Below are 288,358 nucleotides of genomic sequence, written 5' to 3' on the forward strand. Positions count from 1 at the left end.
AAAGAATAATGTATCATGAGCAAGTGGGGTTAATACCAGGAAGGCAAGGTTAATTTAACATTACAAAATCAATCAATGTAATTTATCATATGTATAAATCCGTGACCAACCCAGAGAAAAACCACATAGTAATTTGAATAGAGTTGTATAAAGAATGACAAACTACAATAGGAGTTGGCGTAATGATAAATTGGCTGGTAAGAAGTAAACATAACACTAAAGAATTTTCTAACAGACATGTATGGAAGTAGTCACTTCCCATAGGAAGAGCCCTTACCTACAGTTCAAAGACCCAGAATGTGATGGAGATGGCAAAACCGTGGTTAACTGAATGGCAGAGCAGTCACTGTTAGATGGTACTGCTGGAATTCCCTGGAAATCCACCCTCTGGAACTTGCCAGAAACCAGTCCAATAGAGTAGTGAGGAAAGCTCTTCATGGGGAATTTTCTACTGGAGACACTCGGCTGCTATATATAAAATAAAAATGGGAAGAAGAGAGAACACAAAGGCTAATACATACAAATACAATAAAATAGAAAATATACAAAGCTACTCTAGTCCTCATTTCTATAACTGTTCATGAGGTCCTAATTGACATCTATGTCTTTCTTCTTCAACTACTTTTTCAGTATTTCCTTTGTCCTCAGAACACCTGCTAGTCAGGGTTCTTTATCCAGTGTAGAGACCTGAACTCTCATTCTACAAAGGTCTGAGCCCTCATTGCTCATTTTTTGTTTGCTGTAGTTTTCCATTAACATTTACTATTGGGCATGGATGTCCTAGGAAGTACCCCAGAGAGTCTCCTGAGATTCAGATATAGTCTGTCTTGACTTAATTGCATAGAAGCAGCACATTTTCACTTAGCAGTCAGGGTTGATCACGCCAGCAAGCAGTTTAATCCCTTTTTTTTCCTGTTAGTTTGGTTGCATAAGGAGCTCCAAACATCCAAGAGGGATTCTCATCTTTCAATTTAGCAGAACCATTGTTGTGTGCCCTGGCTGGAATCATTCCACCTTGAGTATTAATATCTCCAAAGAAACAGAGCTCAAAGTTTCCAGATAGGAAACAAATATGCCCTAAGTTAGTTGGTTTTTAGGTGTAATAAGACAGGAGCCACTCTCACTTCAACATCTTTCTTCCCAGACCTAGGCACTCTGGCTACAGGGGAGACAAAATTATATAAGGAAATCTAATTAAAAGCATATACTGTATCCTGTAAACAGAATCTCATACTTTTAGGTGGTTCTCTCCCAACCCTTGCCAAAATGAGCCTTCAATATGCCATTGTACCTTTCAATTAGGCCAGCTTCTTCGGTTGATGGAGTATATGGTAAAAATCAATTAATAACTAGAATATGAGCCCATTGCATTTCTTCTGCTCTGAAATGAGTTCCTTGATCATACCCAGTGCTGTATGAAATGATATGAAGCACAAGTGTCTTGGGAGAACACCTGGAGTTCAATGATTAGGCTGTTAGTCTCTACCAACATCTAGTAGCAAGTCTGACTTGCAAAAGAAGACTAGTTATCTACTGAAGGTGGCACAGATTTTGCTCAACATCCCAGAGGCCTTCCCTGGAATTCTATTTTTGCCTATATGCATGTATATTGCAAACATTATTAGATCTGCTAAATAATAACGCCCAAGTATAGAATGGTTTACTTATACTGAAGCCTGAATATGCTATGGTGTCTTCTCTTTTTTTAGTACCCATTCATAAATGGAAACCCTATGGGTAACTCTAAAGAGAAGTCAGTGTAACACTGAAATATAGTATATATTACCTCAAAAATCGAAAATGGCCTATCAAGTACTGTGCCTCTTTTCTCAAAGTAGATGGTGAGAGGTGCAGCAACTTGTTGTTCTCTTTAAAGGGGGAATCTTCATATGTTTCAGACCATGGAAGTACCAGAAACTACACTGAGGAGGCAAGCTCATGAAATTTTGGAGTATACCTTCTATCCTCTCCTATGCAAACTGTACTTGCTACTCCTGCTCATCAGATCCAATCAGCATAATGTCATTAGGGTAGTGAACCACTTAGATGTTTTGTGAAGATGATCCAGGTCTATTATAGACTATATTATGAAGGAGAAGAAAAATTAGCATAGCTCTGAAACAACAACAATATTGCCGGCCCTTTTAGGTAAAAGCAAACTGCTTCTGGTAACCCTTGCAAATTGGTACAGAGTAAAAAGGATTAGTCAGGTCAATATCTGCATGCCAAGTGTCAGATGTTGTGGTAAGCTGAATACTGGTCCCTCAGAGATGCCCAAGTCTCAACCCTGGGACCTATGAATAGCTTACTTTACATGGCAAAAGGAACACTGTAAGTGTGTTTAAGTTAAGGATCTTGAGATAGGAAAATTATCCTGGATTATTCATGTGGGCCCAATGTAATCACAAGCATCCTTATAAGAGGTTGAAAGAAGGCTCAGAAACAGAGAGAAAAGATGTGATGACAGAAGCAGCAGTTTAACTGGGGAAAAAAGATGCAATACAGTGGCTTTAAAGATGGAGAAAGGGGCCACAAACCAAGGAGTATAGGTGATCTCCAGAAGATGGAAAAGAAAAGAAACAGATTCTCCCTTAGGGCTTCCAGAAAGAATATAGCCTGCAGACACCTTGATTTTAGCCTTCACACTGATTTTAGCCTTTAGACTGATTTTGACTTTCTGATCCCAAGAATTATGAGATGACACATTTACATTGTTTTTAGTTGCTAAGTTTTTGGTAATTTGTTAAAGCAGAACAAGGAAACCAAAACAATGGTTGTGTTGATTTGTTCCAGTGAAGATGTCACATCCACATTTGAATATTATGTGATGAATCCTGTCCAACTATCCTACCCCCCCAAACCTCTGCATTTCCTTCTCCAAATTATGCCAAGCTGCTCTGGCAATTCAATCTCATCAGCTGTAATCTACTTCTGAGTCCAAGTTTCAGTTCACCAATCAAGTTAACTGATAGAGTCACATCTAGCTGCACAAGCTAACATTTACCGCAGAATCTTTAGTAAGTACACTGACTATAGGCATAACAGATGAAAGAACAGGTATTACCTCTAGGACTGAGACAGAGCACCCAAGAAATAGCACCCTCTCATGAAACACACATATAGGCCTTGGATCAAGATCTTTTGGAGAAGGCAGACATGTGGCTCCCTGAAGGGCAGAGAAATTACTATGGTGGTCTTGACAGAAATCTGCTCTTCAGGGTGCTGGTGAAAGCTATTCATGGGGAGGTGTCTCACCAGGGTGTCACGGGAAAGCTGTTGGTTGCTAGATGCTGCTGGCTTCCATGCAAAGCAGGAGCCAGGCTGTGGAGAAGCTGAAAGCACAATAGGAGACTGATGCTAGAGAAAGCCCAGCACACTTGCAGGAGCGTGGCAAATGAACACAGCAATAACAGGAAATGAAATCTTTATTCTGCAGTGTCTCTCCTACTTCCCTCTACTGACGGATCTTCAGTGTCATGTGTTAACAGAGAAATATTTAGAGGTGTCAGATTCATTTTCACAGAGCAGGCAAAAAGGGTGAATTTATAGCTGAGAGAAAATAAATCAATAACTGGCATACCATATTGAAAAATAAAAATGAAAATGATAGGATCATGTTAATATATGCAGTTTACCCAACTTCAGTTTCCAATGTTTTATAATATAAACTCTTGTGTGCCCAAGGAAAAACCTTTAGAATGATATATTCCATATATATATATATTTTATTTAATAAACACATCTTCTCCATTCAGTATGATATTAAATTAAAATATTGTCTAAGTATTGTCATCCATTTTCTTAGCCACGTTATTGAATTCGCAGTATTTACAAATTCATAATGATATTTCTTCCATTTGTTCTGCTATTTCTAGCTGTAAGCTCAATTTTAAATTAGAAAAAATTTATGCTTATATAAGTGTTACAAAATTGCACTTGCAGATCTTCTGGCACATTTTTCATAAATAAAAATAAGCATATTTCAGGCAGAATTCTGAAACAGAAAAATGATTGAATTTGATCATGGGGGAAATCTCCTTTGGCTAGAAAGAAACTAATCATACATTCAGAGAAGAAATACCCATATTTTAGTTGCTTATTTATAAAAAAAGCATGGTACATCCTAAAATAATGCAGAAGACAAAAGCTATAGGAGATATGATTTATAAAGCATATACACTGGCCCACAAGATATACATAATTTCTGGCAATAATTTTTTATTTGGGAAACCACTAAAGGTTGAGAAACACTGAAATGAATCTTTCCTAGTGACAGAAGGTATTTTTTTTTACAATTATTAATATAATCAATGTGGTTTGATTACTTTTAATTCAAAGCAAAAATCTTGCTGATATATGTTTATGCCTCAGAATATCATTTAAATATTATTCTATTATTTCATACACAATTGTTAGATATGAACATAGCTAATGAACTGGCTAAAATAAAGGAGTTTAAGAAGACTAGAGGGGAGGATGGCTTGCTGTTTAAACAGACACTATTTTATTTTATTTATTTTTTTGAAGATTAGAGATTTCTGACTTTTTTTAATTAATTAATTAGTTAATTTATTCTATTGGCTGTGTTGGGTCTTTGTTGCTGTGAGCGGGCTTTCTTTTTAGTTGCGGTGAGTGGAGGCTACTCTTCGTTGTGGTGCGCAGGCTCCTAACTGCCGTGGCTTCTCTTGTTGCGGAGCACGGGCTCTAGGCACGTGGGCTTCAGTAGTTGCAGCACATGGGCTCAATAGTTGTGGCTCATGGGCTTAGTTGCTCCGCGGCATGTGGGATCTTCCTGAAGCAGGGATTGAAACCGTGTCCCCTGCATTGGCAGGTGGATTCTCAACCACTGCACCACCTAGGAAGCCCCAGACACTATTTTATTATATATTGTAACATAAAAACACTGGATTAATAAATTAGAAAAGTTTGTTTTCTTTAAAACCAGTAAACAAAATGTGTGACTCAGATTATCAACATTATTGACTCAAAATTGTAATCTGTTAATAATTTGGGAAAACTTTTCTTTGGCAAATGCAATGAGTTTAAATAAATTAAAAGTCTAAAACCTGGAGAATATTATGTCATAGACTAGATTTGTCATATATTGTTATACATGCTCTAATCATCAGAAATTATAGCTTTCAAGTTTTCTCTTAAATGTCTTTCAGATATAAAAGAAAAAAATACTATATATACTATATATTATATACAAATGCTATATTTTTTCTGAGAAAGATATTATCTGTGTCATCTGTATAATAAAATAATAGGAAGTGAAGTAATACATTGTAATAACAGGTTTATGTAAAAAGTTGTTTACATAGTTAACAGATCTTTTGACTACAGTCTTGTTTTCAACTTACTAAAAGAATATGGATAAAAATGTTCTTTTCTATTTTAATTAGCTGTCATTACATATTTTCCATATATCAGCCTCTTTATGAATATATCTGTGTACATTTAATTTTCTTTGTAGATAGTATAGAGGTCACAGATTTCATATTAATAAGAAATGAAGCAAATACTATGAATGCTGATGGAATTAGAGATGATGAGATCTGTGTGTACAACCCCCTTTATTCCATCCTTACAAAAAGAAATTGTGAATCAGAGCACTAGCTAGCTCACAATGTAATGAAAAAAAGCATCTGAGCTGAATGCCTACTTCACATTAACTAGTCAAGGCTGAGTCACCACCACCACCCAGGCAAAAACTGTTTTACTTGATACTTGCTGTTCTAAAATTAGAACAATAGAAAGAAGACATAGGCATCTATGAAACCACAGAGCTTCCAGTTAACTTTTTATTTTAATCTGTTAGTTTCCAATTGCTGCCTCAAAGGAAACTTTAATTCAACATCTACATCACCTTCATTTAAATGGCAGGGATATTATTATAATTCTACCTATTTTCTAAATTTGGAAATAAATGTAACCCTATGAGAAAAAAATGCCATTATCTTCCCCAATAGTCACTACGTAAGAGAGATATTTGCAGCTATGATGAAACCAATTTAAGTTTTTGCCAAAAAAATCTTGATTAAATATGAGTTTATATCTTTCTTCCCCCTTTTTTAAGGGACTACAAGCCCTTTATAGAAGAGTTTCTAAGAGTTTTCATTTCTGAAGCAGTTTTGAAATGATATATTCCCAAATCTTAGACAAATTTTGTCTGAGTTATGGAATTTTGTGATAGAATTTGTGAAAGAATTTGTGATAGAATTTATAGGCAGAATTAAAGTTCACAGTAGGTGGGAGTATAAATATTTAAGAAAAGTCTATAAAGTTAAGTCAAAATCTGTACTTCTTTAAATAAAGTTATGCATAATTATTGCTATATTTTGCCCTGTATATCTTCTCTTGTTTATTTTCTTCTACATAAAGTCAAAACAAATAAATTATAAACTCTAGCACAGAAAAGTTGAGTGAATAAAGCAAACGTGTCCCTGTAATAGTCTCACACCACTTTAAAAAGTTATATGAAACATTTGGCTAAAGAAAAAGAATAGACGTAATTTAATGCCAAGAGGAGTTCTACCCCCACCTCAGTTTCAATGTAAACTTTAGCTAATGAAAAAAGCCTAGTGCTTTGAAAAACCAAAAATGTCTTTCAACTCAAAAATGGGAATGAATTATTAGAAGAAAAGTAATTTGAATATAATTAAGATATATCTATCAAATTCTTGTAAAGGTATCAATATTACAGTGTATAGCTTCCTTCACTTACATTATTTTTAAAATTTGCTGAGCTTTGTATTTATACGTTTAATGAAGATATTTTTATAAAACTATCTTTTATAACTTAAATCTTAATAAAAGTTTGAAAGTTACTATTCAGATCACTTGGTCACATCATACTATCTTAATAACTATTATTATTTAGTAATCCAAATGTATTTTGGATTATTCTTGTGTGATTCACCAATTTCAGAGGAGTGTAAGAGTGCAGATTCAAGCAGTAGTTAGATTACCAAAGACATCACATACCATTTTAAAGAGTTTGGACCCATTAGATTTGGGGATGAGAACACAATGTTTTAGGTTATATGAGTGTCAGGAGGAGATTCAAGGGTTTTAGCACAAGTATACAATGAAATATTACTCAGTCATAAAAAATGAAATAATGCCATTTGCAGCAACATGGATCATTCTAGAGATTGTCATACTGAGTGGAGTCAGACAAAGAAAGACAAATATCATATGATATGGCTTATATGTGGAATCTAAACAAAGGGTACAAATGAATTTATCTACAAAACAGAAACAGAATTACAGATGTAGAAAACAATCTTACAGTTACCAGGGTGTAAGTGGGGGGAGGGATAAATTAGAAGATTGGGAGTGACATATACACACTGCTATATATAAAATAGATACCTAATGAGGATCTACTGTATGGTACAGGGAACTCTACTCGATACCCTGTAATGGCCTATATGGGAAAAGAATCTAAAAAAGAGTGGATACATGTGTATGTATAACTAAATTACTTTGCTGTATACCTGAAACTAACACAACATTGTAAATCAACTATACTCCAATAAAAATTTTTTAAAAATAACTTTTTTATAAAAAAAGAAAAAAAAAAGAATATATGTATAGCACTGAGAACTATAAGCAGTATCCTATGATAAACCATAATGGAAAAGAATATAAAAAAAGAATGAGTATATATATATATATATATATATATATATATATATATGTGTATATATATATATATAAAAAACTGAATCACTTTGCTGTATAGCATAAATTAACACAACATTGCAAATCAACAACACATACGTCAATCAAAAAAGAATATATATACCTATATTCTCCTATATTCCTTACATATATAAAATTACATATGTATAAAATTATACATGCTATTAGATGTATAAACTATACATATTAATATATGGTATTAAATAAAATATAAGTTCTTTAACATTATATATTATAATCATATAAATATATTAAATACATTAGATTAAAATATACATATATTATATGCATAATGTATACATTATAATTGTAATGTTTGAAATTATATATATTATATTATACATAACTATTGATTATATATTCTCCTATATTACCCACATATATGAAATCATATAAAATTGTAATGTATACAATTATATATATGTATATGTTGATTAAGAATGGGATATCTGAAAAGGTAATATTTCAGCAGAGACTTGAATGAATTTAGTGAGCCTCTGAAAAACTGGGGAAAGAGAATTCCAGGTAGAGCAAGTGGCAGGGGTCCAGAAGCAGGAATTAGCTTAGCAGTGGTCAATGGAAAAGAAGGAAGCCAGTGTGACTAAGCAGAATTTGTGAAATGAAAGAAATAGAAATGAGGATAGGTTTTAGATTTTTAAGACCTTATATGCCATAGTAAGGACTTTGGATTTTATTTCACATGTGATGTAAATCTTTAGAGGATTTTAAGAATGGAGATCATGGAATCACGTTTGACATATTTTTACAGGATCACAGTGATTATAAAATATTCTATAAGTATTTAAGATTGAGATCAGGGAGAACAGTGAAAACGTTATTTCAGTGGTGATTTTGACTACAGTGAAGTAGTGCAGAAATCAGTAAGTGGTTAGAGTCAGCCTGTTTCCATTCAAATATTTCATTCAGATGATATAATCAATATATGTTGCTGATATGATATGTGATAGAGGTTTAAGAGTTAAAGGTAACACCAATTTCATTTGAGCAAATGATTCAATGATTTTTTTGTTCTGTTTTGTTTTTACTGATTTAGAGAGAATTCAAGGAAAAACAGATTTTGGTTTTGGATCTACTAAAGCTTGAAAAACCAGTTAGACTTCTATCAGAGATAGTATATTAAAGAAAGAGACACCAGGAAAAGACGGGCCTTGACCAAACTTCAGTCAGCCTCCTCTAAATCCTCTTTTTGACTAGCCCTGTCCTTGCTAGACCTGCATAGCCCAAGTTTCAGCCAGGATCCTGTTAAGCTAGTTTAAGTCACTTGATATCAGATCACCCTTGATATCTAATTCCTCATCCCTCAGGTGATATCACATCATCCTTGCCTGCCTTCAGCAAGAACCTTGTCAAGTCAGTGTAGCCAGAATTCCCCGATGCCCTTGAGGCTTCCCCTTAGTAATCCACCAACCCCCACCTACTCCTTGGCTATACATCCTCACTTGTCCAAGTTATATTTGGAATTGAGCCCCATTCTACACTAAGGTCTCTTTTTCTCTACTATATATATATATATATATATATATATATAATAGTTTCTGACCTGTTTTTACTGCAACTACTGTCTGACTGGATTTTCTTTAACTATCATCCTATATATCATTTGTTAGATGTCACACATTTGCCCTCATGATTGACTTCTACCCTCTTCACTTAGATCTATGCTCTGAGCTGCCTTTCCTTCTCTTTCTTTGGGTTTAGCCAATGGGGAGACCCACCTGAAGAAAAGAGGGAGGAAGTAGACTGATCATGGGTATTTATTATTTCCATTGCTACCCACTCAGGCCATATCAGGCTTTCAGTGCCCCTTGTATGAAGTTCACTGCTTTTACCAGGGCAACCCTCTATAGTTCTCTCTTCTTCCAGGGCTTGGATAATGCTCGGTGTCCCAAATCCTTTGGGTGTAGGGATATTTGTAGCTCTGTGTAACCTTGATATGCTACACCATCCTCTGTGATGTCCCTATTCTCTGTTCATATTTTATCCAAACTTCAAATCATCCTAATTTTAGGGAGCACCATCTGGATTATGATTGGACTCATTTGATAGAGTGATTGATAGTGAAAGTGGCCCCAGAAAACTCTCCAAGTAGAATTCTTGGATTAGGATGTTAATATTTTAAATTTGCTCAGGGATTTCTGCCTAGCTGGGGGAATGCAACACAGGATATCTGTGGTATGCAATATAATGAGAAATCAAATGATCAACACTGCTAACATGATATATATACAAATTGAGGTTAGTGTATTGTGAGAGCATGTGACTACGGTAATTAGTTGTTACGTTAAAAACATTGCTAATAAAGTTTATAAGAGTCACCTGTCTTCTTAGGAAGGTGATAAAGTGTGTAACTAAGGAAAAGGGAAATTAAAAGTCATGGATATAAAATTAGCAACCTCCATGGAAATTTAAAAGGAGTTCTTCATCTCCTATAATAGCCAGGAATGTCAGACTGAATCTGAGGGTAAGAGAGAGAGTTAGATTACCAGTTAAATGCCCCTCACTCCACACTGCAAATCTCCTGTGCTAAAATAAGAACACTGGTAGGGAAGAAATAGGACCCTAAAACATGGGGTGAGGAAATTTAGGCAGACGTAGATAAGGCCAAGATTATCAAACTTACAAATTCCCCCAAGCCTCCCTTGCCACTGGAGGTGGACAACCCTCCTCTTTTTGAAGGAGCCAGTTTCATTTCTACACAGAAGCATTTCTGTAACTTCTTCTGGAGAAGTTGCTCCAAAAGTTGAAGCTTGTTTTCCTCAGAATCTGATACCATCACCAATCTTATTGCTCCAAGCCTTTAATGATATTCTTCCCAGCATAGCCTAGCATGAGAGAGAAAGGTCTATAGGTGGAGACAGCCTATATGGGAAAGATAGAATTTCACAAATCTATTTTGTCAGGAGTCTGAGGTGCATAAGTGAGGATATTATAAGGGTGATAGAGCAAGTAGAACGAAATATAAGGCTCAATTGGTTGCATTCCCTTCTATGAGTGTACCTTATCCAGGATTTTGGATTTAATGGATTGGCTTGAACAACTGGGAGAGATGTAGTTTACTCTGCTGGTTAATTAAGGCCTGGACTCAATATGACCTACAGTTAATGAGGTAAAAATTTGGAACTTTTCCGGCACGCTGTAGAAGAGAGTTCTAAGGCTCAAGAAATGGCCTCTACCAGCCCCTAATCATTATCCTGACCCCCTTCCAGGTTGTGGAGGGACTATTTACAAAATTATTTTTAGGATGGATAAAAACTATAGGGAATATTGCAATATCCTGCTGGTGGTAACAGGGGAGCTGTTACCACCTCCAGGGTCACAGGGAAATGTGTTTATATGAAGCAAGAATTAACGAGATGAAAAACACCAAATGGAGACCTTTTTTTAAAAGTGAGCTGGCTTACAGCAAGCTAGGTAAGCTAATAATGAGATATTGTGAAATGAATTATTTGATTGTGGAAATTATAACTGCATTAGAATACATCACTTCTGCATTTAGGACACACCTTCTAAAACCATGGTTTCTCTCTCATTCCAGACCTCTCTCCAATCCTGACTTATACAAGATACTTGGCTTATGAATTTTAATGTTTTATTTTCCATTTTGATTTGAGTTTTATTTTTAAATCTATATCAAGAATCATATCTAAAACAGGGATAATAATAGTCCCTACTGTATAAGGTGCTTGTAAGGATTAAAAGACATAATACCTGCAAAGCACTTAGAACAGTTCACTCAATAAATCTTAACTCTTATTAGCACTAATAGGATTATATCCCTTACAAAAGCTGCAATATCAGCTAGATCAGTCTTTTAAGTTTCAGTTGAGTGTATCATTTCACTTTTACCTCTACATTTATATTTATGTCGCAATCTGTATTGAATAAAATCATGTTTAGCTTTCGAGACCTAAATAAATTAGCTCAAATTCAACTAATTAGTACTACTTTTATATTATTAATTTGGCATTTTAATTATCTTTTTTTATTGCTAAAGTGATTTACGTGTATATGGCTGATAACTGTTAAAGAAAATGAGAACTCAACAGTAGTTAAAGTGGTAAAAAGAGAAAAGAAAAAAAAAAACAGATTTTACTCAGGAACTACCACAATAAGAGAAAGGGACCTCAGTATAGAACTCAATTCCACACATGGCATGGACAAATGGAGATATAGCCAAGCAGGGTGGGGATCAGTGAATGAAAAAATTAAGAGAGAAAATATCAAGACTAGGGGAGATTTTGGTTAGACAGGCCTAACAGGATTCTTGTTAAAGGGGATCCTGGCTAACCTGAAATCTGCTAAATTTGCACCACACAGGCCCAGCAGGAAGGATATCAGAGTCCAGGCTTAGAGGATTTAGAGGAGACTGCCTAAAGTTAGGTCAGGGAGGGCATCTTATCACTTTCTCTTCTTGTTCTAGGAGAAGAGGCAGTCTTCTTTCCCTGAGTGATATGTCTGTTTCTTATTCGGTTGTCTTTCATTCATTAAGGATCAGCTTAACTATCTACCGGAACTTGGTAGTAGAGATTTTTGCTAAAAGGTGCAAAAAGTCAGGCATTTAGTGAGGGGAGTTTCCATGAAAATTTAAAAAACACAAAGATTAATAGTTGGACACCCAGTTTCTGAGCCTAGAGGGCAGTCAGTTGGGAAGATTTCTAGACCCTGGGCTGGAAGCATCTTTAGATGGTGGAGTTAGTGAGGATGGCAGTGGCAATTCAGTGGATATCCTGGTGTGCAGCTGAATGTATCTGATGATGGCACTGGGTGTTCCAGTGAGCGTTCAGATTGTCCCACAGCAGGAGGCATGAAGGTTGCCCATATGTGGTCCATGTGAGGGGGCTGAGAGAAAAACTGGAAATGCTAATTACTAGCAGAATGCATAAGACAGGAGCCAGATCAGTTCACAGGTAGATAAAAAGCACAAAGTAAAATTTACCTAGTGGAGGAAAGTACCCTAGAGAAAATGAACAAGATTATAATCTAATAATGTACACAGGTGTCCTATAGTTTCCCATTGAATCATAAAAAATATGTCTTCATAGTCACCCCTCTTTTGATTCTTGTTTATAAAATAAGTGTGGCCTCATTAGGTTTGACCCAATTTTTTACATAAGTGAAACAACAAGAATGGTAATTGACCAAATAGGCCTTTTTAAGTTTGCTTTGCTGGAACTTTTCATAAAGAATCTCAGATTAGATTTTTAAAAGCCTCTTGAGCCTAGGGCACCACACCAAGAACTTGCCATCAGACTTCTGCATTACCTACAGATTTGGGTGAATTCCTCTCTTCTTGAGGTCCCCAAATAGCTTAACATTTCTAGGCCTGCCAGGAATTGACCTTTCTTATTCACCTCTAAGGCTAGGAATCCTAATAAGCTGGGTACCAGGCTAGTTTTTCCAAAAGGGATTTGTAAGCATTGGTTCCTTAAAGTCAACCTTTGATCTTTAAAACTATCTTGTCATATCAGATTCTTTGCATTACTCTCAAATACGAATAATTTCAGGAAAACCTTGGTAATATAACTGATATTTCCAATTATGTCCTATTACAAGGAGGACAGATCCTTATTGAACTTCCGCAAATAATTATATTTTAATGAAAATAAATATACTTCATTACAGTTTTCAAATTCTGGAGGGAGCAGAAAGGTGAAAGGTAAATGTTTCATTTTTGTTTACAAAAGTATAATCTACTAATTTGTTATAAATTACAGACAGCTTAAGAGAAAAGGGAAAAGACTGCCTTATATATAGAAGATAGAACATTAAAAACTAGCAACATTTCAAAGGAAAACTGTAATCATCCTTTACCAGTCCATTCAGTATCATGTAATTTATTCTTGTTCTGCCTGATCTTGGGTTAGCAGTTTTATGAATCCATCAGCTTACTCACTAGAGTTCTGGAAATCCATACTCAGTCCAACAGTATGCTTTTAAGATTATTTAAACAATTCTCTCAGAAGCCTGTACATCAGACAGCTGTTATAGTCCTTTTGATGGTTTCTGAGACACTCACTTATCGTTGAAGATAAAGCATTCTGGCCTTAGCTGATTGCAAATTCATTCACAGGAGAATCAGAGTAAGACCGAAGCTATCTGTGGGTGATGAATAAAAATGGCCATGGCCATATTAAAAGATAGGAGAGTTCATTTGACAAGGAAATCTGGTTATTTCTATGGCACAAAACATTTAAAAACAATACTTGCAATTATGACTGATAACATCCTACCCAGTCTATCATGGACTGTGAGGGTAGTGACAAATTTCTATGAAACTTATACAACTTATGAAATACTTATGTTAATAATATTTATCCATGCCAGTATAACCTGGGGGAGGTTAAGGCATTTCTTTCTATGCGATAATGCCTTTTTATGGAAGTCAGTGTATCAAATAAACTGAATTAGCTTAACATTTCTTTTTTAAAATGTGAGAGAATAAATCCTCTGAAATTTTTCAGGAGCCCTTTGGGAGATCTCAAAGTCAGCTTGAGAACAAAAAGGGTTAATTTAGAATTTGACTTTGGAAAGTTGTCAAAAATGTCAAAATTAAATAGGATCACAGATCACTATGAAAAAATATTTAGTTTCTCTTAAACAATGGAGAACATAATAAAGTTTAACATCAATCACAGGAAATTTTTCTAAGATATAAAATCTTGGATTCCTTGGCAGTTTACTTAAAAGGTAGAGAAAATCCTTTTATCATCTTTTATTAATAGCAGGCAAATAATCCAAGAAAACTTTGCTGTTTTAACATTGAGAAAACCAAGCTGTAGTTTTGCATCAGTACACTACTGAGCTCATTAAGAAACAAACAACCTTATACATAAGCCCATCCAATTAGCCAGCTTTGATAATGTAAGATGATTCCTTTTCTAAGATTCCTTTTCCATAACACTTCTACAACCTTTTTTTACATTCATTTAGGTTTTGTTTTTTTTATTTCCCCTACATTTTCCTCTTTCTCATTCTGGAAGAAACCATGAGTACCCTTTTTTTTTCTTTACAGAAAACTATAGGAACTAGACAATTGTGAAATGTCTGTCACATACTAGGATTTTCCAGCAGAATAGCAAATTTTACAAACATAGTATTTCACAATTTTTATAGGTTTATGCTTCCTCATGGTACATCTTTTCAAAGTGGCAAAAGGAATATATTTATGAACTGAACCAAGTATATTTAGCTTCTCTATATCATATAAAAATAAAAACCCCAAAGTATGTAAAGCTTAACAGGTGCTGATGAGTGTTTCAGTAGTTTTCTTACTTAGAAATTATCCAAATTTTTAGGGCATATTTCAGCTTAGTTTAATTTAGCATAGGTCTAATGTTTCAAGTTACTGAAAAAGATTTGGAAACTGTTTTAACACACATACTTGATAACATTAAACAAAGCTAGTCATGATCTCAAGTTATTTCCTTGTTAATTATTTCTATAGAACATGCATGTTAGACAAGTATGAAAAAGACAAAAAACCTAAAAATTTAATTATAAAACTCCTGTTTATATTGTATTTAAGTGCTGATAGCTTAGAAGACATAGTTGTTTTTATTAGACTAACAATATCAAACTAATCTTATTTGTCAAAGATTTACCCAAGTCATGTGAACTTGAAAAGTATTTGGGTTAGTTTCCATATTTTGGGGAGTTGTGCAATATTTAATTAATATTAGTGCTTATTTATCTCTAAGTCAATTTAGATAGAACTCCTTTAAAGGATTTTATAAATTAATTTGGTAATGCCATCCAGAGCTAGAATATCAGATATAGTATAACATACATATACATGCATGAACATACATAGAGATGGTACATAGATCCTACTGCTTTTATAAAATTTTCACAATGTGTCAGACAAACAGAGTAATAAACTCTCATCTTTGCTCTACTTTATGTTTGTTTCTGAACTGTGTTTATAGCAGATGGAACAAGTTAAGATTACATGTTCAATGTGAATGCTACAGCTCTTTACCAATATTTATGAAGGTGACTTTTAAGATTTTCTTTTGCCCTAATATACAATTTTTGGAGGCTGTGGACTATGTTTTATGTAAGAGACTAAGGGAATGTCAAGCAGCCATCTGGATGTTTCCAAAGCTCATATAAATGGATAAAATATCTGTGTGTTTCTAAGTAGTCTTTTTCCTTTTGTTTCATTCAGTCTCAAACAGTTGCTTTTGGGGGTTCCTGAGTTTCTTGAGAGATATGATGGGGGCAGGTAACTGAGGGGCTGGAATGGAAAGGGAGAAGTCTGATAAAGGGATGGAGGAACTGAGGGTTTGAAGGGGGATATAACAGAGAACTCAGGGAGCTGAAGGGAAGACTGACTGTGATAAAAGGAAAGAGGAATAGAAGATGGGAAGGGAAAGTTCTTAGGGGAGCCAGTTTGGGGAGATCTTAAGTACCAAAGAGACTGAAACCATGCACTTCAGATTGGGACTTGAACCCATGTACTCGGACTTAAACCTGGCCAAAACCCTGATTGGGACTTGAACTTATGGTCTTTTAATTTAGAATCATGCACCTGATGTCTGGACTTACTGAGGCTCTGGTTCTTGATATCTCATCTCAGAAAGAATTCAGTGAGAGACAAAATGATAGGTTAAGAAGTTGATTTATCTAGAGAGAAACACACTCCACAGACAGAATGTGGACCATCTCAGAAGGTGAGAAAGGCACCAGGGTATGGGGTTGTCACTTTTTATAGGGGTGGGTAATTTCATAGGCTAATGAGTAGGAGGAGTATTCCAGCTATTTTGGGGAAGGGGCAGAGACTTCTAAGAATCAGGCCACTGCCCACTTTTTGATCCTTATGGTCTTAGAACTGTCATGGCACCTGTGGGTGTGTCATTTAGCTTGCTGATGTGTTACAATGAGTGTATACTGAAGCTCAAGGTCTAGTGGAAGTTGACTTGTCCGCCATCTTGAACTCACTTGGTTCTAATCAGTTTATGTCACCTCCTCAGGCTATATCATTCTTTCAACGGTTGTGCCCTGCCCCCTTCCCTCCTGTTTCAAGACCATTCAATGTCCATATTATTATTCACAAAGTTATGCTAACAAGAAAGGAAAAAGACTGAGTTCACGGAGCATAAAGTCCACATGGTTTCAAGAATGGAGTTTTTAGTTACTTGACAAGTTTCCTCGGGAAAAGAAGGATCAAATATAGAGAACAGAGAGGCCTCACAAAGAGCTGAGAAAAATTTTCTAGAACAGGAGCTGACAAGTGAATTCCCACATGAGACAAATACATTAAAAGAATTTTTCAGCCGAGGGAGTCACAAAGTGAATTCCAACCTGAAACAATGAACCACGAAAAAAATTCCAGCCCGGAAAACAGGGAATGAATCCCTGCACCAAACAAAGAACTAGGAAGCAAGACTTCTCTCTAGCCCAGTAAGTATCTTTCAAACTAGGAAGCCTGGGCTTCTAATCCATCTTCAGAGAATACTCAGAATCTTAAGAATCAAAATCTGTCTTTACTGTGCTTCAGTGGACTGTCATTCAGAGCACTGGTTTAGGAGACTGACTCACCAATGAATCCCTGATCAATCAGCCAGTAGTGAAGACAAAGGCTTCAAAGGTATGCATCTGCGGTCCTCGGTGAGAGGTCCTGGGGTCCAGTGGTGAATCTGACTCTATCCAAGTCATGACACCACAACTGTTCAAAAAAACCATAGCTGGACTGGGGTAAAAACTGGTTATTATTCAGGAATTGTTGTAATAGGGCAAAAGAAACCTCAGAACTTAGCTCAATTCCAAATACATGGACAAGAAAGGATTTATAGACAAGGAGCAGGGTGGGAGTCAGTGGGTGGAAAATTACCAAGAGGAATCATCAGGGTAGGGGTGAGGATTCTGTTTAAACAGGATTCTAGGCCATGGTTATCAGATATCACCTGAGGGATGGGATGCCTGAAAAATTTGATCAGATAAGATATGGGGGGGGGTGATGCATGTGTGGATTGTGTCTAGCTAAACTGTCTTAGCAGGACTCTTGCTAAAACTGCAATGCTGGTCAAACAAGGATGAATGGCCAAGGTCCAGGCTAGAGGGCTTAGAGGAGCCTGAATGAAATTACATTATGAAGGGATCTTGTTATACTTCTAACATCATTTTGAAAAATGTCTTATTCTCAATAAATACTTTTATCATATAATAGTATACACATGCATAGGAGGGATTAGCAAAGACCAATTAACAACGCTCAATATTCTCCATGTTCTTATTCCTACTGCCATCAAAACAACTTTTTATAACAGACTCAGTGAAGAAAAACATACAGAGAAGAGAAAAATATGGTGACTGTTATAACACAGAATCTTTATGAGGCAGAATCATTACAACCTAGAACCATCAAGTTTGAAAAAAAACTAACTTGGAGGACTTACAGTGCCAGATATGAAGACTCATTATGAAACTGTAGTATTTTAGATCTTGTTCTATTATTACACGTTCTAATTACATGTATTAGTACATGTTTTAAATAAATAGAAAAAAGAAACAGGAAAACAAAAACCAAAATGCACACACAGCCCAGAAACAGAACCACTTATATATGGTAAGCTGATTAATGACAAAACTATCACTGCAACATAGTGAATGAAAAAAAAGGATGGTGTTTTCAATATGTGCTGATGGGATCATTCAAATACTCACATGGGAAAAAATAATCTTGTTCAATTCCCAATGGATCGTGGATCAATGCAAAATGTAAAAAAATAAAGTTTCTAGGAGTATATAATGAATTTAGAATCAGTAAAAATTTTTGAGATAGGGTGCTGATAGTCTTTTATATTTTAATCTCATTATATAATGTACTAACATTAAAATAATGTGCAAGCTGTACAGTGTCCAGTAGATATTTTGTACATTGCAATAAGTTTACAAGAAAATTTTAACAGGAGTGAAATTTTTCAGTAAAGGACATCTGGTATTGAAATCTCTGAGGCTAATTTTCTTATAATTAGAACCCTAGGGCAATTATTATTGCTATAATAATTACATATTTTCAAGAACCTCATACTTGAGAGTTTGGTTCTCAATGTATTGTTACAGTAGCCATATCACTGTAACTTACACATCTAAATAACTTGGTTCTAACTCTGCTATTTCTCCTCCAAAGCCAATTGAGTTACACTCATCTCCTGTGTCTACTTCTGAGTTCCCACTGATAGTCCAAATGGGTCAAGTGCATGTGGACACTGTAAGGGCAAATATAAATTAAAAATAAGAGGCTTATTTCTCCCTGTTGAAAATAAGGATAGATACTTCCCCTTCTCCTTTTTCTTAGAGGACTTTAGAAAACTTACAATTTAGGATTTTTAAAATCTCTTTTAAATGTATGTAAATCCCTGTAAAAGTTGGACAAGCCTTTGCCAGCATTATAACCCAGGAATGTCTTTGTCAAGAATCTGAGAAATATGTCTTTGAAAGTTAATCAGGGAAGATACTGCCCCAGTCTATTTCTGTTGGAGGGTTGGAAACTAAACTTGTGGGTACCTTACTTCACAACTATCGCCTGTCATAGGGATATGAGTTTATTTTTCCTTGGATAAAGCCAATTAGCTAACATGGATTCTCACCCACTTACTAGGTGAATTTAGGATGAACTATGTGTGATGGGTGATGCTGGCGAGGTGATGCTGGCAGATCCTCTCGAGGGCTAGTTATTGTTTATCTTTTTTTTCCTTATAAATTTATTTTATTTATTTATTGGCTGCGTTGGGTCTTCGTTGCTGCACATGGGCTTTCTCTAGTTGCTACGAGGCGGGGCTACTCTTCATTGCAGTGCGCGGGCTCCTCATTGCCGTGGCTTCTCTTGTTGCAGAGGACAGGCTCTAGGTGCATGGGCTTCAATAGTTGCGGCACATGGGCTCAACAGTTGTGGCTCATGGGCTCTAGAGCGCAGGCTCAGTAGTTGTGGCCCACGGGCTTAGTTGCTCTGCAGCATGTGGGATCTGCCCAGAGCAAGGCTGGAACCCGTGTCCCCTGCATTGACAGGCGGATTCTTAACCAGTGCGCCACCTAGGAAGTCCCAACTAGTTATTGCTTATCTTGAAAACATGTAGGTGATGGGTATATACTTGACTATTTAAAGGATGAGATGTCTTTATGTCTTTGCAATCTCCTTACAGGTTGCCTGTGATGGGAGTCATCTTCTGGTTTAATGCTTAATAATAAAACTGTTTCTATCTCTTCTACTTTTGTGGAAGTTATCAAGGATGGGAGGACATTTAGTTTTTAACTATATTTTCCCAACAACACATTTCAATCAAATCATTCCTTTGATAACTATTTGGCCTTTATTTTATATCATCAATCAATGTGAAAACATTTTCAGTTTGTTTTCTTCTTTTGGGGGGGTGCAAATATCAGTCTAATATCTCTGGTCAAATAGTGTATATATGTTGAAAGTTATACCATATTACTTTTTCAAGTACATCACTTTGAAGGATACAGGGAATGTTATATTCATAAATGTTGTTTTCATTATATTCTATGAGATTTCTAATTTTCTTTTATCTTATGGGCTTCTGAATTACAAAACATAAAACATTACTATCAAAAACATCATAACATGATACTCAGGTAGAAAAAGACAGATTTTACCTTCAGATAGAAATGATTATGTTATTTTGAAAAAAAATACTGTTTTCAGGATTATGTTATGAATTGCTTTTTCAAGTAAACTTTTATTTTAAAATATTTTGCCTTACAGAAAAAAATTTATATTTCAGAGAGTGTCCATATACTACACACCCAGTTTCCTCTATTATTGTATTACTCTATGATGCATTTGCCACAATTAATGTACAAACACTGATATATTATTTTTAAATAAAGTCTATACTTTATTCAGAAATTCTTAGGTTTTACCTAACGTACTTTTTCTGATCTAGGATACCATATAAACTTTAATTACCATGTTGCCTTTGGCAACCCTTGGCTATGACAATGAATTATTTTTTGTTGCTTTCTGAGTGTTTTTAAAAGGACTAAAATTATAGAATCACTGTAATCATCTTCTTATAAAGAGAAAGCAAAGTAAAATCCCATACCAATGCATCATTGCTGTGGACTGCATGCTTCTGTCCCCTGTAAAATGCATCTGTTGGAGTCCAATCCCTAATGTGATGTGGAGCCTATCTGGAAGTGGGTGAGGCCTTTATGAGCTAATTAAGTTTGGATGAGATCATGGGAGTAGAGCCCCCATGATGGGATTGGTACCCTCTTATAAGGGGATTAAGAGCCCAGAGCTCACTCCTTCCATGTGAGGACACAGTGAGAAGACAACCATCTGTGAACCAGGAAGAGAGCTCTCACTGGATCCTAAACCTGCCGGCACCTTGACCTTGGACATCTCAGCCTTCAGAACTGTGAGAAATAAATGTTGTTTAAGCCACCTAGCCTATGGGATTTTTGTTACGGCAGCCCTAACTGATAAAGATTATCACCCACTCTCATTTTACGTGACATCCTAAATGGTCTTTATTTTAGTGAACAAACTAATTTTTAAAAATGGCATCTGCTGATACTATGAAAGGAATTTACAATATTGGATTTTTAAAACCTGTTCATTGTAGCTACTCAATATGTATGAAATAACCACAAAACTACCAAAATTGAGATAAACTGTTTTATACTGGTATAAATATTGTTTTAGTAAAGTATGATAATTTTGTACTCTTTCATGTGGTAATAATTAAATTCATAGAATTATTATTTTAGATGTGCAAATTCCAAGCCAAGTTGACTTGCATAATTACGAGCACTGTTTCACTGTAACCTTACAATTACTTCTAACTAGAAGTGTAGTTACTGAAGTGTATTTTTTTTCATTCACTATCCAATTCTTTACATTATTATCCCCGATGGATAAAATGCTTGTTGAGCAAAGGGTAATCTTTAGCTAGAAAAGCACTGAGGTGGATTTTTACCTGAAATACTCTTCTAGTAAATTATTTTAAAATATTTTAGAATTTCACGTGAAGGCTTTATGCCTAGTGAAATACAATTAGAGTCAATGTTTGTTTCCTCTGAGAATAAAACACTCTGGCTGTTAGCACTGTTAGAGGCAGTTAGAGCTCACCATCACATACTTGATGTGTTTGCACTTGCAGGTAGTTTGGAGCCATGTCACTAATTTTGGCAAAGAGGATGTGAGTGAGAGTGATGGATATATATAGTACTATTCACTAATTTGTCTGCTAGTGTGTGGCTCTACTGGATAGGCATTTCATAGATTTCAGAAAATAATTACATATTTTCAAAAAGTACAATTTGTGCTATTATGTGTCTCTATTAGTTAGACATAACAGATTTTAGAAAATAATTGCATATTTTCCAAACTATAATTTACTAGTGTGATTAGAATAAAACAGACTATGCTGTGGTTTTGTGGTAACAAATTAATCATGAGATCATAGTCACATAACAAAATGTGGGTTTATTTCTTGCTAGGGTAAAGTCAGATGTGGGTTTGCATTTTCTTCCTTCTTGAAGCTACTCCTAGAACGCATGGCCTTGAAGGCCCCCTCTAGGAAATAAGGGCGTTACACAAGAGCTATCCCAGCTGGCAACTGCTGCAGCATGTACAAGTGATATGCATCATGTCCATTCACAGACATGTCTGATATTTGAGGGCCTTTTCTTAGGACATCAATGCCAATCATAAAGGCAAGTTATTGTTACCAAGTCCAAGTGCATACTGCTTGCCACACAACAGGCCAATTAATTGGAAGATGAGTTCCTGGGGCAAGGAACAGTGACTTTATTCTGAAAATCAGCAGACTGAAGATATGGTGAACAATTGTCCCAAAGAACCATCTTTCCTGAGTTAGAATTTTGGCTTCTTTCACACTAAAAGGGGAGGGAGTAAAGTCCTGGTTCAGGCCAGACTCCAGTGGGAATGTGCTATTTTCTTCCTTCTTGCAGCCATTCACAGTGAGCCTCATTACCTGGGAGGCAGAGTTCCAAGAGATGGGCCATTATGTATAATTTAAGCTTAGAGGCAACATCCCTTTAGTGAGCAACTTGTAATAGAATACAAGATTTTTCCCTATTACATTATTATGGGAAATCTTAATAGTGAATATTTACACTGAAGAGAAAATCTAGTGGGGTCATTTAGACCATTAGCTCAACAGACTGAGTGTGTTAAAAATAGTATCAACTCTGCTTATTCACTTGTGGTCTCTTGAACAATAGTTTACCTCTCTTAGACAGAGTTTCTTCATCTTTGTTCAATTAATATTATTGTTCTAGTAAATAAATGATTGAGATTGACAGCAGTATGCACGGAAGCAACAACCATTCAATAACTATTAGATACACACTTATCATCTCTATACTATTAAACAGTGAACATGTTAACTCATAACAATGGCTCGAAATCAAGTAAACGCTTAAAAATTCTGTTTCTGGACTGCGAAAAGTTGTTGAGAAACCTGAAGTTTTAAAAATATATTTGAAGTTACTTTATATAGTCACTCAGTTATTCAGTCATTACTTACCAAGAGCCTACTCTGCCAGGTGATCTCAAAGCCACAAGGGACCTTCTGGAATAAAAGTCTCTGCCCTCAATAAGCTTACAACAATATAGTGGGGGAGACAGATTATACAGCCCAAACCAGTGGCCTCAGTGCCGGTCCAAGGGGACTTGATCTGACGCACATTCCACCACAAGCAGCCTTGAGCAAGGCTTACGCGTCCCAGCCTAAGGACACTGAGCGGTCTCTGAAAATCTATGGAATTGGGAAAAAGAGACCCTTAGGCTGGACTTACCCCCCTTTAGTCCTGGCTAGTGGTCAACTCTGCCAGGCCCTGCGCCAGCTCCTGTCCCCAGAGAGGCAGCTCACCTGGGCTTGCTTTGAAGGAAGGAGAGGGATTTGCGGGTGTTCCTGGTTCCCGCCCCGGTCCTTGTGGCCTCGCGGCAGGACAGACTCGCCCACGGCTCCCTGAAGATGCCGCATGCGCGGCGGCCCCATGTGACCACGGGGGAAGGCGTGCTGCCCGGGTCTGTGCGGCGCCGCAGAGCCCAGCAGAGAGCGCCGGGTTGAGGGGAAGGGCACTTCTATCTCTTGGCCCAGGACAGACCTGCTGGGGCCGGCACGCCTTCCTCCAAGGCCTCCGGGAAGCCAAACGGGATTTAGGTGGAGCAGCCGGCTGCCTATGCCAATGTGACGTGGACTGTACGAGGGGGATGGTGGCTTGAGGCTCACCTGCTGCTTCCCCAGAGCCAGGCATCATCCAGGCAGGGTTGGTGGAGGAGCCCCGCACGCGGCAGTGGTCCAGGGTCCACTGCTCCACGCGCCGGAAGTCCTCCGCGACCGGTAGAGGCCGGTTCTCAATACCACCTGCCGGCTAAAGCTGAGGAGGCCTGTGAAGCCAGCGGTCTTTAGCGTCTGTTACCGAAAGCTGACTTTGGGTCCGTAGTCCTGCTTCCTCCGTCCAGACTGTGAGAGCTTCCAGGGCTCGTGGTCTGTCAGCTGTGCCATCTTGGTCCTTTTATCCCAGGTCATGAAGTTCTCCCTCATTGTTGCACCGCGAAGGGGAAGGCCCGACCTTAAAAGTCAGACTTCTGGGTCCCCAGGGCCCAGCCAGTGTCTGAGCAGTAGGTGAAACGTTGTGTTTTCTGCTGGCTGTAGTTCCGGGGAAGGGTCACCTTCGTGCTGTCACTGGGCCAGATAGGTCCGGATGCCCTTGGACTGCATTCCCGAAGGACCTCCAGTTCAAAGCCGTCAGTGCAGCAGCCAGGACGACACTGTGAGGATAACCTTGCAGGCAGAGGAAAGAGTAAGTACGAAAACCCTAAGGGGAGAATGGGATTGGTGTGTGCAGGTATGGAAAAGTAGCCAGCCAATGAGGCCAGACCACAGGGATTAAAGAGAATAGTAGAAGAACGGAGAACTGGGCAGGGACCAGAGTATATAATATTTTATAGACCACAGTGAGGAATTTGGATTTTCTTTTAGTTGGTTTGGGAGGCAGTTGAAGAGTTTAAAGCAGGGGAGGCATATGCTCCCAGTGGCTCACTGCTGTGTAGAGAATGTGCTCTGTGTGTGTGTGTTGGGGGGGGGGGGGGTTCTAGAATAAACTCATCTGTAAAATGGGGTCAACATAGTACCTGCCTACCTCAGAAAATTGTTACAAGTATTTAATGAGTGGATATATGTAAAACTCATAGACTAGTCCCTAGTGTATAATAAACACTACAAAGGTGTGTGTTAAATAAAAATAATGCTTTATCTAAAGTTGTTTTCAGAATTACAAATACAAGATACTAGTAACTTTCAAAAAAGAAAAACAAAGGTTTGAAACAGCATCAAAAGGATAGGTTATCCTTAAGGTGAGGAATGATGGGCACATCCTATCTGTGATTATTGAACTCATTCTTTCTTCAGGTCCAGTTCAGTTATCATCTGTTCTAGAAAAATTTCTAAACCCATACCTTGAATACAACAGTTACTGCACCCAGATTTGCATTAAAATAACATTACAAATGCCATCAATGGCAGGCATTCTTGGTCATTTTTTTAAGTCTCCCATAGTATCTAGTAAGATGATGTATATAGATGGCCATCCAAAATGGGCAGGCACTAGAAGAGAGGCACTAAAATTGAACAGCATCAAAGAGAATAAATATTTGAGGATGGTGAGTGCTAAGTGGTTGATTAGAAAAAAAAATCACAAAAACAGAAGTAAGTCATACATGTAAAAGCCAGACAGCAATTAGTCTTACAGATGTTATATTAGAAGATCCACTGTTTTACCTTGAAATATTAAGAATTTTGTGTTCAGGTCAATTTTCAGCACTCTTATAAACCGATAAAGCAATAAAGTCAATAGATATATAGAAAAATTGAGTTATACACATATTCTGATAAATCTAGCTCTTGAAAATTATCTCTTCACAGAGCCTATGTATGAATTCCGTTAATTCAAATAGAAGTTTTGCATATATTGTACATCAAGTGGAGATGAAGTTCTTTTTATGAACAGCTCTGTAATTGAGTACTGTACATTAATTGTTTTGATATAAGATGCAAAGTATGGATTATGCTTAATGTACAAAGCTTTAAAAGATGAAAAGCATAACAGAAGCTTAACAGTTATGCTCCCTTTAACAAAAAGGTGAACACAATGAAGAGAAAGAAATGCGTGTATTTTACACATAGTTAAGGAGGATGTGTGTGAAGTTTTATATAGTGAAAGAGTTAGGGCAGTGATGAAAGGGAGAGCCTGGAGCATTCTTCTAGGGAAATTTTTTTAAGCTACTTAATACTCACTGAAAGCTTTCTGAGATGTTCATTGTTCTCCATATATATAGTAATGAGAAGGTTTTGTTTTTCATTTCTTAACTAATATAATGGTTTGAGTGTGGTTTGCAACTTAAATTCTAACTGGTCTTGCTTTTGCTCGGCAGCTAGAGTGATCCAGAGAAGCAAAGGTAAGGGTATGATACTCCTCTGTTCAAAATACTAAGATCCCTTCTGTAAGATTCAGTGTAAAGGCCAAAGGCCTCACATTGGCCCCAAAGCCCTAAATTATTCAGCTCCTATTTCCTGTTTGACCAAAGTACCTGCTTCTCTACCCCTATCTCACTCTGGTCTTTCAAACATAGTGGGCAGGTAACTGGTTCAGGGTCACTACTGACTGGTCTGCTCTTCCCACAGACTGAGTGTGATTCATTGATTACTTCCTTCAGCTCTTTAAATGAATATCACCTCAAAGAAGACTTTCTCTAACCATACTCTTTAACTATTTATTATTACAGACTTATCACTAGATTATATATTTTATAGATTTGTCTGTGAATGTATATGCTCACATGTATATGCTGTGTGTGTGTCTATACTCTGCAAGTATAATTTAGGATTCATGAAAGCAAGATCTTTCTTTTCTTCTCTGAGTCATACAACCCCTAAATAGTTCCTAGCATATTTTAAGTACACAGTATATATGTGTTGAATGAATACTTGATGAATAAATAAAGGCATCATCCTAGAAAGAAATCAGTTTGAATCATTAGGTAGTAAAGTTTTACTTTTAACAAATCTCATTCTTATAATTCATATTTTTAGAGTTTTTTTCTATTTTTATAATTTCTATTTCCTTTTCTGTTTTTTTGAGTTATAATAAAACATCTATAATAGTCTTATAGTGCAAAAGAAATCTGAAAATGGCATGAGTTGTTTTGGCAAAGGATAGCGACTTTATTCAGAAAGCCAGCAGCTCGAGATGGTGGATGAGTATCCCAAAGAACCATCTTCCCGGAATTAAGAATTCAAGCTGCTTTTACACTGAAAGAGGAGGAGGTGTGGTTGGTTGCTGCAAACTTCATGCTGTGGGAATTCTTTATTGTGGCAACTGTCCACTTAGGTCTGGTCACAAGGTTCCTATAAACCTCCAAGGAGACAAATGGTATTCTCTTCTGCAACATTTTATTTCTGTATGAATGGAAAAGTGTTATACCTTTAGGGGTCAGCATCTTGAGAATGGGCTACCTATATATTTCAGGCAACATTCTTAACTTTTAGCAAAAGCAATGGAACACAAAGTTAAAGAAGCACATCTGGGCTTCCCTGGTAGTGCAGTGGTTAAGAATCCACCAGTGTAGGAGTCATGGGTTCCATCCCTGGTCTGGGAAGATCCCACATGCCACGGAGCAGCTAAGCCTGTGTGCCACAACTACTTAGCCTGTGCTCTAAAGCCTGTGAGCTACAACCGTTGAGCCCGTATGCCACAACTACTGAAGCCTGCACGTCTAGAGCCCGAGCTTGGAAACACGAGAAGCCACCAGAATGAGAAGCCCACACACCGCAATGAAGAAGAGCCTCTGCTCACCGCAGCTACAGAAAGCCCGTGTGCAGCAAGGAAGACCTAACACAGCCAATAAATAAATTAATTAATTTTTAAAATCCTAAAAAAGAGCCAGATCCATTATGGAATCAGATTTATTCTTTCCTATTATACCATGACATCCTCCAATATTACCATCCTTGTCCAGAGTCTTTTCAGGTCTGGATGGTGTGATTAGGGTCAGTTGTCTCTGTCTGAACTGTGGTCTCTGTTGTGAAAGGGTCAGATGGGTCAGCTTTCAGTCACATACCCACTATGGGGCAAATACTCCACCCTCTCACCAAGTAAACACATAGATTGAGGGTTGGGGAGAGAGAGATTTTAAGTAAAACGTATACTGTTTCCAGAAGTAGGGTCAGACTACAGTGAGTGAACAAAGAGTACATGTGCCTGTTAGAGGTAAATAATGGTTCATTCAAGTCATGTAGATAATTAAATGTCAAAAGTAGGAACTGAAATTATATGTTCTAGATAATAGAAAACCATTAATCATGGATATAAAGATCTGTCCTCAAAGAATTCTGTAGGCTCTTAGAGGAAAGGCAGTGAGTCTTTATTTTTTACCATTGTATCCTCAAAACTTAGAATGGTACCTGGCACAGAATGACTGCATTACTATATATTTGCTGATTGGAATTAATATAATTGGCTTGAACAATAGGCAGGATATTGAAGGAAAAGATTAAGAATTAGTCCCTGTGAGATATCACACAAAACTTTTCAATCTAATCTTACATCTTATCCTTCTTTATCCACTCAGAATTTTATACTAATTTCTGTATCATAACTCTATATATGGTGATAATTATATACCTAAATCTCCAGCCTTAACTGCTTCTCTTATCTTCATAACCATAAATGAAACTTTCCATTTAGACTGGTTTTCCCACTAGTTCAGAATGCTTAAAACCAAACACATTGTCAGTTCCTGGACATTTGTTCTTTTTTAAAATATCAGTTTAATAAATTGCACCACCTTGTGTGTCTGGACTTAGTTACAAAAGCTTGAAATCTAAAATCACTTCAGATCTCCCTTTTCCGTCTCTCTATGCTTCAACAAGTGTGACCTTGTGAAAAAGTTCTCCCAATTCTACTGCCTTACTATTTTTCATGTGTCTTCCAGCCTTATCAATTGCAGGAACTTAGTAGTTGCCTTGCTTAGTGTCTGGATTATCAAAATAATTATCCTTATTTTTCAGCTTTATTAAGGTTTAACTTATAAAATTATAAGATAGTAAAGTGAATAATGTGACGATTTGATGTATTTCTACATTGTGAAAGGATTACCCACATTGAGTTAACACATCCATCACTTTTTTCTCTGTGTATAAGAATATTTAATTTCTACTCTTGGTGACTTCCAATTATACAATACAGTGTTATCGATTACAGTCACCATGCTATACATTAGATTCTCAGAACTTATTAATCTTATAACTGAAAATTTGTACCTTTTTACCAATCTCTTCCTTTTTCCCCCACCCCCAAGCCTCTAGCAACCTTTTTTCTGCTGTTTCTTTGAGTTCAAGGGTTTTGTTTTGTTTTCTTTTTCTTTTTCAGATTTTCACCTATAAGTGATATCATGCAGTATTTGTTTTTGTCCGTCTGGCTTATTTAATTTAGCATAATGCCTGCGAGGTGGTTCATCCATGCTGTTGCAAAGAACAAACTTTCCTTCTTTTTTAAGGCTAAATACAATTCCATTATGTATATTTGTATATATGATAGATACATAGATAGGTAGATAAATAGGTAGATGGATAGATGCCACATCTTCTTGCTCTTCATCTGTTGACAAATACTTAGGTTGTTTCTATACCTTGGCTATTGTGAATAATGATGCTGTGAACATGGGAATACAGATATCTCTTTGAAGTGATGGTATCATTTCCTTTGGATATATATTCAGCAGTGGGATTGCTGGATAATATGGTAGTTATATTTTAAATTTCTTGGACAACCTCTGTACTGTTGCTATAGAGGCCACACCAGTGGACTACCAGCAGTATACAAGGGTTCCCTTTGGTCACATTCACATCAGCATTTGTTACCTCTTTCCTTTTTCATAAGGCCAACCTAACAGGTGTGAGATAATATCTCATTGTGGTTTTGATTTGCAGTTCCCTGATAATCAGTGATGTTGAGCACCTTTTTATGTACCTGTTGGCCACTTGTATGTCATCTTTGGAAAATTATCCATTCAGATAATTTGCCTATTTTTAATTGGGTTATTTCTGTGTGTGTGTGTGTTTGTTTTGTTTTGTTTTGTTTTGTTTTGTTTCTGTTGAATTGTATGAGTTCCCTACATATTTTGGATGTTAACCCTTTCTCAGATATATCATTTGCAATATTTTCTCTCATTTCATAGGTTGCCTTTTCATTTTGTTGGTGGTTCCCTTTGCTGTGCAGAGAATTTTTAGTTTTGTGCAGTGCCACTTGTTTATTTTTGCTTTTGTTGCCTTTATTTTTGGTATCAAATCCAAACAATCCTTGCCAGAAACAATGTTGAGGAGCTTATCTCCTAAGTTTTCTTCTGTAAGTTTTATGGTTTCAAGCCTTTAATCCATTTTGAGTTGAATTTTGTATATATCAGATTAAGCATCCAGTTTCATTTTTTTGGATATGGCAATCTAATTTTCTCAACACCATTTATTGAAGAGATTATCTTTTCCTCATTGTGTGCTTAAATCTTTTGTCAAAAATTAATAGACCATATATATGTGGGTTTATTTCTGGGCTCTATTCTGTTCCATTAATCTGTGTATCTATTTTTATGCTAATACTATACTGTTTGTTGTATACAGACTTTATTATGTTGAGGTAGTTTTTTCATAGCCAGATTGTGGAGTTTTATGATGAAAGGATGCTGACTTTTGTGAAATGCTTTTTCTTCATCTATTGGACGATCATGTGATTTTTATCCTTCACTTTGTTAATGTAGCATATCACACTGATTGATTTCTGGCCATTGAACCATCCTTGCATCCCTGGAATAAATCCCACTTTACTGTGTTGTATGATTCCTTTCATATCCTGTTGAATTTGTTTTGTTAATAATTTGTTGAAGATGTTTACATCTATGTTCATCAGGGATGTTGTCCTGTGATTTTCTTTCTTTTCTTTTTCTTTTCTTTGTAGTGCCTTTGTCTGGTTTTGGTATCAGGGTAAGGATGGTCTATAAAATGAGCATGAATGTGTTCCTTACTCTCCTATTTGTTGGAGGACTTTAAGAAAGTTAACATTAGTTCGTCTTTAAACATTTGGTGTAATTCACCAGTGAAGCCATCTAATCCTGTATTTTTTATTGTTTGGAGGTTGTTTTGTTTTGTTTTTTTTTTCTTTATTTCTGATTTAATTTCCTTACTAGGAATTGGTCTGTTCAGATTTTCTATTTCTTCCTGATTCAGTTATTGTAGGTTTTGTTTCCAAGAATTTATCCATTTCTTTTAGGCTGTCCAATATGTTGCTTTATAATTTTTCATAGCAGTTGCCTATTATCCTTTCTTTGTATTTGTATTTGTGTGGTATCAGTTGTAATGTCTCCTCTTTCATGTATAATATATTTACTTGAGTCCTCTATCTTTTTGCTTGGTAAGTCTAGCTAAAGTTTTGTCTATTTTATTTATCTGGTAGACAGCTCTTAGTTCCACTGGTCCAGTTTATTAATATTCTAAGCATTTTAAATTCTAGTTTATTAGCACTTCTTTTGTGTCCTAACTTATAATCCATCCTGGAGAACGTCCCATGTGCTGTTGAGAAGAATGTGTATTCTGCTGCTGTTGAATACAGTGTTCTATAAATGTCTGTTAGGGCTATCTTGTATAATGTGTAGTTTAAGTCCAATGTTTCTTTCTTTCTTTTTTTTGGCTGGATGATGTGTCCATTGTTGAAACAGAGGTATTGAGTTTCTTTACTATTATTGGATTACTGTCCATTTTCCCCTTAAGATATGTTAACATTTGTTTTATATATTTAGAGGCTTCTATATTAGGGGAATAAATAGTTATTAATGTTGTATCCTCTTGATGAATTGATCCTTTTATCATTATATAATGACCTTCTTTGTCTCTTGCTATAATCTTTGGCTTAAAATCTGTTTTGTCTGATACAAGTATTGCTACCTTGCTTTCTTTTGGTTTCCATTTACAAGGGATATATTTTCCATCCGTTCACTTTTAGTCTATATGTGTCCCTAATTTTGAAGTGTGTCTCTTGTAAGCAGCATATAGCTGGGTATTGTTGTTTTTGTTTTGTTTTGTTTTGTTTTTTGTCCACTCAGCTACTCTATGTTTTTTGATTAGGGGATTTACATTTAAAGTAATTATTGATGAGTATGGATTTATTTTTGCCTTTTTTCTGATTTATCTAGTCTGCTGTTGAGCCCTTTATTGAATTTTTCAGTTCAATTATTGTTTTCTTCAGCTCCTATTTCTATTTGGCATTTTTAAAATATTCTCTACTTTTTTGTTGAAATTCTTACTTTATTCATATATTGCTCTCCTTAATTCAGTGAGCATATTTATGATTGATATTTTGAACTCTCTATCGGATAAATGACTTATCTTTGTTTCATTAAGATCTGTTTCTGGAGAAGTATCTTGTTCTTTTTTTGGAACACATTCCTCTGCGACTTCATTTTCCTTGACTTTCTGTTGGTTTCTGGGCATTAGATAAACAATGTTAGTCTTGATGGTGGTGGGGTATGGGGATGGTTGTTCTCATGTAGGGGACGGACCTTATTAGTCAGCTCAGCCCAAGTACCTGATTGATGCTCAGTCCTTTGTAATTGTCTCAGATACATTCTTTGTTCTTAGTAGCCCCCAGCAGTTGAGGATGTGCCAGGCTCTGTCAGTGTCCCAAAGAGGAGAATCACATTCAGTGCCTAGATGCAGACTGATAGGAAGCCAGACCCCTAGGCAGCAGCTGGGAAAGTGTGTCTGAATGCCTTCCAGAGGAACTAGGAGATGGGCCTTTTTGCCTGCTCTTTCTGTTCTGAGCCTGAGTGTATAGCCGTGGGGGTGATAGGGTGCTCTCACACCCATTAAGTACTACTTCTTCATTTGCTACAGTCCTGTGAGTTTCATGAATGGAAGCCCCATTAGCTATAAGAGCCAACTGATCTGGATACTCATCTGCAAAAGCTGCAGCACAGATGTGTTACAAACTCCTTCTAGGGAGTTACAGGTTAACAGCCTGCACTACAGGGAGATGGCTGGGAAGGTGTCCTTTGGCTTCCCCAGTCCCTTTGAGGATCAAAGCCAGCTTCTAGATGCATGCTAAATTAGAAGCCTGACCCTCAGTCAGCAACTTTTAAAGTATGCATATGGACCCCTTTCAGGGAAAGACTAGGAAACAGTTGTTTTTATCTAATCCCTCTGTGCTGAGCCCTGGGGAGAGAACTGGTTAAGAAATCTTTCTTAGTTTGCTATAGTCCTTGAGACTCATGAATGAAAGCTCTGTTAGATATCAGAGGCCAGCAGTCCAGGTATCTGTTCCCTGAGTGGCTATAAACCTGAGACCAGGGTTGGGGTTTATAGGAACAGTGTGTTTCAGTTTTTCCTATCCATTTTGATGTGGGTATTTTCTTATTCACCCAATGTGTAGGAGTTTTTCAATGAGTTTCTGGATTTCTCTCAGAGGTAATTGTTCTGTATGTAAGCTGCACGTTTGATGTGTGCATGGAAGGAAAGCTCAGGAGCCTTCTATGTCACCGTCATGGTTGACCTTCCTCCAAGAAATTCTCAAAATAATTTTCTTAATGTTCCTTCTTTAACTGGCATTTCATACTCTCGAATCTTCCTGTTTTGTTCTATTTTATTTTGCATCCAATTTTCCTTGTTAATCATTATAGATTCGGCAGTCATTTACTTCAATGATGCTTTAACTTATATCCTGAGTCTGCCTCCCTTTGTCTATTACCCAAATCTTTGTCTAGAGTAGTTTTCTCCCACTTGTTTTCTCTTCCCTGGACTTCTTGCTAGATATGGTAGAAAATTTGGTTTTGCTCTTGTTCTTTTCTAATATTTTATATTTAGCCATGAAGAGCGCAAGAAGTGGAGGTCTTAAGGAGAAATCATCTGGCAATATTGAGCAATGGGTGAAATGGTTACACTCAGAATGACTGATTCCTTGTTTTGTGGCTCTTTGTGTTGTGACAGTAATATCCAAGCCTCATGGAGAAAGAAGAGGTGGAGGAAAGTACATTTTAGAGAAAAAAGTGAGATAGAATTTTGTTAGTATGTAGAAATTATAGTTGAGAAAATAATGAGTCAAAGGTGGACCTAAATCTTTTAGATTAAAGTCAGAGTGTCTAGTGTCCAATAAGCAAATCCAAACTTTGCAAGGAGAGATGTTTGAAATAATTGTTGCAATGAGGAGGATGGGACTATTGAAATAGAGGGAGGAGGACTATTGCATTAGGGAAGCACTGGACATAAGCTCTGCAAAGATCTGAAGAGTTAAGTAAAAAGAGGCTTTATTGTATAGAGGGGAGTGAACAAGGCTAGAAGGAACTGAGGGTGGGATGAAAGGGTGGCATGATTGGATAATAGATCAGGGAATGAAGTGAGTCTGCTCTTGCAAGAGGCTGTTATGAAGGGTTTGTATGCTGGCTCAGACTGAGGGTGGGCCAAAATTCAGGAACCTAGGGGAGGAGAGAATCTTAACCAAAGTTTGGTTAACAAGCACTTTATTCTGATGGATCAGTGGGAACCAAGCAGTTCAGCTAATTATTTGTGTGGCAATAAATGGAGATTTGGAGGGTCTGTGTCATAGATAAACAAGGGAAGACATCTATGAGTCTCATCTAAGTCATATGGGGAAGGGTGGTTCTGTGCAGAAAGCCATTTCCTGGAACACAAGATCATGGGAAAATGTCTTAGCGTATGCTGTTTTCTAGCATCACAGGGCTTGGATAACGTTCAATCTGGCCACTGGAGAAACAGGAGGGAGGATCTAAATTAGGACAGAGAGGTCTCGATTGGTACATTATTGGTATATTATCTTAATGAATATGTACTCTAGGTGGTTGATGAAATGAAGCTTTGTTGAGAGGAGAGGCGTAAAAATATCTGAAGCCATTACCCAGGACCTAAAATAATTTGTACATTTTTTCTTGAATGAGTGAATAAATAAAAATGGATAATATTATCTATAGTGAGAAATCAGGTCTAGTAATCATCTTAATGACTCTAGAAAGAAAATGTTTTGTTTTTCTGTCTATTTGACATTTTTGCTTAGATAATAAATATTTCAAAAGGAATTCTCAGTTGTGGTCATTCTATGCACTACCTCTTACTACTTAAAGAAAAAAAAGTAAGACTGATTCTCCTCAGTAGAATCAGTAGAAGGGACTGCTATTCACCAGTTTTTTGTTTTGTTTTGTTTTTTTCCGAAAGCTAACAATTATCCTTGCTTCATTTCCTTTCTACCCCATGTTCAATCTATCAACAAGTACTTGTGAGGTTATCTGCAAATATATGCTTAATTTGATTACGTCCCCTCATTTTTTCTGTTACCGCCTGAGTTTACACCATCATCTTTAGCCAGCACTACCATAATAACTAACTAGTTTTTCACTTCAGTTTGGTTCCCTCAGACCCTGTTTTCCACCCAGCAGCCAGGATGATCTTTTAAAAAGTTTAATCACATCATCCCCTGTTTTAAACCAATTTATGATTTCTCAGTGCTCTCAGAATAAAATTAAACCTTTTCTTATGGCCTAAGAAGCTTTACATAATCTCTCACTACATAACTGTGGGACCTGTTCTCTTACATTCTCATTCTTGCTCACTGGACTTTATCTAGTTTGACCTCCTAACTAATCTTCACAATGCCATAGTTATTGCAGGTGTATAGCCTTTAGTCCTGCTCTTCCCTCTTGTCAAATAAATCTTTCTCCATGTTATCTCTTATCCTTTTGTGCATTTTTTTCTCTTATATACAAGTATACACTGTTGGTTATTTCACCATTTACTGAAATTTCCCTTAACCTGTTTTAGTTTTTCAGATTTCATCTGTGCCTTATTTTCTCATCTGTAAAATGGAACACAGTGTGCCTACATTAAAATGGTAATTAAATGCAATAATAAAAATTGCTTAGGATCTTTCTCAGAATATGATAACATTTATCATTATTGTTATCTTCAACATCACACCTACAAAAAAGTATTTTTCTAATTTATATGTATTCTTGAAGTTGTCTCTCCTAGAATAGAATGAAGTCCTATGAGGGCAAAGACTTTGTCTTGTTTACCCTTTATCAAAAAGAGCCAAATACGTTATCAGGCACACAGTGAGGAGTCAGAAAATATTCACTGAATGAATGATTTTTATAAGAATTTTAGTCTAAGTCATCCCCTCTATATGAGTGCTTTTAACTTTCATGAGACAGGTATTTTCATGTCACTCAGGTGGTGGTATTTATTTTAAGAGCATACAGGTGAAGTCAGGTAGAGAGAAAACCAACACTGTATCTAAAGGGCAAGATATTAGAGAGCACTGGAAAATCATTTATCACCATTCAGAACATAAAAGTAGCTCCAGTGACCCGTAAGCAACTCTAATGACCCAGACAGTAGATATAGTAAGCCAGTAATTTTGTTGATGCCTTTGAATCAGACATCTATTGCTTTTTGGTCTGGTAACTTGCCACACTCATGACTGTTTCTTCCTTTGTCTGCTATAATTTCTACTTCGAGGACTTCTTAACTGCTTTTCTCCTTCTACTGTATTATCTATTGAGCTTTGCATTTAAACTCTCCAATATAGATTTGATTGTACAATGATCATCTGTGGGAGATGCTGATATCTTTGATGGTCTACTTGATAGCCATCACCCACATTTCTTGCTGACAGTAGCTTTATTTTGTTTAGGCAACAGTAATCAGCTCTGGTTATTACTCATGATTGCTTTAGTTCATTTCTGCATGTTTCATTCCCAATGAACTCAATTGTGAGTGAGAAATTAGGGATTGCATGTTAGGGAGCTTCTGAGAAAGGTTTTGGTTCCTGATAAAAAATGAGACTGTCATGAGGCAAAAACGCTTTTGCCCCTGTTCCCTTCTGTTTTGCCCTGCATATTGTCTTGGAACCACATAATGACTGAAACTCTGACAGCCATATTAAACTATGAGGTTTCAAGCCTGAAATTTAAAGACAATATGCTGAGGAAGGTGTGGGAGTAATGCTAGATATAGTTGTGTGCTCAATGCTATTCTTGAGTGGAATACTTGACTCAATGCTAATCTTGACTAGTCCTGGAATCACCCATATCCAGACATCTGATTAAGTGAACAATCCATTTCCTTGGGGTTCAAGCCTCTTTAAGCATTTTCTTTTTTTTTTTTTTACTTTCATTGGAACAAATCCTGATATACCACCTGATATGTAGTAACCCTAAGGGACTGATTTCTTTAGACAGGACACCAAAGCTTAATGGAGTGCCTTTAATTTTCTATGAGAATTCTTGGTCTAGTGTTTTGTGACCATGACAGCAGAGTCACAAGATTCAAAACATGGCCAATAATGTGTAAAGGACTGTCTATAACCTCTACTCTCACATCATTTAGAAAAGTTGAAGAACCAACCTTTTACGTAACACCCATAATGGATCACAAAACAGCACAAATATCTAACGTACCCCTGAATGAATGTTTGTCCTGTGCTTCCTTACATCATACTCCATTACTCAACTTTATATAGACTTCTAGTATGGGAAGATGACTCAACTTTTGTGTTATAGAAGAAAGGCAGAATGTTTAATACTTAGGAATTAAGGGAATACAGATTATTGGGTGCGAAATAAATCTGTGCTGTCATGCCAAATACTAGAAAGCAAATATTAGAACCTAATGTAGAGTGATTAATGGACAGTGTGTGAATACATTTATAAATGTATGTTTTTCAAACACAAATCACCAATAGATGGCCAGTCACGTATTCTATGTCTAAATATACAAATAGTTCATGAAAGGACTTCAGAATTAGTGGAATGTAGAAAGACCAATCACTAGTCTATTCTACTTGTGAATATTTTAAATTGACTTATTGTTCATATTCTCTGATACACTCAGAGTTAATTAAATGTTTTACCTCTGTTCTTCATAAGTAATAACAAAGAAGCCACTTAAAGCAAATTGGATTATTCTACTAGAGAAGTCTTCATACTGTAGTTTTTGTGTATGTCTGAATTAGGTGTAGTATTTCTTTAAAAAGAAGAAAATACTCTCAATGGAATTGAATTATTAGCATTCCCAACAATTGTATTTTTAAAGTATGTCAGAAAGTGACATAAAAGTACTAGTCACAGTCAGTCATGAAGCCACATTATAAAGTGGCCTATGACATTTCAAACCCTTCGTTTTGTCATTCTTACAAGTAGTCTTCCCCCAAAAGAGGAGGTGGGGGATCTATCACTAAAATGACATGAGTATCAGATAGTGTTGACAAACAAAACTGTCACCACATTCCCTGTAGTGCTGCAGGCTGCAGAGGGTTTGTTGAAAGTGGAAGATTTTATATACTCAGATTTTCTGTATGTTTTAAAGAAATACCTCAAAGTGTCGTGTTATAAACAGCAATTATCAATCTATGTTAAAGACAGAAGAAAGTATCATATAAATATGTTCTACGTATGATAACTTACTAACACATGTCCATAAAGTTTTGGGAAGTGGCTAACTCTGGGTTATTTCTAATCAAGAATAATTTTCAAAACTAAAAACTGAAAACATGCAGGTAAAGAAAACATCTTCCTCTGATCAATAATTTTCTTTATGCCATTACATCCTTGCACCAATAATAGTCTAACAAATTATTATATCATTGTATTTGATTCTATCACACATCTTTCCCCCATTGGATTTTCAGCCTATTAATGATTTGACCCAAGCACAACAACAAGAGGCACTTAAGAAATCTGCTGATTGAGTCAATCCTGTTTACCATAGCCGTATTAGAAATAAATTTTCCTTAAAATATGTTTTAGCATTTTATGGAATTGTAATATACATATAGACAAGTGAACAAGTTTTCAACTTGGTGAATTGCCACAAACTAAAACGTACCCATAACATACATAAAATGCATAAATCTTAAATGTATAACTCAATTTTTATATATGGTTATGTATTTGCAATTACTGACAAAATGTAGATACAGAACTGTTACCACACCACATGAGATTCTTCCTGTTGTTTCCCAGTCAGTACATCTTCAGAGCTAACCAATTCCTCTTCTATAGTCATAGATTAGGGTTTGTTTTTTTTTCTCCATTATTCTTTTATTCCATTATTTTTCCTTTTAGTGCTTCTGTTTATATTTTTTCGCATTGAGTTACATTATGTTTACTAATTCTGTATTTTGCTGTTAAACTCAAGTACTTAATTGTATTTTATAGTTCCAAAAATCCATTTGTTTTTTTTTTTTTAAGCTCTTTATTGGAGTATAATTGCTTTACACTGTTGTGCTAGGTTTTGCTGTACAACAAAGTGAATCAGCTGTATTTATACTTATATCCCCATATCCCCTCCGTTCCCACCCTCCTTATCCCACCCTTCTAAGTCATCACCAATCATTGAGTTGATCTCCCTGTATTATGCGACAGCTTCCCACTAGCTATCTATTTTACATTTGGTAGTATATATAGGTCAATGCTAATCTCACTTCATCTCAGCTTCCCCTTCCCCCCCACCCCCCGTGTCCTCAAGTCTGTTCTCTACATCTGCATCTTTATTCTTGCCCTGTCACTGGGTTCATCAGTACCATTTTTTTTAGATTCCATGTATATGAGTTAGCATACAATATTTGTTTTTCTCTTTCTGGCTTACTTCACTTGGTATGTCAGACTCTAGGTCCATCCACCTCACTACAAATAACTCAATTTCATTCCTTTGCATGGCTGAGTAATATTCCATTGTATATATGTGCCACATCTTCTTTATGCATTCATCAGTTGATGGGCATTTAGGTTGCTTCCATGTCCCGGATATTGTAAATAGTGCCGCAGTGAACGTTGCGGTACATGTTTCTTTTTGGATTATGGTTTATTCAGAGTATATGCCCAGTAGTGGGATTGCTGGGTCATATGGTAGTTCTATTTTTAGTTTTTCAAGGAACCTCCATACTGTTTTCCATAGTGGCGGTATGAATTTACATTCCCACCAACAGTGCAGGAGGGTACCATTTTCTCCACAGCCTCTCCAGCATTTAATGTTCCTAGATTTTTTGATGATGGCCAATCTGACTGGTGTGAGGTGATACCTCACTGTAGTTTTGATTTGCATTTCTCTACTGATTAGTGACATTGAGCATCTTTTCATGTGTTTGTTGGCCATCAGTATGTCTTCTTTGAAGAAATGTCTGCTTAGGCCTTCTGCTCATTTTTGAATTCAGTTGTTTGTTTTTTTGATATTGAGCTGCATGAGCTCTTTATATATTTGGGGGATTAATCTTTTGTCAGTTGCTTCATTGGCAAATATTTTCTCCCACTCCAGGGGTTGTCTTTTCATCATATTTATGGTTTCCTTTGCTATGCAAAAGCTTTTGTTTCATTAGGTCCCATTTGTTTATTTTTTATTTTATTTCCATTATTCTAGGAGGTGGGTCAAAAACGATCTTGCTTTGATGTATGTCATAGAGTGTTCTGCCTATGTTTCCCTCTAAGAGTTTTATAGTGTCTGGCCTTACATTTAGGTCTTTGATCCATTTTGAGTTTATTTTTGTGTATGGTGTTAGAGAGTATTCTAATTTCGTTCTTTTTCAAGTAGCTGTCCAGTTGTCCCAGCACCACTTATTGAAGAGGCTGTCTTTTTTCCATTGTATATTCATACCTCCTTTGTTGAAGATAAGGTGACCATATGCAAGTGGGATTATCTCTGGGCTTTCTATCCTGTTCCATTGATCTATATTTCTGTTTTTGTGCCAGTACCATACTGTCTTGATCACTGTAGCCTTGTAGTATAGCCTGAAGTCAGGAAGCCTGATTCCTCCAGCTCCATCTTTCCTTCTCAAGATTGCCTTGGCTATTTGGGGTCTTTTGCATTTCCATACAAATCGTAAGATTTCTTGCTCTAGTTCTGTGAAAAATACCTTTCATAATTTGATCAGGATTGCATTCAATCTGTACATTGCTTTGGGTAGGGCAGTCATTTTCACAATGTTGATTCTTCCAATTCAAGAACATGGTATGTCCCTCCATCTGTTTGTATCATTTTTGATTTCTTTCATCAGTGTCTTATAGTTTTCTGCATACAGGTCTTTTGCCTCCTTAGGCAGGATTACTCCTAGGTATTTTATTCTTTTTGTTGCAATGGTGAATGGGAGAGTTTCCTTAATTTCTCTTTCTGATCTTTCATTGTTAGTGTATAGGGATGCAAGAGATTTCTGTGCATTAATTTTGTATCCTGCTACTTTACTGAATTCATCAATTAGTGCTAGCAGTTTTCTGGTAGCCTCTTTAGGGTTTTCTATGCATAATATCATGTCATCTGCAAAGAGTGACAATTTGACTTCTTCTTTTCCAATTTGGATTCCTTTTATTTCTTTTTCTTCTCTGATTTCTGTGACAAACACTTCCAAAGGTATGTTGAATAATGGTGAGAGTGAGCACCCTTATCTTGTTCCTGTTCTTGGAGGGAATGCTTTTAGTTTTTCACCATTTGGCCTGTGAAGCCATCGGGCCCTGGGCTTTTGTTTGTTGGGAGATTTTTAATCACAGCCTCAATTTCAGTACTTGTGATTAGTCTGTTCATATTTTCTATTTCCTCCTGGTTCAGACTTGGAAGATTGTACTTTTCTAAGAATTTATCCATTTCTTCCAGGTTATCCAATTTATTGGCATATAGTTGCTTGTAGTAATCTCTCATGATCTTTTGTATTTCTGTGGTGTCGGTTGTTACCTCTCCTTTTTCATTTCTAATTCTGTTGATTTGCAGCTTTTCTCTTTTTTACCTATTGAATCTGGCTAATGGTTTATCAAGTTTGTTTATCTTCTCAAAGAACCAGCTTTTAGTTTTATTGATCTTTGTTATTGTTTCCTTCATTTATTTTTCATTAATTTCTGATCTGATCTTTATCATTTCTTTCCTTCTGCTCACTTTGGGGTTTTTTTTGTTCTTCTTTCTCTAATTGTTTTAGGTGTAAGGTTAGGCTGTTTATTTGAGATTTTTCTTGTTTCTTGAGGTAGAAATGTATTGCTATAAACTTCCCTCTTAGAACTGCTTTTGCTGTGTCCCATAGGTTTTGCGTTGTTGTGTTTGCATTGTCATTTGTTTCAAGGTATTTTTTGATTTCCTCTTTGATTTCTTGGTTGCTTAATAGCATATTGTTTAGCCTCCATGTGTTTGTGTTTTTTTAGTTTTTTTTCTTGTAATTGATATCTAGTCTCATGGCTTTGTGGTCAGAGAAGGTGCTTGATATGATTTCAATTTTCTTGAATTTACTGAGGCTTGATTTGTGACCCAAGATGTGATTTATCCTGTAGAATGTTCTGTGTGCACTTGAGAAGAAAGTGTATTTTATAGTTTTTGGATGGAATGTCCCGTAAATATCTATTAAGTTGAGATGGTCTAATGTGGCATTTAAAGCTTGTGTGTCCTTATTTATTTTCTGTTTGGATGATCTGTCCATTGATATAAGTGGGGTGTTAAAGTCTCCTACTCTTATTGTGTTACTGTCGATTTCCCCTTTTATGGCTGTTAGCATTTGCCTTATGTATTGAGGTGTTCCTATGTTGAGTGCATAGATATTTACAATTGTTATATGTTCTTCTTGGGTTGATCCCTTGATCATTATGTAGTGTCATACCTTCTCTCTTGTAATAGTCTTTAAGGTCTAATTTTTCTGATATGAGTATTGCTACTTCAGCTTTCTTTGGACTTCTGTTTACATGGAGTATCTTTTCCCATCTCCTTACCTTCAGTCTGTATGTGTCTCTAGGTCTGAAGTGGGTTTCTCGTAGACAGCATATATAAGGGTCTTGTTTTTATATCCATTCAGCCAGTCTGCATCTTTTGGTTGGAGAATTTAATCTATTTATATTTAAGGCAATTACTGACATGTATGTTCCTATTACCATTTTCTTAATTGTTTTGGGTTTGTTTTTGTAGGTCTTTTCCTTCTCTTGTGTTTTCTGCCTAGAGAAGTTCCTTTAGCAACTGTTGTAAGGCTGGTTTGGTGGTGCTGAATTCTCTTAAATTTTGCTTGTCTGTGAAGCTTTTGATTTCTCCATTGAATCTGAATGAGATTCTTGCTGGGTAGAGTATTCTTTGCTGTAGGTATTTCTCTTTCAAAATTTTAAGTATATCCTGCCACTTCCTTCTGGCCTGAAGAGTTTCTGCAGAGAGATTAGCTGTTATCCTTATGGGTTTTCCCTTATATGATATTTGTTGCTTTTCTCTTGCCACTTTTAATATTTTTTGTGTGTGTTTAATTTTCATTAGTTTGATTAACATGTACCTCAGTGGGGTTCTCCTTGGGTTTATTCTGTATGGGACTCTCTGTGCTTCTTGGACTTGATTATTTCCTTTGCCATGTTTGTGAAGTTTTTGACTATAATCTCTTCAAATATTTTCTCAGGCCCTTTCTTTTTTTCTTCTTCTGGGATGCCTATGATTCAAATGTTGGTACACTTAATGTTGTCCCCAAGGTCTCTGAGTCTGTCTTCCATTCTTTTTGTTATTTTTTCTTTTTCCTGTTCTGTGGCAGTTATTTCCACCATTCTATCTTCTAGCTCACTTTCTCATTCTTCTGACTTAGATATTCTGCTGTTGATTCCATCTGGAGTATTTTTTTCTTATTTTTTTTATTTTTTGGGGGGTACACCAAGTTCAATCATCTGTTGTTATATGCATATCCCCATATTCCCTGCCTCCCTCAACTCCCCACCACCCTCCCTCGAGTACCCCCCACCCTCCCCATCCCAGTCCTCTAAGGCATCTCCCATCCTCGAGTTGGACTCCCTTTGTTATACAACTTCCCACTGGCTATCTATTTAACAGTTGGTACTATATATGTGTCTGTGCTACTCTCTCACTTTGTCTCAGCTTCCCCTTAAACCCCCGCCGACCCCCAAACCTCGAGTTCTCCAGTCCATTCTCTGCATCTGCATCCTTGTTCTTGTCACTGAGTTCATCAGGACCATTTTCAGATTCCGTATATGTGAGTTAGCATACAATATTTATCTTTCTCTTTCTGACTTACTTCACTTTGTATGACAGACTGTAGGTCTATCCACCTCATTACATATAGCTCCATCTCATCTCTTTTTATAGCTGAGTAATATTCCATTGTATATATATGCCACATCTTCTTTATCCATTCATTTGTTGATGGGCATTTAGGTTGCTTCCATGTCCTGGCTATTGTAAATAGTGCTGCAATAAACATGATGGTACAAGTTTCTTTTGGGATTATGGTTTTCTTTGGGTATATGCCCAGAAGTGGGATTACTGGATCATATGGTAGTTCTATTTGTAGTTTTTTAAGGAACCCCCAAATTGTTTTCCATAGTGGCTGTACCAACTTACATTCCCACCAACAGTGCAGGAGAGTTCCCTTTTCTCCACACCCTCTTCAACATTTGCTGTTTCCAGATTTTGTGATGATGGCCATTCTGATCGGTGTGAGGTGATACCTCATTATGGCTTTTACTTGCATTTCTCTGATGATGAGTGATGTTGAGCATCTTTTCATGTGTTTGTTGGCCATCTGTATGTCTTCTTTGGAGAAATGTCTATGTAGGTCTTCTGCCCATTTGTGGATTGGGTTATTTGCTTTTTTGGTATGAAGCTTCATGAGTTGCCTGTATATTTTGGAGGTTAATCCTTTGTCCGTTGTTTCATAGGCAACTATTTTTTCCCATTCTGAGGGTTGCCTTTTAGTCTTGTTTATGGTTTCTTTTGCTGTGCAAAAGCTTTTAAGTTTCATGAGGTCCCATTTGTTTATTGTTGATTTTATTTCCATGATTCTAGGAGGTGGGTCAAAGAGGATCTTGCTTTGATGGATGTCATAGAGTGTTCTGCCTATGTTTTCCTCTAGGAGTTTTATAGTGTCTGGCCTTACATGTAGGTCTTTAATCCATTTGGAGTTTCTTTTTGTGTATGGTGTTAGGAAGTGTTCTAAGTTCATTATTTACATGTAGCTGTCCAAATTTCCCAGCACCACTTATTGAAGAGGCTGTCTTTTATCCATTGTATATTCGCGCCTCTTTTGTCAAAGATAAGGTACCCATATGTGTTTGGGCTTACTTCTGAGTTCTCTATTCTATTCCATTGATCTTCCTTCCTATTTTTGTGCCAGTACCATACTGTCTTGATCACTATGGCCTTGTAGTATAGTTTGAAGTCAGGAAGGCTGATTCCACCAACTCCATTTTTCCTTCTCAAGATTGCTTTGGCTATTCAGGGTCTTTTGTGTTTCCATACAAATCGTAAGATTTCTTGCTCTAGTTCTGTGAAAAATGCCATTGGTAATTTGAACAGGATTGCATTGCATCTGTAAATTGCTTTGGGTAGTACAGTCATTTTCACGATGTTGATTCTTCCAATCCAGGAACATGGTATGTCCCTCCATCTGTTTGTGTCGTCTTTGATTTGTTTCCTCAATGTCTTAAAGTTTTCTGCATACAGATCTTTTGCCTCCTTAGGCAGGTTTATTCCTAGGTATTTGATTCTTTTGGTTGCAATGGTGAATGGGAGAGTTTCCTTAATTTCTCTTTCTGCTCTTCCGTTGTTAGTGTCTAGGAATGCAAGAGATTTCTGTGCATTGCTTTTGTATCCTGCTACTTTACTAAACTCATCAATGAGTGCTAGCAGTTTTCTGGTAGAGTCTTTAGGGATTTCTATATATAATATCATGTTATCTGCAAAGAGTGACACTTTTACTTCTTCTTTTCCAATTTGTATTCCTTTTATTTCTTTTTCTTCTCTGATTGCTGTGGCTAAAACTTCCAAGACTATGTTGAATAATAATGGTGAGAGTGGACACCCTTGTCTTGTTTCTGTTCTTAGAGGGAATTCTTTCAGTTTGTCCCCATTTAGAATGATGTTGGCTTTTGGTTTCTCATATATGGCTTTTATTATGTTGAGGTAAATTCCTTCTATGCCCATTTTCTGGAGAGCTTTTATCATAAATGGATGTTGAATTTTGTCAAAAGCTTTTTCTGCATCAATTGAGGTGATCATATGGTTTTTATCCTTCAATTTGTTGATATGATATATCACATTGATTGATTTGCGTATATTGAAGAATCCTTGCATCCCAGGGATAAACCCCACTTGATCATGGTGTATGATTTTTTTAATGTGCTGTTGGAGTCTGTTAGCTAGTATTTTGTTGAGGATTTTTGCATCTATATTCATCAGTGATATTGATCTGTAATTTTCTTTTTTTTTGTGACATCTTTTCCTGGTTTTGGTATCAGGGTAATGGTGGCCTCGTAGAATGAGTTTGGGAGTGTTCCGCCCTCTGCAATATTTTGGAAGCGTTTGAGAGTGGTTGGTGTTAGCTCTTCTCTAAATGTTTGATAGAATTCGCCCGTGAATCCATCAGGTCCTGGGCTTTTGTGTGTTGGGAGATTTTTAATCACTGCCTCAATTTCCGTACTTGTGATTGGTCTGTTCATGGTTTCTATTTCTTCCTGGTTCAGTCTTAGAAGATTGTATTTTTCTAAGAATGTATCCATTTCTTCCAGGTTATCCAATTGATTGGCATATAGTTGCTTCTAATAGTCTCTCATGATGTTTTATATTTCTGAGGTGTCCGTTGTTACTTCTCCTTTTTCATTTCTAATTCTGTTGATTTGCATCTTCTCCCTTTTTTTCTTGATGAGTCTGGCTAATGGTTTATCAATTTTGTTAATCTTCTCAAAGAACCAGCTTTTAGTTTTATTAATTGTTGCTATTGCTTCCTTCCTTTCTTTTTCATTTATTTCTGCTCTGATCTTTATGATTTCTTTCCTTCTGCTCACTTTGGGGTTTCTTTGTTCTTCTTTTTCTAATTGTTTTAGGTGTAAGGTAAGGTTGTTTATTCGATAATTTTCTTGTTTCTTAAGGTAGGACTATATTGCTATAAACTTCCCTCTTTGAACTGCTTTTGCTGCATCCCATAGGTTTTGGGTTGTTGTGTTTTCATTGTCATATGTTTCTAGATATTTTTTGACTTCCTCTTTGATTTCTTTAGTGATGTCTTGTTTGTTTAATAGTGAATTGTTTAGCCTCCATGTGTTTGTATTTTTTGCAGTTTTTTTCCTGTAATTGATGTCTAGTCTCATGGCGTTGTGGTCTGAGAAGATGCTTGATTTGATTTCAGTTTTCTTGAATGTGCCGAGGTTTGATTTGTGACCCAAGATGTGATCTATCCTGGAAAATGTTCCGTGTGCACTTGAGAAGAAGGTGTATTCTGTAGTTTTTGGATGGAATATCCTATAAATATCAGTTAGGTCGAGATGGTGTAATGTATCATTTAAAGCTTGTGTGTCTTTATTTATTTTCTGTTTGGATGATCTGTCCATTGATGTAAGTGGGGTGTTCAAGTCTCCCACTATTATTGTGTTGCTGTCGATGTCCCCTTTTATAGCTGTTAGCATTTGCCTTATGTATTGAGGTGCTCCTATGTTGGGGACATAGATATTTACCATTGTGATATGTTCTTCTTGGATGGATGCCTTGATCATTAGGTAGTGTCCTTCCTTGTCTCTTTTAATAGTCTTTACTTTAAAGTCTAATTTGTCTGATGTGAGTATTGCTACTCTAACTTTCTTTTGGCTTCCAGTTGCATGTAATATCTTTTTCCATCCCTTTACTTTCAGTCTATATGTGTCCCTTGGTCTGAAGTGGGTTTCTTGTAGGCAGCATATAGAATGGTCTTGTTTTTGTATCCATTCAGCCAGTCTGTGCCTTTTGGTTGGAGCATTTAATCCATTTCATTTATGGTGATTATTGACATGTGTGTTCCAATTACCATTTTCTTAATTGTTTTGAGTTTGTATTTGTAGGTGTTTTCCTTTTCTTGTGTTTCCTACTTAAAGAAGTTCCTTTAGCACTTGTTGTAAGGCTGGTTTGGTGGTGCTGAATTCTATTAACTTTTGCTTGTGTGGAAAACTTTTGATTTCTCCCTCAAATCTGAATGAGATTCTTGCTGGGTAGAGTATTCTTGGCTGTAGGTTTCTCTCTTTCAGGACTTTCAGGATATCCTGCCATTCCCTTCTGGCCTGCAGAGTTTCTGTAGAAAGGTCAGCTGTTATCCTTATGGGTTTTCCCTTATATGTTATTTGTTGCTTTTCTCTTGCTGCTTTTAATATTTTTTCTTTGTGTTGAATTGTCATTAGTTTGATTAATATGTGCCTTGGTGTATTTCTCCTTGGGTTTATTCTGTATGGGACTCTTTGTGCTCCTTGGACTTGGTTAATTATTTCCTTTCCCATGTTGGGGAAGTTTTCCACTAGAACCTCTTCAAATATTTTCTCAGACCCTTTCTTTTTTTCTTCTTCTTCTGGGATACTTGTAATTGGAATGTTGGTACACTTAATGTTGTCACTGAGATCTCTGAGACTGTCTTCAATTCTTTTTATTCTTTTTCCTTTTTCCTGCTCTGTGGCATTTATTTCCCCCATTCTATCTTCCAACTCACTTATTTGTTCTTCTGCCTCAGTCATTCTGCTGGTTATAGCATCTAGAGTATTTTTAATTTCAGTTATTTTGTTATCCATTGCTGTTTGTTTTTCTGAGTTCTTATGAACTGTTTCTTGTACTTTCTCTATTTTGTTATCGAGATTTTGTATCATTTTCACTATCATTACTCCGAATTCTTTTTCAGGCATTTTTCCTATTTCCTCCTCATTTATTTGGTCTTGTGGGTTTTTTTCTTGCTCCTTTGCCTCCATGGTGTTTCTTTGTTTCCTCATGGTTGTTCAGACTTTTGGGGTTGCTTGTCCTGGCGATAGAGGTGTTTATAGAAGACTGTCCAAGCCTCAGACTAATGTCCAAGTATTGGATTAAACAAATCCTAAGTCTAGGAAACACATACATGTATAAGACACACAATTACTGAATCCATTAGGACATAAGGCTCTGGAAAGACCTGACAGAACCCCAGTGTGCTATCAGATATTCAAAGAGAAACCCAACAGAAATTAACACCTGAAACAGAACAAATCAGAAACAAAAGCAAAAGCAAACAAACAAACAAATAACACCTTACACATACAAACATTAATCCATGGAGATTTTGTAAGCTAGGATCAAATATAGAAAAGAGCTAGAGTACCACCAGACAGAATGGAGATTCTCAGAATGAAATTAGACAATTGTACTAAGAACTAAGATAACGACAAAAACCTAATATTAAATACCAAGGTGGCGCGTCATCTGGAGAATAGAGTGAAGAGTCTGAGCAGACCAATAGTGTTGCTTATAAGTATGTTAAGATAAAATAAACTTAAAATGGCTGGAAGAAAGGGGAACAGAAGAGCGTAGTGTGATTGGAAATATGCAAATAAAAAGAAAGGAATAGAAATGTATAAAAGATAGTGATGAAAGGAAAGTATGAGAGATATATTGTCCATACTACCAAAAACTTAGCTAGATATAGAAGTATATAAAAAGGCAAAAGAATAAAAATAGCATAAAAAATATCATTAAAAATTATGTTATAAAACTTGTAGATCCATTAAGACTAAGATCGTAATTAATAAAGGAAAAAAAAAAGAGAGAGAAAAAAAAATCCAGAACTGATCCCGGAATGGACCGGTAAAATAGGATTGATACTAATATTTCTGTTTCCTTAGAGTCTCAGCTGGAAGTGTCCTTCTACTCATCTTGGGTTTTTTTGCATTATTCTGTGACCAGACGAGGTTCCTTTATTGTTCTTCTGTAAGTGTTGGTGTGTGGGGAGGGAGAGGGTACAATAGTGGCTCCTTCCCCTGGGAGTGAGTGAGCAGTGGCGCACTGTTGTTTCAGTCGGGCTTGGAGGTGCCTGTTGCAGAGGGACGCCGCTGGCTCAGGCTTAAACAGAAAGTCTTAGAGTTGGGCCTCTCTAGGGTTTTATTTTTTATTTTTTTTTCTTGGCAGCCTCCCTGCTGCCGGCATTCCAAGGGGTTTTAATCTAGCCCCGCCTGAGTGCCTGAGGGTACTTGTTATCCCTGAGCACCTTAGGTGGCCCACAGGGCGTCTCTTCACTGCCTGTTGCAGGAGCCAAAAGAGAGAGAGAGGCTATGCGCGCGACTCCTCCCCACCGCCTGTGAGCCTGCAGCCTCCAGCCACCATCATGGCCGGGCAGCTCTCAGGGATGGGCACTCCTCACCGGGGACCTCTTCCCTCCTGTCCTCTCAGTCCATCACCTTACTGGCAACAATGTTTCTCACCCTGAACCAGCTCTCCGGTTCCCACGCTCCCACTCCGGGACCCTCTGTTGAGCTGTGAATCGACGTCTCAGTCTGGGAACGCTGAGCTGCGCTGCGGACCCTCCGTGTGTTTCTCACTCCCTCCCGTCTGCCACAGCTCTGCCGCTTCACCCTCTTTGAGCCCTCGTAGATGCCTCTCTACCGGTTATGTCGGGCTCCTTGTGGTCCTTTCTGGTGTCTGAGGTCGTCTGCTGGTGTTCAGCTGGTTCTCTTTGGGAATTATTGTGTCCTTCGGTGCATTCCCAATGCATCTGTGGAGATGGATGCATTCCACGTCCCTCTACTTCGCCGCCATCTTTTTCTCTCCCATCTGGAGTGTTTTTGATTTTAGTTATTGTGTTTTTCATTACTCTTTGTTTGCTCTTTAGTTCCTCTAGGTCCTTATTAAATGTTTCTTGTATTTTCTCTCTTTTGTTTTTGAGATTTTGGGTCATCTCTACTATCATTACTTAATTCTTTTTCAGATAATTTGCCCATTTCCTCTTCATTTATTTTGTTCTTGGGGGATTTTATCTTGCTCCTTTGCCTGCAAGGTGTTTCTTTTCTTTTCTTTTTTTTTCTCATTTTGTCTAATTTATAGTATTTGCTGTCTCCTTACCCTATATGTCTGGTAGTGATTCCTCTTGCTTCTGCTCTCTGTCCCTTGTGGTGGGGTTGGTCCAGTGTCTTAAGTAGGCTTCCTGGTGGGAGGGTCTGGTGCCTGCTTTCTGGTGTATAGGTCTGAGTCTTTTCCCTCTGATTAGCATACCCATGTCAGGTGGTGTGTTTAGGGTATCTGTGAGCTTAATATGGCTTTCAGTTGTCTGTGTGCTGATTGGTGGGTTTGTGTTCCTTTCTTGTTTGTAGTTTGGTGTGAGGTATCCAGCACTGGCAGTTGCAGACAGTTGGGTGAAGCCAGATTTTAGACTAGAAGAGAGGCCTCTTTGGGAGTACTCCATGGTTAATCTTCCCTGTGGCTGAGGACTCTCTAATGGTGTAGTGTCCTGGCCTCGGAGCTCCCTCCCCAGAGCATCAGACTTGACTTCTGGTCGAGGAATCCAGACTCCAGAGGTTGGTTCAAGAGTATCAGTGCAGGCAAGTTTCAGTCACTTGAAACTGGTCAGACCACAGTTGCCAAAATGATTTTGTGTGAGAGTCTTCCCAAACAAGGAGTAATTGATGAAGAAGTGGAGAAGCCGGTACCTCATGAGTTGCAGGCAGGTATTCTTTGCATCCAGGAGCATAAAAATGCCTGGGGTAAGACAGGAGTTTGATTCAGTCTCAGATGAATGAAGAGAATTTAGGAGTCTGTAGTTCTGATCGCAAAGAGAGTTTATGGGGTTCTTCTTCCTCAACGTTAATTCACACTTTGGGGGCAATGTACCACCCAGTGCTTGGCAGGAACATGAGAGGATGTGACTGAGACTAGAAAAGTGAGGTGGCACTTTTCATCAGATGAAACGTCCAGAGGACGTTTTCACTGTGGGCTTAAAAGAACCGACGAGTCTGTGCTGCCCTCCAGGGTGGCCCCCAGCACTCTCCAGGTTTACAGAGAGGCTTCTTGGCCCCATTCGGTTTTTTAAATCTGTTTTAATTCTCTATTGAAATTCTCAATGTTCAGCAGGGTTTTTTTTCCCCCCTAAATTTTTTTTCTATATATTTTTTAAAGTATTAATCACAAGTTAAAAAAAAAAAAAATTCTTGTCCAGGTTATCCCTACATTTGCTTTTCTTTTTACCTCTCTTTTGATTTTTGGTTAGATTCTTTAACTCTTCACATATATTCTGATTTTTTTTTAAATTTTTTATATGACTAGAATAAGAACCGTAGAAGCTACAAACAATATCCTCTACTAGAGAGAATTTTCCTTTGAGGCTGAGGGTCTACTCACTTTGGTTCAGTCAAAGCTGGGTTGCTATTTTAGTAAGACCCAGCTCACTTTGTTCTTCAGAGTGTCTCTCTTGGTATTTTTAAGATCCCTAGTGGGTCTCTGTTACCTTAGACCTGAGAGATTACAGGAGTTTCAGTTTTCCCCTTGAAGATTCTGTGCTTAGCTTTTTATCCTTCAGGCACATGTGGCTTCAAGAGTCATAAAAGGACATTTTATTTTATTCTATTTTTCTTGGTAGGTTCCTTCCTTCTACTGGAACTTTGTCTCCTAAGTGCTGTTAGACTGTGGGAGATTTCACTCCACTTTGCCAGCTCAGCACACTAGTCTCCCTGGTTGCCCCCAGAAGTCATGGTTAGAACCAGCTCTGAATCTGGGGCTCTGCTTGCTTGCGATCCATCATACCAGCTCTATCCAACTGCCAAAAACTCATCTTTTTTCCAACAGTAAAGTCTCTCTGCCTGGCCCAAGCTAGATCCTCAGCCTATGCTCAGAAGAGGCAAATGACTCCCTATTTTAAGTTCATCTAGTCCTCATCGATTCCACAGTTCTTCAGTTTTTTAAAATAGAGTTTTAAAGCTTATTTGTCTTTTCAGGCAGTTGCATTAAGAGTATTGTTCAGCATGAACTTTGACATCTTTCACAATTATTGTGATAAGTTTCCATGTAAAGTTTTGTACTATAATAGATATTTTTCCTTCTGACTCCTCATACTTAAGCCTTACCTTCTCAAAGTACTGTTCAAGAAATATAACCTTTAGGGACTTCCCTCGTGGTGCAGTGGTTAAGAGTCAGCCTGCCAATACAGGGAACACAGGTTGGAGCACTGCTCCGGGAAGATCCCATTTGCCACGGAGCACCTAAGCCCATGCACCACAACTACTGAGCCTGTGCTCTAGAGCCCACGAGCCGCAACTATAGAGCCCATGTGCCGCAACTGCTGAAGCCCACGTGCCTAAAGCCTGTGCTCCACAACAAGAGAGGCAACTGCAGTGAGGAGCCCATACACTGCAGTGAAGAGTATCCCCTGCTTACCACAACTAAGCCTGTGTGCAGCAACAAAGACCCAACACAGCCTATAAATAAATAAATAAATACTTAAATTAAAAAAAAAAGAAATAAAACCTTTAGAAAGTTTACAAAAGTAGTGAGCTGTTAATGCACATGTGTGTATGTGCACATGTATGTGTATGAAAATGACTGGAAAACAAAGATCCAACAATTTACTAGATATCACCATTTGAAGATATTCTAAAAGCATGCCAAATTCAATGCACCCAAACTAAAGTCTTCTGCATCCTCAGCATCCACTGCCCCTATAACTTTTGCTTCTCTTCCATCTGTATTGAACAGTGACCATTGTGGCTTTGTAAAGCTAGAAACTTGGGAGATTATCCCTTTTACCTCTCACATGAAATTTCTAAATCAGTCCTGAGATTCTCTTTGCTAAAATTGTCTCCGTGTTCCTCCATTAGGGCTTAATCCAAGCTCATTTTCCTTCTTGCCTTCATTACAACAACTGCCCAATGAGTACCCTATTCTCCTTTGGTCCCCTTCTGGTCATTCTTTCCCATTATATTTCTGTGATTAAAAAATTGTCACTTTTTGATTTAAACTTTTCTTTATAAATTTATGTTTGTAGGTGCAAAAAAATTTAGTTATTACATGAGGCATTTCATAGTCTGATTCCTGCCTACTCTCCAGTGTCTCCCTCTCGCCTTGTATACCTTATATACCCCTCACTCCGGGATATAATGACCCCTGCAGCCTCCCTAATGCATAATGATACTACCCCCTCTACATTTTTTGTGATACTCTTCCCTCTACCTGGAATGTGTTTTAAATTTTCTTATTTGAATAATACCTACTATTCCTTCAGAAGCACCCCACATGCTTATTGATCCCTCCTGAGTGACAATAGATTCTCCTTTGCTGAACTTCCAAAGTACCCTCATGCATACCTCTGTTAACGTTCTTATTTTAAATCTTTGCATTAAGTGTTTCTCCTACTACCTTGTAAATACTTTGAGAGCATGAACATTATTTATTTCTTGAACCCTATCACAGTAACTATTACAGCGTATTTAAGTTTGTTAAGAGGAATAAGATTGCATTGATGCATAATCTCAAAATTGGTGTATTTCTTTATCTTTCCTTCATATTACTGTTCAAAATCAGTAATTTAGGCATATTACTGTCAAGAGGACAACTTATTATCTGAACAATCTATTCTTTTTGTTTACCTTTGAGTTATTCATTTTGCTTTTAACTATTTTCCTTTCCTCAAGACAGTTTCAGGATGTTTTGGTATATTGTATTTGTTTTTTTCAAAAACTATTAAAGATAAATATTCCTTAAGAAACACAATTGTTAAATAAACTCTTTGCTCAATAACCACATGGTTTTGTTATTTCATTTTATATCAGTGTCATTTATTGATAAATACCGGTCAGTTTTACGAGGACATTTAGCAAGAACATCTTATTTCTGCAACATTTTATAACAGATTGGCACATGCTTTCCAAGTGACAATCTGTAATTGGAATTAAGAAACAGGTTTGATTTTAACCGTAAAATTTTACAACATCGTCAATGCGCAATCTTCATAATTAAAAAAATTGTTAGCTTTTCTCATGACCACGATTTTAGTCCTTTATAAAAGTTAAAGTGATTTATGCTTAGCTTTTTTTTAGCAATAGATAAATTCATCTTATTGCATCCTTACTCCTTGACTTTTCACTGAATTAAATATTAGAAGCTGGTGACACACTAAACTGAATGCCATCTGCTGTGATGCCAGAATTTCAACATTGTGACAACAATGTCATATCACATGTAAAGAATGATAGATTTGGGGGAAATTAGATAGTGAAAAAAAGAAATGTTGAAACAGTTAGTAAATGTGTTAGCGAACAGTTTTAAAATGTGAAAGGTAAATGGATCTTGGCTTTAAGTATGATAGCTTTAATTTCTTGATTTTCTCTTCATTGAAAACACAGATGTGTTCACCATGTTTTATTGCAGTAGGATTTTAATCAAAATAAAATGTTTCTCTATGGCAGTAGATTTGTTCTCCTATATAGTCTTCTATGTGATATGATTTCAGGTCCTACATTTCAACAATAATTGGTCCACGCAAGGGAACAGTCCTGGACGTAAGCTTGGTGGCCATACAGGAAACAAAGAAACAAAAAACCTGTACTAGTAAAAATTATTACTTTACTTTGATAAATATTATAATGTTGCATAAATAAAAGACTGTAGCATGTGCTAAGAGATACTAGGCACGTATGGTTACTCATAGTTCATTGGGTCTCAAATTCAGAGGCACTCTCATACTCAACACTTAATATGAATAGGACACTGAGAGTGTTTAATACCAAAACACATATAAAATCACAGAGTGAAAGAAATGAACTTTGAAATAGACATTGATTAGTATATCAAAAAATGAAATATAGGAAGTAGATTCTTCAGGTCTATAGCTGTCTATGATATTTGTATAGGATTTGATGAATCTGCAAAGTCAGTGTTCATTTTAAAATGCATGTGCATCAATGTAGATCACTTTTTATGAAATCATATTACTCAATGTTGATATTTTAGTAAACTTTATTTTAAACTGAAATTACAGTAATCTGTATGTAGCATTTAATATTTTACTATAAAACTATATATTATTATATTTCCAGTAGGGTTATAATGATAACATAATACTACATTGTATATTAGCTAACCCAGAAAAAAGAACCGACACCTGATCAACAAATTTGTGAAAGAAATAAATGGTGCTTGTTTTAAGTCACTAAGTTTTGAGGGGATTTTATATGTAATAAAAGTTAACTGATATAATTCATATTAGAAACAGATAAATCACAATAATTACAGTAAAATGTAATCAAATTATGAAATCATTTCCATAAACAATATGTACCAATAAATTTGAAGATATAGATACAATGGAAAGTTTCCCAGAAAATATAAAGTGTCAAAATCTCATAAAGGAAATAGAAATACTAAAAGACCTATAATGAGTAAATAAATACAAATCAACCCAGGCCAAGATGATTGTAAGTATGAGTGCTATGAAATTGTCAAGTAAGTTTGTTCCATTAAGTATAAAAATCACGAAACTCAACTATTTATTTTATACGGTAAGTATAACCTTGACACTATAACCAGACAAATATAGTACCAGAGGGAAAAAACTGATTTCATTTATTAATATAAATGAAAAAAATCCAAATACATATTTTAAAATTTTACATCATGATAAAGCAGGATTTATCCCAGTAACTGAAAAATATGGTTGTATAACATTTATATAAATATGGTAATATATAATTATGTACATATAGTCTCACTATTGTAAGCATATCAGTGCACTAAAGGAAGAAAAAAGCACATCATAATTGCAATATTTGTAGAAACATCTGAAAATTTTCAAAATGTAATTAAGGTTAAAAATTCTAAAATCATAAGGTAGAGAACAGATTCTCCTACTCTACAACAAAACTCAGTTATTGGAGGTAACATAGATACATTCTAGTTAAGACCAGGAATAAAACATGGATTCCCAATACCTGTTTGGTGTTCTTTACAATATTGGATGTTCTGTTTAACACTTTACTTAAAGAGAAATATAAATTATTACATTAGTTTCCTAGGCTGCCATATCAAAGTGACCCCACAAACTAGGTGGCTTAAAAAATGCAAATTTATTGCTTCACCATTCTGGAGGCTAGAAGTCTTAGATCAAGGTGTTGTCAAGGTTAGTTCCTCCTGAGGTCAGGAATCTATTCCATTTCTCTGCCCAAGGTTTTGAGGGAAATCTTTGGCATTTCTTAGCTTGTAGAAGTATCACCCTTCTGCCTTTACCTGCACATAGTATTCAACCGTGTATCTGTCTCCAAATTTCCTCTTTTTACAAGGACACCAGCCATTTTGGATTAGGGCCCAATGACCTCATCTAAACTAATTACATCTGCAAAGACCCTGTTTCCAAGTAAGTCTACATTCTGAGGTAGTGGGGTTTAACATTTTAAATTGGGCAGGGGGTGGGGACACAGTTCAAACCATAGCAATGCTATAAATTTGGAAAGTACATCAAAGACATACAAGAAATAACAGATCTATGTATAAAATAAGAGATTTCTCTAAATTTGCCAGATTTCAGGTGTTATCATCTAGGTACCAAAGTTTAACACAAGGATATAAGTTGATACTTGATCTAGGAGGTACGGCCCAGGGAAGGAAAGATGAAGAGAAATGGAAGTGAGGCAAGAAAAGTTGTGACTCATTACTTTTTGGGTTACTCTTTTACAAGAAGTGACAAAAAGATAGGGCAGCTTGCACATTGGGTGTCTGTTCAGCGTGGTGGGATTTTGTAGAAACTTTGCAACTGGAAGTTTATCTTGGTACATTCCACACAAGTAATAAAGGAAGTGGGATTTTCTTACTAATTACCTCTCATCTGAGGTATCCCACTGATCAATGTTCAGCCTTTGGAAGCAAAGTTTCTCACAGTTCTGATTTGCGTATCTGGCAAAACAGCTGTTTTATATAATAATCTGATATGATAGTCCTTTAGGCAACAAGATTATAATTAGATTAATTTATTAAAATAGGTAAATACTCCAGTCGTAAAGTTTAAATTACCATATTCACTGTATAAATGTTAAATTTGTAATTATTTTCCATGCATCTTATGCTAGTTCATATAGTAATATTCTAATATTGCTAGAACATTACAAAATCATAATAAATATTTATTTTAAACTTTGTGAAAACCATGTTGAGTAGTTATTATACCTGAAAAAAGTAACCTCCTCTTATAATCTCCCTTTGTGGTATAAATTAGCTTTTTAACCATTGTTGAAAAACTTCCTGGGATGCTATATTTTTAATTCTTAGAAAATCTTCTCTGAGTGGGATGGCAATGAGAGACGTTCTTTGGACTGCAGTGGTAATAGGCAAAGAAATGATATCTTGGGATTTCAGGCCAAGGTTGCTTTACCATTGTATTTTAAGTTACTTTTTTAGTTATTGTTAGATACTCCCTTTACCTCTTAACATTAAAATAATTCTAGAAATACTAAATTGTACAACCACCAATCCATTTTGTAAACAATATTACCAGTATGAATAGAGAAAAATAGTGAGCATCTAGTTCAAAGAGGGATTTCTAAGTACACTACTGTATTCCTCAAACTACATCCTATTGTTTTAAGTTTATTATACATAATCCTCATGCTTCTTTAAATATTCATATCTAGGGGTAGAGAGATTTTAAAAGGAAGAGTTGATATATCCTGCATCATTCATCAGATATTTTTTAGTAGGGGTATTATTTTGAAAATGTTTAACCATTCCTTTAACCTTTAATCTGCAGTAGTCTTTACATGACACCTGTTGTCATCTTGCAATTATTACCTAAAATAAAACAAACACTAAAATGAAATAGTGTGCATACTTTGAGTCTAATCTGTCTATTGCAAAAGCAGTGGTCCAAAGGGATCAGTTTCTTTAGTTCTTTGTTTGCCAGAAAACATAAAGATACAAGATAAAGCTGTGTTTCAATTAAATATCAAAGAAAATCAAAGTCATTAGATTAGTGTAGGCCACACAGGGTTCTTATGAAGAAACTTTTGAAAAGAGTGTCATGATAAATCCCCTAAAATATATTGACTTTGCCAGCCTTAGTCCACATGGTAGATCTTCCATTCTGCAACCAGACTGTTTCATGTAGAGATTAACCCAGAGATCCTACACTTGAAAGAGAATGCTCTAGGACTTAATTTATATTTAAGCCTCACTGTTCTTTGGGGAAACGCTGGGTAATCCATACAAATTGCCAAGTGATAAAACCAAGAGCAGAAATGGAAATGACAAAACTGTCACTGATTTAACTACTTTTGGAAATAAAACTAAAGAGATACTGGTTAAAATAAATATGCTACTGTGAACTCTTTAAAAAAGTTATGACTGAAAAGAAGACAACATTCTCATGAAAACATGGAAATCTTTGGCTGTTAATTAATATTTCCTGGTCATGGCCACTGACTAGAAGGCTGCCCAATATTTAACGTTTGTAATTAGGGTTAAATGTTTATATATTTACTAAAAAACTGCGAAGTCTATTGTTTTTAAAACATTGTATGGGAAAAAAAAAAGTTTCCTTAATAAAACAATGAGAAAACAATAGCATATTGTATCAATGCAATATGAAATGTATAACTTCATTAAATGAAACTCCTCTTGTACAGTTCTATAATATAATTATATTGTATCTAATATACAAAATACATAGATACAGGGAAATAATTATCCAATTTTATAAAATACCTTGAAGCATATATAGTTGAAATTATATGAATTATATAAAATGAGAAAATTAGTTAATGTTGACAATCTTAGTATGTGACTAGATTGCCATATCTCCAAATACATATGTAAACAAAACACTTCTCTTTTTTCTGAATATCACATTTATGTGACATATATTTCGATGCTAAAATTTCTCGCTTAAAAACTTAAGAACACATCTTGTCATTCATAAACTTTGGGAAAACATGTGCCAGGTATATCTGAATGTTTCAAAATTATAGAAAAGGAATGGGATACTTCATTAATGAGACTAAAATGTAGTGGGACAGAAAGATTTTCACATGATGATCCACAATCAAAGGAATGATCAGATAATTGGTATCAAAAGGATATAAACAATGTGGTAACAGTAATGGTGGAATTGCAGGCTGGAGAATGATGCACAGAGAAAGGAAAGCCATTCTTATGTGCTAGATTCAAGGGTGGCTGGAGACTAGGGTGAGTTTGTGTTTGTATTTATGTATACATAAATGTGTCACATGTCTATGGAAGTGGAATTGTAATGGCCTATGGAATTAAAACATTTAGTTGAAGTTATAGTTACTTTCTGTAAACCACTTCCTACAAAAAGCATGCCAAGTCGCCATCCTCATCACATTACAGCTGTACTACATTGAACAATAGATTCTCACATCTGCTGAACATCATGGATCCTGCTATGCTCTTGGCCATACCTCCATTTTCTCAGAAGCTATATCTGAGCAGTTCATCCAAAAGTGCCCTGACTAATTTGTGTACGAATAGGAGATAAACACAGTATAATAGTAGGCCACTGTTTCTTGTTCTGTGAATCTGTAAGTCATCTGTTTGTACATAACAGGCCAAGGCCAGAGCTTCTTATGTTCACCAACTGGTAGACATCCAGACAGCTGTTAAAATAAATTAGATGGAAATAAGGCAGTAGTATTTGAAATGGAAAACTAGATTATTTTCTTGATATCTCTATTATTATATAAAATCCTAAAAAAAAAATTCTTAAACATCAACTATTTACCTGGTTACTAATAGAATGAATTTAGAGTATTACAAGATTCATGGGATCTAAGTATGTTTGTTTTATTGTGGAAATGTAGATGAAGAATGTTCAAGTTCAGTGGAAATTAGTAAATTAGAGTTCTCTAAGGCATAACTTCATTCCCTACCATTGAAGAAGCTGTGATAAAACTATGAAGCTTGATCCTTTTGCTGTCATTACCCTCTTTTCCAATCCTGCCTTAATAAATTTTTACATAGGCTTTTCTTCTGTCAAACATTTACTGATTATATTTTGTAATCTCCTAATTATATGATTTTGCTTGAAAAAATATTTTAAAATTTGAATTTAAGCAATTTTAAATTAACAGCTTTGATATGATTTCAAACTTTGTATACATTTTTTCTATATGTTACATTTTACAATATCCTATATAGGGTGTATGTGAAAGAAATCCTTGCTGCTACTGGAGTTGCCCATGTGATAAGCAATTTAGTCACAAATCAATGTTTCTATGTTTCTAACTCTGAGCATCTGTGCTCCAGCCTTACAGTCAAAGTTACAAATGCTTGTTAGGTTCTCCAGTCTTTTGAAGCAAGAGTGGTTTGATCATCCATTAGGAAATAATTTAGTAGCTTCTTGTGAGACAGGCACTGTTCAGGCTGATGGGGAGCTAGAAATAAATGGGGTATGCAATAGCTCTGCCCTTACCAAACTTACATTCCATTAAGGAGAAAAAATTGATTTCCCTTATGTTCTTCCTACACTATTGTGGTGTCTATGGGGGTATACCTCTGTGTAGGCATAGAGAGATGAATGGATGGATAGATGGATGGACAGAGAGATAGATAGACTGCATTAATGTCCAGTTTCTGTAGGCTATTTCATCCAGTAATATTTCAATAGGACATTTTGGATTATGTAACATAAATTGTGGAGCCCATTTTCAACTACTGTTTGCTTGCTTTATTTGCAGCATGTACCTGTCTCAGTCTGTGCTTCATGGTTGTTTTGTCATATCTCAGCTGCTCTGCTGTGCTGCTGTCTGTATCCTTGGGTTTAAGTGTCCCCCACATTGACATCAACTCAGTTGTCCTTGAAAGGCCACAGCTTTCCTATCGCCTCTCAACATTATTCACATTCACTTGCCATCAAAAAAATACTTTTCATGTGGTCTATAGATTGTCATTCCTCTCAGACTGATGCTTAGGCTCTATCAAAATGCTGTCTTTTTTAGTTCTCAGTAGTGTGCAGCTAAGAATTATTGATCTTCAGATTGGGATCTTGTCCAGTATAATTTGTGTTTATTCACTAAAGAAGTGAAATTAAGATCAATTACTTTGGAAAATTAATATAAGCTCTCAAATATATAATTATAGAAACATTTGAAGCGTAAATTTCTGAAATCATCTACTGAAAACATGAAAATAATTTACAACCCTACTATGCTTTCAAGAAAAAGACATAAACTCTTTAAATCCCTCAAAATGAAAAGCAGAACCATCAAAATTATATCAGTGAAATTTGTAACTTCTCATAATGAATTTAAAAACAGATAGAAATTCAGTTTTGTTAGTTTTTGTAGTATTGTATATGTATTGAATTAATTAAAACAGAATTATGATTAATATGTACAAAATATAATACAGTAGTAAATATTTATTCATAAGGAACCTAATGTTAATGCTAAAATCCATTGTTTATAAATAATTCAAACAACCAATGTTCCTATCACTCTCTGATGTTGTCTCTAAATGTAATTGAAGTTCAGGTGATAGTATAGATTAATTGAGTTACTTGTTATCTTATATATTTCTGTCTTTTCCATCACATTTAAGATTTTACCACATAGAAGATGCTGATGTCACAAAAATAGAAACCATGACAGATTCAGTCACAGTTCTATACACTGTACTTAGCATGGTGTCTGAGTCTATGAAAGGAGCTCAATAAATATTCAGTGAATGAATGATAAAATAAATAAATTTGGTTATAAAATATAATCAATATAAATTCTAAGCATTTATATAAAATATGAAAAGAAAAAATATAGGTAGTGGTGTTGTCAGTAGTTTTATTGAGAATTTGCCATGCAATTGCTTTCTATAGAAACTCCAGATACACAATGTTTAAGTACATAATTTGGTTAGAAGCAGACACTCATTCCAGAGTCTCACAGACTGTTTTCTGCAGTCATAACATATAAACAAATGGGAAATAACCCTCTGGTGCTATTTGTGTATAAAGTGAAATAACTCACCTGACACTGAAACAGATACAGGGCATGAGCAGAAGAAAGGGTAGTTTATGTGCCTGTGTGTCTGTCAGTATGTGGTAGGCACTAGGAAGGTAAACAAAAGATAATCAGTTGTCTGCTTACTCACATCCTTGATGTCACTTGTAGTTAAACAAGTTTAATTTTTATTACTTTACCAAAGGAATTCATGTTTGGTCAAAGAGAAAAACAGGTAAATTACTAATAAAACTCTACATTCTAGAATTTTTTGTACATATTCATAATCACCGAGCAAAAGTATTTCTAAGGACAAGGATTTCACTAATTGTGTACCTGAAAAACAAAGTCATTAGTAAACAAACGATGATTGAAAAAAGGCATTTTTCCTTTTTTATTAGCTGTGGATTAAACTATGGATTGAAATGGAGGCAGAGATTATCATCAACTAAATACTGAACAATGACTGAAGAAGACTTTTATGTTTTCCACTTGATGATCCTTACCTCACAATTTAAAAAAATACATAGGTATTCCTTATTTAACATCAATTCATTAAATATCAATGAGTTATTCATGTTGTGCATGAAGATGCTGATGTCACAAAGGGACCTAGAAAAGGCAAATAGTAAGAGTTTAATCTAAATTTGAAATTTCTGAATAGAGCAGTAAGAATAAGCACGCATTCAGGAACTTTAATGCACAATAATGTCATTTGACATTCAAGAATCCGTTGAATCCATGAATCAAGAAGTCATTTTCATGACCAGCTTGATAATTTCCTTTGAAATGCATGACTGTTTTTAAGCAATTTTTATACAAAATCCAAGGAGCAGAATAGCAGAAAATTATCAAAAAATTAGAAAAGACTTTAAGGTAGGTTATAATCTAAATAATATCATTTTTAAAAAAAACTTTGGTTTTCCAAAATAAGTCTTCTACAACTTGTGGCAAATGTCTAAAAGTCTGTTAAGCTGGAGTGATAGTTTTCTTCTCAATTAAGGTATTCACTGTACATCAGGAGATAAATCATTGATATATGATATATACACTTGAAGAATCTAAAGGAAAACTTGATTGAAAATAAAGAATTAGTGTCCTGACAGGTGAATGGGAGTGATTTTCCAGGTAGAATGTGAAGAGCTGGAAGAGAGGAAGCAGAGAGCTGAGAAACCTTAATACAGAATGATCAGAATAAACTGATTTGGCCATACTGACAAAATTCATATATACATTTGTTCAAATCACAATTCTGCCCCCCAAAATGATAATTCTTATTTTATATTAAGATGAATGCTGATATTACATGCAGATCTAAGATGTGTAAATGTAAGAGTGTTAATATGCATTTACAGAAACAACAAACACTTCAAAGTGTTCTTGTTACAAAAGTTGATAAGACAATATGATTTATGCATTGCATGAGTACTAATACAATCTTTGATATATTTAATAGTTTACCTTTTTCTTAACATCTATTCAACTAATCACCAAATTTGAATTTTATTTAAAGTAATTTTTATTAAAAAATAATAAAGTAATTTAAAATATAACAGAAGCATTTAATAATCTCTATTATATGTTTAAAAACTGCATATTAAGAGTTATGAATAAAATAGCATGTGTGATACATTTTCAGTGCATACTTACTTTTTCTAAATATGGAAACTGACTTACTCTATAATCATTGCTTTCTGGAAGAAGGGTTTTTACAATTGAATAAAACTCCATTAAATGGAGGAAATATGTAATTTGTCATCATTCAATTGAGAAATTCCATTAAAGCCTAAAGTTGGTATTTAAAAATCTATTTTAGTTTCAATAAGAGTTGGTAGCCTAATGTTGCCGATTCATTATGTGCTTGGTTTTAACTTAAAATTTATGCTCTTAAAGTATATATTTTGCACTTACACTTTATAGTTTTTCACCAGATCCACTTTACATCATTTTGAGGAGTATGTGCTACCAGTGATTGTGATCATTGGCCAAATATTTCCAGTTCTTCTCCCTTCTAGTCACGTTAGATGTGCATTTTTTTTAATTTCTTGTAGAGTGTAGTTACTATGTTATTGATTGAGAATGTTACTTCCAGATTGAGCATTTAATTATTATTTTTTGATTCTTTCCAAAACATCCTCTTTTCCTTTGCCATGGCAACTAGCATTGTTTAAGATTGTGCCTACTCCATCATCCTAAGAGAATTCTCTATCCGTCTTTGATGAGTATAGTGTGACCAAGAAATAAGTTTTTGTTATGTAAGTGATTAAGATTTTGAATTTTTTTGTTACTATTGCATGATTCAGCTGATCCTTATGATATAGATTTTGGTACCCAGATAGGGGAATGCTATTGTAATAAAATCAATTATAGGCCATGTGAAAAGCAGGGCAAAAGCTATAATTAGAGAACTGGAGGATGGAATTTTTAATGTAGTGGCAAAACATTTGGTAAACTTGTTGCCTGCAATGGTGTTAGAAAGAAATAATGTGCTTAAGGAGTTATAGTCCAGAATAAGAGGTTAGAAAATAGAATGCTAGCAGCCTTTGCTCGTTACTCTCGGCCACATTTACAAAGTACTACAAGGAAGAGACAAACATGAAATAATTGGCTGTTGTAACAAAGAAAAATGAAAAGAAATAGAGGGTTCAGAGATTTGGTGACTGAGTTAGAAGAGACAACTGCTCTCATCTCCAGTGCATAAAATATAAAACTGAGAAGGTTTTGAGCAATAAGGTCTGGTTAGAACCTATCCTTTTGCATGATTGAAATCGCTAGTCATATTCACACTCATATACCCATTACTAAAATCTCTTAATTGTTTGAGGTGATGCCCAGGAAATTCTTCCAGAGGAAGGAATTATGGCTTTCCTTCTAAAACCTGATAGGCCTAACGTGCCATAATTTTTTTTCAAGTTATAGAGAGGTATGTCTCCAAACAAATAAACAAAAATACTCTGTGAAATTGTCACCACATGAAACTGACTAGAAGCTAATCGAGTAGGAAATTGCCTAAGCTTGTGGAAAGCACCAGAAGTAGTAATAAATGGGGATTAGGACAGTTTGTGGCTGAAAATCTAAACAGTCCTTGGCTCAACCTTCTGGATATGATACCCAGAATTCATGTAGAGGCTAGCATCTCTCTCCCCAACTTCCTTGATTCTGGCTTGATGTAGGAACTGGGTGGTACTTTTGTTTTCCTTGAAAGGTGAGGGAAGGGTGACATATTTTGAGTGTGGGAAGGAGGGTGAGTGGATTTTTTGATAGCCAGAAAGGAGAACTATAATAGTTACTAATACTTTTTACCAAATATTTCTTTTCGCTTTCCCTTTTGGGGAAAATAGTGGGATTTCATTTTGGGGTCTGCTTGTGGTTGAATGGGAACATTCGAGTAGTTCTATGATGTATAACATTTGAGTAGGTGTATGGTTTATATATACACGTAAGTGATGCATGGCGTTCTCATGCCAGGAATTTAGTTAAACGAAAGACTTCTGGAATAACATTTCCACTGGAATGGCATCCAACAACATTTGATGAAGGCTTCTCTATCAGTTGTGTTTTTGGATGGATGATTAGGAGACTGCCTGTCTTCCACCCATTACTGATGTTCAGTGGACACAAAGCATAAAGAAGAAATACACTTTTGTTGTTTTATACTATTGAGATTGGGGAGTATTTATGATTGAACAGGATCAAGCCTTTGGTGAGTGACACAGGGAAGTATGTTAGTTTAGTGAATTCTCCATTCCCAATGGAATCAACCTTTCAAAGGCCCAAGTAGAGCATGAAAATTAAGGCCTTAAGAAATGATTGCAGTACTTCTCATATTGTTGAAGAGAAAGTGGATTAGGGTAATAGGTTTCCTTATGTTGTGTTCTCAGATGTGGTCTAGTGGCTTATTATGGGTGAGAGGTCAAATATTTCTTGTCGTATTACTACGAAGGAAAGCTTTAGTAAACTCCAGAACTTGTAGACCGGCAGAACCAGGATCCCACCTTGTACAGTAACTGTGCCTTCGCATCTGTACTCTGAGGCTTCCCATATCATGATTGGAGAGGCCAAGGGTTTGTTGTTTTTTTTTTTTAATTCTAAGTATTTAGTAAATTACAGAGTATAAACTTAGAATTGTCATAGACCTAGGATAAGGTTAACTACAGATCTAAAAGCACACTGACCAGATAAATAGTCTAATCTTTAATAAAAGTTTTTAAGTCAGAAAATAAATTTAAATGCCAAGAGAAATGTTCTAAAGTCACAGGCATGTTATTATGACAGTTTCCTTCTTCTCGGGCATAACTTTGAGGTTCTGGTAGGTAAAAAAATCCTCTTAAAGACTAATAGGAAATTACACGAGTTTGACCAAATTTAAATAGAATTCTTACTCATGGTGGTATGGCCTTTGTTGCAACCCATTTAAAAATAAAGTAAAATAAAAAAGGAAAAGAAGCCTGAGTCTACTTAGAAATGTAGCCTATTTCAATTTCACCCTTTACTCTGCTTGAGGAATAAAATAGCAAGGAAGTTGAAATTGCAAAGTGAGAGGAAGGATAGGATGGATGCTGGATCATTTTAGAACATTTAGAAAAAGCAGAAAGTCAGATTGCCTTTTCTACCATTTTTGCTTGAGGAAACATCATTTCTTGTTAGGCCACTGTCCATAGTACTGGACCAGTTTAGGCTAATGATGTTCATTCCCATCTGGGCCATCATTACTGCAGCAATGCTGATAGAGGAAATGGACAACAAGTTCTCTTAAGCTGAAGATATTTTAACCTCCTTTCAAAAATAGTTTGTATAAACTCCTACATGTGTTTAAATAGCAACAGTATGAATCATGAATTTATTTGATATGAATTCAAGGAATTACAAAAACACTATTTTAAATAAAATTTTAGGGCCCTAGAGTAAAACTCTTAGCTAGTCTGATGGTGTTCCACCTTTACATGAACAGATCACAGTTTGCCAAATAAAGGAAATAATGTGAAAGGGTCAAGAGATTTTTTCTGTGTAGAGTGTTTGGTGAAGGGCTCTAATGATGGCAGTTACTGAAGAGAAATTTCCTGCAAGGAAGGAGATTACTTGTGTTCAGTACCAAGATTTCTGTTAGGTTTTATAAGTAAGTAAATAAGTAAGTAAATAAACACAAAATCATCCTTTCAGGCTGTAAAAGGATAAAATTCAAAGCAGAAGTGCTAAAGGCACACTACCTGTGGATGTTTAGAACTGGTAATCATCCAGGTAGGGGGAAAAAAGAGTTTTGGTACCTGAAGAAAATTTAAAACTCTAAAGACCAAACACTGTACATGTGAAACTTAATTAAATTTTAACAACAACAAAACCACAGTGAAAACACTGGCCTGAGAAACAGTCAGCAGGACTGTCTCAGGAGTCAAGGTGCCTCTTTAGAGAAATAGAAGTGGTTGGATTAGCCTTGAAATGATTTGGCTTTTAACACAAAGATGAAATATAACCTTTGATTTCTAAATCTCCTAGCTGCTTGGAAAGAAAATTAATATATTGTGCTATTTGAGCAATTTTTTTTTTCTGAAATGTATTCCGCTGAATATAATGACATTGTTAGGATGTATTTTGATTCTTTAATTAAAAATAGGCATGAATAATCCTTATGGAATATTGTTATGCAGCAGAACCCATCAGTGACACATATAAAATACCAATTGATAGTTAATTGGGATACATTATTTTTTATACTTAATTTCTTCAGGAAATAATTCTTTACAAATATGTGAAAAACTTAATATTCAAAATAAAATATGCCTTGGTTTTGTGGGCAAAGACTATTTTTATCTCAGTTTTTATTGGCCTGACCTAGGTCGTATATGTTGGGGACAATGGCCTGTCAAATATAGATGTTAGGCTCTCTCTGATTGAAGCTAGACTTGCTAGAATGTTCATCCAATAATTTAATAATACTTTTAGCTTCGTAAAATCATTCTTTTAAATTTTGTTTGGAGGCAATCTCCTAATTTTCAATTTAAAATATACTGTTATATTTTGGCTAGTTCAGAAACAGAATTAAAATGTGTCAATTAATTCACCCATTCAGAAATTGCTTATTGAGAATTAGGCATTATGCTCGATTCTAGGAAAATCATTCTCAATACAAAAGACATGAACCTGGATCTTAGGAGCATCATTCACAAATAAAAAGATGCAGAACTTATAGTCTACTTGTGGAAACAGGCAAATAATAATAATAATAATAATAATAATAATAATCACACACTATATATTTACTTGTGACAAGGTGCTAAGAGAGACATTACAGAAAACTTGCATGTTAGAGATTTATTCAGGGAAATGCAATCCTTTGCATTTCCCCAATAACAATTATATTGAGCATATTTTTGTGTTCATATTTGACATGCATATATCTTGTTTAGTGGAGTATCTGTTCAAATCTTTTGTCCATTTTTTCATTAAGTTGTATAATTTCTTATTGTTAAAGAAATAAAAATAAAAAAATAAAGATTTATTCAGGGAAATTTAATTTATGCTGGAAGTCTGAGTATAGACTTTTTTGACAAAATTCAGAGTATACTGGAAAAAGAGAGCAGCATATATCAAGTACTCATGGAAGAAAGAACATTGAAGGATATAATTGAAGCATAGTTACTGAAGGAAGAATGGTATAAACTGAATTTGGAATTAGGCAGATGATTGGTTATACAGAGCCTTGACCAAAAAACAAAATGAGAATATATACATACAAACACACACGAATGTCAGGATAATATGAAGCTTAGGATGTGTGTGTGTGTATGTATTTGTTTAAGTTATAGATAAAGCCTAGACTTCTACTAATGTTGACATTAGTCAAAAAAAGTCTGTGTTTTTCGAAATGAAGTAAATCACAACAGTGTTATTACAGAAAAGTCTGTTTGCCTTGTTAGTAAAATGGAGAGAGAAAGATGTGGAATTTGTATGCAGCTACTTCAGAGAAGTTCAGAATGTTTTCTGTTTTCTTCATGCTGGGAGTGAGAGAACAGGTGCATGAGAAAATATTTTCTTACAAAGTGTTAGGTTCCCCTCTACCCCAACTCAACTCATGAAATAGGGAGAGCTTAAGGACTCAGTTTTTTTTCAGAACAGGCTATTACCACGTAAAAATCTTCAACTGGTAGAGCAAACAACAAAAATTTAATTCTAGGTTTCTACTTAAATGTATATATACCTCTAGATTAAGTAGACCTCTGTGTGTGTGTGCGTGTGCGTGTGTGTGTGTGTGTGTGTGTGTGTGTGTGTATTTGGGGAAAGAGAGGCCTCATGCTTTGCAGATATTACATTTTTAAATTGAAATTTTGTCGCAACCTTACATGGAGCAAGTCTATATGTATCATTTTTCCAACATCATTCACCTCATCTCTCTGTGTCACATTTTGGTAACTCTTGCACTGTTTCAAACTTTATTATATGTGTTATGGTGACCTGTGGTCAATGATCTTTGATGTTACTATTATAATTGGATAGCTCTCATAAAAGACTGCAAACTTAATACATGTTTTGTGTGTTTTGACTGCTCCACTGACTGTCTGTTCCCCCATTTCTCTCCCTCTCTTTGGGCTTTCATATTCCCTGACACACAACAGGATTGAAATTAATAAGCCTGCAAGGGCCTCTGAAGGTTCAATTGGAAGGAAGAGTAGCGTATGTCTCACTTTAAATCAAAAGCTAGAAATGATTAAGCTTAGTGAGGAAGGCATGTTGAAACCTGAGACAGACTGAAAGCTATCTCTTTTCCCAAAGAGTTAGCCAAGTTGTGAGTGCGGAGGAAAAGTTCTTGAAGTTAAAAGTGCTACTCCAGTGAACGTGAATGATCAGAAAGTAAAACAGCCTTCCTGCTGATGTGGAGGAAGTTTTAGTTCCCTGGATAGAAGATCAGACCAGCTACAACATTCCTGTAAGCTATAGCCTAATCCACAGCAAGGCTCTCTTTTCAATTTGATGAAGGTTGAGAGAAGTGAGGAAGCTGCAGGAGAAAAGTTTGAAGCTAACAGATGTTGGTTCATGAGGTTTAAGGAAAGACACCATCTCCAAAACACAAAAGATGTTGGTTCATGAGGTTTAAGGAAAGACACCATCTCCAAAACACATCTTCACGCAAAGTGAAGCAGAAAGTGCTGATGTAGAAGCTGCAGCAAATTATCCAGAAGACCTAGCTGAGATAATTAAGATGGCTACACTAAACAACAGATTTTCTATGCAGATGAAACAGCCTTCTATTAGAAGAAGATGCCATCTAGGACTTTCATAGGTAGAGAGGAGAAGTCAATGCCTGCCTTCAGAGCTTCAAAGGACAGGTTGACTTTCTTGTTAGGGGCTAATGCAGCTGGTGACTTTAAGTTGAAGCCAGTGCTCATTCACCATTTTGAAAATCTGAAGAATTACACCAAATTGACTCCTCACATGCTCTATAAATAGGACAACAAAGTCTGGATAATAGCATGTCTGTGTACAGCATGGTTTACTGAATATTTTAAGCCCATTGTTGAGACCTACTGCTCAGAAATAGAGATTCTTTTCAAAATATTACTGCTTATTTACAATGCACTTAGTCACTCAAGAGCTCTGATGGAGATGTATAATGAGATTAATCTTTTTATGCCTGCTAACACAACATCCGTTCTGCAGTCCAAGGATCAAAGAGTAATTTCAACTTTCAAGTCTTATAATTAAAGAAGTACATTTCGTAAGGTTGTAGCTGCCACAGATAGTGATTTCTCTGATGGATCTCGGCAAATTAGATTGAAAACCTTCTGGAAAGGATTCCCCATTCAAGATGACATTAAGGACATTTATGACTCATGAAAAAGAGGTCAGAATATGAACATAAACAGGAGTTTTGAAGAAGTTGATTGCACCCCTCCTGGATGACTTTGAGGGGTTCAAGACTTCAGCGGGGGAAGTAACTGCAGATGTGGTGGAAATAGCAAGAGAACTAGAGTTAGAAGTGGCTTATAGAATTATTTACCATATACAACCATTCATATTCCTGGTTAGGTTTTGTTCATGGGATATTCTTTATGTGTATTTAAGGGAATGTGGTGTGCTACATAGACTCTCAGCATTGTATATTAGATCTACGTAAAAGAACTTGTCAATGTAAATAATGCCCTGGGGTTTACCCAGTGTCCCTTCTGCCCTGAATTAAACAAACAAACAAACAAATAAGTAAATAAATAAATAAATAAGAATTTTAAAAAAACTTGGAAAAAGTGGAGAAGGAGTGAGGTTAAGTGTAACAATGAGGGGGTTCCATGCATAGTTGACAAAGTTTTAAAGACTGAATTTTAGGTATACCAAAAGGCAGAATTCTATGGTGCATGAGTTCATCAGATTCTTTACATGATATAATAAATGTTACATTTCTGTGACCAAAACATTGCTGAGACTACATCTTATACTGAAGAAAAGGTCGGTTGACATTTCATTAGGTCAACTGACCAATCCAGTTGCTTCTATAAGTGAATTATGATTATAAGAGTTATAAAGTTGGACAAAAAAGATTGTGTTTCTAGTGAATTCTTTTTTCATTTGTTTGTTTTTAAAGTGAAAGCAGGTTTATTTAGAGAGATGCACATTAAATTTGCAGAAGGCAGACTGTCTCAGAAAATGAGAGCAGCCCTGGGATATAGGGTTGTTAATTTTTATGTGCTGGGTGATTTCATATGCTAATGAGTGGGAGCATTATTTCAACTATTTTGGCGAAGGGGCGGGGATTTCCAGGAACTGGGCCACCACTCACTTTTTGGCCTTTTATGGTCAGCCTCAGAACTGTTGTGGCACCTGTGGGTGTGTCATTTAGCATTCTGATATATTACACTGAGCATATAGTGAGGCTCAAGGTCTCCTGGGAAGTCAGATCTGCCATCTTGGGCCTAGTTGGTTCTGAACAGTTTTTGTCATATCCTCAATGGCTGTGTCATCCTTTTAATGGTTATGCCCTGCCCTCTTCCTTCCTGTCTCACTTGGACATATGATAACTTTTTATGTCTTTGTTGGTAATTCTATAAGTTCATTTTGGAGTGTGTTTTATTGACTGATTTTGGTCTTGGTTATGATCTCACATTTTCTTGCTTCTTAGATTGTCTGATAATTATTGATTGCATACGAACATTGTGAATATTATATTGTTTAGTATCTGAAATTATTTTTGTCTCCCTTTCGTGAGTATTGGGTTTCATTCTGGTAAGCAGTTAAGTAATTTATGATTAGTTTGATCATTTGAAGCTAGCTTTTTGGTTTGTTAGGACAGGTTTAGGATACTTTAAGAATGGTTTATTCTACTACTAAGACATAGACCTTCTGGGGTTTCTACTGAATGCCTTTAGTGATCAATAAGGACTCTCCACGCTAGCTGTTGAAAAATTAGAAGATTTGCAGCCCTATATGAATTCTAACTATTCAGCTCACAGCTCTCTCATCATTCCTTGCCTGACTTTGTTACTGAACTCAGGTTTGGCTGCTTGCTGCTTGAAAGCCAGTACTTGAGAAACAAGTGCTGGTAAGAATGGAAAGATACTCTATTCAGGAGGCCAGCAACCTGAGGAGATGGCAGAAAACCCATCTGATGTCCAAAAACCCAACTCCAAAGATTCTGCTTGATCATGAAGGTTTTTAAAAGGAGAATCATTTGGGGACGGGATCAGTCTTTGTTATCTTCCACTCTGTGCAGACTTTCTTCTGATTGGTTGGTAGTTCCAGGAATCTTGTGCTCAACCTGAAGTTATAATCCTCTACCTGGGTGGGGGCCTTAGTTCCTTTAGAAGCACTCAAAGGTATTGTTATGTATATTACTTGAGAAGGAACCAGGACCCTGCCCTGAGGCTGCACTATTGTTTCTTGATTGCTCCACTTTTGTTTCTTTTTTCTTTTTTAATTAATTAATTTATTTATTGGTTGCCTTGGGTCTTTGTTGCTTGTGAGGGCTCTCTAGTTGTGGAGAGTGTGGGCTACTCTCTAGTGGTGCGCCATTGTGGTGCAGGGGCTTCTCAGAGTGGTGGCTTTTCTATTGTTGCAGAGCACAGGCTGTAGGCATGCGGGCTTCAGTAGTTGTGGCTTGTGGGCTCTAGAGCTCAGGCTCAGTAGTTGTGGCACATGGGCTTAGTTGCTCCACAGCATGTGGGATCTTCCTGGACCAGGGCTCAAATATGTGTACCCTGCATTGGCAGGCAGATTCTTAACCACTGCACCATCTAGTGAATTCTTAAAGAGCTTTACAAACTGTTATTTGAGCTGGGTATTGAAAAAGAAAGAAGTATCTATTAAGACACCAGCAAAGGAATTGGCATGTCTAGAGTAATAGCTAGTCTTTACTGAGCATTTGCTATGTGCCACACACTGTCCTAAGAGCTTCATTTACACGAAGTCATTTATTTCTCAAAACCCTATGAGGTAGGTATTTTATTACCTGCCTTCTTTCTGAAGAGCAGAAAGTTGAAGTAACTTGTCACAACTAGTAAGTGGTCAAGTACAGAATTCGAAAATGCATTCTGTCATTGGGTTATGGTAAGCAACTCAGCATAGCTAAGCCACAGAGAAATACAGATTGTAATATTTAAAAAATGTGTAAACTGCATATTTATATCCTACATATTTATACACACACACACACAACCCCCCACCCAGTGGTCCACTTGGATGTCATAATGTATATAAGTCCAGCTCCATGACTTATTACATGTGTGGCTTTGGAGAAGTTCTTTTATTCTCATTCTGTTTAAGCTATCTCATCTCTAAAATGGGTATAATGATTATACTTACCCTACATTAATTTGGTAAGGATTAATGAATTAATATGTGAAAAGTTCTTGGAGCAGTGCCTGGAATATTCCAAGTGCTCATCAAATGTTAGTTATGAAGACAATGATTGTTGTGATGATGATGAAGATATATGGACACATTAAAACATGGGGTAAACATTCTTTGATTCCTTTAAACTCTATGGCCAAATAACTTTCTGTAATACATTTTACTCTACAGTGAGAACTAGTCTCAGTTGCATTGTCCTAATATTCGCCAGTCCTAATCTCATTCCATTTCAAAGATCTCTCTGGATCTACCACTGCTTTTGTAGCAAATGCTATGTCTTATCTCCACTTAAAATTCAAGCTCATAGAAATTGCAGTCTATATTCTGCTTATAAATGTGAATTACATTACACATCTAATAGGTACTTAATAATGAGCAATCAAGAAATGGGGAATAACCCCAGTATTTGTCTGTGACTACTTAGTCACTCTAAGTCATCTAAGGTGATGAAATAAGATGCAAACAAATGAGTTTTATATAGTTTAAATACCATGACTTTACAAAAGCACGCATAGCATAACCTGCCAGAATTTCATATATCTTGAAAAATCAGGTCAACTGATACTTATTTTAAAATACCACAAAATATAAGCCCTCAGTGAACAGAATTTCAGAAATGTTCATTTTGATTGGGCACAGGGAAGAAAGGGCATAACTCAGAAACAAAATCTGCAGTTGAGGTTAATCGTGACTTGTGAGGAGCTGTTCCATAAGTAAATGCCTATTTTGTACTATTTTATCTATCCTGGATGTGGAAGCTGTGAGTTTTAAGTCAGGTTAAAAAAAAAAAAAACAAAGAAAAGAGAAAGAAAGCTATTTCTTAAAAAGAAAAAATCTAGGCCACATTTGGCTTCAAAAGCTTCTTTGCTCATTTATTTGACTGATGGCCTAAATTTAAAAAGTCAAATTTCAAATAAAATAGTTTTTCTTTGTATCAGTTTTTGGGCTACAAATGAGGACACAAATTAATACATGTTTTGGCATTTATGTCTTCAAGTCTCTATTATCTCTCTATTGTTTATTGCTCACATTCAAACCTTAAAACCGTGTGTCTAACAATAGTTCAACATTTTTGGTCTAGAAATGTTGAATTTGTAATCAATTCATTTATTTAATAACCATTTACTGATTCTGCATTAAAGCCTTACTGTACCTGAGACTTGAGAGTGGGGCTAAAATATGTTTCATCTTAGTTAAATCTTCAGTACCTTAGCTTAGTAGAAAGGGACCCTCAACATATATATGCTGAATGAATCAATTAATAAAAGATGCTGTGTAATATCTTCATTTTCAGTAGGAAAGGACTGAAGACCTTACACATTAAGCACTTTGCCAAAGGTAACTTAAATGAAATTAACTGATTAATATTATTAAAAAGCGAAGAGTTTATCAGGATTTAGGCATAGATGAACCTAAAGGCTCAAATTTGGTCGTCAGTCTCTGTCTCTGGATTGATTAGACAGCATCTTGCTACAAGGTAGGAAGATGGCTGTCATACACACAAACACACACATGCGCACATACACAGACACACACCTTTTTTTCCAAGCCTACATAATCAAGAGCATTCACGCCTAGTTTATATATGATACAATATCTAAGAATTCAGGTGCTTGGCTTCATATTCCAAGCACCTCATTTTTCTAGCTCTAAGACTCTGAGCTAATTTTTAAAATTGATCTGAGGCTTTGTTTAAGCATCTGCAAGAATGGGAATAAAAATGATATCTACATCATAGAATTGTCTGAAGGACAAAATGAAATGATCTAACATGAAAGGCTGGTATCATGCCTGGCAAATAGTAGTTATTCAGTAAATGATAGATGTTATTAATATCATTGTTGTTATGATTATGCCACACATAGTAAAAAATGCCCTTACTAATGCCCAAAGGTAGACAACCCTACATCTCATCATCTGCTAAATCCGAAATTGATGTCGTGGGGCAAGTGTTCCCATATGAATCGAGGATGCTCAATCAATATGCTTTCCTCAAATGAGGTATGGATGTTGTTTATCATGGTCCAGAAACCTTTAGCTAAATAATAAACTTAACTACTCATAATACCTCCAATATACGATCATGGTGAAACAGCAACAAAGACAGGCAGGATAATTAGAGGATCAAATACCATTTGAAAATGAATAGAAGACATACAGCATGCAAAATCCAGTGTTCAGCAGCATATATCATGTTTATCTGGAGTGGGATATCTGCTACTCCCTGTCTTGGCCACAGCACGAATTTTAGGTTCTATATATTTTTATCTCTATTTCTGTTCTCCGAAAGGATTTATTTTGCTCAGTTTATCTATGACCATATCTAAGAGAAGGGAAGTGGAGTCTGTAACCCTTTAGCAGAACTCTTCTTATTCTCGTCCGTTTCAGAACTGGGGATTTTGTTAGGGGTAAGCTATATAGGCCCATGTTTCCAGATTAAAGTATCTCTGGAACTATAACTCCCTTAAAACTCTGTAAAGCGTAACTCATTTTAATTACTGGAAACGCCATGAACTACAAATCTCCAGTCTTGGCAATAGTCCTTGTTCTAAAATCTGCTTTGCCCAATAATGATATAGCTACTTTATCCTTTTTTTTTTTAATAAATGTTTTCATGTTATATCTTTTTTCATCTTCTAATTTTTAGCCTAACTGCAAGCTTATATTTAACATGGATTTATTATAGACAGCATATAGTTGGATCTTCATTTTTTTTAAATTAATTTACTTATTTTTGGCTGCATTGGGTCTTCATTGCTGCACGTGGGCATTCTCTAGTTGCAGCGAGCAAGGGCTTGTTGCCGAGCATGGTCTGTAGGTGCAGGGGCTTCAGTAGTTGTGGTGCGTGGGCTCAGTAGTTGTGGTGCATATGCTTAGTTGCTCTGCAGCATGTGGGATCTACCCAGAGCGGGGACTGAAAGCCTGTCCCCTGCATTGGCAGGTGGATTCTTCACCACCACCAGGGAAGTCCCTGGATCTTCATTTTTAAAAAACGTTTTTCAATCTCTGCTTTTGAATTGAAGTGTTTATACAATTTAATCCGATAGATTTGGTTAGGTTTAATTCTATATCTCACTGAATATTATTTTCCTATCCACTTTTTAGTGCTTTTCTGCTTCTTTCTTAACTTCATTTGGACTAATTATTTTTATGATTCTATTAATCTCAGCTATTGCTTATTAGCTACAACTTCTTATGTACTTTGTTTTTAGTGGTTGCTTCAGGGTCTATGATGTACATCATGAACTTATCACAATCCACTTTCAATTAATACTATACCATTTCAATTATAGTGTAAGGACTTTACAACACTATAATTCCATTTTCCCCTTCTATCCTTTGTGCTATTTTTATTATGTATTTTATTTATACATATATCATATACCTCCAAAAGATGTGAAGGTAACCTCCACATGAACGAACCTGAATATGAGTGGCACGGCGGAATTAAGAAAATTCACATAAGAGTACAGGAAAGCATGGGGTCAGGGGACTCAAGACCAAGTCAGTCAAGAGCGCCGAGCTCTGATTCCCATGGCATATTTATTGAGAAAGATCAAAAGCATTCTAGCAGAGACCAAATTATAAAACAAAATAATGAAAAACACAAGGCATGAGACTTTAGAAGAACCAAAACAGAGCGCCTTGTGTATATTATCACTACTAGGGAATATAGCTAAGCTTCAACCCGGAGCTGGCACCATCGGGCTACATGACTGCCTTATCTCAGTCGGTTTTCCTTTGAGATTGGTTGTTTTCAGAACATGTTTACAGTCACTCAGCCGTCATGTGCCCTCCACAGGTTTTTCCAAGTTACTGTCCTCTGCATCCTCTCTGGTTTCCCACAAAAAGACAGTCTACTTTATCCAGTCAATTACATTTTGAAAGAGATTTTAAAATGACAAAAATATACTTATCACATATTTATTATTTCCAGTATTATTCACTGCATTTAAATCCAAATTTCTGTTATTATTTTTCTCTTGCAAAAATCCTTTCTTTAAAATTTGTTTTGTAGTGCATATTTGCTGGTAAGTTCCATTAGTGCTTTGATTATCTGAAAAAAGTCTGTATTTCTTATTTATTAAAAATATAGATTTATAAATGCATGAAATAAATGCACATGTTTAAGTATATAGTCTGATAGGTATTGACATATATATACAATCTAGATAACAGACTCTTCTGTCAATCCCAGATTTTCTCAAATTCCTCCCTACTGCCTTTTACCACACACTCTGATCACCAGCAACCATTAATCTACTTTCAGTTGCTGTGGATTAGTTTGCATTTTCTACAGTTTTATGTAAATGGGTTCTTACAGTATGTACTCTGTTTATCTGGCATCTTCAACTTAGCATTATTACTTTGAAATTCATCCAGTTTATTGCATACAGCAAATTGCTGAGTATTTCATTCTATCAAGGAGTGGAAGGACTGAATGGTAGAGCAGGTGTGTATTTAACTGTTAAGAAACTGTCAAATTATTTACCACTCCAACAGAAGGGTGTGAGACTTCCAGTTGCTCCACATTCTTGGTAACACTTGGTGTGGTCAGTCTTTTTAGTCTTAGAACTGATAAGTTTGTAGGGATATCTCATTGCAGTTTTAGAGCTAATAATGTGGAACATCTTTTAGTGTTATTTGCCATTCATATGTTGATTCGATTAAATGTTTGTTTAAGTTTTTTTGCCCACTTGTAATTGGCGTGTATACCTTCTTTTTATTGAATTTTGAGCTCTGTATGTATTTTGAATATATGAGCTTTAAAAGTTGTGTGATTAGAATATATTTTTTTTCCAGTCTGAGCCTTGTTTTTCATTTTCTTAACAGTATCATTCAGATAAACTTCAGTGTATTGATTTTGTCTCTTATAAATGCTTTTGGTGTTGTATCTAAGAAATCTTTGCATAACCAAAGTTCACAAACTCTTTCTTCTATGTTTTCTTCTAGAAGTTTTATAGTTTTGGGTTTTACATTTAAGTATATGAGCCATTTGATGTAATTTTTATAAGTATGAAGTGTAGATACAAGTTCATTTATATTTTTTATATAAATTTTCAAAAGTTCAGACACTATGTATTGAAAAGACAATTATGTTTTTACTGATCTTCCTTTGCACCTTTGTTGAAGATTAAATAAGTATATATATGTAGATCTATTTCTATACTTCCTATTACTCTATTTATCTATCTATTTGATACCTATACCACATTTTAATAATTTCTATAGCTTGAATGCAGGTAGTGTAAGTTCTCCAAATTTATTCTCCTTTTTAAAAAAAATTGCTATTCTAGGTCCTTTCAATTTCTATATAAATTTTTGAAGTAACTTGTTAATCTCTTCAAAGAAGTCTGCTGAGAACTTTATCTGAATTGCATTGGCTTTGGGGATAACTTGACACTTTAACAATATTGACTTTTCTTACCTATAAACATGATGTATTTCTCTATTTATGTAGATCTGTAAAAAATATTTTCCGTATATTTTGTGGTGTTCAGTATTTAGAACTGCACATTTTTGTTAGATTTTCCCCTAAAAATCCCATATATTTGATGCTAATGTTGAGTATTCCTTTTAAATTTTCAATTTCTTATTGATTATTGATAGGATATAGATAGGTTATTACAGTATCATATAATTTATATGTTATCTTATATTCTACTGCTGTGGTAGTCTGACATTAATTCTAATAGCTTTTTGTAAGTACCAAAAGATTTTTGACAGATAATATTGTCATGATCTTGTCATCTCTGAGTAAATGCAGATTACTTCTTTTTTTGGATTTGTGTCCTTTTGTCTTTTCTAATATGTGTATTTGATGCTATGTATTTTGCTTTAAACACTGCTTTAGCTGCACCCTTCAAATCTGATAAATTGTTTTTTATTTTCAATTAAAATTGCTTTGTATTTTTTTAAGTTTTTCTTTGATCCATGGTTATTTATAAGTATACTATTTTATTTGCAAGTATGTGGGAGATATTTCAGAAATCTTAGAATTATTTGTTTCAAACTTAATTACAGTTTGGTTGGAGAATGTACCTTTTATGATTTTTCATTTTTTAAAGATTTTTCTACTTTTATTTTATATGTTGGTATCTATTAATTTTTACATATATTTTTCACATAACATAAAATTTACCATCTTATCCCTTTTTAATTTTACTGTTCAGTAGTATTAAGTATATTCACGCTGTTGTGCAATCAATCTTCAGAACTTTTTCATCTTGCAGAACTGAAACTGTATATTCATTCATATTCATTCCCTATCAGAACTTGGTAACCAACATTCTACTTTTGTCTCTATGAATGTGATTACTTTATGTACCTCATATAAGTGGAACCACACAGTATTTGTCCTTTTGTGACTGATTATTTTCCTTAGTATAATGTCCACAATTTGCTACCTTTTTGAAACTGAATAACATTCCATTGTATGTATATACCACAATTTGTTTATCCATTTATTCACAGATGGACATTTGGATCTCTTCTACCTTTTGGCTATTATGAATAATGCTGCTTTGAAGGTGAGTGTTCAGATATCCCTCAAAGACCCTGATTTGAGGTTTGTATTTTGTTTGTTTTTATTTTTGTTTTTGTTTCATATTGTTATATGCACCCAAAAGTAGAATTGCTGAATCATATGGAAATTCTGTATTTAATTATTTGAGGAACTGCCATACTCTTTTCCATAGTGACTGTAGCAGTTTACATTCACACCAATAGTATGTGAGGGTTCTACTTTCTCCACATTTTCACCAATATTTGTTATTTTCTGTTTTTTTTTTTTTGTTTTTGTTTTTTCTTTTGATAGCAGGTTTTCATTTTGGTTTGTATTTCTTATGATTAGGAATTCTTTACATATTCTGGATGTTAATCCTTTATCAGATGTAAAAGTTAAAAAGTTAAAAATCTTTTCTTTCCCCATTTGTTTATGGCCTTTTCACTTTATTGATTGTGTCATTTGATACACAAAAGTTTTTAATTTTGGTGTGGTCAAATTTAACTATTTTCACTTTCATTGCCTATAGTTTGGTTTCATATCCGTATAATCACTACCACATTCAATGTCATGAAACTTTTTCCTTATGTTTTCTTCTAAGTTTTATAAGTTTAGCTCTTACATTTGGGTCTGATCCATTTTGGATTAGTTTTTGTAAGGTGTAAGAGAAGAGTCTGACTTCATTCTTTTGCATGTAGATATCCAGTTTTTCCAGCACCATTTGTTGAAAAGCCTGTCCTTTTCCCATTGTATGTTCTTGGCACCTTTGTCAAAAACATGTGACCATATATTTGAAAATTTATTTCTATTCTGTTGGTCTATATGTCTGCCTTTATTGACAGTACCACATGATTTTAATTATTGTAGCTTTATAATTTTGAAATCAGGAAGTATGAGTCCTCCAACTATGTTTTTCATTTTCAAGATTGTTTTGGCACTTCAGGATCCCTTGAGACTTCATATGAATTTTAGGTTGCATTTTTTTTCTGTTCCTCCAAAAAACACTGTTGGGATTTTGATAAGGATTGCATTAAATCTGTAGATCACTTTGTGTAGTATTGACATCTTAACAATATTAAGTCTTCCAATCCTTGAACACGAAATGTCTTTCCATTTATTTGTGTCTTCTTCAATACTTTCATTATTTTTTTAATAGTTTTTATTTGTACAAGTGTTTTGAATCTGTGCAGAAGTCTAATCTTTAGTATATAATTCTTTGTGATGCTATTGTAAATGGAACTGTTTTTTAATATCTGTTTTGGATTGTTCATTGGAATTCTTTTTTTCTTTTTTTGTATACTTGATTTACAATATTATATTAGTTTCAGATGTTTCTGTTATTCTGTAAATGTTATTCAGGTCACATTGGCTAACAGTTTTTTGTCTTTTCCTCTTTTTGTCTCCTATACCTATTGATTTTCTGCCTAGGATACTATCAATTATTGAGAGAAATATTGAAATCTCTAACTCTGTTTGATGAGTCACAGTGCCATTAGGTTTTGTTTTATGTACTTTGAAGTTCTTTAGTAGGCATACAATTGTTTAGCATTATAATGTCCTCTGAATTAAATGACCCTCTTTTATCATTATGAAATGACTCCCTAAAAAGAGTGATCTAAATTAAAATGACAGTTGACTTAAAGGAGTTGGTAACATTTCTGAGTGTGGAAATAGGAAAAAAAAAAAAGAGGGTAAAACAAAGATAGATTCAACCCTAAATACAATGCCAAGCCCAGAGAATGGAATAACTATTACACCATGACTATTTTAGTCAAGTAAGAACTTTTATGGCCCCCAATAAATATCCTCTTTTTTTTTCCACTCTGAATCATGGAGTACAAGCCAGTTAGCAATATGAGTGAGAGAATATAGAAGAGCAAGTTTGGGAAAGAAAGAAGCCTATCATAACTCCTTTTTCTTCTAAAGGAGTATACCCTGCCAAAGACCAAGTTGAGCTTTATCATTAAATAAAGTTTATAAAATTTAGTTATTCATTTGTACTGGCATTATTAACTGCTGACCTGACACTACTTTTACGACTGCAAATTATTGCAGGAATTCATGTTATCTAAACGTGTACATAGAAACCATAGAATTTTTTCTGGTTTGCCTAAAAAATCAGAAGTGGATTAGGTTGCACTGTGAGAGGCAAAAATCAAGTCATTCCTGGCTTTCTTTCATAATCTTGCTTTTAATCTAAAATTTACATTTATTATGATGTCTTTCCAATTTTGTCTTTGGCTTTTTCCTGGACTACCTTGCCTGACCTACCTCTTATTAGATGCCAGTTTGTATAAATTCTACAAAACTACTTTCCTCTCATCTTTGAAGCATCTTCAATTGTCAATGAGATGACAGAGTTTAAGTCAAGACAGGAAATGAAACTGAGAGTCCAGTTTTTACTGGCTTTTCTTGTAAGGCAATTAGTAAGGATTTTGATTGAGAAGCTTTACTTTGCAAAGAAGGATATTACCAGGTTAGTTATGAAAGAGTTTTGAAGAGGCCTCAAATAACATCCTTCTTTCCACATTTTCTGCCTCCCTATTCTTCAGTTTGCAATAAAAAAATTGGGTTTATCTTTATAAATACCATACTAATCACATTCATTTATGCAAGCTGCTTAACATTGTGCCTAATTACCATGAAGCACAATAAGGATTAGTCGCATTATTAAATATGCTAGATAATTTTGCTGTAAATTGTATTTGATTAAAACCCTAAATCCTCCTCATATGTGTTCAGACATCATATTATGTTGCTCAGGAAACACAGGTACTCACAGCTTGGAAAAGAAAGCCCATACTCTTCTTCTTTTTGTTATTTTCTATTATCCTACCACTAGAAAGTTCTTTAATGGCAGGCAGATGGCCCTAGTATGCTGAAGACATTTGTAGGCAGTAGCTTCTTTTTCTTCATCTTCTTCTTTTTTTTTTTTGTTGAAGTATAGTTGATTTACAGTGTTGTGTTAGTTTCAGGTATCCTTTGGACTTTTCTTATCTACTCTCTTTCTAAGCCATGGGATTTCTCAGGCCCTGTCATAAGCCCTCTTTTTTTCATTCGAGGAAAGTGTAGAGCCTTCTCATCTTTACTCATGTCTTTATGTTTCATCTGTATACAAAAGGTTATAAATCTTTATCCTCTATCTGGATTGTTTCATTCACCTTCTATTTCTCAACTCTGATGAATCCACATCTCCGTTTTGAAGATTCAGAAGCATTTCCAAATTAATGTGTCCAAATAGTCCACATGAAACCCTCAACCTGTAGTTATTATTATCTCATTAAACAGTACCACTTATTTCACTCATTGAATAGATATTAATTTAGTGCCTGCTGCATAAAAGGAACTGATTTAGGCGCTAGGTAATAGCTTTAAACAAAAGAATGACCTTGCCTTTGTGGTGCTCATGTCCCAATATGTCCAATTTCTCAAGTCAAACAATTAGGAGTCTCTTAAGAATTCACTTTCACTTTATCCTTATAGATTTAACCTCCAACGTAAATATCAAATGAGTCTACTTCTCTTATTTTCCACTGCTACCACAGTTGTTCAAGACTCTACTTCAAATTTTTCAGTGGTTTTCTGTTTCACTTACACCAAATTTCTGCCAAGACCTTATGGTCCTGTAAAATTTAGCCTCTACTCAAAGGAAAGAGACAAGAAGGGACCAAGGAAGAAAGGTATGGGAGGTCTTTCCATTATTTTTCTTTTCTCTTCTATGGAAACCTAGATAATTTTCTAACTGTGTATTTTTCTGATTCTTTCTTGCTATCATGATATATTTTTTTGTGAATTTTCCTTACTTGTTAATGAATAAATGTTAATACATATTGTGTTCTGGTAGACTAGACTTCTGTGACAAGAACACTCCTGTGCTTAATAAAATCACTCTTTAACAGAAATACTTTGTATTTAAGAAGACAGAAGCTTCTTTTACATGGAAGAGTCCAGAGGTGAACTTTCCAGGGCTGTTGAGGCAGCTTTATCATCCTCGGTATGGTGCTTTCATGTCCAGGTTCATGGTAGTGCTTTTCTTGCTGCCTTTCCAGTGAGAAGGGAGAAACAGTGGGAAGAAAGAAACTTTCATTTTTAAATAGTACCATCTGGAAGTTGCACAGGTATCCCATTGGCCTAAACTTAGTCACATAGCTACATCTAGCTATAATAAGATGCTGGAAAATATGGCTTTAGTTGGGTAACCATCTCACAGCTAAAACATGTTGGAGAAATGGATTATGTTCCATCACTGAAAGAACAGACAGACAATGACTCCTGGGAATGAATCAGTAGTCTCTATCCCAATTAGATCTTTTACAAATTCTGCTTTGTAGAAATTGTGCATTATTTCTGTCTCTTCTTCCTGCTTTTCCTTTTCTGTTTTAAGCGTGAAGCATAGTGTATTAATAAGTCAATGTGCATGACCAAATGAATATTTCAAGAAGGACCTCTCTGAGCTGAATTTTTAATTTAGTGAATCATAATTTTTAAACTATAGCACATCTTAAATTCTAAGAATAGTAGTTTATTTATAGAGCACAAGAACTGTAGAAAATATTGCTATGAAATTGGCACAAATTTTGTCTTTCAATAAGAAAATGATGACCAAGCTTCATGCAAATTTAATCTCATTTCTCATCTTTCTTCATGTTCATTAAAAATTAGCCACATGGATTTCTAAGTAAAGATGATAGTGGGAAGTCAGTTGTAGATTCTCAGTACACCACATATACTTAAATAATTCAGATACCAAAAGTAAATAAAGTCTCTAGTGATTATTAAACAAGAAAAATACCTCAACCTTATGCCATAAACTTTAAGACGCAAAAGTCCAAGGAAAAGAGAAGAAAGATTCTAACACAGGGTAATGACACTTTTTATAAAGTTCCCATTTACCAAAAATGGAATTAACATATCAAGAGGATCATGAAAATTGTTACTACATTTCCCCACATTCTAATAGAAATTGTTAGATTGGTTGAATAAGTATGATGGCAGAGCAAAAACTGCTTCTGTAACCTTACAAGTAAAATGATGAAAGTGAATGAATAGAAATGGTTTCATCCTGAATTTGAAAAGAAATCCTCATCTTGAGAGTATTTCTCTATAGGAATAAAACAAGTCTTCTTCTTGGTAGAATAAATAAGGATAATTTGTTAATAAAGATATTAACAAGTTCCCAGAAGAGATGACATAGTTTAGGTTGTCCATAACTAGCTCTAGCTGACTTCTTTCCCTCTCATAGGTAGGTTTAGGGGACAGAGTAGATTTTCAACTTGTGAAGTGAAGATAAACACATTTCAAATGATGTGGAAAGTGCAAGAAGAAAAAGCCATCCCTAGATCAGAGCCAGTAGATTACCTGAATTGAACTTTCCAGGGACAAAAGAAAACCATATGGCCTGAAAGAGGCAAAAGTATAAGGCAACAACAAATATATTAAAAGGAAAAGGAAGTCTAAAAGTAAGATGAAAATATCTAGCAATGAGTAATACATACCTCAAGAAATAGAAGAAAAATCCCCAATGCTAATTTTATACTATTGAATAATTTAATAAGGTGGTGAATTTTATGAGGAGGAGGTAGCTGAGACATCATACATTCAAACAACAGAATGAGATTAAAATGGAAACTGCAAAACTGAGATGATAAAGACAAAAAAACATCAGTATAGAACAAAAAATCAAAAAGAAACTGCAGGGAAGGCAATAGACACCACTGACTTTTTATTTACTGATAGAGGAAAAACCTTGAGTTAATAACTGAAAATCAAAGGCAAGAAAAGATAAAGAGGTCACATCAACTCACAAAAAGTTTAATAGAGAAGACAGGCAAAATTATCCTATGAAAGAATAATTGAAATTCCCAATGGATGGAACAAAACTGTAATCAACTATATGATTGAAGAAGGTTTTCTTGAAATGAAGAAAAGTTGTATCTGTAAACTAAAAGGACATAGAAGGTTCCAGGAATATTTGGTATAGCATGATTGATACTAAATATATCTCCTTGTGAGTTATTGACTTTAAAAAGAAAGATGTATATACTTGGGTATCCAGGTAAGAAGAGATAGGGCTGAAAATAATCCTGGTCTTAGAATTGTCCACATAACATTCAAAGCCTAAAAGTTTAGATCCAAAGAAAAACTTAATAACCTTAAGCATTCCATTGTTAATAAAAGAAGCAGAAATCTTTATGTGATCACCATTTTTTAAATAAATTATGTTTAATCTAACAGTAGGAAAGAGCCAAAAAATAGTGCTTACACTGTTTAGGATCTTAAAACTGTATTATCATATCTTGCTGCATAAAACTATAGCTTTGGCTACAATATTTAACATTATTTCCAATGATACTTTTTTGTGCATTGCCTGTGTGAATAAAATGAATGTAAACTTATTATTTTAAATCTAAAACCAGCAAACCAACAAACAAAACATTGACAACTTTGAAAAGTAGGATGGAGAATCACCGTGCTTTCTTGTCTCTCCTTGAATTTGTGAGAGTGCTCAGTTTCCAGCTCTTCTATTGTATCTTACAGGTATGCACACTCTTACTTTAAGGGGATATGTGAAAATGGGCAACTGAACTTTAGCTCAGAAACTCTTATAGGCTATTTTTCTTATGCCATACTTGTGTCTTGCCTGTTTATTCTCCATATTTTGGAATTCTGTTCTATATTTAGCAGAATGCCACATAGCTCGAATCATAACCTCTCAAACCCATTATGAGGATGTTTCTTCTTTAGTCATTAGCTGCCCTCATCGCAAAAAGTGCATAGGAGATACTCTTTCTCCTGTACCAAAGTGTTTTCCCTAGTCTCCTGCCAGATTAAAAATATCAACTAGAAAAGATGAATATGATACTGAAGCAGAAGCTCAGTAATATAAATCAGACCAACGTGAAAAGAGACACTTTTTCAGTGGGCACATAGAAGACCAGCACTTTCTTCAGCAACAGTAGATACGAAATTTGTGGCCATAAAACTAATTGCACATTACATTGGCTACTGAGTCTGAATCCACTGGTAAGGATTTACTTATAGACATGGTAGAGCCAAGGGTTCAGATGAATGTCAGTTCCTACATCTTATAGTAGCCAAAGAAGGGAGAAATTGAAACAACACATTTTGCCAATAATGCTTAACTGAGAACACTTTGAGGGACATAGTGCAAAAACCAGTCAAGAAAGGCACCCGTGGTAGGTATCCCATGAAAACAGTTCTGTTTCTGTTTTGGAATTTTGGGCCATTTTAGCTAGCCATAGCTGTTTACTTCAAATAAAATTCTGGAGCAAACCTGGCTATTAATTTTTGCTGGTAAAACAAACATTTTTCTTTGAAGTCTGCATTTGGGCTCCTGGGATGTTTTAATAACGTTAGTTTATTAAAATGTGTTATTTGGAAGATTTGCTTTAGTGAAAATATTATTCATGTTCACTTTTCATTTATTTTTTACTTGTTTTAAGGAAATTATCATTGACATCACGATCAAAAAGTATTTCCTAAACATTTCTGGGTTTGAGTACTGGATATGCCTCATATGATATGTAATATTAGACAAGTAATATAAACACACATTTTCTTTTCTGTATAAGGGAGTACCTTTAATAACTAATAATAACTTTAACAACTTTAGTTTTGTGGTAATGAGAAGTGATTATATATGTGATATCTCCTTGTAAACTATGCCACTACTATACTAATATTAATTATAATAATTTTTGAGCAATTCTAGACAGTTAATGTATTTAATGTAATAGTTACTTATTACTAAAAGATCATAAGAAACTACAAAGTTGAACACAAACACACATGCCATTTCTCCCTAGAGAAATCATCTCTTCAAGGCCGATATTACAATGATTGGAGAATTACCATTATAAAAAGAGTCCCTTTGAGAGGTTTCCATGCTCACCTATTTTCTAAAATATTATTCTTGTTTGAGTATTTTTTAGTAAGATGTGTTTAGCTAGAATGTCTAGAAGTATTAGCATATCATTTTTAAAGTAGTAAAGCCATCTTGTTCCAGTCAAAATTAGTAATGCCAGTGCCTTTGCTAATCATGACAAGTTTTTACAAATTTCAAAAGGATATGATCTTATATTAATCAATAAATTCATTGATAGAGCTGTTTTGCTTCAGAATTTTTTCATTATTTTCTAAATACAAAGTTTGATAGAAACTACAAAAAGCTCCTAGAAATAATAGGATATAAGAAAAATATACAAAAATGTATTGTATGTCTCTAAACTAGCAGTTTAGACACTAAAATAAAAATAATTTAGACACTAAAATAAAAATAATTTAGAATAGTATGAAAACACACTTACTGAGTCCTCTGAACCAGGATATGTAAAAATGTCACCATTTACTTATGTCTTTTTAAAATTTTCTCAGCAATGTTTTGCAGATTTCAGTGTATAGGTCTTGCATATTTTTCATCTGACTTACCTCAAAGTATTTCATATTTGTACACCCAGAATAAGTTGTGCACAACCTGTACACTGAAAAATATAAAATATCACTTAGTGAAATTTTTTAAAAGATCTAAATAAATGGGATTATAATGAGTTATATGTCTAAAGACTCAGTATTGTCAAGATGTCAGTTCTTTCCAAATTAATCAATAGATGCAATTCAATCTCAATACAAGTCCCATCAGGAACTTCAAAATTTACTGTAAAGCTACGGTAATCAAGGCAGTATGGTGTCGGTCAATGAATAGCGAAATAGATCAATGGAACATAATAGCCCAGAAATAGACCCATCTAAATATTGTCAACTGATCTTTGACAAAGGAACAAAGGCAATATGATGTAGCTAACGTAATCTTTTCAACAAATGGTGCTCAAACAACTGGACATCCGAATGCAAAATAATATTAATCTACACACATACCTTAAAAATATACTTATATACTTAAAATTTTACTCAAGATAAGTCTTATACTTAAGTGTAAAAATGCAAAACTGTAAAACTCCTAGAAGATATCATAGGAGAAAAAAACCTAGGTGACCTTGGGTTTTGGTTTGGTGATGACTTTTTAGATACAACACCAAAGGCATGAAAGAAAAAAATAAGTTGGACTTCATTAAAATTAAAAACTTCTGCTATATTAAAGACACTTACAGGGATTTAGAAGACAAGCCACAGACTAGAAGGAAATATTTGCAGAAGACTTATCTGACAAAGGACTGTTAACCAAAATATACAAAGAACTCTTAAAACTTAACAATGAGAAAACAACCTGATGATAAATAATTGGACCAAAGACCTTAACAGACATCTTGCCAAAGAAGACATACAGGTGTCAAGTAAGCATATAAAAAGTTGCTCCACATCATCTGTCATCATGGAAATGCAAATTACAACAAGATACTACTTCACAGTTATTGGAAAGGCCAAAATGCAGAACACTGACAACACCAAATGCTAGTGAGCTTATGCAGCAACAGGAACTCTCATTTGTTGCTGGTGGGAATGTAGACTTACAGCCACTTGGGAAGACATTTTGGTGGTTCCTTATAAAACTAAATATACTCTTACCCCATATTTTCTCAAATGAGTTGAAAAGTTATATTCACACAAAAACCTACAACACATGTTTATAGAAACTTTAGAATTGCCAAAACTTGGAAGCAACCATGGTGTCTTTCCATAGATGAATGGTTAAATAAACTGTGGTACATCAAGAAAATGGAATATTATCCAGCACTAAAAAGAAATAAATTAACAAACAATAAAAATAGAGAAAACTTAAAAGCATATTACTTAATGAAAGAAGCTAATCTAAAAGAGTATGTATTGTGTAATTCCAACTATATAATATTCTAGAAAAGGCAAAAATATGGAGACCATAAAATGGTCAGGTTACCAGGGGTTAAGGTGATGGGGAAAGAAGGGTACATAGGTGAAGCACTGAGGATTTTAGTGCAGCAAAACCATTCTGTGTGATGCTACAATAGTGGATGCCTGTCATTATGCATTTGTCAAAACCTATAGAATGTATAATACCAAGAATGAATCCTGATGTAAACTATGCATGGACTTTGGGTGATAATGATATATCAACTGAAGTTCATCAGTTGTAACTATTTATTTCTCTGGTGGGACATGTTGGAATGGGAGAGTCTATGCATATGGCAGGGGCAGAGAATATATAGAGAATTTTACTGTGAGCCTAAAACTACTCTAAGAAGAGTCTAGTTTTGGAAATTTTTGGAAATTGACAAACTGATTCTAAAATATGTATGTAAATGAAAATAACCTAGAATAGCCAAAAGTACTTAGATGGAGAATTAACCCTACCTTATTTCAAAATTTGTTTTAAACTACCTTAACAGTGTTATTGGCATAAGATAGACAAATTAAATAATGGGACATAATAGAGAATAGATAAATAACCCTAATCACATATGGATGACTAATTTTCAACAAAGGTGCAAAGGCAATCAAGTGGTAAAAAGTCTTTTCAACACATGGGTAGAATAATTGGATATTCATGTGTTTAAAAATAAACTTCAATAAAAACTGTGCACCATGTAAAATTAATAACTGAGAGTGGATAATACATCTAAATGTAATACCTAAAATTTCACAACTTGTAGAAAAAAATTGGAGACAATATTTGTGATTGTGGCTTAGGAAAAGAATATTTAAAATATAACATCAAAAGTATGATCCATGAAAAGTAAACTGATAAATTAGATTTAATCAACAATTTAAACCTGTTTTCAATAGACACTGTTAAGAGAATGGATAGTCAAATTACAGACTGAAAGAAAGTTCAGTAAATTATTTGTTTTTAGTTCCTGAGCACTTAGCATCATCATCATCATTATCTAAAATCTATTAATTTTTTATTGCCATGTGCCTGGTACTGTGCTAAATGTTTAACATGCATTATTTCATTAAATCCTTTGAACAGTCCTATGAGGAAGATATAATTTTTCTTACTTCACGCATGAGTAAAGAGATTCGAAGGATTAGGTAAATTGCTTTGGGTCAAAGAGCTAAAACACCTGAATATGAACGTGCATCTAGTCTTCTCTTCCCCTACCACCTGACAAAATAAAGCCCCACAATTATTGACTGATGTATTAATTCTTGAATAAATGAATTGAACACAATGAGAAATGAAGGTTGGCATTGGCCACTCAACAAGTCAGCAAAAACAGAGCTTAATGGTTGAACTGCAACACACTGACTAGTCCAGAGCACTTTGTATTATACGTGTGTCAGTCTTAAACATCCAGCTTATTTCTTTTTTGCCCCTCCGCTCTCACTCCCAGACTTCCAGGACAATCTCTCTCGTTCCTTTTCTTGCTTTTCCTTCTACAAAATGATGCTGAATTGCCATTTAGGAGGAATTTTAATACCCTAAGCATTGTGTACTTATCAGTACCTCAGTGTATCATACTGCTTACCAGGTTCTCACTAGATTTTAATCATGCATATGCAAAATACTGAAAAATGAAAGATAGTAACTTTTGTGGGTTTTGTCCTCCCTCTCCTATTTGGAATTATTCATTCAAACATATACTTTTTTCCAATAAAAAATAGAGAGATTCATAAAATTGGATCCATTTAGACTGAATTCTTCCCAGAGAGTTTTTGAGGATGCAGTTAAGAAAAATACAATTAGAATTTCTTAGTGACTACTACTATGGATAAAATTATTTAGAAAATGTAACTATGCCCAGATGGCTTGTATTTACTTCTCACTCTCCTCAGCAGTTCCCACCTTTTCGAATGTGTTAACACAATGTGAATTTCACTTTACTAATGGAATCAGATCTGAAGGAATACAAAATAATGGCTCCTAATTGTGCCAAAAGACCTTCCTGAATTAGCCTATGTTCCAAATAGCATCTACTTTGGTTTCACATTTAGGCTCTCAGAAGTTTTAAATCATATCTATGGCAGTGTGAACTGCATTACTTTTCTATATTTTGTAAAATATTGGCTGACTTTCCCAAGTGAAACTCTCTTCCTCTCTTTATTTAGCAGAATCCAAGTAATTAAAATGCATTTTTCCCTCACTGTGATTTAGTCTTTCTCAAGGTGTTTTTATCTGAATGAAAAATAATGCTTTCAATTTTTTTACAGATCAAAATATCCTAGTAGAAACTTTCACATTTGCAAAATAGGTTTTACATTGCAGCTTTGTATATTTTCATTGGACCTTAGACTAATTCACAAAATATAAAAGAGTAAATTATTTGTCCTCTTTTTGGAATGCATGAGAGAAAAAAAAGCTTGGATATCTACTTAACCTTCATGTATTCCTTCCTCTTCTTAGACTTGTTAGACATCTGTTCTGGGTAAAAAGTAAATTCTGTGATTACTAAAAACACTTTCAATGAGAGAGATGCTGTACTTCCTAAAGGGACTGCATACTGCCCAAAACATCAATGGCTAATTTCTTTGATACAGACAAGAATCAATCTAATTAAAAAAATAAAAATAAAATAGAGCCTTAGTAGATATAAAGACAAAACATGAACACTTTGACATGAGGAATATATTTATATGTAAATATAGGGAAACTTGTTCAACCTCATCAGAAATCCAATTAAAACTATTATTAGGTTAATCTCCCATCTGCTAAATTAAGTGGCATTACTAATAATACCTAATACTAGTAAGAAAATGGTGAGACTACTGTAGTCAGTTACTATTGGAAGGTATAGCCCTCCATTTGTTTAAGACATTTACGAAACACATATTATGTGCTAGGCATTGATGACACATAAGTAAACAGGAAGAATAAGGTTCCTACTGTCATGGAAAATGTTGTCTATAATGGGAAAGTGTTAAATAATTAAATAAAAATAGTTACACATTTCCTTCCATCTTAAAATGTACCTTTTTCCTCCTTCAATTCAAATAAAGTTTAGAATTTGATAATATATTTCTATGAATGGATTTTGTCTTACAATCACATATTGAATTTGCACGCAACTTGTAAGTTGTTTCTTCCCTTCTGCAGATATTAATGCAAATTAACTAATTAATGTAATTGAGGAATTACCATAATTTCTCCAAAATAATTCAAATAATCAAAATTATGTGCAGAAAAATCTTTATTGTCTAAATATTTAAAATACTCTAATGCTTTGTTCACCATCCATTTAGACCCTAAGGTAATTCAGGTAAACAATGAGGCATAGAAAGTAATGAAGACAAATCTGTACAGTTCTTGAGAATAGTGGCTTAATTCATGATATCTTCCAATATCCTTCACTTTTTATAATGTTCTCTGGTAAATATATTATTAAAACTAAAAAGTTCCACAGGCCATTAATTTTGCACTCCTGGGACCTAATAAATTCCGGTGTGCTGCCGTGGGTAAAACATTGACTATAAGGTCAAGCATCTTTGCGTTGAAATCTCAGCTCTCACATCAGCTTTGTGAACTTAGGCAAAATACTTTCTAAGTTCAGTTGTTTTGTTTGTTTTTCATTAGTATTATAGCATTAATAGTAATGATGAAAGCTACATTAGTCCCCTACATTAGCAGGCATTTTCATTGTGTTTATTGCTATATAGTCAATGCTTAGAATGTTGCATCGTGTATAGTAGATATTCAGTTAAATACTGTTGAATAAAGTAATCAACTAATAAATGAATAATAAAGCCTAATTCATAACATTCATGTGAAAATTAAGTTGAAATGTCAATTTAGATTAAGCACTTAGCAGTTTGTCTAACCCAACATTCCATTTCTTTTATGTCCTCTTGGTTTTGAAGATACATTTTATACTTTATTATGCATTGGTCAAGGGTGTATAGAGGAATTATATAGTGTATGTGATTGTGTAGATATACCCATTTTGAATTCTTATAGAGAATATACAGTGACAGACATAATAATAATCACAGCAATTCACTGACATGTTACACTCCATTGGTACAGTGGCACATGTCAGACACACTTAGGACCATTGGGGGATTTCAGGGATAAAGATATTATCCTAATAGATGTCATTCCTACTCTAAAGTTTACAAAAAATACTATCTTATAAAATCTTCAAGCTTTTTAAAATATACATTATAGAAGTAATCATTGAAGCATGATTTACAAATAGAAAAAAATCTATAAATTTCAGTCTTAAGATTCACTATCTAAACCTAAATCTAAACATAAGCCATTGTCTTTCATTTTCATATTTCTTTTGTGTCAGTGTAAATTTATAAAGTCTTTTTGGAAGTTGATTTCGTGATATTCAGCCAAATATTAAACATGAGTACACTTTGACCCCCCCAAACACTTTATACATGAGTCTGTTCTATAGAGATATGTACATGCACAAGGATATAATGCATATGCGTATCTGTATATATGTGTGTGTTTACAAAAGCTATGAAAACTTGGAAAATGTAAAACATATTTAGGATGCCCAATATTTAGAATAATATGTGGTAAATAAAACAAATAAAACATACCTAAATATTCCAAAATAGAAAGAACTCCAAGACAAAGAAATATATATGTATGATATATATATACGATATATGTGTGTATATATATTATGTATGTTATATATATAAACATGCACGCAAACATTCTATTTCCTTATAAAATTATTTTCTTCATACATAATATCTATATTACATTTATAGAGATAATAAACCTTCAACTATGAGTGTGTTCATTTACGTGGGAAGGTTAGTGGGTGAGTGTTATGAGTAAGCTTTGATGTAAATTCATGATCCTAAGCATACACTTAAAACTGTAAAACTGTTAAGGATGGTTACAGTGAGAGTGAGGGTTCTGGGAAAGCAATGAGTAGGAAGAGTTATTTTTAGTTTTCTCTGTTTATTTCTGTATGGTTGAATGTTTTACAGAGAATATTTGCACATATACCTATGTAATTAAAAAAGAACCAAAAATAGAATTGTTAGTATTATTCTTTAGAACATTAATTTATTAATTTGACACATTAAATACATATATTGTTAATGAAAAAAATTGTCTGCTCTCACCTACCTCCCAGTCTGATTTTGGTAGATCAGGAAGCATTTAGACTATCCCACCAACTCCTCTAGATTTAACCTCTTTCTTTGCCGCATTTTCTCTTCTGAATGGGGAAGTGCGTGGTGGGGAAGGGAATTTTTATGTTTCCTATTTCTTCATTTAAGGCGTCTTTGGAACACTTAAATTGTATTAATCTATTAATCATATTGTGGAGTGACAGTCAAGGTATTGATGGTTAGATGTAAAATTTAATAATTCTATTTATCAAAATATATGTTTATCTCCCTACTCGGTGTTCTTCCCTCTGCTAGGTAAAGGAAATGCTTTATGTAAGTCAATGGTTCACAAACTTTGCATTCATCATTTATCAGGCTTCTCAGATCACAGATTTCTGAGCCCCTCTCATGGTGTCTATGATTAGGTTTTTCTGGATTGGAATGGGTTAATTATCATTTTAGTAAGTCCTCAGGTGGTACTGAGACTGTGAATTCAGGCATGATACTTTGACAGTCAATGGAATACGTAAAAGAGAAGAAATAATTCCAGACTTCATAGAATTTATAATCTAGGTAGGGTTGTATTAGTTTTCTATTATTGCTATAACAAATTACTGCAAATTTGGTGGTTTAAAACAACACAGATTTATTATCTTAAAGTTCTTGAGGTCAGAAGTCTAAAATGGATTGGTAGAACCATGTTCCTTCTGGAGGCTTGAGGTGAGAATTTTTTGTTCCAGTTCCTAGAGACTTTACGCATTCCTTGGCTCCTGATCCTATCTTCAAGGCACAATGTTTTCACCTCTCTCTTTCTTGCATCACTTCTTCTTCTCTGGTTCCGATCCCCTGACTTTCTGTAATAATTACCTTGTGATTACATCACACCTACTCCAAGATAATCCTTCCATCTTTCTTATCTTTTGCTCTGTAAGGTAACATATTCAGAGATTTGGGGTATTAGAGTGTGGATATGAACCATAGAAAAGCATACTTGTAGGTATGGTCATAAGTTGAAAGTAGCATTGAACCAAAAGATAAAAAATATGTGTATTTTACTGTATATATATATATATATATATATATATATTTTGCTTTCAGTGAACCAGCCAAGAAATCAACTGTACAACCTTGGCTAAGTCAGTAAATCTCTTTGAACATTTATTTCATTGTGAATGGAGTGATTGATTTACTTATTTCTAAAAAAACTAATAGTTCTTAATGTGATTCTAAAACTAGAGGCTAGCTCTGGTGTTTTTATGACAGTCAAAGGTAAAATAGGTGCTGATTTAAAAACTGCAAATAGTCAAGATTTCAGGGTTTCTGTCTTTATATTTCAGTATGTGTATCTTTTCTTTTATAATGTATTTTCTGTTAACAATTAGGCTTTGTTTGCTTGAAAAAATGTTGCTTTTCCCATAGCAGAAGCCAGTGGGAAGAAATGCATTTGGGATGGCATCTAACATATAATCAAGCATATAGAGATTGCAAGGATAAAAAAGAAAATATTAAATTAAGTTGATAAGTTGCATTCCTTATATAGATCTTCAGAGTACTGTGCTAGTAAAGAGAGACATGGTTTTCCCAATCTTCAAGCAGAGACACACAATGTGAAGAAGGCTTCTTGGGGCAGTGTGGAGAACTGGATGGTAAGATAAATTGGTATGGGGTTGAATAAAGAAACTCAGAGACTTTGTACATTTTTTCTTAGATAGTGAATTTTTAATCAAAATTCAAATGGGGAGAGGATCCCATCGAAGAATTTAATTCAATCTTGGTAATGCCATTCACAAGCAGAGACATGGTGACACTTTTCATGTACTGTAATTTGTTTTACTAAATTCCGAAGAAACTGAAATGTTCCAACATCCAAAAACATTATTTTAAACATGTGTATTTGTTAATGTAAAATATAAGTTTTTAATATTTCTACTCAAATTTGTGTAAATGTGAGATTTGTTGTAGCAACACAATGGTGTTTTCAGTGTATTTTTAACCTTTATTAAGTACCACTAGAGGGCAGGGTTATTTCTCAATTTTACTTAAATTGATTTCCTTAATTATTAGATTAACAAAATAGCATCATACTTACACTTTTCTTAACTTTCATTGAAAGGCAATTTTTATATGATGGCACTTTCAAATTAATTTCATCCTAATCATTTAAGATATCCTTTTAAAAAAATCTCCAATTCCATCCTACTTCACAAATTATTTTATACATTAAAAAAGAAGACATTAATAGTTCAAGGACAGATGCTATTTTTAGTTTGAACAATTGTTGGTTTATTCAAGTATAGGAGAAGGTGATTTTTGTTTGTTGTTTTTTGTTGTTGTTTTAGTTTTCAGTCAAGAAGGATATCAAGGGAAATAATAGTGAAATTATAATATATTGTCAAAGTATCATTTTAGATTCAACAAGTCATTAAATATTTCTTAATTATTGACCATTTTTTAGGCCCTGAGGATAGACATAGTAAGACATGTTATTTTAGATATAATTTTCTTTTGAAAACTGACCTTTATTCCCCCTTCCAGAAATGAATTTTAGTACTTCTTTTGTGCTTATGTACTTACCTCCATCTCAGAATGTAAAACGTTGTGCTAGAACTTCCCTCAGAAGACTTGTGAGCATTTTGGGTGTAGATCCAAGATGCTGTCCACACTGTAGGTCACCAAGCAAAATAGGACTTGCCAGAGAATAGATGGATACTCCATAGAAATTTGTGTCTTTATTATAATAATGGTAGAAAGAAAAATCAATGAAAAATTAATTATTTACTATGGTAGTATCTGTACTGTGTATTATTTTATTTTATTCAATTTCACATCAATGTGTTGATTTTAAAATGATATATGGAGAAAAGGGAACCAACAACAACTTGGTTCTCAATTCAGTTCAGCAAGCATTTCTTAGGAATCTAATATGTTTCTTGTATTATGCCCAGTGGTGGGCATAAAAAAATTTAAAAAATAGTCTAAGTCCTTAAAGGACCAGTGCAAATAAAAGCACATAAAACAGGTAACTTTAAGTTTGTAAGTGAGGTAAAGCATTTTGGTAAACGCATAGCTGATTTTCAGGCCAGCTAAGAAAAAAGTGTCATGTTCAATTTTTGGATTATGCAGCTGCACAAGAAATTGGAGAACAAATGTTTTGCCAAATGACTCTGTAACATAATAATTTCAAGCTATATCATAAAAGAATATGTAATAAAAAGCATGATATCAAACTAATGGTGGATAACAAGAGTGCTCTTGGGCTGTGATAGTTTTAAGAAGTGCTCCTTAGTTGGCCTGCCAGCCCTGGTCGAAATAGCCACGGAGTCCATCAGATTCAAAAACTCTTCTTGCCAATACTGGAAAATAATTCAGAAGATTTCCGAGATATCTGTATTATGTGTATTTATTCATTCAAGTGTTTGCTTATACTGCATATTTATATACTGTGTAATATATATTCAGAAATATATATTCAGACACATTCATACACATGTACATAATAGCAACTACAAACACTATGTAGCTTTAATGTTAGGAGATTATGTGTTTAAAATACTCAAACTCTTCTTTATAAACATCTGATGAAACTGTAAGCCAGATGTGACTAAGATATATATATCATCTTTATAGTCTAATGCAAATTTTCCCCTTCTCTCTTGACTTGTTTTCTGTGATTTGCTAAAATTTATGTGTCTGTGATGTTTGGTTTATACATTCTTCCCTATTATTTGGATATATTTCTGTACCAGAGCTGTGTCTGCTTTTATTTGTTGTAGGTTTATATTTTAAACTATAAAGTCTTCAAATACTATGGGTTTTTTTTTTCCTTTCAGATATTTCTGTTTATATTTGGTCTTGTACTGATTTATAATAATTCAGGAAGATTGAGATGAACATATATATGAAGTAATAGTCCATAAATATTACTCTAAACAGGAAATGACATGAAAATTAATTGGACTAAGCACATTGGGAGGAAAAAACAAAAGAGTGGCTTAAGACAGGAGAACCTTTTTTTTAAAGGAACAGGTCAAGTATAATGGGAATAACAACAATAACAAAGCTGTAATTATAAAGTATCATAATCAGAGAGAGATTTTTAAATTTCAGTGTTAATCAGCTGTCTGATTAAAAGAAGAAGGAAAAAAGCTTTCTCTCTGTTGCCAGGACATTTCATGGAGTGAGAGATACTTTCTGAGGGTGACTTAACTCTGTCTACTCTGAATTTTAAGGACTGTACTTTATCCTGACTTCCCATTTCACCAAGTCCTTTACAAGGAGTTACAACTGTCCTTGAGGCCCTCAAGCACTTGTGATATATTATATGTAATATATTCCATATATAATTAAATATATTATTAACATATAACTATATATAATTGGTTTTATATATATATATATATATGTATGGAAAAAACTTGATGGGAACTCAGTTTATTTTTTTTCCTCTGCATTTCCCTGGTGTACATAGGAAATAGCCTATTTTTCTAGATTAAGCAGCTCTTACTAATTGTGAACACTGAGAATGATTGCTCTTGTCCTTGAGTGCATTTACCAGCACATAAGGGTAAATATTTAGAGCAATACATAGGGAGTTAGCCTTGTGATTCCCATTATTGTGAAGAAATGTAAATATTTACAGTATATTTATCCAATGATGTTTGTCCTAGGATTCAGTATAATGAAACAAAACAACTATTTTAAAAAAGTTATCTGCAGCCTTGAATAAATTTATGATTTAGCATGATGTAGAAGACATTATAGTTTCCTACTATCTATGGATGCACTAAAACATAATCAGTGTAATATAGCCAACACTCTTGAAAAACAGACAAAATTGAAGTAGTGAGTAATCCATAAGTAGTTTTTAAAAATGTGATATTTTTTAAAAATGTGGAAAAAGGAGAACCATTAATTATAATTTTCCACATTGTTCCATAAACATACAGAGCCAGCATGATAAATTTTGCTGAATTTTTTTTAAATAAACACGTTACACACTCTGCCAGTGTAGAAATGTAAGTAAATTTCCCTTAAGTAATATATCCTGAAGATGTATCATGTTAGCAGAAGATAAGAGCAAATTATTATAGCATAGCCTCTGTTTTTATGGTAAGAAAATCATGCCATTTTTGCTTTCTCTCTTTTTAAATTCACATTCATAATTTGATGGGATTAAAGGCTCTGGTTTTTAAATATAGGAAAACAACAACTCTTCAGAGACTAGCACAGACATTGACATTATTCTCCTTGCTATGAACTTGGCTGTTTTGAAGATATTTCTGATTCTGCAACTTAGCTGTGTTTATATCAGTTCCCTTAGGTAAAAAATACTCCCAAAGTAGGAAAGCTGCTTGAAAGAGTGTGTTCTGCATGTACTAGGCCTACAGTCCGAGAGTAGCACAGACATATATATACTACCAACTGTAAAATAGTCAGTGGGAAGTTGTATAACAAAGGGAGTCTAACTCGAGGATGGAAGATGCCTTAGAGGACTGGGGCAGGGAGGGTGGGGGGGACTCGAGGAGGGGGGAGTCAAGGAAGGGAGGGAATATGGGGATATGTGTATAAAAACAGATGATTGAACCTGGTGTACCCCCCCCCAAAAAAAAAAAAAAAAAAAAAGAGTGTGTTCTGCAGATAGACTCCTACCTTTCCTGGTCTGCTTCAAGGAGCAAGATGAGAGTCCTTTCCTGTCAAATGCCTCCCCTGCTGACTGATAGGGAAACCTCTTCTGTGCATCCACCTACCATATGCCCATCACTACTCCTGCCTTCATGACACTGTATTGTAATTAGTTACATAGCTACTTTTTTCACTAGAGAGTATACTCCTCGAGATAGGGAGTGTGTATGAAATCTGTGTCCCCCCCGACCCTACTATTACCTAACACTGTTTTTAACAGAAAATTCTACTCATTAATCTTTGACTATTTATATTGTTTTCACCAAAGTTTATCTATATGCATAACCCTATCCCGAATTGTGTTAGAAAACATGGCTTAGTTAAGAACCTGCATTTTTATGAAAATTAACATTACATTGAGTAAATCTAAACGCCCTCTTATTTGAAACAAGGGACTGTCTAAATAAAATTCCAAATCATTCGATACTGTTGTAATTCAGGTTTTACATAGTCAATTATCATAGAAAAACAGATTTGCACAATTGACTCTCATGAGATTTCAATTTTTAGGATGTATTTAACCATTCTTCTTTAGTTTGTCACTAAAGTGATCTGTGGCATGAAACGAGTGTGTGTGTGTGTGTGTGTGTGTTTGGCCTGGACAGTGTTATAATGTCTTATAAATTAATGAATGAACACCATTATTCCTTTAGAATAACAGAGTTGGCAGAAAAGATTGGAAATGTTTACTTACAAAAAAACTATTTACTAGAGAGGAAAAAGTAAAGATATCTTACATATCTGCATACAACCTGTTATTTTAATCTTGGAGAAATGCATTAGTGGTCAATAGTAGGGAATTGAAATTTCCAAAGCCAGGAAAGAGACTGTGTGTGTAGGTTTGCATAAAATACAGACACACTTAGTGGCCATTATTTTTTAAACACCATTCTCCACTAAAAGAGACTAGGACTCCTTGGAAAAATGATAGATTCTTAAGGCTAGGGCTGGGAAGTGCAAAATGAGCTGGAACATGTTATTGTGCCAGAAAGTAGAAAATATTTTCCTTTTTCAGAAGTGAAGAATATTATACCAAAGAATGATAGGTATCAAAAGGGTACACCAAATCTGGGACAATTTGGACATCAAAATACTAGGGTGAGTCAAAAGTTATCCACACACTAGCTGTAGAATTTATTTTAATTAACTTTAGGAAAGACAAATACATCATTTTTTGACATAATCTCCTTGCTTTCCAATACACTTTGTCCATCTGTCAACAAGCTTTCATATTTCCTCATTAAAAAATGTTTTAGGCAGAGCTGCAAGCCATGAATGCACTGTTGTCTTCATGTCTTCACGTCTTCACGTGCACAGGCATCTGGCTCCTTCTTGATGGCTAACACTTGTGCGAGCTTCCTTGAACTTCTCTATCCATTCATACACACTTCTTCGCAACAAAACACTTTCTCCATACTGTACACAAAGTCTTTGATAAATAACGGCACCAGGTATACCCTCAGACCACAAAAAACGAATCACTGCACGCTGCTTTTCTTTCCTGCAGATCACAAGTGCGGCATCCGTATTTTGTTCGCACTGCAGTTACAAATGAACTGATGTAGCACTTTTACACCTGCACAGCAGTGACAGGGGAGACAGTAGCCTGGAACGGAAAGCACTGGTAAGACAGTGCGGCTAACAGAAGCTTTAATATAAGAGTGCTGATAATTTTTGACTCACCCTCGTAAAATAATAATGTTATATCATAGAGTAAAGTAAGAATCCATGAGTCCATACATATGTAAAAGCTAAATGAATAAATGTTTGATGAGGAGACTATTTATATAGTATCAAAGCAATTCCTAACAAAATACTCACCAATTACAATAGAAAAAAAGAGCGGAGAAGCCTGACAGACACCACCTTAACTGAGTATCAAAATGAATGTTACCAGGAAAAGAACATGTTGAATTTGGGTGCTAGCTGATAGAAATGAAGGAGCAAAACATAGTATCACTGCTGTAGTATTCCTTCCAAAGATGCATAATCTGAATGTAATCAAAAGGAAATCGCAGACAAACCTAAATCTAAGGGCATTCTGTAAAATGATGGGCCTGTAATCCTCAAAAATATTAAGATTATGGGAAAAAAAAAGACCGAGGAACTGTTTCATAGCTAGGAGGTTAATAAATGAATATAACATTATTTCTGAACTGAATCCTTTATTAGGAAGTATTTTTTAGGAAGATATTTGGCAGAACTTGAAGGGGGTTTGAGGATTAGATGATTGTAATGTATTATTCTAGTTATCTAATTTTGCATATGAAACCATTCTTAACTTAGTAGCATAAAACAATAATGATTTTATCATGCTTGCGAGTTCTGTGGGTTAGGAATTTGGAAAGGGTTCAGTGGAGATGATTTCTTTCTGCTCTGTGATATCAGGGGTTTCAGCTAAAAAGACTTGCCGGTTGGTAGGCTTATTTAGTCACATGTCTGGTGGTTGATTCTGACTGTTGACTCAGAATCCGGACCTCCAGACCTGACTGTGGACTCTCCACGTTCATGCCTACCCTTCCTCACAGCATGGTGGCTCGGTCCCAATAACAGTTGTGCCAGGAGAATCAGGCATATTTATCACCACTTATGAGTTAGCCTCAGAAGTCACAGAGCCTGTCCAAATTCAAGGAGAGGAAATTTCCCACTTCTTCCTCCCCCAGGCCAAAAACATGCATTCCCTGAGGAATGTGAAACTCACTTTGTAAGAAGAGCATGTGAGATGGAAGAGATGTTGGGTTGTAGTCATCTTTAGAAAGTAACCTGCCGTACGTGTAATGATAATTAACAGACAGTGTGCTGTGGTTTTATAAGACAGTCACCTTAAATGTAGAAAATTATAGTTAAATATTCAGGAGTGATGGGGCATTAAGTCGACAAATTACCCACAGGAGGTTCAGGAAAAGTATTTAATAGAAATATTCTATTCTTACAAAGTTTCTGTAAGCTTTTAATAGTTTCAAAACCAAAAGTAAAGCAAACAAACAAACGTCTAAAAATATAAATGGAGATTTCCAGGAGGATCTAATAGAGACTACTTTGTAAGATGGAAATGGAGAAAGCTACCTAAGGTTATATCTGTGGGGGGAGGGGGGTTGGGAGGGAGGCATAGATTGCTATTCGTAGGGGACTATTAAGCTATAATAGCAAGGATGTGAATGTAAGGGTTTAATTAAATGTGAACATTTGAATCAGATGTTCAATGGTAATCAACCATAGACACACTCTGCTGTCTACCTCACCCTCTGCCAGGGTATGTGGAAATGCATGGGAGAGTCATTGCAATAAATGGGGAGGCACCATTAGAACTTAGTGTATCCAAAATGCTATAGTACTGCCTTCAAAATATACTGGCTGGGTGAATAAGTGAATTAAGCAGAAGAGTTACATAAATATATTTTTTAAACAATTAGAATGATTTTTCATATAGCAATAGAAATATAATAGAAAGTTGTTTTTTATCATGTGCAATCAGGCATTCATAATGGAAACATAAGTACAATTGATGATTTGATTATTCCATCTCAAAAGTTAGAGGGGTATCTCGGATAGCACTTTTATTGCCATGATAATATTGGACAGTAAATCATAGTTGTTAAAGGCACAGGTTTTATGGCAGATCTTGTCTCTATTAGTTACTAGTATTGTGACCTTGAGTAAATTATTTATTTGTTTTTATTTTCCTGTGAAATAGACTTAATACCTTATAGTGTTGTTGTAAGATAATAGCTCTAAAGTACTTAGCACAATAAGTTCTTAAATATCTAATACATGACAAATGTTATTGGAAATAATGGTAGTACCAGTGGTGGTGGTAACAATGATGGCAGGAAGAGTAAACAGAAGCCTTCCTAAGTTTCATCTACCAAGGAGAAGTTAACTGTTGTTTTAGAGAAACGTCATAGTACTCCTAAATGGAGGAATTGAGTTTTCAGCTCCTACTTCAAGTAGAAAATAGCCTATCCGGTCAGTAAAGGTTAAAATTGCTAAAAAAAATTCTTCTTTACCAATTTTTTAGGGAAAAAAAACTTGCCTTTTAAAGATAATGTAAATATAGGAAAGATTGAAGGAAAGGTTTTTCAGTTTAGAAACACAGAATTGGAGGAATCATACATCAAAACTATCTTTCTTAGCTGTAATGCTTAAATGTTGTTTTAGATCCCTAAGTGAATGAGAAATTATAATTGCTATGAGTACACATTTTATTCCCCAGGACAGCACTGTTCAATGGAAATGTAATGATAACCACATATGTAATGTTAAATTTAATAGTAGCCATATCATAGAAAAAGTAAAAAGTAAGAGTTGATTTTTACAACATATTTTAACTCAAAATGATAAAAATATTATTTCAACAAGTAATAAATGGTAAAAATTATTGGGATTTTTTTTACATTCATTTTTTTTTTAGAGTGACTCTTCAAAATCTGAAGTGTACTTTATACTTAAAGCACATCTCAACTAGACTCGCCACATTTCAAAAGTACTCTATAGCTTTATTGGACTCATGTCTGCCATATGGGACAGTACAGCTCTGTAGAATATATGTACACACAGTACCCAACTTATGGTTTTATTACTGAGTTTGTACTCAGTATTTGTCAGTAAAACCTTCTGCTATGTTCAAGTCCCAAGCTGAGTAATGCTATTGAGATACTATTATGTATCTATATCTGAAATGTTTGAAGCCTAGCTAGTTAATCCAGTAAGAGTTCAGATGCTCAGGGAGTCTAGCAGTATTTCTTACATAAGTACTTTCTCTGAGACTTACTCACTGTGGGCATGGCAAGAATTTTTTCCAAAAATTAATTAAAAAATTATTTTACACCCCAGCACAGATACTTTGAAACAATCACTTCTCATAAATGGAAGACCAAAATTGAAAAGATTTGATTGAAGTGTCAGAAATTCCCTGACTGAAAAGACATCTAGTATCCTCTGGAGAGAGGAGATTGAAGATTTCTGAGATAATGGTAGAGGGAATTTCAATACCAATAAGAGATAGTGACTTCTTGAAAAGTATTTGATTCTGCAAACTTGATGCTTATTAGATGGCTGTGCCTCTAATAATTATTAATTATTAATGCCTGGATATTACTAGGATGCAGTATAACATCAATCTATAATTTACTAAAATATTTAACCAAGAAATCATCTCATCTAGCAGCAAATGGAAGGCAGGACGATCAACCATATATGTAAATACTGAGGTTTGGTCCAAACAGAGGTGAGGATAGGAGTCTATTTAATTGAACAGAGTTAAGTTCTTTATATGCATTTGCTTATTTCACCTTTACAATGGACAGTGTAATCATTAAGCATCAGTATTTCCAGCGGAAAGTAGAGAAATTAAAGTAATTGGCCAGATCATGGAAGTAGTAGGAGTTATATAGCCAGGATACAAGCTCAAAGTAGTCTGACCCTAGTGTCAGTGACCTTAGCATCTAGATTAGCTGTCCACCTGTAAAAAAGAATATGAAATTGTTTCTTCTATGGAGCCGCCTGTTTGTTTGTTCAGTTATTTCTGATGTATACATTCTTTAGGCTATATCATATTCAAAGATTTTTTCAGTAGTTTAATTTGGTTACATATGAATAAAAATTAAATTTATTTTGAAGCTTGGAAGTATTGAAATTATATACCTCTGCTGAGTTGGATAGAATATCCTTTTAAGAGTGTCTCGTGGCCCTCATCTTTATCGACCTCAGTAATCTCCCAAGTCTTTTTTGGTGTAACCACTCTGAATTCTATATGCTGTTCTTCTCTGTGTGACTAAAACTTTATTTTTTTTCCCCAACTTTGAAACCAAATGAAATTTAGTACTTCAATTTCCATCTGTGACTTCTAACTGATTTCTTCTGTTCTGAACCAGTGGAGAATAACCACAGGCAGTAGAATTTCTCTGTGTCCCAAACTATCCTCACTTATTCTGCTGGCTGCATCTAAGATTGCCTAGCTGGCATTTCACTATGCCCCTAGAAATTCAATAGTAAACAGAGCAATATCCAGTGTACTCCACCCATCAATTTATGCACACATATCTAGTTACTCATCCAGGACCCGGGGGGGTGGGTAATGAAGTGTTTCTCTGCCATCTCAGCAGTTGACCCCCATTTATTTCAGAATAATAAAACTGACAATGCTGCCAAAAGATCATTCTGTTTTGAAGACTTTCCTGACTGATGTCAATCTTGTTACTGTTTTTTTTATTCCTTTTCCTTTTAAATTATGACCATTTCCAAGTTTTAAAATCTGTGATCTCTCTAAATTCTATATTGTAAAAAAAAGTAAGTGTTTACTAACTATATGACTCAAGGCAATAGGAATCCACAGTTTTCCTTAACAGCAGGTGCCCTATAATATTCCCAATCAGCCTCTTTCTGGTTAGATTTAACTGGGACCAAATAGCAGCTTTTTTTTTTTTTTTCTTAATTGGCAAAGGATTCAAGACCTGTTTTTCTTAAGGCATTTAGACTAAGCTGACACAAAAATTAACATACAAAAGAGATAATTTTATTTTGGTGTAAAAGTAAGTGCTGAGAGTTTGATCTCTGTAGCTGATGAAACAAGTGAGATTAATCAGTAGTCTATCTGAATGTCCTATTTTCGTGAAAAATAAATCAGTTTTCCACTGGATGAGTAATGTTAATAAGGAATTCTGTTGTCCACCAGTTTCCATCTTCTGTTGTTTCCATTTGTTAAGTTGGCTCTAGTAGTCTTGGCATGCAGTGATGACATGGTTGCCTAGAATTATCACCTGTAGACACCTACCTATATTCAAGCACCTAGAAAGAGAAAGGAGAAAGAGTGCATGACAAGTAGTGGCTGTCATGAAACATTTAGTGAAAATAAGCACTAAAATTGAGTTGGTTGTTTGCTTATAAATACAGTGGAGAACTTATAGAAATAAAATCATGAGCTCAGTGCTATAAATCCTCAAGTTCGAGGGATTAAAAATCCTCTGTGACTGCCCCATAAGAAACCCTTATTTCTTGTAGGTATATGTTTGAGATTTCTGAAAACTAAACCAAAGGCTCTTCCTGCATATAGCTGACTTACAATGCAAATTGAATTCTTCTGCTCATAGGATCCCTTATATTAGATGTAGGGCATTGATTGGGAAGGACTTAGTTTCTGAAAATTGGAATGGGAACCTACAGGCAGATTTTCATGAAGCTGGGGGTCTTAATGTCTTAAATTCTACTGAACCGTACTGAACCTCATTTCATAGTAAGAATAGCCCTTCCTTGTGTCTCAGAAGTTAGTCTTCTTTTGCCTGAAGGTCTCGTAATATATGTTTTAAAGGGACTGTTGATCCTCCTCAGGAAGATCATAGCTTCTAGATAGATAACTAGATTTAAGTCCCAGTTGATCCCAGAGAATTAATTAGAAAGTATGAACAATTGTTACTGTAATCCACACCAATATAATTGTACTGTTTTCCCAATATATGACAGACATTTATGACAAAAAAAATTTATGGGGAAGAATATGTGGAAATGTGTCCTAAGGGTGTTGGGTTCAGTTGGAAAGAATATAATGTTTGGTTTGGCTGAATTTATTGATGTAAGATTCTCAATTGAATCGGCTCAAATAGAAAGGAGTGGCTCTAACAGTTTCATGTTAACTGGTATGTCAACCAGTCCCCTGGTTATGCCATTTTATAGGCCCAGAGATCTTTGCATTAAATGGAGATTCAGTCCCTTAGAGGAAAGACCATGCTACACAGCCAAAATGTTGTCTTCCTCCTAGCCTTCTCCTGTGTTACTTGAAACCATTTCTCTGAGCCTTTATATGGAGTAGAGAAATTATCATAATTTAGGGTGATTACAAAACATAAGTTCTGAACTGATACTAATACCTGAAGATCTAAAACTTCACCATGGTCTACCAATCATAGTTGGGACTTATGGAAGTCAGTTATCAAGAGAGTTTTGGCTTAAGTCCAAAAGTCCAACGTCTGTTTGGCCTCAAATAGGCCCTGTTACATTGCTTTCTACCTCTCAGCGTATACTATGGCTTTTTGGGGCATTCCATATTATCCAATTAAATGAGGAAAAATATCAGTTTTTATACTGGACAGTATACTACACAAAAATAGTTGTCTGCAGTCCTGCAGTCCAACTTCAGGGTGGTCTTAAAAGAGAGTGATGATGGCAAATTCTTCCATTGGATAGAACTTTGAGTAGTGTGCTACATTGTTAATTTCTCCTGAAAGAAGAGATGGCCAGAGTTAGGGATACACAGATATTCATGAGCAGTGGCTAGTGGTTTGGCTGAATGATCAGAGATTGTAAAGAAGATAATTGAAAATTGGTTAGATGGATGATGGGGGAAATAGGTAGGCAGATAGAACTTTCTGAATGGTCAAAGAATATGAGGATATTTGTGCCACATATGAAGGCTTACCAAATAGCAGTCTCTTAACAAAAGAGAATTTTAATAATTAAGTGAACAAGAAGACTCATTCTGTGGATGCCAGTCAGCCTCTCACTCCAGCCAACCCAGTTTTTTTTTTCCAGTGAGCTCATGAATAAAGTGGTCATGACATCAGAGATCAAGCTTAATTGTGGGTCCAACACTGTGGTCTTCGATTTGCTAAAGCTAATCTGACTATAAATATTGCTAAGTGGCCTACTTGGTAAAAGAAGAGGCCAACAGAATCCCATTGTGGCTCCATTTCCTAAAAGAATTAGCCAGGCACCATGTGTCATGTTGATTGCATTGCACTACTTCTATCATGGAAGGAGTGACACTGTTATTTTTCTTATGGGAACAAATACTTACTCAGAATCTGGATTTGCCTTCTTTGCCTATAATGCTTTTGCCAAAATCCATGGACTTACAGGATGCCTAACTCATTATCAGATAGCATTTTACAGCAAGTGAAGGGCAGTAATATTATCATGTTTATGGACTCTACTTCTCCTACCATTTTACCCATCATCTTGAAACAGTTTGCCTGACATATAGTGAACTGGCCTATTGAAGTCTAAGTTGTGATGCTGCACTGTGGTTGTGTTGCCCAGGATAGAACATATGCCTTAAATCAGAGATTAATTTATGGTGATTTTTTTTTAAACCATAGCCAAGATTTACAAGTCCAGGAAATGTGTCCTTTCTTATTCTTACCTCCTGTGAAAATGTTTGCTTCCCATCCCTACAATTTTGAACTCTGCTTGTCTAGAGGTTCTAGTACGCAAGAGAAAATGATTCCAATAATTTCATTAAACTTAGAGTTGAAGCATCAAATAGCTGCTTTGTGTCCTATTGCTAGTGAATCATAGGCAAAGGTCAGGACTGCGGTTATTTGTCCTAACCGTCAAAGGGTATTGAGTTGCTACTGTACAGTAAGAGTGAGAAAGGACATGTCTAGAATTTAGGAGATTCCCCTGGGGTGTGTCTTAGAATTCCCATGTTTTCTGATTAAAGCCAATAGAAAACTACTACAGTCTAATCTGACAGAACTTCGAATGACCCAGATTCTTCAAGATGAAGGTATGAGACAATGCACCATGCAAGAAACCATGACTAGCCAATGGAATATGGAAGAAGTTTGGCCATGACCAATTGCAGAATCAGGCACGGCAATAAGTATGAGTATTTCTTCCTTATTTTGATATTATATCTGTGTACAAGTGAATCAGTTATTTCTCCCCCTCTGTCTTTCCCTTACCATTTGACATAAGATGTATTAATAGTAATTTTTCGTGTAATCTCAGTGTTTAAGTTATAAGATACCTAAGGGTATGATTCATCTAGAAGAACTTTCTTTGGGAAAGAAACTGCCTCTTTTGGGGCATGCTTGGCGTATTTTCTGTTGCACAAGGAGTACTTTCAGCATGTTAGGCAAAATCATGTCTTGCTCTTCTTTTTGGAATTAAAATTGGAATTTTAATTTGGAAGTTAAAAGGATGCATATTTGCCAGGAAGTGGACTTTAGTGAATTAGTGCTGTATCAGTTTAGCTAAGCTAGCACTGCGTTTCCCCAGATTCCCTTCACTGTGTGGTTTTGTATTAGCATTGTGATAAGAAGCATTCAGATGCTTTGGGGAAGGCAAAGAGAAATAGCAGCTGTGTCCTTTTAAACTCTAAAGACCTTTATAGGGTGCCACAATAACTCTGGCATGTTGACACTGACCCGATAACTCATCTCATTGGTGTAGGGCAGCATCTGGACCTTTAGCTCCTGCCAAATCTCTTTCAGCTTCTCTGAGTCCTAGGCCAAGTGCAAGTAGCTCTCTGGTTAAGGGGAGCAGTCTTATTTGTTTGTTTATTTTCCTTCCAGCTTTATTGAGATATAATCGACATACAGCACTGTATAAATTTGTGTACAGCATGATCACTTGACTTACATACATCATGAAATGATTATCATGATAAGTTTAATGAACATACAAAATTAAAGAAATAGAAAACAAATTTTTGTGATAAGAACTCTTAGGATTTACTCTTAATAACTTTCATATATAATATTTATCATGCTGTACATTATATCTTTAATACTTGTGTATCTTATAACTGGAAGATTGTACCTTTTAACTGCCTTGTAATAAATCCCTTACTCTATACTACTCATCTTGGTTCTGTTTTTCTTTGTACCCTGACTGACACACTTGTTAGTGTAAATTCAGTGGATCCTGTATCCCTGTACCTTAGGGATTTGAGCTGTGTGTCGTGCTCATTCAACATGCTGAAAGCTGAAAGTTATCAGGATAACCACAGAGCTACTTAAAAAGCATTGCTGCTTCTTAAGAAATAATAAGAGGAAAACCAAAATAGGATTGGTTTTTCGTAATCTACTTAGAAACTATCAATGAAACAAAGAAAAAAACGTTAGAGATAAAAATCAAAGGTTAGACAATGGAACTCACTAAATTTTGACTATGCCTGTTTTCTAAATGATAGTAAAGTTTCATCCTCATTCTCTTTTTTCCCTTCAGCCACCTGCTATGCATCACTGTTGTTTCTGAGAATAGAGGAAAAAAAGTTTAAGTGATAATCTCCATTTAAACTGTCTTCTGAAACCAGTACTTCCAAGCACCTATTTTACTCTTCAAAGCAACACTCATTCACATAACAGAGATTGTGAATAGCTGGCAGGCCTTGTTTAGATCAACTTATTTTTAAAGAAAATCTCACAATGCATACAAAGTGCCGCAACTATATCTATTGATATAGACCTCCAGCTTTTGTTCAAGCAGTGCCTCTGTATGTTTACAGACACTGAAATTACCTTTACCTTTTCAAGCTGATATTGAATGTGTCAGCTCTCATTTCAGGAGGAAGCATGACACTGTGTGGCTTCATTCGTGGATTTTTTGTTTAATCCTTTCTTTATCTCTCTACTTTTCTTCTTCCTTTGTTGGATCTTTTACTGTAGGCTTCTAATAATGCTAAAAAGGATTTCATTCTTTTTTTTTCCATTTCGTTTTAAGTTACTTGAAATTTTGTACCCTGATGCACAAAGTTTGTATCATCATTTGAACTCAAATTCTTCATGTGTGAGCTGAGAAACTTTAAGCAAATAGAAGACAAAATGACCTGAGAAAAGCTTTATCTTGTAAATAATCTCTATACACATGTGTTTCTGCCAGGAATATTAGATCTAAAGATCACAGATCAGAATATATCAGCGCAACCTCAGAGCCATTAAATTTAATGTAAGATGGTTTTTGTTTGTGTTATTTTTATAGACAGGCAGTTTTAGCTTATTTTAAAATTAGACATTTACTTCTCTTTGCAAACTTTTTTTCTTAAAATATAACTTTTATAATATATTTGAAATGTTTTGTCATTAAGTTTTAACATCATTTAATCTTTCTTTTTAACAGAAAGCACAGTAATACTCCTCTTTTTGCTGACATCTGGTCAGCATCCACAGTGGAAAACAGCAATCCTACTGTCCAACCCCCTCCCCGCAAACAACATTAGCACCAGGAAATCAGGAAATGCTCCTACTGCTTGATTATACCAAATAACTTTTAGAGAGGTGTGACCTATTTAAATTCTGGGCTTTGAAGTCCTACTCTACATTCTTGAGAATAACAGATGTGTTATGGTATTTTATGTTCCAAGAAGCATCACTGCAAAGACTGATCTATAGGTGAGTAATTAATGATCAGTGAAAGGGTGACACACAGCACGAGGTATAATAACTATTACGGTTAATAATCTGATATGCTGTGAGCAGAGTTTCTTCAGTTCACACTTGCATTTCCTTATTATCTTGATGCTTGGATATAGCACAGGTAAAATGAGGGTGAGACCACAAATGAAAGACTTTTAAAAGAAAAGGAGGAAATCTTATTGATGAGCTCTTTCAATCACATCTTTTGAATTCACACTGAAATTCTTTTCATTCCTTAAAGGTGCTGTACTAATACTAGGCTCATAGCCTATGTATATGCTGTTTCCTTTGCCAGGAATTTACCTTAAGTTGTTTTCCCTTTACTTCTTTTCTCTGGCTTAGACTTAAAATTATAGCTCAAATGCATTTCCTCATAGAAACCTTACTTAGCATGCCATATAAAATAAAGTCTACCATTAATTGCTATTATATCTCCCTGTATATTTTTCTTAAAAAAAATAAAAATTTATTGTTATTTGTCATTATTTGTGTGGTTTTAAAATAATTTATTCAACATTTTCTAAGCCCTTTAAGGTCAGAAATGATGTATTTTATTCAACATTACCTTCCTAACATCAAGCACAGTGACCAGCAAATAGCTGGTTGTTGCAGATACCAAAGGTCATCTAACTGACGCCCGTTTCCCACATGTCCTTACTAGCAGAATCCAGTTTGGTTCAGGTGTGCACTGTACCCACATCTGACTCAGGAAATTGCATTCCTCACTTCATTTTCTACGATAATTATTAGTTAATCTAAGTCAATCATTATGATCAAACTCCCCTTGCAGGTGACTGGCTAGGGTTTGACATGTGATACATTCTCCCCACTGAGACCTGAAAATCTATTTGAGGACTTAAAGGAGAAAATCATTTGCTCTTAAAATTTGATACATGAAAAGAAACAGTATCTCTTCTGACTCTTTCCTGAGTTCATGACTGGAGTAAAGCAGAGAGGGCAGGAAAGAAAGATGGAATGAATCCTGGTACTGGTTAACATTGTTAAAGCCACCAAGTTAGTCTATTTTTAAGCTATATTACTTAAAAAATCTTATCTGACATAAAAAATCTTGAAATCCATCAAAAAAATTTTTTGTTCTTTGCAGCTAAGTTTCCTGTTTATATGTACTCAACACCTATTTCTTGAATGAATGAAAAGTATATATACTTAGTGCCTAATAAGCAATACACATAGTACATAAACCTGTTTTCAAGCCTGGGAAACAGGCTTCCTCAGCTTGAATACCTTTCTTATCCTCACTTTACCAACTCCTACTCTTTAAAGACTCAGAACAGGTCTCCAGGATATCCTTTCTCTCACATCCTTAGGCCAGCAGTCCCTGTTTATATTCTCACACCAACCTGGACTGCGACCATAACCTACCGTATTATAGGCTATTATATCCTTACTTGTGCCTCATCCCACACTCAGCCAAAAATCTCCATGAAAGAAGGGGCCACAATGACTAAGATTGAGCCTGGCATTGAATAGATACTGAATATACAAGAATTCTTCAGAGGGAAGGACTTGCATACACTGAATAACTAGGGAAAGCTTTATTGAATAAGTGGGAATTGAGTTGAGACATGGCAGACAGCTAGATCTTTATAATGTTTGGAGGGTGAATGAGAATTGCTGTAGGAGATCATAAAATGGCAGAAGACATTTTTATCTTCAGGAAATTGGTGATTCATGCATTAGAGTATATATTGGTAGGGATATTATAAGGAAAGATTGGGGCAACAAATTACGTTGGAGCAGCTTCTGAATGTCACTCAAGAGTTTGGATGTCACTTTGCAGATGTAGGAATGCCATGTTGAGAATATTCATATAATAGTATTCGATAAGAAGAGTGAGCAATGATGGTGAAAGACAATTAAAGAGACACTGCAAGAGTCAATGATACAAGGAAAATAAGGCTCTGAAAATAGATGGTGGTATTGTATTGAATTTCCCATACTGTATAACTTAGCTGTGGCATATGTGGTGGCAGCAATCTGGGTATTTTCACTCTACAATTATACAGATATAACATATACAGCAGTAAAAAACAGTTGCTGTGTATTTTATGCATATTTATGTTTCAATTTGGAAGTGATGTGAACAAGAGGAAATGGATTATTCTAAATCTAAACTTGAAATTCAGGTTTGTAAAATCTGGAAGAAGAGACCACTTAGTTAAATGTGCAAATACCAACACAGGGATACAGAGATCACAAAAAATCATGTAAACGTGAAACCACCAAAGAAACTACTAAAGCTGCAATAACTGACCCTAAAAAAATGGACATTTATGAACTGTCTTACGAAGATTTCAGAATAATACCTTTAAAATTCAGTGAACTACAAGAACACACAGGGAAAAAACTGAACAAAATTGGGAAAATAACATAAAAAGCAAATAATTTCAACAAAAAAGTAGAACTCATCCAAAAATCCAAGCACAGTTCCTAGAGCTGAAGAGTACAGTGACTACAGTGAAAGAACTTTAACAATAGGCTCAGCCAAGCAGAAGAATAAATTAAGTCAAAGGCAGATTATTTGAAATAGTTAGAAAACAATGAGCAAAATGGCAATAGTAAGTCCTTGTCTATCATTATTACTTTAAAGGTAAAGAGGTTAAATTATCTAATAAAAAAATTAAAAACCTGAATGGACTTTAAAATATCAAGATTCAATGATATGCTGCCTACAAGAGATTCACTTTAGCATTAAGGATGTATATAGGCTGAGAGTAGAAGGATGGAAAAAGATACTCCAAACAAATGGTAACCAAAAGTAAGCAGAGAAAGCTATACTTATGTTATAAAAATATAATTTTTAAATGGTCACAAGAGACAGAGAATATTATTATATAATGATAATAGGAGACAATTCATCAGAAGATGTAACAACTTTAAATATTTATGAACCTAATATCAAAGCACCTAAATGTATAAAGCAAATATAATAGAACAAAAAGGAGAAATACATAACAATACAATAATAGTTGAGGCCCCTCACTTTCAGCAATGGATAGATCATACAAACAGAAAGTCACTAAAGAGTCAATGGATTTGAGGAGCTTTATAGACCAAATGATCTTAACAGACATATACAAGACATTTCATCCAACAGCAGTAGAATACACATTTCTTAAGCACATGTGGAATATTTTCTAGGATTATCTGTAAGACCACAAAAGAAATTTCAACAAATTCAGTAGGATGGAAATGATATTGTGTATTTTTTCTGACCACAATGGTATGAAACTAGAACAGTGAGAGAAGAAAAGCTGGGCTATCCACACACAAAAAAAGTGAAAATTAAACAACATACTCTTTAAAAACTACGGGAACAAAAAAAGAAATCAAAGGTAAATTTAAAAAAAAATCTTGAGATAAAGATAGAAATGCAACATAGAAAAACTTATGGTATGCAGCAGAAAGACATGACAAGAAAAGAAAACTGAAGGCCAATGTCCCTGATGAATATACATAAAAAATTCTTAGTGAAATGTTAGCAAACTGAATTCAACAGCACATTATAAGGATTATATGCTGTGATAGAGTGGGATTCATCTCTGTGATGCAAGGATGCTTTAACATATACAAATCAGTATGATACATTCCATTATAGAATGAACGATACAAAATATATGATCATCTCAGTTAATGCAGAAAAAGAATTTGATAAAATTCAGCATCCTTTCATGGTGAAAACTCTCAACAAATTGGGTAAAGAAGGAACACATCTCAGCCTAATAAGGTCATGTGTGACAATTCAACATCAAAATCTATGATGTGTAACATTACACGGCTAATATCATATTCAGAAGTGAAATTTGAAAGCTTTTCCTCTAAGATCAGTAATAAAACAAGGGTGCTCACTCTCATTGATCCTATTCAACACAGTACTGAAGTCTTAGCCAGAACAGTAAGGGAAGAAAAAGAAGTAAAAGTCATCCAAACTAGAAAAAAAGTAAAATTGTCTCTGTCTGCTGATGACATGATCTTATATGTAGAAAACCCTGAATACCAAAAAAACTCCTGGAACTAATAAACACACTCAATAAAGTTTCAGGATACAAAATCAATGTACAAAAACCAGTTGTGTGTCTATACACTAACAACAAATTAAGAAAAAGAAATAAAGGAAACAATCTCATTTAAAATAGTATCAAAAATAATAAAATACTTAGGAATAAATTTAAGCAAGGCAATGAAAAAAATCTATGTCCTGAAAACTGTAAGATATTGATGAAAGAAATTGAAGATCCATATAAATGCAACAGCATCTCATGTTCATTGATCAGAAGAATTAAGCTTGTTAAAATGTCAATATTGCCCAAAGGCATCTATGGATTCAATGCAATTCTATCAGAATTTCAGTAGCACTTTTTAAAGAAATGGAAAAAACAATCCTAAAGTTTGTATGGAACCACAAAAGACCCTGAATAGCCAATGCAACTTGAGAACAAAGCTGATGTATCACATGTCCTGATTTTAAACTATACTACAAAGCTATTATAATCAAAACACTATGGTATTGGCATTTAGAAAGACACATAGACTAATGGAACAGAATTGAGAGCCCAGCAATAAACTCATGCATATACAATCAACTAATACTTGACATGGGACCCAGAATACTCAGTTGAGAAAAGACAGTGTTTTCAAAATATGATATTGACACAACTGGATATTCACATGCAAAGGAATGAAATCAGACCCCTATCTTACATGACTCACAAAAATTAACTTGAAATTGTTTAAAGAATTAAATGTAAGATCTGAAACCATAAAACTCCTAAAAGAAAACATATGGGGTAAACTCCTTGATATTAGTCTTGGAAATTATTTTTTTGTTGTTGATGTCACCAAAAGTGTAAGCAGCAAAAGCAAAAACAAACAAATAGGATTGCATTGAACTGAAAAGTTTCTGCACAGCAAAAGAATGTTCAACAAAATGAAAAGACAATGTATGTAATTGGGGAAGATATTTGCAAACCACACATCTGAGAAGAGTTTAATATACAAATGGTGTAAGGAGCTCACATACAAATGGTAAAAGGAACTCATGTAACTTAATAGCAAAAAAAGCAAATAGTCCAATTAAAATGGGTAAACGACCTTAATAGGCATTTTTTTTCCAAAGAAGATACATAATACAAATGACTTGTAGATATATCACATCTGTTAGAATGGCTAGTATCAAAAGACAAGAGATAAGTTTGGTGAGGATGTGGAGAAAAGGGAACCCTTGTGCACTTCTGTTGGGAATGTAAATTGGTACAGCCACTACAGATAAGAGTATGGAAGTTTCTCAAAACTTAAAGATTGAACTACCATATAATCCAGCAATCCACTTCTGGGTATATATCCATAGGAATAAAAATAGGATCAAAGAGATATCTGCATGTCAGTGTTTATTGCAGCATTATTTATAATAGCCAAACTTTGGAAACAACCTAAGTTTCCATGGCTGAATGAATGAATAAAGGAATACACACACGTGTACGTGTGCACACACAGACACACACAGTGAAGTATTATTCAGTCATAAAAAAAGAAGGAAATCCTGCCATTTTTCATGACACGGATGAAACTTGAGGCATCATACTAAGTGAAGTAAGTCAGATAAAGAAAGACAGACACTGTAAGATCTCATATGTGGAATCTAACACAATCAAATTCATAGAATCATAGTGTAGACGTGGTTGCCAAGTGCAAATGAGAGAAGGTGGTCAAAGTGTACGAACTTTCAGTTATAAGATATATAAATTCTGGGGATTTAATGTACTGCATGGTGACCATAGTTAACAGTGTTATATTTTATATTTGAAAGTTACTAATAGAGCAGATCTTAAATGTTCTCGCCACACACAGAAAGAAGGCAACTATGTGAATTGAAGAGTGTGTGTTATTTAACTATATTCTGGTAATCACTTCACAATATATATGTGCATCAAATCATCATATTGTACACCTTAAACTTACACAATATTACATATCAATTATATCTCAATAAAGTTGGAAAAAAAATAATTCACTATCAACTTCTGTCAATTTAACTCAGTGTTCTTGATAGCTTGATTGCAACACCCACCTAATCAATGAAACAGATAAGAAAAGTGTGTGTGTGAGAGAGTTTTTTTCAGGGAAATTTATAATACAAATTTTATTTAAAACTGTATGGATTAGAATATAAAACTTTAATAATTTGTATTATAAATAGAAATTTAAAAGACAGCTCATATTCATGGAAATATTCTTTAGATCATAACCCTTATAGTCCTTGGATGCATGCCCTCCAACCTTTTTAACCATTAGGAAACATTTGAAAGTCCTAGGATAAGGACAAAATCCTTGGTTTTATAGTAACACTGTTATGAACTCATCGTAGAATCAGTTTTGTGTGTCTCTTAATTTCTCTGACCAAACTCTCATAATTTATCAATTTAGAAGAGTTAATTAGATTATTACTAAAATGTTTCACATGATAGCTGCAGAATAGAGAATCCTCAGAAGTTGAAAATATAATGAGAGCAATAATAGTGAAAAATTAATAAAGCATTACATGCTGCTTCTGGAATTGTGTGTTTTGGAGAACATTTATAATTGATAAGTAAATAACTTAAAATTTCACATTCAACCTAAGTGAATGTTTTACCACCCTTTCCCATTAAAATTTGGTTCTGATGCAATCCCTATCAAATTACCAATGGCATTTTTAACAGAACTAGAACAAGAAATTTTACAATTTGTGTGGAAACGCAAAAGACCCCAAATAGCCAAAGCAAACTTGAGAAGGAAAGACAGAGTTGGTGGAATCAGGCTTCCTGACTTCAAACTATACCCCAAGGCTACAGTGATCAAGACCGTATGGTACTGGCACAAAAACAGAAATATAGATCAATGGAACAGGATAGAAAGCCCAGAGATAAACTATGGTCAACTATCTATGACAAAGGAGGCAAGGATATACAATGGAGAAAAGGCAGCCTCTTCAATAAGTGGTGCTAGGAAAACTGGATAGCTACATGTAAAAGAATGAAAATAGAACACTGCCTAACACCATACACAAAAATAAACTCAAAATGGATAAAAGACCTAAATGTAAGGCCAGACACTATAAAAATCCTAGAGGAAAACATAGAAAGAACACTCTTCAACATAAATAACAGCAAGATCTTTTTTGATCCACCCCCTAAAATAATGGAAATAAAAACATAAATAAATAAGTGGGACCTAATGAAACTTCAGAGCTTCTTCACAGCAAAGGAAACTATAAGCAAGACGAAAAGACAACCCTCAGAAAGGGAAAAAATATTTGCAAACGAATCAACAAAGGATTAATCTCCAAAATATATAAACAGTTCACCCAGCTCAATATCAAAAAAACAAACAACCCAATCAAAAAATGGGCAGAAGACCTCAATAGGCATATCTCCAAAGAAGACATATGGATGGCCAAAAGGCACATGAAAAGCTGCTCAACATCACTAATTATTAGAGAAATGCAAATCAAAACTGCAATGAGGTTTCACCTCACACCGGTTAGAATGGGCATCATCAGAAAATCTACAAACAGTAAATGCTGGAGAGGGTGTGGAGAAAAGGGAACGCTCTTGCACTGCTGGTGGGAATGTCAACTGATACAGCCACTATGGAGAACAGTATGGAGGTTGTTTGCAAAACTAAAAATAGAGTTACCATATGACCCAGCAATCCCACTACTGGGCATATACCCAGAGAACACCATAATTCAAAAAGACAGATGCACTCCAATGTTCATTGCAGCACTATTTACAACAGCCAGGACATGGAAGCAACCTAAATGTCCATCAACAGATGAATGGATAAAAAAGAAGTGGTACATACATACAATGGAATATTACTCAGCTGTAAAAAGCAATGAAACTGGGACATTTTTATAGACATGGATGGACCTAGAGACTGTCATACAGAGTGAAGTGAGTCAGAAAGAGAAAAATGAATATCATATATTAACACATATATGCAGAATATAGAAAAATGGTACAAATCAACCGATTTGCATGGCAGAAATAGAGACACATGTAGAGAACAAAAATATGGACACCAAGTGGGGAAAGTGGGGAGGGTTGGGGGAGAATGAATTGGGAGATTGGGATTGCCATATATACATTACTAATAAGAAAAAAAATACCAAATTGCACACTCTAAATATATGCAGTTTATTGTCTGTTAAAAAAAAATACACAATGGAGGGCATAGCTGAGAGAATCACAGGGAAACAGACCCAGAGTCACTGGAATAAACTATTCATCTGGTTTTATAATCCAACAGGTCTTCTTACTGTTTAACCTTGTTTGGTAGACATGCATTATCTGTAACCAAATAAATGTGAATTGATACATTCAAAAAAAAAAATTGGTTCTGGCTAAATGATGTTAAGCTACCTGTGTACTTGTTTGCATTTGGGAGGATTGACATCCTTTTCATGCCTAAGATTTTGTAGTGCCTTATACTGATAGCAGGGTCAAGTTTGATACTTTGCTTTTATCATACAATGGTAGGTCAACAGGCAGTTTAAAGATCTCTTACTCCTTATGTACCAGCTTCTGCTTTGCATCAGTTGTTTGCCTTCTTAAAATTCCCACAATTAATTCTAACTATTGGGAAGATTTGTTATTCCCTACTATGTCGAATGTAAAACCAGGGAGATCTGAGAAATTCAATCATTCTCATTGCTTACATCTGGACAAAGTGAAAGTATCTCAGGATCTTTCACAATATCATTTCAGTAATAAGGTTTGACCTAAATATTTTTCACTGATTCCATTATTGTTTCTATCTCTCATGCACAGTCATGTGTGATAAGCAATTACAGAAGATCATTTATGAAGTTGCATTATGTTGTGCTGTGTTCTGTTATATGTAACCCAAGGCATTTATCTTTACAGCATTGAATCATTTAAAAGAATGTGGAATAGTTGGAAGATAATAAGAGCAAGTACTCAACAATTTGACATTTAACTATTAGGATTGATTCTCAAGGTTATGCCAAATACAAAGTGTTTTCTGTCCTTTTCGTCTTTGTATTTAGAAATCTGAGAGAACAAACAGTAGTGAATGTACCACATATTTCATTTTAGCTGTGAGCAACCTCCATTGTGAATCAAGAATTCATTCAAAACACATCTGACTTAAGATTTTGCTTTTAACAGTAAAAATGGCAACATCTAACCTCATCACAGGTGAAGACAAAGTGATTTTATTTTTTAGACAGCTACATATTTTTAGATTTCAGATAATTCCAACAGGTTGCAAAATGTAGGGAAAAGATAAACCTTGTAGTTCTTCAAACAAGGAAAACTTCCACCTAAATCAGAATACCATACTAGGTGTGCTACATTCACAGGAAATGAAGCTCAGTTCTGTGATTATTATTTTTTCAATTGTTAATAAACAAATATTTGGTGAAAAAAATTTTGTGCTCATTTTTTTTCCTTTGGTAGGGAATAGTAGGGCAAAAGTGAAGTATATCCTAATGTAGAATTCATAGTGTAGCATATAAAATATGAAATGCTTTATTCTTTACTTTGCTGATTGTGTCTGAATTTCACATAGAAAATGTGGGTAAGACTCCATCCATTTTATGACTATGCCATGTGAATTTGGAAAGGGATTAGTGTTCCTAAATCTCATCTATTTCCAGAATCCATGAAGCGTGAAGCATAGTACCATTAAGGATAGTTGATTTGTTACTATAAGATAAGACAAAGATGGTAGTGAATCTACAAAGGAAGAAAGCTTCCTGAGATCCACTGATTCCTTGGCAGGTAGGGTACATTTCAAAACAGAACAGTAAAGAACCTATAGCTCATAAACTATCTTCAAAACCATACTTTTCCCAAGAATCCTTAATATTGGCATTTAGAATTTTAGAACTAAACCTCAGCTCTCTCTCTCTCTCTATATATATATACACACACATATGTATATATGTGTTTTATTAATATTGACATATATGTAATAAAACTACTAAGCAATTGCTGGATTCCTAATTGATGTGTAAATAATCAGGATGTCAGGATGTCAGGAAAAGAGCTTTCACTTGGTGGAATCCTACAGCAACGTTTCATTCCTTGAAATGTACTGAAGAAGTTTTTTGCTGCTAGATGAAAACTCAGGCCGTTCCACACCTTTCCAAATAATTCCTAGTTCCATCATTGTCATCATCCCATGATCCCTACAAGTTGCCAAACATGGCCGCAGGTTATTTTGTTCACTCTTCTATAATACTCAAAACTCTAACCATTTGATTTTTTTAAAGCTAGATCTTTTCTCCCTTCAGCAGCCAGGCTTGCAGTTGGGGGTAGGGGGTGTCTCATTCTCTCCCTCTACCTCTCACTCAGCTCACCTTTCATGTTTCCGACTTCTCTGGAATTGAAAGTGAAGAGAGTCAAGAGAGAAGGAGGTACAGCAAAATTCTTATACGACTGCTACTGCCATGAGCTATAACACTAAGCTTTTTAGACCTGGCTGATATTTAAAGCTTCCTTTACTTCAGAGGGGACTTTTATGGTATATCAGGTAACTTTTTCTGTGAGCAAATTGTCCCAACACATGGTGACTTAAAACACAGCTCTTTATTACTTTTCATTAGTCCACAGGTCAGCTGTGTACTTCTGCTGACTGGGTCAGGCTTTTCTTCTCTTGGTTGAGTTGGCTCGTATGTCAGATCACGGCTCAACTGGGACTGGATCGTCTCCGAAGGCCTTACGTATATGTGTGGAGGTAGGTTTACTATAGCCTGGGTCAGCAGGCTTAGCTGTGTTTAATATCTCATCTTTCAAGGGGATAATATGCCCTCTTCACATGGCAAGGTGAAAAGAACAGGAAAAGGGAAGGCTATCCCTGATGCACAAGCATTTTTCAAATTTCTGCCTGTGTCATTTTTGCTTTTATTCCATTGGCAAAAACAAATCATGTGACCAACCACAGAGGCAGCATGAGAAGGAACTACCCAAGGGTGTGGTTACAGGGACTTGTGACAAGTCGTCAGCCACTATTGCAACAGCTTATCACATATGGTCTCTTCAGAGACTCAGTCCCTGGTGATCTGTGACATGTCTTTCTCTTGATGCAGATCCTGTACTTTCCTCTTGTCTTGCTGCTCACTTATTTAGCAGCCCCCCCAGATCTACTGATATTCGTGGCTTCTCTTTGTTGAGGTTTCCAGCCCATGATCCAAGAAAACCTAAAGCCACCTCTCTTACTCATGTGCCCATACCTGGTCTCTGGGAAAAATATCTTTTGTCCAAATCAGGAAATATAAGCTGAGCCCAATTCAATTATCTCTTATTTGTCTCAACATTTGGAAGAGCTAGCCATCTACCTCTCCCCTTTTAACTGCAGGAGTCAAAGTTTCTACTTTATCACCCCAAGTTCAGGAAATACATATCGAGCTCTCCACACAGTTTTGTTGAAGCCGATCTCACTAATCTTGAGATAAGGGTCAGGCATCCATTATCCTTCACACATGAGAATTATTTGACTCACAGTTCACCAATAGCTATCTCCAAAATATATCTTTCAAATCTCTCTTAATCACCAAAGACATGATTCTTTAAGAGCCTGGATGTAAGTAATGGATTAAGAATTACATAACCAGATTTTTTTTTCTTCAAAATATTTATCTTAGCCTGACACTCCAGTTTAGAGTTTCATAAATATTGTGTTTGTGGTCTCCTGGCTCCTCAGTTAAAACTACTAAATTAACATCTTTTTGTGTGTGGAAAGTGACAAAATTCCTGTATAGTTACGCATTTACCCTCCAAGTAAGAATAATGATAAAACAAATTATAATAAAAATGTATTCTATTTTGTACATATTGATTTAAACTCATCATCATGAGCTAGGTAGAACATCTTAAAGACCACTCTTTGATTACCGTATTACCTCTTCCACCCAGATCTATACCAATTAAAAATCTGATGATTGTGCTAATTTTGCTTTTATTTAAGTAAATGGTAGACCTGTTGAAGAATAGAGAGCCAATAACAAAGTGTGAGTCTTGCCATGAGTGTATTTCCTACTGGTTGAAATAAAGCCATTCATAATTTATTAAACATTCTAGGCTATTTCTCAGCAAATGCTGAAAAGCCAAAGATCACATGAAAACTCCAAAGCGATGAATTAGTTGAAGTCATTTACATAGAACACAGGATCTGATACATGATAAAAATGCAACAAATGTTAGCTATTCCTACTATCATGATAACAACATGTTTGCACAGATCCTTAGGTTAACAGTTACTAGAGTTAAGGTTAAATTTCGCATGTGTTCTTTATTTAACCATCTATGTTCTGAACTCTCCATTCCACCAGACTCCCAACAGCATCTACTACATAGACTCTAACAATTGTTTAATTTTGAGATAATTACAAAGTTAACTTCTCTAGGCCATATCATCCTGAATATAGGATGAAGGTCCAGGGTAATAGTAGGCCTAGCTTTTCAGATTGCACAAAGTTGCTGCTTCTCTCTGAGAAGTACTTCTTATAAAATCCTATCAACACCCCCAATTGTGCTACTGTATGAAAATGAGTTTGTTTACCATCTCTTCTACTGTTCTTGAATGTTGAGAATTTAGGCCTTTAATTTGCCTTGCAATAAAGCAACTGTTCTTCCAGAGACAGGGATTGAACAGATTGTTTGCCTTACCTGGACCATTTCATTTATCCTAGGGCAGCCTTCCCAGGTTTCTTCTCTTTCTTTGTAGAGGTAGTTAACTACTTTGACTTATTTTTCTTTTCTAAGAAACCTATAAACTTTTAATATTTCTTCCAGGTGACATTATTTTATTTGCTTTTTATAAGAACTTAAATTGGGGACTTATCACTCATGCATAGTTTATTTTAATAACATTCACATTAGTTTCTCCCACTAGAATGTGGATAGGACTTTGTCTTGCTTACCACTTGTATTCGTCTGCTCAGGCTGCTGTAATAAAATACCACAGATTGTGTGGCTTAAACAACAGTAATTTATTTTCTCATTGTTCTGGAGGCTGGGAAATCCAAGCTCAGGGTGCCAGTTGATTCAGTTCCTGGTGAGAGCTCTCTTCCTGGCTTTCAGATAGCTGCCTTCTCCCTGTGTCACCACAAGATAAAGAGACAGAGTCTCTGGTGTCTCGTCTTATAAGGAAGTTAAACTTATTGGATTAGGGTCCTACGCTTATGATTCCTAATTATTTCCTTACTCCAAATATAGTCACATTGGGGGTTAAGGTTTCAATAAAAATTGTGAGAGGACACAATGCAGTCCTTAGTTTCACTTTAGCCCACCCTAAACGTGGTGGATACATAGTAGTCTCTTTATGAATATTTATGGAATGAAAATTATATGAATGAATGAATGAAATATTTCTCTGCTTAAGTATCTATATACCACAGTATTAAAAATCAAAATGATTAACCTATTAATCATCCTAAAGTGACATACTATATATAAAACTTCTATTATGAAAAGATGAATTTTATTCCTCACTTCATACCAAAGTCCAGATAGTTCATGTTCAACCAAATTACAACATTTATTGAGTTCCTATGCTATATAAAAGTAAGTGGAGTCCAGACCAAGTGGGAGAGTCCATGCAAGCATAGAATAGTATAAGTCATGGTAGAAAGGAAACCATGACAGAAGGGAAATATAGAAACAAACTCAATGTCTAGGTGGAATATTATATAACTTTTAGTATGGGAAGGATTCAGGGAAAGTGTCATAAGGAGATTTGATTGTTTTGGTAGGTTGCCATAAAAGAGGAGGGAATTTGGGTAGAGCTAAAAATCAGAGCCAGTACCATGGATACAGGAGTGTTAATTGGTCCAGTTTCAGAATGGGAAAGATCTGGGCATGCTCCAAATCCTATTTAATATTTTCCTTAAGCATGCAGTACATATTCTTGCATCTGCATTATAGATGACACTCTTCATTGAGTTGCTATAATCTTAGTCCTCTCTAAATTTTATTTCCTAGCCCTTATGCATCACACAAGAGAAACATTCAGTGAGTTATTTTTGGTGATTACATATTATAAAGTTAAAAAAAGCAGTGAAGTTTCCTGAATTGTGAAATCAAAGGTTAAAGTTAGATCAGTGATGATTGGGAGTTTGCTGGGGACAGAAGGGTACATGTGGGAATTAAGTGACCAGAGATGGTAGGCTGGGGTCACCACTGGGCCACGGTTCTCTCACTGAGCATCTTGGAGGCAGCCACATGAATATCCCTTTGGCAATCAGCCCTAGCATTCATAGGCATGACATCCCATAGACTAGAAATGAGCAGGGTAAAGAGATGTTTGAGTTAAAAATTGATTCAGTACCACTGAAATGATATTGCTGATAAGGAGTTGGAACGGGAGTAAAAGAAGGGGAATTGCTCGTTGAGATTTATGTTATGCTAAATCACTCCAATGTCGTTGAGAAAGATGGACTGAAGGAGCAAGAGACAATGTAGAAGGACCATTTAGAAGGCCACAGCAACGGCATGGGTCAGAGGTGATAAGGATCTCAATTGGAATAAGGATAGAAAGAGAGAGAGAGAGAGAGAGGGAAAGGAGCATTATAAGGTGAATCCTTACAATGCTGCAAAATATTTATAATGCTGGAAGTTTGAATTTCCACACTGTCCGGAATCTCAGAATCACTTGCATGTTTTCAGGGAGGTAGAATCAATTCAGTGTCTGGATGGCTAAAATGTAACAACATAATTTCATCTGAAAATTACAATATGGTACCTGAAGAAAAAGGAAGGAATAAATTCGGACTTAGTACTAAAACGAAAAAAAGCAACTCAATAAAAAAGGAGAGGAGGAAGGCTTCAACAAAACAAATGTAGAAATGACAAAACAAGTATAGAAACACCTAAAAAAAGGTATTCAAGATTGTTTATCATCTGGAGAAAGCAAATTAAAGCCATGATGAATTATCACTATACACTGGACAAAACAGCTAAAATGTATAAGGTTGAAAACAATAAATGTCACTAAACACCAGCTTGGCAATGAGAATTTTCATAGTGGTTTTGGAGGTACAAAGTATTAATACGGCCTCTCCTGGCTTTAGTTGTAATTATAATCACCTGTGTTTATGCAAAGTTGAATATTTTCAAATTACTCACCAGGGACCTGATTAAAAATGGTGTGCATGCTTATCATTCTTTAGTTCACTAGTATGTTCCTCAAAATAAAAAAAAAATGCTTATAATGCACTCAATTAAATTCAATAGGCTTGCTGTTCATTAAACTCCTCTGATAATGCAACTGTTTCCTTTTTCAATCATGCTACAGGGAGGTAAGAAATCTAAGGAAAAGATGGGAGGAAGAAAAATAAAATTAAAAGAAATTAACACTGCCCAAATGTATATATGTATCACTATTATAGAAATTAGGCACATACATCAGAGAGAGGAAAAAATTCCCATGTCAGGAAACTGCCTATTGCCTGCTACAAGTTTGTTCCCAGCCTTCAATATCTTCAATATATGCTCCATTTGCTGGATCTATAAGGATCCTTTAATTCTTCAAGACATTGTCAACAGCTCACCAGAACCTCCAGTATTACTGCTGGTTTTGTGTGCAAGTCAGATGAAAAATAATCAACTTTGCAAAAGGAAATTTGGGTAAGGATAAATTTTACTTACTAAAAATTAATAGAAGAAATATAAAATTCATTGCCTATTGCAAATCTTCAGGTCAACCTGTGGGTGAAACATTGTATTTTTCTAATGTAAGTCAATTGTTACTACCACATTAGTTCTTAGGTTGGAGTGAAAATGCAACCAACCCATTAAGGCCATTTCAGTCTCAAAACAGATAGATATAAAATTATAGGCATAGGTATACATATGGAAACAGTAAAAGTAATAGGAATAGGAGCAGATACAGGGATAGACATACAGATGGTATATAGGAATTGATATAGCTTATAGATATAGGTACAGATACAGGTATAGATATAAATATAGATATAGGAGAATGTGCAGATATGAAGAGAAGTGAGTGTAGGTATAGGTTTAGATGTCAAGACAGGTATAGGTATTGTTATATACAAAATGGGTAAGAAATGTAAAATAATAAAAATTATGAAGAGTAAGGCAATAGTTTTATAGAAATCTGAGGTAAGCATTAAATTTACCACCAATCATCTTAGATACCCAATGATAAAAAGCTTAATAAATCTTATTATTTTTATTTTTATTTATTTATATTTTTTATTGAAGCATAGTTGATTTACAATGTTATAGTAGTTTCAGGTGTACAACATAGTGATTCAATATTTTTATAGATTATACTCCATTTAACATTATTACAAAATAATGGCTATATTTCCTGCACTGTACAATATCCCTGTTGCTTATAACAAAAAGTTGTCCTCTATTTAAGAGAGATCTCTTCTTTTATTTTTTAAACAAATTTCTAGAAGAGTTTCATCATGCTTTAAATAAGGAACAGAATTACATAATGGACAATGTCTTAAGCAGCAGTTTTTCAGCATCAGTCCTTAAAGGCCTGACCCAATTAGTGAACCACTCATTGGTTAAGTCAACAACCAGATGTCTGCAGACAGTGAAGTAATTGTGATGTTATATATAGTCCTGCAGGGCTAAGGGTGGAAACAAGGAGCTGATAAGCAGGGCTCTGTAAGTCTAGTCAATTATAGTTCCAAGGACTCAATAATCAGCCATATATCCTGTATTTTAAATGGTTAAGCATAACCTTTATATATATATATATATTTCTCTATGCTGTGAATGCATATACTGTGAAATTACAAAACTAAGGCTGAAATTCAGAAATGCAAAAAAATGTTGTTATATTTTTCATAACTTCACTAGTCTGCTTCTCAAGTTGTGAAGCATTTTATTTGGGTCTTTCAATGCCTGGAGAATCTCCCCTGTCAATTTCAACCCACTTAGCTCCTTCTGATGCTGGGGATCTCAGTGAAGGCTGCCTGTGACCTCCTGCCGATCTCTAGCTGTCTGCTTTGAAGCCGCAGACCACAGAATTGCTCTGTGCCCATCATTCCCCAGCCTCCCTGCTCCTATACCACATACACACCCAATCAGAGATAACACTGAAGGATAAGTTACCATTTGGCATCAAAAGCTACATTTTGGCTTCCCCATGGGACAGATGGAGAACTCTGGATTCCGATTACAATGTTCAAACTCAAACTAAGAGAAACTGAAAAGTAGAAACTCAGATCCTCTGTCTCTACCTCCTCACCACACCACCATTTCTACTGTGTTGGGCACTTTCCTTTACATGTTGTCACACCTTGTCCCTGAGAACCACTGTTCACTCACCTCCGTAGAGATCCTTATGGGACATGGGACACCAAACCCTCCACTTTGGATTTCCATCGCCCAGTCTAACACTTCTTTCCTTTTAGCATGTTGTCTCTGGAAAAGTGCCTATGTTACAGAACACTTGCCTATCTTCTCTTTCCTTCAGTTTCTCAGCCAGCAGCTCTTCCCTTCACCCTTGCCATTGGACCAGGAATTGTCCCTTGTCATATGCTTGCTCAGGTGGCATTTGTCTTTTTCTCTTTCCTAGGGCCATCCTGTCAGTGTATTCCAAACCTGCTTCAAAAGGAAAAGGAATAAAAAGTATACGTGTTCATTCAATACATTCAAAATATTATCTTAATTATACTTAATTCATTTTTCAACTTATCCCCTAGCCATAGTGCTGCCTCTGCCATGACAATTTGGATACTTTAAAATTTTAGATGACACCTATAGAGCAGTTAAAATTTTTTCTGGCTTTGGATAGAAAACACACAAGTATATTTCCTGGATAACTGAATCATACCTATTGAATCCAATGCTTTTAAATTAATTAACAATTTTAATGAAAATATTTTTGGAATAAACGTTATATCATCATTTCTTCATAAACAGATTATTAAACATAAAATTTGTGGAAACATAAATATTTCCAGAAGACTGTTATTAAAGTAAGCAATTGCATAATGACATAGTATGGTAACATCCCCAGAAATCTTTGAAGGGGTGTGTAAGGCTTTTGTTCCTACCGTTACTGGCTGTGTATGCCTGCATTTGGTAATGTTTGTTTTTAAACCTCTTCTTACTATTGATAATGTCCCTATCTATTAAATATTTTCCACTTTACAGAAAGCAGCAAAGGCAGGATTCAGAACCTTGGCTACTTGACTCAAAATCTCATGTTTTTCTAACTGTAACATATTGCCTATGTAAGTCTAAGGACCATAAAGACTCTAAAAGCCATCTTATTCTAGAATCAATGTGAAGCAGCTTTAGTGCTAGTACATTGTAAAATGGATTCCAGTACCTGTTGAATGAGCTTTAGTTGGATCATATTCCAAATAAAGAAGGCCTTTATATAAATATCCTCCAGGTTGGTAAGATGACAGTCCATGCATACTATTTATGAAGATACATAAAAGTTCAGTACACATTCAGAATTCTTAGGAAAAAAGTGCTACATCAATTGATACAATAGAAACCTTTCTGGAGAGCCATGAAATCAGGTGTGTAACTCCTCTTCTTGATGGAGTCTCATTCAATTAAGTAGATTGTTCTATGGATGAGAGAGTAAGAAATTGATAGGAAAAAGTCAGAAAGGTCATATAAACATAAAAGTGCTATACTAGGATTTCATATAGATCCATTATACATATCTGGAATTCAGACTTTCGTTCTTCTGGAGGAAAAAATTCAAGACTTCCTTCCTGACTAAGCTAAGTGCCCCTTCCCTGTATCCATTCCATTTCATTAGAGCACCTTTAAAAAATATTTATCACATTATTTAGTAAATAGAATCTTAGTTATTGATTTAACTGTTTTCTTCCTCTTCCTTATCTGTGTGCTGTTGAAGGCAAAACTGTTTCCTTCACCTTCGTTTATCTAGTTTCTAGAGATGCCCAGATCCAGACCATTATTTACTGAATTATTGCAATTCAGTTTATTTAATGAATATTTAAACCTTCAAAAAATCTATCATGATTTTTATGCTTAAAGAGAGTTTTGAACTAATAGTGTATTAAATATGTTCTTTCTTTCTGTCAAATGTATTTGCATATATATTCCCATTACTGCCAATGAATCTGAGGTAGACCAATAGCATAAATCAATACACCAATGAATCCAGGTTCAATTCTTATTGCATACGTTTGTCCTCACCTCCCCACACTAATTTCACATGGCTAGAATAAGTTCTCTCTAATGTTTTGCACAGAAGTAAAAAGGAATCAATCAGTGTATTTTTCAGTTTGTTCTTTAAACATTTGCTATAATATTTAATAAGTGAAATCGTTTAAATTTTTTAAACCTTATATGTCATAGTGTAGGTCCAAAAAGAAATAGTGAAATTAACATCCTAAGCACGATAATTGATATACAGCCTGCCCCTACAATTCTTGTTTAGCTTTAATTAACACTTTTCAGTTATTCCCTTTCCTCTGATTGTGAAAGTATTTGTCTAACTCTTATTCAATCCCTCAAAATGTGGTGCCAATCACACTCTCCAATCTTAAATCTCCGAGCTTCCTCTCACAAATTTATGAACTAGGTAAATTCTTTAAATGTTTTTCCCACACGTCCTGAGCTGCAGTCTAGATCCAAACCAGAAAACAGAAGACGACAGTGAAGTTTGAAAATATATTGCCCAGGTTCAAATCCTAGTCAAGAAAATTATTAGCTATGAATTTCTGTGTTTTAGTTTTCTCATCTATAAAATGAAGGAGATGTTATTTATCTCATGTAGCTCTGTTGATATTAAGGAGAAAATATCATAAGTTTAAAGCATCAACATGATGTCTAGCTGCAGTGAGTGCTCAGAAAATGCTGGTAATTGGTACTAATGGTACTATTAGCATCCCTAGCAGTATCCCCGTACTCATGATATTCCCTCTGTTTGGAATTATGTGCTCTGCATCTTTAACATATCAAATTCTTCTCATTCTTTAGCATCTAACAGCCATCTCATTTTAAAAGATGTTAAAAAAAATTAAAGCATTAAACTGATTAGATCTCTCACTCTTTTGAGTCCCTACAGGATGAGATTATGTTGCTTTTGTAGACGTCACTGTATCTGCCTGATATTATGTTAATTCATATATGTGCTTTACAACATTTATCACTTATTTATGTTTCTTGTGAAGCAGAACAGATGTGTATAACAGATACGCAGGTCTTCCTTTGGTTGTCTATGAGCAAATACTTTTCATCCACAATAACTGTAATGAAGAGAGTTTGAATTGAATTCTCTCCAACTCCTTCCCCATTTCAGATCTTTGAGACAAGAAAATCAAAAGGGAAATCTCACTACCAAAAAAAAGGGAAGAAGTTTAGGGACAGATTAAGAAATTTTATACATATAATTCACATTCCATGATTTTACCCTTTTGAAGTACACAGTTCGGAGGATTTAATTACGTTCACAGAGTTGCTTAGCCATCACCACTAATTTTAGAATATTTCTTTGTGTCCAAAAGAAATCCCATAACCATAAATAGTCACTCTCCACTCCCTCTTCTCCCCAGCCTCTGGTAACTTTTAAATCTATTTTCTGTTTCCATGTTTCTGCCTATTCTGCCCGCTTAATACGTAATAAATGGAATTATACAATATGTGGCCTTTTGTGACAGGCTTATTTCATTAGTATGTTTTCAAGGTTTATTCATGTTGTAGCATGTATCATTTCTTTATTCTTTTTTTACAGCTGTGTAATATTCCATTTTATTGATACACCACATTTTATTTATCCATTCATCAGTTGACATTTGAGTTGTCTCCACCTTTGGCTATTAGGAATACTGCTACTATGAGCATTTTTAATTTCTAAAAATCCCTCACCAATATTTGTTATTTCTCTCTTTGTTTGTAGTTATCCTAGTGAGTGTGAAGTGGTATGTCATTCTGATTTTATTTTGCATTTCCCTAGTGAATAATGATGTTGATAAAATTTACATATGCTTATTGGCTGTTTGCATGCCGTCATTCAAGAAATGTCTATTCAAATCATTTGTTCATTTTTATTTTTTTAAATTTTTTAAGTTCTTTATTGGAATATAATTGCTTTACACTCTTGTACCAGTTTTTGAGGTACACCAAAGTGAATCAGCTGTATTTATACATATATCCCCATATCTCTCCCTCCCATGACTCCCCCCCACTCTCCCTGTGCTGGCCCTCTAAGGCATCACTCATCATCAACTTGATCTCCCTTTGTTATGCAGCAACTTCCCACTAGCTACCTATTTTATAGTTGGTAGTGTATATATGTCTACGCTACTCTCTCACTTCGTCCCAGCTTCCCCTTCACAACCCCCCCAACCCCGTGTTCTTCAGTCCATTCTCTGCATCTGCATCCTTATTCTTGTCTTGTCACTGGGTTCATCAGTACCATTTTTTTTAGATTCCGTATATATGTGTTAGCATACAGTATTTGTTTTTCTCTTTCTGGCTTACTTCGCTCTGTATGACAGTCTCTAGATCCATCCACCTCATTACATATAGCTCCATTTCATTCCTTTTTAGGGCTGAGTAATATTCCATTGTATATATGTGCTACATCTTTATCCATTCATCTGTTGATGGGCATTTAGGTTGCTTCCATGTCCTGGCTATTGTAAATAGTGCTGCAATAAATATTATGGTACATGTTTCTTTTGGAATTATGGTTTTCTCTGGGTACATGCCCAGTAGTGGGATTACTGGATCATATGGTAGTTCCATTTTTAGTTTTTTAAGGAACCTCCAAACTGTTTTTCATAGTAGCTGTACCAACCTACATTCCCACCAACAGTGCAGGAGAGTTCCATTTTCTCCACATCCTCTCCAATGTTTATTATTTCTAGATTTTGTGATGATGGCCATTCTGATGGGTGTGAGGTGATACCTCATTCTGGCTTTGACTTGCGTTTCTCTAATGATTAGTGATGTTGAGCATCTTTTCATGTGTTTGTTAGCCATCTGTATGTCTTCTTTGGAGAAATGTCTATGTAGGTCTTCCCCCCATTTGTGGATTGGGTTATTTGCTTTTTTGGTATTAAGCTGCATGAGCTGCTTGTATATTTTGGAGGTTAATGCTGTGTCCGTTGCTTTGTTGGCAAGTATTTTCTCCTATTCTGAGGCTTGTCTTCTTGTTTTGTTTATGGTTTCTTTTGCTGTGTGAAAGCTTTTGTTTCATGAGGTCCCGTTTGTTTATTCTTGATTTTATTTCCATGATTCTAGGAGGTGGGTCAAAAAGGATCTTGCTTTAATGTATGTCATAGAGTGTTCTGCTTATGTTTTCCTCTAGGAATTTTATAGTGTCTGGCCTTACATGTAGGTCTTTAATCCATTTGGAGTTTATTTTTGTGTATGGTGTTAGGAAGTGTTCTAATTTCATTCTTTTACATGTTGCTGTCCAATTTTCCCAGCACCACTTATTGAAGAGGCTGTCTTTTTTCCATTGTATATTCTTGCCTCTTTTGTCAAAGATAAGGTGCCCATATGTACTTGGGTTTACCTCTGGGTTCTCTACTATGTTCCACTGATCTTCCTTTCTATTTTTGTGCCAGTACCATACTGTCTTGATCGCTGTGGCCTTATAGTATAGTTTGAAGTCAGGAAGCCTGATTCCACCAACTCCATTTTTCCTTCTCAAGATTTCTTTGGCTACTTGGGGTCTTTTGTGTTTCCATACAAATTGTAAGATTTCTTGTTTTAGTTCTGTGAAAAATCCCATTGGTAATTTGATAGAGATTGTGTTGAATCTGTAAATTGCTTTGTATAGTATAGTCATTTTCATAATGTTGATTCTTTGAATTCAAGAACATGGTATGTCTCTCCATGTGTTTACATCGTCTTTGATTTCTTTCATCAGTGTCTTCTAGTTTTCTGCATACAGGTCTTTTGCCTCCTTAGGCAGGTTTATTCCTAGCTATTTTATTCTTTTTCTTGCAGTGGTAAATGGGAGAGTTTCCGTAATTTCTCTTTCTGATCTTGCATTGTTAGTGTATAGGAATGCAAGAGATTTCTGTGCATTAATTTTGTATCCTGCTGCTTTACTACATTCATCGGTTAGTGCCAGCAGTTTTCTGGTAGTCTTTAGGGTTTTCTATGTATAATATCATGTCATCTGCAAAGAGTGACAATTTTACTTCTTTTCCAATTTGGATTCCTTTTATTTCTTTTTCTTCTCTGATTGTGTGGCTAAAGCTTCCAAAACTATGTTAAATAATAATGGTGAGTGTGGGCACCCTTGTCTTGTTCAGTTCTTAGAGGGAATGCTTTCAGATTTTCACCATTGAGAATGATGTCGGCTTTCGGCTTGTCATATATGGCTTTTATTATGTTGAGGTAATTTCCTTCTATGCCCTTTTTCTGGAGAGTTTTTATCATAAATAGATGTTGAATTTTGTCAAAAGCTTTTTCTGCATCTATTCAGATGATCATATGGTTTTTATCCTTCAATTTGTTGATATGATGTATCACATTGATTGATTTGCATATATTGAAGAATCCTTGCATTCCAGCAATAAACCCCACTTGATCATGGTGTATGATCCTTTTAATGTGCTGCTGGATTCTGTTAGCTAGTGTTTTGTTGAGGATTTTTGCATCTATATTCATCAGTGATATTGGTCTGTAATTTTCTTTTTTTGTGACATCTTTGCCTAGTTCTAGTATCAGGGTGATGGTGGCCTCGTACAATGAGTTTGGGAGTGTTCCTCCCTCTGCTCTATTTTCGAAGAATTTGACAGGGATAGGTGTTAGCTCTTCTCTAAATGTTTGATAGAATTTGCCTGTGAATCATCTGGCTTTGGGCTTTTGTTTGTTAGGAGATTTTTAATCACAACCTCAATTTCCATACTTGTGATTAGTCTGTTCATATTTTCTATTTCTTCCTGGTTCAGTCTTGGAAGATTGTAGTTTTCTAAGAATTTATCCATTTCTTCCAGGTTATCCAATTTATTGGCATATTGTTGCTTGTAGTAGTCTCTCATGATGTTTTGTATTTCTGTGGTGTCAGTTGTTACTTCTCCTTTTTCATTCTTAATTCTGTTGATTTGCATCTTCTGTTTTTCCTGATAAGTCTGGCTAATGGTTTATCAATTTTGTTTATCTTCTCAAAGAACCAGCTTTTAGTTTTATTGATCTTTGCTATTGTTTCCTTCATTTCTTTTTCATTTATTTCTGCTCTGATCTTTATGATTTCTTTCCTTCTGCTTGCTTTGTGGTTTTTTTGTTCTTCTTTTTCTAATCGTTTTAGGTGTAAGGTTAGGTTGTTTATTCGATATTTTTCTTATTTCTTGAGGTAGGACTGTATTGCTATAACCTTCCCTCTTAGAACTGCTTTTGCTGTGTCCCATAGGTTTTGGGTTGTTGTGTTTTCATTGTCCTTTGTTTCTAGATATTTTTTGATTTCCTCTTTGATTTCTTCAGTGATTTCTTGGTTGTTTAATAGCCTATTGTTTAGCCTCCAGGTGTTTGTATTTTTTACAGTTTTTTTTCAGGTAATTGATATCTATTCTCATGGCGTTGTGGTCAGAGAAGATGCTTGATATGATTTCAATTTTCTTGAATTTGCTGAGGCTTGATTTGTGACCCAAGATGTGATCTATCCTGGGAAATGTTCCATGTGCACTTGAGAAGAAATTGTATTCTGTCATTTTTGGATGGAATGTCCTATAGATATCAATTAAGTTGAGATGGTCTAATGTGTCATTTAAAGCTTGTGTGTCCGTATTTATTTTCTGTTTGGATGATCTGTCCATTGATGTCAGTGGCATGTTAAAGTCTCCTACTCTTATTGTGCTACTGTTAATTTCCCCTTTTATTTCTGTTAGCATATGCCTTATGTATTGAGGTGCTCCTATGCTGGGGGCATAGATATTTACCATTGTGATATGTTCTTCTTGGATGGATCCCTTGATCATTATGTAGTGTCCTTCCTTGTCTCTTATGATAGTCTCTACTTTCAAGTCTAATTTGTCTGATATGAGTATTGCTACTCCAGCTTTCTTTTGACTTCCATTTGCATGGAATATCTTTTTCCATCCCTTTCCTTTCAGTCTGTATGTGTCCCTAGGTCTGAAGTGGGTTTCTTGTAGACAGCATATAGAAGGGTCTTGTTTTTGCATCCATTCAGCCAGTCTGTGTCTTTTGGTTGGAGCATTTAATCCATTTACATTTAAGGTGATTTTTGACATGTGTGTTCCTAATACCATTTTCTTAATTGTTTTGGGTTTGTTTTTGCAGGTCTTTTCCTTCTCTTGTGTTTCCTACTTAGAGAAGTTCCTTTAGCACTTGTTGTAAGGCTGGTTTGGTGGTGCTGAATTCTCTTAACTTTTGCTTGTCTCTAAAGCTTTTGATTTCTCCATTGAATGTGAATGAGATTCTTGCTAGGTACAGTATTCTTGGCTGTAGGTTTTTCTCTCTCAGGACTTTCAGTATATCCTGCCACTCCCTTCTGGCCTGAAGAATTTCTGCAGAAAGATCAGCTGTCATCCTTTTGGATTTTCTCTTATATGTTATTTGTTGCTTTTCTCTTGCTGCTTTCAATATTTTTTCTTTGTGTTTAATTTTCTTTCCTTTTTTTTTTTTTTTTTTTTTTTTTTTTTTTTTTTTGCTGTGTGTGGGCTTTCTTTTAGTTGCAGTGAGTGGGGGCTACTCTTCGTTGTGGTGCGTGGGCTCCTCATTGCCGTGGCTTCTCTTGTTGCGGAGTATGGGCTCTAGGCATGTGAGCTTCATTAGCTGCAGCATATGGGCTCAATAGTTGTCGTCATGAGCTCTAAAGAGCAGGCTCAATAGTTGTGGCACACAGGCTTCGTTGCTTCATGGCATGTGGGATCTTCCTGGGGCAGGGATCAAACCCGTGTCCCCTGCATTGGCAGGCAGATTCTTAACCACTGTGCCACCTAGGAAGCCCCTCTTTGTGTTTAATTTTTGTTAGTTTGATTAATATGTGCCTCAGTGTATTTCTCCTTGGGCTTATTCTGTATGGGACTCTCTGTGCTTCTTGGACTTGATTAATTATTTCCTTTCCCATGCTGGGGAAGTTTTCCACTATAACCTCTTCAAATATTTTCTCAGACCCTTTCTTTTATTCTTCTTCTTCTGGGATGCCTATGTTTTGAGTGTTGGTGTGCTTAATGTTGTCAGCAAGGTCTCTGAGACTGTCTGCCATTCTTTTTATTCTTTTTTCTTTTTCCTTTTCTGTGGCAGTTACTTCCCCCATTCTATCTTCCAACTCACTTACTTGTTCTTCTGCCTCAGTTATTCTGCTGTTTATACCATCTAGAGTATTTTTAATTTCAGTTATTTTGCTGTCCATTACTGTTTGTTTGCTCTTTAGTTCGTCTAAGTCCTTATTAAATATTTATCATATTTTCTTTATTTTGTTATCGAGATTTTGGAACATCTTTACTATCATTACTCTGAATTATTTTTCAGGCAATTATCCAATCTCCTATTCATTTATTTAGTCTTGTGGGGTTTTTTTTCCTGCTCCTTTGCCTACATGGTGTTTCTTTGTTTTCTCATTTTGTCTAATTTATAGGATTTGCTGTCTCCTTTCCCTATGCTTTCTAGTAGTAATTCCTCTTGTTTCTGCCCTCTGCCCGCTGTGGTGGGGTTTGTCCAGTGTCTTGAGTAGGCTTCCTGGTGGGGGGACTGTTGCCTGCTTTCCAGTGTGTCTCTCTGTGTCTTTTCCCTCTGATGAGCGGGGCCATGTCAGGTGGTGTGTTTTAGGGTATCTGTGAGGTTAATAGGGCTTTAGGTAGTCTATGTGCTGAGTGGGTGGGTTTGTGTTCCTGTCTTGTTTGTAGTTTGGTGTGAGGTGTCCAGCACTGGCAGTTGCAGACAGTCAGATGAAGCCAGGTCTTAGACTCTGATACAGGGCTCCGCGAGAGTTCTCTGCAGTTAATCTTCCCTGTGGCTGAGGACTCCCTAGTGGTCTAGCATCCTGGATTCAGTGCTCCCTTCCCAGAGCCTCCTACTTGACTTCTGATGGTGTAGTCCAGACTTCAGAGGTTGCTTCTCCTGGCAGTAAAGGGGTTTAAAAAAGACTGTCCAAGCCACAGACTAATGGCAGAGTTTTGAGTCAAACAAATACTAATCAAGGAAACACATACATGTACAAGACACACAAATACTGAATCCAATAGAACATAAGGCACTAGAAAGAGTTGATGGAAAAACCCCAGTATGCAATCAGACATTCAAAGAAAACCAACAGAAATTCAAAACCAAAAAAAAAAAAAAACCAAAACACCACACACACACAATCACAAATCCATTGTAGAATGGCCTTCCTTGTATCTGGTAACAATGTTTGTCTGAAAGTTTTTTTTTTTTTAGAGAGTTATATCCGCTCCAACTCTGTTTTGCATACTAATTGCATGGTATTGGTATAGATTTTCCCATTCCTTACTTTCAACCTGTTTTGTGTATTTGAATCTAAAGTGTGACTTTTGTTAGACATCATAGAGTTTGATCATTTTTTGTGTGTGTGTCTCTGCTCTGCTTTTTTAGTTTATTACTTTCTTTTTTTAATTTCTTTTAAAGCTCTTTATTGGAATATATTTGCTTTATACTCTTGTACCAGTTTCTAAGGTACACCAAAGTGAATCAGCTGTATTTATACATATATCCCCATATCCCCTCCCTCCCATGACTCCCTCCCCTCCTCCCTGTCCTAGCCCTCTAAGGCATCTCCCATCATCAAGTTGATCTCCTTTTGTTATACAGCAACTTCCCACTAGCTATCTATTTTATTCTACCAAACTCTATTTTGATTGGAGCATTTACTCTAACTTTAATGTAAGTACTGATAGTGTAGGATTAAAATCTGCCATTTTCTATTATTTTCTGTGTGTCTCATATCTTTCTTATTCTATTCCTCTACTACTGCTTTCTTTTGCATTAAAGAATTCTAATATTAAATATTTTCTAGTGTTCTATTTTAACTTCCCTCATGATTCTTTTACTATCTATTTGAATTATTGTTATTTTTATTAGTTGTCCTGGGGATTGCATTAATATTTGTTGCGGACTGAATGTCTGTATTCTTCCTCCCCCAACAGTTTCATATGTTGAGGTCCCATTCCCCAACATGATGGAATTTGGAGGTTGGGTTGTTGGGAGGTAATTACATTTAGATGAAGTCATGAGGGCCCTACCTTATAAGAAGAAGAAGAGAGACCAGAACTTACTCCTTCTGTGCATGCATCAATAAGAGCTCACAAAAGCACACAGCAAGATGGTGCCCATCTACTAGCCAAGAGAAGAGACTTTAGAATGAAACCTGTCTTGCCAGCCCCTTAACCTTGGACTCCTCAACCTCCAGAACTGCAAAAAATAAATTTCTGTTGTTTAAGCAACTCAATCTATGGTCTTTTGTTATGGCAACCTAAGAATAAGACAACATGTTAACCTAAAACAATCTCATTTGAATTAATACCAGCTTAATTTCAGTAGTGTATAAAAACTTTTGTCCAATGTAGCTCTAGTCCCTCTACTCTTCTTGTGCTATTATTGTCATATAAATTACATCTTGTACATATAAATCCATCAAAATGATTTAATCATTATGTATCTGTGCAGTTGCTTTTTAAATCAGAAATGCAGGGAAACTACAAATAAAAATGTATTAACTATCTTTTATATGTAACACCATAGTTACCTTCTCTGCTACTTTTAATTGTGTGTGTGTGTGTGTGTGTGTGTGTGTGTGTGTGTGCACATAGATTTGAGTTACTGTGTAGTGTAATTTCATTTTAACCTGAAAACTCCTTTTAGTATTTCTTGTAGGGCATGTCTGCTAGTGAAAATTTATCTCAGCCTTTGGAAATATCTTAATTTTGCCTTTATTTTTAAAGATAGTTTTGTGACATATAGAATTCCTATTTGATATTCTTTTTCTTTTATCACTTTGACTCTGTTATCCCACTGCATTCTTTGTTGTGTGTGGCCACTGAAATGTATGCTCAGTTAGATTAGTGGTCATCTAATGATTGAGCAAAGATTTCCTTATATGCATTGAACTGGTAAGGCTACATTCTTTACTAAGGGATTTCTGTGTATGTTGGGACACAACTTCAATACTTTAGCAATTTGAAACTTTGCCTTACCAAATGCCTTAGCCAGTGGTCAGAGGTGGGGCCTTCTCAGTCCTTTCCTGTGTATGCACACGCTCCTGTATGTGAGAATGTCCTTCTGGATCCCTAGGAACTTGTCATAGCTTTTCAAAGCCATTGTGGATAACTCATCTCACAGATTTTCCTTTTAAGTTTTGCCAAGTTTCTTCTTTGTCCAACTGGTATTGCCTTCTTAGGCAGCTGCAATGTTGAACCATTGTTGCTGATTTTTTTTTTAAACAAAGCCATAGGAATAGGGCTTTTCTCACTGAGTGGGCTCTGAATCATATCAGATAAAGACAAGCCCTGGGAGTGGGTCTTCTCCAGAGAGCTAATATACAGGTCAAATACCAATTCCCTGAGGAACTTTCTGAGGATCTTCAAACCCATTGGGCATCATTCAGTTACTGCTAGACTGCTGATTTTCAAAGCTGACTTGGTTGTGTGATTAATGGTTTTCAAGTTTACCCTGGAGCTGCAGAGAAAAGGATGGGAAAAGGACAAGTTAAAATGCCACAAAACTTGCTGTTCTTCCTAAGATCATTATTTTCCTTGAGAAAATAATCCTCAGAATGTATCAATCCTTTGGTGAATTACTAGGATCCAAAAAAAGTTGGTACTGACCACTTTTGGCAGTGTTCTCATTCCTTTTATGGGAGAGTGGATTTTTGTATGTCCTTACTATGCCATTCAAAAAAGTAAATGGATTTCAATAGAAAGGAAGAAAACTATACCTGAAGGGTAAAATAGGCATTAAAAATTTCAAAATAAAAAAATTAAATTTATACTAGTAGATAAATATGAACATAAAAATAAGCCTTACCATGGGTTTTTAGAGATTAATTAGTGGTCTTGAAGTGGCAGGAAAAAATAATTTTAAAACTGCATTAGATGGGGGGGTTATTGACAATTGGTGCATTCTAGTAATGTTGCACGCTTTTTTTCTACTTTAATTATTTTTCTCAAAACTCTAAAATATACACCCCCGTATGTATATTTTAACCCTATGTGGCTATGTATATAGTGGGCCAAATATATAAATGAAAATAAATAAATATCCTTTTTTTAAGTTATTTGTATTTATTTTTAAATTTATTTATTGGCTGCATTTATTTATTTTTAAATTTATTTATTTATTTATTTATTGGCTTCGTTGGGCTTTCTCTAGTTGTGGTGAGTGGGGGCTACTCTTTGTTGTGGTGTGTGGGCTTCTCAGTGCAGTGGCTTTTCTTGTTGTGGAGCACAGGCTCTAGGTGTGTGGGCTTCAATAGTTGCACATGGGCTCAATAGTTGTGGCTCACGGGCTCTAGAGTGCAATCTCAATAGTTGTGGCACACAGGCTTAGTTGCTCCGCAGCATGTGGGATCTTCTTGGAGCAGGAATCGAACCCATGTCCCCTGCATTGGCAGATGGATTCTTAACCACTGCGCCACCGAGGAAGTCCTATAAATGAAAATAAAGTGATTTTTTTTTCCTAGAAAAAGAACAAATGCCTTTCAGCTTTAATACAACTGATCACAGAAGGTGAATTAGTACACCACAGAGGGCCATAATGGTCTTGAGATGATAATATTGAATAATCAAGTATGTCATTTTTCCAAGTTGTTAATTTATTGTCCAAACTACAAGACTGATTCACTATTCTAAATTTTTCTTTTGAAATTTTTACCTAATAAATTTCTGGATGCGTAAGAAGAGAAGAATGAATACTTTTCTAAAAGGACTGTTTGAAATTGTACTTGTGTATAAATGCTTTTTAGTAAGTACTGTCTTTAGCCATCATATACCCAAGTCATCTTGTGTGACCCTGATCGCCTGCCCTGCCACTATTCAATTAACCTGTCATCCTACGTTCCAACAAAGGACACAGAGCATTACACATCGTAAATGGCTCTCAAGTGAGCTCACTCAGCTGTGATAAATACATTATGTGTGCCTTGTATAGAAGGGGAACTCATAAAGATACAATTCTACTATCCCTTTGTGTTTGGTTAAATTTCTCTCAGCAATCCAATTCACCACGCTCTCTCAACTCCCAACAGTCTCTCTCAGTCAAAATAAGTGACCATACCAAAAGAATATTAGACTTTTGGTATGCCACATTCCAGTCATATTTATTTTTGTACTCCAGGGAAGCCTCTAGATGGCTATTAACAAGCTATACCAATTATTTATCCACCCTTACTATATAGAATGCTTGTTCTCAAATCTTCTTTTTTTTCTTTTGTTTTTCTTTTTTTGGTACAGTATACTAGCAGGGATCTTACACATAACTTTCTAAATATAAACCATGTCAGGGTCCTTACTCTGCAGGCGTATGTTTGTCTTTTAATGATCAGATGATGTCCTCAGCATTTTGTTTCTTTTTAATTTGAGATTTCTTCTTCAGCTTTACATAGTGAAAGGAATGGGTACAAAGGTTAAGTGTGATGGGCACATGAAAGCAGATTCTTTAACTTGCTGATTTAGGGGTATTCAAAATCATCTTCTCATTGAGAATTCTGCTTGGGTAACATATTTTAAAAGCTGTCTTTTTTTTTTTTTAAGTTTGAAGAGCTACTTTCTGCTTCATTGTTTTGCTTTATGTAAATATAATTAATTCTTTAACTCTTGCCGAAAAGCAATGTGACTGATATTAAGTGATTTTTCTACATGGAATTTCAGAGATCATTTTTTTACTTTCCAATTAAGAGCCAATTTACTGCTAATCATAGAGCCATCTGTGTGAAGCTCAGTGTCCTTCAGTCTGAAAAATGAGGAGTTTGTATCTCATACTAGAAGGTGTAATGCAATGCATACTTCCTACAGGGGGGAAGCTTTGGAATCTCACAAATCTGGGATTCGAATCCTGGATTAATATTTACTATCTATGACCTTTACTGAATTACTTTAACTTTCGGAGCCTCAATTACCTCATTTGAAATACAGGGTTGGTGGTATTATTTATTTCATGGGTTCCTTGTGAGGTAAGAAGAGATAATGTTTTAAATTTCGAGAGCCTGGGAAAGTATATAGATAATACTTTATCTATAAAATAATAAAAATACAGGTGGGTAATAGATACATGGTTAACTTTTTTTAATACATATATATATATTTCCACTTCTGAAGACTCTCCTCTCTCTCTTTCTTGCTCTCCTTCTCTGTACATTCTCTTACTCTTACTGTGACTCACACATTCACACACGTATGCAATGTAACACAAATTAATAGGCTGCATTATATTGTGACAAATAAATATATCTTCTTTACCTGAAAATAAGGTTTTACTTATCCGTTATCCTTAGCATTTATAGAAAGCCTTTTGTCAAATGAGTGTACAAAACAAAATCAAGTTGATCTCAGGTGGACTCGGCCTGCAGTGGCTTGAAGCAGGGTTTCAGTTCCCGGTCAGTGACTGAGGTCGGGTCACGGCGGTGACAGCACCGAATCCTAGCCACTAGACCAGTGGTCAGTGACAAGCCCTGGCCCTACGGCTTTGCAGAAAAGAATTACCACAAAGAATGAAAGTGGTGAAACAAGTAAAGTGTTTATTAGGGAAAAAAAGGGCAGAATAAGAGTGGATAGACACACAGGCAGACTCAGTGAGTCATGCCCTCGTGGCAGTTTAAATCACTGATATGGGGCATTTCTTCTGTGTTTCCTTTGACCAGTCATTCTCATTTGCCTGCTTCAAAGTCCATATTTGGTGTATCTCAGGATTTTCCCATGTGTGTGCGCGCATCCCTTAGCCAGGATGGATGACACCGAAGAGGCCTATGGGTAGGTTTGGCCACTTGGCATCACTCCCCTTTTGACCTCCAAGGAGGCTTTCTGCACATGTGTAGCTGGGGGAGGGCTCCTGACTTCGAGAATGAGATATATGTGGTCTCCTATCTTCTCTCTGGGCAGGGCCAGCCTCCTCTCCCAATTATCTTGTTATTCCTGTCTCAGAGTATCAGTCCACAGGGAAGGAACTCAGACTGTTTGCCCTGGGGGCCCATCTGTCTCCTGCCTCAAAGTGACTAATTAGTTGATTCCAGTTGCTTTTTGAGATGGCATTGCATTCTTAGTGATTTGGATTTTGTTTCTTTATCCATTACATTTGTTATTCTTTCACCCACTGTCAATTGGAAGATTGGTAGGGAATATTAATCTATGAACTGAAAGCACTTACATTTAGTGAACTCTTAAGTAAACCAGGAGGAAAACCCACTAAATCAGGACTAGGAAGTACTGATAGTGAAATAAGGGTTTTCTTTCTTTTATTATTGTTATTATTATTGTTTTAATAGCATATATTTCCTTCTGACTATACAACTTTATATTAGTTTTCATACTGAAACTATGAAATTTTTTTAGCTAAATTCACTCAAGAATTTAGCTATCTTTGACAGTTGCTCCGAAGAAAATTTATTTGAAACACTATTTTTATACCTTCATTAGACTGAAACTATCAAGGACACAGAGCTAACACAGTAAACTCTTAGTAAATATTTATTGAAATACTGGTTAAATGAATTAATGAGTTAATGAATGAATTAATGGAAAATATACCTATGACATCAAGTTCCCAGTAAAGTGCTCAAAGCAGCTGTGCACCTCTAACAGAAACCTCATATACTCTCTATTTCTATTCTTTGATTTCTGAAGATCATTTAAGACACTGCATTCTTAGTAAGACCTCTGTTACTCATAAGTTACTTCATATATTGAAGATATATTGCAAGTTAATTAAAAGTTTAAAAATAATACAGGATAACACAGGATGATTTTGTTCACCTAATAGAAAAACTATTAGAAGTTTATTTTTTTAAACCTACAAACTCATAGTTAAGTGCTTATGAAACTTTAATATCCAGATAAATTACATGGAGATTCTTTAATATGTAGATTCTGATTTAATATGTAGGTCTTGGATAGGGCCTAAAATTCTTCATTTCTAACCAGCTTCCAGATAATGTTAGTTCTGCTAATCTCGGACCACACTGAGCAGCAAGTAGCAACTCAGTCTAAGATAGAAACTTTAGTTTAAATGGGGAAGAGGGTCAAACAAGCCCAAAATTAAGCAGGGAGGAGACAGAGTTTTGTTTAGATAAAGGCTTGCTAAACAGGGTGAGGTCAAGAATATCATTGTAATCAGGAGGACTAATGCTCCAAGTGAAGTGTACTAAGGCAGGAATAACTGTAGCTCTAGAAAATTGGTTAGGAACTGGGGACTCAGAAAAACCAGGAAGTACGAAATTCATTGTACTAGACAGAGAGAAGATGAGCAATTGGTCCTAGAGTATGTAGTTCCCCTGAGAATCAACCAAATGAAACTATTATAAATTTTACTCTTTATTATTTGTTTTAATCTGGAGACTTCCAAGTCTAAATGGATTCATCTCCAGCATCAATCTGTGTGTGTGTGTTTTAATTTTCAGTTTTAAAAAACCATGTTCATTAATGAAAAGTTTTATCTCCCCAATGTCAGAATCTGTCTTCAAACATTCCTAAATATTTATTGTGTTCATTTATTCATCCGTTGAATATTTAATGAAAACCACCACTTGTTCCTAAATGTTTTTGTAAACAAAGAATGTAGCCTGCCATTCAAAGTCTGTAAGGATTTAGTCATTAGCCACTATAGTTGCTGACCTGTAAGTACTCTCAAAAGGAATTCAGGATGAAGCATTCTGTGTTTTGGTTATATGGGCATCTAGATAGTTGAAATGCATATCTAAGGAAGAATTTCAGTGATTCCAGATTCTTGCATGTTCTCATACATAGATAAGCACTAAAAATCATTAACTGAGATATCTGATCCATGTAACTAGCAGCAGACTTTTACCAAGATGTATACTTGACTACATGTATTTTCCAGCCAAAAAATTCACATGTATACTGGGCTCCTGCTCCTTCCATGTAGTTCCTGAGAGCAGTCTGAGAGGTGGTCTCCCTGGCTACAGTCCTCAGTAAGACGTGAATAAATTCAACTCACAGCTCTTACATTGTGCACTTTTTTCCAGTCAACAATCTGATATTTTTTAACTAGACTGTAAGCATTTCTTTGTCAATAATTATAATTTTTGCTTATTTGTTTTGTTTCATTTATATATAGGTTAGCACCTGGAACACAGTTTAAAACTCTATTCTTTTTAAAATGTCCTGCAATGCAAATCAACAACAGTTCAAATATAACTCTCTCATCCTTTATTCGAAATTAATGGTTTTATGCTTTTGATCATTATATGTGCTTCAGAACATATTAAAGTATCAGGAAAATTGCCCTTTTTTTCCCACTGCTAGGGGTTATCCCTTAGGAAATTATAGAATTAAAAAAGTAATCATCTGCAACCATCAGAACCACTTTACTTGTTGAGGGCCTTGTTAATGTTATACCTGGTTGTTAGCATGATATGTCTTGATTACTTGGAGTAAGTAAAGTTATTATTATATTTTTTAACCACTGTGCAAATTGTCTTAAAATACAAAGCCGTGGCCATTCTTTTCAGATTGATTTTTGTCATTGTATGAAAACATCTTTCTAATAATATTAAATAAACAATAACTTGTACTGAATAAAAGCTTTGGCTCAAAATTATTGATTAATATATGTTTCTTTACAAAATTTTACATTTGTAATTATCTTCACCTGTCATTTTTGGCAGTTCAAAAATCTCTAAAAAGATTGAGATAAAACAACTACAACAAATCATAGATGTAAGAAATGACTGAGACTGAAAAACACAATCTGTGTGCTAATCTCAAGGAAAGAATCGTTAGACACCTCAGGTTTAAATGGTAAATTTGTTATGGAAAGTTTTTGGTGGAAGTATATGTTAACCAAAACATACTGTTTGGGGAGTTCCCAGCACAATTTACCAACTATTTTCCCAGTAGATTTTACTGCTTTTAAAATGAGGAGATAAAATAGCACTTTGCAGTATATATATTTTTAAACTAAATAAATAAGAAGAAGCTAGTTTGTGTATAACAAGGAAGTAATACAATGATGCCATAAAATTAGCATCAAGGTTTTAAATTCTTCCCTTTTATCTTTGCATTTGCTGATTCCTGCTGGATATAGTAGGTGTGTTTATTACAGTGTAGCAAAATTAAGATACACTGAATATAATAAAATAGGTATATCATGCCAGTATACTTAACTACTTAGTAGTTAGTTAAGTATACTTAACTACTTAGTAGTTAGTTAAGTATACTTAACTACTAAGTAGTTAAGTATACTCCAAGGTAAAATTGAATCTCTTCATCAGAAAGTTTATTTTATTCTTCTTGGGAAAATAACCTTTCCAAATATTTTTAGTTTAATAGTCTTTAACACATAACTTTAAAAGATGATTTTAGTTTTTATCAAACTAACCTTGAGATATTTGATGAGTGCTAAGTAATCAAAGTCTTGGAAAAACAAAGTCAAAATGTACATTTTAAAATTAGTAAATTGCAAGCAACTTTAGCTATCACTTTATTCCATGCTTGTTTCTTCTAGCATTTTATTTTATTTCTTTTCACTTGGAGAATAAGAGAGAGCCAAGCAATAGATTGAGAATTAATGCTCATAGAATAAGAAGCAGTAGAGAATCAAAAAATGCAGTTTCAAGAAAGTGGAGGTGCCAGTCAATAAGTTCATTAGCCCTAGACTGTGGTGTGGATATCACTGCAAATACTGTCAGTAGAGTGGTAAGGACTGAAGTTAAACTGCACAGGTTGGGGGAAAATGTGTGGTTTGGAAGCAGAAAAAGCAAATAGAAAAAATTGCACTTAGAATATCAGAAATATAATAGGTACTCAAGAAGAGTTTACCAGAGTTTGATAGTAGAGGGAAAGGTATGTAAAGTGAGAGCTTGAGGAGGAAGAAAAGTTGCTTCTAGACTGTTTCAGGAGAGGAGAGACTTAAAGTTTTCCAATGAGCTACCAACAGAGAGGGCGAGAAGAAAGACAGAAGGGAGAAAGTAATTAATGGTTTAAAATACCATTGAGAACAATTTGGACAAAGAGAAAAGATAGAGAAAGTTGGAGACAAAAGCTGGAGAGAATATGAAGCATTTGCACTATATTATGTGTTTGTTTATGTCTCTTAATGTGGGAGATTGATTGCAAAAATGGCTCCAATTCTCCACCCCACCCTGTACCCACAGGCTTTAAATATGATTTTACAGCACTTTCCATCAAGAAGGGCATCTTCTTCCCCATCCTTTGAATACTGTTCTTATGATTTCTTTAATTAATAGAATGAGGCTGTTGTGAAAGTAAGTCAGTTCTAACCCTTGTTCTCAAAAGGCCCCAAACATTTCCTCCTTCTGCCTCTATCTTTGCCTTCACCATGACGACATGCCCAGGATAACCTTCTTTTGGGTGTCTGCTTAGACTGTTACAACCAGCCCTGGCTAGTCTACTGGAGGATGAGAGATGACATGATGCTGTTTTGCTGAAACACATGATTTTTCAGCTTCAGGTTCAGAGGATTCATCAGCAAAATAACCACTCCACACTTTAATAAGCAAGAAATAAGGAAATTTATTATATTAGTAGTGAGTTACAATATAAGGACAAGCAATTTGGGAGCATTTACATTGCCATGTAGGTTACTAGTTCAAGAGAACATTTATCACCAAATTGAAAGAACAGCAACATATAAAGAGATAGAAGTGCATACATCACCAATTGGGGAAACACCTACATTCAGATCCAAGCAATGCTGGGAAGTCCCTGGAACAGCAATCTGGAGTCCCATTTGGGAAGGTCCTGGGTGGGGCATCCACCCCACAGGTGAGACTTCAGATTACTGCTCAGAGGAGTCCTGCTTTTAACACCAAGCCGCAAGCTGATCATCATCAGCTTATGTGCAAGTGTGCAGTTCTGCTTATTATTTTAAATGCTTGTATTTCTAATCGTAAGTCTCAGAATGTTCGCTGATTCCCAGGAACTGGCCAGATTCCCAGGACCCAGGAAGCTTTGTGACTTACTCCCTTTGTTGGTTCTCAAGACCTGCCAGACTCAATCCCTTCCTTATCTATTGGTTCTCAAGACCTGCTTTCGTGGCTTCTGCTGGTCAGCAGTTGGACATGTAACTCTTTTCAGGGTCTCTGTTCAGTCAAAGGCCTATTATTGCCTCTGAAGCTTGAACAAGACTACTTTTATTAACTTTCTCAACAGATGCAGAGACAAGTTGTTCTACTACCTAAGGTCATTTTAGAGCAGCTGTTCCCTAGGTCACTTGACAGGTAACCACAAACACATGGGAGGTCCCAGCTAAAATGAGCTAACCCTAGCTCAGATCGGCAGTCACCCTGTTGATCTATAGAGTAATGAACTAAAATAAATATTTATTGTAGTATGCCACCAAGGGCTTTGAGGTTGGTTATTATGCAGCATTGCTGTTGCTGTAGATAACTGATACAGCCACTCAAGACCAATATATCTTTGAAACAGAAACAGTATATTGTTTACAGTTATAGCTCCCAGATCTATCATAGGCCCTGGGATAATAAGTGGATCTTAAAAATTTTTTTTTAAATGGATCTTTAAAAATAAATGTTCTTAAAAATATTTTGTTTTATGAATGGATAGATGATGAGCGGATGAATTACTTGATGAGTGGAGATATTGAAAAAAATAGAAATTTTCTGCTGGGTATTAAGCAAAGATAGAGTCTGATTTTACAATGTCTTACATGTTAGGATTAGGAGTTAAGATACTACATATATGATCAAAGGGGAATATTTTTGTTTCCATTTTTTATACAGGTATAATTTGACAAAAACATTGTTGCTATTTTAAGATACCTATAACAGTTAAAAAAGAGCTTTCATATTTTATTCAACTTTGATTTCACAGTAAATTTGTGTATCAGGTAAGTATTTGGATGAATATTTTATAATTGTGGAAAAAATAGTTTATGGAGATTAATCACCTAGAGCCAAGTATTCTAATATCATTTAGTCTAATATTCCCACTATATCACAAACAATGACTGTTTTAGGAAAAGTTACTTGGTGGAATGAGAGACATATGAGAATTTTAATGTGAGACATTCATTAATGTTTAAAAAAATAATATGCTAAAACAACATTCTCCCATAGGAATAATGTACAGGAAAAGAGTGATTACATGGTAGATAATAACATGTAAATTGTCTTGTTTACTAATTTAAATGCATTTGATGCAAATACCATTCTATTCCTGGTCTTGCATACTGTAAATGACTAAGAACAAAGAGAAACCAAATCTAATATTTCCAACATGAGGAATAGATAATTAGTGAATGTTTGTTAGTTAAAAATAAAACTCCTGGAAACATTTTAGGCGTTGATATTTTGCATTTCTTTTTCTAAAATTTTGTGAGGTTATTAAAATCTTACTGATTTGATTTTTCTGTTATTTTTTGTTTTCTTTCTTAAAAAATCAATACAGTAAGCAAAGGAAAAAAAGTCGATATATGTAAGTGATATAATAAAAATAAGACTCGAAGGCATGAACATGACTATGCCTAAATAATAAGATTTTATGCCTAAAATCTTTTAAAAACTGTCTCACAGCAGTGGTTTATTGTAACTTGTTACATGTATTTGATTTCATGTAAAGACCTACAAAGAAACTGACAAGTCACTTTTGCTTGCTATGTCACCTCCATCTTCTATGCATACATTTTTTGCCACTTATACTCTAAAGGAGCCATAAGAGCTTACTCTTTATCTTACATATATTTTCATGAACCCAAACCACAGAACCCTCCAGAGGCTCCTGGTAGAGAACATTCAAAAGAACAGTCTCAGATGGGAGAACAAGGGTTGGTAAATATTCAGGATACATACCTCCAACTTGTACTTCTAAAATTTTCTTCAGATACCATATCACCCAGATCCCAAGGGCTTTCATCTCTCAACACCTGCCTCAAAGTTGTGGTCCAACTGGTTCGTGGAGCTTTATATATATATCCAAATTATGTATGGAACCTTATTGCATTTGGAGGGAGAAAGAACTTTACTACATTTGGGGTGAGACCACAGTTAGGAAACACAAAGGGAAAATTATAAAGTTTATTTTATTATCTACATTAAATATCCTCAACCCCAAGATTACTGATCCAACTTCATAATTACCTGTAATAAATACTATTACATTTGCCCCATGTTAAAGGCTAGATTACAGAAAATAAATCACACATTTTGCTTAATTTTTAAAGGGCACATTTAAAATAAAATTATGGTTTTGCCATTCTCCTAACATTATTATTCTTAAGTAATCATTTAAGTCAGTCCATCTCCCTGGGTAGAAATAATGGATGTGACAGTGCCCCAAGACAGGTGAACAGTGGGGTTGAGGGCACATTCCCCATACTGCCCAGTCTGCCCATTGTAAGGTGTTAGGGCCGAAATATAAAGTTAGAGGGAAGGGTCCACCCGAGGTCGCCCTCAGGTTTGATCATTCACTAGAAAGAACTGACTGAGAGCTATTATAGCTGCTGATTATAAGGAAAGGCTACAGAAAATCAGCAAAGGAACAGATGCATAGGGCAGAATCTGAGAAGGTAGCAAATGTGAATCTTCTATTGTCCTCAGGATGCTCTCAGAGTTAATATATGACCATCTGCATGGAATACTGCCAATTGGAAAAGCTCATGAAAGCTTTGAGACCAGAGGTTTTATTAAGGTTTTATTACTTAGGTATGATTGATTGATTAATTGCACACATGGTTGCTTGTTCTTCTTATATACTCAGCATCCACCTTTAGACTATTGGGTATGGCAGAACTCAACCTGAGTCATCTTATTAGCATAAAATATCAGGTATGGTCATAGAGGCCCACATGAATAACAAAAAAAACCTCCTATTATTATGGAAATTTCAAGGGTCTGCAGATTATCTTCCAGGAGCCAAGGACGAAGGTCAGGCCTCTCTTTGGGTGAGGCCAAATTTCTCACTACACAGACTGTAAGATGAGAGTGCTTAAGGAAACATACATTAAAAAAAAAAAAAAAAGGGTTCCACACCTAACATCAGCACAAGCCTACCAGTGATACTAGGTATTCTTCATTACACATACACACAAAACAATTACATTGCTAAATTCTCAGCATTATGACATTGTATCATAGTAATGCTTTAAGAATAAAATAATCATAGCAATTATACACAGAGTAATAGAGAAACTATTTAAAGTTATAAAAGTGACTCCTAATAAGATAAAAAAGAGACATATCCCTTTCATATCATAAGAGGGAGAGAGGTACAAACCATATAGCAAAAACAAAAATCAGAATAAATATACATGTACTTAAAGCATCTAGGAGGATGTTTAAACAAATTTTAGTGGGAGTTTTTTCCCTGAGTGGTGGACTTTTAGTGGATTTTTGCTTTTTCATGATCGTTTTTCATCTTTTCTGAATGTCTATAAGCATGAATATTTTTGTAAACAAATACATAGATTGTAGTTAGTAGATGATATATATGTATATATACACACACACACACACACAGAACTCCTATACATGTGATTTGTGGATTTGTTTTCAAGAAACTGCTGCCATCATCCTTTCCTTCCAGAAGTTTTCTGTTTATGCATCATGTGGGAGATTCAAATCTTCTCAGTTAATTTAGGAATATTAAGTGTTTGACTGCAATCTTAGCCTCTATGATTAGTCAAGGATATCTTGTCTTCTTCCTCATTTACCATGTCATCCCATAGTCATTTACAGACAGCCTAAAATGCCTTGTACTTGATACGTTTAAGAGACACAACAGTAAATAAGATATGCTCCCAATCCTCAAGAAATTCAAAGACTAGCAGGACAGTTAGTTTTCAGAGGGTATCATCTCTCCTTCACAGAAGGTAGTACTAAGTGAGTTCATGGCCGGGGTCCTGAACTTTTGAACTCTGAGTCTGAATGTACAGAGCCTCTGATTCCTAAGTGTAATAGATAACTTGAACCTTAAATCTCTCTTTGCCCCTGCTTATGGTAGATAATTCGTAGATTTAACATCAGCCTGGTTTAGGGTTCTGGTGCCTGGGTGACTTCATTTCTGCAAACATCTGCATCAGATGATTGGGGAAAGTGAGAATAGTAATATTTAGTAGACTTGAAATAAATTTAGTTCTTATTCGTCTGAAAGCGTCTTTGTTACAACTATTTTTGAAGGCTATTTTTGCTGTGTATTTTAAGTTAGTAGAAAATATCTTTCAGCCCATAAGTTATTCACTTTTCTTTGGACTTCCATATTCTGTTGTAAAGTCAGCTGTAAGTCTTATCTTTACAATTTTGCAGATATTTTTCTTTTGGTTACTTTAAGATTTTATTTTCATCTTTGATATTTGGCAGTTATGCTTAGATGTAATTGTCCAGATATGTCTCTTGGTGTTCACTGACCTTACGTTGAATCTGTGAGTTGATATGTTTCCTCAGTTTTAGGAAATACGTAGCCTTATCTTTTTCATATTGTTTGTGCTCATTATATCTCCCCACTTTGGGCCTCTGGTTTTCATTAGCTTTTTAAATTTTGTCTACATTTTTCTTATATTCTTTGCCATTCATTTTTTTCCCTCCATGTTTCAATTTCTGCATTTCTATTGAAATATATTTTAGTTCACTAATCCTATATTCTTTTATGTGTAATCTGCATTAAAACTTACCCAAACTGTTCTTAAATTCGTATTTTTTTCCATTCTAAATTAATTGCTCATTTCTGTGAATTTTAATTCTTTGTTACTTCCATCCATTTTATCTACATACTTTTCTATTTTGTGAACATACCAAACTTTTTAGAGTCCTTCTATCCTAACTTAAATAGCTGGCTCACCTGTCAGTGTGCTCTTAGTCTATTTTTCTTTTATTTATTGTCACATACCTGGAAATTTTTATTAAATGACAAACTTTATTAACAACAACAACAAACTGTATCAGCTTCAGATAATATTATCTTACCCAAATGACAGATCTCCTGTTCTATCTCTGTCTATCTCAGTCCTTCACAAATATTCTGCTAGATTTATCTTTCTGAAATGTCATCTTTATTAGATTATTTCTTCATTTACAAAACTTGATTGCTCTCTCATGCCTGAACAATAAAGTTCAAATGCCCTAGGCTTTGTATCAGTTAGGACATTTTCAGAATGAAACATTAGAAAAATCTGATTTTTCTGTCTTAAAATATGAGGTGTGTATTATTTTGCGTAACTAAAGTCATGTGCTGTTTGTCCCAGGGATAGCTGACTCCAGGAACTCAAGAGTGTTATCAAACCTATGTGTTTAATCCATCTATCCAAAGAGTCACTCAAAGTCTGTTGACTTTTTTCATGGCTAATCCCTTATTGTCATGCATATACTCCACATTCCAGGAGCAGGTGCTAATATGCCTAGTGGGGGAAAGTTGATTATTTCTTCTTATGATCGTTCCTTTATTAGCAAGGAAACATTTCCCAGCAGGCCCATAGAGGCAAAGTGCTAGAGCCCATGGAAATCAAAATGGGAACCTGAATGAGATTACCATAATTAACTTAGACTAGTTAGAATATAATCATAAATCACATGGGAGTGGGATAGACTCAACCCCTTAAAATGCCTATTCTGCTAATATGGAAAAAGTGGGTAATGGCTTTAGCACGTGAACATAACATTGTTTTTCAAAGCCAGTTTATAATATCATCCTTAGTGTAGTCTCAAGCAATCATCAACTATCCCCTTATCCTCATCTCCTCCTCTTCTTTCTCCTCCTATACATCCTCCTCCTTCTCCTCCTTCTTCTCCTCTGAAGAGTGGCTTGCATCTATTAGAGGAATTGGGGAGGGAGGGCAAGTCCATGTCTCTAAAGAGGTTTAGGTTTCTCTGAGAGAGGATATGGAGGAGGGGATGGTATGTATATTAGAAAGCACTTAATGCAACCTATAGTATAAATGATATTATAATATGAGTTACAGAAAATAAAGCCTGGTGCTCTATTCTGGTAAATATATAGAGTGAATGTGCCTATTTAAAGTGAGTTAATAGGAAAATAGGTTTTGATATATTAAATTTTGCTATACAGATAAGTGGTTGGAATTCAAACATTTCTAATATTAAGGCATATTTGCACTATGAATACCTAGAACTGTAGATATTTCCTAGGAAAATTATACTTTACTGTGAAATTAGCCATGTTTCCAATTCATCATATATCTCAAATTATTTCATTTAAAAATGATAATATATAATGGCTTTAACAGAAAGAAACATTGTATACATACGGTAGTCTCAGATGCATATATATTAAATATTAAAACAATGCATAGATAATACACATTTAAGGGAAAAGTCACATTTAAAAAAAGAAAACACCATAGAGAATGTTGAACATGGATTGAATATGAAAACCTTTCTAATCTAGTCACTCCTTATAACAAACAGATTTTGGGGGTTATCATATAGACTCTTCAGTTTCCTCTCCTGTAAAATGAGAAGTGTTTTAAAATTTCCATCCGTTTCTGATAGTCTAAAATCAATGAAAAAGGAAACCAAATATATAGATGAAGAAATTAAGATGCAAAATATTTCCCCTTTAAAAAAAAAATACTTTTGGCTGTTTTTCTTTCAGCAGTTTCATGGTAAAATATTCACATTTATTTAATTTAGTATCACATACTTTCTGTAGTCAAAGTCAATTGCTTAAAAGGTTGCCTTTAATCTCTCTAAAGCTGATTTAGCTTTTTTTTCTTTTTAAAATATATCCTATCTGACAACTTTTATCTCTCATTTTAATGCACATGCAGTCAGTAGGCCAGAGATCAGTGCCTTCTTCCTGGCCATTTTTCAGCCCTTATCATCTGTGAGTATCTTTCTGTCTCTTTCTTATCATGCAATTACACAGTCTTTAGTGGTATCAATTCTTTCTCTTCTTCTCAGAGCAGTACTGACTCTAGCATATCAGTGTGACAAGTTACACATTTCTGACAGAGTCATATTCTTTCCACCATTGACCAATAGCATAAGAAAGTTAATTCATTTAAGATTGATTAAATGAATCAAATACTTTTCAAATTATGATGTTTATTTCAACAATAAAGAATGTTAAGTCACCAAAACACATACAATTTTATCAATATAAAATTGTTTAAAAAAAGAGTTTGGTTTTTATTAAAAGCAGTGGTGGTGTATGATTTGAGGATCTCCTTTTCACTCACTGGGAATAAGCTAGCCTGGCACAGCACATGAATAATTCATGTGAGAAGAATAAAATATTTATCAATAAAAACAGGGTCAAGTTCCCAATGCAGAGCTTTAAAATATAGGTATATGCTAGAACAGCATCAGAGGAGAGTTATGTATTTGAATGCATCCAGTGCAGATCTTTGTTAATAACTTAATGTAGGAAATTCCCATGCCACTACAAAGCCTAGAATATTTCAGAATCACTGATTTTTAATATTACTCTTGGGGAAAATCCTCTCATGCTTCTGAAATTATTTTCCACTATATCGGTTTTTAAGAACCAGTCAAGTATCCTTAACATAATAAGAGAAGGGTTTTCTCCCAACGCAGGTGCTTGTATAGCCTCGTGTAGCGTGGCATTTCAAAAGGGACTATCACATAAACTTCTTGTCATCTACATGTGATGTTATGTTTGATTCATATATATGTGTGGCTATAATATATTTATGCTACGTATTCTCATATTTGATGAAGCTATAGGTGAATGCTAAGGCAAGACCTCGTGGGTGTGATTACATGGCAGGCGTACATTTATCAGGAGTGGAGGAAAAACTGTCAGCTAATATCCCTGCAAACAGCAATCATAACAACCCTGACAGGTTGCTGCCACTCAGGCAGGGGCATTCGAGAGGTAGCACAACTGCCAAAAGCAAGACAAATGCATTTAGAATTGGTAATAAATCATATCAGCTGTCTCAAACTTCTCCTTAATGTATCGATTACAATTTAAATAAACTAGTTAGAATTATAATGATGATATACGTAATTGTTGAGCTCACAGATGAGAGGGAAGCGGCACTGTGAATTAGGATGAACTGAATTTGGGAACCTCATCTGTTAAGCAGGTAGAGAAACGACTATAGAATTTTTTTTTACACAAATATTCTGACCATAACAATTTCCTACTTAAAGGCTTTTTTTTTTCTTTAAAATTCCCTCTCCTAGGAAATCTCCCTTCCGGGAAGTATGATATGGTGTTAATTAGTTGGTCACTTTTAATCGCATTACCCTAAGTGTGCCATAGTATCACAATACAGATTATTTTAAAATTATTACTAATTTTATTAATAATACTCAATACACATATGAATTTACAAGGCATATACCTGATAATACATTTTAAAAAGGATTATATTGGTTCTTAAAAATCACTTGATTTTTATCACCATAATTTTCCTCACACATCTGACAGTTTATTGTTTACAATCAGTAATGATGAAAGGCAGCCCCTGCCCCTGAGATTTGATAAGGTCCCTGAAACAATTTGCTATTAGTCTTAGCTATAGTATTAGTGTCCTAACAACAGTGAGCGATTCTCTTGGTAGATACTGTGGCATTTACTAAATGTGAATCTATATTATTGAGAACAGGATGTTGTCATCAATATTTATTTAGACTTGGGTTTCAATGGATACCAAAATAAATAGCAATATAATATCACTATATATGAATAATTATTAAAAAAATGGATATTTCCTCCTTGGGAATTTTTTTCATTAACTTACAATTCATTCAGAATGCCACACAGAGAAATACTAAATTTAAAAGAAATTCCACAACCTACCTTACAAAGAAATTTTTTTTAAGGGAAAGTGGATTGAGAGACAATGAGTCCAGTTCTTATTATAAATAATATCTCATGGGCTATACATAAAAATGTTGAGAATTTTATTCTTAGAGTTTTAATACATTGCTGGTATACTGTCAGCAGTGGAAGAATAGCAATTTTAAAAATTGCTTAACTTGTAGTCAGAAGTGATTTCTTAATTTAGTAGGATCTGGTAACAGATATGAAAAATTCATAACTTCAACTGAGCAATGAACTTTTTTTTTTTATACCCAAGTGTATATATCAGCATTGAATTAAACTATGATGTTGCATGGACACCTATAAATTGCTGAGCTATTACTCTCCATTTTCTTAAAATAAATCTGATAATAATAAAAGCTAATACTCATTGGACAAATATTAAGTGCTAAGGACTGTGTATGAGCTTTATTTACATATATTCCCTTTATTCCCTATAATAACCCTGTTTATAACATAGATATTATCCCTGATACACTTTGAGTGGTGTGTCTTGCCCAAAGTATCAGAGTAGCAGTGGCTGAGGCAGCATGTGGATTTAGAACAGAACAGGCTTTGAAAAGAGTCTTTGGTCATAAAAATAAAAGCAAGAATTATAATAGATGAAGGTTTATGGGATGATATAGCCTATTACACCATTAATCCCCAAATGTAATCAAGAACAAAGCTACAGTCCTTGAATGATGAAAGCTAGGATTCACAGATGGTTTGAGGTGAAAATAGTCTTTATTAAAAACATCGGCAATTGACCTAAGGGCTTCCTTATAATTAAACACCTGCTCACCTTACTACTATTACATACAAGAGCCTGTGAGGATAAAAACTATAACAAGAGTAGATTTTCTTGAAGTACGTTACTTTAAAAAAATAGTAAATTTATTTAAAAAATAAATTCTTGGAAATGTTTAAGTAAACATAAATTTGTAAAGGGCCTTATTCAATTAAGTATGCATATATGAAGTATTTTTAATGCATAATGCACAGAACTGGTCTATTACAATAAAAAGATAGCTAAACAAAATCTTTGTCTCACATTACCCTCAGTTCAGTGGGAGAGACAAATATGGAAGTGCAAGATGATTTGAAAAACATTGAGATAAGAAAGAATGGCTAGGGTACCACTGAAGCAGAAAATGTGGCCCAAACTTGGATCTACCTTTTTCAGTCAGGTTTGAGCAGAGAAGCATAACCTCTAGGAGATGACATAAAGCCACAAGATAAGATGGTCTGGAAGAGAAAAGAGTATGAAATGGGGAAGGCAAGGAAAAATTGGAACCTGCACAGGTGAACTGAAATCTACTACAGTGGACAAAGATGTCAGTATCTGGTCACCTCCAAACTCAAAACACTGATGATAGAAGTGATGTATATGAAAGGTTGATGCCATTTGAGCCTGAGTTGCGTATGTACCTCACCAAGGTGTCAGTGAGGCTGAAGAAAGAGGACTGGAGAAATTGGAGAACCTACAGTCCTGGCTGGTGCCCTGCACCACCAAGTGAGCCACCAGAAAAGCAGCCATGTGTGTGATGTGTGTGGTAGGATCCTGGGCCCTGCACCAAGTATCTTCTGTGTAAAAAAGAATGCTTACCTTTCTCTTTCTTTTTTTTTAACAGTTGAACTTTTTAAAAAAATTATTTTATTTTATTTTATTATTATTATTATTATTTGCTGCATTGGGTCTTCGTTGCTGCTCATGGGCTTTCCCTAGTTGTGACGAGTTGGGGCTACTCTTCCTTGCAGTGCGTGGACTTCTCATTGCAGTGGCTTCTCTTGTTGTGGAGCATGGGCTTTAGTAGTTGTGGCACATGGGCTCAATAGTTGTGGCTCCTGGGCTCTAGAGTGCAGCATCAGTAGTTGTGGCTCATGGGCTTAGCTGCTCCACGACATGTGGGATCTTCCCAGACCAGGGCTCGAACCTGTGTCCCTGCATTGGCAGATGGATTCTTAACCACTGCGCCACCAGGGAGGTCCTCCCCACCTTTTTCTTTTCTGCTTTGTTTTTCTCATCCAAAAAAAAAAAAAAACCAAAAACAAAAACAAATCTCTTGTGGCTCACCAAAATTGTAAATAAAATGGAAGGGAATTCTAGGAAAGGTGCTTCCAACTTAGCTAATTTGATACAATAAAAATCCACCCCACTGCCTGAATGTTCAAGAGATGTTAGATATCAGAGATGGGAAACCTGAATGGCTGAAGAAGGCATCCACACGTTGAGAAGAGCTCAATCATATTGAACAATGTTTACTATTGTAGTAGAAATGTGCCAGATACTCATATAGCTATACAAAATAATCCTAATTTTCCTGACTTCTAAAAATTTTACTTTTATTTTGTATAGTATGGCTTCATAAAATGTGAAACAGTAAAAAGTTTCCTATCCTAGAAATGTTTAGTTTGCAAATATTGACTAGGATGTGTGCTTCAATTTTCATGTGTATTTTAAGCAGATGGTTGAATATTTAAGATGAGGATGGTAAGATGTCAGAAATATAGTAGTGGGCACTCAGTATATTTGAATTAAATCATAAATAACATTAAAATGAATGTTTACATTTTTGATGAAATTGAAAATAAACTCTTTAAAAACAAATTTTTAAAGCTAACCATGTCAAAATGAGTTTTATAATGAAAGGTACAATAAAAGGGCATTGCTTTTGTGGATATGTATTCTTTTTACATATGCAAATCAGAAAATTGCATATTTACAAACACTATCCTAGTTATAAAAGTATAAATAAAAGTATGTTGCTCCCTACTAAAATGAGATAAAAAGTATAACTAATATGCTAAGAAAGAAGAGAAAATGAAATCATATCAAATGCTCAATTAAAACCACAAAAGGCAGAAAAAGAGTGGAAGACAAGAACAAAGAATAAGGATAACAAATAGAAAATAGTAAACAATAATGACAGATATTAATCCAGCTACATCAATAAACACTTTGTTAATGGTCTAAATGCAACAATTAAAAGACAGAGATTAACAAAGTGGATCAAGAAACAAGGACAAACTATATGTTGTCCTCAAGAAACCCATGTTAAATATAAAGATATATACAGATTAAAAGTTCATAGAGAAAGATACCATGATGAAACTAACCAAAAGGAAGCAGGAATAACTATATTAATTTCAGACAGAGCACACTATAGACCAAAGAATGTTATCAGAGATGAAGAGGGATGAGAATTTGCCAAAATTTACATAAGCAGAAATAGACAATTTTATTAGGCCTATAATTAATAATCTACCAAAACAGAAAACATAGGGCCCAGATTGGTTCACTGATGAAGTCTACTGAACATTTAAGGAAGATTGTACCAATTTTCTACAATCTCTTGCTGAAGACAGAAGCATAGGGAATATTTCCTAACTTATTCTATGAGACCAGTAACTAATCCCAAAACCAGATAAAAACATTACAAGAAAAGAAAAATGCAGACCAATATCTTTCATGAACATGGATGAAAAAATTCTCAACAAAATAGAAATCAAATCCAACAATGTGTAAAAAGAATTACATACCATGGCAAAATGGGATTTATTCCAAGTATGGCTAGTTCAACATTTGAAAATCATTTAATATAATTCATCACATCAACAGATCAAAAAATTAAAAAAAAGAAAAACTACATGATGCAGAAAATCATTTGAGAAAATTCAAGACCAATTCATGATAAAAATTCCCAGTAAATTAGGAATTGTGGGGAACTTCTTCAACTTGATAAAGAATGTCTGCAAAAAATTTTACAACTCACATCATAATTAGTAGTGATAAACTAGAAGTTTTCTCACTAAGATAAGTACAGAATAAGAATATCCCCTCTTATCTCCCCTTTTCAACATTGTACTAGAAGTCCTAGCCAATGAAGTAAGACACAAAAAGAAAATTTAAAGTATATAGATTAGGAAGGAAAGAATAAAACAGACTTTGTTCACAGATAACATGATGGACTATGTAGAAAATTCAAGAGAATCAACAAAAAAATCCCTGGAACAAATAAGTGATTATAGCAAGTTTGCAGAGTATAAGTTTAATACATGAAGATCCTTTGATTTCCTATCTACCAGCAGTGAACTAAAAGAATTTGAAATTGAAACCACAACACTATTTACATTAGCACCCTGAAAATGAAATACTTAGATATAAATCTAAAAAAGTATATGTACCAGGTCTATGTGAGAAAAACTACAAAACACAAATGAAAGAAATCTAAGATCAAAATAAATGTAGAGATATTCCATAATAATTTGTGGATGGGAAGACTCAATACTATCAATGTCAATTCTTTCTAACCTTGATCTATGGATTCTGGGAATCCCAATCAAAATGTAGCAACTTGTTTTATGGATATAAACACGCTGATTCTTAACTTACATGGAGAGCCAAGAGAGCCAAAATAACCAGCATACTTTTAAAGGAGAACAAAGTTGGAAGACTGACACTATATGATTTCAAGACATACTATAAAGCTATAGTAATTAAGAAAGTGTGATATTGGCAAAATACACAAATCACTGAGCCCGAATAGAAAGTCCAGAAATAGAATTACCTAAATATTGACAATTGATCTTTGACAAAAGAGCAAAGACAATATAATGAAGCAAACATAGTCTTTTTAACAAATGGGGCTGAAACATCTGGACATATATACGCAAAAAAATTAAACACAAACCTTATATCCTTCACAAAATTTAATTCTAGGTGAATAATAGACCTAACCTGAATGTAAAGCCAAAACTGTAAGACTCCCAGAAGGTAACACAGGAGAAAATCTAGACAACCTTGAGTATGTTGATGACTTTAGATAAAAGGTACAATCCATGAAAGAAAGAACTGATAAGCTGGAATTCATTAAAATTGTAAACTTCTGCTCCATGAAAGCTATATCAAAAGAATGAAAAGAAAAACCCTGAATTAGGAGAAAATATTTGCAAAAGACATAAAGAATAGTTATCCAAAATATACAAAGAACTTTTAAAACTCAGCAATAAAAAAAAATCAACTTGACTTAAAAATGGGCCATAGACCTTAACACTTTGCCAAAGATGATATACAAATGATGAACAAGCATATGAAAAAGATGTTCCACATTATATGTCATCAGAGAAATACAAATTAAAACAACAATGAGATACCACCACACACCTATTGGAGGATGGCCAAAATCCAAGAAACTAGTGACACCAAATACTAGTGAGGATGTGTAGCAACAGGAACTCTCATACAGTGCTAGTGGGGTTACAATATGGTACAGCAGCTTTGGCAGACCAATTGGCAGTTTCTTACAAAATAAAACATTCTCTTACTATGCAGTCCAGCAATTACACTCCTTGGTATTTATCCCCAAGGAATTCCAAATTTACATCTACACAAAAGCACACACATATTTAAAGCAGCTTTATTCATAATTGCCAAAACCTGGACGCAACCAAGATGTTCTTCGGGAAGTGAATGGATAAATAAACTGTGGTGCATCCAAGGAATGGAGTTTTTTCAGAGCTATCAAGCCATGAAAAGACATGGAGAGACCCTAAGTGAATATTACTAAGTGAAATAAGCTGATCTGGAGAGTCTACATACTATATGATTCCACCTATATGACATTCTGGAAAAGGCAAAACTGCGCACACAGTAAATAAATCAGTGATTACTAGGATTTGAGGGAGAGGAAGGGATGAACAGGCAGAGCACAGATTTTTAGGGCAGTGAAACTGTTCTATATGATACTATAACGGTGAATACAGGCCATTATACATTTATCCAAACCCATAGAATGTGTAACACCAAGAGTGATACCTAATGTAAACTATGAACTTTGGGTGATAATGATATGTTAATGTTGGTTCATCAATTGTAACAATTGTACCACTCTGGTGGGAGATATTAATAATTGGGGAAACTATGTATCTTTAGGGACAGGGTGTATATAGGAAATCTCCATACCTTTCCCTCAATTTTGCTGTGAACCTAAAACTAGTCTAAAAAATATAGTCTGTTTAAATAAGTAAACAAATCATTCTTTAGAGAGGGAGTTTTACACACCAGCCTCACAGCTTAAATGGGTAGGCATTATAGCAGAATAAGAGCTCATGCTTTGAATTTGAACTTGCCCTCATTCATACCCTGAGTCTGTACTGTGTATCCTGATACAATTTACTTAATGTCATTGTCACAGTTTTTTCCTGTGTTAATAGGAATGTTGATTATATACAGATCACATTGTTATTTTTTTCCACTAGAGTCTAAATAATATATTTTATTTAAATGAAATCTGTTGAGTACTTCCAAATGTCAAGCACTATGAAATTTTTTTTCGAAGTTTAAGTATGTAAGCTGCAGAAACTTGAGGAAGAGTAGTTTTGCTGCTTCTCTCATTCCCCCACCCACCTCCCTATTTCCATATAGTGTTCCCTCAGCTTTATTTTTGTGATGCACACTAATCGCCTTAAATATAACATACCTTGTTTCAGCCTGTTACCTCCGTTGGTATGAAAATCACATCAGTAATGACATCCAGTCCCAATGGTCACATCATTAAATTCTAACACTTTCTTCACAGCATTATGACATGTCTCCTATTTTGTTAATTTTCTTCTACAAACTCCCTAGAAGTGGACATTCCTCTAGTTACTGCTGCTAACACACATTTCTTATACAGTTTGCCTTGGAGATTCTCATCTGCACCTTTGTGCTTAATAACCCCTATTTGTAGCTAACTACCAAATCTATATTTTGTGATTTGTATGGGTAAAATAGATAGATGATAGATGATAGATAGATAATATATGATATAAATACATATTAAATATATATATACTTAATATTGATAATATATATTAGTGTATATGTGTATATTAGTGACTATAATTCTCTGTAGCTATATCTATAATCACCTAAAATCTATACCGCTTTCTCTTGAACCAGAGATCTGCTTTTCCAAATAACTGCTCTTTCTTAAAGTTTACATGTATAATACTAGATTTTATATATATAGCATCCTATTCACCACATAAAATCTCATATGTCTTCTCATATGTCTGCTATTATCCTAGATTTTACAGGCTTTGCTTAACTATAGTACCCACTAAAATGAGTGATTATAACATATGAATGAAAATAATTTAAACTTTACTGTATATTTGCATAAAGAATAAACTCGGCTCCATCTTAATTTTCCAAGTATATCTGGTAAGTCTTAGTAACTTTGAAAATTCATGCTTAAGACCCATCCTGTCATATTCTCCCACTCTGGCATTTTCCTGTCCAAGAATTTACTTTAGGGGATTGGAGGCTCTTTTTTTCTACCTACGCTGCTTTAAGAATTCTGATGTTTATGGTATGGGTTCTCTCTCTCACCTATGCTTTGAGATCTCAAAGTGGAACCATGGGTCCTCAGTTCTCACTATAACAAGTCACTTTAGAATGGTGACAATCTGCCCACCACATGCAATGCCACTTTTTTTTTTTTAATTAGGAACCCAGAGCAATGATTTTGTGGCTTAAAAAAGTAAAACAGCTTTTATTTGCAAGACTTCTTTCTGTACATTTTAGAACTATGTCAGGGGAGTATCTAGAAACAAAATCTTAAAATGTACAGTTGATTCTCATTGATTACAGTATTAATGTTCTATAATGTTGTTGTGAACACTGAATACAGTTCAACAAATGCTGAACTATTACATATAGAGAAGCACAAGGTCAGGTTCTTGAGAACCTCAAATCACTATGGTTTGTCAACTGAAATACCATTTGCAGTATAGAATCCTTTAGCGAAGTTCTTACAAAACATGTTATTCTCATCAGCATTAAAAATCTGTTCTTCAACATAACTTTTGTCCTGTATAACCCTTAGTAGGTATTTTAAAAATTCTCCCAAAGTCCTGATCCGCAGAACCTGCCTTTCCTTCAAGTTTAGCATTTCCCACACCCTTTCACCTTTTGAAACATGGGATCCAGCCAGAACTAGCCAAGAAGAGTTTAACATTTTCCTTATCCTGGGTAACATGACTGTAAATTTCTTTGTCTTTCAGCTTCACAACAATGTTATCTACTGTACTTTTTTTAATCAGTCTTCATTTTCTGGATGTATGGCATTGTTGATTCGTTAACATTGAACTCACAGCCAACAGCATTATAACTCATGCCTAAATGAAACTTATCTAATACACGTATTTTCTTCATAAGGCATAGCACAGGCTTCCTGCACTCAGGAATACTAGATCGCACTTCAGCAGTACACTTCTGGGGCATTTTAAACAGCAAAATCACCAACAAAGAGCACAAAAATTTTTTAAAAATGGAAATAAATAGATTAAGGAAAGGACACTATGACAGTGTGAGATCTGGAACAAGAAGGCAGCACACCATCTCCTTCAACCTAAACTGAGAATAAAAGAGTTGTGACACAAATTTTTATCCATTTTAAGCATGTCTGCTAATGACTACAAAGTACCTGTAAGTATTGCTTTTGGGGTTGCATATACATTTTAGTGAGTAGGCTAATTTACAAATACATAATCTGTGAATAATGAGGATCAACTGTATTATGCTGTTTCCTGTATTCTAATTCTGGGGTGTTTCATGAGATTGAATATATTTTGTGAGTCTCAGGAGAAAAAGAAAAATCAATATGAAATATATCAAATACTAATCTATTCATTACATTTATGTATAGCACTGCCACATTCATTGGGTATAAATTCTTTTGTTTTATTTTGTGATTTTTTTGTAAATATTTTTGTTCAGTGATATTAAGAAAATCTCAGATGATTAAATATGATGAAGTATCTAATTTTGAACACTTGTGATTTTTGTTTTATTATAGTTTGCTTATTTGATGAATATAATTGAAATACTGAGACATTCACAGGGTAATGCTGTAAATTATGGGTTATTTTTATTCCTTTATAATGTGTTATAGAAAATATTTTTTGAACAATCGATATGTTTGAATTTCAGAACTCCTAAGAGATGGTAAACTGTGTTCTCCACAATATTCTAAGCAAAACTGCTGGGAAAGAATGCTCTTAGCATAAAAGTATCCACATCTTTCCAGAACACTACAATCACCATCCTGAAGCCAGTTTTCGCTTGGTAAACATATCTTTAATGCATTGGTACAATTTCTTACATTAAAATATACTAAAAAGGAAAAAAAAAACATGGAAAATGAGATTTAGCCTTATGAAAATGTAAATCCCATAGATAGATTTTTCATCTTTAACTAATACTTCTCCAAATTATTCAAGGGATTGTTTTTTATAAGTACGTTCCTGAGTGAAAGTACCATTGGATGTCTGTGAAGACTTGAGAATCAGCATTTTCCAAAAGTGTTTTGCAGAACTTTAGTGCCTTTGACATGTTCAATATTCCTTTTCATAGGACTTCTGTAGTTCAAAAAAAAAAAAAATCTGGACAGCTCTGCACATGATTCCCTCTTGGATATTCAAAACAAATCTTAAATATTCTAAAATGTCTTGTGTTCAACTGATTTTGCTCTGTCAAAGCCAGTGTTTCCCAAGTTTAGTTGAGCAAAAGTACATATTGATGAAAGTGTGGTGATGCTTGGAAGTAACAGATTATGAAAGTCAGACTGCCTGCCTTTGAATCCTAGTCTGACTGTTCACCAGCACTGTGAAGCAGGGCAAATTGTTTAGCCTCTCTTAAATCAGTTTCTTCACTTATAAAATGAAATAAGAGCAATACTGACCCTCTACAGTTTTGTGAGCATTCAATATGAGTAGTACTTATTCCAAATTAAACTCTCACAAAGCGTTAGTTATTACAAAAAGGAAAAAGACCTTCACAAAAACAGTTAGGGAAACATCATCAAAGGATCTTTAAAGCATTTAATACTTTACTTTTTATTTAAATTTATTTCAAAATTGAATTACATGAATTTAGTCCTGGGCCTGGGATACATTTTCTTTTTTGCATGGAGGAAACTAAACCTTGGAAAGACCAAATGACTTGCCCAAGGTCACACAACTCATTTGTGGCACAATTAGGTTAAGAAATCAGGTCTCCTAATTGCTAATCAAATAGTGTTTTCTTCGCACTTGGCTGCCTTTCATATCCTAAGATATTCACATATTGATTCTCTTTCAATCTAAGGGAAAAGACATTATGAAAGGGAAAGGTGTTAGGAAATCAATTTCCTATTACATGTCATTAATGCTATCAAATATCATGCTTTTGCATCACCAGTGACTCCTTATCATTGAAGCACTTCAACGTTATGGTCCACTATGACACAAAGATTATTTTCTACCGAAAATAATAGGCCAACACGCTTTATATTCTGCCAGTTTGTACTTCTAATAGTATACTGTTTATTATTCTTTTAAATTTATTTTGTTAGCATGTTATTATTTTTCTTCTTAGACATGGTCAGTGTTAAACTTATTTCACAGGAGCACAAGCAACTCCTATTTTGAGCATCTACATTTTAGAATTTATTCAGCCTTATTCAGCTTTACTATTTGTCTAAATAATATGTTATATGATACAGAAAGTCACTGTATTATTTCAGATTAATGTTAACCCACACATAACAATGGTTTTCATGTAACATTTAAGTTGGTCAGTTTTATAACTGATTCTTTAAAAGTGCAAATTTTATTAATTCAGTATTATCTCACATAGCTCAGAATGAAAAATTTTGCAGAAGTCAGGATCTATTAAAATACATAAAGGACACCTACAAATTCATTAGAAAATGATGAATATGCCAATAGAAATACAGACTAATAACTTGAATGAGAAATTTATTTTTTAGAAATCCAAAAGGGTATTTATTTATTTTTATTGGAATATAATTGCTTTTCACTCTTGTACCAGTTTTTGAGGTACACCAAGGTAAATCATCTGTATTTATACACATATCCCCGTGTCTCCACCCTCCCTCTACTCCCCCCCACCCTCCCCATCCCAGTCCTCCAAGGCATCATACATCATCGAGCTGAACTCCCTTTGTTATACTGCAACTTCCCACTGGCTATCTATTTTACAGTTGGTAGAATATATATGTCTAAGCTACTTCTCACTTCGTCTCAGCTTCCCCCTCACCCCTGCCCCACCAAACCTCATGATCTCCAGTCCATTCTCTGCATCTGCGTCCTTATTCTTGTCTTGGCACTGAGTTCATCACTACCATCTTTAGATTCTGTATATATGAGTTAGCATACAATATTTGTCTTTATCTTTCTGACTTACTTCACTCTGTATGACAGACTCTAGGTCTATCCACCTCATTATATATAGCTCCATCTCATTCCTTTTTATGGCTGAGTAATATTCCATTATATATATATGCCACCTCTTCTTTATCCATTCATTTGTTGATGGGCATTTCGGTTGCTTCCATGTCCTGGCTATTGTAAAGAGTGCTGCAATAAACATTATGGTACATGTTTCTTTGGGGATTATGGTTTTCTTTGGGTATATGCCCAGGAGTGGGATGACTGGATCATATGGTAGTTCTATTTGTAGTTTTTTAAGGAACCTCCAAATTGTTTTCCATAGTAGCTGTACCAACTTACATTCCCACCAACAGTGCAGGAGACTTCCCTTTTCTCCACACCCTCTCCAACATTTGTTGTTTCCAGATTGTGTGATGATGGCCATTCTGATGGGTGTGAGGTGATACCTCATTGTGGCTTTGACTTGCATTTCTCTGATAATTAGTGATGTTGAACATCTTTTCATGTGTTTGTTGGCCATCTTCATGTTTTCTTTGGAGAAATGTCTATGTAGGTCTTCTGCGCATTTGTGGATTGGGTTATTTGCTTTTTTGGTATTAAGCTGCATGAGCTGCTTGTATATTTTGGAGGTTAATCCTTTGGCCATTGTTTCATTGGCAACTATTTTTTCCCATTCTGAGGGTTGCCTTCTTGTCTTGTTTATGGTTTCTTTCACTGTGTAAAAGCTTCTAAGTTTCATAACGTCCCATTTGTTTATTCTTGATTTAATTTCCGTGATTCTAGGAGGTGGGTCCAAAAGGATGTTGCTTTGATGGATGTCATAGAGTGTTCTGCCTATGTTTTCCTCTAGGAGTTTGATAGTGTCTGGCCTTACATGTAGGTCTTTAATCCATTTGGAGTTTATTTTTGTGTATGGTGTTAGGACGTGTTCTAATTTCATTCTTTTACATGTTGCTATCCAATTTTCCCAGCACCACTTATTAAAAAGGCTGTCTTTTTTCCATTGTATATTCGTGCCTCCTTTGTCAAAGATAAGGGGCCCATATGTGTTTGGGCTTACCTCTGAGTTCTCTATTCTATTCCATTGATCTTCCTTTCTATTTTTGTGCCAGTACCATTCTGTCTTGATCACTATGGCCTTGTAGTATAGTTTGAAGTCAGGAAGCCTGATTCCACCAACTCCATTTTTCCTTCTCAAGATTGCTTTGGCTATTTGGGGTCTTTTGTGTTTCCATACAATCGTAAGATTTCTTGCTCTAGTTCTGTGAAAAATGCCTTTGGTAATTTGATCGGGATTGCATTGAATCTGTAAATTGCTTTGGGTAGTACAGTCATTTTCACGATGTTGATTCTTCCAATCCAGGAACATGGTATGTCCCTCCATCTGTTTGTGTCGTCTTTGATTTCTTTCCTCAATGTCTTAAAGTTTTCTGCATACAGATCTTTTGCCTCCTTAGGCAGGTTTATTCCTAGGTATTTGATTCTTTTTGTTGCAGTGGTGAATGGGAGAGTTTCCTTAATTTCTCTTTCTGCTCTTCCATTGTTAGTATATAGGAATGCAAGAGATTTCTGCACATTAATTTTGTATCCTGCTACTGTACTAAACTCATCAATGAGTGCTAGCAGTTTTCTGGTAGAGTCTTTAGGGTTTTCTATGTATAATATCATGTTATCTGCAAAGAGTGACAATTTTACTTCTTTTTCAATTTGGATTCCTTTTATTTCTTTTTCTTCTCTGATTGCTATGGATAAAACTTCCAAAACTATGTTGAATAATAATGGTGAGAGTGGACACCCTTGTCTTGTTCCTGTTCTTAGAGGGAATTCTTTCAGTTTTTCCCCATTGAGAACAATGTTGGCTTTTGGTTTCTCATATATGGCTTTAATTATGTTGAGGTAATTTCCTTCTATGCCCCCTTTTTGGAGAATTTTTATCATAAATGGATGTTGAACTTTGTCAAAAGCTTTTTCTGCATCTATTGAGATGATCATATGGTTTTTATCCTTCAATTTGTTGATATGATGTATCACATTGATTGATTTACATATATTGAAGAATCCTTGCATCCCAGGGATAAACCCCACTTGATCATGGTGTATGATTTTTTTAATGTGCTGTTGTATTCTGTTAGCTAGTATTTTGTTGAGGATTTCTGCATCTATATTCATCAGTGATATTGGCCTGTAATTTTCTTTTTTTGTGACATCTTTGCCTGGTTTTGGTATCAGGGTGATGGTGGCCTCATAGAATGAGTTTGGGAGTGTTCCTCCTTCTGCTCTATTTTGGAAGAGTTTGAGAAGGATAGGTGTTAGCTCTTCTCTAATATTTGATAGAATTGACCCCTGAATCCATCTGGCCCTGGACATTGGTTTGTTGGGAGATTTTTAATCACTGCCTCATTTTCCGTACTTGTGATTAGTCTGTTCATGGTTTCTATTTCTTACTGGCTCAGCCTTGGAAGATTGTATTTTTCTAAGAATTTATCCATTTCTTCCAGGTTATCCAATTTTTTGGCATATAGTTGCTTCTAATAGTCTCTCATGATGTTTTGTATTTCTGAGGTGTCCGTTCTTACTTCTCCTTTTTCATTTCTAATTCTGTTGATTTGCATCTTCTCCCTTTTTTTCTTGCTGAGTCTGGCTAATGGTTTATCAATTTTGTTAATCTTCTCAAAGAACCAGCTTTTAGTTTTATTAATTTTTGCGATTGCTTCCTTCCTTTCTTTTTCATTTATTTCTGCTCTGATCCTTATGATTTCTTTCCTTCTGCTCACTTTGGGGTTTCTTTGTTCTTCTTTCTCTAGTTGTTTTAGGTGTAAGATTAGGTTGTTTATTCGATCATTTTCTTGTTTCTTAAGGTAGGACTGTATTGCTATAACCTTCCCTCTTAGAACGGCTTTTGCTGTGTCCCATAGGTTTTGGGTTGTTGTGTCTTCACTGTCATTTGTTTCTAGATATTTTTTGATTTCCTCTTTGATTTCTTTAATGATTTCTTGGTTGTTTAATAGTGAATTGTTTAGCCTCCATGTGTTTGTATTTTTTGCAGTTTTTTCATGTAATTGATATCTAGTCTCATGGTGTTGTGGTCTGAGAAGATGTTTGATATGATTTCAATTTTCTTGAATTTGCTGAGGTTTGATTTGTGACCCAAGATGTGATCTATCCTGGAAAATGTTCTGTGTGCACTTGAGAAGAAAGTGTATTCTGTAGTTTTTGGATGGAATGTCCTATAAAAATCAATTAAGTTGAGATGGTCTAATGTGTCATTTAAAGCTTGTGTGTCTTTATTTATTTTCTGTTTGGATGATCTGTCCATTGATGTAAGTGGGGTGTTCAAGTCTCCCACTATTATTGTGTTGCTGTCAATTTCCCCTTTTATGGCTGTTAGCATTTGCCTTATGTATAGCTGCTCCTATGCTGGGGGCATAGATATTTACCATTATGATATGTTCTTCTTGGGTGGATACCTTGATCATTAGGTAGTGTCCTTCCTTGTCTCTTGTAATAGTCTTTATTTAAAGTCTAATTTGTCTGATATGAGTCTTGCTACTCCAGCTTTCTTTTGACTTCCATTTGCATGGAATATCTTTTTCCATCCCTTTACTCTCAGTCTATATGTATCCCCATGTCTGAAGTGGGTTTCTTGTAGGCAGCATATACAAGGGTCTTTTTTTTGCATCCATTCAGGCAGTCTGTGTCTTTTGGTTGGAGCATTTAATCCATTTACATTTAAGGTGATTATTGACATGTGTGTTCCAATTACCATTTTCTTAATTGTTTTGGGTTTGTATTTGTAGGTGTTTTCCTTCTCTTGTGTTTCCTACTTAGAGAAGTTCCTTTTGCACTTGTTGTAAGGCTAGTTTGGTGGTGCTGAATTTTCTTAACTTTTGCTTGTCTGTATAGCTTTTGATTTCTCCCTCAAATCTGAATGAAATTCTTGCTCGGTAGAGTATTCTTGGCTGTAGGTTTTTGACTTTCAGGACTTTCAGTTTATCCTGCCATTCCCTTCTGGCCTGCAGAGTTTCTGTAGAAAGGTCAGCTCTTATCCTTATGAGTTTTCCCTTATATGTTATTTGTTGCCTTTCTCTTGCTGCTTTTAATGTTTTTTCTTTTGTGTTTAATTGTCGTTAGTTTGATTAATATGTGCATTGGAGTTTTTCTCCTTGGGTTTATTCTGTATGGGACTCTCTGTGCTTCTTGGACTTAGTTAGTTATTTCCTTTCCCATGTTGGGGAAGTTTCCCACTATAACCTCTTCAAATATTTTCTCAGACCCTTTCTTTTTTTCTTCTTCATCTGGGATGCCTATGATTCGAATGTTGGTATGCTTAATGTTATCACTGAGGTCTCTGAGACTGTCTTCTATTCTTTTTATTCTTTTTTCTCTTTCCTGCTCTGTAACAGTTATTTCCCCCATTCTATCTTCCAGCTCACGTATTCATCCTTCTTCCTCAGTCATTCTGCTGGTTATACTATCTAGAGTATTTTTAATTTCAGTTATTTTGTTATCCATTGCTGTTTGTTTGTTCTTTAGTTCTTCTGGTTTCTTATGAACTGTTTCCTGTACTTTCTCTATTTTGTTATTGAGATTTTGTATCATTTTTACTATCAGTACTCTGAATTGTTTTTCGGGCATTTTTCCTATTTCCTCTTCATTTATTTAGTCTTGTGGGTTTTTTTCCTGCTCCTTTGCCTGCATGGTGCTTCTTTGTTTCCTCGTGGTAGTCCAAACTTCTGGGGTTGCTTCTCCCAGTGATAAACGGGTTTATTGAAGACTGTCCAAGCCCCAGACTAATGTCTGAGTGTTGGGTTAAACAAATACTAAGTCTAGGAAACACATACATGTATAAGACACACAATTACTGAATCCATTAGGACATAAGGCTCTGGAAAGACCTGACAGAAGAACCCCAGTATGCTATCAGATATTCAAAGAGAAACCCAACAGAAATTGAAAACCAAAACAGAATAAAACAGAAACAAAAGCAAAAACAAACAAACAAACAAATAACACCTTACATTTACAAACACAAATCCAGGGAGTTATTGAAAGCTAGGATCAAATATAAAAAAGAGCTAGAGTACCACCAGACAGAATGGAGATTCTCAGAATTTAATTAGACAATTGTACTAAGAAATAATATAAAGACAAAAACCTAATATTAAATACCAAGTTGATGTGTCATCTGGAGAATAGAGCAAGGAGTCTGAGTAGATCGATAGTGTTGCTTATATGATAAAATAAAATAAACTAAAAATGGATGGAAGACAGGGGAACAGAAGATCATAGTGTGCCTGGAAATATGTAAATAAAAGGAAGGGAATAGAAATGTATAAAGGATAGAGATGAAAGGAATATAGGAGAGATATATAGTCTGTACTACCAAAAACTTAGCTAGAAATAGAATTATATAAAAAGGCTAAAAATAAAAATAGAATAAAAATAAAATAAAAAAATATGTTATAAAACTTGTAGATCCCTTAGGACTAAGATCATAATTAATAAAAGGAAAAAAAAAAAAAAACTGGAACTGATCCCAGAATGGACCAGTTCAATAGAATTGATACTAATGTTCTGTTTCCTTAGAGTCTCAGCTGTGAGTGTCCTTCTACTCACCTTGGGTTTTTTGTATCATTCTGTGACCAGCAGAGCTTCCTTTATTGTTCATCTGTAAGCATTGGTGTGTGGGGAGGGAGAGGGTACAATAGTGTCTCCTTCCCCTGGGAGTGAGTGAGCAGTGGCACTCTGTCATTTCAGTTGAGCTTGGAGTTGCCTGTTGCTGAGGGGCACTGGTGGCTCAGGTGTAAACAGAATGTCTCAGAGCTGGGCCTCTCTCCAGGCTTCTTTGTTCTCAGCAGCCTCCCTGATGCCAGTGTTCCAAGGGGTTTTAAGCTAGCCCTGCCCGAGGGCCTGAGGGTCCCTTTTATCCCTGAGTGCCTTAGGTGGCCCACAGGGGTCTCTCTACTGCTTGCTGCAGGTGCCGAAAGAGAGAGAGAGGCTATGCCCATGGCTCCTCCCCCCTGCCTGTGAGACTGCAGCATCCAGCTGCCATCATGGCCGGGCAGCTCTCAGGGCCAGGCACTCCTCGCCGTGGACCTCTTACTTCCTGTCCTCTTGGTCCGTCACCTTACTGGCAACAATTTTTCTCATCCCAAACCAGCTCTCCGGTTCCCACGCTCCTGCTCCTGGACCCTCTGTTCAGCCGCAGATCGACGTCTTAGTCCGGGAACACTGAGCTGCAGTGTGGACCCTCCGTGTGTTTCTCAAGCCCTCCCGTTTGCCACATCTCAGACGCTTCACCCTCTTTGAGCCATCGTAGATGCCTCCCTACCAGTTATGTCTGGATCCTTGCGGTCCTTTCTGGTGTTCGAGGTTGTCTGCTGGTGTTCAGTTAGTTCTCTGTGGGATTTATTGTGTCTTTTGGTGCATTCCCAATACTTCTGTGGAGAGGGATGCATTCCACGTCCCTCTACTTCACCACCATTTTTTGTCTTGCAAAAGGGTATTTAAATTATACACTTTTTAAAATCAGAAAAGCAAATTAAAACAAAATCATGTTCAATTGGGTAATTAATGCATGCAAGAAAGTAGCCACTTACCTGAACTGCTTAAAAAATTCACTCGCACAAACTACTTGGCACAAATTTTCTGAAGGTGATTTGTGCATTCTCCCAAAGTCTTTTTAGAGGGTTAAAGGAAAGATGTAGCTACAACAGTGCATCTCACACAACTTTTTATAAAAATCCAGATTTAGAAGTTACTATAATTTCCAACATTAAGAATGTTGATTGAGCTTTACTGAGCTCCGCCCACCCAGCCCTACCCACCATCAATCCCTCCCATCAGGAAGCACACAGGAGGCTCCTAGATAGCTTCCTGCACAAGAGGGCAGGCAGCAGTATCAAGCAGTATCAGCAGTATTTTGTCTTGTGGAACTGAAAACCACAGCCACAGAAAGATAGAGAAAATGAAAAAGCAGAGGACTTTGTACCAGATGAAGGGACAGGATAAAGCCCCAGAAAAACAACTAAATGAAGAGGAGATAGGCACCCTTACAGAAAAAAAATTCAGAATAATGATGGTGAAGATGATCCAGGACTTTGAAAAAAGACTGGATGCAAAGATCGAAAAGTTTACCAAAGACCTAGAAGAATTAAAGAACAAACAAACAGAGATATGCAACACAATAACTGAAATGAAAAATACACTAGAAGGAACCAATAGCAGATTAACTGAGGCAGAAGGGCGAATAAGTGACCTGGAAGACAGAATGGTGATAATCACTGATGCAGAAAAGAATAAAGAAAAAAGAATGAAAAGAACTGAAGACAGCCTAAGATACCTCTGGGACAATGTTAAACACACCAACATTCACATTATAGGAGTCCCAGAAGGAGAAGAGAGAGAGAAAAGACCTGTGAAAATATTGGAAGGGATTATAGTTGAAAACTTCCCTAACATGGGAAAGGAAATAGCTACCCAAGTCCAGGAAGTGCAGAGAGTCCCAGACAGGATAAATCCAAGGAGAAACACGCCAAGACATATAGTAGTCAAACTGACAAAAATTAAAGACACAGAAATATTATTAAAAAAAACAAGGGGAAAACGACAAATAACATAAAAGGGAACTCCCATCAGGGTAACAGCTGATTTCTCAGCAGAAACTCTGCAAGCCAGAAGGGAGTGGCATGATATATTTAAAGTGATGAAAGGGAAGAACCTACAACCAAGAATACGCTACCCAGCGAGGATCTCATTCAGATTCAACAGAGAAATCAAAAGCTTTACAGGCAAGCAACAGCTAAGAGAATTCAGCACCACCAAACCAGCCCTACAACAAATGCTAAAGGAACTTCTCTAAGCGGGAAACATAAGAGAAGAAAAGGACCTACAAACACAAAAACAAAACAATTAAGAAAATGGGAATAGGAACATACATGTCGATAATTACCTTGAATGTAAATGGACTAAATGCCCCAACCAAAAGACACAGACTGGCTGAATGGATGCAAAAACAAGACCCATATATATGCTGTCTACAAGAGACCCGCTTCAGACCTAGGCACACATAGAGACTGAAAGTGAGGGGATGGAAAAAGATATTCCATGCAAATAAAAATCAAAAAAAGCTGGAGTAGCAATAGTCATATCAGATAAAATAGACTTTAAAATAAAAACTGTTATAAGAGACAAGAAAGGACATTACATAAAGATCAAGGGATCCATCCAAGAAGAAGAGAGAACAATTATAAATATATATGCACCCAATATAGGAGCACCTCAAAAGAAAAATAAAAAATAAAAAAAATTAAAAAAAAAGAATGTTGATTAATTTCCAACATTAAGAATGTTAATTAAATACATGATGACACGTAGAACATATCAAAATACTATAAAAATGCAGGAGGGAAAAAGATATTACAGAAATTTACTGAATGATTTGATTTTCACCTTAGGTATATAAAAATGTCTATATTGAGTTACATACAGTAAGATATTAACAATTCCAGTCTCTGGGTAGTGAGATTTTCTGTGCATTTTATTTACTTATTTTGCCCTTGAGTGTATTACTTTGATGATAAAAGGGTGTCTGTTTAAAATTATAACACCATAATAATTGTGTTGTGCTACTCTCCATATGAAGAAATCAGAGGCATAAAAACCAAGTCATTGTTAATCTTTACTCCAAAAGTATGATTAGAAATTAGAGTTTTAAAATATGATTTTACTAAAGAACTGTAAGAGGAAGACGTGGGGCAGTAAACAGAATTTGCCTTTGACAATTTTTAAAATATATAACCAAGAAATTAGAATTCAGAATAATTCTTATTTAAGGTAATACATCCATTATCAATTTCACCATTATCTTAAATGGTTAATAAATAATACAATTAAGTTTTTGTTTGTTTCCAAGAGATTGCTTGCAAGCAACTAGTTACTACTAGGAAATGTAATATTCTTAATGGATAAATTATCTCTCTATATTTTTAAATTCTTTGAAAAGATTACTTGGAATAAATTAAGCATAGTCTTTGCTATTTCGCATTTTATGCATTTTATGCACATCATCATTTATCTTGCTTTCTGTAAGAGATATCTTTCTACTCACGTTCATTCAGATATCAATCTGTATCCCCAAATAAATGTTCTGTCCACTCTAAGTCTGCATACACAAGTGAAATGAGATTGTACCAGTTTTGTTTGTCTACTAACTAAATTTTTCATGATGATTTTATTTAATGCAAGCCTTTGTATGAAGAGAAAATAGTCATCACTTTACTTCTCATTCAATAAGCAGGCTACTTTTGCAAGTGGTGCACTGTTCTGTATTCCATAAGCAAAGCACCTTAAAAACTCAGAAAAGATAGTAACATGGTCAGTAGCCCATGGCGGGTCTCACCTAGTGGGTGAGCACCTAGGGAAACCAGACATTACTGATAAAGTACTTTATTTATTTTGCTTGTAAAGGGAATGATTACTTTGTAGTAATTTAAAATGTAGCAAAAGGTTAGTATAGGTATCATACTTGCGCTTTTCCAACTAAAATGTAATGGAGCTCAGTTATAAATTGAGAAACACCCTTTATACTCTAGTGCTTTCTTCATTTCCAAAAGGGTTTTTTTCTAACTAATATTTCTTATAAAATATCTTAACTTATTATCAAATAATAGGAAAGGGGGATACTCTTTGCATATAAACTATACCAAATACTTCTCTAAAAATGAGATCTCTAAAACTATTTGGAAATGGAGCAAAAGGGCAGAGATAATCTTATTAGTTAGCAGGAATTTAACATAACGGATGCCAGATTGTTCTACCTATATATAATCCATCTTCCTGGGAGTTGCTGACCTTTGTAAAGGGCACTGAAAGTTGCCTAACTACACAGAGAAAATAAAAAACATCCTCTATAAATACTCATGTGTTACAAATAATTTGGGTTGACAGCATATTTTGTATTCCTGTCATCATCCAATCTATACATCTTAATTTGTTAAAAGTCTTTTATTTACCCTTCAAATTCCCTAATTTCATTCATATTAGGACACTATACTTGATCTTCATTCTTCACTGTATACACACACAAAAAATGTATCCATTAAAATATCATTTTGCTATCCAAATCTATAAAACTTTCTACATACATTCTTAAGAACTAGGTAACCTCTTTCCAGTTAGTGTCTCTCATGCTTGAACACAGTTCAAATAGAAAGGTTTCTTAACCCAACGATAACAGTATAAAGATGCAATAGGTATGGTTTATATGAAATCTTTAACCTCTGATTATTTTCAAGAGTGTTTTTAGTTCCATTATATGATAATTTCCCATAAAATATTATTTTCCCTCAAAATAATATGGGTTAGGTTTTTACTGTTTAAATTCAATTTCAATGGCACAGCAGCAACACATTTCTACAAACAATACTTAAAAATATTTTTACCTCAAAATAAATTGCTTACAGATTTTAACAGAAGTCAGAAAGGGAACAGGCCTGAAATTGAACTCTCACAACCTGCGCTTCTTAACCTTGGTATTCTCAGTGGTGCCTCCATTCTACAGAATGTGTGCTTGTAAAGTCTAGTCATTTGCTTTAGCTATTAAAGTATTGATCTAACATCTCTGTAGTTTTTGACATTGATGAGCACATCCTTATTATTAAGTTTACTGGAAGTTTTCCAGTTTTCACACAATAGTACTCTCATCTTAATTCTCAGTTTCTACTTCTAGCCTCTGTATAATTTTCACCAGCAGAGAAGGGATAGTAAAATATGCTTCAACTTTTAGTTAAACCGATTGACAAGTAACAACTGCATATTAGGCAAGATTTGAGGCCGCATTTATAAATCCTTTGACTATCACCCCCAAAATCCTCTAAGATAAATAATGCTTCTTCCCCACATACATTCCATTGCAACTTGTAGGAACCTGTATTAGAATCATAGCACATTGTATTCTAATTTGCATGAGAATCTAGTTCATTAGGTTAGCTTGGGTTCACTTCTCAGTTCCCTGTTCCTAGCCCAGTGCCTAGCATAGAGAAGCCACTCAGCAAATGCTTTTGAATAATTAATTAATTTTTAAAAATTAAGGTTTTGAAAAATACATGAATATAAGCCAGACTTTCTGGACCTTTGTCTTTCATGCTCAAAATCTGGACAATGTGATGAAGGAATTTGATCAGGGAAAAGAAATTTCTTTTTTTCCTGCATACCGTGATCTTGATCAATAAGACCTGTGTTAATTTGCCTTAAAGATGAAATAAACTGAAAGGATCCCCCACATTTGTGATACTTCTGCTGAGAAGAATGTTTTATTTTTAATTGTTAAAGGTATTAGTAGCCCCCCCAGCACAACCTTCTGCGAAGAGTGGGCAAAATGACTCAAACAGGCACAATGAATGTTATTCTACCAATTATTACATTTTATATATTTTTAAGGTACAATATTTATATATCTTATAGAAACTAAGTTTCCAGACAGTGTGACAACTCAGAAGATACACCAGTCACCCTTCTCAATACATTGCCCCATTTCTCTCTTTTTTTTAAATAATCTGCCCAGAGGATGGTAAAAGCAAATGAATAGAGGATATCTTCTCATTTTTTATCTTATTAAAAGGAAAAAATAACGTGGAATAAAACATGATAGTAATCTATTATATTGTCTACATATGCAGCTCTAACTCATCTTGCAAATGGTTTTCAAAAACATGAGGTTTTCCTTAAAAAGAGAAGCATCTCTAATTATGAAATATCAACATTTAATCTTTTGTATCAATAGTATGAACAAAGCTACTGATAAAGCAAAGCCACTGTCCCCCTCCTCCAAACCCCATTCCCATGCACACAAAATGGAGATAGCAGTTATTTGAAAACAGATTCATTTGCATGTTGTTACTTTGGATTTATATGCAAATAGATTTATAACAAGTATTTTAGAACATTACCTGTAATTAAGAATCTAGCATCTTTTTGTCCCATTGCTTTAGAATTGTGACTCTTTAAATCAAAAACAGGCATAGCATAGTTTACCTCAATAATTATCATGAAAACTACAAATGAAGGAGAGCCATTTAATGATTTCATGAAATGATTCACTGTAAAACTGTTAGGTTTTGGTTGATGTGTTTATTTTTTAAGTTTGTGTGTATGTGTCTACAGTCACGTGCAATTTTAGAGCTGCTGAGTTAAACTTCATGCTGCATTCTGTTGTTTTTGTTCTAAGAATGTCATAACAAGAAAAGATATTATAAATATTATAACCACCAAATACCTTTAACTTTATACACTGGTATATAAGACTCTGTGTGTGTGTGTGTGCGTGCGCGCATTTCTTTATTAGCAATGTAATAGGATTGTTCTTTCATAAGAAAATGTATTTCTAAGTATTTCAAAGTAATTCTAAGCATTCAAATATTGTATTTGGTACTTGTGATTATAAATTTGCAGACCAGTAAATGCAGCTCCTATTATATATCATTCAAGTAGGATTAAAATAGAGCGACTTGGAAGTAAAATTCCTGTGGTGCACCTGATTTTGCACGCAGGATCTGTGGCTCAAATGACTAAAGTATCAACAAATTCAACAAAGTAAATATGATTTGACTTTAAAACAAAGAGCCAGTTTCATATGCGTTATTTTATTTTATATAAATCTCTAAAGCTCACAAAAAGGCAATACAAAGGTTACAATCAGACATATTTCCTTTTTTTTTTAACTGTGAGAAAGGAAAAAAAAAATGTGGCATTGTTTCCCCCAGTCCTTTCCCTTGATCGTATGAATACAACCTTTCAAAATGGCCTGGGGTGACAGTGGCCATTTTATCAATGATCTCAGAAGACATATTCTAGAAGTTATATTTCTTTGCCTTTTTTTTTTTTTTGAATCCTTTATTTGCAATAGACTCTATGTGGCAAAACATACCTATTCTTTTCATTAATTTTTCAAAAATCAAGTAACTTTTGGACTTTTTTAAAATAAAATAGAAATTTACATCTTTATGTGAGATAACTTTTTAAATTAAAACTCAACATAAAAAGTCTATTAATAATGCAAACAAGTTGACTTTTTTCCTAAAGCTTACTTTATATTGTTTTTTTCTCTTCATTATTACATACTACACTGTAAACATTTTGAGAAGCTTTACTGATTTAATTATTTAATTTTGTTATTGTGCTTGACTTACTGAAAATAATAAGTTTTTTTAATTTTATTTATTTATTTATTATTTTTGGGGTGTACACCAGGTTCAGTCATCTGTTTTTATACACATATCCCCATATTCCCTCCCTCCCTCGACTGCCCCCCACCCTCCCCGTCCCAGTCCTCTAATGGAAGTTATACATTTAACAAATTTCAAATTTTAACTTGTGGCTATTTTGGTCACATTTCCTTTCCTTTTTAATTTTCTTTTATTATCATTGACAGTTTACTGTAATCATTTATTTTTTGAAATATTCCCAGTAACCTCCAATGTACAGTTGCAAGGGAGTGATGCTAATTTGCCTCCTGTCCTTTCAGGAAATACCAGCATCTTCAGTGATTACAGCAAGTCCTTTTTTAGCAATTCCATTTGTCACCAAACTGTTGCCTTCCAAACACTTTTTTTCCATCCCAAAGGTAGGATTTGCTGAACCTGGTTCTGTTAACTTCCCCAAAGCCTTGATAAACCTACTCTTTGAGCATCCTACTTATTGTATTGTACCTTACAAGTAGCTTGAAGAATGGATATCACAATTATATCTCCTCATTGAAAATAAACATTCCTTGCTCTCTGGCTTAATTATCCTCCTTTCTATATGTATCTCTCTGTTTGTATTGATTATTTTTAATAACAACAATGTCAATTTTTCACATTACATTAATTATATACATGATCGTATTTTGTCTATACAATAGATATATGGGCAGACTGTTAGTTGAATTTACAGATACAGAAACTCTGAAACATTGCTTATCCTTCTGGTAATTGGATGAGACAGAACACAAACCCAAGCACAAAAGCCTGAGTGGGCTTCCTAGGGTGCCATAGCTGTCACCTGACTAAGAGAAGGTGTGAAGACTGGGTAGAATCTATATATTCTACTCACCTTGGAATGGGCTCTTAAAAGTGCTAATTGTAGATGAGGACCTCATAAATACTGAAAATTATAGCTGATACTGACTTCATTAGGTGATTAATAAACTGATTAATTGATAGAGAACTAATAGAAAGCTGTCAAAGAATGCATCATGTATCATTTTACAAAGGGTGCTTGGCATTGCCTTCTGAATATGCATTTCATTGATCCCAGGACTGAAAGGCACATTGCATATCTGAAAGCCTGGCTAATACTTTTGACTTTCCATTTATATTTCTGTTAATTTACCTCCTTATGTTATTACCTCCTCAACCTCAGATAATAATTTATAGAAATCTATAATGGAAAATGAACCCAAACATCAATGGAGCCATTGTAGCAACATACTATTCTCTTATTTTCCAATATTTTCCATATTCAGTGAAGAGAACAGATTCTTTTTTCTGTTCAGTGAATAATTACATAGAGTAAATTCTAAATTTGAATCAACAATCTTAGGAATTTAGAAAGCATTTAAAAGTTATTATCAGTAGTACTTATTTTCTCAATTTAGTTTTAGTTTACACAGTTACTTTCAATTTCATTTATGAAATCCTAGAGATTAGTAAGAAAATGGTCCAAATTGCATTTTTCTTTTTAGGGAGCTGAATAATGATTATTAATATTTGCAAAAAGCACAAAAAGTAACAGTTATTTCAACCTTATTCTCCGTTATTTTCATGGTACCATTCAATGAGAAGTAGGTAAAAATGCCTTTTCAGTTTCCTCTCTATAATAAATAATTCCCTGAAGCTCACTCATTCAACTTGTCCACACTGATATCTTTTATAACAGAAATTAATTTAGTAAGGTTGACTAAGTGATCATTTATGTCAGAGACAGAAGCAGCCATCCAGTCAGTGTTAATCCTTATGAGCAAGGATTTTGGAAATAAGATGAGTGTGTATTATAGTGTGAAATTATATCTTGTATATTATCTGATATAAGTATAAATATAGACTTAATATATAAATAGTTCTTACAGATCAGTAATATAAATAATAGCTTAATTAAATATACAAATACATGAACAGACATTTTAAAAAGAAGTAATACAAATGGTGAATATATATATTCTTTTAATTTAGCCTTCTAAAAATCAATAAAGTAATTATAATAAGATTCTTATTTTAGTTGCACACTTACACAGTCATCCCCTTACACACACACTCTTGGAAAAGGTGTTGAGAAACACTTTACAAAGTTAAAGATAAATATGACAGTATTTATAAATTTCAGAAATCTTCATATTCTTAGGTCTACTAACTCTTCTAAGAATTCATCCCATGGAAATAATCTTAGCATACATGCCCTCAAATAATTGTAAACAAGAATATTCAGCACTGCCTTTATTTATGATTGCATAAATGACAAATAAGCCTAATATCCAAAATTGTAAATATATTAAAATAAAGCATTATCTATCTATACATATAGAATATTAGAAATCACATTTTCAAAACTATCTAAAAAATAAGATATAATATATAGTGATAAGGTAATTGTAAACAAAAAATAAGAAATAAAGCTTTATATGGTATAAAATACAATGTATTTAATATAATTTAAAGTAAAATGTATATTTTATAAATATAAATATACATTTATACATGAAATATCTTTAGAATAAATTACCACATTTTTAGGGTAGATGGTGCTGTGTAATATCCATACCTTATTCTTTTCACTAAATTACATTTCTCTGTTTTTTTTCAAATTTCATCAGTAAATATGTATTATATTATAATTAGAAACCTATTACCTCAAATTTTAAAAGCTACATATTTTATATTTAAAAAATTAAAATAGTGACATGTAAAGTATAAATGAGTTCAATAGCAAGTATTTTTGATAAGTTGCATTTAAATCAATTTTTAAAAGTTATCCTCTGTATAATGAGTATATGTAAAATAAAAAGAAAAAGTGGAGAAAGAACAAGAACAGGCAATCCAACAAATAACTATAAATAATTGATAAACATGGAAATATTGTTCATAATTTTAAGCAATCAAAACTATGTAAGTGTAACCATTATAAAATTTCAACTCTAAATTTGACAGAGATTAAGTAAAACACATGCATATTATACGATATTGAAGAGGTAAAAAGAAATGGGCTAATACACTACAGGTAAAAAACTAAGATTGTTCAATATTTATTGGCAAGTAATTTGAAAATTTTCTTTCCTCTTACCTCCAGTAAGTAAGGTCTTCCTTTCCCTCAAGTAAGATTGTATTTTTTTGAAGTAAAGATTCAAAAGAGTCATTCCACAAAAATGTATTCTCCCTCCATTCTAAAACCAGACTGATTTTCTTCCTATATTCAGTTTCTATATCAGACATCCCACTTATGCAGGAGAGGCCCACAGTTATCTAAAAATAAGCTTACTCTATGATACCTGCAAGGCAACTTATCAAAATATTGCAGAATAAGACTAGCATCTTAACAGTAGTTAACAATGACAACAACAAAAAAAACTAGATGTGGAGGCCGATGTATTTTTTTTTTATAAATTTATTTATTTTATTTATTTATTGGCTGCGTTGGGTCTTCTTTGCTGCACACGGGCTTTCTCTAGTTGCTGCGAGCGGGGGCTACTCTTCATTGTGGTGCGCAGGCTCCTCATTGTAGTGGTTTCTCTTGTTGTGGAGCACGGGCTCTAGGCTCGTGGGTTTCAATAGTTGCGGCACATGGGCTCAATAGTTGTGGTTCACGGGCTCTAGAGCACAGGCTCAATAGTTGAGGCGCACAGGCTTAGTTGCTCCACAGCATGTGGAATCTTCCCAGAGCAGGGCTCCAACCCATGTCCCCTGCATTGGCAGGTGGATTCTTAACCACTGCACCACCTAGGAAGTCAGAGGCCAATGTATTTTTTATGGATTTGATCAAATATGTTTACAACTGTGTTGTTTACTATGGTAAATAATTGGAAACCAGATAAAATCCAACAATAAAAAATAAACTATCATGTGGCCATAGGATGTAATATGTATTTATTAAAAATAAGGTTTTAAAGAATTATAATACCAGAAGGTTAAAAAAAGCATAATGTAAGGGTGTCTCTGAGTTATGAAATCTATTGTATCTGTTACATGTGAGGCTGTGGGTGTGGAAATGTGTGGACAAAAGAAGAATGTTGGGGTGTGTGTAGGGAAGAAATGACATGCAAAATATATCGTATTTTAATGAGGGTTATATCTGATTTTTGGAATTATGGACAATGATTTTTTCTTTCATGACTTTTGCATTTTCTAAATTATTTTTAATCATAAAATATTCAAAAAGCTTAAATTATCTTCTCTCATATTTCTGCTATAAAGTTCAAATATTTAAAACAGGCTTACCAAGACATGCGTGAATAAATTTAAAAATACATTGACCAATAAAAATGGTTAACATCATTAATAGTTATCCATTTTGAAAAACATAAATGATATTACCATTTGTATTTGTCAGACTGGAATGTTAAGAATCTTTCTATTACTCAGTGTATGGAGGAAGAAGCACACTACTACTATTACTGGGAGTAATGAACCATAGGCAGCAGTGAACACATGAACGTATATATATCCTTTAACTAGAAATTTATATTTTTTCTCATCAAAAACTAGGAATTTATACTTTTTCTAATCAAAAACAAATGTGTAGAGATAAATGAATATGAATCATTTCTGCAATTTTTTCTCAAACCAAAAAATATCAATATATGTGTTACACAGTAACAATGCAATGTGTTGAGGGTATAAAAGTAAATGTAAAGTGGGCTATAAGTAAAGATGTAGAATAACCTTCCAAGATATTTTGTTAATTAAAAACATCTGATTTCAGAATTATATGTAAAATATTTTTTACATTTTTACTTAATATCCAGATTAAGCAGGAAGATAGCAATCATTTCAATCATTTATAAAATACAATTATCCATGCTTTGTGTCCGCATAGAAAATTTAGGAAAGAAAATACTACAGATCTTTGACAATCTTTGTGTTGATTGAGGTTCATGAATTTTTACTTTCCACTCTTTGTCCCCTGGTGTACACTACTTTCATAATAGTATTATTATAGTTAATAATGATAAGAAAACAAGCATGCTGCTTGCTGCCATTAAATTCACTGCCATTAAAGTCATAGCTGATTTAATTTGCCTTAATTAGTATGCTGAATCTGATATTGTCATTTGAGACTGAAAAATTATAAATGCCATCCTTTTTTACCAAGGGAATAAACATTTTCACTTTCAGAATAACAACCTGCTTTGTTCAGTCATACTTTATTGCTGTTGGGTTGGATTTCACTAAATCTTCCTGTGTTATCTGGGTATTATGTAGAATAATAAACATTTTATTGCATTTAATTATTTTAGCAATTGAAAGCTCATTAATAGTTTCCATTTTTACTCTTTATTTTTTTCAAAATCATAATTTTTATCCATCAGAAGTAATTCTTAATGAGGTTCTTTTAAAAACCTAAAAAGTAAAAACTAAAACACTCACTCTAGAGGCAATCAGGAAATTCAGAAGTAATTGATATTTCAACTATCAAAAACAGAGAGGTGGAAGTATTGCGTGATAGTTAATTTTATAGAAAATGAGTCCTGATATCAGTACCCAAAGACTAAATATGTAAATCCTTAAATTTCAATTAAGGGTCATGAAATTATTATTATAGTAATAATAAATTTTGTTGTATCAGTTAAAACGAACTCCGATAATAGAGGATATACAAAATACACGGTAACTTTAAACTTGGAACCCTGCCTATTATTTTCCACCACCATTAATTTCGAAACAGAATATGTATGTCCTAAAATAACTCATTGTATGTAAATATATTTTACATTATTTTGAGTTCAAAAGGATCATTTTATAGACAATATGGTGAATTCCTAAAAATAAGCAAATGGATAAAAATACATTTATATATACTAGAAAATACTACTGCTACTACACATACACATACACACACACACTAAATTGGTTAAACTCTTAATTCTTCACTTAAGTCTTTGAAAAAAAAGCTACCAATAAACCAGTGATTGTTTCCCCAAACTGAGATTTCCCTTTTCAATATCTTTGATTTTTACCAGTAAACCTTTTCCAAACGTGTTTTACACATGAGATTTTATGTTGTAGACAAAAGATACAATAGGGTGACTGGATTCAATTGTTAAATTCAAGCTTTCCAATTCATCTAATTTTTTTATTACCATCATTTTTGTAGTTCCTTTGACTATGCTCTCTTATTGTAAAATGCAATTTGCGTTCCACAATTTGAAACCCTCCCACTCAAGTTCACAAATTAACATTCTTTTTATGTTAGACATGATCATTTGAATGGTCTTGTTAGGAATTAGTGGTAAAACTAGCAATGACTGTTTATTGTTTTTGAGGCAATTATTAAGATAACAGAGGCACACATTATTGACATGAGACCACATCTAACAAGGGCCCTAATCAGGGATCCATGATAGATCTTGATTGCTTCACAGACTGAAAAAGTCTGAAAAGTGTGTGTGTGTGTGTGTGTGTGTGTGTGTGTGTGTGTGTGTGTTTCCATAGGAGTCCTAAACTTTCATTGACTTAAGAACAGTGGAGAAACCCCTTTGGCAAAGACTTCAGTAACTGGTTAAATAATCACAAATCACCCCTAATTGGTTTTCTTTTTTACTGAAAGCTAAAACAGTGGTTGCTAGGCTCCACCCTAAGAGAAAACTGCTTATTTTACAGCGTTCATCTATATCAGGTATTGATTTCAGAATAACATTCCATTCAATATTATGTTGTTTAGATTATTTTTCAATTATTGATCAAAACATCATAATGCATGGTATTGGTAAACATTTATAAGAAAATTAGAAGAAAAAAGAGTATATTATTTTGATGTCCAATTAACAGGGCAAGAGAGACTAAGATGAGAAATAGTTGCGACCTGGGAGTTATTTTTTTATTCCTCAATTCCACTTTACTAACTGAAAATATTGATTAGAAAATAATAAAGTTAGACCTCAGTGCCACATCCATCTTCTTGTGTTAAGAGGGCATCACTAGCAGAGAGTTTCCTATTAAATATAGCTGTCATTTTTGTTCCTTCTGCACTTCTTTCTATTCTGCACAGTTTCCTGAGAGGTGTGAAAATAAACACACTTAAGAGATTTCACAAGAACTGTATTACTTCAAGGTGATATGCTGCAATTTGATCTTCCCTGCTATCTTTTTTCCTTCAAAATAAATCAGATCTTTTATTATTGTGTCATTTATTCATATATTGGGCTTTTAATCTGTAATTGTGACTTGTGTCCAGAATAAATACTATAATTAGTATGAAAAGCACTTAAATGGAACAACAACCAATGTTGGTTAAAAATGACACTTCCATTGTGCAAGAAGCTACGTACCACATGTGGCATAAATACAAGTAGAAATTTGATTAAACAAAAATTTGATTAAACTCCACAAAAATAATGAGGTACATATTTGTGAATTACAGGACATACAAAATGTGTGTTCTTAATTTCTAAGTGTATCGAGACAGAGATTGGGATACTGTTTAAGTATTAGTTAATAACTTTATTGAATCATACTCTGAGGGTGAAATCTGCGTAAAATAACCGATTTTAGGATTTTTTTTGTTTGAAAATCCTTTGTGACCTATTTACACAAGCACAAGAGAGAGAAGATGCATCCTCTACTTTTCAGGTATAGGATCAATCTGTATCAGTGTATTCATACACATACATGAAATCAAAATCTAAAACTTTTTTGTTCACTTGTATTGCCTCATTAAAATTGCAAGGCTTTATCTAACAAATCATTTTATTTAATTTTTTGTACTACTATTCTATTACTTTATTCACTTTCAACTGCTTTATCAGTCTCTGAGACAGATGCCTGAAAATCTCCCACTGTGATTGTGGATTTGCCAATTTCTTCTTTTATTTATTAGCATTGTTTAAAAATGCATCTGGTAGTAATCTTACTACAATCCTAGTGTATTGTTCTTTTTGCTCTTTTAAACATTTCTTCTTATTTCTATGTTTATGCAAATATTATTTTTAAAAAGGAGGATTAGTTTACATTAACTTACCTTTTACTGGGGTAAACAGACAATGAAAATTAAAACAGGTTACTTTGTAATATTGGGTAGTGACATCTGTTATAAGGAAAAATAAAGTTAGGTAAAGAGATAGCCTGTGATGGCAAGCCGCTTTGAGGAAATGCTTTGGAATAGAATCCTGAGAGTGTTTGATAGATTAAATCATGTCAGCTACTGGCAAAGATTGTTCCAGGAAGTAACCACAAAGGTCTGGGGAATGTAGGTTTAAAGGAAAGTTTTAGTAATGGAAAAGGCTACCTGGCTAAACTAGAGTGAGCAATGGGGAATGTGGAATAAAATGGTGTTAAAAGAAGAGGCAAGCCATGCAAAGGATTAAATGTAAGTTTTAATCCATTTGGTACTAAAAGCTACTAGAGTCTGTTAAATCTGCTGAAGCATATTTCTATTAGTATTCACTAAGCGTATTTTCTTCCATCTCTTATTTTGATATAGTCTAGGTAATTTTGTTTTATATGTATCTTTTAAATAGCACCTTGGTGCTTATTTGTCTGTTTTAATTGAGTTATATTTGACATATAGCACTGTAAGTTTAAGATGTACATTGATTTGATACACATATTGCAGTATGAGTGCCATAGTAGCATTACCTAATGCCTATATTGCTTCATATAATTGTCATTTTTTTTCTTGTCTTCGGAAGAATTAAAACCTAATCTCTTAGAAAGTTAAATGTTGATAATACAGGTTGCTTGTCTATAATCACTGTACTGTTTATTTAAAGTGTCTAGGACTTCTTTATCTACTTGTTGCAAGTATGTACCCTTAAACAACATCTCTCCCATTCTCCCAGGCCCCAACTCCTGGTAACCACCATTTTACTCTTTGCTTTTATAATGTGAGGATTTTTAGATATCACATATAAGAGATATTATATAGTATTTGTCCTTCTCTGACTTATGTCAGCATAATGTCCTCAAGGTCCATCTATGTTGTTATAAATGGCAGAATTTCCTTTTGTTCTCATGGCTAAATAGTATTCCATTGAATAAATATACCACACTCCCATGTTTATTGCAGTATTATTCACAATAGCCAAGATATGGAAATAACCTAAGTGACCATCAATGGCTATTGTTTTTATCTAGCCTATTGTCTGTATTTTTAATAAGACAATAGAATGGATATGAACAAAATGTTTTCTGGATTCAGTTTTGTGACCTTGGACAAATTTAATTAAATTATCTAGGTTATGGCTTCCTTTTTGTGAGATAAGAATAATTATAGTATTTATATGATGGGTTTGCTTGGAGAAGTAAAATATTTAATATATGTAAAGCCTTTAGAATCATGACTAGTTTGTGTGAAGTACTTAGCATTAGGTTTTATTATTAACTGGATTTGTTGTGGTTATTTTATACACATACACATGCATACATATACGAATATATACATATATATGTAATTATTAGTAATATCATCCTGTGAGTTGTTTTCTTTCTTTGCTTATTTTTTCTTCCAACTTTAGTTTGAATTAACAGATTTCCTTTAACGACTTTGTTTAATCTATACAGTACAGAAGCTAATTGTATTGTATTTCTATTTTTTTAATGGCTGTCCAATTAAGAGTTTCTTAAAAACTCTGCTTTTAGAGATAAGGAAAGAAAATGATATCCATTTATGAACTAAAAGTGTATTGAAAATAAAAAGGGAAATATCAATGTCACAACACTCTAGTGGCGCTAATATTGAGTATTTAGTATCCTTGATTATTCTCTCGTTGAACAAATTAAAGCAACAGATTTTTTAGCTTTAGCATAACTAACTGCATGAATAAACTATTGCTTCTGATATAATAACTTTTGTGACATGGACTATTGAAAATTTTCAGGGAAAAGGATTAGGGAAAAGCCATGATAGTAAATAGTCTTTCATTAACTGGTTTGGCAGGTTGTAGTTCTTATTTTACTTGTTCAAATAATATTCTGAGAATAAATCAAATCTTTTTGCTTTCTCTGTAAAAAAGAAATTAAACTTGTGGACCATATTTATCCAAATCTTGGTCCAAAAAGAGGCATCCCTACAATATACGTTGAGGGAGAATACCTAGGCCAAAAGAATGTTCTACTTTGGGGAACATAAGTGGAACTATTTATTGTTTTTGTTCTCCATAGGATTAACCAATTAGACTTGCCTTTGTTGATTGGTCAATGGGATAAAGGAGATTGGACTACAGTTTCCTCTGGTGCTTGAATCCTCTAAATAACTCTATTCCAATGAAATAAAATTCTAAATCACCATTATTAATTTTAGTTAGAAACTCCATTTATTAAAGAAGACTGTTTGCAAGTTCAAGAAACCTATTGAAACTAGTTTAAGCCAAAGATAATCAAGTTTATTATGGGAATGCAGAGAGAGTACATGAAACCAAAGGAGGGACAACTCTTGCCATCTTTCACTTCTGCTCCCCTCTCAGCATCTGCTTCATTCTTCTCTGACTCTGTGCACTGGCTTTTCTGCTTCTAAATGCACATGATGACAGTACAGGCTTTTACATCTTCTCTCTTTAAAAGGCAAGCATGGGACTTCCTAGGTGGTGCAGTGGTTAAGAATCCGCCTGCCAATGTAGGGGACACGGGTTTGATCCCTGCCCTAGGAAGATACCACATGTCACGGAGCAACTAAGCCTGTGTGCCACAACTATTGAGCCTGTGTGTCACAACTACTGAAGCCTGTGCACCACAATGAAGAGTAGCCCCTGCTTGCCACAACTAGAGAAAGCCTGTGTGCAACAATGAAGACCCAACATAGCCAATAAATACATTAATTAATTAATTAACTTTTAAAAAGGCAAGCACATATTAAAAATTAAATTCCTTAGTCACAATTCTAAATTCCTAGAGAAATGACTATAGACCAGAAAAAAATCCATTTGGTTGAAACGACAATTGGTACATTCCAAGGAATAGCTTACTCTTAAATATTTAGTTTCATTCAAAATTTCCCCTGAATATCAAATATCTGACTTCTAAATTTTTTCCATAGCAATCAGTGCAGAGTAGAAATAATTCATTACATTCTTACATTTGTTTAAAGTAGATAAAAATGTTTGGGAGATTGGGGCTGACATATATACACTAACATATAAAATAGATAACCAATAAAAAATTATTTTCAAAAAAAACAAAATTCCTTTATGTGAAATTTCAAACTAAAATAAAATATATAAAAATGTGGAAACATCCATACCTATTTGCAGTGCCACATCATGTTTACTATCAATTATGATTTAGGCCTAAACTTGCTGTAAATTCAACAAAATTGCATATAGCTCTGTCATTCAAATCATTTCACTAGGTACTGTGAATGTTATACTATATTATTATGTGAACATCAAAACGTCTCTTTTTCCCTACTCATGAAGTAAATTTATATCCATAAAGAAGCTGACCCTTCATTAATAAACAAGGCATGGATTCAATGAGTTTGTTTCTGAGGGGGAAAAAAATTACTTTCATCACAATAATACTTTCTAGCAGTTCCTGTGCATAAGGTTGAAAGTGGAGGAATAGCAGAGGGCATATTTTATAACTAAAAGCAGACAAATCTCTTTTCTCCCAAATAAAAAGGAGTGTGTTCTAAAGAAGAAATTCCTTTTTTAGAAATCAAAGGAGCATTCTCTTTTTTTCACTTGATATACCTCTCCAATTTTTTCATTGAATTTCCATAGTTCTTGAAAAGCAAAGAAATGACTTTATCACTTATTTTTCATATGAACCCTTTCCATTTTATTGGAAAATGAGTTTAACCTTCAGACATTTCAATAATTTATCTATATTTTATGACCAGCTGCTTCCAGACATTCTTAAGATTTATCCCAAGTGCTTGTGGTCAGTCAGCATGGCAGCACATTTTTATGGAGTATCAGGTGCATGGATAAATCTAGTGTAGGCTTGTTTCATACAGAACTTAGATTTTAGAAATTATGTTTAAAATATTTACTATGACTTTATATTCTCTTGCCCTTAATTTCTTAGGAAAATAACAATGTTATTAGAAATGCACATAACTATATATTTAGTGAAATTGGTGATAATTATAATGTGAGTAAAAACATCTTTCTTGAAACACTGTTATCTTGGCTGTTTAATATTAACAGCATTCCTGGTGGATTTTACAATTAAGTTGTTATTTGGTGAACATGCATAAGAGACTCAGATGAATAGGAATTATCACTAATTATAAACTAGCTGCTCATGAATGCATATGAACAGATTTCAATTCTTTTTTCAAATTACTATTAACTTTCTAATAAAAAACTACAGAAGTTTTAAATTCAGTAAAAATTTTCGTAAAACTAGGTAAAATGTCTCCTTTTAACATTTATATGTTGGAAAACCAGGTTTTTGTTTTGAAGAAAGAAACCTCATCAAGGCCGTGACCCTATTCATACAGTAAGGGCAGTAGCAGGCATTAGAAACACAAGCTCATGGATTCCTCTGGCCTTGTTAGTGAGTAAGGGATATGCATTTCATAAACCCAGTTGGGCTACATCAGCAACACTACATTAAGCAGCATATACAATTTGCACATTTATGGACTGATATGCTTAGCATTTATGAAGACTCATTTTTCTATTGCCTGAAAAGAAACAATACTAATAGTGTGTGCAATTAAGAGCTCCCAAGAATAATGGAAAAATTGGTGACCTGTAACCACATCTAGTACTATGTGCTGCCTTGAAAGCATAATGAATTCCTCCCTATTGTCTTCACAGAACATCAATGCAGATAAATAATCTATAAAACTGCTAGAATAACACAGGAGATGATGAACGGATGGTGACCAAGTTACTCTCTAAAGATGCAGCCTTACTCCCTTGTACATCTCCCATCCCCCAACTTACTAAAGAATCCTCTTGATAAATCAATTCAATTCTAAAAGCATTTATTAATAATCTTCTCTGATAGGTGCTACACAAATAAGTAGGAGTCCTTTATCTCCAGGAATAATAAAGCACACCGAGAAAAAGAAACAATAGCTCTTCAGAAAATACACAGTTAAGAAGCAAAATGAGTGGTGGAAAATACAAAAAATTCAAAGAAAAATGCAATCAGAGGAAGGAGGAGAAATTGGGAAATCTTTAGAAATGAGAAGGACCTTGGATATGAATGGATATAAAAGTGATGTGAGAGAGAGACAGAGAGTGAGACACAGAGAGAGAGAGAGAGAGAGCGTTCGCGTGCTCGGGCAAACGAGCGAGCCAGCAGGTGGAAAATGACTAAATGTAATATGAAGGTCAGTTTGTCCTGACCTCGCCCTCAGGTGGTTTTAGTTTTTAGTTTAGATGTGTGGCCCCTTTTCAGAAAAAAATAATTGCCCAATTAGACATCGTCAGTCCAACCACAACAGAAAGAGTAGGAACTCTTGGGTTGGATGATATCTGAGCCAACCCTCTTGTCATAGGGAACAATACAAACACAGGTGTTTTCTTTTATAGCTTAAGGAAAAGAATTCTCCAAGAAAGTGGCAGCCTGGAAACAGTACAAGTTTTCCCAGGTCTACAAACAAAATTTATCACATAACTTTGTCCCTCAAATACCACTTTATCCCCTGCAGAGAATACAATTCTAAAATAATATCAGAATTATAAGGATTATTAAAGGCCACAGATTTCAACCACCAATTATTAAAACAAGTGCAAAGGCCACAACTGGGCATTGTCTTATATAGGGATCGCTTGATATCACAGCCTTAATAACTCCTCTGTGACGATAATTTCCTGTCTGTCTTCTCCACCACCTCTCTTGTTTCAACTTCAACCACTCTCTGCTCTCATCCTAACCACATCTTACTATGCTTCCACTTTCTTCTGGTTTGTAAGTACTCTCCCTCCTGTTTTCCCAGTTTTTCTAACCTAACCATGAATTGATGGAGTAATTTGTTACTCTCTTGTGAGCTTTCTCAAGGTCTTCCATCTTCTGTCCTTTTGTGTCTTCAAAGGTAAACATTTAGCTTACCCATACCTACAAAGCTGGCAAGTATGACTGCAAGAAATCACAAAATTGTGCACATTGTTGCAGCTACAAATATATGTAGTATTGAATTTCAAATGGATCCTTAATATCTTTATTTTTGTCTTGAGTTAACTACATATCCTGTTACCCAAGTTTGCTATAAAAAAACTTAATTGCTTTTAAGTATCCTACTGTACCTTTAGATAAATTACTTTAAAAAACTGATATCTCCTACAGTCACGTGTAGGAGAATCTTCAACTTAATGACTTGTGACCCCATGATTATCTATTAAATACCAATTTTTACTTTTTTCCTCCCATCTCAGAAATTTTATTGCTTTCAATTTTTTTTTCCTGAATTCTATTTCTTTTTAGCTGTTTTATGACTTTGGCCCATCAATTATTTTCTATATCTTCAGCATATTTTTCTATAGAAGCATCTTTCCTCCGGCACATTTATTGATTTCTTTTAACTACAATATCCTTCATACTAAAACTTAAAATTATTTCCTAAAATACACATACCAGCTTTGGGGAAATACACAATTTCTATATGATTTGGCATTCAAAAAGGACCACAGTTGACATTGAAAGAAAGATAATATTAACAAGCAAAATCAGAAGTCTGCAGGGCAGAGTGGGATATAGGGCCATCAAAATAATGAATTACCTAATTCCACCTTTGTATACAAATGATTGGAGTATGAATGGATGCTTGGTCTGCCTTGGGGGGCAGTGTAAGTTGTTTGAATTATTGCAATTAGTACTAAAATAAATCCACTCTGTTACTACACCTTCAAGAAATCGTTGATTAAATTGAAGAATACATGTAGGGTGACTCACATATCAACTGGCACCTAAAAATTCTGTGTATAGTGGGAAAGCTATTTAATTCATAAGAAATTAAAGTCCCACTCATTTTTGAAGAGTTTAAAAATATTTTGTTTTACAAAATTTGAGGAAATACTCTAGGATATCCTATCTGTATACTGGAGTATAAATCAAAGATTAGAACTGAAGAGTTAATGGCAAATTCTATTAACAGGGATGGAGACCAAATATATATTTATTATTATAAATCACATTGCATCTTTTATACAAAATTTTATTTAATACTGTTTATATAGGAAATCTAGTTTCTCAGGAAAACAAACTGCTTCTTACAGGAGAATTTTCAAAAAATTATGTGCCTCACAACAGTCACAAAATGATTACAGATATCTAAAAAAAAGGCAGAAGAAATTATCTATTTTAAAAACATAGTTTATTTTTTTGTCTCCAATTAATCAGTATGATGTTTTAAAGCAAGAATTTTTTTTGGGCATCACACATTTACCTTAAAATAAAAATACATATTTTCACATTAACATATATGTATGTCTTGTAGTTAGCACTGTCAATGGAAATAATAAATCAACCTATAATAGGAATACAAAAGAGTTTTTCTGAGTCAAACTGAGGACTCTAGCCTGGGAGACACAGATTCAAGATGCACTTGAATTGTATTACACTGGACTACAAAATGAAGGAGGCTTGTAAAGGCAAAACCCACAAAATTACATAAATTGTCAAGAATTAGGTTTGGAGCTGGCAAGAAGTAAGGATCCTGTAGCTGCTAGCATATATTGTTTTAAGAACAGCTGGTGATATCCTTGAGTCTGATACAGTTCAGAAAATTCAGATTCTTAGCAATACAGGAAAGTATTTGAAATCACATCCACAGTGGCCACCTAGCTCCATTTTGAATGCCTGAACCACAGTACTCCATTCTGATTTTTAAATGCTTTGTTTTCTTTAATGGTTAAAGCAGATGTATAATGCATGTTTAATAGACCACAAAGAGGCTGCTTTGGTTAGCCTAAAGTTTAAGTTAAATCATGTATAAGCCAGAACGACTTCCCCGTACCTCAGTATATGAAAATTTCATCCATCTGTATCATTAGATCCACAATATTACCACTTTTCAGATCAGAGTTAAGTAAGTGGTTAACTTGAAGAATATATGTAGGGTGAGATATATATATATGTATATATGGCTATTTGATAATATATGTATATATAATATATAAGTATACATGTTAATATTAGAATAATAACAACAATATGGGGACATATTATAGGAATGTGTATATATATATTAATATAAGAATATATGTAGGGTTACATATGTTTATATTTAAATATATATAATTTAAATTTGCCCTAAAAGTAAGGATTAAAATTGGTCTTGAATAAACATATGTAAAGTAGAAATCAAAAGCATATTAGATTTTACACTATTTTCTCCCTTAGGAAAGCCAGGTATTTAGTACTTTCCATGAACATAGAGTACTATATTATTTTAACTTAATACATTATAATTATGATTATTATATTTTGATGTTACATACTATTCTGGGCATAGAGTGTAATATTTGACCATATGATTGGACTTTGAAAGCTAATTGTTTAGTATGAGGAATAGATTAGATCTGCCATCAGTGGATTTTTAATACATACTACACTAGATAATTCAAATCTAAAGACAGAGCATTATGTCTAGAATGTATAGCAGCATGCCACAGGTGGTGGTTTGTGTAAGCAGCTTTTGCTAGAGAGATAGACCATGTTATACCATAAGGTTTCAAACAGATAGGTGGAGCTTTATAACATGGAATCCTAAGAGAGGTACAAGGCAGGTTAAAGAAGTCTTTGCCTGAATCCCAGTGTGCTTTCACTCCCAACAGCAGTGCTTGCCACTCTTTGTTGTTGGACTTCACATACCCATTTGCCTGCATGCAGAAAGAGTTGGAAATGCCTGGGAATTAACGTTTCCCCAAAGGTAGCATTTAACTAATAACTGAAAGATGAAGAGATATAAATATTTCAGGTCTCTTGTACACTAATAAAGAAAAGTCTGAGCTATAACATACACCATCTCCAAATTTCTCCTGTATCATTGAGTGAAAATAATATTCATAAATATAGATTAGTGGGGTGCCCTTACTTGGATTTCCTCCTTTCCAGTCCCACTTCCCCATTCTCCTATGAGTTTCCCCTGGGAACACTTTCAAATTAATCTCTTTCACACTGATCCTCTCAGGCTCTGCTTCTGGGAAACCCAAATTAAAACATTATTCATGATGAAGAAATAAAATAGGGCAACAGTGGGTGAGGGGGAAGGTATAACTCTAGTTCTGGTGGAACTAATGATACTCATTAGGTTATTAGAACTCTTTAAAATGGAGAAGGTGAAAAGGTTAGGAATCAGATGCCAGAACTGGAGTACAAGGGACAAGGAAGAAGATTATTAACTAAGTATCTTAAAACCATATAATGAAAATCAGAAGAACATACACTGAAAAATATTAATTCTGATTTTCCTTTTGAAATTTACAGTAATATCATCACATTGAAAATTTTTCAATTTTTCATGGATAGAGTAAGCTATGATGAGTTAGAAGAGGGGAAACACATTGAACTAGTTAGCTGTGAGAAACAAGAAAAATAGCTTTTAAGGAACTTGAACAAAGATGTATAGAGTCTGAGTTCAGTGAAAATGCAGTTTCAGAACATACACAGTTTATAATTCCTGGAGAATATCCTTGTTTTGCCTTTGCTTCACCATTTGCAGTTGTTGCAAATATTGATAAGAAGATTGAAACAAAGAGAAATTTTGCAGCCAGTCTTCCTACCAATTTGGGAGTGGTTTCTGGAATCTTGGAACAAAATGTGTTAATGTTTCTGTTAAATTTTGGTACTGTAAAATTCTACCTTGGATACAGTTCAGCACAGGATTTTTTCCCCTATCATGTTCATGAAGCCAAACCCTAAGTGTGATGACAGAAATTATAGGAAGTAGCAGGAAAAAATATGAGAAAAAGATAATGGCATGGCCCAAACAAGGGGTTGACTGGAAGAGACAACACATGAAGATAGTGAGGAAGTATGGAGCTGGTATCTGAAATTTCAGAAAAAAGAACAAAAAGTTCTTCAAGTCCAGTTCCTTACTTACCTGAAGAAATTAGAGTGGTAAAATTCTGTGCCTGACACTACAAAACTCTGATGAATGAAATCAAAAAAGAACTAAATAAATGGAGATATATTCCATGTTCATGGATAGGAAGACTCAATATTATCAAGATGTCAGTACTTCCTAACTCATTTATAGATACAGTGAAATCCCAATAAAATCCCAGCAAGTTATTTTATGGGTGCGGACAAACTGACTCTAAAGTTTATATGGAGAGGCAAAAGACCCAGAATAGCCAGCACAATATTGAAGGAAAAGAACAAAGCTGGAGGACACATACTACCTGTCTTCAAGACTTACTATAAAATTAAAATAATCAAGACAATATGGTACTGGTGAAAGAATAGACAAATAGACAATTAAAAGATCAATGGTTGCCAAGAGGTGTGTGTGTAGGGGAAAGGGGGAGCGGGGGCAGGAAGAGGAATGATTAGGTGGAGCATAAAGGATTTTTTTTTCTCCTTTTGCCTTTCATTTCCAAGCTTGTAACCTAAGATCACTTGGACCAGAATAGTATGATTACTTGTTAAATATGCAGAAACCTGGGCCCAACTACAGACCTTAGTCGGAATCTCAAGTGCATTAGCCTCATAATCAGTAGTTGTTTAAAAAGTGCTTGAATATTAATGAGGCAATATTTAACTCAATATTAATGAGTTGAGAAATTTGCCCTAAATCTGAAGGCCAGGCTATTGGGCTTTAATAACCTCAATTTTTCCATAGGATATTAGAGCCACCTGGTGACCAGGCAGGGCCAGTGTATTTTTATGCAATGATAAAGAAGATGGCTCTTGCTTTTAAAAACTATACACATGTATACTAACAACTAGAATCCAAAATATATTCTGTCAGAGGTGGACTATGAGTATAGTCTGATCAGCCACCAGAGAGGAAATCTTCAGTTCTAAGACTCTGGGTGAAAGGTGAGAAAGGCTGAAGAGAGAAGTAGCATTTCAGTAAGGCTTGAATAGTGAGTGGGGTTTCAATGTTCATATGTTGCTATAGATTGAAAGGTATGGGGGAAAAATATTATGAACTAAAGTATTAAAGGACATCAAGGCAATGCAGAAGTGACACACATACATGTCAACATTCTAATGTATGAGAGGCTTTGACTCAAGATGAAGTTTAAAATGTATGTACGTTCTCAAGTGTTAATGATTGAGTGTGAACCTTATATTGTATAGTACAAGGGTGAGTCAAAAATTATCCGCACTCCGGTTATATTAAAACTTATGTTGGCTTCACTGTTTTATCAGTGCTTTCTGTTCAAGGCTACTGTGTCCCCAGTCACTGCTGTGCAGTTGTGAACATGTTATATCAGTTCATTTGTAACTGTGGTGTGAGCAAAAATGGATGCCCCACTTGTGATTTGCACGATAGAAGAGCAGCATGTAGTGATTCATTTTTTGTGGTCTGAGGGTGTGCATGTCCACACACCTCCGCCCACACTGTCGACGCTCTGCAAAAACTTCATTTTGAGGTGATAAAGCATCCTCCCTATAGTCCTGATCTTGCTCCATCGGACTTTCACCTGTTTGGTCCCCTGAAAGCAGCCCTACGAGGACGAAGATTCACTTCTGATGAAGAAGTGAAGGCAGCGGTGCATTTGTGGCTCTCACTCCGCTGAAAACATTTTTTGATGAGGGAATACAAAAGCTTGTTGACAGATGGACAAAGTGTATTGAAAAGCAAGGAGATTATGTCAAAAAATGATGTATTTGTCTTTTCTAAAAGTTAATTAAAAATGCTACCGCCAGAGTGCATTTAATTTTTGACTCACCCTTGTACAAAGGGGTATGGTTTGCTATAATATTCTACATAGATATTGCTAATCAGGTATCAGCAGGTAATAAATTTGGAGTAATTTTTAGTAATGGTATTAGTAATGGAGTAGACATAAATGGAGATAAATCAAATAAATTGTGGTTATGAAACCATTATTAACTTGATCTGTTTGTATTTAGCTCTGATGTTTCTGTAACTTTAGAATTTTTTAAAAGTCTTACAACACATACATTCCCAATGCAATAGTTAAGAGATGCAGTTATGTAGCATGATATAGTCCAGATTGCATTCCTCAGAAAATATGTAGATAAGTGTTATGGGTTACATTGTGCGCCCCACCCCCCAAATATATGCCAAAGTCTTAACCCCCAGGACCTCAGAATGTGACCCTGTTTCCAAACTTTATTACTTTACAGGAGTAATCAAACTGAATTAAGGGCGTTATGCTGGGCCATAATCTGTTATGACTAAAAGGGGTATTTTGAACATGTGAAGATGGAGGCAGTGATTAAAATTATGCTATCACAAACCAAGGAATATCCAGGGCTGTTAAAAGCTGGAAGAGGCTAGAAAATATCTTTTTTGCTATAGGTTTCAGAGGAAGCTTGTCCCTGCCAATACCTTGATTTCAGATTTCTAGTCTACAGAACTATAAGAAAATAAATTTCTGTTGCTCTAGGACATCCAGTTATGGTAGTTCGCGATGGCAGCCCTAGGAAACTAATACAATAGATATTGATGTGAAAAAATAGTTTCATGGTCATAACAAAGTGAGGAACATACTTTTACACACAACTAGACAGAATTTAAGGATATCTCAGTGACTTCACTGTATCAACCCTTATTTTGATGTTCCTAGAGTGAAACTATTGAATAATTTCTAAAAATATTTGTTAATGGTATAGAACTTTTTCCACATTGGTAAGGTCACATAACTGCTGCTCTATGGAACATAATTTGTGGAATGCAGACATAGAGTGTTTAAATTTAAATAATCACTATAATGCTTAGAAAACTCAAAGAACATTATTTTCCCTCAGGTTGAATCAGTGAACCTTTTAATTGTGCTTCATTCTTTAGCCTTAATATATGTTTTCATTAAAAGTTCTCTGAATGCCAGTTGTGCACTTGAGAGTAAATCTCAGCCTGAGAAACTTTTGTTAAAAATGGAGTTTACAAAACCAGATGCTCAGATTGCCAAGAACATCTGTAAGAACATAATACTACATTAGTTTCAAGAATCCACCCTCCAGGTAAACAAAAAGCAACACCAAGTGTAACAATTTAAATATTTGGTTGGGCAAGATTCTTACTAAACATGTTCCCCTTGAATTTTGCTTGGAATAAGGAAGATAGCCAAAATTATTTAAATTATATATTCTGATTATATAATTAGAAAAAATCCTCTAAGACAATTATATAATTATTCATAATATATTGAAATATAATGGGTATTATTAGACATTCAAATTTAAGCAGACACCCTCTGTTTATTTTGACCTTTTCATTACTTGCTGTGTCAGAGAATATTACTTCTTTATCAAACCCATTTCCTCTTCCGACTGGGCATATAGCTAATGTGGCCATCAGACTGAATGCTAGCCCATGGAATGTGAATGAAAGTATTATAAACCACTTCAAGGCTCAGCCCTTTAAAATGTACCCAGAATGTTTCCAGAATGAGTACAATTCCCCAGATAACCTTGGAAACTGCATGGGAAAATGATTGATTCACATTGTAGAAGGAGTCAGAATCCTTATATCATCATTTGGAGAAGATTGCTTACTTAGGACATATTTATCAAACTATTACCTAAGCAAAGTTTAGTTTCAACTGTTCAGGTATATCTGTTATGGCATCTGGTATTACCTTAATGAGAACTTCTGTCATTGTTCTCGTTGTGACAAAGAGACCTATTTACAATTTTGATATTTGTTTCTAAATGTAAAGTTTTTTTTCAATTAATTCAGTTATTTTTTTTACCATCTTTTTTTTTTTTTTTAACTTTTGGCTCCAGGGCATGTGGGATCTTAGTTCCCTGACCAGGGATTGAATCCATGCCCCCTGCAGTGGAAGCGTGGAGTCTTAACCACTGGACTGCCAGGGAAGTCCCAATTCAGTGATATTTACTGAGCACTTACAATATACCAGATAAGTCCTTGCAGATAAAGGAATTTTTAAAAAATGAAAAACACATAACCAAAGTATTCCTGAAGTTTCCATTCACTGGAGGTTAGCAAGGCTAACCTTGAGATAGAACAGGTAAATAAATATATAAACTACATAGTAAGTCAGTACTATATAAAATATAGTAAAATAATAAAATAGGGCACCATGGTGGCAACAAGATTGCAAGGAAATATAACCATTTTAAATAGATTGGTCATAGAAATCTTACTAAACATATGGGAGAGGGAGGAAACTGTTTGGATATCTGGAGAAAAAAAATTGTAAAATATTAAATACCAGGGGCAAAATTCCTAAGGAGAAAGCCTACCTGATATATTCAGGATAAGCAAATAGATATGAAATAGAGTGACAATGAGAGTAATTAAGAAGCAAAAGGAAAGCAATAAGGATGGGACACCCCAGGACCCGATAGGCCATTGTAAGTTAAGGACAGTGGCTTCTACTCTAAGGAAAATGGGAAACCATTAGAATGTTTTGAGAAACATTTACTCTAAGGAAAATGGGGAACTGTTAGAATGTTTTGAGAAAGAAACGTCACGTATATGCAATATTTTACAATATTACTTTGGCAGTTTTGTAGAGACTAGGTCAAAAAGGTAAGTGTATAAGAAAGGAGGCAAGTGACATAAGGCTAATGGAATATTCAAGCATGATATGATAATGGTTATCATGGTCTTAACAGTAATTTAATGGTCCAATTCTGGATGTATTTGAAGGTAGAGATAACAGGATTTTCTAATAGTCCAGATATGGTGTATAATAGAAAAAGAAAAGAAAAGAAAAAAAAAAGAAAGAGCCAAATATGACTCTAGAAATTGGCCTGAGTAACTGGCAGAATGTAGCTGTCATTACTAGGTGGATCAAAATGAGGGAAAATCAAGCCTGATAGGGGAAGATTGGGAGTTCATTTTGGACCTGTTAGTTTTGTGTCATCTCTAAGATTTTCAAGTGATATAATAGAAGGCATTTGGAATTATGAAATTAGTGTTCAGGGAGAAGTTGGGACTAGAGATATACATTTGCAAGACAGTGCATAGAGATATTTGAACCATAAGATTGAGGTGTAAGCAGTGAGTTCATTGCAAAATCAGGAGATCACTGTGTAATAAGCATGTTAGGTCTGTTTCTAGAGTCATGTTTTCGCAAGTGGATGTACCATTATTCCAGCATCATTTGTTGAAAAGACTGTCTTTGCTCCATTGCATCACCTTTGGTTCTTGGCCAAAGATCAAATTGACTATATTTATGGGAGCCTATTTCTGGGTTCTCTGTATTATTCCATTGATCTATTTGTCTTTTCTCAGCGTTACCACACTGTCTTGATTACTGTAGCTTTATAGTAATTCTTTAAGCCAGGTAGTATCAGTCCACCACCTTGGTTCTTTTCCTCAATATCATGTTGGCTATTCCTGGGTCTTTCGTCTCTGCATATAAACTTCAGGATAGGTTTGTCCATATCCATAAAATAACTTGTTGGAACTTTGATTGGGATTGCATGGAAACTGTAGATCAAGTTAAGAAGAATCAACATCTTGACAATATTGAGTCTTTCTATTAATGAACATGGAATAGCTCTTTATTTATTATTTTTTATTTGATTTGGTACATCAGAATTTTGCAGTTTTCCTCATATAGATCTTGCCTGGAACAGATACTTCCCTCACAGCCCTGTGAAGGAGCCAACCCTGCTGACATTTGATTTTGAACTTCTAAAGATAATAAATTTTGTTGTTTAAGTGGTTAGTTTCAATAAGAAGTAAAACATAAAAATTTTATACTATGACTAATGAAATTAATTCATAATTTTTAATAAATTTTTGAAAAAGGAAGACATTTGGTCGATCACAATAATTTATTATAATATTGCAGTTTTCTTAATTCATTTTTACTTTTAAAACAAATAATTAGAATAAGACTAAGTTCCAATTAATTCCAATTTTAAAGATATTATTCAAAATCAGTAGACTATTTCCTTTATGACCTAAAACTCACATAGAGCAAAGAAAAACATTATATGTTGAAGTTTCCTAGCTATTTCATTGTTTTAAATCCTATACACAAATTAAAAATCCCAGTGTAATATAGAATAATAGAATCGATGTAATTCATGACCTGCTTCCTCACCTTTATAGTCACTGGTCTATCATTCCTATTTGAATCCATTGTTTAAAGGCAGAATCCACGTGGGTTGGAAATACATTCCACCCTGGAAAAGAGCTCAAACAATTCTCAATCATCACACACTTACTCCAAGGAAGAAGGCTTGTAACTTAGTCAGTGTAAGTCAAAGGCAGAAAAGGTGCTAACTTGAAGATTAAACAAATTATTAAAATTCTACAGTAACTATAGCAATTCTTAAATGTTATAGCATAACAAATGCCTTTGTTTTTTTTAATAAAGAGTATTGCTGGTGAATTGGTAGAGTAAAAACAGAATATTTTAGTAAGCTGTGTTATTATTTTTACCCTCTTTATGGATGATGCACAATCTTTCTCACTGCACCTGGGCAAACACATCCCTCTTGGAAACCAGAGGTGTGGTGCTATAAAAGTCAAATAAAGAGATTATTTTAATAAGGCAGTAACAAGCTAAATTTCGCTGATGGTTAATTATAACGAACACTGAGCTGAGCACTGAGAATTAGCCTCTGTAATCACCAAAATGGAGGTCGCTGGTGACCTTGACTAGTGCAGTTTAGTGATGTGGGGAAAACATTGACCACAGAAGGTTCTAGAGAGTATGAAGAGAAGGAATTGAATTTGTGAGTATAGACAACTTCTGAGGGGTTCTTGCTCTAAGGGAGAGAAAAGAAATTAATTAACACCAAGAGAGGTTACAGAGTGGAAAAATACTTATAGAGATTGAAGAGATAGCATATTTCCAAACTCAGGGGAAATCATTCAGCAGAGAGGGGTAAAAAGAGAGGAGTAAAGATTACAGGAGATAGAGAAATAGAGAAAAATAGAGTAAAATTATTGATCTAATAGATGAATTTACAGACCAATTGGATGGATTAGCAGAGTTGGATTTAACTCATGGGCTTTTGTCAATAAAGGTAATTGGATAAAAGATGCAAGGGGTTTCACGTTGTGTCTTGAAAAGATGGGACAGGAGACAAGGCAGTGAGAGACAGTGAAAAAGTGGTAAAATCCATGAATAAATAGTATATAACATTACCCTTGTTTAAATATTTTTACATACTTGAAGATTTAAACAGTGGAGGTAAATCTCTAAAACTAAGAGGGCATATTATTTACATGGAAATAAAAATATGTAGGTCTTTTCTCTAATAAACTTTCAGTATAGAAAAAACTTAACCATTAAAATTATGAAATGAGGGCCACTTTAAGGAGAAAAAGTTATAAAAATTATTCTCCTCTTTAGGAAAAATTAAATGACAAATTACTATTAGTGCATTTATTTAAATAGTTAATAAGATCCTACTGCATTTCAGCAGGTATGCTATGCATTGGAAACAAAAAGACAACTCAGTTAATTGTAGCATTTAAAGGAGGATTCCAGGAGAAGTTGAAGTGTGGTCTAGCAGAGGGGCAAAGATGGATGAGAATGTTGCAGGCAAAAGAGCAGCATAGGTGAAATCATGAAGGTGTGAAAAGCACAGGATGGGTACAAGAACAACTTCATTGTGAATGGAGGGAAGGACACTTGCAGGTGAACAATAGGACAAGAAGCCAGCTAGAGAGTGACAAGCCTCTGTAGCCAATTGCACAAATTAGAAAAAGCCAGTCTGCATCTTGAGGTTATAGATGATGTGTATACATTTCTTACCTACTATAAAATGGGCCAATGAACAAGAAAGATAGGAAAACCTTTCTTCTGGAGTAAGAGTAATCATCTTCATTTAATAGACAAAAGGGGAAAAAAAACTAACAAATGTTGTAACTTTTTTTTCCTGAAATTATAGCAGAAACAAAATTACCACACTCCCTAAATGAGGAGGCCACATACTTAATTCTTAGAAATTGTAAGGCTGATGACTTTGTTGCTAGGTAGTCCTAAAATAACCTTCAGATTTCCTGCTTCCACTGATGAAAGGTCAGGGTCTGTCAGCATGTTCTCCATCCAGCTGAGGAAGGCAGAATTGAAACATCCCTAATATGCTGGAAATAAAGGCAGTGTCCTGATTTTACCTGCTGGCAGCCAAAGTCCTTCAGTAGATTGGTGTTTGTCTTCTCTTGGGAAATCACCAGAATGCAACTGCCTTCATTAATGTTCCTTTCTTGCTCCTCTTTCCTACTGCCATGGCTTAGTGACAGGCCTCCTGAAAGATGGTAATGTAACAGGACTGTTACAGAATTAAAATCCAGGCTGTTTCAGTGAAGCAATGTATTCAGTTAGATGTCCTGCCTGCTGCAGTAAAATAACTTGGAAACAAAACACTGACGGTATAGGAAACAATCTAAAAACTGATAGGCAAAGAAGCCAAGGTGTTAAACTTTGCCAACGTAATATTTTTTCATAAAAATAGAAGAATATGGAAATATTGTAATATTTCTTCATAACCCAAAAGATGATAAATCTAATATTTTTCTTAATAAAAGATCACAATGTTATTTTTTATTTTTAAAAAAGATACTATTTTTCAAAGTATGATAATAACTTATTAAATGTATGAGGTATAATGAAAAAGAAAAATAATATAAAAACCACCCTGACTTTTGAGAACTAACTCTTATTAAAAGGTTATAAATTGAATGAATGATAATCTGGCATGCTTGAATTCCTCCTGAAGACTAATTTTCATTAGACTTATGTCTCCACTGTAAATAATGCTCATTAGGTATTCAAAGAGGAAAAGAAAAGAGAAAATCAAAACACTTTAGAACAAAGTCTGTGTTACTTAGTTTTGTTTCATATTTTTATGGAAGTTCTGAGAGACAATTTCTGACCATTTGTCCACATTCATGTATCAGAAATCAAAATCCTGAGAATGACTATTAAAGGGTCTCTCAGTCTGAAACTATTTCATAGGTAAAGGAGGCATATGTGAAAGTTAAGACAATGAGTTGGATCAACTGATACCTTCAAATACTTCTCAGATCTCACTTTTTCTGTGGACTCGGTGCTTGCAGAGAAACGTTAAATTTCCTGTGTATATCCTTTTTTTTAGGTCTTTTGTCAGTACTTAGAGAATTACACTGAGACGTCTCTCAAAAAATTGGAAATGTGAATATAAGAACGTACTGTAAGTTTAAACTGTAGAAATAATGCATTAATATCCATGCAAAGCCATCCCAAAGAAGCTAAACTCCAGGTTGATGACTATCCTTGTTAAATTTTCATAACTAATGAAAAAGTAGTGAGGAGAAGGGGAAAGGCTGGAGGGTAGGGGTGAGTTGATCAAGCTTGGATTCATAGAAGAGGAAAGTAAATGAAGTAAAAGTCAAAAATTCTCAATCAAGCCCTAGTAGGGAAGAGAGCTAACACTGATGGAGAGGACAGAGGGTAGCGGCTTCGGTGCTATTGTTATGGCTCTTCATGTTGTGAAGATATATAAGGAGATTGTGGGCATGCTGAGTTTTTTCGATTTGATTAGATCACTCCACTGAGAAATTATTCATAAAGTTGCCTTATTTAATTTGCCTTGTCTGATAATATCCTCACTCCAAAATTTTCTGTTCATTAGTTAGATTTCCACACTGACTGAAATCAATATTTTCACCCAGGTGACAAATTTATCTAAGAATAAACATAAATGCATAAAACTTATGGTTTAATACATCAGTCTTTTGGGGACACAATGTTAGCGGAGGAGAGTTCGGAGACTCGTCCTCCCGTGGGCCTTGTTTTTTGGTAAGGACTCAAAGAAGAATCTGAGGTCTCACCCGTTACAAGAGAGTTTATTGAAGATAAGTAGAGAACAGAGGGAACACCTCAAGAGAGAGGTGGGCCAAACCAAAGGAGGCAGTGGCCCTGGAGGGCTGTGGTGCAGAGTTTTTAAGGCAAGGCTTTGGCATAGTCCAGGAGGTCGTTGATTGACAGTCTTGATTGACAGCTGCAGGTTAACAAGAGGCTCTGCTGCACATGTCCTTCCCATATTCAGTCTGTTATAATCAGATGTATGTATTCACAGAATATTTACCAACATTTAATGAGCCTAATGGCCGCCAAATGTTATCTATAGACATGATGGCATGAGGTGTGCACATGTGCCAGAGTGGGGAAAGCCCCTCCAGTCAGTCACTGGGGGATTTTTCTGGTCCCCTGACTATTTTGGAGCATTGGATGGGGTCCTGTTTGGGGTGAGGTTAGCAAATAGCTTGGCAAGATTAGGAGGCTATTGGATGTTCAGCCGGTCTGGCCTCCTCTTGTTGCTCATGGCTAACTTCCTGCACAGCACTTAATATGAGTCTGTTTCAGAAAGACACTAATTATTGTTTCCTAAGATGAAGGACAGATTACGGGCTAAGTTAACTAATCATCGGTAATAGACATCTAAGATATGGTAAAATATAGGCTAAGATAATTAATCCAAATTATAAGACTTCCTTGTAATAGTATGCCAGATACCTCAAGCAACAGCTTTGCTGTGTGCAGATCCAATTATTTAGTTTTCATTTAAATTGTTGACCTGCAAAACCCATTCAAAATAATAAAATATTATGATTATATGGATAGATGACAGAAACAAATTATTTCAGTTCTGGAAATTTTGTTTAAAAATTATGAATGAAAGAAAAAGATACAGATATTTTACAAAAAGTGCAAGACTTTCAATTAAGTTCACAATTGCTCACATAATACAATATCTTTCTAGTAATATCAATGATCAATTGATTCAGAGTTTTAAAGTTTGCATATTTTAGGTTTAAATTGATTGTACAATATAAGAGACATTGACCAATTAGTATATGGGTATGTTTTTTTCTCTAATTTACATCTGTCAAAGAAAAATTATTGCTAGATTAAAGATTGTGTTCCAGATTTATTGGAATTTTATTGGAATTTTAAAAGAAGAAACTAATGTTTACCTTGTTTTATTGCATTGTATGATCCATATTGAAAATATCTGTACTCAATTTTCTGAAATAAAAATATAAAATGTATCAGGAATATAGCTGTTAAAATTTTTCAGTATATATATATATATGCAAATACCATGAAAAATCATGTCTTTGGAGCCACTGAAAGAAATGATTTCTATTTACTGGTAAGATGTCTATTGTCAGTGTTCATTGGTTGAGTTGTGAAGAGTCTTACAAAGATTTAGTATATTGTTAATTCAAATTCAAGACTTTTCATAAAAAAAAAACAAATGCTTGCCAGTTATTCAGCAATCACAGACAAAAAATGACAGTGTGATTCATATTTTTTCACTGACATTTTGAAGCACCAATAAATGGTGCTTATTGTGATCTAGCCGGACAGCTTGAGTTGTGTAATATACACACTGTTCAACACACTGTTGAAATTGAAACCATACATAATACAGTCAATAATAATGATTCCATGTATTTCTTCTAACATGAATCAATATGCAAAAGATTTTTCTTCTGTAAAATAGTAAAAAGAAAAATTCCAAGAGAGACTTTTCTTGATATTGATAAAGTTAGGATGGCTTTCAATTTAGGCAACACCATTTTTAATTTGATGAAAATAACACTAATCTAACAAAGAATTAGAGAAGTTGTTAAACTTGGACATATGTAGCTTTTAAATTTATATGTTTTTACTTTAAATCCAAACAATTCTACTAGTTTTTTATATAGGATGGCAGATATTAAGGAAAACTGTATTTTTTTGATAATTGATTTGGTTTTTAGAAAACACTGAAGTTAAAAAAATGAGTATATGAGTCTATTTTTTTTTTACCAATAATCACTTTATTTGTTTAAACTTTATATAGTCAATTAACAATGTCTTTTGTTAGTTTCGGGTGTACAACAAAGTGATTCAGTTATACATATACATGTATCTCTTTTTCAAATTTTTTCTCATTTAGGTTATTACAGAATATTGAGCAGAGTTCCCTGTGCTGTACAGTAGGTCCTTGTTGGTTATCTATTTTATTTTTATTTTTTTAATAAATTTGTTTGTTTGTTTATTGGCTGCATTGGGTCTTCGTTGCTGTGTGCAGGCTTTCTCTAGCTGCGGAGAGCGGGCACTACTCTTTGTTGCGGTGTGTGGGCTTCTCATTGAAGTAGCTTCTCTTGTTGCAGAGCATGGGCTCTAGGTGTGTGGTTTTCAGTAGTTGTGGAGCATGGGCTCAATAGTTGTGGTTCGCAGGCTCTAGAGCACAGGCTCAGTAGTTGTGGCTCACAGGCTTATTTGCTCCAAGGCATGTGGGATCCTCCTAGACCAGGGATCGAACCCATGTCCCCTGCATTGGCAGGTGGATTCTTAACTACTGCACCACCAGGGAAGCCCAGTTATCTATTTTAAACACAATAGTGTGTACATGACAATCCCAAACTCCTGATCTATCCCTCCCCCCGACCCTTTCCTCCGGTAACCATAACTTTGTTCTCTAGATCTGTGAGTCTGTTTCTATTTTGTATCACTTTTTTTTAGGTTCCACATATAAGTGATATCATATGATATTTGTCTTTCTCTGTCTGACTTACTTCACTTAGTATCGTAACCTCCAGGTCCACCCATGTTGCTGCAAATGGCACTATTTCATTCTTTTTAATGGCTGAGTAATATTCCATTGTATGTACGTACCATATCTTTTTTATCCATTCATCTGTCGATGGACATTTAGATTGTTTCCATGTCTTGGCTATTGTAAACAGCACCGCAATGAACACTTGTGTGCATATATCCTATTGAATCATGTTTTTCTGCAGATCTAAGTCCACAAGTGGGATTTCTGGATCATATAGTATCTCTATATTTTGTTTTTTAAAGAACCGCCGTACTGTTCTCCATAGCGGCTATATCAATTTACGTTCCCACCCTCCTACTCTGTTAGAGGGAATGAATCTACTTTTTTAACTGCAGATTTTATGAAATTTGCATACATGTCATGTATTTCCAATAAAAATTCAGAGTCTTATTTGAGATATGCTGTAATTATAAAATTCACACTGAATTTTAAGAATTAGAAATAAAAATATACATAAAATACCTCAATAATATTTTTCTTTAAGTTTTATTGGGATATAATTGATGTACAGAACTGTGTAAGTTTAAGGTGTACAGCATAATAATTTGACTTAAATACTTTACAAACTGATTACCACAATAAGTTTACTGAACATCTATCATTTCATATAGATGCAAAATAAAAAATAAAGAAAAATTTTTTTTTCCTTGTGATGAGAACTCTTAGGATATACTCTCTTAACAACTTTCCATATCTAACATACAGCAGTATTAATTGCATTTATCATGTGTACATTATATCCTTGTACTTATTTATCTTATAACTGGAAGTTTGTATATGTTGACTACCTTCATTCAATTCACCCTCCTCCCACCCTCCCATAATAAAAATGTTTATACTGTCAAAGTGATATTTACATATATTGTGTTAAATAAAATGTGTTAATAAAATCAATTTTACCTAATTTAAAAAAGTTTTTAAATGTAGCTATTAGAAAAATGTAAATTTTATATATGGTTTATATTATATTTCTGTTAGAAAGCACTGATAGTACTGCTGTCTTTCTTCCACTATTGAACTAATTGTGTAAATTTCACTAAGATACATTTTTATTAAGATATAAGCATTTTAACTCATGAAGGGAAGGAATCAGCAAAAATGGAAATCATGAATAAACAGAAGTAAAAGAAGAAAAGTTATGGGACAAGATACTTGAAGAATTTAGATATTTTGGTATATAGATATTCAACTCAGAAGAGAAAATGAAGAGGAAGATATAAATAACTAAAAAGTAGATAATATTTGACTGTTTGACTTTCATAATTAATTTTAAAAGAGTGAAAGAGAGGCTAAGATCAAGAATAAAGAAACTCCAACACCTAAAGATTTGATAAAAGAGAATAAACCATCAAAGGATAATGGAGAGAATCATCAGTTAAGTAGGAAAATAGTCAGGATACGATGGTGTCATGGAAGTCAATGCATAGTTTTAACAGGGGATTAGATGCAGCTGAAAAGATAGTTATTGCATCGGAATATACATTAGAAGACCAAAAGAAAATCCTGAGAATGAAGCTCAGAGAGACAAAACAAAGGAAAATACAGAAGAGAGGTAAAGAGACATAAGGGGTAAATTGAGAAACCCTAACATACATATAACTAGAACCCTAGAAGGAAGGGAAAAATAGTGGGCCAAAAGCAATAAATCAGTCAATAATGACTGGTAGCTTTTCAAAACCCTAGGAAGATATTAAGCCTATAAACCTACAGCAGGGTAAAAACAAAAGAAACCAAAAAGACATATCAATGTAAAACTGCAGAAGTCAAAGTCAAGGTGAAAACTGCAAAACCTGCCAGAGGAAAATTATACTGTACTCAAAAGGAGCAGAATTACAGTGATATCTGGCTTCTAATTAAAAAAAAAAAAAAAAGGCAAAAAACAATAGAATTATATCTTAAAATGCTGAAAAAATTGAAAATATTCAACCTAGAATTCAGTAAGTGCAAAAGTAGAGGTCAAATAATATTATTTTAAGATTAAAACCTGGTTGTTCTTCAGGAAGAATGATAATTTCTAAAGGAAGTAGGATATTCAGAAACAAACAAAAAAAAAAGAGAGTAAATATAGAAATAAATCTAAACTAGTTATAAGCATTAGTAAATAAGTAAAAATTAAATGCATACAGAGAATTTAAATGCAAGCCTAATAATAGATAAATTGGAAGGTACATAAATGGAGTTAAACTTTTCTAAACTGTTAAACTATTCCTTGTGTTACCAAGGAAAAGGGAAAAGTATTCATTTACATTATATTTGATAAATAAGGTTACAAGTTGTTATTTTTAAAACAACTACAAAAAAGAATATTATTAAAAGAGTGTATTATTAACAATCTAAATGGAAGGGTGAGAAGAAGTAGTTAAGTATGCTCAATCAATCCAGAAAAATGAAGGAAATGAAAGGGAAAAAAAATAGAATAGAACAAAGACATAGAAAGCAAATGCTTAGGGAATTCTTTGGCAGTCCAGTGGTTAGGACCTCACGTTCTCCCTGCTGAGGGCCAAGGTTGGATCCCTGGTCAGGGAACTAAAATCCCACATGCTGAGTGGTGCTGCCAAAAGAAAAAAAAAAAAAAAGGAAGAAAGAAAGAAAGCAAATGCTTAGAGGGTATGTTGAAACCAAAATATCTGTGATTACATTAAATATAAATAAATGAAAAATCAACTATATGACACTTAGAAACACTTAAAATATAGGAATACAGAAAACTCAGAAGTTAAAAGTTTAAAATTAATATCACCACTAAATAACTGATCAAAATAAAACCACTGTAGTTACATTAGAAAAGTAATTTTAAAGCAAAGAGTTTTCTAATGAAGAACACATCATAGTAATATAAGGATCCAGTCATTAGGAAGATTTAACATTTATAAATTTATATTCAATCAATAACAGTCTCAAAATAGATTAAATAAAACATCCAAATAAAAGGGAAAACAGAAAAATCTATATTCATAGTGTGAGATTTAACACACATTTGAATAATTATAAAAAATAATTACAAAAATCAGTAAGGATTTATAAGTTTAGAGAAGCTTGATTAATAAAAAGGTCTAATTGAGAAATATAGGAAACTGCTTCCCAGAAGTCAGAATGCATATTCTTTCCAAGTATACTTGGAACATTTTCGAAAAATAAGCATATCTTCGGCCATTAATCAAGCCTCAAATAATTTCAAAGGATCAAGATTTTACAAAGTATACTTTCTAACCACAATGGAAATAAGTCAGAAACAGTAACAAAGACATAACTATAAAATTCCCTATATAATTTGCAATTAAGAAATACATAGATTAAAGAAGAAATCACAGTGGATATTAGGCATTGTTATTTTGAACTGAATAACAATAGAAATAATACATAAAATGTATTATTTTGATTCATAAAATTTGTAGGAAAATATATAATCTTAAATGCAAATATTAGAACAGAAGAGATTTTTAAAATAACCAATAAATATCCATTTCACTGAATTGGAAAAATGACATCAGGGAACTAAATCTATTGGGTCAGCATTGTTTTCATTTAGAAGTTAGAGATTTTTATGCACCTAACTTGGGCAATACCCACTTCATCGTAGCCAGTGTTTCTAAAATTCCAAAAGATATCAGTGTTTGAGAATTAGAAACAAGAAATCAGAATTACTTAGTGTTCAAGAACTCACTTATCTGTGAGGTGGAATTGATAATCTGTTTACCATAGAAAGTATCTTACTGTTTTTTTCTAAATACTGTTCCTTGATATACTGCAAAATTGTGTATTATTTCTAAAGTAGGCATTGGCTCAAAAGATTATCAGAGCTTTGTCTTTTCTATGTTATCAGTATATTCAAGGTGCCTATGAAGGGCATTTGTCAATGATACATTCTATTGCAGTGATTTAAAACATATCTGGCAATAAGCTGAGGGATTCCTTTATCTTTCTTAAAAATATTCCCATCATTTTTCTCACTTCTTTTTAATTGAAGTATAGTTGATTTACAATGTTTCAGGCGTACAGCAGTCACTCAGTGAATCACTTTGATGTATAACATACAGTGATTCTATATATATATATATATATAACACATATATACATATATATGTATTCATTTCCAGATTCTTTTCCATTATAGGTTATTACAAGGTACTGCATATAGTTCCCTGTGTTATACAGTAGGTTCTTGTTGTTTATCTATTTTATATATAGTAGGGTGTATGTATTAATCCCAAACTCCAATTTATCCTTCCCTTGCTTTCCCCTTTGGTATCCATAAATTTGTTTTCTATGTCTATGAGTTTACTTCTGTTTTGTAAATAAGTTCATTTGTATCATTTTTTTAGGTTCCATATATAAGTGATAAGATATGATATTTGTCTTTCTATGTCTGGCTTACTTTACTTAGTATGTTAATCTTTAGGTCCATCCCTGTTGCTGCAAATGGAATTATTTCATTCCTTTTTACTGCTGAGTAATATTTCATTAATACATCTTCTTTATTAATTCATCTGTCAATGGACATTTAGGTTGCTTCCATGTCTTTGTTATTGTGAATAGTGCTGCAATGTACATTGGGATGCATGTACCTTTTCAAATTACAATTTTCATCTTTTCCAGATATATGCCCAGGAATGGGATTGCTGGATCATATGGTAACTCTATTTTCAGTTTTTTAAAAATCCTCCATACTGTTCTTCATAGAGGCAGCACCAATTTACATTCCATCAACAGTTTAGGAGGGTTCCCAGCATTTATTATTTGTAGACATTTTAATGATGGCCATTTTGACTGGTGTGAGGTGATACCTCATTGTAGTTTTGATTTGCATTTCTATAACTATTAGTGATGTTGATCATCTTTTCATGTGACTGTTGGTTATCCTGTATGTGTTCTTTGGAGAAATATCTATTTTGGTTTTCTGCCTATTTTTTGATTTGCTTGTTATATATGTATATATAACATTATACAGCATATATATATGCTGTCTAAACTATATAAGCTGTATAAGCTGTTTGTGTATTTTGGAAATTAATCCCTTGTTGGTCACATCATTTGCAAATATTTTCTCACATTCTGTAGGTTGTCTTTTTGTTTTGTTTATGGTTGTCACTGTTTGTAGATGACATGATACTATACATAGAAAATCCTGAAGGTACCATCAGAAAACTACTAGAATGCATCAATGAATTTGGTAAAGTTACAGGACACAATATTAATATACAGAAATCTGTCGCATTTCTATACACTAGCAACAAAATATCAGAAAGAGAAATTAAGTAAACAATCCCATTTACCATCACATAAAAGAGAATAAAATACCTAGGAATAAACCTACTTAAGGAGAAAAAAAGACCTGTACTCTAAAAACTATAAGACACTGATGAAAGAAATTGAAGACAGCATAAACAGATAGAAAGATATATCATATTCTTGGATTGGAAGAATCCATATTGTTAAAATGACCCTACTGCCCAAGGCAATCTACACATTCAATGCTATACCTATCAAATTACCAATGGCATTTTTTACAGAACTGAAAGAAAAAAAATTAAAATTTATATGGAAACACAAAAGACCCTGGATAGCCAAAACAACCTTGGGGAAGAAGAATAGAGGTGGGGGAATCAGGCTCCCTGACTTCAGACTATACTACAAAGCTACAGTAATCAAAATAGTATGGTACTGGCACAAAAAACAGATACATACAATCAATGGAACAGGATAGAAATCCCAGAAATAAACCCATGCACTTTTGGCCAATTTAATCTACAACGGAGGAGGCAAGAATATACAGTGGAGAAAAGACAGTCTTTTCAATAAGCTGTACTGGGAAAACTGGATGGCTACATGTACAAGAATGAAATTAGAACATTCTCTGACACCTTACACAAAAATAAACTCAAAAGGTATTAAAGACCTAAATGTGAGACCAGATACTATAAAACTCTTAGAGGAAAACAGGCAGAACACTCTTTGTCATAAATAGCAGTAATATTTTATTGGATCTGTCTCCTAGAGTAATGGAAACAAAAGCAGAATAAACAAATGGGACCTAATTAAACTTAAAAGCTTTTGCACAGCAAAAGAAACTGTAAACAAAACCAACATTCTTCATACTTTTTTTAATTACTAGATATATCTGAAAATTGTTTAATAGAGAAGAATTATCAAATCTTCTATGGTTTTTACAAAGAACCGTAACCCATGGTGAATAATTCAAACATTGGAAAATACCAATGAATGTTATTGGGTATTCAAATAGCAATTAAGATCTCCTAGCAAGGATTATAGCATGACACAGAATCACACATCAAAATTGTGAATGTAATGAGTAACTTTGCTTTCAAAACTTCTCTGTATCTTGATACAACATTCATAGGATTTATGTAAAGTATACATGCCTATTAATATTAATTTTACTTAAAAGAATGACTCATCATTACCAGAAAACACAATCACAAAAGTGCACAGCATCGCCTACAAGAAAGAAAGAGGGATTGATTCTGATAGCTTCTTTTCAACTAGCTCCTGTTCCTGTTCCCCAAAGTGACAACCTTGACCTTTTAGTGTCAGCATTTTCTTATTTTCAGCTCAAAAACTTTTTGCATTTTCTCAATAGTGCAACTGATTTTTCTCATGATTTGGAATTTGGAAAGACATATGCATTACTGAAAAATGCTCTTCTCTCCACTCACGATTTTAGGTAGCATTGGGCAGAAAGCTTTAGTCTAGTGACTTCAGGATTGGTCTCTAACGTTGACTTAAGAGATTGTAAAATTTGATGGGTTCATAGTCTTGAGGTAATATCAGCCCGGTGTCAGACATTGAGGTTAGTCAACCTTAAAAAAAGTAGAAGAAATAGGGCTTACACTCAACTCACAGATAAGAGCTAGTCTCATATGCCCGTTGCCATCCTTCCTAAATGAGAGGCTCTCTGTTTTATTACTGAAGCTCAAAGGATCAAGGATCACAAATTACAAGTAACTAATTCAAAAATGATGCCATCCCCACAGAAATCAGAGCTTCTAAATCCTCATTTGCCATACTAGACGCTCCTGTCCACATCCATATGGTGTAATAAATGTTCTTCCCTTTTTTTGCAGGCCATTTTTCCATTCCTTGACATTACCTTGGATATGTGAACTTCATACATTATTTTGGATTCATGAGCTTTATAAATCATCTCTTATACATTGACCCCAGAAGCCAATTAATGAGTATTTTTAAATTGAGTTTACCTGTGACCATATTATACAGCAAACTAAATGGCATTCTGTTTGGTTGTCTTTTGATATTGTGTGTGATGATGTTATCTGTCCAAGATCACGAGCTGGAATGCAAAACTGACACCTTTTGTCCTGTCTCCACTGTAAATAGACATGCAGATAATACCTCACAAATGAGGGGAGAAAAGAAGCATTTGCACTGTGAATTGAAACAATAAATAAATTTTTAAAAAGACCCTTTATCCACCTTCTCTGGTTCTCATCCTCAAAATAAAATGAAACTTTTATTTTTTTCCCATAAATTACAGATTTTTCTAAAAAGATAATTTCATCCTTGACTTTGGAATGGTAAAATCTGAGGATATGTAACATTTGCAGATATAATAATTCTATGAGAAACATGCTGTTTTTCTTCTCAGAAGAGCTGTTAACAGTATTGCAAAATACTTTGGAGTTTTTGTTTTTCTCTACAAATGCCTTCTGCATTTTTTTTCTGTGAGTCAATATTTCAAAAGCCTGAGACTCTTACAAATTTTTCCACATAAACTACTCTTCTCAGTATGCTTGTATTTCTTTTTCTTGACTAGAAAAGGTGACATAACATCCAAAATATGACAGCATATCTCCAAAACACAAAATTAGAAACAGGAAATTTCCTCCTTCCACAAAAAAATGAACTTTATACAAATACCCATTATCATTACAGATATAGTAAAGTCCATGGAGTTAGCCTGGCTGGGTTTAAATCCTAACTCCTACTTCCTAGTTCTGTGTCTTGCAGTGTTTTACTTAAATCAACTCTATTATCTTCATCAGTAACATGAGCTTAATAATAGTAACTTTTTTATGAGATTTTTGGAAGTGTTAAAGAAAATAATATATGTAAAACCTATTTTTAGCCTAGAGCCTGATATATTAGGCAGCCAATAAATTTTAGCTACCGTGATGATTAAATACAAATTCAGATTTTCATGGGAAATAAAATTAATTCTGTCATAAATACTTTTTACAGTTTCCCTCCTCCAGAATATTATGAGAAAACTGAAAGTTACCCAAATAGTAAATAATTTAGGGATTAAAAAAATATTTATTGAACAAAACTTACTAGAAGAACAATGGCTACTTAAATGATGTAGTCACTGGATTAACAGCTTAGCAATCAATTTATCCCATAATACAACCTTACCAGAACCATTTTTTAAATGACTATATGTGACATAAAAATTATTATGAAATGTATTTCTAAGATTATACCACAAATGTTAATATCAGTGTTAAATAAGAATAAATTTTTAAATAGATCATATTTCCACAAGGAAATTGGTTTAAATTTCTGATAAATCACATTGAATTAGATACAGATATAAAACTTAATTCAATGTTTGAGTATGGCCAACAAAATATACTAATTGAATTTTAATTTTACTAATAATTAAATGTCAGAAAAGAGAAATAATATTTTAAAGCAAAATGCAACCCTATGCAATCAGAGCTTTATAATGAAATAGAGATTCCCACCTCCCCCCAAAAAAAGAAAAAAGTAAAAGAATGGTATATAAATCATATAATATAGGTCAGAAGACCTAAATAGGCATTTCTCCAAAGAAGACATACAGATGGCCAAGAGGCACATGAAAAGCTGCTCAATATCACTAATTATTAGAGAAATGCAAATCAAAACTACAGTAAGGTATCACCTCACACCGGTTAGCATGGGCATCATCAGAAAATTGACAAACAGTAAATGCTGGAGAGGGTGTGGAAAAAAGGGAACACTCTTGCACTGTTGGTGGGAATGTAAATTGATACAGCCACTGTGGAGAACAGTATGTAGGTTGTTTGCAAAACTAAAAATAGAGTTACCATATGACCCAGCAATCCCACTGCTGGGCATATACCCAGAGAACACCATCATTCAAAGACACATGCACTCCAATGTTCATTGCAGCACTATTTACAATAGCCAGGACATGCAAGCAACCTAAATGTCCATCAACAGATGAATGGATAAAAAAGAAGTGGTACATATATACAATGGAATATTGCTTAGCTGTAAAAAGCAAGGAAACTGGGACATTTCTAGAGACATGGATGGACCTAGAGACTGTCATGCAGAGTTAAGTGAGTCAGAAAGAGAAAAACAAATATTGTATGTTAACACATATATGCAGAAATAGAAAAATGATACAAATCAACCAGTTTGCAAGGCAGAAATAAAGACACAGATGTAGAGGACAAACATATGAACACCAAGTGGAGAAAGCAGGGAGTGTTGGGGAAGAATGAATTGGGAGATTGGGATTGCCATATATACATTACTAATATGAAAAAAAATACCAAATTGTACATTCTAAATATATGCAGATTATTGTATATTAACTGTATCTCAATAAAAGTTCTTAAAAAAATAAATCATATAATATAAAAAATAAATAAATAAAGTGCATCATGTTGGAATGAAAAAAGAAAAGATTTCCACCAAGCATACTTGATTTTTTTTTTATTTATTTATTTATTTATTTTTTATTATTTTATTTTATTTTTTTGGGGGTACACCAGGTTCAATCAACTGTTTTTATACACATATCCCCATATTCCCTCCCTTCCTTGACGCCCCCCCCCTCGATTCCCCCCCACCCTCCCTGCCCCAGTCCTCCAAGGCACCCTCCATCCTCGAGCTGGACTCCCTCTGCCATACAACAACCTCCCACTGACCATTTTACAGTTGGTAGTATACATATGTCCGTGCCACTCTCTCGCTTCTTCTCAGCTTCCCCTTCACCCCCCGCCCCCTCCCATACCTCAAGTTCTCCAGTCCATTCTCTGTATCTGCTTCCCTGTTCTTGTCACTGAGTTCATCAGTACCATTTTTAGATTCCGTATATGTGAGTTAGCACACAATATTTGTCTTTCTCTTTCTGACTTACTTCACTCTGTATGACAGATTGTAGTTCTATCCACCTCATTACATATAGCTCCATCTCATCCCTTTTTATAGCTGAGTAATATTCCATTGTATATATATGCCACATCTTCTGTATCCATTCATTTGTTGATGGGCATTTCGGTTGCTTCCATGTCCTGGCTATTGTAAAGAGTGCTGCAATAAACATTATGGTACAAGTTTCTTTTGGGATTATGGTTTTCTTTGGGTATATGCCCAGGAGTGGGATTACTGGATCATATGGTAGTTCTATTTGTAGTTTTTTAAGGAACCTCCAAATTGTTTTCCATAGTGGCTGTACCAACTTACAGTCCCACCAACAGTGCAGGAGAGTTCCCTTTTCTCCACACCCTCTCCAACATTTGTTGTTTCCAGACTTTGTGATGATGGCCATTCTGATTGGTGTGAGGTGATACCTCATTGTGGCTTTGACTTGCATTTCTCTGATGATGAGTGATGTTGAGCATCTTTTCATGTGTTTGTTGGCCATCTGTATGTCTTCTTTGGAGAAATGTCTATTTAGGTCTTCTGCCCATTTGTGGATTGGGTTATTTGCTTTTTTGGTATGAAGCTTCATGAGCTGCTTGTATATTTTGGAGGTTAATCCTTTGTCCGTTGTTTCATAGGCAATTATTTTTTCCCATTCTGAGGGTTGCCTTTTAGTCTTGTTTATGGTTTCTTTCTCTGTGCAAAAGCTTTTAAGTTTCATGAGGTCCCATTCGTTTATTCTTGATTTTATTTCCATGATTCTAGGAGGTGGGTCAAAAAGGATGTTGCTTTGATGTATGTCAAAGAGTGTTCTGCCTATGTTTTCCTCTAGGAGTTTTATAGTGTCTGGCCTTACATGTAGGTCTTTAATCCATTTGGAGTTTCTTTTTGTGTATGGTGTTAGGAAGTGTTCTAATTTCATTCTTTTACATGTTGCTGTCCAATTTTCCCAGCACCACTTATTGAAGAGGCGGTCTTTTTTCCATTGTATACTCATGCCTCCTTTGTCAAAGATAAGGTGCCCATATGTGTTTGGGCTTACTTCTGAGTTCTCTATTCTGTTCCATTGATCTTCCTTTCTATTTTTGTGCCAGTACCATACTGTCTTGATCACTATGGCCTTGTAGTATAGTTTGAAGTCAGGAAGCCTGATTCCACCAACTCCATTTTTCCTTCTCAAGATTGCTTTGGCTATTCGGGGTCTTTTGCGTTTCCATACAAATCGTAAGATTTCTTGCTCTAGTTCTGTGAAAAATGCCATTGGTAATCTGATCGGGATTGCATTAAATCTGTAAATTGCTTTGGGTAGTACAGTCATTTTCACGATGTTGATTCTTCCAATCCAGGAACATGGTATGTCCCTCCATCTGTTTATGTCATCTTTGATTTCTTTCATCAATGTCTTAAAGTTTTCTGCATACAGATCTTTTGCCTCCTTAGGCAGGTTTATTCCTAGGTATTTTATTCTTTTGGTTGCAATGGTGAATGGGAAAGTTTCCTTAATTTCTCTTTCTGCTCTTCCGTTGTTAGTGTATAGGAATGCAAGAGATTTCTGTGCATTAATTTTGTATCCTGCTACTTTACTAAACTCATCAATGAGTGCTAGCAGTTTTCTGGTAGAGTCTTTAGGGTTTTCTATATATAGTATCATGTCATCTGCAAAGAGTGATAATTTTACTTCTTCTTTTCCAATTTGGATTCCTTTAATTTCTTTTTCTTCTCTGATTGCTGTGGCTAACACTTCCAAAACTATGTTGAATAACAGTGGTGAGAGTGGACACCCTTGTCTTGTTCCTGTTCTTAGAGGGAATTCTTCCAGTTTTTCTCCATTGAGAACAATGTTGGCTTTTGGTTTGTCATATATGGCTTTTATGATGTTGAGGTAATTTCCTTCTATGCCCATTTTCTGGAGAGCTTTTATCATAAATGGATGTTGAACTTTGTCAAAAGCTTTTTCTGCATCTATTGAAATGATCATATGGTTTTTATCCTTCAATTTGTTGATATGATGTATCACGTTGATTGATTTGCATATATTGAAGAATCCTTGCATCCCAGGGATAAACCCCACTTGATCGTGGTGTATGATTTTTTTAATGTGCTGTTGCAGTCTGTTAGCTAGTATTTTGTTGAGGATTTTTGCATCTATATTCATCAGTGATATTGGTCTGTAGTTTTCTTTTTTTGTGACATCTTTGCCTGGTTTTGGTATCAGGGTGATGGTAGCCTCATAGAATGAGTTTGGGAGTGCTCCGCCTTCTGCAATATTTTGGAAGAGTTTGAGAAGGATAGGTGTTAACTCTTCTCGAAATGTTTGATAGAATTCGCCTGTGAATCCATCTGGTCCTGGGCTTTTGTGTGTTGGGAGATTTTTAATCACTGCCTCAATTTCTGTACTTGTGATTGTTCTGTTCATGGTTTCTATTTCTTCCTGGTTCAGTCTTGGAAGATTGTATTTTTCTAAGAATGTATCCATTTCTTCCAGGTTATCCAATTGATTGGCATAGAGTTGCTTGTAGTAGTCTCTCATGATGTTTTGTATTTCTGAGGTGTCCGTTGTGACTTCTCCTTTTTCATTTCTAATTCTGTTGATTTGCATCTTCTCCCTTTTTTTCTTGATGAGTCTGGCTAATGGTTTATCAATTTTGTTAATCTTCTCAAAGAACCAGCTTTTAGTTTTATTTATTTTTCTTATGGTTTCTTTCCTTTCTTTTTCATTTATTTCTGCTCTGATCTTTACGATTTCTTTCCTTCTGCTCACTTTGGGGTTTCTTTGTTCTTCTTTCTCTAGCTGTTTGAGGTGTAAGGTTAGGTTGTTTATTCGATCATTTTCTTGTTTCTTAAGGTAGGACTGTATTGCTATAAACTTCCCTCTTAGAACTGCTTTTGCTGCGTCCCATAGGTTTTGGGTTGTTGTGTTTTCGTTGTCATTTGTTTCTAGATACTTTTTGATTTCCTCTTTGATTTCTTTAGTGATTCCTTGGTTGTTTAAGAGTGAATTGTTTAGCCTCCATGTGTTTGTCTTTTTTGCAGTTTTTTTCCTGTAATTGATATCTAGTCTCATGGCGTTGTGGTCTGAGAAGATGCTTGATATGATTTCAATTTTCTTGAATTTGCTGAGGTTTGATTTGTGACCCAAGATGTGATCTATCCTGGAAAATGTTCCGTGTGCACTTGAGAAGAAAGTGTAGTCTGTCGTTTTTGGATGGAATGTCCTATAAATATCAATGAAGTTGAGATGGTCTAATGTGTCATTTAAAGCTTGTGTGTCTTTATTTATTTTCTGTTTGGATGATCTGTCCATTGATGTAAGTGGGGTGTTCAAGGCATACTTGATTTTTGCTTTAACACTTTCTAATTTTAAATACTGAAATTGTAATATATGCATTATTAATAGGAAACAAAAATGGGAATTCTGTTCTTTGCTATATTCCTATAGAGGATTTAGATTTCACAAAATGAAGAAATGTCATTCTAAAACAAGTTTGTGTTTTCTAATTCTCAGTAAAGAAAATTATGCTAATGTTGAAATTATTGGTCATTTTGAGTTGGAGTCATATAAATGCCAGTGTTTCAACTATATAGCCAGAATTAAGTCTATCATGCATTCTTCATCAAAAAAGTTGTGAATTATGAAAATGTTAGTAATAAGTTGTGCCACCTTGCTCATAGGTGGAATTCATTTGTAGCTGGGTTGATAGTAAGAAATTATGATTTCTGAGTTCTAGTCAAATAATTCCACTACCATTATAATTGTAGTTTTGCCAGGATACATCCTTCATTTTTTTCTTTTCCTTTTTGCTCTAACTGATGTAAAGGGGGTTTGGGATATGTTTAGAAGCTAACAACCAACCATATGAGGAAGACAAAATTTAGGACACTGTTTCCCCAAAGATAGTGTCTGGGCCATCTACATCAATACTGCCTTAATTGTTTTTAAGAATTCAGATCCCAGGGCTTCACTACATAATATAGATTTCCCCCACCATCTGAAAGTAGAACGTTAATATGGCATCGATGATAAACAGAAATATTGTAAAGAGAAGCAGCAATTACCTTAGGATACATCAAGATAAAGCACTGATTCACACAGATAGTTTATTAAGCTATGGAAGCTTAATGCTGAGATGCTGAGTGTAGTTCCCAGTGAAGGAGCTTGGCAGTGCCACTCTTGCTGCTTGGGGTTTGTGCCTGCTGCAAAATAATCTCTGAATGCTGTTTTCACTTTTCATCTTTTTTCGTAAAAGGGAAAGTCCTTTTTGGATTTCTTTGGGTTAGTGAAAACAAGTACTAATGTAGGTCTTTCATAAAAGTGAAGTGGCACAGGGCAAACTTTCAAAAAGCAGGGTAAACCTGCAATTGAATCAGAATTGGGGAGTGAGTATTCCCATAAATATTCATTTTAAATAAATAATTTCATAGGCCTGTAGAAGAGTGATCAAGCAGAAAGAATGGTCGTTATTCATATCCCTCAGGCAATGGAGGTGCCACTGCAGAGAACAACTGTAGCTATTAGAAGTTTTAAGGAAGCACCTGAGCTATGAACACTCTCTGAGGACTTGGGTACTTGAACTTCATAATCTCTCTCAGCCTCACGTGCTGTGATAGTACTTTCCTTTCTAGATGCAATTATAGTATGAGATTTGTTTTAGTCACTCATGGATGTGCTCAAGCATATTAATTGAGCAGCTACAATTGAAAGAAGCAGAATGGTGAGGTTTACAAGGAAGAATAAAATATAGATGGTTTCTGAAAACTTAAAATCCAATCAAGAAGAAAAGAAAAATCACAGATATCAATGATGTAAGTTAAAATGAGACAGATTCCAGAAAAAAAAAGGAAAAACCAGTGTGCAATAAGACAGAAAAGAAAAAAAATCAAATTCATTGCTATTAAGAGATATCAAGAACATCTTTTATGATAAACATGAAATTAAATTTACGCCTTGAGTTAGGCAAGATTATGAAGGGGCAATAATAGAAGTTTTAAGGATAGGAAAAGAATTAAATCTCCCTCAGTGTGAATTCATAAAGTACCCAATCTTTATTTAGGTCATTTCTTTTCTTTTATTGCATTATATCCTTAACTATATTTTTTGGACATCTCTTATATTTTTCCACTGTAATGTTAGTATCTCAAAAATGCCTGGGGTGAGTTGTTGGTCTAGATATTGCAGGAATTATCTTGCTTAAGTAAAACTATCACATATCAGACTCAGAAAAAGAAAAATCTTTATAGATCTAAGTCTAAAACATTAAAGTATTAACAAATTTTTTATCTAAGGATCAAAAATCTTTTGAAGAGCTGTGGGTAAAGCACAACTGCGACTCTTCAGGGAGCAGAACTCTTGTCAGCGGCTGATCATTATTGTTTCCCCGCATACCTAGATTTAAGTCCATCACACTCTTCTTTACAAATAGCAACTATAACTTAGATTTTATATATGAATCCTAAATATATAGATTTTTTTAAAAAGTGCTATATCAACCCATAAGTACTTTTAAAGCATCTATATACTTCTAAAACTATATTACTAAAAACATCAATAAACTAGTGTTGTTTGAATCCATGTGGGTAAATAATTTACATTCTCCAATCAATTTACATGAGCTATATTCTAAGAAAAATATGCAAGTCTGAATAGAACTGAAGCACAATAATTACTTATATTGATGCTACTGTGGGAGATGATTTGAATATTAAAAAAGGAATAAATAAGTAAAAAAAAAAGGAATCTCAGAAACACAAAGAGAACAAATTTATAATCTGGGAATTTCATTCAACAAGTGAACAAAGCAGTATATTGGTAAAGCTTTCAGTTTATAATAAGAGTTTACAATCCCATGTGAAAGAGCTCCAGAGGTAGCTAGTCTAGGACTGATTTGGTGGTTCTGAAAACACTTGAAGGGCTTGAAGGTTTTTTTCCCTTTCTTTTTCTCTCTCTCTCTCTCTGATTACCATAGTTTCCAACTTCAAAGACACAATATGGCTCCTGAACTCTTACCACTAGGTACACATTGCAGGAAGCACACGCGGATGCCATTTCCAGATGAGAAAATCCTTTTTAAAGACTTTTCCAGGGAATTCCCTGGCAGTCCAGTGGTTAAGACTTCACCTTCCAATGCAGGGGGTGCAAGTTCAATCCCTGATCAGGGAGCTGAGATCCCACATGACTTGCGGCCAAAAAACCAAAACATAAAACAAAAGCAATATTGTAACAAATTCAGTAAAGCCTTCAAAAATGGTCCACATCAAAAAAAAAAAAAGGAATTTAAAAAACAACAACAACAACACAAAAGACTTTTCCAGAAATTTCAGTTCTATCTCATAGTCCAACCTGTGTGAAAGGATGACTTGGAGAATTTTTCCTCATTTGTTTGTTTTTTGTTAAGCTTATTGCACTTCTCCATCCAAATAAAAACAAGCATGGAGATAGGAAGAATGTATATACTAGATTCACAAGTAGTTAACTCCATTATAAGAAGGTAAAGGAGTTTAAAACTTTATTTAATCTACAAGATAGTTATCCTACTCTGTTGCTGAACTATTTGAAAAACGGCAAAGACTTGTCTTTCTGATAAAAAAAGAATTAAAAGTGTAACTTCTCAGTAGTTCATCAGGACCAAGTCAGCACTAGTTCTAGCTGTGATATGTCTAAAAATGTGTTTTCTGTTTATGCTTTAAGTTCAATTTAAAATAACTTTGTTCTCGGTTTTATCAACATTTCAGTTTTGTTACTTTACTTGTTCTCAGTATAAGTGCATTGTATCTAAAAAGTAATGCTCCGCTTAAAATGTCCACAGTATGTATCTTTTTATTTCTACCCAGGAAATGACTATATAAGGTGATGTATTTCACTAAGAAATAAGATACACTGAAGAAAGGAAATCCACAGGACTGCTTTGAGCCAAAATATTTCATGACGAAAAGACTTTTAGTTTCCATGTGCAGTTTAGAATACCATAATTGCAATGAATTAATACAAAAATTAGCTAGTATAGAAACTGGAATAAAGCAAAGGGGTAAGAATGACAGTTAATTTTTCCACAGTCATTCTGCAATAACATTTTTCTTTTGGCCATGACTGCAGACTCTGTCCACATAGAAACATCCTAAGCTATGCAATCTACAAATGACTAGCATCAAATCACATATAAATTCATGAGGTATTAGGATGACCCCATTTACCAACAATACTTGCTTCTGTAAATATCCTATGAGATATCACATTTCAGCAAGAACTGTGTGTAAGGAGTTTTTCTAACACAGGCAGATGGTTCCACATAGTATCACTGAGAATGTATTGAACCATGAGTTGGTACTACTAGCACAGAGTTAGCCCCAGAAACCTACATTGTGGTTTTTAAAAAGAACATGGGTTGTATAATATGATAAATATGGTTTAATATTCCATCTTAACTACTTAGTAGAGATATTGTATCTGCCTGTCAACCATGGTTTTATGGAACTAGTTGTCCTCTTTATTAGTTCATAAGATTTGAGTGGTATTTGCATGACTTCCAGTTTAGGGATTGGGCAGGAGACTCAAACCTGGTCAATCAGAATGTGTTACTCAGAGCTGCATCCCAGGGATGGGCATGTGGCCAAAGTGAGCCAATCCAGATTCTTTTTGGGGTGACTGCTGTGGCTTCTAAAGAGAGAGTTTTTCTCCTTCTAACATAATCGTGATAAAGAATAACGTTATTAATTATACATAAAAGATTTTAAAGTTCCTAGCTTGACAAATAACAGACACATCATAAAATTTTGAAAATTTCTTTTTATACTTGAAAAAGATTAATTTTATAACAAAAGATCAAAGTAAAATAGAGTAGTAGAAAGAATACTGGATCTGGAATTAGAAATTCTACTCTACCACTTGCTGTATATGGAAATTCACACAAATTATTTAACATCTGCAAATCTGTTTTATTATCAGAAGAATAAGATTGAAACTTTTTTTTTTTACCTCTCTGCTTAATGAGTACAGTCAGAAATGGCTGCATAATTTGTGGCACCCTGTACAAAATGGAAATATGGGGTCCATCATCCAAAAATTATTAGAAATGTAAACAGTGATTCATTAAAACAAATGTAATCCCCTTCTGTGGAGCCCTCTGCAACTAAACAGCCTATATGCCTGTAAAGCAGGTCCTGTGTGTGGTGGATTGAGTAAGGTCATGATTCCTTACCTAGTCTTCATATAATGTGTTTGTCAGTTCTTTCTTCCCTTCACATTAGACTGACCCTGTGACTGGCATTGACCAAGAGAATGTGAGAATGTGTTGTGGGGGCATTGTACTTTCACCATTCTTGAAACCATGGGTGAAGTTTGACAATTTTAAGACCACTGAACTGAGGAAGTCATATATATATATATACACACAGAGAGAGAGAGAGAGAGGAGGATTGGTCATGTGGTGATAGAAATATGAGTAAGGTCTTCTTGGATCTTTCAGTCCAGACAAGCCACCAGTTGAATGAAGCCAGTGGAATGATCCCAAGCATTGCCCAAATTCCTGACTCACAGAATGATAAGAAAGTAAAATAATTATTGTTTTCAGCCATTAAGCCATGGAGAAGTTTGTTACAAAGCAATAAATAGCAAAATAGTATCTGAGTATTATCACAAATACGATTTATCATTAATGTTGATAAAGTAAGGTGGTATTACTTTACTGTTATTCTTTGTAGGTTGAAGCAACCAGTCTGGAATTGTTAGCAGTTACTTGCAATATATACTGACCCTCAAAAAGTAAAAGAATTTTGCAGGATAACATTATTTTGTATAGTTATAGATACTTAGTATAGTTATATGACATGGTACACAAATAATGGCTCTCAAAAATGCCACATCCAAATTCCTAGAATCTGTGAATATGCTACTTCGTATAATATATTGGTTTCCTGTGATTGTCACAAAACAAATACCAAAAACTTGGTACTTAAAGCAATAGAAATTTACTGGTCTCATAGTTCTGAAGGCCAGACGTTTAAAATCAAGGTGTTGGTAGGGCAGTACTCCCTTAGAAGGTTCTAAGGGAGAATCCTTCCTTGTCTCTTTGTTTCCATTGGCTCCATATGCTCCTTGGCTTGAGCCTACATAGTTCCAGTCTCTGTCTCTTTCTTCACATGGGCTTTTCCTCTGTGTTTTCTCCCCCTTTCTTCTCTACAAGGATACTTGTCATGGATTTAGGCCCTATTCTAATCCAGAATGATCTCATCTCAAGATGCTGAACTCAATTACATCTGCAAAGACCCTTTTTTTCCAAAAGAAGTGATATTCACAGGTTCCAGCTGGACATAGTTTGGAGGGCCACCATTCACCCCACTACATATGGCAAAAGAGAATTAAGGTTGCAGATGGAGTTAAGATTGTTAACCAACTGACCTTAAAATGAGAATATCCTGCATTATCTGGGTGGCCCCACGTAATCACAAGGGCCTTTAAAAATAGAAGGAGAAGAGGTAGAAGAGTAAGTCAGAAAGATGCCATGTGTAAACAACCTGACCATTTACAAGGCAAGGAATGCAGACAAACTGTAGACGCTGGAAAATACCATGGAACTTCTCCAAAGAGAAGGTAGCCCTTCTAACACCTTGGTTTAGGTGTGTCAGACTCCTGACCTACAGAACTCCGAGATAATACATTTTGGTTGCTTTAAGTTATTAAGTTTGTAGAGATGTGTTATAGCAGCACTGGTAAACTAATGCACACAATTACCTATTTTTTTCAGAAGCTCAGAAAGTAAAAATAAGAATGCAATTGAATAATCATTCTCATAGTCTTTCCTTTAAAAGGATTATTATTGTGCACACATCAATTTATTTGTATCATCAATACTTAGATAAGTATTTACCAAGCATATAGTACTTTACTGCTGTGATAACGGTGTGCAAGAAACAACCTCTAAATCTCAGAGCCTATGACAATAGTCATTTAATTCTTTTTTTTTAAATTTTATTTATTTATTTATTATTTTTGGGGGCGTACACCAAGTTCAATCATCTGTTTTTATACACATATCCTCGTATTCCCTCCCTCCCTTGACTCCCCCCGCCACCCTCCCCATCCCAGTCCTCTAAGGCATCTTCCATCCTCGAGTTGAACTCCCTTTGTTATACAACAACTTCCCACTGACTATCTATTTTACAGTTGTTAGTATATATATGTCTGTGCTACTCTCTCGCTTCATCTCAGCTTCCCCTTCACCCCCAGCCCCCTCCCAAACCTCGAGTTCTCCAGTCCATTCTCTGCACCTGCGTCCTTGTTCTTGTCACTGAGTTCATCAGTACCATTTTTAGATTCCGTATATGTGAGTTAGCATACAATATTTGTCTTTCTCTTTCTGACTTAATTCACTCTGTATGACAGACTGTAGGTCTATCCACCTCATTACATATAGCTCCATCTCATCCCTTTTTATAGCTGAGTAATAACTTAAAAGCTTTTGCACAGAGAAAGAAACCATAAACAAGACTAAAAGGCAACCCTCAGAATGGGAAAAAATAGTTGCCTATGAAACAATGGACAAAGGATTAACCTCCAAAATATACAAACAGCTCATGCAGCTTAATACCAAAAAAGCAAATAACCCAATCCACAAATGGGCGGAAGACCTAAATAGACATTTCTCCAAAGAAGACATACAGATGGCCAACAAACACATGAAAAGATGCTCAACATCACTAATCATCAGAGAAATGCACGTCAAAGCCACAATGAGGTATCACCTCACACCGATCAGAATGGCCATCATCACAAAATCTGGAAACAGCAAATGTTGGAGAGGGTGTGGAGAAAAGGGAACTCTCCTGCACTGTTGGTGGGACTGTAAGTTGGTACAGCCACTATGGAAAACAATTTGGAGGTTCCTTAAAAAACTACAAATAGAACTACCATATGATCCAGTAATCCCACTACTGGGCATATACCCAAAGAAAACCATAATCCCCAAAGAAACATGTACCATAATGTTTATTGCAGCACTCTTTACAATAGCCAGGACATGGAAGCAACCTAAATGCCCATCAACAAACGAATGGATGAAGAAGATGTGGCATATATATACAATGGAATATTACTCAGCTATTTAATTCTCTTTAGTACTTGTGGCTTGGCTTGGCTCTGCTCAGTGTTGTGCATTGGGTTCACAGCTCAAGTCACACTTTTTTCATTTCTGAGGGCAGAGTGCTATAGATGTGACTAAAAACACATGACACCTCTTAAGATTTCAACCCTATTCCATTAGCCAAGGAAAACCACATGGCTAAACCTAGCGTCAACAAGATGGGGACATATACTTCACTCACCACAGAAAACCATGGCAATGGGAAAAAGGGATTTAGCAATTTCTTTGAAAGCTATAGGTATGTAAAAAAACAAACAAACAAACAAACAAAGAAACCTGCTAATAAATTTATATGTACTATAAATGTAAAGTGAATAAATGCAAAAATTCATTGTACACCCTGTATACACTGAGTAGAACAGGGTGTCAATGCTAACATGCAACAGCTAGAACACAGCTTAAAATTGCACACTTGAAGATTATGAAATACCTCATAATTCCACATTCAGTGTACCTTTCTCAGATTCATTTGTTCTGAAGCATTTTATACTATCAACTATTCACTTCCTGCAACATTTTTCTCTCATCACTTCTGTAACAATGGATGGTCTTTCACCATTTTGTTTTCTTTTTCTCATTTGCTGAATCTTGGTCCTCTAACCATGCAATAATTTAGTGTTTTTAAAGTTCTGTTGCTACTAAGGTGGAGGGCCTCTTTTAAGGTGGATAAAAAGGAACAAATTCATAAAGGAAAAAATATGTTTAACTGCATGTATTATTAAAACTGTGTCTAGGTTTGAATGTCAGGAAAAAAATTAACAGTGGAGTAAGCATAGTAGAGGCTTATTCTGGAGGTATGAAGTCTATGGCTGCTCCATGAAATCCATCACTCCTCCGCTCCTTAAAATCTTAATGTCTCCAGAGTCATTTATATTTCAACAATAGGATGGAAATATTAGTAGGAAGAATGGCCAATGGGCATGCAACAATGTCTCGAAGGGAAGTCCCTGTAAACTCCACATAATATCCAAGTTACATTCTATTGGTCAGAATTTAGACACATGTCTAACCTTAGTACAAAAAGGGCTTGGAAATGTAGTCTTCTTCTTTGTTGTCTTTATGCCTAGCTGAAAATTTTTTCAGCATAGGAGAAATGGAGAATTGCAGTTGGGGCCATGCAAACTCTACAAAAGTAAACAAACAAATAAACAAAATTTGAACAAAAATGTGTAAAATGTCATAAAAATACTAAAATTAAGAAATACTGCAACTTATAAACAAATACCAGAATACAAACTACTACAAATAAATAAATATAAATCAGTAAGAGTGATGGAAAATTCCAATAACAAACACTAGTAAAGGACATACACACACACACATAAAACCCAGAAAAAAACAAACAAACAAAAATGTCCCAAAACAAATACAAATAAGGGGCAAAAATTTACTTCCCAACTATTGGAATAAAGGACAGGAAACCTCTAAGGGAAAGGTAAATTCAGGGAAAGATTCTTATGAACACTAGGATATTGTTCTCTTTTATTAATAGAATAAATTCTCAGTTTTAGGTTAATCACTGTGGTGTCTGAATTCAAATTCAAAAGGTGATTGGTCCCATGAATGATGTAGGCTCTGGACTGGAACTCCTCCTAGTCAAATCAGAATAAATGGAAATTATCCCAAAATAACAATCTACATTTGTCTGTATTTCATTCATGTAGTAAACAGCTTCAGATTACCTGAGAATGACTATAATAAACTATAGAAAAAACATTCTTCGAGGCAAAGCTATCACTGTGCAGGAATTCCTGGTTCCAGATTTTGTCAAGGAGGCAAGAAGATTAAGTAATCTCATCACTGTTTACCATCTGTATGGAAAAGTAGGAATAGCAGGAAAATAAATGTGGAGTTTATGCAAAAACAATGAATTATTCCTGGGAGCAGGTAACAGAAGGATATTATCCGTCATCACGGATTTGAAGACAAAAAGACAATTATAATAACAATGATTTTTATATTCAGAAAGTTAAAGCCAATAGTGAAACTCTCATAAGAAATAATAGAGACACAGTTCCAAGGGCAGCTACCTATCATAAAAGATAAGAGATACAACACTGCCTTGTCTCCCTAGGGGAAAAATGGAATGGTATGTACATGAAAGTTACAGGAAATTCACTTTCTATTGAACAAGTTAACATTTTTCATGCACACAAAATTATGAATTTTTCCCAAAATATTTCAAATGTATTTTCTGTAATGTACATAGTGCCTGTGGTGGTTTACGGAGTATTTTATGATAGGGTTTCTGCTTATCTCGCAACAAACACAAAGCTGTTTTCCACCATGGTTTCTTTCAAGCTACCAACTCTGGGTCACTGATCCCAGAGTTGGGAGGCAGTGTACACAATAAGATCTCACTAGCCGGTATTAGCACCATAATCTCAGTCCCTCCTTATAACTGTTTTACCCCTCCTAGTCTTTCCCATTTTAGTTCTTTTGTTGTTCCCTTCAAGAAGTCTTTCTAGTCTCCGCTCCCAAAATTTGTTATCTGGCCCTCCCATATACTGTCATTGCACCACTTAATGAGCCTATCTTGACACTTTTAGCTTGTGTTGTTATTGCCTGTGTGCAACACTACATCATAAGCTCCTGGAGGGCAAAGGCTTCTAGAAGTATTCACAGTACCTGACCCATAGTAGATGCTCAATAAATATTTGTTAAAGTAACAAATGCATACAAGAGCATAGTTATAATTTTGTGAAATATGAAAAATTTGTTGTAGACTATAGTTTACAAGCAGTAAGTCAGTTCTGGGTTCAGAATATTTACAGGATAAGAACATGAATCATATGTAAATTGATCATATGAAGCAGGGAGGAACTACATATTAAATGTTAGAATTCATACAATTTTTCACAAATGTTCATGGAGCACCTACTTTACTCAAGGCATTCTTCTAGGTGCTTGGGACACTTGGAAAGCTTAATAAAGCTTAATATTCTCTTCTATCCAAACAACATAGTAGAATCTTTTTGATAAAATGTAAGTCATAGCACCAGACTCTCTACTTTAAGCAAGTGTTTAAAATGGCACATGCATCATTAAATTTATCTTTCTGTATTTATTTCTATTATTCAGAGGCATTTAAAGAATATAGTTTAGTAGCTTGCTTTTTTGTTGTTGTTTTTTGCTTGTTGGTTTGTTTGTTTTGTTTTGGCCGTGCCACGCAGCATGTGGCATCTTACTTCCCAGACCAGGAATTGAACCCACGCCCCCTGCATTGGAAGCGGGAGTCTTAACCACTGGACCGCCAGGGTAGTCAAAGAATATAGTTTAAATTAAGCCTAAATTTCTTTCAAGAAATGTACTATTTTAACACATGAGTTGTTGTTTCTGTTGATATATATGTGGAGACATTTAACTCTTGTGTCTCACTACTAAAAGCTAGAAATGACTCAGATGGCAAATAACTAAGAACTTGTAAGATTGTTAAGAGGCTCTTAACATTGACAGTCTGCCATTTGGCACAGCCATCAATGTCAATTGCCCAAATTACTCTGGTACTGTGTTAGGCATAATATTATTTCTTTTAGCAATCTGTGTTTGTGACACTTCCATATTGTACTTGGGCGGGAAGAGTTACTAAGTATTGCTACCCATAGGGTCCAAATTGTGACAACATTGTGATTGTTATTATGTTGTTGCCTGTGATCCACAATGGATAAATCACACTTTTCTAAGTCTGAAGAATCAGTAGAGAGTAAGTAGAAGGAGACAGAAATATCAAGATACATATCATGTCCTTATAACTGTGTAGTTATATAACTAAAGCATATAGACCTTGAAAAAACAGGAGATTGTTGACTCTATTGGGAAGATACTTATGAAGAAATTAGGTAATAACAGAGCAAAGAGGTAAGAGGAAGAAACAGTGCTGCTAGAAATCCCCAGAAAATTCACCATTTAGTATTTAAAAACAAGGAGCAATAAGACATTTACTTGAGAAGATCTGATGATTAATTTCAAGGGCAAGGATCCTGACAGAGCAAGATGTTTACAAGGAAGAAAAGTTGTAATTTATCCAAGAAACTAAACACAAATTTGAAACTACAGTTTGGTTTCTGTTTCTGGTATCAAGAGCATTACTCTCAGGATCATACAATGATATTCAGAAGTGATATTCTGAACAATAACCTTCAAAGAAATAAAGTGAACAAATTAATAGAAATCCAATGTAAACCTAATATATCTTCCAGAGTATAAATATAAAATAGAAATAAGCATATACAATATATGTGATAATTAAATATTTATAAATAAATATAGAAATATTTTTTAGTTATTATATATCTACCCTGTTGGAGCATGTAATCTGATTCAGAAAACAGGACATACATACAGAAAATTAGATCATGCATAAGACAACTTTCAATGAGGTAAGAAGTTAAAATGTCATGAAGATAGGGACTTTTCCTTAAGGAATCTCTGAATCCCTTGTAGTACACATTGGGGGAGTATTATGGTCATCTATAACATCAACGTCATTAAATCAGCAAAGAAATACACTATTTTAAGCACTTCACAAGTATTTACTCATTTTATTTTCACAAAACCCTATAAATAGATACTATAATTAGCCACATTTTACTGGTTAGGAAACAGAGGCACAGAGCAGTTGAGTAATCCAACAAGGTTACATTGTCAATAATCATAAAATCAATATTTAAAACCAAGCAGACCTACTTGGGGAACTGAAGCTCTGAACCATTATATCACACAGCCTCAGTGAATATATTGCATTGAATTCAACTAAATTCAATGTACAAGCTACTTAAGTATAAGAAAACAGAAGAGGATATGAGATCAGTCTCACTGTAGGATAATGCAAGAGTTAGCACTCCAGTGCAATTTCAACTTTGAAGCAACAGAAAAATAGATTTCTTGTTATCCCTGGAACCGTTTCACTTCAGAAATCATAAATTCCAATACCTCACTTTAACCCCATTCTTATCATTCTAACATTTTAATTCCTTTATTACCTTTTTCTTTTATTCAAACTTATTGATTACCCTAACTCTCCCTATTTCTGTCTTCAATCTGTGTCATGTGTGTAGAAGATGAGTGAGTGTATGAATGAAGAAGCAGCATAATAAGTAGTACAGAGCAGAAATGAGCTCTATTAAAAACCCCAAACTAACTCTTTATTTTACTCAAAGTAAGAGCTGAAATCCTTAAAATTTTCTTCAAGGTTCAAGACAAGAGTTCAATTTCTGTCTTAAATGTCATCTTAATATCTCTGACCTCTTTAGTACTACATTCCCTGGCTCTAAGCACACTGACATCCTTCTTTTTTCACAAATACTATATGCAAACTCCTGCCTCAAGTTTTGCTCAATCCTCCCCTCTGCCTGAAACATTCTCTTCTTCCTTCAAGCCTCTTCTCATGTCTCAACCTCTTAATGAGGCTGGCTCCCACCACATAATTTAATGCTATAATCTGTCCACCTCACTTGCCCAGAACACCCAATCAACCTTACTGTACTATGCTTTTGGTTTTCTTCTTCTTCTAGCATGTATTAGCTTGCAACGTAGTATATTAAATACTTTATTACGTTTACTGTTTATTGTCTCATAATGTAAGTTCCACAAGGTTGGGAATCTTCTATCCACTGATATACCCACTCAATAAATATGTATTTATGATTGACTACAAGTAATATAGGCTAGAAATGTCTCTTTGCACGGGGATCATCATGGGCAGTGGTGCCACTTAAGTTTGGCCTGGAGGACATTACCTTCTAAATTCCATTACATTTTTTAAGCCAACCTGAAACATGCAAAGGTGGTTTGCTCTACAAATGCAGCTTTGAAGTCAGTAATCTAAGCTTTCCAAGCAAGTTTTCAGCCCTAAGTGTCTCCTGTTTTGAAATTGGGAGAAGTCACTAATGCTGAATTATAATGAAAGACTGTTGCAATTTTTGGATTCTCAGACTATTTCACAATCATTCGGTCACTCATCCAACCATACACCCATTTATCCACCCGATCAATATTGTTTGCACATGTTGTAGGAGTCAGGTACACTGCTAGGCATTGGGTAAATCAAGATGAAAGTATATAGTTCTTTGCTGAATCGATATGGGCACTGCATAAATATTTGATGAATACTGAATGAATGGGTATATAGAGGGCACAAAATGTTTAAGTTGAAGTGGATAGAAAAATCACTCTCTGAGGCTTATTCCATCATGTGCAAAATGAGAGTGTAGGATAAATAATTTTAATATATCCCTTTTGTAAGTCCATGACTTGATCCAATGGGGAAGAGCAAACTACTAAAAAGTATTAAGCATAGAGATGTCAGAAAGTAATATTTGATCAAGATTATTTTTGACAAGGATTTGCAATATGAATCAGAGAGAAGTATGGTCAGAGAGAAGATGAGCAGAGAAAAACAGAAACAGATATGTACATGTATACAGAATTTGGAAGCTGAGAAAGTGGAGCTTAAAGAGTCATTTAGGTCAAGCCTTTTGTATTGAAACATAAAGAGAAAAATACAGATGTAACAGTGTTTTAAAAGAGAGATCAACAGCACTTGGTGTCTCAGTATTAGTAAGGGAGAATTCTAAGACATCTGCAAACATCTTTATTGTCTGCAGCTCTGCTATGGAACTGAATTGAAGCAATTTTTTTTTTTTTTTTTTTTTTTTGGCACACGGGCTTAGTTGCTCCGTGGCATGTGGGATCTTCCTGGAGCTGGGATCGAACCCATGACCTCTGCATCATCAGGCAGATTCTTAACCACTGCGCCACCTAGGAAGCCCGAAGCAATTTTATATCATTGTTCATGGCTGCATTTACTTGTTCTGACTACCATATTAGATTACAACATTTTAAAGATTGGGAATAAGATCTTAAAATGGAGGCAAAAGAGGTAGAGACCACACAGAAGGTGGTGGAGAAAAAATTGCAATTTATACATGCAGTTTTATATTTTTTATTACAGTGTATGACATTCAAAACTTTCCATTAAACTCCAACTTTGTGGTAGGAGGGTGAACTATCAAACACCTCTATGTGACTGAAAGCACTGTAATGTACTAGTTGAATAAATGTTTGTGTTCTGAATTTGTCCTGGATTGTTCTCTTGTTATTTGGCATGGATTTAGAGAGGAAAAAAAAGAGGTGGGAATGATCAAGAGAATAGGACCTTAATAAATGAAAATGTTTTCAATGCACTGTGACTCCAATAGAAATGTTATGAACCAAGTGAATTGAATATAAGATAATTTGAAATATAGCCATTATGTAACCTGAGAAAGGACTCAAGTGACTTGCAGATTTTCCTAAGGAAAATAACACCGTTACCTGACTGCTAGTTTCTAGTCCCCAACAAACAAATTAAAGACAGTTTCTGAACCCTATGTCTTTCAAATTTGTAAGAAGACCCAGTTAATTAATTAGAAACAGGCTGATTTTCTAACATATATGATGGGCTTCAAAATTCCAGCTCAGAACAGTTTAGTTTATGTGGACAATGATAAAAGGATTAAAATTTTCTGAATGGAATGTACAGTTATAGAAGAGCAAGAAAAAAGATGTTTGTAGTGCATATGTTGAGTTGCCATAATCTCCTTTGACTATGCCTTCCTATATGTCAGAGCTTTAAACTACATTCCTCAGATTCCCTAGCCGTTGTGTTCTCTCTGTAAATTAGATTCCTCCAATTCGATGCACTCACATGAGATTTGGAAGGCAGAAGTGAGGAATGCGAGGCTTTTGATGATGTGCACAAAAACTGAAATACTGAATTTTCTTCAACTGTGACCCAATCATTAGCTTTGTGAAAGACTGAGGAAGATGTGGCAGAGCTGGGATGGCTTCCATTTGAAGAGAGTAAAAAGCTCTTTGAGTCAAAGCTTCTACCAGAAGCACCCTGAAGCCCCACTTCCTGCAGTGGCAGAAGTATCAGTTCTCCAACTGGGCCTTGTGGAGCTGTGGAATAATTTCTGGAAAGTCAGCCTACAATGCTTCTTGCTGTCATCCAATTGATTTTTTAAGAAACTAATTTCCTGTGTTTAAACCCCTTCATTAAGATGGATAGAATGGCTTCAGTTTCTTGCAGCTGAATTTCACCAGATCTATCAATGACTTGATGGTCTACTGTGTCCCAACATTTTCTATCTTGTTTTTTAGTGTTCTAGACTTGCTTTATTTCTGCTCTTTTGATAAGTTTTTCTGGCGTAGGATAGAAATAAAAAAACTGGAAAAATCGATGTTTTGTCAAGAATCAGCTTCATGGAAGCAGTGATATCTTTGAATTACAATGTGCTCACGATACATCAAATAATTTTTTGCAGAAAAACGTGTATAATGTTTAAACATACTAGTCATCATTTCATTTATTTAGACACCTTTATTAAGGAGATATTCATTAACCGACTAGGTGAAGTCCTTTATTTAAAACTAAAACAAAGAAAACATTTTACAGTCTATCAGTTTATAATCTAACAGTTTGGGACTTTTTCAAATAAGTAAGAGTAGGCGTACTTCTAGAAAATTTCCTGTCTGAAAAATTAATAGCTAAACTGGCAGTACTAGGCTAAAAAACAATGTAGCTTATAAAAAAACCAAACCAAAATAAAATAAAATACGTGTCTTCAGAAAGAGCTAAAACTGAACATCATTCAATTTGTAGTTAAGTAAATCAACATTGACTGTGATGACAGGAAGAAAAGCTCAAAAATAGCGGATTAACAATACAATGCTATATTTACAATTTGAAGTACATTTTGATACATCTGACATTTTAAAGAAGAACACTCCATCAGAAGCATAAAGACTGAGAGTGATAGTATTCAGATACTCATTAAGGCACGCCTTGAAAACCATTCAACTGTGTCCATAGGCCCCTGTCTTGCTATCATAGCTGCTCCACAGACATGTAAACTGGCGCCAATTAATCAAACTCTATTTCATCTTTTACTCTTCTAACATACCGTTTATGAAATTAACTGGTTACTTGACCCATTTGCCAACAACAAAACTAATTGTCTTTTCTATACAGTTTCCAAACAGTAAAGAATTTTAAAAATTCATTAAGAAAATTAGATGTAGCCAAAATTTTAAAAAATGAAATTAAGCAAAGTAAAGACAAAAGAGAGATTGCATTACTTTTCTCAAGGTAGTCATTGTTGGGGAGAACAAAAAAAGGAGATAATCTAGAGTCTTGAAAATACCTTTAGTCCAAAACACCATGGAAGAGTTACAGACAACAGCCATTCTCTAAAGAGTCAATCATGATTCGGTAAAGATCAAAACTTAGAAATGAATTCCGATACTGAGCTTCTACATTTTCTGTAGCCAGAAATAATCTATTTAGAGTTTTAGCTACATAAAATTGTGTCACAGAGAGAAAGAAGTACAGCATACATTATTAGGGAAACTGTATATAAGTGTGCTTTCTCTCAGAAAGTATTGTAAAGGTATGGTGTGTTCATAATCCTGCATCAGGAAGCATTTGTTGAGCATAAGTGAGAACCTGAAAAACTACAAGCAACAAGCAGGCTTCTTACAAGATTTAGTAAAGCATCTTAAGGATTTCTGAAACTCTGTGTATATGTGTGTGTGTGTTTGTGTGTGTGTGTGTCTGTGTGTGTGTGTGTCTGTGTTTTCTCAAGAATTCCATTATTCATTTAATTTCAATGTCTAAAGTTTATAAGAGGACCTATGGAATTATAAACCAATATGGAGGTAATGCATTAATTCAAAGGATTTAAGGATTCTTTCACATGCATTCCCAAACATGTCCGTGAACACTAACATATATTTTATGTATGTCTATTTTAGCACCTTCATTAATTTGCAAACTCTTTGAAACAGACCAAGTCTTATTCACTTTCAGTATCTCCGCTGGTATTGAGTCCATGGATAGATCCACTAACAAATTATTGGTTACCTGATTAAAAATAACTCATTAAAGGTATATAAAAGAAAAGCAGTTTTCAGTAAATTTAATCTATACTTTTGTCTTTCATTCTCAAGTGGTTACTAAGGTAATAAAAGCAACCACTCCTTCTGATCTCAGTTTAAAAGTCATTCTTCAGGGAAAAAAAATTAAAAACTACTGACTTTCAATCACTACCCCTACCCGCTACTGCTCCCCATCCCCAGGCCCGAGAATGTCAGATCCTTGTGTCTACCTTTATAAATATTAGTCCAGCTTACCAGTTATGTTTCATATTCTGTGGTTATGTCATTAATGTCTCCTTTACTGGAATATACACTCCCACACAAAGAGGAATTTCTTTTGACTCCCACTGTAATAGATTTTGGCAAATAGTATAATTTTTTTATAGATATTGTAGACATATGGGGGAGGGAAGAGAGAGAAGGGAAAGGAGGTCTTCAAAGTTTATTATTTATTTAATAGTGAGTTTTATTGATTGACTCCATTACCTAGAGCCTATTCCTCCTCTCCCCATGTCACTCCCACCCCTACTGTGGCCAAAGAATGAATTTAAGATGAGTGGCCAGGTTGGGGATGTAGTTTTGGGAGAGGTTACACTATTTATCTGTGTCAGAAGGTCAGGACCATAACATAAAGTTAATGATGCTGAAGACGTGATTACAGTCCAGGCAGTGCCTAAAATTGATCCTATCCGAAGGTCCCTAGTCAGCAGTTTTTAGTTCCTAGTGTGTATTGTTCTATGGTAGTATTATCCAACTTGTGCTACAGAGAATCCCAGTTCCTCAAGCTTTTAACAAGTACTCCTCTCACAAGGTTGCTGTGGTTATGCTTATTGGGTGACTCATATTTCTTTGCATGAGGACCTCTCAAAGGCTTCAAAATATTAATAATATCATTGTGATTCTCCAGGAAAGGAAATCAGTATGCAGCATTTGCCAGACCTACTTGAACACTGAAGATTATTTATTTTATTTTATTTTTGAAGCAGCTAATCATATCCCTAGGAACTAGTATTTCACTGAATGCTAGACCATTGGCTTGAGTCCCAAGGTTTGTATTAACACAGTAAAATTGTACAGCCTTCAATTTATGCTACCCTTCAATTATGCTAGTAAAGGATAAAGAAGGAGACTGAGGCAATAGTCATAGTCTCTGATTCCACATTCTAGTTATTTTTCTCTTCATTTTATTACAAGAAACACAAGGATAGATATGCTGCGTGCTCTACAGACCTTTTCCCCTCCTCAAGAGATAGTGTTTAGCATGAAAGATAGATAGAAAACATGGATCTGCATAACCTGGTAAAAATTTAAGTAAGAGTAGTCATTTTTACTCCTCCATAAAGAACTAAATTAGAAGTAACTCTGAATTTGAATTCTTGATTATACCAAAGTTTAGAAGAGGAAGCTTAAAAATCAATGTACTAAAGTTAAAGCTTCAGTATATATTGAGCTCCTGAACCATATGTTTTATTTGGTTACTTGGCTGTGGGCTTTACTTTGTAGTACTTTATTCTGTCTCTGCAAGCAAGGCAGCATATTCTGATTAACCAGTCCAAAGACTGTCATTAACCACTGAGTTTGATTTTATCTTTTGGCTTTTATGCAGATAAGAAGCACAATGTTGTGAATTTTTCTGTTGTGAGTTTTTAGCACTTCATTGATTTATTTTCTCTAAAGCATGTGTGCATAGTTAAGAAAAAGTCATCCTGAGGCCTGGGAGGTTTCATTTCTGTAATCTCAGAACCTATTTCTATAGGTTAGTTAGAGGTAAACTGGCAGTTTCTTTAAGTTTTAATAACTGAAATGTAAATAGGGCAAGCATGTCAGGTAATATACTGGTAGAAAACATTCCTATTGATTTGTGGGGTTTTTTTTTAAATTTATTTTATTTATTGGCTGCGTTGGGTCTTTGTTGCTGCTTACAGGCTTTCTCTAGTTGTGGAGAGCGAAGGCTACTCTTTGTTGTGGTGCACGGGCTTCTCAGTGCAGTGGCTTCTCGTTGCGGAGCTCGAGCTCTAGGCACGTGGGCTTCAGTAATTGTGGCATGCAGGCTCAGTAGTTGTGGCTCACGGGCTCTAGAGCGCAGGCTCAGTAGTTGTGCATGGGCTCAGTTGCTCGGCGGCATGTGGGTTCTTCCCAGACCACGGCTCGAACCCATGTCCCCTGCATTGGCAGGCAGATTCTTAACCACTGCACCACCAGGGAAGCCCCCTATTGATTTGTTATGCTTACAATCTGTATAAGAATGCCAGGATTGTAACTATCATCTATCTTCTATCTTTCTATCTATCTATCTATCTATCTATCATCTATTTATCTATCTATTATCTATCTATCTATTTATATCATCTATGTATATGAAAATAAATGGCACTTTATGAGTGACTTTGCAATTATATCTTAGGTGAAACTATGGAACTCAAATATTGAACAAATTTCGTTATTGGAGATGCTTTTTTAATATTTTGGTTAAAGGTTCAATGGCAGCTCTTTTTAAGTGAAAACAAAAAATAAGGTAGGTCAGGCATTATTTTAAATTATAATAATTGCGTTAAATACAGTTTAATATCAAATTTAGAAGCAGTAAACTTAGCGTGATGTCATTATTTTCTTTTCATAACTGCTAAAATAATTTTTTCACAGTTATTTTGAAGAACCCCTCAGAGGCGTGAATCTTTGAAAATGGAATAAGCGCTCTTAATGAGTTTGTCCCTCAGCTGTGTGAACGCACATTCAGGGCTGGCTTCTTTCTGTAAAGGAAGATAACTCTGTAACTCCTTAAACTTTGTTTTTGTTTTGTTTTTCCTTCCCCATGAATAATTTGATTTTGCCGTAATTTGAAAAGAAAACTTCACGGATATTTTTGGAAGATGGGGATAAGTATTTTTCAATCTTGTAAAGTTCATTTATGCTCCAAGATTTACCAACCTTGACACATTCACTAAAAATAAGGTTATGATTTTAAGACACTGTGATTGCTGGAAAAAAAAAAGATAATTTTGCCACCATATGTTTTACCTTGAATGTGCTGAACCTATTTCTTGGTAAGGCAGAAATGATGCTGCCTTTCAGTCTTCATCTCATTTGCCCTCTTTTTATCATTCATAAACTGGAAGGTTTCAGGGTAATCATTTTATGATGTAATCTGAAACATAAACACTTGAGCAAATTTACTATAAGACTACTTGGTACCTGTTTTCAATAAGTATTGCTTGTTAGTTGTATTTGCTTTATAACCTACTTACTGTTCTAGAAGAAATATCTGAAACAGTTTCCTGAAGTTTACATTTAACTCTAAATTATATATGATCCCCCCAAAATAAATCAAATTCATCACCAGAAAATATATTTTTTAAATTATCCTTTTCACCTATCATCTGGCAGTGATGTAGGAAAAAGAAGTATAGATTACCCTACCCACTTTGAAATAAGAATAATTATAACATAATTTTTCCAGAAAGAAATGATAAAATGACACAAATGACATATGATTAGATAAATAAATATAAGAATTTATAATAAAAGTAGACAAATGTGTCCTCGATAGCTACCTTTCACTCTGAAAGAAGTTTGAATTCACAAAAATTATTTGAGATAGTACTAGTTTCAGCAACCAGAAGCTCTAGAAAAATCTGTTTATAAGAATTCCTTGGCATAAACCCTAAAAAAATACCTCTGTGATAGAATCCCAATGTTGTTTCAACTTCTAGTTTGTCAGATTTTAAACCTAGCTACTAAAAATATGCTATATTGACAAAATATTAGCTGTCAGAAAAAGACCTAATGATAACAGAAAAGAGTGAAAAGTATATACTTGAACATAGAAGATGGAGACATCCATAAATAAAGTTGGCTGCTTTTGTTAGGCCATAAACAAATATAACACAGGCTAACAGATTTCTAATTGTGGATTTATTACAGACTTTGGGAGCAACTATCCTACAGCCTCTATCTCAGCTTCTTAAAAGGTTATATTTATATAAAAAGGGATCATTTTTGTTAGTTTATAAATACCTAAGAGCTGTGATGTAACTTCCAATCTAAAACAATATAGAAAGACAAAATTTGCAAGCAATTCTATTTATGTATTTGTCCAGATTAAGATCATCAGGCTTTATTTTCCTGCATGCACTCTAAAAACATGTTTCTTCAATTATTATAAAAAGCCAACAACAGGGTTTATATAGCTTTGGAGTCATTTTAATGTGGGTATTTAAAGAGAAAGCCTGGCAAAGCTTTAAATAGAAGGAGAACACACCAATTAACTAGTCAGTATTACCTTCCTTCAGAACTCTAAATAGGTTTAATTATTCAATAATTCAGATTCATAGAACAACTTTAAGCAATTAGATAAAGGACAAAAGTGATTGTCTTCTTATGCAGCCTGGATCTCAATGAGAAAGGAAAAGAACAAACATAGCTTTATTTTCTTAGTAATCACCAGCAAACATGCAAAAATAATGAATTTTAAAAAGGAAAATCCTTTTGAAAAAATTATGTTTTACTTAAGACTTTTTGAATGGTACAGCATTCAGTGATTCCTTTAGTAAACGGCTCTTATTACATCCTTTAATATAAGGATTCCATTTTGTACGACTTGAATAAAACAATCATACCATTTGTATTAGGCATGCGGAAAATACAAACCAACTCAAATTTCCAATAAGATAGTATTGGTAGAGTTTGTTTGATTTTGTAAATTTCTTTTCTATCTTTCACAATGTCGGGCATAATAGAAGAGAAATGCCCAGTGAGGTGTTGCTTAGAGCATGTCGCTCGCTCTTACTCAGCTGTGACTGCAACATGGGGCTTTTTAAAAAATTCTTGAATAAAGGCCAAAGGAGCATCATGCCAGTCTCATGGCAGATGGAAAAGGGCATCTTTGGGCCCATGTGATAGTTGTGAAACCTCCTGCTCAGAAGTGGCATTTGTCTCTTCTACTCACATTTCCTGAGCCAAAGCAAGGCCACTGCAAAGATCGATGAAAATAGGTTGGAAAAAGATAATCCTTTGTAGGGGGAACAGCAAGTAATAGGACAAAAGTATGTGACTGTGGTCACAATTAATTCATCCTTGTAATCACAAACAGATGTTTTTTCTCGCTTCCTCAGCTAAAATACTCTCATTTCTCCCCAAAGTTCCATCCAATCATGACAGAGACTGAAAGTCCAGGATCTCACAATAGTGTATATTCTGATCCATAGCGATTCCAAAAAATTACTTGGGCAAATGTTGCAAGGAGCCAAAGGGGGGAAATGTTCATTTACCAGTGTTAAGGAAGTCTGTCTTGGGATAACTGATCTGTTCTTGGGATAGTGCCTCAGTTTATTGCCCTGCATGGTCCTTCGTTTATCCTTAGAATAGTCTTTATTTTCCATTATCATTCTTCTCTACATATGAAAAAAATATTAGAGAATATGTCGACCTTGGGCCTGAGCAATTTTCTTATTCTGCTTCCCACTCAGAGGAGGTTAGAGACCCAGAATGTATTTTAAGTCCCAAGTAACTGCATTCTGCTTGATTCAGGTGGATAGCTCTTCTGAAATACAACTCTCTCAAAACTTTGTTTTAATTTCTTTGCTTCCAGTCTGCAGCATGTGCAAAACCACATCCATAATTATTTTTCAGACATGCTTCTCTCTCTAGACATCTTACCTACACATGAGTTTATCAAACACAAGTAGGAGAGCCCTTTCTTTGTTGCTCCTTTTTCCCTGAACCATTTTGTAAACTTTAAATGGTCTACTAGGCAGTACCTTAAAATATTCAAAGATGCTATCAGAGGCAAAGAACAGCCTCAAAGCTATTTTAACTGCTTTTTTTCCATTTAAAGCAAATTCTCAACTTTATCTTTTACTGGTTTTGTGTGAGAAACAATTGCCTCTTTCACCCTGAAATCTCAGAATTTCTGGATTCTCTCTATTCCACAGTTGTTAACCAGCTAATTCTTTTCCTGGGTCATCTCTTTTTCATTGTATCTTGTCAAGTACAGTTAATAGTCACCAACACACATTAGTACCATTCCATTTCACAAAAATTTACCTGAAGCCATCAACTTAATGCAGTATATTATCTTTCTTTCAAGTAGTTTGAGGAATGGTTTTATCAAATGCTTCCCAAATTCATAAGTCACCATTTTTCCAACTTTGATAATGATTTTGTTGTTTCTTACTGCTGGGCTGTAAGGTCAATCTGACAGTTTTATTATTTTTATTAGAACAGCAACCAACCTCTGTAAGCAATTTTTGTATCAGCTTTCAGCATGTTATGCTATGGTAGCAAACATCCCGCAAATGTTAATGAGTTTCAGCAAGTAAGATTTATTTCTTGTTCTCATTATATGCTGGCTCTAGGTCAGCTGTGACTTCTCTCCAGATGTCTTCTTCTTCCTGGGATCTAGGCCAGAGAAGCAGTTCCTACCTGAGACAAAAGGTTCTCATACAGAGGGGAAAAAGCAAAGGCAAAATCACCTGATAAATCTTAAATGTTATGCTCAGAAGAGGCATATGGCACTTTTTTTCTCATATCATGAGCTAAAGCAAGTCTCATGTCCCAACCTGATGTTAACGAGATAGAGCAATATAATACTCTCCCAGAGTGTGGTACAATCTATCACAGATTGGAAATAAGATGTTCATATTTCATCCTTGGAGAGTAGAACCAAGAACTGGTTGAAGGCCAGCATACAATATTAACCTCAGAATATTAACCTCTCCTAAGGACCAGTACAATAATTTGAGACCAATCAATGATTATCTAACCTCTTTATTTCTACATTATTTTTATTCTGTTTTGTTCCTAATAAGATATTTTTAAACTGATTCTATTAAAGCCAGCATAAGGTATTAACACAAAGACATAATTTCTACTGAAGCCTAGCTATCAGCTGAAATCAATTTTAAAACTGTTCATTTAATTTCAAATCAGGAAAGAAACAGCTATGTAGAAATATTTAAGCTCAGAAATGTACTTACTACTTTGAGTTTAGGATGAGAATACCTTCCTACCCACCCATACCCATTTAGTTACTCTAAGTCTCACTTTCAACTATTAGAGGAATCAGCAAATTTACCCTGCAGGCCAAATCTAGCCCACCATCTGTTTTTATGCATAAACTTTATTGAGACACAGCTATGCCTGTTAATTTATATATTGTCTATCATTTTCATGCTACAGTGGCAGGACTGAATCTGTAGTAGGTAGAGTATGGCCCATTGAGAACTATTTTTTTTTTTACTATCTAGCCTTTTATGGAAAAATTTTTCCAACCTCTGCTCCATAGCATTAAATATCAATTAAATAGTAAAATTTAATATACAGTAATGTGATGTGGGACTAAGGTATATTATGTCCTGAAAATCACATATTACATTGAAATAAGGATCAATATGCTATATCAGAATAGCTTCAATTTATTACATAGTGTAATTGCTTGCACTGAAATTCAACAATAGAATTTATTAAACCAGAACAAAATGATTGATTTGATATTTCTGTTCACACATGGATACAGGTAAAGTCAAGTAGTACTTTTTTAAAAGATTAATATCAGAAAGTCATAATAGGTACTATAGGGAAAAATACAACAAAACAAGTATTCCAAAATTAACTATCCTGAAATAAACAAGGTATTATTTGAAACAAGGTATTAATATTTGCCAATTTCCTTCATCAAAAATCATCTATTGCTTTCTCTCCAATTATTTATATATAGCCTGTTCTCTGTTAAGGACATATAGTCTAACCTTCTGAGTTTGGGTTAATTTCACATTTAAATTATCCAGATAGCACATTTGTAGTTAATGAAACAATTTCAATAAAATGGTTTATTCTAAAGGAGTAAAGCAAAGTGATATTTGGGGGGAGGAAGGGTATATAGAATTTCTTATCACTCACGTTATATAATACAGGTACCTCTTACAAAGGCATGGTTGCTAAATGCTGAAATAGACTATTTACTACAAAACTTATTCATAGCACATCAGATAAAGGCCTTTCCACCCAGCACCCCAAATGGCAGAGAACACTTCAATTCTGTTGTTACCATTAAAGCCTGGTCAAATATTTCAGGAATATAAAGGGATGATCTCACATGACAAATACCCATTAATAACATATTATGGATGTTAATGCTATTGAATACTATATGGCTGAAAGAATGGTGTCAACCCATGCTTAATAAAGTGGGGAGATGATATTGCAAATTAAAAGGACAGAGTCATTGACACTGATATTGATATCATATTCTGTGTCTATAGCTGTACCTATACATTTTAATGAACACATAAAGGAGACTAGAAATTATCTTGGTTAGGTTGCACATGTAAGGAGTTTTGAAGTTGCCACTTCACCTGCTAAAAATGATTAAACACAATTTAGGTGATACACACAAACTTTAACACTTTATGAAATGGACAGTCTCCTTTTGGAGAACTGCAAAATGAAGAAGGCAAGAAGCTTTCATAGGATAAAAAATAAAGAACAAGAAAGAGACAAATATAAAATATCTGATTGGCTGGGGCCACATAGTCCTTGTTTGGGGTGAGAAGGTCCAGAGTTAGCATGGCTTTGGGGGTCTGGCGTACTGAATATACAGTAGTTCCCCCTTATCTGAAGTTTCTCTTTCCACAGTTTTAGTTACCTGCAGCCAACCGTGATCTGAAAATATTAAGTGGAAAATTCCAGAAATAACTCATAAGTTTTGAATTCCATGTCACTCTGAGCAGTGTGACAAAATCTCAGGCCATCCGCTTGCATCTCTTGGCCTTCCTGTTCCAACACTCCTGGGATATGAATCCTTCCTTTGTCCAGCATATTGATGCTGTGTAGGTTCCTCGCCCATTAGTCACATAGTAGCTGACTTGGTTATCAGCTTGATTGTCTCAGTATCGCAGTTCTTGTGCTCAAGTCACCCTTACTTCACTTAATAATGGCCCCAAAGAATAGTGATGTTGGGAATTTGGCTATTCTCTACTGTGCCTAATATATAAATTAAAATTAGGCACGGTCAGAGAATAACTGAATTTATTAATAAATAAACAATGTATAGCTTTATCATAGGTATGGATGTATAGGAAAAATATAATATATATAGGGTTTGGTACTCTCCCCAGTTTCAGGCATCCACTGGAGGTTTTAGAATGTGTCCATTGTGGAAAAGTATTGTACTGCATTTCTGGTCAAGTGCAGCATTTATAGGGACATAAAAGTATCTAAGTTTTGGTTTGCTGACACCCTGGGCAGCAGCAGCTCCATTTTGGGCCTAGGAAGTTATTTCAGCTCAACCTAAAAATAAGTAAAAGGCTGAACAGACTGAAATATCAACTTTTAGGATCCTTAAGAGAGGGCAGGACAGGGCAAATCACTGCCCCCACAATTGGGACATAAACAGATGAATATAGGAAGTTGTGACTTCCCTGAGCAGAAACCACCACACAAACTACTGGGGGAGGGAGCCCTGAACTGTAATTGATGAATTGCTGGTAAAGGAAACCAGAAGATTTCATTCCAAAATATGCTTCTGACATAAAAATTATTTTTAGCTGAAGGGAATTAAGAAGCAGCAAGCCCAGAAAGAGTGCTCCCTTTTCTGCCTAAAGTCAGGTTATAAATTTTCCTTTTCCTGGAGACAGAGTCTTGTCAACCCAGAGGAAGGTACTCCATTCACACTCTAGAACCTTCCCACAGTTTGCCACCCTTTGGAAACTGGAAACTGCTTTCCTTTGTCCTCCCTCTTTACAAATTTATCACACTTTGTTGAAGATGCCAGATAAGCTGGAATTTTAAGCCATCATTTTGAGTTATTCTTCATCTGGATTTCTCCCATGTGATGTGTGCTGCATGCATTAATAAACTATTTGTTTTCCTCTTGTTAATCTTTTTGCTGAAGAGTGCGGGCCAAAAACCTAAGATGAGTAGAGGTAGTCTCATCTCCCCTGCACTGGAAGCTCAGTGATGTCAAAAACCAAACTTTGCACACTGAGTAAGACAAAGCAGAAACATGAGTTTATTACAAAGGTTTCAGCCTGCAAGCTGGGAAACTCAAGGCCATGGAAACAACAGGTTCAGATCTGCCCACAGGCTAAGGGGTGGTTTTTTACGGGGTAAATCCCAGAGTTACTTGACTGATTTTTCAGCTGATTGGTTGCCTAGTGGTCTTTTTCCTTATTTGTCAGGGTAGCTAAGCCATGGGAACAAAGAAGTCCAAAATAGGCATGAACAGACTTGGTGTTTGGGGATTGGCTGGCATCCTCTGCTGATTTCTGAAAAGGGATATAAATCCCTACAACTTATATTAGGTAAGGTTAAGTTTCATTTTCTTTAATGCACCTGCCTTGGCCAACTCCATTTTGTCCCCAACATCAGCGACTCCATGTTAGTTTTGGTTCTTCAGTGTCAATAACTCTGAGAATTAAAAACTCCAGGGACACTTGGTCATGGGGCATTGGGGGGAGCGGTGTGCACAATTTTGTGAGATTTACCTCTAAGAGCTTGACCAGATTCCCACAGTAAATATGGGAGAAAAATCACCCAAGATTCCGGCCGTGCGGGGGCGGGGGGGGGGGGGGGCCGGGGGGTAGGAACCACTTTGAAATACCTCAGGTGGCTCAGTTCTTCTAACAAGGTCTTCCCTTGGGGGAAACCATTTAACCAGAGCCTAACCTGCTGGGGTATTATCAGAGTCTAACTGACCTAGGAGAAAGGAACTACCCAACTCCAGTCCACTGTAGCTATCCTGAAAAGCTGTTCTTTGTGAAAGACATGCTTGACCATCATTTAAAGGCATACACTTCCAGATATCTTAAAAGCTACTTGAGAGGCTGTGAAAATAATAAAATTTGTTTATAATAACTATTGTGACATTGTGCAGCAATTCCATATTAGTAGACAACAAGGATTGGGTTTTCCAAAACTCTGCTTTTTCACATGAGTATATTACCCAATTAGATGCGAGGCACCCCCTCCCGGGGCCCCAGCTGAACCGAAGCCCCTCTGGCTTGGTTCAGGGATTTCTTTTCTCGTTCAAATTTGTTGATATTCATACAACCAATAACAAAACCAATGATGAGGCTGAAACAACACAAGCTTTCTTCAAAGGCCAGAGGGTGGAGAAGCGGGAACTTGGTTTGCAAATGAACTTCTCATGGGGGGAGCGACCAAGGCAAGATTTTTAAAGGTGCCATTAATAAGGCGGGAGACGTATGTATTGATTTTCTGGGAAAAGTCAGGGTTCTCCCTGGAACTACAGTGCCACCTCTTTATCTCCCTTCTGCAGTCTGGTGTTTCCTGTCTAGTCTGCCGGTGGGTGGGTCTTTTAGCAGCTAATGTATGAAAATGAGCCTCAGGTTCACTAGAGGTCAAGACAGTGACTTAAGTTACAGCCGGGTTTTATTTTTCTCTGTAGTTTCCTCTTTTTGAAGTTTTGTTCTGCAGCTGAAACAAACAGTGTCCATTCGGCAGGGATACAGTTTTGGGGCAACAACCTCGGTAACAAGTAAAGAGAAAGATTTGGGGAAATCATGCCAGACACCAAGCTTCATATCAGTCAAGAACTTGACCTTCCACGAGGGAACATTTTATAGTTTGTTGGTAATTAGAGAAAGACCAGATTTTATTATCTGCAAGTAGCCTAACTCAGGTGTTATAGAAAAACCTGAGCATCTTTGCTATGGTTAGAGTAGGTTTAAGTTTTCAAATAAGACACATAACTGATATTAATTACTGGGGGCATTCCAAGAGTCATAACATAAAATATTTTTCTCTCTTTCACCATTTAGGAAATCCCAAGGGTTTTAGAAGCTTTGTGCTAGAGGAGGAAGATCAAATATATATTTCTTAATATAAATCACTGTCACACTAAGGGCATATATTATTTATATTTGTTAGATAGGACTTTGATAAATAGACATTAAAGATAAATATTAAACTGTATAAAAATAAAACAAGTCTGCTTTATGTGCCTTACTTTAGCATGGATATCATCACTGACAAGTCACTTTTGTTCAGTGTTTTTAAAATTTCCATTTACAAAGCAGTATAAAAACAGACTTAAACAGCACTAAAATTGGAAATTTAGACCCCAAAATATAAGAAATCAAAAAAAATGATAAATGTTGCCCACTAAAGCAGCATCTATTCAATAAGAATGCGATAAGACCAAAGTACTTTCCTCTCATTTAATGGCATCATAGTACCCGAACTATTCCTTCATAAAATTTATTATGGCTAAAATAAATGAGGTGATGATTTAATTCACATCTTCTCCTCTAGACTGTAAGCTCCTTGAGGGCTGGGCTATGTTCCCCAAGCATTTTATTTAGCAGATTCTTGATAAGTATGTGTGAGATAAGTAAGTAAATTAATGGCTGTGTGAGGATATATAATATTGAAAATGAGAAATGTATTATATTACTTGGGGATAGATAAGAATATCAACAATAGTAATAATAATAAAAAGAACAAAATAGGGAATATAGGATGTTTGTTTTTAAACCTAGTTACCCAAAGTACTCTGATAAGAAGCCCATAGTCTTAACTTGATCAGGGCACAATGGTCCTGTTCATTCAACAAATGTTTATTGAATAACTACCATGTTGCAAACATTCAAAGGTAAATGAGCAAGCATGATGGATTTTATGTTTACAGAAGTTATATGTATCTCTATCTCTTTCTATTTTTTATTATAAGAATCACAAGGCAAGGACACATTAAAAATAGACACAGTGAAAGTTCTAGTAAGAATGGGCCAGTTGCAGCTACATCTTTGTATACAAAATACATTTACTTATGCAAAAGATGCTGAGGCTTTTGTGTCACTATTATTTATAGAGTACCCTCAGAGGATTGGAATCAGACAAGGCAACCAAGGATAATACAGATCTAAATATAAAGCAGTTCTGTTATAAAAATTTCCTTTCAAGAGGTGCTAAATATGAAAATGTGTATGCTAAAATTCTAGACTTCTATTATATAATTTGCAGTACTGCCCTTAATTTTTCTTCCCAGTCTTTCCTAAAACCACTTCAGTCAGCCATCTGGAAGAGCCTTGACTTTGGCATTTGTGAAGCTGTTGACTGTAAAACTGGTTTCTGCATTCCTGGTAGAGAGATAGGAGAGCAGGGCTCCAGTGGTCCTAATTGCTGTCTTTTAAAGAAGGAAGGAAGAAGATGGAACTAGAAATGGTTGGTTCTTTTGATGAGAATTAAATGGTGACATAATAATTGACAAAATCAAAGCTGTTTTTTGAAGAAATTTATTTCCTATTCAAAGAAATGTTTAAGCTTTCTGTACTTAATTTCCAAGATTGAAAAAGTCCTTTATGCTAGAAAAATTATTTATATTTCCAGTTTGCATGGAAATAATTTTGGGAGAGAAACATGCACATTACTTACCTTTCTCTAATACCTCTTAGGGGAAAATATTTAAGTTGCTTCTGAAAATTCCTCAGACTACTAGGTTGGCAAAGGGGTATTTACATTTATTTTCATTAACAAAAATTGAAAAAAACTTTTTGAAATGAAAATCCTGCTTGCTCTATAAACATAATGATAATTATTTTCCATGGAAATCTATTACTTTTTTTTTTCCCCTGGCACTAAGGAGTTAAGCTGTAAGAACAATTAACAGTTCAAGCTAAAAGTGCTGCAACCTGAAGGTGGAAAAGTGTGAACTTTGCTGTCTCCTGAGTTTCTATTATTACCAAGTTTCTTTCTCTGTCACTTAATTTTATCACCTCTAGCATTTCACTTCAGGGAATGTAGAAGACAAAAGAGAAAAATTTTAACATACGTTTGCACTACACTTTTGATAATCAAAATAGTTATATATCCCTTGTCTATCTATGTTACCCTATAGTAGGACATATGAATAAAAGCAAGTAGGAAAAAATTTTAGATAATATCCCATTTAAAGTATAAGGAGAATCCTACAAGGAGCATCCTATTAGTTATAATATTTCAGTAACTGTAGTCATGAATATACTTAGGCATTAATAAAGAATTTCTGGTAAGTATTGATAAAACTGGAATAAAAAAATAAATAAGATCTAGGTACTCTGCCATAAGAGATGCCCATAATAATGTACTAAAAATCTGTGCACTAAAGGTATATCCTTCAATATTTTTTAATAATATAGAATTATTTTAAATTTATCTCTTCCAATAGGTGGAAGGAACTTCAGTTCTCTGCTTAATAGCATACAGTTTAGTTTATAATCTATGGTAGCCAACTGTAATTTAATCTTTCCTACAGGGCTCGGCCAGGGTTTAATAGGACACTGTAGAATAGATAAACTTAAAGAGGAAAAGGAAGCAGCTAAAGAAATAGAAAGATTTGAAATTGCAGGACAAAGCTAGCCCACCTTCAGTCACCTGCTCTTTTTCTTAGTAAAGTTGGAAGCAACTTTTTTTTTTTTTGTAATCAGGATGGAGATAATTAGATGAAAGAAGCTTGTGAATTTAACAAATAATACTGCCCCTTAGCATAAAGCCTCACTCCAGCGAGTGCTTGGAAGGCACGGAAAAACCAGTCAATCCAGAATGGTGGCTGACATGACTAGTACATGAATGTTATGGGAGATTCTGTGGGGCTGATGGTTGAGGAAATTCCAAATGCAGTTAGCCAGGCAAACTGAGAGACAAGAGGTTTGAGGTGATAGTGGGAAAAATTGGAAAAACTTGAGAGTGTCACAAAGAATCTCTTATAGATGAGCAGAAGTATTGTCAAGTATTAATGAAAATACAGGTAAGGTTAGATGGCCTTAACTTGCAGTAAGTCCAGTCAGCACAGTTTCCTCTTTGTCTCCAACCTTGTTTACTAGTAAAACTGAGGGTTATAAATTGTGAATTATAAAGTTATGAATTCCCCTAGAATTTGATCTTGTCAATAGAGGAATTATCTGGAAGACCCAGATGAAATTCCATCTTCTAAAAGCCTCCCTAGATTTTCAGCCCCACTGATTGCTCTCAGAAATAACCCTGCTTTCCTGATCTTGTATATGCAACCAATAAGGGCTCAGATGGGGTCCTCTGGATGATGAGTCAGTGCGCAGAGAACCACCACCAGGTCTGTGGTGCCCCTTGTGGTACTGACCACTCAGGATCCTAAAAAGAATAGGAATGATTGTGAGAGCATTATTCTAATGGTTGGCCTCAGGAACCTGACTGTGGACTGAAGACGGTATTCATTAGAAATGCAATTAACAAAGAAGTTTAGCATTATAGTGATGTTATTGGACATACTAAAGGATAATGTCAGGAGGTGTATTGAGAAAGGAATTATAAATTACATACTCACATCAACTGAAGCAGTGGGAGATATCCTTTTCAAATTGGTTGATAAATAGAGGTAGAATGGGAACACAGTGTTACAAGGAACTTCTGTGCACTTGAGAAAAGGGAAACTGATATAACAGTGATTTGGAAGTAAGTAATTTAAACTAAATACTATGTCTGTCTTTTATTTAAAGGCCACTGGGAGGTGGGAGATGTAGAAACATCAACATAAGGGATTTGCAACACATCCTCTAACCTTCCAAAAAATAAAGATATGATATTGAACAGGTTAATGCTATGGAAAATTATGGTTAGTCTTCTTGGGAAACTTTGGAAGAGTAGAAAATGCTTCAGTGTTGCTCCAACTTCCATCTAAAGGGTCCAGGAAGCTGGCAGTATTTGAGCTCCAGCTTCCATTCATCATGGACTACTTCCCACGGTGTTAACCTCTCAGCATTTCCAGGCTAGTCTGTGTATAAACTGAGAAAAAGTCTCCGATCCTGGAGTCCCAGAGGTTAACAAGAGACACTGAGGGCCTGTTCTGGATGGGAATGCTAGAGGATCTGGCTGGGGCCCCAAAAGGATTTGCTGCTCTACAGAATGCTTCTTTAAACCATTTCATTTCAAGTGAGGTGACTCTAAGGATGATGCCACTGAACTAGGCCACACTAAATTAGGAGTACACTACATGGGTTCTTCTTCCCAATGTTTATTTAGATGTGAAACTAATAATAACCAACTCCAGAGGCTTCAAAACTCTACTTGCCATTTAAAGTTATAAGAATTCACAAAAGCACAAACATGTGCAATGTGTTCTATGTAAAGTACCTGATTTGTTAATTTCCTCAATATACTTCCCTGTGTGAACAACAGTCTCTCTCAGCTCAGAGTGTTTTAGTTTTCTTTATGCATTCAACTAAGCGCGCTAGTTTTCCACAAAGCACAGTTTTCATTTTGAGTTTAACCAAAATCCAAACACCTGCAAACATAAACTACAGTGTCCTGATTTTCATAAATATATTTGTTATTAATTTTATATTATTAATAATTCTTAGTATTTGAAAAACATACAGGCATCTGATCCGACATTTATTAGATATCAAAAATTAGAGTTTGGGAAGTACTAAAGCAAGGGTCTGCTAAGGGAACACCATACCTGGAAAACTGAGGGAGGCAGTGATATCACCTGTGGGGAAGAGCCGGGGTTCAGGATATGTAATACCTTAGCTTGAATCCTGTCTCTGTCACTTATCAGCTATGTGACCTCAGAAATTTGCTTCACCTCTCTGTGCCTCAGTTTCTTTATCTGTCTTCATAATACTTTTTCAGATTTAAATAAGATGATATTCATAAAATTTCAGACTTAACAAATGCCTGGTACATGAAATAAATGAACTCACTGAAACTGACTTAGAAGCGTTTTGGGTTATTACCAGTTACTTGAACCTGGATGCAGAAACTAACTCCAAAACAGTGAGAAGAGGCTAGAAGTGTGTAAAATCTCAACGCAAAAATGGCAAAGGGAGCTTCATCAAGAAGCTGGCAGGATAATCCCCCCCTGTCTGCTGGTAACATTAAGAGCAGATCTTCTTGGTGAGAAGATGAAGGCTGATGCATTTCTGGATTTATGCTGTAGGATTCATATATTTATTTCATCCCTTATCTATGTTACAGGTAAAATATCACCACTATTAATTAAATGTATAATCTCTGACTTACATGAACTTGTTCAGAGAATAAAAGTCCCCAAATCATTTTTATATGCATAGTTAAACTTTGATTCCAAAAGTATGCATAGATACATGAAGAAAGGAAAGTAATGGCCAATATCACCTGTAAATATGGATGCAAAAATTAAAAACAACATCTTATTAAACCAAATGCAGAAATATGTGAATAAAAACATATATATGCATGTATGTGTATATATAAATGGAGAAACATACATATGTATGTATGTTTATAATTATAATCAAGTTACATTACACATCTCCCAATAAAAAAAGGAAAAAAATGTATAATCATCCTGATAAATGGAAGAGACACCAAAGAAACTCAACAATAACAGAATTTTAAAAAATCCTCTTAGCAAACTAACAACAGTAATAGATGGGAATTTCTTTGGGTAAAATTGATTAACCATGTCTCAGCAAATTCATTTTCAAAGAAGTATGAGAAACATTTCCTATTAAAAATAAAAAATGAGACAGGATGGCTAGCAACACCACTTCTATTCAATATTGCCCTGCAGGTTCTAAGTGACACAATAAGGGGAAAAAAAGAAGGAAGGTATGTGAAGTTTGGAAATGAAGAAAAGAAAATGTCATTGTTTGCATATTAAATGATTGCCCATATAGAAAGTTCTATAGAACCACATATTACTAGAACCCATAAAACAGATGAGCAAGGTTTCTTGACATAAAATCAACAATCAGTGATAAAGTTTGTCCTGCCACTTTTATCTACAACCTCAAAGCATTAAAAACTGTAACTGTAAATAGATAACATATATAAGCAACATTTTAAAAAACTTTCTCATAATAAATTTAAATTATATGCATATATAAAAGCAAAAGACCTAGAATATTTTTAAGAATTCTCACAGATGAGATGCAGACTTACTTTACCAAATAATCAGGATTTATTCTGATCTCATAGTAATTAAGACAGTGTCATCTTGACAAATAGGCCAATGGAAGAGAAGCAATAACCACAAATCATATCTATGCATATAGAAAATTTGCAAACTATTATCTATAGAATGAATAAATAACAAGGTCCTAATGTATAGCACATCAATGTATATTAATATATATTACTTTTATATAGTTTAATATATAGATATTAATATATAGTGGTAAACCATTATGGAAAAGAATATGAAAAAGAATGTGTATATATGTATAGCTGAATCACTTGCTGTACACCAGAAATTAACACAACATTGTAAATCAACTATACTTCAATAAAATAATTTTTAAAAAAAACTCAAGTGTGTGACAGGCAGCATTACAATTCACTGAGGAAAGCTTGTACCATCAATATTCAGTCAGTAGTGCTTGCACAATTATTTGAGTGAGAAAAAAATAAAAATAAGTTACTACCTTTTCTTGTATACTTAGTTGCACTGCAGTCGAATTAAAGACCCAAATGTGCAAACTAAAATAAAAAAATCTTACAAGAAAATATAAAATAATATAGTCATAACTGCTCATTAATAAAAGATTTTTAAACCACACTCTAAAGGACCATACTATTTAAAGAAAAAGAATGTTGTATGTGAATGCATTAAAATTTAATACTTTTTACAATTAAAAAAATCAAAGTGAAAATTTATGCCAAAGACTGAAAACTATAAATGCAACTAATATGAGTAGCACACAATATCTAGAATATATTTTAAAACTGCTATAAGACAAAAAAGAAAAAGATGATATATCCGATAGCAAAATATGCTGAGGCCATTCAAAGAGGAGAAACACTGATGATTTATATATAGTATAGTAGGTACTTTTAAATACCATTAGAATGTCAAAACTAACAAATTTTAACATAAAGATTTTAAGTATATGGAACTGCAGGTAGTCTTACGTACTTTTGAGTTGGTATGAATATCCTCAGTGCCTTTGAAGAGCAATTTTTCAATTTAAGAGACATATATCCTATGGATCAGCAATTTATTCCCAGATGCACATCTTAGAGAAACTTTTGTATTTGTGTACAAGAATATACATACAAGAATGTATATTATTTCATAGATTACAATTGCAGAATCTTAGAAACAATCTAAGTTAGCCACATATAAAATGGATAAATAGAGTGAAAGGGAACAATCTAAAGTGAGTGAAGCAAATGACCTGTAGTAAGAAGTATCATTAATACATATCAAAACAATATACTAAGCCAAAAAAATAGAATAATATGTTCAGTATGCCATCTATACTCACCTTTAAAAATGGAAAATAATCGTATATAACTTATGCACATGCCGGTGTGTAGTAAATTAATAAAAAAATATGCACAGGAATGATAAATATTCAGTCAGGAAGGGGAGAGAGGAATCTGCAAGGGTGAACATGGAGTTTAATTCTATCTGTAATATTTCATTTTTTAAAAGAAAGCTATTATCACAAAATGCTAAGACTGGTGAAGCCAGACAATGATTTTATGGGCAAGTTTTTACATTTTCTTTATATATTTTGGAGTGCTAAAAATATTTTATAATAAAGGATTACTAATATCTAGAGAAAAAAAGAGGCCAGGGATGAAGGGGAGGAGACTGAGTGCAGAGGAACAAGAGGAAACATTTTAGGTTGGTGGAAATATTCTATGTCTTGATAGTGATGGTGGCCACGTGATTCCATACATTGTTAAATATAAAAGAATTATACACTTAACACTGATGACTTTTGCTGTATGTAAATTATACTTCTATCAAGCGTATTGTAAAAAATATCCCCAGGCTTCCTCACTCTAAAAAAATGTCAGAGTTGAGACTCATTACTCTGTCAGTATTCCCAAAGATGTGTCTCTCTCTGCATCTCTTACTCAGCTTCTCTCCCAGAGTTTCCTTCTCTTTATTTTTCTTTCTCCCTTCCCCCACCCCTTTGATTTTCTCTGCTTTTCCTGGCCACTCTCAGCAGCTCCCTGTCCTACTTTCTATCTGTCTGTCTTCCAGTGTCCTCCATTGCCAGAATCACATTCACTTCCCTGATAACAGTGGGTCAGCTTAAACCAAATCATAGAGAAATTCAAATCATTTCACAGGACCTCTACCCCTGCTTTTCTTCCCAAGGCATACTCTACTGCAGACTCTACTGCAGACCCTGATCTGGAAAAGGTGCTGGGAGGAAGGGAACCAGCTGGTAGCTTCTTTAAGAGAGATAGATGCAGTGAGAAGAGAGAGGAAAATATGCTGGGTTGTGACATCAGCTATAATGCCTAACTTGGCTATTACATTTCACTGAGGCTATGTGGTAAGGAAGATATAAAGTCATATTCTTATTAGTAATTACAGCATAGACAAAAGCAGAATCAGAAGCTCTTCACTGAAATATCCCATCATTGCCTAGTAACAGGGATGCTGCTGCCTGAATTCCAAGTTAAGAATTTGATGCATTCATGTCTTGCTGCAATGCCAGTTCCTTCATATCATTCCAGCTTCTTGGTGTTGTTAGCCCTACCTCAAGCCTTTGCACTGTGATCTACTTACCAATCTTTGCTATAATACTTCATTTCTCAAGCCACAGTTTGAAGTCAATATAACAAGCATTAGCCCCTGGCACATTCTGGGTACTCTAATAGAATCTAGAGGGCTGAAGGGGATTGAGATACAGTTGTTGTCCTCAAAGATCGCGTGGTCTAGAGGGGAAATACACTTTATCTACTCAGCTTGACTTTGAGATACTTAGACTAGCATCACAGTGTTTGCAATCTCTGTATTGACTTCAGTAATAACTCTTTAAGAAATGTTCCTGAGTAAACTCAGCTTGGCATTCTCAAGAGACGCTTCAGTTATAAAGAGTGAAATGCTAAAGAAAAAATGACCATGACACAAACTAATTTTATTTCTTTTAGATTTCTGATGTAGCATGATGTAGGCAGAGATTAGTAAATTTGATGGGGAATTAAGAACAGGAATTAGATATGACCAGCACACACACACAAATTATTTCTAGATCGCCTTTTTCTTCCAAAGCATATCATCACCATTTATTCTCTTATTACTTCCTCCACTTTATGTAATTCCTTTTATAACACCCTAAACATGTTAGCTAGAAAACAAAGATGAAGAATGTGTAAACAATTTACTGGATTTTGGCATGACTTTTCCACTCTATAGTAGAAAAGACATGTACAAATATTTTTTATAGCCTTTAAAAATATTAAACTTGTCATTGCAAACCTTTTAGAAAATATTTTTGTATATAAACTATAATTTTATAGATGGTTTTTAATAAAAAGTAGAATGCTAAAAATAAGCAAATTGAAAAAAAAAACACAAAATTTTATATTTTCTTTAAGCATGAAAAAAGAGATAGTAGTGATGATAGTAGCAGTATTAGATTTTTAATTTTTCCACCTTCATCATTTTAAAAACCATCATTTTTAGCTACTTATATTCTTTTTTTGTTAACTTAAAATTCCTTTGAAAATTACTGACATGAATGTAAGCATACTATGATTTTTCTTAGCAATTATAGCTGAAAAGACACAGGAATTTGTGGGAAGGAAAAAGAATGTTAAATTCTAGGTAACTTTCATTTTTATCCCTAGCAAAGCTTAACATTACTTGGAGAGTTTGGTTAATGTTCAATGTAAACTCAACCTCAAGAAAAACCCACAAACATTGCTCCTGATGGATAAAAGCTAGGTGTTGAATGCTGCCTAAATTTATCTGTGACATTTTTACATTAAAATCACAATTTTTCAGGATCCCTTAACTTATTTGGGTTTAGTTTTATATTAGTTGACCTTAATTATTAAATAAGGGAGTGTCAGAACCAAACTGTTATAAATTTCTAAAGAAAAGGCTTTATGATGTGACTTAAAAAACAATAGCATTATTAAAACTTTGTCTTCCCATTTTATAAAAGCTAATTGGAAATGACACATTATATCTCGCTGTAATAGAAACATTCATTAGTTGCCAGGATTGGGCATGAAGAGATTGTAGTATTTTTTATAGCCTTTAAAAATATTAAACTTGGATGTGTGAATTTTAAAATTATGTTCAGGATAGAGACAAGAGTTTGTAAAAAATAACAAAAACTAAAGCAAAGGCTTCTATAAGATTATTTTACTCATTTGGACAGTTTCTGTCTCAGCTATATTTGATTCAGTAGTTAAGCTTTATAGTTCAATATTCTAGATAAGCCTAACTTTGGCTTTTATGGCACATAAATATAGAGCATTGTATTGGAAATCACATAACAGTTGTTTGTTTGGCTTGGTGTATGGCCACAATTCTTAGTATTAATAGAATAAAGTATTCATTATAGATCAGTTCCTAAGAGACCTGGGACCTATATTGTGGAGCCACAAAGTCTGATTATACACAAGAAAGTGCATAGCATTACTGTGGACTCTCAGTTGGCTACAAATCCAGCTCGTTTTCTCTAACAGCTTAGCTCTTAACTCCTGTAATATGTCCCTTATTTGATCACAGCATTGAAACAAGAGAAGCATATCTGAAAACTCAACTACAAATCAATTGAATTTACTGTATGTCTTTAGCTACTAAACTGCAGGATAAAGGTCCTATTTATATAAAACACATACACATAAGTCAGCACTGTAATTTTACTTTGACTTCAAATCAAATTATATGGATATTTAACTGAATAATAATTCTATTCTTGTAAATTTTAAATTCAAAATACTTTTTGATGAAAATAGATTGCTCTTATTGACATTTATTATTTGCAATTCTGAGTCACATTAATGTAATTCACCATCTAAAATTTCATTCCTATACTTCTTTAATATGCATAAAACTGTTCAGTTGAAAATGTATTTTTATAAAACTATATATTCTATACATGATTTTAAAGCAAGAGGCAATATTCTTACCTTTGAATCTAGCATGATTACGTGAGAAGAATATGATGCTCATTTATTTAAGATTAGTTAGTTCTTTAATATTCAAACATAGTATCATACCAGCCAATTCCCAGAAGAAAATGCTCCGGCTATGGGCCTGCAATTGTCAAAGTCGAGGAGCTGCAAGAAGCAGTTGAAGCAGCCAGGATTAATAGATTTTTGGCAAGATGCATCAGCCATGGAGTTATGAATACTTGCTCAAGCTACCTTATCATGCTTGGAAAGTATTGTACTTGCACAGGCATATTTTTCAGATCGAATGAGACAGTACCTGAATTACTTTCCTTTGAGGTATGAAATTTAAGTTCTAAGAAATAGGAAAAAACACCTGATGTCAAAGAGTGAACCAGTAAAGAAGGAAAATTTCAAAGAGAGCACTGTTAGCACTTGAAAGGCAGGTAAGTGTGAACACCTTACCATTGTTTATTTTCCTTGACATAATGCTTATTCTATGACTGCTCTTCTGCTAGTATAGAAGCAATGTGGAAATCTCTGTTCTGTTATATTCTCTCCGATACTGAATGTTAAAATTCTTTTCACTCATTAATTTAATGAATATTTAACAATGCCTACTATGTACCAGGTTCTAAACTAAGCAAAAGAGTTACAAAGATGAGTCATTGCACTCCTGTCACTGTAGAGTTTACTCTCTACTCAGTGGAGCTAGGAGTATAACTACATATCAAAGTAGGACTTTTTGATCGTTAAGAATCTGTAGCCATGCAAAATAGTAAATCAAAATATTACAAGTGTATCCTGGGATCTGACAAATTTGATCAGAAATCTTTCTGCCCTTATTTTGTTTGTGTGTGTATGGAGAGAGTAGAGGAAGAGGGAAGGGATGAAACACTGAGGAGAAAATTCACAGAGAGAGGGAACCAAAATGTTATTGCCCCATCATTCTCCATATACAGTGCAGAAAATACTGGTTGAATAAAATGTAGGTGTATATAGCAGACAACTGGGAAAATATTATCACTGCATAAAATGAGAAAGCACAAACAAGACAAATATATCTCTAATACTAAACTACTTGGCAAAATAAAACTGAAACAGTAATTGAATGACTAATAATGAAAGTGCAACTTTGTAATGAATTCACCAAATTGGAAGTTGAGTTTACCGTATCCAACCCTTCATGTCTATAATGCATCTTTGATGGTCTCACTATGTTTTTACATATATTTAAAAGCTTAAAAGCTTATTCTTTGGGTTGCTAATATTTATGAAGGTGGAAAATTTAAGCCTTATATTCTTTTTGGTTTTATTTTGCTTTTAACAGTTTTATTATGGTATAATTGACACACAATAAACTCATAATTTTAAAGTATACAAGTTTGATATGTTTTAATATGCCTACACATCCTTGAAGCCATTATCACAATCAAGATAGTGAACATATCCATTATCCCTAAAGTGTCCTCATGTTTTTTGGTAATCCCTCCCTCCAGCTCCTCCTCTCCATTCCAGGCAACTTTTATCTGTTTTCTCTCACTACAGATTAGTTTCTTTTCTAGAATTTAAATAAATAGTCATAAAAGTGTGCTCTTTATGTCTTCTTTCATTCAGCATAATATAAGCTGTTTCTTAACAGTTTATTATTTTGTTGCTCGGTAATATTCCATTATACTGATATGCCATATTTGTTTAGATACTCGGCTGTTGATGGAGATTTGGATTGTTTTGAGTTTTTGGCTACTCTAAATAAATATGCTGTGAATAAGTACTCACATATAAGTCTCTGTATGGATATATGCTTTTATTCCTCTTGGGTAAATGGCTAGCAGGGGAATAACTGAGTCATTTGGTGATTTTATGATTAACTCTTTGAGAAACTGCCAAACTGTTGTTGTGGAATTGCATTTTACATTCCCACTGGCAGTGCTTGAGTGCTCCAGTTGTTCCACATACTTGCCAACACTGGGTTTGGGTTTAGTAACTTTCTAAAATTCTCTCCATTATAATAGGTGTGTAATAGTATCTCATGTTTTATTTTGCATTTCCCGGTGAATAATTATAAGAGATTCTCAAATCTCTTCATGTAATCATTTGTCATCTCTATGGCTTCTTAGATGAAACATCTGTTCAAATTTTCTGCCCATCTCTTAATGGGTCTTTTGTTTTCATATTAATGTGTTTTGAGAGTTCTTTGTATAATCTGGATGTAAGTCCCTTATCAAATATGTGATTTGAAATTATTTTCTTCCAGTCTGTGACTTATTTTTTTCATCCTCTTAAAAAACAGTTTTGGTGACCAAAGTTCATAAATTTGGTTGGTGAAGTATAATTTATCATTTTTTTTTCTTTTATGGATCCTGCTTTTGGTGTTGTACCTAAGAGCTTCAGAAGATATGGAAAAAATACTAATTAAATGAAAGGAGAAATAAATCTGCAAATATACTTGGAGTTTTTAATAGTTCTTTTTCAATAATTAATAGAAAATGCACAGGTAATCATTAAAGACATAGAATACCTGAACAACATCATCTGCCAACTTGACCTAGTTGACATTCACAGAACACTCCATCCAACAATGGGAGAATACATATTCAAATCAAAAACCACAGTATAGAAGAGACCAAAATTTGCACCATAAATTGAGTTTCAATAAGTTATAAATGATTCAACCTATACAAAACATATTCTCTGTATTAGATATCAATGATAAAGAGATTTCTGGAGATTCCCCAAAAGTATTTGGAAAGTCAAAAACACAATTCTAAAAAACCTATAGGTCAAAGAAGAAATTAACAGCAAATTGGAAAGTATTTTGTACTGAATGACAATGAAAACATAACTTATCATTCAGAAGGAAATTTACAGCACTAATTGCCAGCTTAGAAAACAAGCAGTCACAAATTAATGGCCTTAGCTTTCACCTTTAAAAAAACTAGAAAAATAAAAGGAAATCCATCCCAAAGTAAGCCACACACAAAAAAAAATTATAAATAAAAATGATTAAAAATAATGAAAAATAATACATATCAGATAGAACAAAAATCAAATGAATAGAAAGAGAAAAACAATAATGAAAATACATGGAAGCTGTTTCTCTGCAATCGGTAAAACTGATAAAAATTTAGCTTAGACTGATCAAAAAAAAAAGACAAAAATTATTCAAATCAGGAATATCAGTGGTGTCATCATAGTAGTTTCTAAAGGTATTAAAAGGATCATAAGTAAATATCATGAACAATTTTATAACAGTATATTCATTAACTCAGTTAAAATGGACAAATTGCTTGAAAGACACTACCAAAGCTCACTCAGGAAGAAATAGATAAAGTGAATGGCTCAATATTCATTAAATAATTGAGCTGAGTATCTTCCCATAGAGAAAATTTAAGGTCCTCATGGTATACTGATTAATTTTACCAAACAATTAAAAGAAAACAATACCAAATTGAGACAAACTTTTCCAGAAAATTCAAGAGCCAGTATACTTCTCAATCCATCCTATGGGATATCATCACTCTGATATCAAAGTATACAAAGCACTACAAGTGAAGAAAACTATAAACAATAACTATCTTAAACATACATGCAAAATTTCTAAAGAAAATTCTAGCTAATTCAATCCAAAAATACATAAGTAGGATAAAACATTATGACCAGGTGGGACTTATCCAACGTCTATTCCTATTTAAACTAAAAAATAAATTAAAACTGGTAAACTAAGAGAATTTCTTCTATCTGATAATAGGCACCTACCAATAATGTTAAACTAGCATCCTGCTTGATGTTAAAGAAATGAAATGCTTTTCCCCTAAAATTAGGGCCGAGGTGAGGATGTCTGTTCTCAGCACAGCTATTCAACATTGTACTGAAGTTTCTAACCAGTGAAATAAGGCATAAAATAAGTGGCATGCAAATTTTTAAAAAATTTTGTTTCAGGCATTGTTATCTATGTTCAAGAAAAGCTACAAGTATAAGCTAGTTTAACAAAGTTGCAAGGTAGAACATCTTTTTTGTAGCAATGAGCAGTCAGAAATCTAAAAGTAATCTAAAAGTAATATTTTCAATAGAATAAAAATATGATTACTTTGGGATAAATCTAACAAAACATATGTAAGGCTTACACATTTAAAACTATAAACATTACTGACATGATTTAAAGAAGACCCAAGTAAATAGTGAGATTTTACCATGTTCGTGGTTCAGAGCACTCAGTATTATGATAAAAACTTTCCCAAAATTTATCTATAGGTTCAACACAATCCTAATAAAAATCACAGCAGAATATTTTTTTATAGAAATCTACACTTTTGTCTTAAAATCCATATGGAAACACTAAGGATCTTGAATAGCTGAAATACCTTTTAACAAAATTGAAAAGCTAGAATAAAGCAACAATAATAAAAAAGATGTGGTTTTTGGCTTAAATGTAGTCAAGTAGATAAAATAACAGAATAGAGAATCTAGAAATAGATCCATATGCAGACATAGCTCAGAGATATTGTGGGTTTGGTTCCGGACCACTTCAATAAAGTGAATATTTCAATAAAGTGGGTCACACAAATTTTTTTGATTTCCCAGTGCATATAAAAGTTATGTTTATACTATACTATAGTCTATTAAGTGTGCAATACTATTGTGTCTAAAAATGAATATACTTAATTTTAAAATACTTTATTGGTAAAAAAAAAATGCTGATCACCATTTGAGGATTTAGTGAGTCATAATCTTTATGCTGGTGGAAGATCTTGCCTCAAAGTTAATGGCTGTGACTGATCAGCTTGGTTATCACCAAAGGTTGAGGTGACTGTAGCAATTTCTTAAAATAAAACAACAATGAAGTTTGCCACATCGATCGAATCTTCCTTTCCTGACATTTCTCTGTAGCGTGCAAGGCTGTTTGCTGGCATTTTACTCACAATAGGACTTCTTTCAAAATTGAAGTCAATCCTCTCAAACCTGCTGCTGCTTTATCAACTAAGTTAATGTAATATTCTAAATCCTTTGCTGTCATTTCAACAATCTTCACAGCATCTTCATCAGGGGTAGATTCCATCTCAAGAAACCACTTTCTTTGCTTATGCATGAGAAGCAACTCCTCATCCATTTAAGTTTTATCATGAGATTGCAGCAATTCAGTCACCTTCAAGTTCCCCTCTTCTGATTTCAGTTCTCTTACTATTTCTACCACATCTGCACGTATTTCTTCCACTCTAGTCTTGACCCCTCAAAGTCATCCATGAGGGTTGGAATCAACTTCTTCCAAACGCCTGTTAATGTTGATCTTTTGACCTCTTCCCATGAATCATAAATGTTCCTTATGGCATCTAGAATGGCAAATCCTTCCCAGAAGGTTTTCAATTTACCCTGCCTAGAGCCATCAAAGGAACCACTATTAACTATAGCTATAGCCTTACAAAATGTATTTCTTAATTTTGACTTGAAAGTCAAAATTACTCCTTGATCTGCGGGTTGTAGAATGGATTTTGTGTTACCAGGCATGAAAACAACATGTCTCTTTGTATGTACATCTCCATCAGAGTTCTTGGGTAACCAAGTGAATTGTCAATGAGCAGTAGTATTTTGAAAGGAAACTTTTTTTTGAAAAGTAGGTCTCAACAGAGGGCAGAGATTAAATATTCAGTAAATGATACTGTGAACAGATGCATTGTCATCCAGGCTTTCTGATTCCACTTATAAAGCACAGGCAGAGCCAAATTAGCATCATTCTTAAGGGCCCTAGGATTTTCAGAATGGTAAATTGGGATTGACTCTAACTTAAAGTCACTGCTTACTTTAGCCCCTAACAGGAGAGTCAGCCTGTCTTTTGAAGCTTTGAAGCCAAGGATTGACTTCTCCTTTGGTATGAAAGTCCTAGATGGCATCTTCTTCCCAAGAAGGCTGTTTCATCTGCATTGAAAACCTGTTATTTGCTGTAGCCACCTTCATTAATGATCTTACCTAGATCTTCTGGAAAACTTGCTGTAGCTTCTACATCAGCACTTGCTGCTTCATCTTGCATTTTTATGTTTTGGAGATGGTGTCTTCCCTTAAAGCTCATGAACCAACCTCTGCTAGCTTCAAACTTTTCTCCTGAAGTTTTCTCACCTTCCTCAGGCTTCATCAAATTAGAGAGTTAGGGCCTTGCTCTAGATTAGGCTTTGGCTTAAGAGAATATTGTAGCTGCTTTGATGTTCTATTCAGACAACTAAAAATTTCTCCATATCAGCAACAAGGCTGTTCCACTTTCTTATCATTTGTGTGTTCACTGGAATAACAATTTTAATTTCCTTCAAGAACTTTTCCTTTGCATCACCACTTGGCTAACCATTGGGCACAAGAGGCCTAGCTTTCAGCCCATCTTGGCTTTCAACAAACCTTCCTCACTAAGCTTAATCATTTCTAGCTTTTGACTTAAAGTAAGAGATGTGACTCTTCCTGTCACTTGAACACTTAGAGGCCATTGTAGGGTTGTTAATAGGCCTAGTATAAATATTGCTGGGTCTCAGGAAATTGGGAAGCCAGAGAAGAGAGAGAGCAACAGGGGAACAGCTGCTCAGTCATAACACACACATTTGTTGATCGTTATCCTTGTATGGAAGTGGTTTGTGTGCCACCCCCAATAATTACAACAGTAACATCAAAGATCACTCTAACAAATATAATAATAATGAAAAAGTTTGATATATTGTGAGAATTACCAAAATGTAACATAGAGATAAGAAGTGAAACAATGCTGTTGGAAAAATGGTTTCAATAGACTTGCTTAATTTAGGGCTACCACACATCTTCAGTTTATAAAAATAAAAGCCATACCTGCAAAGTACAATAAATCAAAGCATAATAAAATGAGGTATGCCTATATATATGAAAAATTTATTTCTGAAATGCTGCAAAGGCAATTCAGTAGGAAAAAGTAACTATTCTCAACAAATGATTCTGGAACAATTGAAAATTTGTACTAAAAAAAAAGGGAACTTCAATTTGTATCTTAAAATTGATCATAGATGTAAATGTTAAACCTAATACTATAAAAATTCCGCAATAAAATATAGAAGTACCTTTTTTAACCTTGGCTTATGTTAAGGTTCTTAAGATATAGCATTCTTAAAGAATTCATTGTAGAAGAATGTTCATGAAATGACTTTCTAAAAATACAAAATGATGTTTTAAGAAAGTAAATAAAAAAGTAAGCCAGAGACTGAGACAAGATACTAAGCATAATTTTGTATCCATAATATAAAAGCAAATTCTTAAAACACTGTAAGAAAACAATTTTAAAAATTTAAAATGGGCAGAGAATTTGAAAAGACACTTCAACAAAAAAGATTAAAGATAACAAAAAGCACATGAATAGATGCTCAGCATTATTAATTGTTATGAAAATGCAAATTAAAACTTTAATGCTGCACAACCTCACACTTAGAGGGATGGATAAATGAAAAACACTGATTGTACCAAGGGTGGGCAATGTTCTGGAGCAACTGAAACTCTCATACCCAGCTGGTGAGAATGTAAAATGATACAACTTTGGAAAACAGTTTGACAGTTTCTTAAAAGTTAATCCTACACATGCTATATGATTTGGCTATTCCACTCTTGTGCATACACGTATGAGGACAGAAAGCATATGTTCATACCGACAACTGTACACAAACATTCACAGCCGCATTATTTGTAACAGCAAAAATCTGTACAACACAAACATCTATCAACGGGTGATTGGATAAACAAGTTGTGGTACAGTCGATCTTCATTATTTTCGATTGCATATTTGAAATTGTGCATTTGTGAATTATGCTACCAGTTGAAATTTATTTGTAACCCCAAAATCAATACATGTGGCACTTTCATAGGCACTAGAGGAAATGTGCGAGTACAGAGCAATGAAAAATTTGACTTGATCAACACACCTACTTTCTCAGCTGAAGACGAACAAGCTCTTATTTCAGCTCTCGTACTATGAGCAAGTCTTTTTGCTGTGTTATTTAGTGGCATAATTTTTGTTTTGTTTTTTGGGTTTTTTGGTTTGGGGATTTTTCTTTTCTTTTTTTTTTGGTTGTTTGGGTTGTTTTGCATTTCTGTGCCTTCTGTTGGTGATTTCACTGTTTCAAATGTCTCCCAATCAGTGCTGAAGTGCTGTTTAGTACTGTGCTTCATGGTGAAAATCAGTGTGTCATCAAGCTACTTTTAGGCATGAGTTAAGTGTTGTTGGAATTCAATGTTAATGATCAAAATATATGTTAAGTAAGGTGCTCTTAAACAGAATACACATAAAACATGATTATGTATTGACTGGTTGATGAAAATATTGTGTCCAGAGGCTGCCTCTTTTCTCCTAGTGGCAATGGACTGAGTGTTTGCTAATTCAGTCTTTGCTGGGACTTTGTAAAACATAACTATGATGAATGATGAGAATTCACTGTATATCCATACAGTGGAGTACTACTTGCAATAAACCAAAATGAATGATTGATATACATAACAAGATAAATCTCATAATTACACTGAGTGAAATAAGTCAGGGAGAAAATCAGTACATAGTTTATGATTCTATTTATATAAAACTCTAGAAAATGCAAACTAATCTATAGGTGACATAGAAGATGAGGTGTTGCCTCGAGAAGGAGAGTTTGGAGAAGAGAGACGAATTACAAGGAGGGTATTGACATGTTACTAACCTGATTTTGGTGATGGTTTCATGGATGTATATGTACATCCATGTATAAAAACATCAGAATTATACTTTAAATACATGAAATTTTGTATATGTCAATTACAGCATACTTCAACAAAGCTGTGTGAAAATAATTGAGTTTTGACAGTGGTATAATATAGAAACAAGAATCTGAATTATATTATTATATAAAGCTTGTAAGACACATTTGGAGATGTTTGTTTGATATTTGAAGAAGATAATCTCCAGCTCCTGCTGAAGTGAAGTTCCTTAGTGCTTAATTTTTACCAGTTTTTTTAATTTGCTGCCCTCCTTTTTTTTGTATCCTGTCCTATTATCTGTGCTTCTTTGTTCCTTAAATGTCCTCAGTGAAGCATAGTGTGTTCTTAAGTTTGAAATATTTTTCTTTATAATAATTAATCATTATGATATTCACATGAAGTTGTTAATTTTTATGAAAAACACTGTAATGTTAAGCCACTCTATGTTAATTGAATATAGAGTTAAAATTCATTGTTAGACAAAATTAACAAGATCTTTTCATAGGCATTTTTCCCTTATATTTTTAATTGTAATAAATAGCTGTAATGACTTTCGTTTTCTTACAAACAACACAGAGATGATATTTTCTTCAAAAGTATATTTCGCCTCAAATTTTATTGGCTTGACAGCTAAATATCACATGATGTTTCAATGTCATCCAAAAATTATTAGGTTTTTTACCAATGACAAACTATTTTCCATAATAATTATTTAATAAGAATATATTTAGAAAATAGCACGTAATTTTATTATTATTATTATTATTATTATAACCTTATCTTTATTTCTATATGGCTTAGGTTTATTTGATTATTTTTTATATGGAGGGCAATAGAGCCAGGTTAGAGAAGAGGATTAGAATACATTCAGTTTACAAAAATCAAATTATAACTTCTTCTTTAGCTATTGAATGAGCTGTAACTACCCATAAAATGATTTTTAATTGTTATAAATACAGCTTGTTTATTTTCTTGGTGAATAAGTAAATGTTAAAAATGAAATGAGTGCTCAAAATATGCAATGCTAGTTTCTGAAACAATAGATCAAATTTGCCGTTAATATCAATATGGTTGATACTATCAATAATTAAATTAAAATTATTTTATTATGGAATGTGTCAGAAACTGATCATTCAGACGTTTTTTGGATTCATATGCATTTTAATTTCATTTACTGAGGAAATATTTCTAATGTGAATACTTAGCCTTCTTTCTAATATTCTACTTTTTGCACTTTTGCTTCCCTAAATACAGTTCTGTAATTTTACATAGATGTATGTATTCTGGTGGTAAGGGTTGTGAAAATTTTTTAAGAATAACAGAAACATAAGACTTTCTTGAGAAATTTGTGAATAATGAAAAGATTAATTCACAATTTTATACATCAAAATACGACAATTCAGTTTTTCAATACATTCATTCTAGCAAGTCAGATATGCAATTTCTTGATTTAATCTATTACATATAAATTAGTAGACTTATTGATTAACTTTGGTATAAGAATAATATTTTCTGATATTCTCTGCTGGGTCATTTAATTCTTAACTTAAGAAAGTACCCTCAGTTTCATCTAACCTTTTAAAAATGTTTTTAATATACCAAAGTACAATATAACTTTGATATACACTTAAAGACCAAGGATGGCAATACTTTTTTATAAAGTTCAATTTGATAAGAGGGGAAAAGCTTTTTCAAATATGATCAATGTTTTTTTTTTTATGAATTGAACAATGTTTTTGTGATGATATTGCTTATTGGCTAACCAGATATAGGCCAACTACTCTTCCTTGCCACTTCCAGTTTCTAGACTGGAAAGGTTATATCCTCATTTTTCCCAGCTCTGTTGCAGAGAGGTAGGGCCATGTGATACAGATCTGATCAATGAAATGTAAGCAGAAGGTACTCAACACTTTTAAGGAGGATTTCCTAAAATAGAAACAAATGCAGCTGGTGCCATTCATGCCTGTACTTCTCTTTCAAACCCACACATGAAGCCTAGAGTTGCTGCAACCGTAATGCCACCATGGCAGAAAGGAAATGAGAAGCATAGGGATTCTGAGACCAATATTTTTGAACTCTTTTTTTTTTCTTCAGATTTTTTTTATTGACATTTAACAATATTTTAGTTTCAGATGTACAACATTGTGATTAAATCTTTGTTTGTGTTGTGAATTGATCACCACAATAAGTCCAGTTAACATCTGTCACCAGGCATAGTTACAAATTTTAGCTCTTGAACTAATGTCACAAGATACCTTCCTTATTCCTTCATATGTGAGATATATTGGCTCCTATTTGTTTAAGGCAGGGTAAATCAGGATTGATTCTTATTGATATTGATGTTGCTATAGACAGCTAAATGTATTTTTAACTTGTACAATACTTTTTTATTTGTTTTCTTTGTTTATTTCAGGTTGGCTATCTCAATGAGCAAATTTTCTTTTATTTGCATTATGGCTATGGTTAAATTTAGGCTGTTCATGAAAAGCAGAAAAAGCTGTGATTTCCTAATAAAATTCACAACATAAAAGCAGCAATCAGGTTAAATCAGGTCAGGAGAATGTGTTACCAGGTTAATTCAACATGCTATCAGAAATTTCTAAGCTAATTAGATATACTTTCATTTTTCTTAGCTAGCATAGATTTAGCTGTATCTCATGCATACAGAGAGAATACTTGGGCATGCTAAAAGGAGTATCCTTAAAACAGAGATGAGTTTTCACAGACATGCAATTAAAATTATGTATATGTTAATACACATTCTGTTCCCTACTTACTTTTCTTTTTACTTTATAATGACTATAATAATAAGCCTAAATCTCCACGTTAAAAACTTCTTTTCACAGAAGGTTTATAAAACTAAGTTTGTTAAATGAAAAAAATGCACATAATGATGGTAGTAATAATAATAATAAAAGCTGAAATTTTTGAGTGCTTATTATGTTCTGGATGCTGGTGTAAGTGATTTATACATAAATGAATTATAAACTTATGAATCCAATACTAATATTACTCCAGTTTTATAGATGAGGAAACTGAGGCACAAGAGATATTTTACTCAAGGTCACACAGTAGTAAATCTTAGAGTAAATCTAAACTGAGGCAATCCAGCTGCAGATCCTGTTTGCTTGTTGTCTACAGAGTGTCTCATTTCTTCTTTGTTTAAAGATGGTGTGTTTATAGGCAGAGGAAATATTCCAGCTCATAGTCAGTGCAGTCTTGAAGAGGGATTGGGGATTGTCTGGGATAGCTTGAAAATGGAAACACAGTTCAATATTCAAAAGAACTTTTATTCTCCAGTGGACTACTGCAGTTGACCTTCTCTGTTATTATACAAAAAGGTCTAGAGCAGTTGCAAAGAATGAACAGATTGCTTTCTTACTATTTATCTCTCAATCTAAAATGTACATCCTTAGTTTCTTAGGGACTTCCTAAGGACACAGTCAATTGGAAACTATCTTTTTCTCCCTCCCTTCTTTCTTCTTTTCTCTTTTCCTTTTTTTCCTTCCTTCCTTCCTTCCTTCCTTCCTTCCTTCCTTCCTGCCTTCTTCCTGCCTTCCTGCCTTCCTTCTCTCTGTCTTCCTTCCTTCCACTAGACAAGATTCTGGAAATTTGAAAATAAATTTGATAAATATTATGTAATTTTATTATTTTTAAAAGAGAAGAGGAAAGAGAAAACTTCTCCTAAAAAATGTTACATCTGCTAGTGTTTTACTTATACTGGAAAGAACAAATATTCTTTGTATTCTGATCCTATAGGAAAGTTAAAAAAAAACCTTTATCACTTAAATTTTATTTGAAAAGCCTAATTTGAGTTGCTTTGTGGAATAAGAAAAAAAATTAAGGAATCTTTTTGAGTGAGAAAAATAGGTAGTCTCAAAAGTCAAATGGTAAAATTGAGAACCCATAAAAATTCTCACTATTAGGCATTAATAATAAATATTTATCATTTGAATACAGTCTAGATTTAAGAAAAGAGGTATCATGCACAGTGGGTGTAATAAAGTTGTTGGTGGACTAATATGTTGCAAGTGTTTTGTCACCTACAGCACTACATTCTTTAAGGATGTCTAACACACAAAAAATCTCTCAAGTGAATTTATTGACTAAAACCGGTTCCACAGAACCAATTAGTATCTTACACAGGCTGCCCTGCAAGGCTTATGAGGCCATCCATCACCTGTCCATTTAACTATTTAGCATTTGTTCGAGCAATTTGTCACCATGTCAGAATGGTAGCATTTCAGAATGGGAGTTTTTGGTTGAAAGAAATCTAACTCAGATACTGCAGATATTTCTCCTATAATAAGACTTACAGAAGATTTATGTTTCTGTTATATTTAACCTTAAACATCTTCTCTAGAGGGTGAGGTTCTTTGTACTGCAGATATTTCAAATTTAAATCAATTGTTTTATGTGAATTTAAAAATATGATGCAAAATGGAATTATTTTATTTTTTAACAACAATTAAAAGTGCTCCCATTGCAAAGTACCTTACTGCACAGGTTCAGTGATTACATTTTTATTACTTTTCCAATTCAGGCATTTGCTTTTATATTCATTTCTCATATCTTTGTTAATTGCACACCACTGAATGAATTATTTACCACTGAATTGTAAGGAGAAAATATCTACATTGCTTGCAACATTATGCATCTCAAGTAGATTTGGAATTCTAGAAAGATTTAAAGGTAGAACAATTATTGCAACATTTCAATTAAATTATGTATAATTTACAATCAAATCTGTACCCATTTCAAGCACAGACTATTAATTATAAAGCGAATTGGCTGTTGACTACAGATCATAGTCAGCTACTTAATTTTTCTTTCATAAAGTGCCAAAAAATACAATAGTAGTATAATTTGAAACATGCTGGACACTTAATGTTGACTAAAATGACCAGAATCAGAGTTTAGAGGACTGTAGCAAAAATATAATTTACAAAATGGGTCCATGTAGTAGAACAATTGTAGAAAAATATAGGCTCTACATCTGGTTTCAAGACCCAGCCATTTTACTACCTTAGACATGCCAATCAAATAAAAATTATTCAGGTGTCTAACCTTTAGATTTGATTCAAAAATAAGATGCATCTTTTACTGGTGAAAACAGGTATGTAGATGGCCTCTTTTCCAACTACCCTGTAAGTTCCCCTGATTAAGATTTCTAATACAAAAGAAGGTGTCCTGGTGCTGGGGACTCAAATGCCATCCCCTCATCTGAATGCTGTTAAGCAGTTCCTATGGCATTTCTCACAGACTTTCAGTGTGCGCTTGTCACTAAACTCAATCCCAGAGATGAAACAGAAAATGTAAACTCCTGAAGGAGGAGAATTGAGAAAAAAGTTTTCCTGAAGTCCTCAGAGTGCTGTGCTTCTATCACCAAGAAAAATGTTTTTAAGGATTATTGATTCAATATTATGTTATAATATAATATAATATATTCACACATACACATACATAACATATGCATAACACACACATACATTTATTGCCTTTCCACAGTGTCTTACATTCTTATTTTCAAAATAAGACCGCAAAGGAAATAATTTTACAGAAATATTTTTCCACTGGTATCTAAAATAATATCGATATTTTCTTAAAGATTAATCAAATAAAAAATAAGATATCTGAAAAATTTATTTAGCTTGAGGATTTATTAAAGATGGCTATCAGAGGTTATAACTTATCGGAGGCTAGAAAGTAACTTTTCAGAGGTGGGCAGAGTAAAATACAGCTCTTAGGTAAGAAACAAGGCATGGTAATTCTTGAGAAATTGTCTCCATATGAGTGAAAGGGGTGGGGAGAAGAGACAAAGAAAAGAGTGAGAGATGACTGAGCTAATAATGAACTGAAGCAAAGTAAATTGAAATGTCTTGGACACAACTATGAAAACTCCAGGATGGAGAGGACATACTGTGCTGATGACTAAAAGAAGTAATGGCTGTTTTTGCTGATTTTGGTTATGCTATTGCTTTTGTCCCAGAAACATTAATTTCTAGTGTGTAATCACAAGATGGTTTGGTTCTTTTATGAGTTAGTTCCCTAAGTAAGAATAACCATTAGAATTGAATAAAAGAGAAGATAAATAAAATCGATAAACCTCTAGCAAGACTCATCAAGAAAAAGAGGGAGAGGACTCAAATCAATAAAATTAGAAAGGAAACAGGAGAAGTTACAACAGACACCACAGAAATAAAAAGCAGCATAGAAGACTACTACAAGCAACTATATGCCAATAAAATGGACAACCTGGATGAAATGGACAGATTCTTAGAAAGGTATAACCTTCCAAGACTGAATCAGGAAGACATAGAAAATATGAACAGACCAATCACAAGTAATGAAATTGAAACTGTGATTAAAATCTCCCAAAAAACAAAAGTCCAGGACCAGATGGATTCACAGGTGAATTTTATCAAACATTTTGAGAAGAGCTAACACCCATCCTTCTCAAACTCTCCAAAAACATTGCAGAGGGAGGAACACTCCCAAACTCATTTTATGAGGCCACCATCACCCTGATACCAAAACCAGACAAAGATACTACAAAAAAAGAAAACTACAGACCAATATCACTGATGAATTTAGATGCAAAAATCCTGAACAAAATACTAGCCAACAGAATCCAACAACGTATTAAAAGGATCATACACCATGATCAAATGGGGTTTATCCCTGGAATGCAAGGATTTTTCAATATATGCAAATCAATCAATGTGATACACCATATTAATAAATTGAAGAACAAAAACCACTTGATCATCTCAATAGATGCAGAAAAAGCTTTTGACAAAATTCAACACCAATTTATGATCAAAACTCTCCAGAAGGTGGGCATAGAGGGAACCTACCTCAACATAATAAAGGCCATGTATAACAAACCTACAGCAAACATCATTCTCAATGGTGAAAAACTGGAAGCATTCCCTCTCAGATCAGGAACAAGACAAGGATGTCCACTCTTGCTGCTACTATTCAACATAGTTTTGGAAGTCCTTGCCACAGCAATCAGAGAAGAAAAAGAAATAAAAGGAATCCAAATTGGAAAAGAAGTAAAACTGTCACTGTTCACAGATGACATGATATTATACATAGAAAATCCTAAAGATGCCACAAGAAAACTACTTGAGCTAATCAATGAATCTGGTGAAGTTGCAGGATACAAAATTAACACACAGAAATCTCTTGCATTTCTATACACTAACAATGAAAGATCAGAAAGAGAAATTAAGGAAACAATCCCATTCACCATTGCAACAAAAAGAATAAAATACCTAGGAATAAACCTAACCAAGGAGGTAAAAGACCTGTACTCAGAAAACTAAAAGACACTAATGAAAGAAATCAAAGATGATACAAACAGATGGAGGGACATACCATGTTCTTGGATTGGAAGAATCAACATTCTGAAAATGACTATACTACCCAAAGCAATTTACAGATTCAATGCAATCCCCATCAAATTACCAATGGCATTTTTCACAGAACTAGAGCAAGAAATCTTAGGATTTGTATGGAAATGCAAAAGACCCTGAATAGCCAAAACAATCTTGAGAAGGAAAGACGGAGTTGGTGGAATCAGGCTTCCTGATTTAAGGCTATACTACAAGGCTACAGTGATCAAGACAGTACGGTACTGGCACAAAAACAGAAATATAGATCAATGGAACAGGATAGAAAGCCCAGAGATAAACTATGATCAACTAATCTATGACAAAGGAGGCAAGGATATACAATGGAGAAAAGGCAGCCTCTTTAATAAATGGTGCTGGGAAAACTGGACAGCTACATGTAAAAGAATGAGATTAGAACACTCTCTAACACCATACCCAAAAATAAACTCCAAATGGATTAAAGACCTAAATGTAAGGCCAGACACTATAAAACTCCTAGAGGAAAACAAAGGAAGAACACTCTTTGACATAAATAACAGCAAGATCTTTTTTGATCCACCCCCTAGAGTAATGGAAATAAAAACAAAAATAAATAAGTGGGACCTAATGAAACTTCCAAGCTTCTGCACAGCAAAGGAAACTATAAGCAAGACGAAAAGACAACCCTCAGAATGGGAGAAAATACTTGCAAACGAATCAACAGACAAAGGACTAATCTCCAAAATGTATAAACAGTTCATCCAGCTCAATATCAACAAAACAAACAACCCAATCAAAAAATGGGCAGAAGACCTAACTAGGCATTTCTCCAAAGACGACATACGGATGGCCAAGAGGCACATGAAAAGCTGCTCAACATCACTAATTATTAGAGAAATGCAAATCAAAATGACAGTGAGGTATCACCTCACACCAGTCAGAATGGTCATCATCAGAAAATCTACAAACAGTAAATGCTGGAGAGGATGTGGAGAAAAGGGAATGCTCTTGCACTGTTGGTGGGAATGTCAAATGATACAGCCACTATGGAGAACAGTATGGAGGTTGTTTGCAAAACTAAAAATAGAGTTACCATATGACCCAGCAATCCCAGTGCTGGGCATATACCCAGAGAACACCATAATTCAAAAAGACACATGCACTCCAATGTTCACTGCAGCACTATTTACAATAGCCAGGATATGGAAGCAACCTAAGTGTCCATCAACAGATGAATGGATAAAAAAGAAGTGGTACATATATACAATGGAATATTACTCAGCTGTAAAAAGCAAGGAAACTGGGACATTTCTAGAGACATGGAGGGACTTGGAGACTGTCATGCAGAGTGAAGTGAGTCAGAAAGAGAAAAACAAATGCCGTATATTAACACATATATGCGGACTATAGAAAAATGGTACAAATCAACTGGTTTGCAAGGCAGAAATAGAAACACAGATGTAGAGAACAAACATATGGACACCAAGTGGGGAAAGTGGGGAGGGTTGGGGGGGAATGAATTGGGAGGAAAAAAAAAAGAATTGAATAAAAGAAGATGATCACATTCAAAATGTTGTTTGATTTCTTAATCTACTTTAGCAAAGGGATTGGAAAATTTATCGTTTCCTTACAAATATCTTACCAAATTCACAGACATAGCAGCTATACAGAGGTTACCTCTGGTGGAGTGCGCTCCTTTTGTTAATTAAATAAAATAATAATAAATGCTATTAACTGCATTCCAGCCACTCTTCTTTATATATCAAAATATATAAAGTATTCAATCCTTTCACCATTTCTAAGAGCATAAGGATTTGTAATTTAGGACACCAAAGTTTCACAATGGTGGGGTATGATTTGAGCCCATTAAGTGCTCTAGCTTCCATCCTCTTAAGCATTAAATTCCTTTAACCATCTATGCTATTTATAGAAACAAAGAGAGAAATAACCATTTATTAGTTCTTTCCTTTTTACATGGTAATAGCTTTATATTTATGATCTCATTTAATACTTCTCAAAATCCAGTAACGTGAATATTATTGTCCCAGTTTAATTAAAATATAGTAACTTATCAGACATTATAGCACTTTGTCAATTGCTTGACAAAGAAAAGATTCAAACTCAGGTATATATGCCTTCCCAGTGCATATTCGATGGCCCTTTCAACCAACCAATGAACAGAATACTATTGCCTGTACAAAGCCTCTGTTTTTTCAGTTTTAATTTCAACCTCAGTCTTTCTAGTACCTTAAAGCTGTATGTAGGAGCATAAGTTAAGATGATGGATACCCAAATTTTCCTTATGGAGATAGGAATTCTTGAGCTATATAGGCACACATCTTTCCCGAGTGAAAATATGATTTATACTATGCATCTTAAAGTATTATTTTGGAAATTTATGCTAAAGCTTAGAAAAGATTTGGTACAACATGAATGTAGATTTTCTTTCTTCTCATGAAAAACAGCTTGGAGTGACCATCTTAAATTTTCTTTAAAAATCTTCAAGGAAGAAGGGAGAAATAAATTTTCTTCATGAACCACATGCAGTGCAGGACTTAATAGTGAATACACAGGTGTGAATATAAAGCTATTGCTCTGCATATGCCAGTAGTGTTATTTTAGGAAAAGCTGAATGAGAGAGCTCTTTGAGGGCTTGGGTGCTTGTCTACTGAGCATGATTTGTCCAGGACCAATAATAGCGTCAGTCACATAGTATGTACTTGGACTGACTATGTGCTGAAAAACCGGATTCAGCATAA

At 34.5% G+C, this 288,358-nt stretch overlaps 1 pseudogene; it reads left to right on the forward strand.

Annotated features, from left to right (window-relative positions):
* Positions 1 to 24,435: 24,435 nt before the first annotated feature.
* On the forward strand, positions 24,436 to 202,894 carry LOC130831162 (ubiquitin-like modifier-activating enzyme 5; annotated as a pseudogene).
* Positions 202,895 to 288,358: the final 85,464 nt, after the last annotated feature.

This window comes from Hippopotamus amphibius, chromosome 1, assembly GCF_030028045.1.
Source record: "Hippopotamus amphibius kiboko isolate mHipAmp2 chromosome 1, mHipAmp2.hap2, whole genome shotgun sequence".
In the NCBI taxonomy this organism is placed as follows: domain Eukaryota; kingdom Metazoa; phylum Chordata; class Mammalia; order Artiodactyla; family Hippopotamidae; genus Hippopotamus; species Hippopotamus amphibius.